Source organism: Antechinus flavipes, chromosome 5 (assembly GCF_016432865.1).
Source record: "Antechinus flavipes isolate AdamAnt ecotype Samford, QLD, Australia chromosome 5, AdamAnt_v2, whole genome shotgun sequence".
Lineage (NCBI taxonomy): Eukaryota > Metazoa > Chordata > Mammalia > Dasyuromorphia > Dasyuridae > Antechinus > Antechinus flavipes.
In genome coordinates, this window is record NC_067402.1 from 36,749,371 (window position 1) to 37,037,728 (window position 288,358).

The 288,358-nt window shown below is 38.7% G+C and overlaps 2 protein-coding genes and 2 pseudogenes across 3 annotated transcripts; 3 read left to right on the forward strand and 1 right to left on the reverse strand.

The window, feature by feature from the left end:
• The first annotated feature begins 24,870 nt into the window (after positions 1 to 24,870).
• COL6A6 (collagen type VI alpha 6 chain) lies at positions 24,871 to 153,007 on the forward strand. Its single transcript, XM_051962343.1, has 37 exons — positions 24,871 to 25,083; positions 25,174 to 25,402; positions 53,938 to 54,525; positions 56,420 to 57,040; positions 59,056 to 59,616; positions 60,434 to 60,991; positions 64,665 to 65,240; positions 68,069 to 68,638; positions 72,653 to 72,996; positions 73,703 to 73,781; positions 77,688 to 77,842; positions 80,979 to 81,071; positions 82,201 to 82,254; positions 84,069 to 84,140; positions 84,239 to 84,265; positions 84,671 to 84,715; positions 84,810 to 84,863; positions 85,795 to 85,857; positions 90,223 to 90,288; positions 91,498 to 91,551; positions 96,477 to 96,512; positions 99,718 to 99,780; positions 102,499 to 102,561; positions 108,752 to 108,814; positions 110,736 to 110,798; positions 111,706 to 111,756; positions 113,297 to 113,332; positions 114,124 to 114,186; positions 117,362 to 117,424; positions 119,852 to 119,887; positions 119,988 to 120,024; positions 121,969 to 121,980; positions 128,525 to 129,018; positions 139,164 to 139,260; positions 142,574 to 143,245; positions 148,090 to 148,186; positions 151,538 to 153,007. Exons 1-37 carry the CDS (start codon positions 24,871 to 24,873, stop codon positions 151,704 to 151,706), a joined length of 7,137 nt encoding a protein of 2,378 aa, XP_051818303.1. The 3' UTR covers positions 151,707 to 153,007.
• Positions 153,008 to 163,535: 10,528 nt separating this feature from the next.
• Positions 163,536 to 229,628, reverse strand: PIK3R4 (phosphoinositide-3-kinase regulatory subunit 4). 2 transcript variants are annotated; one of them, XM_051962716.1, is made up of 21 exons: positions 229,483 to 229,628; positions 228,730 to 228,854; positions 225,645 to 226,419; positions 223,089 to 223,222; positions 221,506 to 222,088; positions 219,252 to 219,386; positions 215,131 to 215,352; positions 207,488 to 207,661; positions 205,206 to 205,351; positions 195,752 to 195,955; positions 192,780 to 192,981; positions 189,907 to 190,106; positions 184,939 to 185,149; positions 176,836 to 177,001; positions 173,132 to 173,296; positions 171,668 to 171,879; positions 169,665 to 169,796; positions 167,105 to 167,205; positions 166,324 to 166,412; positions 165,882 to 165,990; positions 163,536 to 164,144 (listed from the first exon to the last, which is right to left on the reverse strand). In XM_051962716.1, exons 3-21 carry the CDS (start codon positions 226,378 to 226,380, stop codon positions 163,974 to 163,976), a joined length of 4,092 nt encoding a protein of 1,363 aa, XP_051818676.1. In that variant the 5' UTR covers positions 226,381 to 226,419; positions 228,730 to 228,854; positions 229,483 to 229,628; the 3' UTR covers positions 163,536 to 163,973. The 2 variants fall into 2 exon arrangements, with proteins under 2 accessions (XP_051818676.1, XP_051818674.1); XM_051962714.1 differs by lacking the exon at positions 184,939 to 185,149 and adding an exon at positions 187,830 to 188,040.
• A 33,981-nt stretch (positions 229,629 to 263,609) lies between these two features.
• Positions 263,610 to 264,510, forward strand: LOC127538903 (endoplasmic reticulum resident protein 44-like; annotated as a pseudogene).
• A 22-nt stretch (positions 264,511 to 264,532) lies between these two features.
• On the forward strand, positions 264,533 to 265,241 carry LOC127538527 (endoplasmic reticulum resident protein 44-like; annotated as a pseudogene).
• Positions 265,242 to 288,358: the final 23,117 nt, after the last annotated feature.

Consider the following 288,358-nt stretch of genomic DNA (forward strand, 5'->3'; position numbering starts at 1 on the left):
CATTATGCAGTGCTGCATGCCCATTATCTCTCATCTCTACAAGGAGCTGGGGGGATGTGCTTCCTCATATGTCTGTTTTAGAGCCCAGATTGCCCATTATAATTTCACAGCATTCAGTTTTTATTGTAAAACATTGTAAAAAAGAAATCTTTCAGTCATTTTGTGAGATTGAGACATAAGCCTGAAGGTTATACAGAAATATACTCTAGCACATTTAGGGAGCTCTTCCATGGTAATATATTAACATAGGATGAGAAAATGGAGATGGACAATAATTGGCACTAATAGAGGTAGTGACCACACTAATAAAAATCACAGCTTTACAAAGGTATCCAAATAAGGACATACCTAGAAAGGGGCCATGATTCATGGCAGATAAAAATGAAGTGGGAGATGAGACTTGCCCACAAAAAAAATCCAGTATATTTGGGAGCTCAAAGTCTAACAAGACTTTCTTTCCTCCATTTGTAAAGCACTTGGCACAGTGCCTGGTACACAGCAGGTACTTAATAAATACTTGTTTCCTTTCTCCATGGATCTATCTGCTTACATTGTCTCCTACACTTGAAATATTTTCCTTCTCTTTTGTTAACTATTGATTTTCTACTCATCCTTTAAAGAACAGCTTAAATGCTACTCTCTATTAACCATTAGTGTTCTATCTGTAATTCAAAGACCATGGTCACTGATGGAAGAGGTGGGGAGAAGAAAGAGAGGAGAGCAAACGAGCATTTACTAAGTATCTACTATGTGCCAGGCACTGCTTTAAACACCCACAGAATTGTGGGGATCAAATAAGTTTAAACCACAATTCTGTGATTCTTATCTCTATTTTTACATATGAGGAAACTGAAACAGAGATTGGCTGGCTTGGTCAAGACCACACAGCTAGTGAGTATCAGAGACCAGATCAATTATTTCTTCCTGACTCCAGACCTCATTCTGTGAATTATGGCACCATCAGCTACCTCTCCTGCCACTACAGAACTTTAACACTCTGGATGTTCTAACAGGATCATGGACCTGTTTTTGTTTTCATGCTCTGGGATCTGCCCTTGCTTCCATCTACCATTGATGGTGGTCATTGAATTTCCTGTCTAGCCATACCAATCTCTTTGCAAAGTTCTCATTCTTTTCCCTCCCCCATTGGAATAATTTCTTTTTGCATTTTTAGCATTTCATTCTCAGGAACATTATGTCCTTCCAGGGCCAACTTTTCCTGTAGAGTTTTAGACTATGGCATCCTATCCTTTCTCTGACCACTCTGAAATCTACTTTTCCCAAACTAGGGTGTATAATAGACAATGCCCAGCTTTTCTCTCCTTTATCCTGAATTCAGAGATAGAGCAATGCACTTACCTCTTACAGCTTACACAAATTCTACTTTTTTCCATTAGCTCTTCTTTGTCGGTCAGATTCAGGGCCAGAATAACATTTTCCCTCTTTACTTCTTCCATCTCTTTAACAATGAAATAATCATTAATGCAGATACAGAATGTATTATGTGCTCTGCTTTTGGTAAATCAATACTGCTAGCATAGTCCAAAGAATTAAAATCCTCTATCACTAGCATGCCATTTCAGCTTCTGTTCTACTTCTTAAACTCCTTGTCCATTTCTTCCTGCTGTGCAAATGGGTTCCGGTGTACTCCCATGATAATATCACTTCCATTTCCCTCTCCATTAATCTTCACTCAATTGCTTTCCAAATACTTTTATACCCTTCAGTTCCTGAAATCCCAAACATGAAGACATTTTCTTAATTTATAACAGTATCACTTGGATCTTCTCAGCAACTCAGTGATCCAAAGAAATCTCAATAAACTCTGTGAATGGAAAACGCCATCTGTATCCAGAGAGAACTCTATGGAGACTGAAGGTGGATCAACACAGTTTTCACCTTTTTGTTTCTTCTTTTTTTCTTAATGGTTTTTCCCTATTGTTCTGTTTTTCTCTCCCACCATGATACATATAGAAATATGTACAACATGAATGTATATGTATAACCTAAAATAAGATAAAACAAATTTATAACACCATCCTGCAAAAAGCTTTAAATACCAAACAGAGAATTTTATATTTGATTGTGGAAGTAATAGGGATGCTTTGGAGTTTGTTGGGGGTGGACTTGGTGGATCATAACATGGTCAGACCTGATCTGTAGTTTAAGAAAATCATTTTGCCGGCTGAGCAAAGACTATATTGGAGTGAACAGAGATTTGAGGTAGAGAGACTAGTAGTCCAGATGAGAGGTAATAAGGGTCTGAAGCAGAATAGAAGCTTATGAAAGTGGACAAGGGACAAAAAGAAGAGATTTCGTGAAAGTAGAAATGATGACTTAATAACATGTTGAATATGTGAGGTGTGTGGGAATGGGGAATCAAGGATGAGATTTTGAGTTTTTGGCAGTCATAAGAAAGTGGAAAAGAGGAGGGTGTTTTGAGCAAAAGATCATGAATTCTCTTTGGACATGTTGAATATGAAATGTCTATGAAACATTCAAGAGGTTAGAAGTAAAATTAGAACCCAGACCTTCTGATACCAAATCTAGTACCCCATCCATTCTGCCATGCTATGTCTGCTTTTCGAGATTATACAGCAGTATGAATAGTTCTTGGTACTGTTTGGATGAAGTCAAAGATAGAAGCAGCCATCAAATTTAGCCAAATGGTTGAAGCTTAGGAAACTGAGAATTGTCCTATGAATTGGGAAATTGGAAACAGAGGATTGGAATGGAGCAAAAATAAAAAAGAAAATAATGTCTTGGATTTTAGACATACAGAACAGTTATGGGTATTCAAATTTCTGGTCTACCACTTGCTGTATCTGTTTCTAGATAAGTTATTTAATCATTCTCATCTTTAAGAGATTGGACTAGGTGGACTCTAATGTTCCTCCCAGTTCTAAATCTACAACCCTATGGTCCTGAATAACAAAATATAAAATATAAAATTTTAATGACAAGGTTGTAAAACCCAGCAAATTATAAAAAGCTTTCTTTCATTTTAAGCACTTCTACCTTAGCATGGATTCATTAAACTGCAAATATGGAGAGCCCTGATCAATCTATTTGCAAATGAAGACTTGTCAAAAACTATAATGTAAACATGACCCATTCCCCTCTCCTACACTGTTTCCAATATTCCTATATTGTTTTTTGGACAGTTGGCTTTTCTGGCTGGAGTTAATGCTCTGGCACAGATGTGCTGGGTTATAGATGGCTACAAATCCTGTGGTCTCTTTAGTAAATTCAATTTGGCTTTTTATCAGTGAGATGCCTGATTTGAGATGTGGGGGAAGAAGGAGTTGAGAGAGCAGATGAAGGAAGAGGATTTGAAGGATTAACAAGTTTGGAAACCATCTGTGTGGTTTCATTGGCATAAGGAACTCCCAGGTAAGAAGGTAGAACTCCTAACCATGGAAATTTACACATTCCCTGCAATTTATAGTCTTAGTGGGGTGCCTAGAATGTCGAGAACCCAGAATCCAACAATGGGTGTCACAGGGGATACTTGGACCTAGATTTTGGTTTCAAAGCTGATTCTATCCACTATGCCACATTGACATAAAATGCCTTAATCAGCACAGTCAGTGACCGAAGTGGTTATAAGATGGTTACCTGCTCCTATTGGATAAGGGATTGGTCTGGAGGCACAAAAATATTTTAGGGGACTTTCCATGTAGTTTGTAATCTCTGCCATGTGGGGCTTAGTCACCATGACAAGAAATGTGAGTCTCTATTATTAGTATAAAACACCCCTCAACTTTCTGTCTGAAGTTCAATTCTGTGGTTCTTCATTCTCTAAAAGCACAGCTCACAAGCCCCCGCTGATGTGTTTACCTTTAATAGTAAGACAGAAGATACAAATGAAAAGTCATGTAATAAAATAGAATGATAATAAAAAGTTGCAACAAAGCATTTCCCCCATAAACCTAGGGCCGACTCTTCACACAGAGTTCTAGTGGGAAGAGTTGATTGCTGTAGGGAACAAAGGTGGAAAGGTGTATAATTAGAGAGCACATGGTAGCAGGGCACATATATGAAGAAAAGCTCATGCCTCGGATGTTGCTTTGTTTTAGTGTTGTCACTCTACTCCCCCAGACACAATTGCTGCTAGTAATCTTCCCTTGATCCAACTTGTAGTTTCTTCTGGTAGTTGTTCAGTTCTTGCTTCTGCCAATTATTGCTTGGCTTACTCCACTTTCTAACTCAGCTAAAATCCTTGGCCATCTGTTTCTTGGTTTCCATGCTTCCTTAATGTCTGTAGGCGTTTTCTAGTTCTTTTAGAAAAAGCAGAAAATTCTTGACCTAGGACTAAAAATAAGCCTCCAGCGTCTTATTCTTTCAAAGTGTTGACCCCTGAGGTCCCTAGTATCCCCAGCAGGAGAGCCTTAGTCTTTTTTCTAAGAAAGAGGGAGTTGCTCCACCAACTACTTAATCCATATTTCTGATGAGGTCCTTAGTAGCTAGGTGGGAGGTGACAGAGAGAGCTTGAATTACAGTAAACAATCTGGAAGCCATACTACTCCCTGTGACAAGCAAGAAAGAGCATTGATAGCATTATAAGTGGAGTTTTATATTTTAATTAGCCTTTTGTTACCTTTAAGTGGACTTTTATTACAATCCCATCCTTGGTTGAATTCCTAGCCTAATTCTTTGTATTGGCAAAACCATTATAACTCTATAGTTACTGTTATCCAATCAGAAAGCCAAGTTATGATGTCAATCCCCAAGATTATATCCCCGCTAAAAAAAGAACCTATTGTAATACTAACTTCTTTTTTAGGGTTATTCCACTTTCTAGTCACTATTAGTACTGCCTGTTAGGACCCTAACTCCTTTTTAGGGTAACCTGGGGTAAACTCCTGCCTTATGGAGTCTTAGGTTCTCTAAGGAACTTGCTATGCTTTAACGGTACCTTCCTCCTTAATAGTGTCTTCTGCTTTATGACATCTTCCCCTTTGTTAATTGCTAAAAACCCTTTTTCTTTGCTAAAAACCCCATATGAATTTAGCTCCTCTTCTAGCAGCATAATTAAATCTTTGCCTTTTGTTTTGGAGATGGTCTAAGGCTACAATTCTTTTGAGACACCTCGTGTGACTATAATTTCTATATACTTTGTGGATCTAATATTCCTGAACCCCAACATTTGGTGGCCCTGTACAGGGAGAGTCTGGCTGCACCCCAGAAATCCTATCATTTCCTTAATCTGGGATATGTAAACTAGTTATCTAAAAAAAAAAATTGACAAATGGATTTCAAAACAATTGATTTCCTTTGTAATCATCTGGATTTTATTTTATGTATTTAAAACAAATTACCAAAGGAATCCACAATATAAAAGTTAAGGATTCCAACCTTTGAATTAGATTTTTCTTTGGCCTTTTCTCTTAATTAAGGGTCTTAAGTCTCTCTGTCAGACGGTTTACCCTAGATAAGTGATAGGATAATATAATAATAAATAAAAGGATAATTATTCTTGACACATCAATCTTCAATCTGTTAAAACCAGGTTGTGAACCATATAATAATTATCTGCCCAATAACAATTTAAAAGATCTGGGCTTCAGAATAACTAAGTTCTCAAATTGTAAATTTTTTTTTCAATTCTTCAATATAGATGAGTAAGTAGAGGAAAAGTACAAACTCAGCTGCAGCCATGGCTCCTTTATATTCACATGTGGCCAGTCCAAGTCTGAAAAGGACCAAACATATCTACCAAAAAATATCACAAAGAGGAGTTAGAGGGAAAGGAGCCTTTTACCAGGCAGTCCTGATCCTGCTCGCTAATTCAATTTCCAGTGTAAACATTTCATGCCACACACCATGACTTTTTTCTATTGTTTTATTGATTGTCTGTACTTAAGAAATTGTAATAATGCAGATTAAACTTTTAAAGTATGTGTTATTAAATATGTATTACCACACCCCTATATTGCTCTATAATTGATAGGAGACTCAGAGAATGAAGCTTTGTCTGGACTGGAGACCTGGTGATGACTGGGATATAATGACAAGAAGGAAGAAAAAGAAGAAATAAGGAGGAAGAAGAAGAAGGAGGAGGGAGGAAGGAAGGAAAGGGGAGGGAGGGAGAAAGAAAGAAAGAAAGAAAGAAAGAAAGAAAGAAAGAAAGAAAGAAAGAAAGAAAGAAAGAAAGAAAGAAAGAAAGAAAGAAAAGAAAGAAAGAAGAAAGAAAGAAAGAAAGAAAGAAGAAGAAAGAAAGAAAGAAAAAAGAAAGAAAGAAAGAAAGAAAGAAAGAAAGAAAGAAAGAAAGAAAGGAGGAAGTAAAGGAGGAAGAAGAACTGGTATTTATATTGCTCTTTAAGGTTTGCAAGGGTTACAGAAATGGGGGGAGATGAGCATCTGATGTTTCCCAACAGAAACAGGGCTTGGAATGGTGACTTGTAACCAGTTAGGGCAAAATTTTTCCAAAGTATATTTTGATGCCTAATTGTGGCATAGAGATGATCTTGGGTATTCTCAGTTGCTACTTCTATTCCAAGGAAGAACAAAACCTGGTAAGTTCACCAAACTCAGAAGTCTCACTGGTTCTAGCTGTGTGAACCTGAGCAAATCACTGAGCTTCCATCAGCTTGTTTCCTCATCACTAAAATTATTAATTGATGGAGACCATCCACTCTAACACAATGACCAAATAGCTTTAAGATGTCAGTAATGTCTTATTTCTATTAAATTTTATTTAATAACTACAAGGGCCAGTCTTTGCTAATGGTACTAAAAGTTCCCACAAAAAGATATATACAAAATTTTCAAAAATCTTGCTAACATTCCTGACACTTCCCTTATCTGACATGTGACAAATCTCTCTGTGCTGTAACTTTTGATCCAAAACAGTTTTGCAATGTTTTCCAAGCAATTCTGGCAATGTTTGATGAATAGTCTTAGTCAGTACCCATTACTAGAAAAATCTAGTCCATGATAGAAAACAGATAGGGCAGTATATGATGTAGTCAGCCTTCTCACAATTTTTTTTTGAAATTTGTTTTTACCTTTGAAAACTCTAGCATGAAACAATGAAAAACATGTTTGGGCTTCTCCATTCTTAGGTGTTAAGGAGTGAATAAATGAGTGAAAAACTATTATAAAGGAAATACTGTATACCAAATACTAGATAAGACACAATTGGAAAAAGCAACAATCTTGCCCTCCATGAGCTTACATTTTAATAGGAAGAGACAGTATAACTAAGAGTCTGGAGTTAAGGAAAGCCATTTCAGGCTGGAATGCTTCAGGAATGGTTAGTGACCATAGGGGATTCCATTGATATACCTTTTCTTTTGGGAAGATGGGTAGGAAAATGAAATATGATTGCTATCTATTGAAATGGTAAACAAGGTGAGACAGCCATTAATGAGGCTACTGAGCCCCAGAGTGGAAGTTGTAAAGAAAAAAGATTAAACTTTTAGGGGATTAAAAGGAACAAGCATTTATTGGATGACATGATAGATAGAGTGGTGGGCTTAGAGTCAGGAAGACATCTTCCTGAGTGCAAATCTGACTTCAGATACATTGCTAACTGTGTGACCCTAAGCAAATCACTTAACTCTGTTTTTGCCTCAGTTTCCTCATCTTTAAAATGAGCTGGAGAACAAAATCATAAACCACTATAGTCAATTTGCCACAAAACCCTAAAATGGGCCATGAAAATTCAGATGCAATTCAGATAACCGAAAAATGACATGTGCTAATCACTATCTAAACACTTCATAAATATTATCTCATTTAATTCTCGCACCTCTCCATGTATCATTATCCCTACTAATAGGTAAGGCACACAAAGATTAAGTGTCTTGCCCAGGATCAAATAGCTTGTAAATGTTTGAGGTCGGATTTGAACTCTGGTCTTCCTGACTCTAGACTTAGCACTTTATTTACTGTGCTACCCAGGTGCCCGGTCTAAATAGTAGCCCATACATTATTACAATAGAAAAGGATGAACAAATGCTAACTTAACAGTTTTAAAGTCTGATTAAAAAAAAATCTTACAAAATCTCAGAAGAAAAATAGTTAGAAGTCATTCATGATTTAGAGAAAGACTTCTTACACAATTTCTGTTGATTGGTTTTATCTGAATGGCTGTCTTATTACACAATGGTTCTAAATTTAAAGCATAAATTACCAAATTTGTGACTAAGTCTCTTGTTTCCAAAATTTAATGTTCAGAGAAATATTATCTCATTGATAGTTTAGGCCACGATTACAAAGGAAAACATAATATTGGTCACCAATAGCTTGTATGCCTAGAAAAGTACATTTGGAAATCTGTTTCTGAAGGTTTCTTATAATAGAAAAGAAATTCATGGTTCTTGGATTTTAGCCCAATGAATAATATGATTTAGTAGAGTTGGGGGGAGGCAAATTTTAACAAAATAAGTAACTTTCCAATTTTATGTTTAGCTATTAATTCTTCTTTATCAAATTTTGGAGAGAATCCTTTTGCTTAATGTGAATGGACACAGAATCTCAGAATTTGAAAAGATTCCAGAAGGTCAACTTTCCAACTCTTGCTTAAGTGGTGATCTCCTTTTCAGCCTTTCCATTAAGTTGTCATCCAGCCTCTTCCTGAAGACTTCCAATGTCATAGGATCTCGCCCCTTAGTCCAAAAGCTACCTCTCCTAGGATTTGTGCCTCATGTCACATCATCCTTTCCTGGAAGTCTCCATGCTTTGAACCCATTAAAAACTGAAAAAAAAAACCCAAACCCCAAACCCTTATTGTGTTGTCTACTGACTGATTTCCCAAGCCAAATTCAGCATGCTAGATCATTTGTCTATTTCAGCCTTTGATGAACTATCAAAAGAAAAAAGCTATCAAATTATCACTATTAAAAAAGGAAATGTGTTTATTTTGACAAAGCTTTTTTTGTGAACCTCTTTTTAACAACTCTGCATTCCTAGGAGTTCATAAGTCACCATCTTTAGTATTTCATGCTAGAATTTTTCTGAGGATTGTTGTCAAGTTTATGGGTCTTTATTTTTCATGATCTCTTTTGTGTAAATTGGGATTGTGTTTGCTTGTTTCCAAACTATCAGGTTGACCTTCCTCTATGATTTCTCAGAGCTTATCTACAGTGGTCTGTAATCATGTCTGCAAGTCTTTTTAGTACCCTGGGATGGAATCTATCAATGCCTGGAAATTAACACTTCCTTCAAGTTCCCAGGCATTTTCTTTTTTCCTACAGAGGGGTTTAATTCTCATTTAATGATGGCTGTTCTAATTTTCCAATTCAAAAGTCATTTTCCTTGGTGGAAAAAAAATGGAAATAAAATAGCAAAATGTCTCATTTTCTGTCTCTCTTTTTTTGTCTCAGTCTCTCCTTCTCTTCCTCCCTCCCCCCTTTTGTCTATGTCTTTCCCTTCCTTCCTCTCTGTCTCTTTCTCTCTCTGTCTGTCTCTGTCTCTGTCTCTCCCTCTCCTTTTCTCTCCATGCTCAGTTGACAATGATCCCTACTAAGCTCATCTTCTTTATCAAATACATTTTTAGCAAAATAACAAAAAACAAAACAATGTCACCTGTACCTTAGTGCTTTTGTTTTTTGCTGAGGCAGTTGGGGTTAAGTGACTTGCCTGGGGTCACACAGCTAGGAAATGTTTAGTGTTTGAAATCAGATTTGAATCAGGTCCTCCTGACTTCAGGGCTGGTGCTCTATCCATTGCACCACCTAGCATGAGGGCACTCCCTAGCAGCCTTCAGTCCACTGTACAGCCTATCAATAAACAACATGGCAGATTAGATGGAGTGGATCTCAAGGACAGGAAAACCCAGGTTTAAATTCTACCTTCTATACATACTAACTGTATGACTATGAATAAGTCACTTCTCAATGTTAGAGGCAATTCTTTATTATCTTATTGAAGACAAAATGCTGGTCCACACTGACTGGGGGCGTTTCCTCACTGGAAGTTCCTTAAATAAAAGAAATCCTAGGTCCAGTCCCATCCTATTTGATACTTACTGATCTCTAAAGGTCTTCCCTCTAAAGAATTCCATTAGGAATAATTTAGCAAAATATGGGATTTGTCTCTGATGATTTCTTTCCTTTGTAGCACCAGCATTTGCTCTTAAATTCAGTGGAGAGAAGATTAAAAGAGAACAACTCTCTTTTCTGGAGATCAAGGAAGAGAGTTTAAACCAGTCATAGCAGAACCAGAATAACCACTTGGGACAAGCACCAAGAGATGTGTCTAGGATGAACATCATGAAACCTGCCCTCAAAGGCATTGGCTAGGGAGGGCATGGGAGAGAGAATATCTTGGGACGTGATGGGCTTACTTCTAAGGTGGATCCTATGAAGCGAGCTTGGAGGCGGTGAAACAAAGGAGCCAGGAAAGCTTCCATGGGATGCAAACACTAGGTGGGGTAAGGATGAAACTTGTCATCTGGTAACTTCCAGAGAGTAGGATTGGTGCTTTGTGCATTTGTACCACCAGTGCCTGGTGCACAGTAGGTACTTAAAAAATACTTGTTGATTTACTAACTATTCTAAGTATGTCCTAAATTCAATGCTAATGCTAAGGGACCACAAATGACTCTATATTTTGCAAAGCCCAGGTGTTCTCATCCAAATTTTGGTTCTGACTTGTACTTCTTTACTTGACATTAGAAAACCTTCAAAAGGGAAATCCACAGAGATGTCCATAAGAAATTTATCTATATGCTTTTTTATATATAATTCCCCATCTCGATGGTAAAATAATAGTTTAAAACCAGTCTGTAAAAAGTTGGGGGGAAAGTAAGCTAGTAAATTCTGTTGTCCATCTTTGGTTTTCCTTTGTAGTTAAAAAGGGATGTTTTTTGTGAAACCCAGTTCTACTAAAATGCCAAGTCCTTCAAAATGGAGATTAGATAATGGGAACAAAGCCTGTGCCCTTTGGATGCACTGTCTGAATGTTCCACTTCTCTATAAGCTTTTTGGATGAAAAACTGGGCAAAAGTATTTGTTTTCCAATGACTACCGTATAGATCATTAGAATCAAGTTACTCACTATTTGCCATTCCCCTCACCTCACCCCTACAATCTGTAAGAAATCTACAGAGGTCAAAATGACAGAGTTGGAAAATCCAGAAGATGGGTATTTACTTTTCTGTACATGAAGCCAGCATGACGAGATGTGTGTGCATTACTGTCTGCCAGGAATCAAAAGGCAGAGGGGAGGGAGCCTGGAGAAGTGGGGAGAATGGATTGGCCACAGTGAATCTGGACTTCTTTAAAGCAATCAGGGACAAGTGTGGGGTAAGAGAGTCCTATCCAACATTAAAAAAATGCACACCCAGAATCTGGCACTTAGGACAATAAAATGAAAATGATACAAAGAATATAGCTTCGGAAAACATTTTTAAATTTATTTCATATATTAGTTTTAATTTAGTTTTTTTATTCTGCAGATCATCCTGTCAAAAGGCTGACTTAAAAACTGAGATAGTCTCAATATTAGTTTAGAGTACTTATACTAGAATTATATCTTAAGTGATATTTTTATTATTTTTCTCATTTAAACCCATTGCATTTTTTTATTTTAATAAAAAGTTTATCACTGTCTTTCCCCCCTACAGTGACTACTAATAAATTCTTCACTGCAACCAAGAAAAACACTTAAGGCAACTGAGTCTGACAATGTATACCACCACTCACATCCATCATCCCCCATCTCCCTCTGATAGGAGGAAATGTTATCCCAACATTGGTTCCCTTGGATGGAGATCAGTCTATCATATGATAACAAGTCAGAATGTTGCTTTCACTTACAGGACATTATTCTAGTTCTGATGGGTTTAGTTCCTTTCTTGAGTCCTGCAGCAGTTCATGTAAACCTTCCCAAGTTTCTTTGAATTCCTCTGTTGTCATTTCTAAGGATGCAGAAACATTCTCTTACATTTCTACTCAATTTATTCAGCCACTCTTAATGGGTGGATACCTCTTTTATTTCCAGAGTTTTTAAAAGATATTTCTAATGCTTAAAAAATATTGACAAGTATTCAGATCTACCGCAGGAAGTTATTTAAAAGCTACAACACTATTAGCCACAAGGGATGCTTCATTTAAACCAAAAAGATCCAGCAATTTCCTACAGTAAATTGTCCTTTTGTTGATGAAGAGAACACTCTCAAAATAACTGAGTTTTCTCCTCCCGCTCCCCACCAGTAACAATTTGCCTCATCTCCTGTTCCTAGAAAGGTGGCTTCAATCCAGGCACTTAAAAACTGTCCAAAATTTCAAAGAGAGATATTCCAATCTCCAACCCCCATAAATCCTTGTAACTTAAAAGGAACTACATGATGGAAAATTGGTTTTATTGTGTGACTTCTATTTAAAAAGAAAGGTTCTTCCTCTTACCCTTTGACCACCCTTTGTGTGCTCATTCTTCTTGGCAAGCCAAAATGGTCCTAGGCTGGAGCAGGGCAGAAAGAGAAGATTTGGTGTTCAAATGTAACTATTACAGTGCTTTCATAGACAATGTAAAAAGCAAACAGCATGTTGCCACAAATTTTCTGGTTTTTCAAACTTAGGACAAAAATCAGATAATATGCTAACGGGCTGAACATTCACTTTCTCTAATTACATAACATCTACGACTGAAGTTTGAAATTGTGGGAATCTTGATTTCTATCCTAGCACTCTAGAATATAGAACTCTGCTCCCAAAGAGTTCAGACTAATGGAGGAGACTACACCAGAACAATTGTGTATAATCATAATATATACAAGATAAATTGGAGGTAACTAATGGGTTTCTTACAAAAGGTGGGATACATGGTCAATATACTAATTTTTCTCCATTGAACAAAAAAAAATGTTTATCTAACAGGTATAAAAAAAACTATGTAGCAAGAATATAGCACAGATTCATCATTGTGCATGTCCTTTAGTTCTCTGGACCAAAAAAAGCTTTTTTTCAAAATGTTTATTTATTTTCAACATTCTTTTCTATTTACATTTTGAGTTCCAGATTCTTTCCTTTCTTCCCACCCATTAGGAATGCAAGCAAAATGGAAGCAATTAATTATACATGTGAAATTATGAAAAACATATTTCCGTATTGGCCAAATCCAAAAAAGAAGAAAAGAAAGCGAGGAAATTATACTTCAATCTCCATTCAGTTCATCGTTCTCTCTGGAAGTGGATAGCATTTTTTTCATCCTGTGTCCTTTGGCATCATTTCAGATCACTGTATTGATAAGAGTGGACAAATCTTTCATAGTTTATCATTATTCAAACGCTGTTTCTGTTCATAATGATCTCCTGATTCTTCTCAATTTATTTTGCACTAGTTCATATAGGTCTTGCTATGTTTTTTTTTTCCTGAAACCATCCTCCTCTTCATTTTTTTTATAGCACAGTAGTACTCCATCACAATTATATACCCCAACTTGTTCAACCATTACCTAATTGATGAACATCCCCACAATTTCTGATTCTTTGTCACCACAAAAAAGAGCTGCAATAAATATTTTGTACACTGAAGTCCTTTTCCTTTTCCTGTGATTTCTTTGGGGTACAGACCTAATACTGGTATTACTGTTGGGTTAAAGACTATGAACTGTTTTATAGCTCTTTGGGCACACTTCCAAATTGTTTTCCAGAATTGGACCAGTTCATAACTCCACTAATAGTTTATTAGTGTATATATTTTTCTTCATCCCCTCCAGTATTTGTCATTTCTGATAGTATGAGATAATTCTTCAGAGTTATTTTAATTTGTGTTTCTCTAATTAATGCTGATATAAAGTATATTTTTCATGATTATAAAAAGATCAGAGAATGGCTCTAATTTCTGTAAATTTGATTCATTTTGATGAAAAGGAAAAGGAGTTATATGTATGAAAATATGACAACTCTTCTGGGGATAAAGAATTGAAATTGAGTGGATGCCCTTCAACTGGGGAATGAACAAATTGTGGTATGTGATTATGATGTAATACTATTGTGCTATAAGAAATGAGCTGAATGCTCTTGATGCAAAGTTAAATGTACTGCATAGAAAGTAATAACAATATTGTAAGATGATCCGCTGTGAATGATTTAGCTATTCTCAATAATACAATAATTCAAGACAACTCTGAAGGACTTTTGATGAAATATGCTACTGATCCCCAGAAAAAAAGAACTGATGATGTCTGAATACAGATTGCAGCAAAATTTTTAAAAATATCTTTATTTTTCTTGAGGGTTTTTTAATCTATGTTTTCTTTTATAACATGAATATCACAGAAATATTTTGTATGACTACATATGTATAACCTATACAAAATTGTTTACTTTTTCAGTGGGAAAGTAGGAGAGAAATTGGACATCAAAGGTTTAAAAATGAATTTAAAAAATTTTTGCATGTGTAACTGAAGAAAAAACAAAATACTAAATTAGATAATTAAATTTGATTCATTTATCTACATATTTGAGAAAAGAAACCATTATTAGAGAAACTTTCTGTAAAGTTTTTTGATATGACTTTATTGTCTATGTTACCTTTTAGTAAAATGCAATTTCCCTGATTATTTCTTTTAAGTAGGTCTATTTATGCTTTTGCTTTGTCTGAGATCATGATTACAACACCTGTCTTTATTTTTTTTTTTTAACTTCAGCTGATGCCTATTAGATTCTGCCCCAGCCATTTATTTTGACTCCGTGTGTGTCTTTCTGTTTCAACTATGTCTCTTGTAAACAACATATTGTTGGATTCTGGTTTCTAATCTATTCTGCAATCTGCTTTTGTTTTATGAGTGAGCTCATCTCCTTCACGTTCAAAGCTATTTTCTTCTGTTTATCCTTCTCTCTCTCCGGTCGCTCCTCAAAATTTGGTCTTGCTTCTGAATGCTGCCTCCCTTAATCTGCCTTTCTTTTGATCATTACTCTTCTCCATATCTCTCATTCCCTTTTCCTTTTATTTCCCTATTGGATGAGGTGCGTTTCTATATCCAACTGATTTTGTATGTATGTATATGTGTATACGTACAAATGTATTCTCCTCTCTTTGAAACACCTCCAATGAGAATAAAGTTAAAACATTGCCCACCCTATCCCCTTTCCCCTCCACTATAAAGTTTTTATTTGCACACCTCATTTATATGAGAAAATTTTCCCCATTCTTCTCCTTTCTCCCAGTGTATGTCTGTCACTCCTTCAGTTTTTTTTTTTTCTTGGAGCTCACCGCAATATAATCAACTCATACCCTTGTCCTCTATCTATAAATATTCCCTTTAACTGCTCCAATAATAATAAAGTTCTTAGTAGTTATATATGTCATCATCCCACAAAGGAATGTGAACAGTTTAAGTTTATTGAGTCTTTTCTGATTTTTGTTTACTTACCTGTTTATGTTTGCAGTTGAATGTTAGATCTTTATTCAGTTTTTTTTTTCATAAGGAATTCTTGTAAGCCCTCTATTTCATTAAACATCCATTTCTTCCTAGATTATTCTTGGTTGTAATTCTGTCTGCTTTGCCTTTCAAAAAAATCATATTTGGAGTTCTCTGCATTTTTAACATGGAAGGTGCTAAATCTTATATTATTTTGACTCTGTCTCCACAACCTTTGGATTCCTTCTGGCTATTTGATCTAAGAGCACTATAATTTGGCTATAATATTTCTGGGAATTTTCATTTGGAATCTCTTTCAGGAGATGATCAATGAGTTTTTAAAAATTTAAAATAAAAATTTATTTTAGCCTCTCTATCTAAGATATTGGGGCCATTTTCTTTGATAATTTCTTGGTGGTTTTTGCTGTTAATTGTTAATTTTTAATTTTTAGTAATATATTATTTTCCCCAGTTACATGTAAAGGTCAATTTTTAAATTATGAGTTTCAAATTTTCTCTTTCTTCCTAATCTCTCCCCTCCCTGAAACAGTAAGCAAAGTGATATGTTACACATCTTTAATCATGCAGAACATATCACCATATTGATAACTTTTTGAATGATGATATTTAGACTTTTTTTTTCTTCATGATTTTCAGGTAGTCAAATAATTCTCAAGGTGATCCTGCCTTGATCTATTTTCCAAGTCAATTGTTTTTCTAATGAGATATTTCACTTTTTCTTCTTTTTTCCCTGTTCTTTTGATTTTGTTTTATTGGTTGATGTCCCATAGAGTCATTAGGTTCCACTTGACCAATTCTAATTTTTGTTGGTTTGGTTTGGCAATTGGGGTTAAGCAACTTGCCCAGGGCCGCACAGCTAGTAAGTATTAAATGTCTGAGGCTAGATTTGAACTTAAGTTCTCCATGGCCAGTGTTCTATTCACTGTGCTATCTAGCTGCCCCCACCTCCCACCCCCCACCCCCAGCCTCAATGCTAATTTTTAAGGAATTATTTTTCTTTGGTGATGTTTTTTGTTTCTTCTTTTTCATTTTTGGCCTTTTAAAGGAGCTCTTTTCTGCAGTAAATTTTTGTACTTCCTTTATCATTAGGCCAACTTTGTTTTGAAGGTGTTATTTTCTTCAGTAATTTTGGTTCCTCTTTTACCAAGCTGTTAGTTCCCTTTTTATAATTTTCTTGCATCATTCTCATTTCTTTCCCCAATTTTTTTCTGTCACTCTTATCTATTTCTTTAACTCTTCCAGGAATTCTTGCTGGACTTGGATACAAGTATCACTTTTCTTTGAGGTTTTATTTGTAACTGTTTTTTTTTATATTGTTGCCCTTTTATGAGTTAATGTCTTAGTCTTCTCTGTCACTGTGGTGATTTTTAAAGATCAAGTCATTTTTCCAACTTATTTCTTGACTTTGTACTTGATGTTAAAGTTGGGCTCTGCTCATCTCTGATGGAGAGGCTCTGTTCTAAGCTCCGTGTATTTTTGTGCTATTGTTTTCAGAACTAATTCTGGGAATCTGCAAGTTTTTGTTGCTTCCAAGTTGGTGTTTTCCTGAGAGGCGTGTGGTCACTGCTCTCCTGATCTGTGCTTTGGTTTTTATCCCAGAAGGGGTCCTGCTCCCCTGAAGCTATAAGCACTAGTGCTCCTCCCTACCTTGGAATTGTAACAAATTCCTGCTTCCATGTGATAAACCACAAATATTTGGAACTGTGACCAGAAAATGATGTTTTGAGCCATAAGATTGCCAATCTGTACCAGCTATAATCAGAAACTGGTTTCCCATCATCTCTTTCTGACTAGTGATCCAACCCTCTTACAGTCTCTGGGCTAAGAGTGCCTGAGGCTATTGCTACCACTATCTCAGCCATTGCTTGTGTGCTCTGGGTTGGCTCCCACCTCAGTGTCACAGACCTTTTCTAAGTTGTCCTAGGTTGGTAAAACATCTCATTCTAACCTTCTGTGGCTCTGCCAAATCCAAAATTTGGTTTGAGGAGTTAATTTGACATTGTTTAGAGAGGAATGTTGGGAGAGTTCATCTGGGTTGCTGCCTGTGCTCTTTTGATTCTCATCCATCATAAATAATTTTTTGTTTAAATATCATCTCTCAAATCAAATATGGGTCAGTCACACAGCTAGTAAATGTCTGAAGGTTGGAATTCAGGTCTTTCTCACTCTAGGTCCAGTGCTCTATTCATAGTACCTAGTTGCTGTGTGTGTGTGTGTGTGTGTGTGTGTGTGAACATACACAAATATATATATACACATACAGGAAAATAACATGTTGAACAAATTTTTTATATTATTCTCAATTAAATCATAATCAAGTTCACTGGCTATTAAAATCAGTCATTAACCTAAGGAACCACTCTACATATATAATAGATGAGTACCCAAGATGTTTCTTCCAAAATGTCCTTAGTAAGCAGGCACTTGGACTTACTATACAGTGGATGCAAGAGTATGGAAATGTGATCTTGATTCTCACAGTTAAAATCAATAGCAAAAGTTGTTCCATCCCATAACAAAACTTGCATGTGACCCTGGACCATCATTGATACTATTTCTTCTTTGTTCTATTTGTATATAATACCTAGCTCAGCCTGGATTGAGATCTATCATTGTTCCACACTACCTAGGACCAGTCTTATGAGTAAACTCCCCCAATAAACCTATATATCCCCACAGTATTGTAGACTGCTTCTTCCTTTAGTATCTTGGTACCTTTTCATGGGACCATCCCTCTAGACTGTTTGCACCCTTATAGCAGATACTATTATTATCCCCACTTTACAGAACAGGAAACTGAGGCAAGTTAAAGACTTGCTTAGGATCACATAGCTAGTGAAGTGTCTGTGGCAGGTCTTGTAAGAATATATATATTCTTGTAAGATGAAAGAAAATGATGTTTTGAGCCAGTTTTTTATATTACTTTCAATTTAGTCATAATCAAGTTTGTTGACTATTACAGTCAAAGTCATTTGCCCAGGGGACCACTTCACATATTCAATAAATAATTATCTAAGGCATGTTCCATCCAAAAAAATTTAGTAAGCAGGCCCTTGGATTTACATATTCATGTGGGAAAGAGACAACTTTTATTATCAGTATGACTATCCTTTACTGTCACTACTGAACAACATCTGTAAATTAACTGTTGGTTGCACAGAGTGGATATTGTACCAACAATACAAATATTGCACATAATAGATGTTTATTGCATGAGTGAATAGATGAGGCAAAGGAATCTAGAATATGGGAACTTCCATTTAGGATTTTACATTGTAAGTACAGATTGGAAGACCTAAAGAATCCCAGATCTGCAGACTGGAGAAGAAGAATAATGCAAATATTTTAATGGGCCAGAACATTAAAGACAGGAGTTCTTATCCTTTTTTTATGTCGGAGGTCCCATTAGTTGCCTGGTGAAGGCTATGGATTTCTCAGAATGATATTCTGAAATGCATAAAATAAAATATAAAGGGTTACAAACAAAAACCAATTATACTGAAACGCAGTTCTCTAAATATGTTTAAATAAATAAGTTCACAGACCCCAAGTTAAGAACTCTTAGCTAGTATAATTTTATGGACTGGGATAATTACAAAAGTAATGCCAAAATGGTCTAAATTTTGTGTGTGTGATTATGTGTGCTATAGCTGTTGATTGAGTGTTATGAAGGGATGAAGATGCTATAGCAAATACAATATAAACAAGTAAGGTTTTGTGTCCAAATTCCATTTTATCATGGCCTACTCAACTGCTCGATATACCATCTACTGAATAAGAAGCTTGTCTTGCAGTTAAGAAGTCTTGGGCTTAAGTCAAGACACCTTTTGGCTTTGGGACCTTGGGAAAGTGGTCCAACCTAACTTGTAGAGAAAGTGTTCATCTAGAGTGGTGGAGGGAGTTCTCTCCTGGAATTTCCTTCTACCAAATAAATCAAAGACTTAATCCCTGACCCTTGGGGATTAGAGGTATTGGGTCTCCCTAGAGATATCCTGAGACAGTGAAAACCACAATGAGAAAATATCTTGATTATAAACTGTCCATGTGGGTTGAATAAATGTTGAGGGCATGAGAGTTCATCACAAAGCAGGAAGAAAAGAGTATGGGAAATAAACAAGCTCCATCTAGTCTTAGAGAGCCCCAGCTCTTTGTGGAGCTCTAGTTTGATCCATTGGATTTGGAATGCCAAAAAGTTTATTTGAACTTTGAACCTCTTAGGCAGATTTTGAGCATGTAAGTCAGAAGTAGTTATAGTAATTAATGGTGTTGAGTGAAAGAAAAGGACAGGGAAGAGGGAAGCTAATATAGTCCAAGAAGAGCTTCAAAATTAGTCCAGGATTTAATCCAATTGACTTGCTAATCTTCAGTATCTCAGTAATATCTATCTATTATAGCAGATGCTCACAATACCTAGAAGGAGAAAGATATGGGAAGAAAAAAGGAGGGGAAAAGTGAGGAGAGAGACTGGGTTCTCTCTCTATAATATTACATTTGTATCTCTCTTTAGTTACGCAAAATTCAATTTACTGAAAAAAGTTAAAGATGCAGCACATTTTATATTATAAATTCTATAGATAAATAGATATCAAAAGGAGAATTTAAAGAAAAAGTTGACCTTCTCTAGAATTCTCTGAATCCTGAATCCTACTTTTCACAATGCTTATGAGCCAACCAGTTTCCTTTATCTTCCTTTTCTGCCCCCACATAACACCAATCAGTCTTCATTTTGTTCCATGTTTGCTCCAACCTCTTGAATCCAGATATTCAGAATCTTTTCTGAAAAAGTTTGCCCCTTTTATGCAAAGTGTTCCTAAGTCATCCCTCATACAATGGCTTTGACTGATTAAAGGGGACATACAGGTTCTATTCACAGTTAATTCTGATTGACTTAATTTTAAAAACCATTTTCATCTAATCAAGGCCTCAAATTCAAATGGATGATTTCAATTCCTTTCCTACATATGACTCAGAACCACTAGGGTTCTCAGAAGCCAAGTAGTTTAAATTTTCACAAGGTGAAAAAAATAGAGGCACGGGGAAATTAATTAACACAGGCAGAAAATATCAGAGCTAAGATTTGAAAACAGGTCTTCTGACTTAAGAGCCAAAAATTTTTACTCTGGTTTCAGTAAGATACTAGTAAAAAACTTAAAAAAACAAAAAAAAAACCTAAAAGAAAGGAAAAAGCTGTCAAAGCCGATTGCCTTTGGACCTGGAAAAACAGGAATCCAGAACTAATTTTTATAACTGGTTTTTATAATTTCATACGCCAACCACCATATTAGTATACATCACACTAGTTCGAGAGTGTTTAACCATTTGTTTGTCTCCTTTTTGGTCCCCCTCTGAGAATAATGTTTTTAAATGAATTAATAACACACATAGGATTAAGAAGGAAACCAATTACATTAAAAAACCAGTTATGAAAATATACTTTAAAAACAAATTCGCAGACTTCCAGTTTAAAATCCTAGGTTGATCTCCTAGTGTACTTGATACTTTTAATTTGGTGAAATTCCTTCAATTTGTGAATTTGAAAGGAATTCAGCTCTAGCTGAATTCAGTCTTCTTGTTTTGCTTATTTTAAAGCATGTGAAGGCATTTGGGCCACAGGTGTTCTATTTAGCAAATTGCTGCCAAATTGCAATTATACTCTAGTGGCTTCAAATGGTTAATTGGAAGCCCATTTCATTATCTAAAGGGGACTAAAATTCACTTTGGGAGAATCTGGCTTAATGTCTACAACTCCTAAAAGTTTGATTGGAGACAAATGTCAGATTTAACTTTCAAGAAGGTTTAACAACTTCATCTCATCTAATAAATCCTTCCTTAGAAGGAAATATTTATCTGAATATTGCTTCTAATTCTTGGTTCATCTAAACATGTATTCTAACAGCATCTTCTGTATCCAAGAAGGCCAATATTAGATTAATCTGTTTTCCCTAGTTGATGAGAAGAAAAGGGGAGGAATGTGGATAGAGCAATCAAGATGGAGTACCAGTGACTTGTGTTCAAATCTCAGAGGACTCTGGGAAAATAACAATCTTTCTGGGCCTTAATTTCCTCAACAATAAAATGAAAGAATTGTGTTTAATGACCTCCAAAGTCCCTCTAAGATCTAAAATATATGATCCTAGTAAAAGAGAAGATTGGCTAATAAGGTCAGTCCTTGGGAGTTTCCATGGAGTGTTTCACTCAAGCAATCCTCATGCGGACTCATGTGGAGCACGCACAGATATTCTGTAAGCACATAGTGCCAAAACCAAGAATCAGCACCCACATCAATGGCCATATGTTGGTCCTGAAGGACATCAAGGTCCTATTCAAGCAGGAAGAACTCAAATCAAGATATAGGAAAGGCTCTGATCCACAAGTGCCTTTGGAATACATTTCCAGTTCGGCTATACCAATCAAAGAAATAGAACATGCAATAAATACCTCAGTTGTACAATTCAATGCTGTTTCAGGGGAAATTGGGAAGACTTCTCTGAACAGATGCAGAATGAAATGAGAATAACTAGGTGAATAATGTATACAGTGACATCAAGGAGAAAAACAGCTTTGAAAGACTTCAGAACTTTCATCAATGAAATGTTAAATCCCGAGTCCAGACAATTGAAAATGATAAAGTCCCCTTAACTAAAGGTCAGTCCAGAGAGGCACTTTTTTGTCGTGTCAACAAAATACTGTCCTTGGAGTCAGGAAGAACTGAGTTTAACTTCTGTCTTAGACTCTTACTACCTGTGTGACACTGGACAAGGATCACTTAATCTCTTTGAGCCTTAGTTTCCTCATCTATAAAATGGGGATAATAATAGCACCTACTTTGCAGGTTTGTTATGAGAACCAAAGGAGATAATGGTTGTGAAGCACATTGCTCTATATGAATGCTATTTCTGTTATTATTCCAGCCACTATTTCTATAGTTTCATTTTTTCAAAGGTATACACAAGGCATGAAATGACCTATTGTATCTCAGAGGTAGCTGTTCCCTTGCCAATGGGTTAGGTTTTACAGATCCAAAGTTCTATTGATTCAGTTCAGACCAGAGTTAGATAAGGCTGTTAGGGGCTCCCAATCTATGTAAATCCAGATGGTTCTCAGATTTTTTTTTTTTGTTATGCAGCTGTCCCCAAGAAAGCCTCAGACTTGTAGTTGAGAGAGCTGTAGCTATGCACTGCTGGCCACATGCCCAGTCTTTCTCTGGTCCCACAGTTTAGGGAGATTATGCAAAGGGTAAGAGAGGGGTCATTTTAGGTGACCACCTGCCTCTTTGCAAGAGACTATTCTGTACCTTTTTCAGGGTAAGAGGAGATGATACACAAGGCAATATTCATTCAGTTAAATGCTATTTGGTGTGATCCAGCTGCAGAAATGGGCTTCATTTCTGTTAGATGACTCAAAATCATTAGACATGGGGTCTTGAGATGGATAGCTCTTTTCAGTTTTCATTTAGAAAGTAAAAAAAACAGGAAATACAAACAAGACAAGAAATAAACTCTTCAGCTTAATCGTTCTTTGAATTTGTATTCCCCAAGCCTAGCAAAGTGCCTGGGACATAGTAGGTGCTTAATAAATGGTTGCTGATTGATTGATGATAGAATCAGTAGGATTTACTATTCAGAAATTCAGTAGAAGAAGAACGAGGAAGAGAAAAAACAGAGGAGGTGAGCCCTTCCAGGGCATAAGAGGGTTATTCTTTTGTAAGATCTCCAGTCTATTCTCTATGAGTTCTTGGAAAAATCACATGAGGCTGGAAGGCATCTGGCTAGTTCCACTGTGGCTCTTTAATTAATCCATAGGGGGAGGCAAAGGGGTGTGCTTTTCTGTTGCTAATAGACTTAAGATGTAAGATATGAGACATTTTTGGACATAGCCAATGCGGGGATTTGTTTTGCTGAATTATGCATATTTGCTATGAGGATTTTTACTTTTCTTTGTTCAATTAGAGCAGTGAAAGAGATAATTAATGCTTCTAATAATTAATTTTAAAAATGTAAAAACCTTATAGTCTTAGAGAGTCACATAGAGCTGTGAGAGGTTAAATGATTTTTCTATGGCATAATGGGTAGCATGTGTCAGAGATGGAACTTCAACTCGGGTCTTTCTCACCTACTCTCTGTTCCCTGCCCCATATTGCTCTTCTTCTACCCACATTAGCTTTTTACCTGGGAAACACCGGGAGGTAGAACTGGCCAGGGAAACTACTCTAAAATTAATGCGGAGTGATTCCAGTGAGGCAATTTTCTATCGTGTGGATAAAGTGCTGGTCATTTTATCTATCATCACCAAGATATTTGGATGAGGACACCAGAACTCTAAATTATATTACTTAAGAATGTTGAACCAAATAGAAGTTTGGAAATCTCTTGCTTATGGATTTTCCATTGAATGACTAACAATAGAAGCAACAGATTAAATATTCCAACTCTGAAATGGGAAACTCAGTTAGTTACCCAGAAGCCAATGGCTGCAGCAAGTAACAAGGTCCTGAGTTTGGTGCTGAGAGTCCATCTAAGTGGGCAAGAGATCAGAAAAAAAATATTTTTTCCCCAAGTATCTTTGCAGGATCTCAAACCTGGAAGCAATTGATTCCCTTCAGTAATAGTCTTTAGCAAAGGTTAAAGGAGTACATATCCATACCAAAAATGTTATCATTAGGACCACCTAGGATCTCAGATGAAAAGAGACTTCAGATTTTCCCTAGTACAATCTGCTTACTTTAAAGAGGAGGAAACTGAGGTCCAGAGAAGCTAAATAAAAAAGGAACTAAGTTTTAGAGTTAGAATTTGAATTCGGGTGCTCTGATCCCAGAGCTAATGCCCTTTCTGTTGACCCACACTGGCTCTATTGTAGAAGGGAGAGATAAAATAGATTCTCTTCCATAGAGGTCTATGGAGCAGATCTAAATGGCCAAATAGCGAGTTTCCGAGGGCGTTCCTGTTCCCATACAGGCAGGATTAGGTGATTTCTGAGGATATCCCAATCTTTCAAACGTTCTGGATGGTAACTTGGAGCTCATCTAGTCCAACTTTCTTATGTACAGATGGGGAAACTGAGGCCCACAGAAGCACAATGAGTTACGGAAAACCACACAGCTGGCAAACAGCTGAGCAGGGGCTATCCTCTTTACTGAGTTCCCATCTACTCTAATAGCATATCTGCTTGCACCTTCTCTGCTTCCCTCCAAACATTGGGTCTATCTCCCGAGGACTCTGAGCAGCACCTACCCCGGCAGGGTCTGTAATAAGTCGGAGCAGAGCCTCCTCTCGTGTCATTCCCATCCTCGACTTGCACCGCTTATGCCCAGAGTTGTGTTCAATGGAACAACGGGGGCCTGTGCCATCCCACACAACCCTCCTCCTCGAGGCGCCCATGGGACGCAAGGGGGACTGCTTTTCCACCCCAAACTTTATGTCCGCCTGTAGCCTGCTAAATTCGGGAAAGGGGCGGCAGCTGCCAATTAAAAACAATGCAAAATCAACTTTTAAAAAGAGAAAAGAATAGGAAAAATCCTGAAAGACAATCGCAAAAATGAAAGGTATGTGCAAAGGCTTGTGCGTCTCGGAGATCTCAGTTCCCTGGAAGCGCGGCCGCAGCCGCTGGGCGCCCGAGAGAGCTTGGGACCCGCTCCCCGCCTCTGTGTGGAGGCTCCAGCTGCGGGGGCCGGGTGGGGTGATTACAGCCCCAGGGCTTCCACCGCCCCTGCACCTCTGGCTGCGCTCCACGCGCAGTTCTGGCTCCAGGGTGAGCCAGCAGCGGGGCGGGGCGGGAGAGGGCGCTTTATAGCGCGCGTGGTCGGGGGAGACCGGGGAGCGCAGCGCGCTGCACTTACAGGCTGGAGAGCCCGCAGCCCGCGCCCCCGGCCTCGGTCCCCCGCGCTCCCAACCCGGCCGGCAGAGCCAGTCTCCCGCGCGCCCATCTGGCCAGGCTCGTGCCGCCGGCCCGCGCTCCCAACATAGTCTTGCAGGGCCCCGCATCGTGAGTGGGCGCACGCAGCTCCCCCGCGCCCTGGAACCGGCTGGCGGGCAAAAGACAGCCCAGAGTGGGAGACTCCAAGAAAAAGGTAGCTGGGTGGCGTTAAGTCCAAAAGCCAGATCTGGGACAGAAGCGGAAAGGGGAAAGGGGGGAGCGTAAGTTACAGGTGGCAAGTGGCTGGCAGGGAAGGCATTTCCCTCCTGGCCTTGGAATGCCAGCTGAGCATGACAGACCCGGGAAAGGAGGCGCGTCCTATGCTTGGGCAGAGCTACTTGGCAACTAAACTCATTAAGGTAACCTTAGCATCTTCGCTTTAGAGCAGGAAATGACTTCGTTTGCCTGTTATTTATTTATTTGGGGGCTGGACCTGTGATTTCATTGGCATAAGAACTCCCTCTGAGGAAATTCTCTCTACCAGGGCAGATTGGCACCTGTTCTGTATTAGAGTCCTAGAACACGGAAAAGTTAAGGACCTGGCAGTAGGTGTAAGAAGTGGGGATCCCTGCCCTCTAACTAGTGGGCTATAATTTGTAATATTTTCTATTTCCCCCCAAGAGAATGTAATCTCCTTAAAAGCAGGAGTGGGTTTTTGTTTGCTTATATTTTTGTATCCCCAGTACCTAGCAAAGTGACCTACATCTAGTAGGTGTTTAATTAATGCTTATTGAATACAAAAGTTTGACCTAGATTTTCCCTGTGACTTCACCATCTCATTTCATCTCGTTTTGTTTTGTTTTGTTTTTCTATCCCCAGCAACTAGGGTAAGATGCTTAATTATGCTAATTGAATTAAGAAGTGAGGTCCAGTCCTATCAATCTTATATAGCAATGGGGCTGCTAAATAGTATCTGAGGATCCCCATATTATCCCTACATAGTAATATTATCTATATTTTATTGGATTTTATTTCGTTTGTTAAATATTTCCTAAATTATATTTTAATCTGGTTTGGGCAGCACTTTGGAGTGTTACAGGCTTTGTGCATGTTTGACACCTTTCAGAACCTACCTTTCAGAATAGTTTTCCGGCTTCCTTGACCCCTCTCTGTTATCTCTTCTCTTGTACATTAAGGATACTGGATGCTTCCCCAATCTTGGGGGTTTGCTTTTCTCCCTCTCTACTCTTTGGCATGCTAGCAGCAAGAGTTTGGTTTTGCTGAGCTGTTGGTTTCTGGATTCTCAAGATTAGGAAAGAGAGAAAATAGTTTCCTTCCTAGCTAGTGCTAAGTCTTGCTGGGGATATTGCTGCAACGGACTCTGGGAGTGTGACATCAAACTTAAGGTTAGATTTGTTCCAGATGAGAGGGAGGAGAGTTGAAACATGGTGACTTTGAGGACAATCTGGTCATTCAGGTGTGTTTGGAAAAATAACTGTGTTTGCATTGGGAGAAACTTTGCTCCAAACTTTCATTTGAAAGATTGTTATAGGGGGAAGAGGTTTTCAGGGTTCTTAATGTGGGGTTTGTGAACTTAAAAAAAACCCTAAAACCTTTTCTGTTAATTATTTCAATATAATTGGTTTCCTTTATAGTCCTGTTTCTTGTCTTTTATGTATTTAAAAACTTTCTGAGAAGACTTCACCAGAGGGCCCATGGGGTCCATAACAAAAAACTTAAATGCTGGGATAGCATTTGTCTGAAGATAATAAAAATAATAAAGATGCTTCTCTGTGGCAAGCAGGAAAGCAAAATGGATTTAAAAGAAAATTTAAGGATTTTTAGCTATCTAATGTTTGTGTGGAGCCTTCTCAAGCATTCTTGGGAGAATATGTTGAAATATAAGATGTCCCCAAAGTCTTCGTGCAGTATTCAGCTTGAATGGACTACTATTGTTACAGTAGCTTGTTTCCATTTGCCCAGCCAATGTACTATTTGTACACTTTGATAACAATTTCATATGGGATATGAATGATTTCAAGCAATTTTCATTTAGCAGGTGTATTTAATTAATGTTTGTTGACTAGAAGTCTCGAGATCTTAAATTAACGATTCGATTGTTGCTTATAAAGGGGAAATTTGGAATTTCCTTTCCTGACCCTTTTCTTTCCACAATAATTAGAACATGATGGAAGAATAGGAAAGGCACTCCCTCGCATCCTTTTGACTCGGTGGTGAGTCTTGAAAATGACACCCCTTAAATCTCTGGCTGTATTGCATGTAAAGGTGGAAACTCCCAGTAGAAATTTCTTTTGTAATGCTTCCTTTGAAGAGGAAGGGGCAGGTTGTTGCTAAAGTTGCAAATGCAAGTCAATCGTATAAGATCCTATTTCATTAAATAGAATAGAACCTCAGTGATGGAGAATAATGGAAGACAAGGCTGCCATAAATTGCTGAAATGTGTGAATATTTGGAATATTTAAAAAACAAATGGCGATCATGCTGTCGTAAGCAGGAATGGAATTTCTTCTCCTTGGTGACTAAGAACCTCTGTTTCTTGCTATCTAAAGGGAGTTTCTGTTTGCATTTTAGTAGGCTGATGGGCCATGGAATAGACACCTGTAACTCGGGAGGTGAAAACTTCAGCTTTCATCATGTTCATGGACACTTATCAAAATAAGCTAAGATGCTGCTGCCCCTATTCCCACTCTGAAAGAATCAATCCCTTGATGCTCCAGTGGGTTGTTTTAGATGGTTGGGCTGTGCAGTATAGTTACAAGGGGCAAAGGGCTACCATTGGTAGAGTATAAGTGCCAAAGAATTGTGGTTTCAAGGTTCAACAGGATCTTGGAGGCATTAAGGAATACTGTATAGTATACTGCGTAAAGCACTGAACCTGGAGTCAGGAAGTCCCGAGTTCTAATGAAGCCTCAGATACATACTAATTGCTGACTTTGGATAAGTCATTTCAGATCTGCCTCAGTTTCCTCAGGTGTAAAATGGGAATTATAAAAGCACTTTCATCCCAGGATTGTTGTAAGGATCAAATGAAATATTTTTAAAGTGATAGCACAGTGCCTGACACATAGTAGGTGCTTAACTAATGCTCATCACCTCCTCTTTTATCTAGTCCCAGGGTCTCATTTTATGGAATCACTTTTTTATATAGGATAAAACATCACTGAGGCAGTTTGGTGGCTCAGTGAATAGAGCACTGAGGCGAGAGTCAGATTTGATTTTAAATATGGCCTCAAACACTGGATAGCTGTGTGACGTTGGGCAAGTCATTTAACTTCTGTTTGTCTTAGCCCATCAGAGAAGAAAATATCTTTGGAAACCTCATGGATATACAATACCACATCCCTGAAAATTCTTATCACATTTCAACTAATGAGAAGAGCATCAGAGTAGATGGCATTAATAATAGTAGTAATAGTTAGCATTTTAGTAGCACCTACTATGTGCTTGACACCCTGTTTTAAAAATATTATCTTATTTGATCCTCACAAAAAATCCCAGGAAGTATGTGCTATTATTATCACGCCTATTTTACTGTTGGGGAAACTGAGGCAAACTGGTTAATTAAGAGAGAAATCTCCCATACTACATATAAACTAATAAAATATTGTAAAATAAGACTCTGAGAAAAGAAATATTTGGAATCAATACCATGTTTTATACTTGCTTCAAGGATACATGATTTCGTGATTCAATTTTGAAGAAATTCTGAGGAAAAAAGTTTCCTGTGTAACTGGTGTTGCCTCTCTTCATGTACCTTCCCTGTCTTTAGATGACAGACATATAGTTAATTATTCTGAATGAAAGATAGTCCTTTCCCTTGTCGGGACTCACTCTTCTCTCTTTCCCCTTGATCCTATCTTCTCATAACAGATTGCTTTCATGATTGATTTCTGTCTCTCTGATTGTCCCCCTTCTACTAACATATTTTCTGCTACTTAGGAATGCATCAAGATATAGTCTATACTTTTAAAAAATAAGAATGAAAAGACTCTCAGGAGAACCTACTATGTCCTTGCTCCATCATCCTTTAGTTTTCTTCCCTTTTATAACTAAGATTGTAGAAAAGTTTACTATCTTTGCTTTGAACTCTTTTTCACACTTTTGAACCTTCCAAAATCTGACTTTGATTTCTTATATAATGGCCCTCTTCTCTCCAAAGTCAACAGAAATCTCTAAATGACCAAGTGGTCCTATTTCTTCTCGATGAGTTTGCTGCATTTTAAATTGTTGACTGCCTTTTCTTCAGAGATTACTCTTTCCCCTCTGGGCTTTCATGACATGACTGTCTCTTTTAGCTCTTAACACTAAACTAGGGATGTTATTACCTACATCTCCAGGGGGACATCCCTTAAGCTTCTTTATCTCAACATGTCAAAAACATAACTTCTTCACGTCATCCATTACCCCAATCCATCCCCTCTTAGAGACATCTTCCTGGTTATTCAGACTGATAATCTTGATCTCATCCTTGACTCCTCACCCTCCCCTGCTCCATGCAGCCACATGTTTGGCAAGTTTTATCCATTACAATATCTCTCACATCTGTCCCCTTCTCTGTATCCACATGACCCTGATCCTTGTTCAGGCCCTCATCTTTTGCCTTGGCTATTGTAATAACCTCTTAATTAATTTTCTTCTCTCCCTTCCCCAGCCCACCCTGCCAGTAACATTCGTAAAACAAACTTCTGACCATGTCACTCCCCAACTTGATATATTTCAGTGACTCTATTTTCTTTGTGATGAAATATAACTAACTCCATTTGGCATGTAAGCCCCTATTCCACTTGACATCAACCAAATTTCTAGCCTTATTATAAATTGCTCCCCATTGCACTCAACATGTCCAACACAGACTTCTTTATCTTGCTCCCCAAAAAACCGTCTTTCCCACTATTTTATTGCTGTCAAAGATATTGTCTTTCCAATGTTTCACATATATAATTTCAGCAATTCAATTGATGCTTCACTTTCACTCACCCCATATATATAAATATTTGTATGTATATGTGAGGATATGTATAATATATATGTTCATGGCATGAAGTGCATTGTAAATGTATTGCACACATATGCATGTGTCTGTCCGGTATGTGTATATATATGTGTTTGTATGTTTTATGTAATGGGTAATTTTTTTTGTGAGGCAGTCAGGGTTAAATTACTAGGGTCATCCCCTTCTTGAAGAACTTTTTTTCCCCCTTATCCAGTAGCTACCATCTAGGAATTCAGGGGTCCTCAAACTACGGCCCTTGGGCCAGACGTGGTGGCTGAGGACGTTTATCCCCCTCACCCAGGGCTATGAAGTTTCTTTATTTAAAGGCCCACGAAACAAAGTTTTTGTTTTTACTATAGTCCAGCCCTCCAACAGTCTGAGGGACAGTGAACTGGCCCCCTATTTAAAAGTTTGAGGACCCCTGATCTAGGTCATCCTACTTCACTGCTGTTTTGTGGAAGGACTGCCTTGAAACTTTGACTATACAAAAAGACTAGAAATTCAGATTGAAGGCAGATTGTTATGGGTTTTTACCCTTTTCAACTTTAAATATAAGCTGTTGTAATCTACCTTGATTTCCTATCAAGGGATTACATAATACATGTCAAGGGTCCAAGGTCATATTTGAATTCGGAACTTCTAACTCCATGGCCAATCCTCTATTCACTGTACCACGTATATGAGGCCCCCTCTTCCCACTTCTTTTAACGTAGGGAAGGAACTTTTTATTTTGTCTTTGCATGTCTTATACAAAGTAGATGCTTAATAAAGATAGACAAGGGAAGGCTCAAACTTAAAAAACAAAAACAAAAAAACACCAAAGAAAGAGGCAGCTGGATAGCACAGTGGATAGAGCTCTAACCCTGAAGTCAGGAGGACCTGAGTTCAAATGTGATCTCAGATACTTAACACTTCCTAGCTGTGTGACCCTAGATAAGTCACTTAATCCCAATTGCCTAAGGGGAAAAAACCCACCAAAGAAAGTCTCTGTGGACCAGTGAAATGCTCTGTCTACTAAGTGGGGCATCCAGTTCCCCTCCAGATCAGAGAGACAGATATACCAGACCCTGAAATATCTCTGGATTAATGGCAAAGCTTTCTTCCCCTTTTACCACCAAAATTCTAGATAAACAGCCACTGCTTATACTGGATAGGGAATTCAGGTAGACAACACAACAGTTCTTATTTAAAGCTGAAAAGGGTAAAAACCTACTGACAACTTTCCTTCAATCTGAATTTCTGATCTGTTTTATACAGTCAAGATTTCAAGGTAGTCTTTCCACAAGATAGTAGAGAAGTTGTAGAATGCCCTAGGAGGAGCTATGGGATAAGGGGAAAAAGAAAAGTTCTTTAAGAAGGGGAATTCCATCAAAGTTCAAAGATATTGATCACTCATTCCAGAGTTGGTCATAGGATGTAAGTGCAGGAAGTCTGCAAACCCTAGCAAGCAAAATGAAATTGTTTAATGAGGAATTAAGTCATAAGATACTGCATCTTGATGCAGAAAGGGGAGGAGGGAGCTCACACATTTGTTCCAGCAGGTTCTTTTCATTGAATTTCTGCCTTACTTTACTCCATTGAAATGCCCTGGGTTTACTTACTTGCAAAATACTAAAAGATATTCTGAGTTAAAAAAAAAATCCACTCTGTTAGTTAAAGAATAACTAAGGCTGATGTACACTTTTTAGAGAGAGAGATGGAGATAGAGATATCTAAGAAGGTTCTTTTCTAGGCATCTGAAGTAGATCTCCACTCTCTAGGATAGGAGGTCATTCTGCTTAAGGATGAGTGTTTTGGCCAGATAACTACTCTTGAGGGACGGCTGCCTTTGATCCAAAATGAATTTTTTAAAATACACAGTAACACACCATCTTACTGTGGCTAAAGAAAAAAAAATAAAGAAAAAAAAATAGATGGTCTCTGAATGGACATTTTGAAAAGATAAGATCTTTTAAAAATTTCATTATTATAATAATATAATTTGTATAATGTTTGTATTAAAATAAAATTATTTATACACATGTCTAGTCATATACATCATATAGTATCAGTTGCCAAATCTTGCCATTTCTAATACTACATCTCTCAAATTCTATCTCTTCTCTCTATTCAGAGTGGCCATCATCTTAATTCAGGCTCATATCATCTCTTAGTCTTACTTAAAACAATGATTTCCTCACTGGTTTCATTGCCTCAAGCATCTTCCCACTCCTGCTAATTTCTCCCATTATTGCCTGAAGTACAAATCTGACCCTCGGTAAACTCCAGTGGTTCCCTATTGCTTCTCAAATAAAAAATAAACACCTTTGCTTAGCATGTAAAGCACTCTAAAACATAACTGCAATCTAACATTCTATCCCCATGACCCTTCATGACTCTATGATTTGGTCAAACTACTCTCCCCTCCCAGATCTCCATTTCTGATATCTTGGTTGTTGAACAGAATATAAAATACTCCCTCATCACCTCGACATCATAGACTCCTTCTTTTCCTTCAGAGCCTAACTCGAGCACCACATACTACGTGAAGCTTTTCTTGATGCTTCTAACTGCTAGTGTTCTCTCTCTCTCAAACTCCTTTTTATTACTTCATACTTAGTAATTTTAGACTTTTCCTGTAAATACTTTATTCCACACCCCCCATTAGAAAGTAAGTTCCTTATGAATAGGAGTTTCATTCATCGTACCATTTTATTTCTACCACAGAACCTGGCATGGTAGGTGCCTATGTATACATACTTATGAATTTTAGTCCAGTCAGACTGCTATTCTTGCTCTTCCTCACACACTGTGCCTTGCATAGGCTACCCCCATATTTAGAATCCTCTTTCTTCAAAGTGGAAATGCTGCCCACTCTTGGAAGCCTTTCCTCTTCTTCTCCAGGTGCCAAACTCTTCCCTTTAAATTCTTGTATTTATTTTACATATATTCATTTATATGGGCCCATGCCATCTTCCCCATAAAGCTCCCTAAGGACTGTTTATTTTAATTTAGTTTTACTTAGTCTTTATATCCCAAGCACATGACTCATAATAAATATTTAATAAATACTTATAAATACTCATAATAAATACTTATCGATTGACTGAATCATTAATCATTACTTAAAGCCTGACAGCACCTGAAAGCGTTCACACTCCAAGTGACCTCCATGCTTCAATGAGTCATCAGAATCCTTGTATATAATAGGTGCTCAATAAATGCTGCGATTGAATTGAAATAATATGACAATAATGTAGTTTGTTATTTTGTTCAGCAGATTATTTTGTTTCTTGGTGATATGAAGATCAACTCTAGCCAGCCCTTATCCAGATAACCTCAAGTCTCACTTAATGAAAAAGGGCTGGCTGTTTTGATTATTGTCTCTAAGTGCAGTGATTTATTATAACTAGTTATGATAGAATTATACTGTTAAGTGTGTGGGGGGATCTTGAAGTTTAATCAAATCCAAGACTACAAGACTGTGCCAGAAAATATAAAACTTTGGTAAAACTTGAAAGTCAGAATGTTGCATGGGAAAATGCTTGGACTGGAAATCAGGAGCTTTTGGGCAAGCGATTTGAAGACTCTGGGTCCCAGTTTCCCCATTTGTTTTTAAAAAAAAAATTTGGAGTTGAGTAGTATCTAGGATCAGAGGTCCTGATTTCAATCCTAACTTTGCCACTTAGCGCATATGAGTTCTTGGACAAGGCAAACCTCCTTATACTTTAGTTTCCATATCTAAAATAAAGGGGTTGACATAGGCTATCTTAAATGTTTTTTTACAATTCTTGATCCTATAATCACAAAGGTCCCTTCAGGCCCTAAAATTTCATAACTATTGCTCAAGGATCAATGAAAAGGAATTATTCAGCAAAAACGTTTAACATCCTTTCTCCTTTCATTGTAAGCTTTTGGGTTTGTTAGGATTTTTTTTTTAATCCAGTTATCATTGCTATGTCCCTGAGAAAATGGGTTTTCTTTTCAAATATTGGCATTTTATTCCTCATCTTTTTTTGAATTTCATCATTGAACTTTGAGTTTGCGATGGAAAAGTCTTCACAAAGAAAAGCTCATCTTGAAAGTATAGAAGATTAAAACCAGACTCGGTATTGCTATTCCTTTGTTAGAATTTTTGCCTGATGACAGCATTATGGTCATGTGGGCATATTTCCATTTTTTTAATGGTCTTTGAAGGCTGGAGCTTTTACTGGTATGTTTTATTTGTTCTTTATGATATTTTATAGGATAATTTGTCCACTCCAAATAAGGTAAATTAAAAGAAAAGGGAGAATTCTCTCTTTTAAAAAAAAAGTTTAGAAATACATACTCAATTGCTAGATCCTTTACCCTTGCACTTCCAAAAGCCCTCTCTGCTTTGAAACTTCTGTATGTGACCCAAGATCTTTAGAAGGAGAAAGATGGGAGTAGGAAGGGAAATTGAAGCTTTGGGTTATTTATTCAAATTTTACATAGGCTGACAGAAATCCATTCTACCACTAATAATACTAATCTTCTGGTAACTGATATATCCCAATAGGTCTTAGTTAAATAGAAATTATTGACTTGTGATTTTGTTGGTGTAAAAAAATGCCAATTGAGGGACTATCCTTTACCTGTAAAAGCTAACACCCTCTCTTCTATTGAGAGAGTTGCCTCAGTATTGAGGAGTTATATGACATGCCTAAGGTCACACTGTGAATAGAACACTAAATCTTAGATCTTCCAGATCTCTATCCATTATGCTAGTAGTAGCAAAGTTGGAGAGAATCAGGACCACTACACCATATATAAATTGTCTTGGGGGCAGCTGGTTGACTTAGAAAAGCATATATTAATATTACCTTTGTTTTATTATGTTCTTATTTATTTTCTTAAATAATTCACTTTTACATTTTAATCTGGTTTGACCTGCTCCTGGCTTGACATTATTGTATTACCCACATTGCCTCTTTTCATTAATGTCGATTGGTGAATAAAACTTTGTATGTCAGATAATAGAAGCAAAATCTTTGTGTTTATTCTGAAATGTTAACTTTCTTTTATCCAAGAGTTTAAAATACAGTAGGCATCAATGTATAATATATGTAGATTCAGAATATAACATTCCATTTACACCAGATTGTGCCCACACAAGAAAAAAATTATTCACAGAGCAATAACAGAAAGAAGCAGAAGACCAATGAATAGAGCATACTGCTTATTAAAAAAATGAAAAAAAAACAAAAAAGATAAACAGAAATTTTAAAAAATGATAAATAAAATACAAAAAATGAGAACAAATAAAATAGAAAACCATTTATTTGGTTAGAGATCAAATTGAAAAAAAATTAAAGAAAAAAAGAAAAGAAATTTCACAACAAATTTAGAGTAGATTTTTAAAATATTAGAAACTATAATATCTAATTATATGTCCCAAACCCTCAAAATGTAATTGAAATGGGGTGGGTGTGTGTGGGTGGGTGGGTGTGGGTGTGATAGCAAGATTAACAAATGAAGAAATAGAGAATATCAACAACTGGGTCTTAGAAAAAAAAAATTGAGCAAATGAATTATTTATTGGATGGATGAAATCCTGGTGTGGGTAGACTTACAGATAAAGTGTGTAAAACACTTTAAAAAGTTTTTGTAAAAATATGGAATGAAGATTTACCAAAGTACTTTTATGAGATAAATAAGGTTCTGGTATCCGAACTAGGAAGAAATAAAACAGAGAAAATTATATTAATATAAAATCATTATTTTAAAATTAAGCAAAACACTAGAAAAGAAGCTATCATAATATGTCAGTAGTTATTATCTATGACCAGATTTTATTTATATCTAGAATTCAAGACTGATTTAACATTAGGAAAGCAATATAATGTGGTAAGGATAAGGAATAGATCCATAGTTTCATTGACACAGGGAATGCCTACATTTTACCAAAAGCCACACTTCTATGACACACGAGTAGTAATTTGTTTTTCATTATATCAGGAAACAAAAAGGAACATGCATATGGGAACTTCTTGTACTAAATAGAAAGATGCTTCCAGTGCAGGCAGAGTCTTAGGTATTTGTGGGCTACAGCAAAAATGGGGATCATAGGAGAAGAGGAAAGGATTAGTCTTTTCCCCAAAGAGAAGACAAAGGGTGGAGAAAGAAGAGGATCATTAGCCCCTCCTCCCCTTCCCTATATACCAAAATATTCATAGTAATATTTGTGGGGGGAGGGTAGCAAAAACAATCCTTAAATCAAAATGATTGCCCTTCATTTGGGGACTGAATATACTATGGTATATGAATATAATAGAATGTTATTGCACCATAAAAATGGTTAATATAAACTGTTACAGAGCAAAGTATGAAGATCTGAATAATTATCATAATAATATAAATCAAAACGACATCAGAATTCAAATTCATATAACGATGATACATGTGCAAGAGATTGATGATAAAATGCAATGTTCTCTGCATTTGCTGTTGGACATACAGCAATATCAGTACATGTTTGCTTCAAATTTGTTACAAGGGAAAGCTATATTTGGGATTGGTGTGATTGAAAATTGACAAGATTGTGAAATAAACAAAATGCACCAACAAAATGTAAAAGAAAAAGAATAAGGGAAAGAATTAAGGTAGTGATTTAAATAAAGCAAAAAAAGCAATCTATTCACTTCCTATACATTTAAATCTGTTTTGGAACTAATTTATCCAGATAACTATATTGCCTAATTCATCATAATATTTAGGTCTCGACTAAGTACCTCCTGTTAACCAAGTTTACTTTTATTAGCCTATTATTTTCAAGAGCTAATGTATTTCATAATTCAAAAGAAAATTCTAAGAAATTAAATTTGGCATTATGAGTGTATGAGGGAGGGAAGAAAATTGCAGCATAATATGTTCATAGTTATGAATATAATCTTAAACATACCACCTCGGTCATGAGGGAGTTGTTTATTTTCTATACTATCTTTGTGCTTTTAAACTGGAAAATAATTTAGGTATTAATGTGATGCTGGAATGTATCTGAAGTGCCTTAAGTGCCGGACTGTGAACTTTCAAGATGGAAATTTTCTGCCAGAATTGTTCTGCAAAAGCTCGAATGTTGGCTTCAGAAATCGTAAACTAATCATTATTTGAACTCTTGAAAAACAACTTGATGAATGTTTGGCAAGAGAGTCTGAATGAAAATATCCCTTGTTTGAGTCAAAATTCAAGGGGACTTTGAAGTTCATAGCTATGGTGATTCTCAGTCATTTTAATCTTGTCTGATTCTTTATGATCCCATTTAGGGTTTTCTTGGCAAAGATACTGGGATGGCTTGCTATTTCCTTTTCAGCTCATTTTACAGTTGCGGAAACCAAGGCAACCCTAGGGTCACAGAGCTAGGAAGTATCTGAGGCTGGATTTGAACTCGGGAAGATGAGTCTTCTGATGCTATATCCGTTGTATCAACTAGTTGACCAGCTATGGTAATACATAGACATTATTTGTTGATGGGGATGGGGAGGTGATGTTGAAACACTTCTGCCCCATCTTTTCCCCCAAGAGGTTCAAATTTCTCTTGCTAGTACTCGGCTTTTGCCCACAGGGAGAAGAAATCCTGAATCTGCTGCTTGCTTTTTTGATTGGTAAGTCCCTAAGCCTGATCGATATTAAATGAGAGTCCCCAGATATCCTCCATTTAAATCCAAATGAACTAGCTCTCGGATCTTCTCTACTTCCTCTCCAGCAATCTTACCAGGAGGTGAAAAGTGGAGAGAAATATACTTGCCTTACTCTACCTTAAGCTCCCATCTTCTCCTATTAACAAATAAACTCTTTGAGCACAGAGATCATCTTGTTTGTTTGTGTTTATATCCTCGATGCTTAGAACAGAGCCTGACACATAATAGGTGCTTAGTAAATGTTGGGCAATATTGGGCAAGTTGGCGACTCTATCCAAGTCTCCCTTTTCCCTTCTGAATGCACCACGTGTATAATGCTCCCACGTGGTGGCTGACCTCATTAGCTTTCTCTCAGCAAGCTGGCTCACTCACAGTAGCCGGACCGGGAGGTTTCCGATAAGGGGGTACCACAACTTTACTGCTCACTCTTAGGGATAATGCTGATGGATGGATGTTGGGATAGAGGATGCATTCCTGCTCATCACTGCTGTAGCTTCCGAGCCCACACTGGTGTGCTTCCCACATACAAAAGTATAGTGATGCTATTGATTCTAAAACATGAAATATTTACTAAACAAGAAGGCAGAGGCAAGAACGATTATTCAAGAGAAAGAAAAAGCAGGAATAATCAAAATATAGATGCTCATGCTCCCCCAGCATTGTACACAAATGCCTGTGTGGGGAGAGTGGGCACACAAAGAAACCCCAACAGTGAGGCACACGAGATAGGGAAATGCTTGGGGTACCTCAGGACTGCAGGGCTGGATGCTGATCTTTTAAGGGAATGGTCTGCACCAAAGGTCACCTGCCTTCTTTATGAGTCTCTCCTTTCTTGAATGAAGGTATTTCTCTACTACTCTTGGTCTACTGAAGCAGTGTTAAGCCCTCTTAATAAAACCCACAGCATCGCATTCTTTCAACAAATCAGCAGTTTCCTTAAATGTAAAAATCTGTCAAAATAACCAGGTCTCTTCTCTGAGGGCTCTCAGGAGTATCCTCTCCTCAAAGTAGAGGAGGGAGTAAAGGGCAAAGTAGGAAAAGCCCTGGGGAGTTTGCCTTCTTTGAAGCTCCATAGGACAAGGCAATGCAGCCTCCCTCTTCCACCTGTCCCCACTTTCTTTCTCCTCTTTTTCTTCCTGTTACAGACTCAATCACTGTTCCAAACTGCTAGAACATAATCTTTCTGTCCTTTCAAGAGAGCTGCTTCATTGCTCTCCAGGATTTAGATCTCACAGCCTTGAAAAATCAGAAACTCCAATTATACAACTCAGCATCAAATACATATCAAAGCATATGATATGCTGTGGTTGGTTAATTCAATGTGCCAGGAAATAACCTTAGTGCCAAGTATGGCAGATACATGGTGACGAGGCACTCAACATGCACAATACAAAGCATCACCAGAAAGGCTGCTTCAGTACCTAGAAGTTCAAACTACCTAGAGAATACACTGAATTATAGAGAATACAGCAAAATTATATTACTATAAATCAAGAGCAAACTAAATATGGTAAACTAGCAAATATGGTTATATTGCAGATCTATATCAATACAAAGTAAATAAACAACAAAACTAGAATGAAGCAGAAACATGTTAAAATATATAGAAATTCATAACTTTCCCTTAAAGAATCTTGGGGCGGGGGGGAAGACGGTCTTTGGAGGTAGTTTCATTCCATGTTTGGATAGTTGTAGCTGATAAAAACCTTATTCCTATGCTCAAAATTTTTAAATTTCTGTGTACTGGAAATGGATTTCAAATCCTGACAGTCAATGAGCTACCATTATAACTGGGACTGAAGATGGCAGCCATTTATTTACTGTTCAGGTCATCCTTTGATTTTCTGCTAAGATACCTGTGATCTTTCTTCACTTGTTGGGTCTTTCTTGAGTGCACATCACTACTCTTATCAGATTGTATTTAGTATCAACAACCCAGACACTAGGGAGATCAATTGGAATGATTTGACTTATTTGCTGTTGCGATTTTACCTTGGATCTTTAGATGTGAGCAGCTGTTGGATATAATCTTTATGTGAGGGGGTTAACCATTTGAAACTGTTCTCCCCCAGAACATAAGAAAGATCACTTGAGATAAGCAAGTGCTGATTAAATTGGGAAAGAAAATAGGATGTAATTATGAATTTTCTCTGTTCTGTTGGATATGAGTAACATCATGAAATGCAACTTTTCTCAAACAATGATCACATACTTGGATCTCTGCCTTTTTAATTAAATTCCTGATACATATAGATATTTCATCTGATGAACAGCTGCTGAAATTGGGTCTGCATTCTGCTAAATTTTACTGAAAACTTCCAACTTTCCTGTTTGACTGATAATTGGCACTTATCCCTAAAATACAAAAGAAGATGATATCAGATAATAAAATAATTGTTTATTTTTTGAATCTTTGCTGGTTTTATCTGGTTTTTACTTTTCTTGTGCCCACTAAAATAATGGTCCCATCTTGTTCAAGAGGCCCTTGATGCCTCTGTTCATTCACTGCCCTGCCTGAAATAGATATATATACTTTGAATTTCTGTATTTCTTTTATTTCTAATTTTAAAAGAATTTAATATGCATGATGTCATTTGAGCTCATCTATTACAAAAACTCTATATAGTTGAAGAAGTTATCTCCATTTTACAGATGAGGAAAGTGAGGCAAATGGAGTAAAGCGATTTGCCCAATGGCACAAAGCTAGGAAGTGTCTGAGGCTGGATCTGAACTCATGAAAATGAGTTGTACTGATTTCAGTCCCAGTATTCTAGGCATTGTGGCGCCACCTAGCTGCCCTACTGTTTAGCTACCTATCTTAGTTGGGGCTGGTAAACCAGTCTACCCATTTGTCCAATTAGACTTAAATTTTAATTCCAGGGAGATTATCAAGTCAGGGATCCTCCAGAGGCCAGAAGGACAGCACCAGAGTCATTAGCATTAATTCAGAGCTGACGGTTCATTTCTGAGACACAGAGGATTGTGTCAAATGGTAGCTCATTAAAATCTTTAGTAGTATTTTTACTTTATTTTTGAGGGGTTTTTTTGGGGGTAAGGTCTATATTTTCTTCCACAACATGACTTTTATGGAAATATTTTTTATAATTTCACATGTGCTTTCTTAATGGGAATTGTGGGTAGGGATAAGAGAGAGAATCTAGAACTCAAAGTTTTAAAAACAAATATAAAAATTGTTTTTAAATGCAACTGGGGAAAAATAAAAATATATTTTAAAAATATTTAATAGTAATTAAGTTCAACAGCCTTCAGTAAGTAATTACCATATGCTAGATACTAGGCTAGGTGCTAGAGAAGAATAAATGAAAATGAGAGAAGTTACTTCCTTCAGACAGTTTACACTCAAGTCTCCATCAAGACACACTGTTCCTAATGCATTAATTTCATTTGTTGTTCAATTGTTTCCAGCAACTCTGATCTTTTGTGACATCATTTGGGCTTTCTTGGTAAAGATACTGGAGTGGTTTTTCACTTTCTTCAGCTCATTTTATAGATGAGGAAACTGAGGTAAATAGGGTGAATGACTTGCCCAGGATCACACAACTAATAAGTGTTTAAGGCTGGATTTGAACTCAAGTCTTCCTAACTCCAGGCCTGATACTCTATCTACTTTATACCATCTAACTGCCCATTAATTTCTTGGGTTCTGTGCATTAGGGATTCGTTCTAACCTAGGATGGATGTAACAACATGAATGCATTAGAAGGCATAATATACCCTTGGGTTATGAATCTGGTAACATAAGTCATAAATTTATATTGTGTTTTGTGCTCTGCTAGAGTCCAGCTGAGCACATCACCAGCTTCCCATATTGGATGTTCAGACATTTAGCCTCTTTCTAGACTTCATCTACCTTGTCTCTTTCTTCCTGTTCTAGAATAGAGCCAATGCTCCCTGCCCCATGGCAGGGCACTAATAGATTGCGGCAATGACGGGAGTTTGATTCCCTGTCAGGAAGCTGGGGCAGCTGGGTGGTGTGGTGAAAGCAGTGAAGGGAACACCCAAGTCACACCTGGAGTCACGAAAATTCAAATCTGGCCTCAGACACGTCCTAGCTTTTTGGCACAAGGAAAATCACTTCACCTTGTTTGCCTCAGTTTCCTCATCTATAAAATGAGCTGGAGAAGGAAATTGTAAACTACTCCAAGAAAATGCCAAATGGGGTCACAAAGAATCAAACTAAACAACAAAAACACCTCAAGACTGTCTTTTGCTTTTTTTGTATTTCCAGAGCTCGGTTGCAGGGTGCGTGGCACAAAGTGGGTCCTTAGTAAATTTTTACTGAATGACTAAGTCTGGATATTATTATAAGTCAGCACTAGTGTAAAAAGCCAAGAACTAAATAATCCAGAAAACTGCAAACAATAAAAGCTGAAATAAGATTAGATCCGACAAGGAGGAAATCACCATCCAAGTATGTGTGTACAAATAAGCCTTGTAAGAGGAGTCTTCTGGGTTACAGGTTCTAGTGAAAGCGTGATTGAAAGTTGATCCTTAAAATAAAGACAATTCCAAAGGATTCATGATGAAGCATGCTATCTGCCTCCAGAGAAAGAACTAATAGTCTGTATATAGACTGAAGCATGTTCATTTCCCTCCCTCCTTCTTCTTCTCTTCTCTTTTCTCCCTTCCTTCCTCTCCTCCTCTCTTTCCTCCCTTCCTTCCTCTCCTCCTCTCTTTCCTCTCTTCCTTCTTCTCCTTCTTCCTTCCTCTCTTCTTCTCTTTCCTCCCTTTCTTCTTCTCTTCTTCTCTTTCCTCCTCCTTCTTTCTTTTTCTTTTTTTGATTGTTTGAGTCTTCTTGTACAGAATTATTAATATAAAAATGTTTTACCAGATTACACATGTATATACTATATTAGATTGCTGTTTATGGGAAGCATACTTCAAAATATGTCTTTAAAGAACTTTTGAAAAACCTTTTCAAAAAGTTAAAAATTATTTTGACATGTAATTGAGGGAAAATAAAATCTTTTTTAAAAAAAAATAGCTGATCCTTAGAATGCTGTACTGATAGGGAAACTAGATCTTTTTCTTTGAAAGACAAACAAAATTGAAAATATAAGCTACAAAAAGACTGCCAAATGGGATACTTGTATTTGAAAAAGAATATGCCCAAGATGGTAATTAAAAAGCATTGAATATATTTCCAAGTCTGTTTCCTGAGATGTTAAAAAGAGAGCTCACACTCTTGGTATCCAAATGTCTCTTTATGTAGAGTTAGGAATGGACCACACACTATTTTGTTCCCTACAGATTTATCTTTAGGGTTTCCAATTCAAATATCACCTGACGGATACAAAAATATTATTGAAAAAGGCGAGAATACAATTTAACTCTCCAAAGGTGAGGAGATGCTGTTGAAGAATACAATATAGAAATAAAATATGACTTAGTCATAAGATCATAGAGTTAAAGCTGAGAGGGACCCCTCCTCATCGAGTAATTTTGTGGATGGGGAAACTGAAGCCCAAGGAGTCTAAATCACTTTCCACAGGCTACATGGGTAGTAAGTAACAAAGCCAGTATTAAAACTCGGATCCTCTGACTCCACAGTTGTGTATTTTCATTGTACTGTCTCTGCCCTAAAAAACCTCACCAATATGAAGGCATCATCTCCAATGCTAAGAGCCTTTTGTGATCACATATGCCATCTGAGATGACAACTATCGCTATCCCATCTATGTCAGCATGTCTGAGAACTCCAAAAATGTGATTTTGTCCAGTCAATCATACTCCCACATCAATCTCCTTGTAACCAATCTGTGTGTGTATACACGTAGAAAGATTGAGCAAACCTTAATCACTTATTGCATACCAGGTTCTGTGTTAAGCAACTAAAAGCAAGTCAGTCCCTGCCCACAAAGAGCTTACCTCCTAATGGAAGGAGACAGAGAGAAGAGCCGAGAACAGAGGAAAGAGTAGGTTCTTGAGTTTTTACTCAAGTTGGTTAAGAGATGAAGTAAAGAAGTGAGATACAAGTGTGGATCTGGACTATCTCAGACAAAAGTTTTTAGAACCCAAGATGGTTCCAGGTGCATAGTCCATAGGGGAAGAGGTGGAGTTGGTGGCATGATATAACTACTTAGGATGCCACAGATCTTTCTTAACCTGGTATTCCGGAGAAAGAAATGGCAAATCATTGCATTACCTTTGCCAAGAAAATCCCAAATCGGGTCATGAAAGGTCATGGTATCTCATTTGATCCTCATAGTAATTCTAACCTCTGCTGCCTCAGTTTCTTCATCTGTAAAATGGGGATGATAATAGCATCTACCTCCCAGGATAGTTATGAGAAAAAAAATCAGATGTCTTTAAAGAATTTTGGAAACCTTAAAGTACTGTTGTGTTATCATCATCATCATCATCATCACTATATTATTTTACATTTGTGAAAACTGGGGGTCAAAAAGATGAAAAATACTTGTTCAAAGTCACTAATTGACAGAGCTGGAACTCACACCTTTTTCACCACACCCAATTACCACCAAAGCAGTATTGTTGAGGCTTCTTTAAAAAATGTTTTATTTGTGTCTTTCCATAGAAAGAATTTCCCACCTATCTGCCAACTGACTCCTTCCTTGAGACAAAGAAAACAATTGAACTCAAAACATATGATATCAAATCTTTATCTAATGATATTCTGTAGTGACCACAGGAATTGAGGAGTTTTTTAATATAGTATTTTCCCCAATTACATGTGAAAATAATTTTTATCATTTGTAATGGTTTTTTCCTTAAGTTTTGAGTTGTAAATTCTGTTCCTCCCTCCCTTTCCTCCCACATCCCTGGGACAGTAGACAATCTGATAAAGACCATTCATGTACAATCATGTAAAACATAAGAATTGAAGTTTTAAATTAAAAGTGTCATTAATTCTTGGGAGTATGACAGCTCCCATTTTTATAACTCTGTAATATTTCCAAATGTTTTCCTCACACTGGCTCTGGAATACAGGATAGGTAGAATCTGCAGCATTTCACCGACGTCCAGAGATGCCCACCCAGGGGCACCACCCAATAAGGGTGGGAGATGAAAAGTGAGCCCAGTCTCTCTCGTCTTTCCTCCCCTCTGCTGCTTCTAGCTCGATGTGGTCTGTGTGTGAATTAATTGTCCTAAATCCCCTGAAAGCTCTCTCGCATCCTGTTTGTGCTTTTGATACCCTTTCAAGGCAGGGATTTGGCACGAGGAGTTTGTCAAGGCAGAAACCTTCTCAATCCCACTGTGGCTTGCTGGCCTCAAGTGATCGGTTGTACAAGTTCAAAAAATTCTGGGTAAGAGGCCAGCTGCTTGGAGCTGGGGCCAGTTTTGCAGCTGTGAGTGTGTGTGTGTGTGTGTGTGTGTGTGTTTTAAATAGAAACAGGCAGCCTTCTAGGCAGACAGTTTATAGTGATTCAAATAAAAAACTATTTTATAGTCATTCACATCAAAAAAAGATTTATTGGCCTTGACTCGCCCAACTAAGAGTGAAAAGAGGACTGTAAATTACAAAGTGCAAAGAACCCTACCTTTGAAAGCGTGTTCCTAAAATGAGCCACAATTAACACCACTGTTACTCCATTAAGATTAATTGTTACATGGACTTTTTCATTTGATTACATGCAATGCGTGTCTCGTGGAGTTTCCCTTCATGTTCTCAAATTATCAGATTGTTTTTTTTTTTTAAGTTGCTTGAGTGTTGATCGTAAAACATTTTATAAGTTCCTACTTGTGCAAAATGCTGCATTCCTGGAAGATCAGCCATATCTATGCTTTCGTGATTATGGGGCTCTAACGGGCTTGTGATTCCCTTTATATGGGGATTCCCTTCAACTAAAAGATAGCAGCCCATCCTTACCTCCTCCTTATCTTAGGTCCTTATCCATGTGGCTTCTCATAAATCTCCCTCCACTCAATGATCTGGGGACCTTGCTTGGACCCTCCCCATGACACAAGACCACTAGTGAGCCTTCCATCATTCATCCCTCATTCTTATCTCTCTGTGAACTTCCCAGAGTCTTTTTTCTCATGTATTTCTTTACTCTCACCCTAACCCTGTTCCTTTGTTCTATGTCTGTTACAGTCTATTCACATCAGCCATTGGCCCTAATGGCCCCTTTGGGTAATCCTTCATTTTAATTTTTTCAAAAACCAAAATATTCTTTGAGTTACAGTCATCTAACATCCCCAGAAGAATACCAGTATTACAAGATGAGTCTCTACTTAGGAGAAGTTTAAGTCACTAAAGTTCAAATAAAGTTTAGATACTTACTAGCTGTGTAATCCTGGACAAGACATATTATCACTTTCTGCCTCAGTTTCCTCACTTGTAAAATGGGGACAATAATAGCACTTCCTCAGAGTTGTTGTGAAGATTAAATGATTTAAAACTGTAATAATAATCTGAATGATTGTTGACATGAATGAAATTTGACAGATTTGTCAAAGTGACAGATACTAAGGAAGAGAAAGGAACAAACATTTATTAACTGCTAAATGCTTTAAAAAATAATATCTGATCTGATCCTCACAACAACCATAGGGACAAAGCATTATTATGATCCCCATTTGACAAGTAAAGAAACTAAGGTAGAAAAAAGTTGGGGCAGCTAGATGGCTCACGGAATCGAGCCTCAGCACTGAAATCAGAAGGATCTGAGTTCAAAACTAGCCTCAGACATTTAATGCTTCCTAGGAGGATTCATAGAGGTAGTGTGTGTCTGAGGCAGGATTTGAACTTGGGTTTTCCAGACTCCTGTATCCCACTAGTAGAGTAGAAGATTCAACCTCAGCTTGTCTGGCTCTGTTGCTAGCCCTCTTCTGGTTGTGTGCAGGCTCCTTATTTAGAATTTGCCTCCTGTGGATTTCTTCCTTCATAATTGCATACATTTAGGGCTGCAAGAGACCTTAATGATCACTTAATATAACCCTCTCACTTTACAGTAAACTGAGATACAGAGATTAAAGGAGTTTCCTGTTTTCATATAGCTAGAAAGAATCTGAGGGGGCATTTGAAATCTGTTCTTCTTGCCTTTTCATCCAGAGTCCCAGATACTTTGCTACTGTTACTGCTTCTAGATTGTACCTATTCTCAGCGGCATGTGGCTTAGTGTATGTGCTAAAAGTGGATTTTCCTTTTCCCATTTCACTATAAAATCCTTTAAAAAGATGATTGGGAAAACAAAGAATGGAAATAATTTAAGACCTATCTTCCCCTATAGATTTTTGTTTGCTTTTTGTGACAATCTGTTCTTCCTCATAGTAATCTTTGTTGAATTGGCACGTGAATGTTTATTTAAATTTTTATAATTAAAATACTTATTTTAGGACAAATCAATAATCATTGTAATCATTAGACACATTTTATGGAGATTTAAAAACCTGGATAGTGGATCATTGTGCTCAGTTCTACATTTTTCCATATCAACAATTAACAGGTGGCTCATGTAAAGGAGGCTAGCAAACTCTCCTGCTCCCAGAAGTATGTTCTACACTTGCTTAGAATTAGCAAGAACTTATTTAAGCTATCAAAAAGCATATTAACCACTTGAAGTTGAAGAGAACTGGTCTGACCAGGTTGAAACTAGTCAGAACTTTGAGATGGCCCAAATTGGTCAATACCTATTAGAACTGACCAGAACCAACTCAAGTATTATAAATCTGTTGGAACTGGTTATGCACAAGACAAAACCAGTGAAGCAGTCTCGGCTACTAGAACTGATCAAAATTGTTGGTTTGAACCAGTTAGAAACAACCTATTTTAGAATGTGTTTTTCCCCTGAAACATTGTTTTTGTTCCATATTTATTATGACATTTAGTGTGCCTTTACAGGTTTGCCATGTTTACCCCTCAGAAGATTCTTTCTTCATAGATATTGTTGGCAACCTGAGGAAATAGAGCCACATAAAATGATGGTGCGCAATCTGAGTTTCTTATAGCCATGTACTACTAAAAGTACAAGTTTGCCCATAATTCTTTATCATTTGTGCTAGTGTATAAAAATAGATTTTTGCAATTAGCCCTTTTATGTTGCAACTTTCCCCATTGTAATCTCAATATATCGCAGGTCAGCATAAGAAATTAAATGGGAGTTTAGGGGAGTTTTGCAGAAACTACAGATGACTCACCAAGGCCAACAGATGATACAGAAAAAGTTTAGAAACTCAGAAATCATAAAAGATATATAAAGTATAGTACAACATCAACATATTTTATCTTTTAACATTGTAATAATTCAGATGCTTTTTCCACTATGAAGGCCAAAAAACTTTAAACAGATTTTCCAGATGGTGAAGATCTGACCTTTGCAATATGGAAGGGATAACTGTAATTAAAATAAATAATAATGGTTTATCTCAAATTACTGTTAAAATAATTTAGAACAAGTTTTAAAGAAATATAATTATTTACCCTAGTGTTAGTTATGTGCCCGAAACATGGGAACACTTAATAAATTTTGATTATTTGTTTCCTTCCCTGCTAAACTTTTAGCTATTATAAACTCTAATATAAACTCTAAATTAATATAAGTATTATAGACTCTGAGACCAACTTAACATAAATCTCACCTCTAAACTTGTCTTAGGAAAAACTTCCAGGATATAAACACGGGTTTTCCTCTCATCCTTGAGAGCTAGAAAATAAATTGAAAATGAAATCATTACATATTTGCTTTTTGGTTTTTAAAAGCCATCCTTTAATCTTACTTTCGAGTTGACTGCTATTTAACTCATGCTGTCTAACTTCTGAGAGGTGATGGCCTTTGACCCTATTGTTTCCTTGACCAAGGCCTCTCCCCATGACAAAAGCAGAAAGAGGAAAATAAATACCTTATGGCTTGCCTCAGTTCATAAGAAATATGATTAAGCAGAAGTTGGATTGATTTTTCTTCCTTTCCTTAGCCAGCTCATACTGCCCTTTAAAATCCAGTGCTAAGTGGATAGAAAAGGGTTGATTTGAATCAAATATTAGTGATCATCCACAAATCTCTATTAAAAATATTTGATTCTCTCCTTGTATTCCTGCTTCTGAATTTTTTTTTCCTTAAAAAGCTTATGCCTTAGCATTTTCACCCTTTCCATTATAGTTTGCTTGCATTTTTGTTTTTTCTCAGTTTTTTCTTTCTAGATCTGATTTTTTTCTTGTGCAGCAAGATAACTGTATAAATATATATACATACATCGGATTTAACATATATTTTAACATATTTAACATGTATGGGACTGCCAGCTATCTAGGGAGGGGGTGAGGGGAAGGAGGGGAAAAATTGGAACAGAAGGTTTTGCAAGGGTCAGTATTGAAAAATTACCCATGCATATGTTTTATAAATAAAAAGCTATAATAAAATAAATGTTTAAAAAAGCTTATGCTTTTTCCCTTTATAAATATATTCTTTTTTAGAATTTATTATATTTTATTTTCCCCCAATTACATCTTTACACAATTTTTAACTTTTTCTTTAATTTTGAGTTTCAAATTCTCCCTTCCCTCCCTCCTTCCTCCCTGAGATGGGAAGCAATCAGATGTAGGTTATACATATGCAAACATGTAAAACATTTCCATATTAGTATGAACATATTCTTTAAGAAAAATTTATTTGTGCAGAACTCAAATATGCCATGGCTTTGCCACATATATGGGGATGGGTAGATAAAATTTAATCCTGGAGTTTAAAAAGCTATTTTATAAATTTCAGGATATCCTTGGAATGGTGAGACAACTGTGGTCATTTGTTTTCTTATGTTTTTATTTTAGGCTTTTCAAAATTAAAGTGGGAGTGCTGAGCTCACCTTAGAAACATGTTCCTGTTTATCTTCCTCATCATAACTTGTGTCCGAGCACAGTCTGTGACCCAGAATGTTGGTAATGACACATTTGTTTTTTTTTCTTTTTTTCTCTTTAATCTTATTGTTAAAATTAATTGAACCTCAAGAGTTTCTGGTTTGGGATGGGGCTGTTGTCGGTTTCACTTTATCCATTTTTTAACATTAACAGCGTAACTGCCACAGCTTGCAGCTGACCCTTTTCCAGAGTGACGATGAAGGCCATCTTTTGCCTCAGATAAGACTCCGATGGGACCTCTGGGGAAATTTCTATGAAAGTTCACTGTTAGCATTAGGTCATTTTTCTGGCCTATCATGATCAAAAACACTTTTTATCTCTTTGCCTCGAGTTTGTTTTGACTAAAGGCCCAGCAGCTGCCCCATTTAAGCGGGGGGTGTGTTGGATGGAATTGGTTTGATCCTGCTTTCTTCCCTTTCACGATCAATATGTCTCGAACCCCCAAACCCATCCAGGTGCACCTGTGGTCTAAAGCAGAATTCAGGAAACGGCCCCTATTGGGGGCATTTGGCTGTACAAACGGTGATTATTCATTGTCTTTTACCGGTGGCTTTCCTCCATTTCTGATTGTCAAATCTCAAGTCAATTGAATAAAATTTAGAGGGTGTGATAAGTAATCTTGGCAAGGAATTAAACATTTTAGGCAGTATGCTATTCTCAGAATGCTATAAAAAGGAGGGAATGCTACATGAGACACTGATGCTTGGTTTACAGCCATCGGGAGGGAGGGATAGAAGGAGTGAAATGTTTTTCTTTTTTATGAGAGCCCTTAAAACAACCACTTGCTAAAATCATCATCTTGGAGCTGGAAGGGACCTTGGAGAGTCTCCCATAAGTCTTCTACCTTGCCCATTCTGCCTCGTTGTATGCTAAGAAAAACCTGAAAAAGCTTTAAAAAAAAAAAAAAAAACCAAAGTGGCTAGAAAGGGAAGCCAGTTCTTGGTGGCTATTGTAGTTGTGGTTGTGTTACAGCCAACTCTTCGTGACCAGATTTGGGGCTTCCTCGGCAAAGGCACTGAAGTGGTTGCTATTTCCTTCTCCAGCTTATTTTACATCTGAGGAAACTGAGGCAAACAGGGTGAAGTGACTTGTTTGGGGTTACACTGCCAGTGAGTGTCTAAGTTTGGATTTGAACTCGCTTCCTGATTCCAGGTTCTATGCAGGGCCCCACCCACTGTCCTCAGCTTAATGGTGGTTTGTGACTGAGGTGGGGAAATGCTTGTAGAACCTGAATCGTATGCTTGTCTACACGGAGGTGTCCAAACACAGCTCAACACTTCCAGGGTAGCTTTCACCACATTAAAACATAATGGAGGGGAACAGCTAGGTGGTACAGTGGGTAGTGTACCAACCCTGAAGTCAGGAGGACCTGAGTTCAAATCTTACCTCAGACACTTAATACTGCCTGGTGGTGTGACCCTGGGCAAGTCGCTCAAGCCCAATTGTCTCGGGGGGAAAACATAATGGAGAAATATTTCACAAAATACATTAAAATATAACAAAATGCACATAATGTTAATAAAATGTTTTCTAAGGTAATATGCAGGGATCCTTATGTACAGTTTATTGGCTCCTGTTTCCATTCAAGTTTGATGCTTTGTTTCATCAAAGAGATTGAATAGCTTGTCTGTGCTCAAATAACCAGTAAGTGACAAAGGCAGAATTCGAACTCGAATCTCTGCTTATTCCAAGTCCACAGTAGTTTCTTCTAGATCCTGAAGCTTCCTTAGAAAAGGGAAATGAGGTCAGTGACTGTCCTAAGTCCTACCAACACAATTTCAGTCAATTAAGATGTATTTGATAGCCAAGAGACCTCTAGAGGCCATCTGAAACTGATGATAATAACTATCTTTTTAAGGTTTACAAAGCACTTTACAAATATTATCTCATTTGATCCTCACAACTCTGAGAACAAGTTACTGTTACCACAGATGAATACACTGAAACTAGGGAAGTAAGGAAGTTGCCCAGACTCGCACAGCTAGTGTCTGAGGGTGGAGTTTTCTGACTTTTAAGCCCAGTATTCTACTCATTGGGCAAATTAGCTACCTCAAATTTGTATTGTGTTTGAAACTCAAGCGATATTGGTTCTTTTTTTCTGGCTATACTTATGTGTTAAAGCTAAAATGATGCAATGGAAGAAAAAATGGATGAAGCATTAGGAAAGCAGAGTTCAAATCCTGATTCTGCCTTTAATTGTGTCAGGTCTCAATGTGTCGGCCTCAGTTTCCTCATTTATAAAATTAGGGAACTCATGTTGGATTACCTATTCTAGCTATTCTAGGTATTTCTGAAGGATAAATGGATGATTAACATTTACTCATATAAACATTAGCAGCATACAAACATTCATCTTAATATAATATAAGCAAGCTGTAACTTTGTTATGTAAAAAAAAATTATTAAAGATATACCATCCATTGAGAACTTTCAAGTCACTGTCCATCAGTTTGAGAACTCAAAGTTGCTAAGCAACAGACTTGTTCCATTAACCATTCAGATATTATCATATTATTCTGCAATAACTATTTAAATTTGTAGATTTTATTTTTCCATTTACAAAATAAATTTGAGATTCATTTTTAAAAAATTTGAGTTCCAGATTCTCTCCCTTACTCCTCTCTCCCAACCTTGAAAGGCAAGTAATTTGACATAGATTAGACATAAGCAGTCATGCAAAACAGCAATATCTGTTTAAAAGAAGATAGAAAATGAAAGCTTTCATCCCAGACTTTATAATTCATTTTAAAGAAAAAATCCAGCCAGTTTGAAGCTCAGTATCCTTGCCTTCATATTATTAATGAAATCCAAGTTGTTCTGGCCAAGGTAAAAATGATCTGAGAATTTATTTATTTATTTATTTTTGCCTTAATTCATATTTTTTTTTATTTTTTTACTTTATAATAACTTTTTATTGACAGAACCCATGCCAGGGTAAATTTTTTACAACATTATCCCTTGCACTCACTTCTGTTCCAATTTTTCCCCTCCCTCCCTCCCTCCACTCCCTCCCCTTGATGGCAAGCAGTTCTATATATGTTAAATATGTTGCAGTATATCCTAGATACAATATATGTATGCAGAGCCGAACAGTTCTCTTGTTGCACAGGGAGAATTGGATTCAGAAGGTAAAAATAACCTGGGAAGAAAAACAAAAATGCAAATAGTTCACATTCATTTCCCAGTGTTCTTTCTTTGAGTGTAGCTGCTTCTGTCCATCATTGATCAATTGAAACTGAGTTAGATCTCTTTGTCAAAGAAATCCACTTCCATCAGAATACATCCTCATATAGTATTGTTGTTGAAGTATATAATGATCTCCTGGTTCTGCTCATTTCACTTAGCATCAGTTCACGTAAGTCTCTCCAAGCCTCTCTGAAATCATCCTGCTGGTCATTTCTTACAGAACAATAATATTCCATAACATTTATATACCACAATTTGCCCAGCCATTCTCCAATTGATGGGCATTCAATCAATTTCCAGTTTCTAGCCACTACAAACAGGGCTGCCACAAACATTTTGGCACATACAGGTTCCTTTCCCTTTTTTAGTATTTCTTTGGGATATAAGTCCAGAAGTAACACTGCTGGATCAAAGGGTATGCAGTTTGATATTTTTTTGGGCATAATTCCAGATTGTTCTCCAGAATAATTGGATTCATTCACAATTCCACCAACAATGCATCAGTGTCCCAGTTTTCCCACATCCCCTCCAACATTCATCATTATTTTTTCCTGTCACCTTAGCCAATCTGCTGAGAATTTATTTTAAAAAAGAAAAAAATTCACCCAAACCTCATTGCATTTGTGCCTTCTAAGTATTTCCATTTTTATTAATTTATAACCTCCAAATTGACACAATACAAATGAGATGATTAAAAGATTCAATCTATAATTTTAAAAAATTCATGTTATATACAAAGTGGTTTTTTTCCCCCTACAACAACCCCATAAAGGGGAAAAGTTTGGTTTAGACAAGTTAAGTGACTCAAACCTAGTAATCCCATCTTTTTTCTTTTCTTACAACTGGGTCCTCAATGATCATGTTCTCCTTTATAGAAGGAGTACTTAATTAATTTCAAGGCATTTATTTCATTTCCTTGTCAGTGTCTGAAAAGAAAGGAAAGAGAAAAGGGAATTTTTCTCTTCATAAATTTTGATGGTATTACTATAATACCATATTTGGTTGGTTATTGTTGGTTTGCTGGTGGTGATCTGTTGGTTATCCTAGGTCTTTATTATACATTTATTTTTCTACAGGTCCTGAGTTTGCTGATGTTGTGTTCCTGGTGGATAGCTCTGATCACCTAGCAAGTAAGTTCTCTTTTGTGAGAACCTTCATCACCAAGACAATCAACAGTCTGCCCATTGAAGCCAACAAGTTTCGTATTGCCCTCGCCCAGTATAGCGATGATCTACACCAGGAGTTCCTGCTGAGCCCTTTCATGGCCAAGGGCGCCATATTGAATTACCTCAAGAGGAACTTCACCAATATTGGGGGATCTTTGCGAATAGGCAATGCTCTCCAGAAAGTCCACAAGACCTACTTCTCTGGGCCAGTCAGTGGAAGAGACAAGAGCCAGTTTCCCCAGATTCTGGTAGTTCTGGCTTCAGCCCACTCTGAGGATGATGTGACGGGGCCAGCCAAGGCTCTGCAGACAGATGGGGTGAAAATCATCTCACTGGGGATGCAGAATGCTTCAGAAGAAAACCTAAAAGCCATGGCCACATCTAAATTTCATTACAACCTAAGAACAGTGAGAGATGTGGGTACATTTTCCACAAATATGACCAGTATCATTAAAGAGGTGGTAAAATACAAGGAAGCAGATGATGCTGATGTGGAAGGTGAGAACTCCCCTTCCTCTTCTTCCTGTTCCCTCCATAACTCCCTTTTTCCCTTTTCTTCTCCCTTCCTTTCCATTTTCCTTTCCCTTCCTTCTTCCCTTTTTCTCCTTCCCACTCCCTCCCTCTCCTTCTCCTTCTTCTCTATCATCATACTGTAGCTAACATTTACAGAGTATTTTAATAATGTTTGCTAAGCATTGTACATATATTATCTCAGATCCTCCCAGCTTTCTGAGAGGTAGATAATATCACTGCCTTTATGTTACAGATGAAACAATGGAGACCAAGCTATGTTAGGTAATTTGCCCAATGTCACATAGCCAGTAAGTTTCTGAGGTAGGGTTAGAACTCATGCCTTTCTGCCTCTGTGTCAAGAACTCTTAACACTGTATCTCCTGGCTGACACTCCATGGAAGCTGTGAACTCCTAGAGAACAGTGATGGAGTCATAATCAAATGTTCATGAAAGTTCAGGAAAGAACTCTGTATGATCTCTCTGATTTCATAAAAACAAGGCATTGGGTTGGCAGTCATAGTCACCTAACCAAGATGATCTTAAATCAAGCAAATGATAATAGCCCATTAAGAACTCATGATGTGAGGACGGCCTTCCCTCAGCTCCTGACTTTTCTAGGTGGTCTGGATGGTCTGCTTTGTGCTCTTTTAGAAGAAAATTGTTTCTAGATAGTTTGGAAATGACCTTAAAGACTGTCTAGCCCAACTTCCTCCTTTTACAGAGAAGGAAACGGATTTCCAGCTAAGCAAAATTTCTTCTTCCCAATGGACTCTTATGATAAGATAAACATAGTATAGTGAAAAGAGAGTAATGGCTTTGATCTTGGAAGACTCAAGTTCAAATCCTGCTGCTGACATTTGCTAATATTTTGGCCAATCACTTAACTTTTCTGAGTCTCAGTTTCCACCTCAGTTAATGAGGGGGTTGGAACAGATGGATCAGAAAGGTCCCCTCCTAGCTCTCGATCAGTACTGCTGCATCACCTCCCTAATGTTCAGAAATGTGATGAATTCAATGTAGTGATATCTAATTTTAATATAAAGTAAAACATAATTATTGAAGTACTCGGAGAGCTATGATCTTTTTGAAGTCATATTCTTTCCATTGATAACAGATCTTAACTCATCCACACCTACTTATCTGGTATAACTCTTGGCCATATTGTCCATAAATTGGAACAATATGTTGGGTATCTTCCTTGGATTTCTCAACACAGTGAAAATATAATGGAGTATAAGAAATAACCATTGGTTCTTGATTAGTCATCTCTCAATCTTGCCATATAACTAGTTCATCTTATTTTTCTTAGTGGACACCCTTTCTGAGTAAGATGGCAAATGTTACCAGAGAAATCTATGCATTTCAGAAGTATGTATTTATGGATCATCTGCTACTCTGACTACTCTTGAATCCCCCCTCCCACATCATTAGTATGGCTCTAAGAGCTGATTATTTTTCTAAGCACTTTGTAAGTAAGTGCATGAGGGGGGAGGGAAGAAGGGATAAACCTATTGCTCAAAACAAATGTTTCCAAAGGAAATAAAATTCCAGGCATCATTCATTACTTCTTAGTAAATCCATTGGAATGAAAGCAGCCATTGATTATTTCTTGGTGATGCTAATGAGTGCTTTTATGATAACAATCTCTCTAAAAGCCACTAAGCATTCATTAACATTAGATTTCTTTTCCTTCTCTCTTAAAACAAACTTTAATGTTAGGGGTTTAATTCTTGACACGGTTTGCTTGCTCTTCCCTTCCCTCCATCAGCAATGTTTGATATAAAACAAAGACTTAAAAATAAAACTAAGTGATGGTAAGTTTCGATGTGAAATAGTCAATCAAGTGAATAATCTCCTCTCTTTTTTTCCTCCACCTAAGTTTGTCATGGCACTTCTGTGGCTGACGTCGTATTTCTCCTGGACGACTATGTCAATGGCACCAAGGAAAATTTGGAGTATCTTAAAAGTTTCCTAGAAGAGAGCGTGTCCTCCTTTGATGTGAAAGAGAGCTGTATGAGGATTGGCCTAGTGACCTACAGTAATGAGACAAAGGTGATTCATAACCTGGGCACTGGGATCAACAAGTCAGAGATTCTGCAAGAGATAAAGAACCTATCTCCCAGAGCTGGGAGAGCCCGTGCTGGAGCCGCCATCACAAAGCTCAGGAAAGAGGTCTTCAATGTCCACAGAGGCAGCCGGAAGATGCAGGGGGTCCCCCAAATAGCCGTTCTAGTCACTCACAGACCATCAGAAGATAACGTTTCTGTAGCTGCACTTGACCTTCGGCGGGAAGGCGTGACTGTGTTCACTGTGGGCCTGGAAGGTTCAAATTATACCCAGTTAGAGCAAATCTCATCCTACCCTCCAGAAAAGTATATTTCCAAACTGAAAACATTTTCAGACTTGGCAGCCCATAATCAGACATTTCAGAAGAAACTCAGGAATGAAATACAGTACGAGGTATCCGTCCGGTCAGAACGGACAGAACACCTCAAATCTGGTAATTATATTTTCCTCATCCCAATTTAAATCTTTCTATAAGGCTTATTTTCACTCATCTGAGATAAGTAAAAACTACCTGAGGGAAAAGTATAACCAACAGTTGAGGTGGAGGAAGAGAAAGGAAGCAGCAGAAAGAAAGAAGCATTTATTAGGTACCTAATCTGTGCCAGAAATTGTGATGAGATGTTTACAATCATTATGTCATTTGACTCTAGGAGACAGGTGCTCTTATTATCCCTATTTTCCAGATGAGGAAAGTGAGACAGACATTAAATGACTTGTCTAGGAAGTATCTGAGGATGGATTTGAACTTGAGTGGGCTTGATTCCAGATCTAGTTTTCTAATCATTGCATCATCTAGTTATACCAGAATTACATCTTTTTTTAAAAAAAAGCGTAAATGGGTTTTCCAATCTCCAAGAGGATGCAGACTCTTCCAAAATATCTTCCTCCATTATCCCTTCTGACCATCCTTTGCTTTTTTTTCCTCTTTCTCATCTTTCTTCTCTGCCTCTCCAGTTCCTCCTATTTTATCTTGTTACTTCTCTCTTTCCTTTTTTTCTTTCTTTCTACATTCCCATCTGCTAATTAATAAGCTAATTAATAATTAATAAGCTGGTTTATTTGGGAAGAGTGAAGTCAACTTGAAGGGAAGAACCAATATTGTTAGCTTTTTATCCTGTTGTTTTGTTTATTGTATGTGTTTCAGAAGATTGAAAAATAGCTAGTAAATATAGCAGGTATAACAGAAATATTTGGGATAGGTGAGAGAGAGGACAGGAATGGGAAAGCAGTATCTGTATATACACACAGAGGCTCAGCCACAATTTTCACTTGATTCAATATATTAACAAGTTATTCAATATTCATTTGGCCAATGAATATGAATTCAGTCAGTCAGCAAGCCAGAATTAAGTTCCTCCCGAAAGAGGCACTGTCCGAGGTACTGGCAACATAAAAACAAAAGGTGTTTTAGTTCTTGCACTTCAGAAATTGACTTTCTCTAAGGGAAAAACCATCCCAAATATTAGGATATACAAAACAATATCAGGTAACTTTAAAGCAGCTGGAGGGGGATCAGGATAGGGGAATGAATAAGATGACCCTTGAACTGAACTTTGAAGAAAGTTAAGGGTTCTAAGAAGTGTTGGCAATGCCAAGGCCAGTCCTCTTATTCTACACTCTCTCTCTAATACAAGGTATAATGTGAAAGCACAACTAGGAGTAGTACAATGTTAGAATAATTCAGAGAAGGAAGAAAACTTGGGGAGATCACAAACGATTTCATAGAATATATGAAATTTGAAATGGTCCTTGAAGGGTAGATAGTAGTTAGCTGATGGGGAACTGGATAGATGGTGAAGGAGAAAAGTGACTCCAATGGAGAGAAAGATTAGTTCAAGACACAAAGGTAGGAAATGGGAGGGCATTTTTGGCAAGTTTTTCTTTCTTTCTTTCTTTTTTTGGCAAGGTTTTCTTAACTGCTTAATGTATAGAAATAGAGAGTAAGACCAAAAAAGTAGATTGATACCAAGCCATGGAAAATCTTTCATATACTGAATAATGGGCAACCATCAAAGGTAACTGACCAAACAATAAGCGGGTAACATGATCAATATAAGAAGTTAGGAAGACTTTAAATAATAGGCACAAGTTTGCTAGGAAGAAATACTTTATATCCTTAATGAATAGTTTAAAAGGCAGTTAGAAAAATGTGTTGATTTTTGTCTTAACTTTTCTAACTCTTATACTTTTTCTAGTTTGCCTAAGTGGTAAATCATGGCCATGAGATATCCAAGTGGATAATTTGCTTTGACTGGACAGAGAAGTCTGAGGAATTCATTTTTAAACTTTGATATTCCGTATTTCCTCAAAGCCTCCAAAAATGTCATTTTCCATTTTTCTGCATTAGAAAAGTTCATCTATTTCTCCTTCCTGCCATATCTTTCCTTTTCCTTTTTTTTTTTTTTTTTGCATTTGCATTAGTTACAGTTGACTTATATCCCATTTCAGGTTGTGTGGAAACTGAAGAAGCGGACATTTATTTACTCATTGATGGCTCGGGAAGTATCCACCCAACAGACTTCCAGGAAATGAAAACATTTTTGTCAGAAGTGATAGGAATGCTCAGCATAGCACCCCATAAAGTCAGAGTTGGAGCCGTTCAGTATTCCGACACATGGCAACTGGAATTTAAGATCAACCAATACTCAAACAAAAATGACTTGAGGAAGGCTATTGACAACATCTGGCAGAGGGGAGGCAACACCAACACAGGCGCAGCCCTGGATTTTACTCTTGGGCTTCTCCAAGAAGCAAAGCGTCAGCGAGGAAACAAGGTACCATGTCATCTGATTGTCTTGACAGATGGGTTGTCAGATGATCCCGTTAAGGAGCCTTCCAAGAAACTGCAGGATGAGCACATCAATGTGTTTGCCATTGGTGTCAAGGAGGCAAATCGAACTCAGTTGCTAGAAATTGCTGGGTCAGAAAAGAGAGTTTACTATGTATATAACTTTGATTCTTTGAAAGACATAAAAAATGAAGTTGTTCAAGGAATCTGTTCTGAAGAAGGTAAGAGAAACTTTATTTTTCCTGGAAATATTTTACATTGATATTTTTTTGGGGGGAGGTGTAGGGCAGAATTTGTATTTATGTACATTTTAATGCATTTATTTAGTGGTAACAGGAATTTTCAATCTCTGTAGATAGATATTTTCCCAGGAACAAATTAAATTTTAAAAGCAAGCATTGTTCAGATTCATGTCTGAAGAATAGAAAGTCTGTTTTGATCTGGCACATGTGGGAAAACTTCCCCATGTTGACTTGATTCCTACCTGTCTTGGTAGATGGAACTCTGCAGAAGCAGCATTTTGAAAGAATGCCAAATATCGAGGCATTTGTTATAACTAATTCTCCGATACATTTTTATTGGACCATAGAGCTAGAATTGGAACAGACCATGGGAACCCTTTTTCTGTTGTCATTGATTGTCATTCATTCTCAAAGACGATTAATGGTATAATGAACACGAATTTTACAAAGAAGAAATCCAAGGCTTATGGAGCTTTGAATGACATGTCCAATGTACACAATATTTATCAAAGGTGAAATTTGAATCAGGACCTTTGACTTTAAAGCCAAGACCCATCCTCAGAGATATATTACTTAATAATAGCAATACTGTATCATCATATATTAAGAGAAACTACTTTTAAAACGTTTCCACAGCATGTCTTCCGTGTTTTTTTGTTTATTTGTTTGTTTTTTTGCTTGATAGTTGACTAATAATTAGGCACACAAATTCTAAACTTGAGGTCTTTGGGGGTATGCATTTTTATTTTTAAACTTTGCCACCTTGAATGAAGATCCTTATTTTTGTCTCATGCAGCTTGTAAAGATATGAGATCCGATATCATGTTTCTCGTGGATAGTTCTGGGAGTATAGGAACTGAAAATTTCGCTAAAATGAAGACATTTATGAAAAATCTGGTGAGCAAGTCTCAGATTGGAGCAGACAAAGTACAAATTGGCGTCGTCCAGTTCAGCGATGTGAACAAGGAAGAATTTCAGCTCGATAGATATAGGACCCAACATGAAATTGCTGATGCGATAGATAGAATGCCTCTCCTAGACCAGACAACCATGACGGGAAGTGCTCTGACCTTTGTCTCTGACTATTTCCATACCTCCAAAGGGGCACGTCCCAATGTCAAAAAGTTTCTCATCCTCATCACAGATGGAGAGGCTCAGGACCTGGTCAAGGACCCAGCTCTGGCTCTTCGGCAAAATGGAATAATTATCTACTCTGTGGGAGTGTACGGATCAAATCAAACCCAGCTAGTGGAAATCAGTGGGAGGCGTGATATGGTTTTTTATGTGGAGAATTTTGACATTCTAAAGCGCATAGAAGATCAACTCATTTTTGGCATATGTAGCCCCCCAGAAGGTAAGCAATTTTCAGCAGTTCCTTGAGCCAATCTCTTCCTAGGAATCACATCTCATGTAGCACATTTGAACATCATTTCCTATATTCTGCCCAGATGCTAACAGTAATGGCAGCTAATATCGATGTGATAAATTTTGCCAAGAACATCTTTAGCTCATTGGATTCTCATGACAATCCTATGAGCTAGGGACTGCAAGAATTATCATCCTTATTTATATATGAGTAAACCGAGGCCAAGAATGACTGCATCTTTTCCATGGTGAAGTTGATTAACAAGCATTCATTAAGTGACTACTGAATGCCAAACACTATGCAAGATTCTGGAAATGTCAAGACAAAATAGTTATCCTTTAGTAGTTTACATTTGCTTGAAGGAACAATATGCACATATATAAATAAAACTGCTGGGTGGAGAGAAGTACTAGGAAGCTGAGGAAAGTCAGTAAAGTCCTTATGAAGGGAGTGATTCTTAAGCTGAGTTCTGAAGGTACCTACAAAGTCTAAGAGCAGAAGGTAAGAGAGACTGCTGTCCAGATATGGGAGTGGGGGGGGGAGACATGGCAGCCTGGCAAAGGTGAGAGATGAGAGATGGAATGTGGAATGCTGTGTATGAGGGACAGCAGATAGGCCAGTCTGACTGGACATTACAGTACATGAAATAGAATAAGGCATTAATAAGCCAAAGATAAAATTTTGAACCCAGGTCTTTCCCAACACTGAGTCCAGGATTTTTTTTCTACCAAATCTTTTTATCTAGATATAATAATGCTCGAAGTGAGGGAACCACTTATTCTCTGGACCTCAGAAATAATTTTTTTGTTTTTATTTGAATAATGTTTATGTCCATGGGAAATGTAGCCCATTGTTAAAAAGGCCAGTAATTTCTAAACTGCCTAAGCCCTTTTCAGTTGCTGGGTCTTTTGGTTGTTTTTTGGGGAGATGCAAGATAGGGAATCTCAACCTATGATTTCATAGTGAGGAAACTCCCTAGACCATTATAGATGATCCTCTTCATTCCATTTGACAATACTGTGAATTTATCTGTGATGCTGAGAGATTAGATGACTTTCTCAGTCTCACAGCCAGTAAGTGTTACAGGCAAAAGTGAATACATGTCTTTTTGCCTCTAAAGTCAGTAGGTCTCTGTCCATGTCACCTTATTGCCTCTATTTAGTTGTCAGTTATTTCTAATTGGGATGTGCAAACCTATATGTCATAAAGAATCTGAGTAGCATGGTTCTTTTTTGTTTTATTCTATATTATCTACATGTTTTTATTTTTTCCATTTAATATTTCTAATTACATGTAAAGATAGTTTCTAACATTCATTTCTATAAGATTTTGATTTCCAATTTTTTTCTCCTTGCTTCCTTCTGCTCCCCAAGACAGTAAGCAATCTAAGTTCTATATGTGCAATCATAATAAACATATTTCCACATTAGTCAAGTTTGTAACATAGTTCTTTTTCTAAATATTTTTCTTTTTTACGATTTGCTCTAACAACATCTTTGCCACATGAAAATACTATGAAAACTGCAAAATATTATATAAATGTTAGGCAAAATAATAATAGCAGCTAATATTTATATAGGCTTTTAAGGCTGGCAAACTTTTCCTGACAACTAAACCTGTGAAGTAGGTATATTGTTATTCCCCCCTTTACAAATGAGGTAACTGAAGTTGATTGAGGGAAATGACCTGTTTGAGGGCCTATAGCTCATGAGAGTCAGAGTTGAGTCATGAACCAAGGTCATGATGACTCTAAAGTCAAAACTGTTTCCATCTCCTTACCTCCTATCTGGAGGTCTTTGCTATGATCACTTCCTTAAGGAGTTACAAAGGATAACTTTGTTTAAACTTTCTGGTTTCCCCAATTAGAAACAATATGAACTCCTAGGAGATATTTGGAACTGACTCATCAACTTTTGGGCCAACCTATATTATTCTAGATCCTTAGTATTAGGAGACCCAAGTCAAAGTGTGCCCAGCCATTCTCCTGGGTATAGGCACTTATGATGGGGTGGTCCATCAGGCTTATATGTATCAAGCAAGGTTCCAGCATTAATAGGGAAAGTTGACCTTTTCTAAGGACATTGGATTGTCTTGAAGGTTTTTTTTTTGGTGAATTAGTTAAGTTTTGGAATATTTTATTTCACTTATTACCATTTAGTGACCCATGAACCCCTTAGGGGTTTATAACAATAGTCCAGGGTGTTTGTGTTAAACATCCTTCATTGTTACTTTAAGCAGGAAATAATTCCTCAATATACTGTGAGCAGTATATTAAATTACACATTAAAACCACATTTTTTGGCTGTTGTTGTTGAAAGGGATTCATGGAACAAAAAATATTGGGACCCATGCTGCTATACTCTAAGACTTTCAAATGAGTTCTAGTGGTGGATTAAGAAAGAATACTCTACTTTTCCATGAAAATGATCCAATTATAGAAAATCTGATGGGAACCCCATTCTAGGGGCCAAGTGAAAAATGGGTCCATTCCTATGATGAAAAAAAGATAACTTTTCCACAAAATCACACAGAGAGAAAATATAGGCTTGGTACTCCAAGCCATAATAGAAATGTGAAAAAAAAATGTCGCCAAGTTCATTTTTATCTGGGCATTCTCCCCAAGGTTTATCATAAGAGCAAAATCATAAGTTCACCATGATTGGGAAAGGAAAAAAAAGACAGATACACTAAGCCAAAGCTCAATAAATGAAAGCATATGTAAAAAGAACTGTTTATACTTGGAAAATTCCAATGAATTTTGACTTAGCAAAGCCAAAAATCCACCAACGGTTTTATTTCTGGGATTTCTATGGTCTTTTTCCCGTGGGCTTAATGAGCCCATGAAAACATGCCTAATGAAGAGGATTGCTGTGAATTATTAGCATAGTCTGTCTACATTGTCCAATAGGGTTCACAATTAGACCCACTGAATCCTAGGTTATAGAAAAAGATAAGTAAAAATAAATGAAGAAAAGAACCACAGATAGCATATAATAGATAGATAAAAGCATTTTGTTCCAGAGTCTTGTGCGAAGCACTGGCCATATATATACAAGACCAACCAAGATATTCTCTGCCCTCACAGAACTTTCATTTAAAGGAAAAAAACATATAAAGGGATGCTAGAAAGAGGAGGGCAAAAGAACATTATGAGACTTGAGAAAGTAATAATAAAAATAATAATGATAATAATAATCATTTATTAGTTATTATTTAATAATTAAATTATTATTATATAAAAGCATTTATATAGTGCTTGCTTATTATGTGCCAGATCTTACGCTAAATGTTTTTACAATTATTATCTCAATTGATTCTCACAATTACCTTGGGAAATGGGTGTTATTATTTCCATTTTACAGATGGGAAAGCTGAAGTAGAGATAAAATGGCATGCAGAATCACACAGCTAGCAACTGTTCAAGGCTGCATTTGCACTCGGGTCTAACTGACTCCAGACTCGGTGCTCTGTCTGTTGTACCTGTGGCTGTCTCTGGAGCCAGCTGGCTTTCTTTCTATACCTGATCAAGCCAAAGGCTCACCCGGAAAAGCTTTAGAGAGTCAGGAGTGAAGCCCTAGTCTCTAGTGGCAGAGGTAGACTGGTGGAGGAGACTGACTGCCCAGGTACTTTACATCCTTTTTACTTCCTCTCTTTTTTTCAGAATGCAAACAGATAGAAGTGTTAGATGTAGTATTCATCATTGACAGCTCTGGCAGCATATCCCAGGAGAACTATAACATCATGAAGAACTTCATGATTGAGCTGGTGAAAAAAGCCGACGTTGGCAAGAACCGAGTTCAGTTTGGAGCCCTGAAGTACTCTAATGACCCCGAAATACTTTTTTATCTTGATGAACATGACACAAAGTCCAAGGTGATTTCGGTTCTCCAGAGTGATTCCCCCAAAGGAGGAGAAACATACACCGCCAAAGCCCTGGCCTTTTCGGATCACATGTTCACCGAGCTCCGGGGCAGCCGCATTCACAGAAGGGTCCCCCAGGTCCTCATCGTGATCACAGATGGGGTGTCTCATGACGCAGACAAGCTCAACGCCACGGCCAAGGCGCTAAGGGACAAAGGCATCCTCATCCTGGCAGTGGGCATCAAAGGAGCCAACACTAATGAGCTGTTGGCGATAGCCGGGTCGGAGGACAAGTATTTCTTTGTGGAGACCTTCGGGGGCCTGAATGGCATATTCTCAAATGTGTCAGATAGTATCTGTGATCCTTCAAAAGTAGGTAAGTGGTATGATCTAGTTTGTGTTAATAAATATAGGATCAGTCAGGGAAAAAAGTGAAAAGTCCCAATACCCAGGAGAGGATCACACTGGATTGGGGGGGGGGGTCCTCCCTTTTAATTCAGGAAATAGAGAAATCTGTGAAGATATTGTCTCCTTTCTACCTAGCCTGATTTTATTCTCCCCACATGTATAAACACACACACACACACACACACACACACACACACACACACTTTTCTCTCCCCATTGGAAAAAGAAATGTGAAAAACAAAATCCTTATAATAACTAATAACCAGATTTCTGTGTTGGATGTCCAGAAATGGACATCTTATTCTGTATCTTGAGTCTATTGCCTCTCCATCAGGAGGTGGGCAATATAATACACTAATTCATAGAGTTCTAGGTTTAAAAGGAACTTCAGAGATGATCTAGCCCATCTTCCTGCCATAAACCACATGTTCAATGTCAGGGTCAAATGAGGAGCATTTTTTGGGGATACCTCTAGAGATCTAAAGGACATATTTCCAAAAATGTCAGCCATTTTCTGCAGTATCAATGTTTTGATTCTCTAGGCTCATTGCCTCTTGGGCCAGCCATTCCACTTGGGAAGAAAGTTTTTGATTTTAATCTGAAAATAACCTTCCTATTTCTTCTGCTGCATGGTCCTTGTTCTGAAGTTTTCTCTATTCCAGATTAAGTAATTTTTTTCTTAAGTCATCCCTTGTACAACATGATTTCCAAATATTTCAGTTGCCTGGATACTCTCCCCTGGCCATATTTCCATTTGGAATTGTTCCTCTTGCAATGTGATGCTCTGAACTAAACACAGCCCTGCAAATGTGGTTTAACCAGAATAGGGAAAGTGGAACAATCAACTCTCTTAGTATTTTTGGCAATCGCATCGCATCATCAACCCATGCTGAATATGCGGTCAACCAAAACTCAGTTCTTTTCCAGACAGACCACAGTTAAACCAGGATTCTCCTATGCTGAATTTTGCTGCTGATGATTTTTTTTAACCTTTCTGATTTCTATATATTCTACCACTATTTTGTGAATTCTTTAAGTTTGATCTGCATGAATATTTCTTAAGTCTGAGCATTAGAAAAACAAATCACTCCTGATTTTCACCATTTGCAGTTTGGGACACTAATACTCACAATGGAAATTTAACAATCAGCTCAGGGGCCAATTTGACTGGTTCATCACACCAAATGTGGCAGGAGAAGCAGTGTACATCACCATATCACCTTCTTGTTCCTAATGACATAAGGTCCTTAAAGATAATGATTTTTTTTCTCCTTTTAAGGTCCTTAATGATAATGGTTTTTTTTCTCCTATTGATTGGGGTATGAGGAAATAATCTTTGTCATAGAGAGTGAGAGTGAGAGAGAAAGAAAGAGAAAGTCCTTTGGTGCTCACATCTATGTAGATATAGATAGATGTGAGCACCAAAGGACTTTCTCTTTCTTTGTAGATCTATGTAGATATAGATTTTTTCTTACCTGAGATTAACTGTCAATACCCTTTACTCATCTTAAAAAAATTGTGATATATAGGATAAGTTCTTTACCTATACAAAGAAAACTCACTCCTTTGTACCTTTTTATATAAGGATAATAAATTAAATAGCTGCCCCCCCATGTGCTTTTCAGCCTATTGAAGATAACATTATATTTTAATTTTGAAAGTCTGCCTTTATCAGGGAAAAAAAAAGTTCTATGATATGGGAACAATGAAGATGGGGATTGGACCTGTCATTTCATTAGCACATACAATTCTCTGCTGAGGAAATTCATTCTGCCAATGTAGCTTGCCACTTTCTCTGCAATTTAGAGAGTTGCATGGGATCCTGAAAGGGTGTGGGGTTTACTGAAGATGAGACTATTAGTGCCAGGGGCAGGATTTGTATTTGCATTGTATTGGCTTTAAGACCAGCTCTGTAGCCACTGTACCATGCTGCCTTTCATCATGAGCCCATGATTTCCTTAATAAATTCCCAACTGGTGTCTCTAGGCCATTTGTCTCTTAGTTCAGCAGCAGCTAAGCCTCCATTTGGATAACTAGAATACTTAGGGGATTAACAATCAAATCAATATCTTCACTCAGTTCTCATTCCAAAATGGAAATAATCTAATTGAGGTCAGTGGCTTTTATTGCTGGTAAATTTGAATTGAGGAAGGTGCTAATTGGAGGTGAAGCATATCCTGTGCCCAGCCCTTACTCTAATGAATATTTGTCTCATCAGCTTTGGTCCATGTTTAAACAAGGGAAGCATTTTTCTCATTGAACTAAAATGTTTAGCTGAAAAATGATTGTTTTGATCCCATGTGGACCAAAAGTAGTGTTAAATAATCTGACCATTGAAAACCTGTCATCATTTAGTGGGTTTGGAAGTCTCCTGTCAAGATGACGGGATATACAAGTTAAAAAGCTAGGGTGGATCAGGGATAATCATTCATGATTAGACACAAACATATATGATTGTACCTCTTGTTCTTCCCAACAATGATCAGCTGAATTGGAGTAGCACCAGATGAATCACATAAAAGGAAACGGCTTGCCATTACCATCCTCTCCAGTTAGGGGAGCCATGGAAAATGGCATCAGGAATATTAGGAGTAGGTCGAGATGATCATCTCCACACTGAATGCATTAAGTGGCTCAGCTGTGTGTATCCAAACTGGTAATTGCTGATTAGTTTAATAAAATAACTTGCCTAAGTTTGTCTAAAAGTTTCCTTAAAAAAAAGTCCCCCAATTCACTTTTAAAACCATTAAAATGTTTCATTACAAATTGATTTTTCTACCACGTTTTTCCTTCCAGATTGTGAAATTGAAAGTGCAGATCTTGTTTTCCTTGTTGATGGTTCTACTAGCATACAACCACATGACTTCCAGAAAATGAAGGAATTTTTAATGTCTGTAGTAGATGATTTTGATATCAGACCTAGCAAAGTGCATGTTGGACTGGCTCAATTCAGTCACATGTACAAGTCTGAGTTTTATCTGGGGAAATTCACAACGGAAAAGGAAGTTTCTGCTCAAATTGAAAGGATCCACCAGATCTTTGGAAATACCCACATTGGAGCTGCGCTGAGGCAAGTGGAGGAATATTTCCGACCAGAGATGGGCAGCAGAATAAATAGAGGCACCCAGCAGGTTTTATTGGTCCTCACTGATGGACAATCTCAAGATGAGTTGGCTAAGGCTGCTGAAGATCTAAGAAGGAAAGGAATTGATATATACTCTTTGGGCATTGGGGATGTGGATGAACAGCAGCTCATTCAAATATCTGGGACATCGGAGAAAAAACTAACGGTCGATAACTTTGATGAGCTGAAAAAGATCAAAAAAAGGATAGTTCGCAACATCTGTACATCAGGCGGTGAAAGCAGTAAGTGACCTTTGAAATGATGCTTGGCTTGTTGCTTATTTTCCCCTTTCATTCCCCTAATTTCATTTTCCTAAATTCCTCCTCTTGCAAATTTGATCTTCATTTTACCAAATTGTTTTGTTCATCCCAGCCCTTTTCTAATATCCACTATGAATTTTTAATTTGAAATGATGTTTTGTTCAGTTGGCAAAGATCTTTTCCCCAAATTCTATGTAGATATGAGAAATATTATATTGGTAGGTTTTCTTGACTTTATTCTTTTTGCTGCTTGAATCCTTTCCAACCTGGCAAACTTGGTTTCCAAAGGGAAGTGTGTTAAATGTAGACATAAGGTGTGGGGGTGGGGAGAGGAAGAGGAAAGTTATTTTTCATTTAGCAAATATTAATAGTGTACTATGTACAAAGCATTGTGGTGAGCATTGGGAGAGATCTAATTCCTGCGTCAAAGAAGTTTATATTGATCTTTCCAGTTAGTTGGTTTATATTCAAAATTTTTTGAAAGGATTGATTTAAATAAAAGGTCTACAAATATTAAAAATCTTTGATAGATTTTGATTGCTTAAAGTCTTGCTTTACTAAGTTGGTGCTCATTGTTTGAAAATTGTCATTTACTAAAGCCAGGCAATAGCTGGGAGTGCACATTGAGCAGTTGTGGACACATTGAGAGTATAGTTTATTAGCACTAACGGAGACAAAATTTGTAAAGTGTTTAGCATCATCTTTTGCATATAGTAGATGCTTAATAAATGTTTATTTCCTTCCTTCCTTCCCCATTTCTCTATCATAGGCCACTTAGGCAGTATGAAACTTAAGGATCTTTTCTCAAAATACTTTTCTAAAAATTTATAATTGAAACACATGTTAAATTTCAAGTAGAGGGAAAATAAGAATGTAATGTTTGTTTTTTTTTGAGGGGGTCTCTCATCCAAGTTCCCACACCCTCTGAAACTTTTCTATGGATTCTAAAGTATCTGTGGGCACCAGGATAGGAACCTTTGCTTTGGGTACATTTGAGGTACCCCCTATTTCTAGCCTATAGCCCATTCCCACTAATTGAGCAGGAAGCAAATACTGGACAAAATAGTAAAGAAGTCATTTTATCACCATTTAAAAGAGTGGAGACAAGGCAGTTAAAGAGCTAAGAGAAGTTTGGCCTTCCAGTAATGAATGTAATTGTTTTTGTTTTAATGGAAAACAATCATCGGAGTGATGAGAAAAGTACTTCCAATTATGATAGACTATACAAATAAAGAATAAGAAGCCAGAGATTTGTAATGGAGATAATAGTGCCTGGAGACCAACATGGATAGAGCTCCCACCCAGCCTCAAAGGAAGACATAAATTAAAAGGAAAAAGCACACCGTGTTCCCTCCCATCTGTTGTTCTACATCTCATAAACATCATTTCTACCTGCACATCACACAGTTAGGGAAATAGGATGATTGATATCTATTCTCCTTTAATTTGTTTTCCGTGTATGATTGTCCCAGAGATTGTCCCAGATGCTTACATCAGTAAGAATGAGTAACTAAGTTACAGATTTTGCTAATGAATGGCTTGATGGATTTATAGAAATAGGGTTTGCATTTTTCATGTTTCTTCTGAGCTCTCTTAGAATTTTGGGAAGCTCGACCATAAACTTAAAAGTACCATCTTGTGGCAAAGTACATTAATCCATATCTGGATTTATGTTTAGTGCATGACCCTATTTTATGAACATAAACATATAAAAAGGGATGCTGATATGGCCTTCCTGAAACATTTATATTTGTTTTTAATCTTGCTCTGCTGAAGTCTTCTTGGACCCTTATTGGAGGTGACTGTACTGCAAAGGCTCTGTCCATGGAACATAAACTCTAGTAGGTTCTATTAAATAGGGAAGGAAGATGATAGATAGAAAGACAGAATTATTAAGCACTTACTAAACGTTAGGCATTGTGCCAAATACAAATATAAGCAAACAAGATGGCAGTTGCCCTCAAGGAGCTCAGGTTCTAATGGGGAAAGACAATACATGATGGGGAAGGAGAAGGGGAGGTACACACCTGACCAACAAGGTGAGGAGATGAGGATTCTGGCCAGAGAGTAAGCATCATGGTATGGGAAGAATGGGAAATGGTTTGGAGATCTGGTTCCTGACAAGCTAATGCAAGAAGACTCCTAATATGGGCTCGGCATATAGTTCAAAGCTTAACAATTCCAAGTCCATCACAGATGTCCCTCATTAAAGTAGCCAGGGTGATGAAATCTTTGGTTCTTTTCTCTTAAAAGACCATGGGATGATGCTGAGGAACTCACATAGGCTTGGTTATTATTTCTATGCAGAGTACTTGCCATTTTCTGTATCCAGCTCAGAGCTCCATTCCTGCATCATCAACTCTCTTTTGGACATTTCTAAGTGGATGTCCCTTAGGGTCCCCCAAACTCAATAAAATGTCTAAATGTCCCTTGAAATACCTCTTTCATCTGAATTTCTTCTTTTCTGTCAAGGGTACAACCATTTTTCCAGTCTTTCAGATTTGCTGCCTTGGAATCATCCTTAACTCAGCTACACCTTACATTATCTAATGGCTTATTAGGCTTTCTTGTCGATTTGACCTTCACAGTAACTCTCATGTCTGTCTCTTCATAGACATCATCTAGTCTCTCATCAAATACAAACTTCAATTTTTAGCAGTTGATGTTCTTCACAACTTACATTTCCAGACTTATTAGATATTACTTCCTTCACATCCCTTGGTCTAGCCAAACTGGTCTCCATGATGAAATGTCATTGCATCTTCCCTATCTAGAATCCTTTTCATCTTCTCCTTCACCTCTTAGAACCCCTAATTTCTTTTTTTTCTTTGGTATATATAAATCCTAAACAATCAGCAGGTTCGCTCTGATTTCCTGGTTTTCCCATAAAGATTTTTCTCCATTGATTTGACTTTCTAATTCATCGTTGGTATTGATGTTTAGTTTCAATTGATCAACCCCAGCTAGATTCAATGACATAAATTACGTCTTATTAAGTTGTGAATATTTCTGCAAAACTTGTAACCAGAATACATATAAGTTTTTTTAAATGACCTGGAGAATGTCCTCCAGATATTCAATAAAGGTTACAAACTTCAATCAATACTAATCTCTCCTGGTTTCACAGGGCTGGGGAATGGAGTTAGATTTTCATGGTTTAGGCAAATGTTAGGCGCTGAATCTTTTCTGTGTCTTGTGGTCTTAGAGGGATGCCTAAAGTATGAGGTTAGTGACTCATACAGGATCACATAGCCAGTGTGAGCCAATAGAGCCTTTTACAATCTGTCCCCTTTTCCAATCTTCTTACCCTGTATTTCACCTAAAAGTATTTCCAAAAAAATACTTTTTTTTTTCCTGTGGCTTATCCGTGACAGTCCACGTCCCACCTGTGTGCTTTTGTACTTACTGATCTTTGTGCCTGGAACACTCTTCCTCTTCAATTCTATCTCCTGACTTTCTTCAAGACATAGTTTGAAACTCACATTCTACAAGAAATCTTTCCCATTCCTTCCCACTGCTAGTACCTTCTGTATCTATCTTGTATGCACGTGATAGCTGGCACATTTTCTCCTTCGTTTGATTGTGAGCTCAGTGAAGAGGAAGACTGTGTTTTTCTCTTTCTACCTTTAATGCTGAACACACAGAGCTGAGCATGTAGTCAGCACTTAGTGCTTTATGACTATGATGATTATATTAATAAACCCAGGTCTTCCTCACTTTGAGGTCAGCTCTCTATCTACTATATTATGCAGTGTCTATTTTATGCCAAATTTTATAACCATCAAAAGTTAATTGTGTAGTGTTAAAATTTTAACATAAAAATTCATAACTTGTTCCTTTTGTATTGCTGTATTTTCTTTTCTTTCTCTAATTTCTAGTAGAAATAAAAATCCACTGATTATTTGTAAAGGCCCCTTTAACGTTGCTGAGGTACGGGGATGGAATTCCAAGATGTTGTCTGTCTATTTTAATGAGACTTGTTTTCTCTGTGGTTAGGTTGTTTTGTGGATGTCGTTGTGGGCTTTGACATCTCATCTCAACAGAAAGGGCAGCCCTTATTTCAAGGTCAGGCTTGGATGAAGACTTATCTTCAGGACATGTTACGTGCCATCAGTTCCCTAAATGGGGTGAGCTGTGAAGTGGGATCTCAGACTCAGGTCAGCGTGGCCTTTCAAGTGACAAATGCCATGGATAAATTTTCCCCCAAGTTCGAGATTTACAGTGAAAGTATCCTGGACTCCTTGAAGAATGTATCCATTAAGGAGCCGTCTCGCCTCAATGCACCTTTCTTGAATTCGCTTTGGGATGCCTTTCAGAATAAATCAACTACTCGAGGAAAGGTTGGTCTTGCCTTATTTGTTGGTTTATGATCACAATCTTGCTTTAAAAAAAAAACCAAACATAATTATCTATTGATGTATATGAGTTTTTATATCACTTTTAAAAACACCAATATACATCGATAGATAATTATCTATTGTCCCACCTATTCTCCCTCCCTTGGAGCTATTCTGTTAAAAGGAAAAAATGGTATTTTCAAAGACAAAAAAAGAAGTTGGCATAACTGATCAATATATTAAAAAGTCTAAAAATGTGTGCAGTATACAACACTTGTAGACCATCCACTTCTGCAAAGGAGAGAGGTGGGATTGTTTTCTCATATCTCTTTTCAAATATGTTTTCTTTGGGTGGTGGCTCTTTCTACTTATATTGTTTATATTTCTAGTCATTGTTTATATTGTTTTCTTGATCCTGCTGACTTCTCTCTGCATTAGTTCATGTAAATTTTCTCATGCTTCTTCAAATTCCTCAGTCATCACTCCTTAAAACATAGTAATATTCTGATATATATATATATATATGTATGTATATATATATATATGTGTGTGTGTGTGTGTATGTGTGTGTGTGTGTGTACACCACACCACAGTTTGTTTAGTCATTCCCCAGTCAATGAGCAACTGCTTTATTTCTAACTCTTAGCTATCATAGAAAGTGCCAGTTATGCATTTTAAAATTCATTTCTCCTTTTAATTCCTTGTCTAGGTGCTGCTATTATTTTCAGATGGATTGGATGATGACATTGAAGTACTTGAACAAAAATCTGATCAACTCCGAAAAGAAGGTAAAATATAGAGCCACATTACCCCTGAAAATTCAAAGATGCAACTTTTGTCTGTAGAAATCTTTTCAGGGCACACAAACAATCCTTGATTTCATTGACTTCTCCATTGTAGCAACAGTTTGGTGCAGTAAAGCCCAGGGTTCACTTAGAAAACTTTATACCTTTTTTCCTCTAAGAGAGACTCTAACCATAATAAACAAGACAAAATATAGCACAGTGGTTCTCAAAATGTAGTCTGAGAACTCTTTGGGGTCCATAAGATCCATTCAGAGGACCCAGAGACCAAAATGATTCTCATAATAATACTAAGATTTTTTTTGTTTCTTATATGGTAATTAGCAATAGATATAATCCATGGAAACAAGATCTCTTTGGGGTCCTCAATAAGTTTTAAGAATATAAAGGGTCCTGAAATCAAAACATGTGAGAACTACTGATTTAGAGATTTGTACTTTGTTTCAGGTCTCATATCTGACTTTTTCCTAAGTCTTTTTTCTTAGAATTTTTCATTCCCATCCTTCTTGCCATAATCTGATGGGTGTCAATCTGGCATTTTTATTTCTGAGAAACACAGAGAATGATTCTCCCATGTTTTATTAGAAGGGGTGGTAACAGAAGCCAATTCTTTACCAGTTCAGTTCATTTTCATACATTATTATTTTGGCATTCTTATGATTTGCAAGGTTGCAAGCATTATCAGATGAATGTAAATATTGGCTCTCTATTCCTTCCACACTTATAAATCATAGATGAATCAATTGTTTTAGAGCTGGCAATAAGCAATTGACTTTGGCAGCCAGTGGCAGATCTGATGTCACTGAAATTTCTTTCCTAAATATGAAATGAGAGAATAAAAATGTAACCATATCTTCTGGCTCTAGTTACAACAGCAGTGATATTTCTTATCACCTTTGCTGATGGAGACAGGCTCGACTTTTTCCTTTGTGAGGGGGAGAGAGAAAAGGGAAGATTGGGGGGAGGGAGAGAGAAGGGAAAGGGAAACGAAAGGAAAGGGAGGAAAGGGGGAAAGGGAGAGAGGAGAGAGAAAAGGAGGGAAAGAGAAGGGGAAGAAAGAAAAGGGGAGAGAGAAGGTGGGAGGAGGAGACAGAGAGAGAGAAAAAAAAACACAGGAGCCTCAAAGCTGGGAAGACATACAGGTTCACGTCCTTTCTCTGACAAATACTAGCACTGTGATCTTGGTCATATCACTCATTTTTTAGTATTCCAGGCAATTTTCTAAGACTATGGTGAAAAGAGATACCAACCCATATGGCTAGAAGCAGTTTCTTTGCCAGAGAATTACCTGTACCAGTGAAATAATAGATCCAGTACCAATGCTCTTTCTAGAACAAAGTTGACTTTTTATTTAGTTATTTCTCTTTCTTGAGACTTTGGTGACATTTAGAAGTGTCCCTTTCTGGATTGCAGAAACTTGAGAGCAGGATATTTGGTCACAATATGCAAAGGACTTTCAAGATAGCAACAGATGACTCGGTTTCCTTCCAGATGGAGAATTTTGATAGATAACAGAAGGTGGATTTCTTCCAAGAAAGATCGAGTGTAAATTAGATTCGTAATTAATTCCTTCCCATTCACTTGAGGAAATTAATAAATGTCCATCAATTACCAAAGCTGGATTTTGATTAGTATAGTTCCTGCCAGAAATAAAAAGAAGAAAAATCTTTAGAAGGGAAGAATGGAGAGTCTACAAGGGTGTTTATTAATATGGGAAACATGAAGGTAGAGTGTTACTTTCTTCCTTTAAGAGACACATTTTTTCCTTTAACCTTAGAGATACTTTGACAAAGTAACACTGGCTTTGTCTTGCTATCCATACTTAAAACATTAGCTGGTGCTGTGTCTTTCCCAGCCATGCTAGTTCAGCCTATGTTCTTCAGCTACTTTTCTTTATATTCACTCAATAAAAATGAATCACAGATCTCTTATCTAGTGAATGCCCTTTCACAGTTTTTAGGGATCTAATCAAGACCGACTAATTTGAATTTTGTTGAGTGGTTTTTCTGCATCTATTGAGATAATCATATGATTTCTGTTAGTTTGGTTATTGATATAGTCAATTATGCTAATAGCTTTCCTAATATTGAATCAGTCCTACATTCCTGGTATAAAATCCTACTTGGTCAAGGTGTATTATCCTAGGGATAACTTGCTGTAATCTCTTAAGACTGGCTAATGTGGAACAAGAAAATGCTTGAAGGACTTAGTCCCTGATCATGTCTATAGCTTTGATAGTATATCATTTTATCTAGTCCTCCAGATCTCAGGAAGCTTCCATCTGAACTACTCATTCAACCCAAAGACTCATGGGAATCTTGCCATCTGCCCCTCTTCTATTTACCCTGAAAATGTATTCACTGTGGGTTTCTTCCCCCTTAGAATATTAAGTCCTTGAGAGCATCATTAATACTTATGTAGTGTTTATTGCGTTCCATGTACTGTGCAAAGGATTTCACAGTTATTTTCTCATTTGATCTTCACAACCCTGGAAAGCAGGTGCTATTATTACCCCTATTTTACATCTCAGAACAGTGGGACAAATAGAGAGATTAAGTGAATTGCCCAGGGTCACTCATCTAGTAAATATCCAAGTTGAACTCAGATGTTTCCAGCACTAAGCTTTCCATTCAGCCATTGCACCATCTTGCTGTCTAAGAGAACAAAGACTATCTTGATTTTCTATCTATATCCCCAGCCTGCATAGCACTAAGCCTGACATGTAATACTTAATAAATTCTTTCCAGTCCATTCATTCATTTATTTATTTACCCATGTTGCTTTACATTTGTAACTTGAGTCTGTGTTCTTGCCCTATGTTCTAAATCTGTGTCCCTCTTTAGTTTTTTGGAGCTCTTTTCTTTCCCCCACCATTCTTTGGCTTAAGATGCTCGCATACTTACACGGTCATTCCTCAAAGAAGCTGTTCCTAATAAAGCCTTATAGAGCTGTTTTATTTGTCCTGTCATCACTTGTGGTGTTCATATAATCTTTATGATTTTTGCAACCTCTGGAATTTTTAAGGAAAAACAAGGCTAGAAAAACAGCCTTTCATTAATAAAATAGAACAGATGAGCATATTTTTTCCAAATTGTCAAACTCAAGTTTAGGAAATGTTCTCTTCCGTTCTCTTCCACATCCTTCTCTATAGTATCTCTCTATAGTTGCCTTACCTCAACATACCTGATGACTTATGACCTCTCAACATGGCCCTTCTGTGTCTGTCATAACTTGCCCCCTCCATTTCTACATCCTTTGTATGTTATTCCCAACTTCTTCCTTTTCACTTCTTCATGTCTTTAAAAATCCATCCCAAGATCCATTTCTTCCAAGCATCTCTCACACTATAATTAACATTTCCTGGCTCTTCCACATCCTTTTGGCACTTTTTGTGTAACTTGGCTTATAATGCATTAGTTGGAATTTGTTCACATACTCTAAAACAATAGTTTTTAATGGTTTCATGTACAATCATTCTCTTTCCAATAAGATCATGAAGTCTCAGAGGAGGTAATTAAAAGACTTCTAAATTTGTGGATTTACCTATGGCACTGTGCACACAGTAGGTACTCTAAAAATCATGTTGACTATCAATGTTTGACCTTCAGGCCTTTAGGGACTTGAAAACTTAGTTGAGCCTCTCCACCCATGCCTACCTAATCATTTTGCAGAAATTTAATTCAAGTATCATCTTATTATGGAATTAGTACTTGTCAATTACAGCCTGTGCTAGAGGAAGAAAAATTCTGACATGGAGAATAAGTTGAGACTTCATTGCTTAATTCTGACGACTAGCACTCTCTCTCTGGAATAAAAATTTCAATATATATGCAAAATCATCATGTTTACTGAAGCAATTTCACTTAAAGAAGTGTAAACTCTGTTGAATAGGGCTCAACGCTTTGATAACCGTTGCTCTGGAAGAAGCTACTGATGCAAATGACCTAGCTGATCTTCTGTACATTGAATTTGGGAAAGGATTTGATTATAGGACTCAGTTAACAATCGGCATGAGAGATTTGGGAAGCAGGCTCTCAAAATATCTGGTAAGTGTTTTGAAGAAAGGCTAGTGGCTTGAAATTACATCTTGCTGCTCACATTTATTTTTTATGATTATCTGAAAAATTCTACTCTGATTCCTCATTGTGGTTGCAGAGGTTGACCCTAGACTTTTGAAAATTATATCAGGGAAAGTCAATTTTAGGTTCTCCCAAGTGGAAAAGGCTTCAAGTTTGGGCCTCTTTGGTAAATTCTGAGAGCCTCATCACCAGGATGGCCACAAGATGGTGGATTATTTAGTCATAACAGCTTTGGGAGCTCACCTGCAATGTATAAGAGGGGTCATGATCTGTGTTATAGAGGGCAGACTTATATCACTGAATTTACAGGTAACTGAAGTAGTAATAGTAGTAATTATAATAATAATTAAAAATAATAACTCTTATTAATATAATAAGATTTGCAAAGCAAACCTTGAATATGTTAATACATTTGATTTAAGTAAATTTATCTGAAATACAGTTTTATTCATTTGAACAGACTAGTCCCTTTGAATTAATAAGGAGTCCCAATTAGAGAACATGGTCAAAAATATATGGTTTGATTTCTTTTAAGGACATGTTATAATTTTAATTTGCCAAGCCAGATGTTGCTTGGTAAATGGCAAATAAAAGCAATTACTTTCTGATGTGGTAGCTAATGCTATATCGCAGATACATTATACATTTAAGTGGGCATTTCTAAATTATTTTAAAATGAATTGTCTTAACTGGGTGGGTTTTCTCATTATGATTTTTATATTCTAAATTTGGTTAGCAAGTCTCATGTTCATTTTTTAAAAATCCAAATTCCAAGTTAGTCAAATCTGAATCAATGAAATTACTTCACTGTCTTCTCTTCAAAGCAGAGACAGATAAAGAAAAGGAAGACAAAAAGAATGAGACTCTCAGTGGAGAATTTTCAGGATGTATCTATTTTTGACACTATTCAATTTTTAATGGGCTCTGTTTTTGCTATGCCTTTGAAAAATCATCATTAATGAAATAGGGAACTGACAAATTATGCCTTTGAATAAAAAGTCAACCCAAGTTTTCAATGTAATGCAGATGAAAGGAGAGTACTTTATTTATGATAATCAACGCAGGCATACATGATCATAAGCTCATGGCTAGAAAGAGACCTTAGAAATTATCCAGTGCCCCCCTCACTCGATAGCTGAAGAAAACGTTCCCAAGGTCACCCAGATAGCAAATGAAAGTGCCTGGATTTGAACCCACACTTTCTAGTTCCCAGTCTGGCTTTCTTCCCACTACCATAGGCCATCTCTCATATACAGTCTTTGCATGTAAATAAGTCTATTGACTCAGAGAAAAATTGGCAACAGGACCTACAAAGTGAAGGCTCCAGTTAGTTTATTTATTATGTCCTTTTTTTTTTATTTTAATGACTAAACTTTAATTGCTTAAAAAACTTCCCTTTTTTAAACATTTCTAAAGATGAATAAGAATTTCATAATATGAGAAGGCAAAAAAATAGTTTAAGAATTTTGACTCGGTAGGCACTTGAAAAAATCCACAGTAATTAACGATCCAGGATATCAATTGCCTGCAAATTTAATTTTTGGATACCAGAATGTGATTGGGAACTTTGGGGCATAAAGATTGAGATTACTATACTTATTTTCCCCATACAGACCTGTGTATTAGTCACATATTAGTACATATATATATATTCAATATATGATATTTATGTATACAAATAGCTCACTTTACATTTATACAAATTATCACTTCCCCTTCCCCCCAAAAAAGAAAAAGAAAAAATCCATCTTGGTGTATAGTTGATGGATAGTTCTGCCATTCTTGAAACAGACCTAATATTCTGATGGTGTTTACCTCTGCTGTATCTTCATTCTAGTGTTAAATTGAATAATGTCGGGTCCTCTAATTCTACTATAGAGGTCAAGTTACTGCAGAAGAGGGAGGAAAAGCATGCCTTTATTTGTTATAGACTCTTTTTGGATGGTTAAATAAAAATCATCCGTCTGTACAGGTAAAAAAAATCTATATATGAATATACTAGGATGCAGTGCGATAGCTCACCATCCATTTGCTATCTATGTGACGTTGGACAAACATTGAAAATGAGAGCTTTTGGCCAGATGGATTCTCTGAGGTCCCTTCTATGATCCTTGCCTCAGTTCAGCAGTCCTTAAAATGGTAGAAAGAACACATTTTTAAGTCTTTATGGTCTGTTAGATGAAAGACCCAAGATGAGAACCATGTTAGCCTGGAACTATTTGATTTCATGTTGTGTCCTATGAATGTTCTCTTCTTCTGGAATAGTCACTGTGATTATATGAGAAATGTGAGTCATTTATACCAAGATGTCATAAGATTAATTTGAAATGCAGGGGGCGCTCTCTCTGTCTCTGTCTCTGTCTGTGTGTGTGTGTGTGTGTCTCTCTCTCTCTGTCTCTCACGCTCTGTCTCTGTCTCTGTGTCTCTCTCTGTCTCTGTGTCTCTCTCTGTCTCTGTGTCTCTCTCTGTCTCTGTGTCTCTCTCTGTCTCTGTGTCTCTCTCTGTCTCTGTGTCTCTCTCTCTCTGTCTCTTGTCTCTCTCTGTCTCTGTGTCTCTGTCTCTGTGTCTCTCTCTGTCTCTGTGTCTCTGTCTCTGTGTCCTCTCTCTGTCTCTGTCTCTCTGTCTCTGTGTCCTCTCTCTGTCTCTGTGTCTCTCTCTGTCTCTGTGTCTCTCTGTCTCTGTGTCTCTCTGTCTCTGTGTCTCTCTGTCTCTGTGTCTCTCTGTCTCTGTGTCCTCTCTGTCTCTGTGTCTCTCTGTCTCTGTGTCTCTCTGTCTCTCTGTCTGTCTCTCTCTGTCTCTGTCTGTCTCTCTGTCTCTGTCTGTCTCTCTGTCTCTCTCTGTCTCTCTCTGTCTCTCTCTCTGTCTCTCTCTGTCTCTCTCTGTCTCTCTCTGTCTCTCTCTGTCTCTCTCTGTCTCTCTGTCTGTCTCTGTTTGTCTCTCTGTCTGTCTCTGTTTGTCTCTCTGTCTGTCTCTCTCTCTCTGTCTGTCTCTGTCTCTCTCTCTCTCTCTCTTTCTCTCTTTCTCTCTCTCTCTATGTCTCTCTCTGTCTCTCTCTGTCTCTGTCTCTGTCTCTCTCTCAACAAATTTTTCTGTTTTGCTTCAGGCTAATGTTGCCGAAAGGACATGTTGCTGTCTGCTTTGCAAGTGTTCTGGGGGAGATGGTGCCATTGGAGAACCAGGCACACCAGGGAAGAAGGTGAGCCTAATCAGGATGTGAATTCTTGTTTCTTGTAGATTGGATTTATCCTCCAGAGGAAAATGGCAGCAATGAGTTTATTAGTAACAAGGTGGTTATTTTATATTCCTCTGGCCATTATTTACTCTACATCAGTTTCATATTTTAATTTGGCTACACGTGCATTTTCCTTGACAAAAAAGGCCTTGATAGTCTGAAACATATGTAAATGCATGATATAGATAGATATAAGTAGATAATCATCTGGACGGATAGATTGATAGATCTCCAACTCTTTGTTGATTGCCCATTTTGGGCAGAGATCCTCGAGTAATTTGCCATTTTCTTCTCCTGAAGATAAGAAAACTGAGGCAGAGTTAACTGACTGGCCAGGGTCACACAGCTATTCAGCGTCTGAGGCCCAGAAGATGAGTATCCCGACTCCGGGCCCAGCACTCTATCTGCTCTGCCACGTAGCCACCCCATCTGTAAAATAGTCAAGCATAACATACACCCATAGGACAGTTGAACTTATGGATATGGTTCATAATGATTTTTTTGTGTTTAAGTATGGACGTATCTATTTTCAAGGTTGTACAGCTGCCACTATTTTGTAACTCCCAAATCAACATGGGTGTGTCCCTGCAGCAAGTTTTCATCCAGCAGAACTTTCTTCCCAGAGTTCAAAAAAGCAGAAACAATTTCAAAAGAAAGCAAAAATTTATATGATTTGCTTACACTCAATATAACATGGTGCAAAACATTTTTGAAAAATGATAAAAGAACTTTATTTCCCTATCCGGAAGACAGAAATATTTCCCCAATTGTATTATCATATTTGTAAGTCCAGAGTTGTGTGGAAGAAAAGAGTGATACTAGAGTCCCATTCACTTGGGATGTATTGATATAATCTATGTGTGAAAAAGTGAATTATGGAGAATTATGCAACAAATTGACATTTTTCCACCTCTTTGCTGTTCTGTGGGAAATTAAAGTCAGTAAGATTAAGGAACTTTCCTTAAGAATTTTTTTTTTATTTGCAAAGCATTTAACACTAATCCTGGCACACAGCAGGTAGTTAATAAATGTTCAGTGCCATGTTGACTTGACCTGAGAAACGCTCATATTCCTTTCTCTTTCTTGTTTTCAGGGACTTCCAGGTGTTAAAGGCAGTGAAGGCCACCTGGGAGAAGAAGGTGTCCCTGTAAGTTAACACTTTTTAACTTTCTCTTCTACTAGAAATATTTCTCCCGGACAAATGTAGTGTTGCTGGGACTGGCTCAAAAAGTGGCTTCTGAACGAAGAAATACACAAAGCCCTTTTGCTTTCTGCCACCCTAAGAAAGCCAAACTCACAATGGGATTCGACAAGATCTGTTGTACATCCTCAGAAATTTCCTCTTTGGTGCAAGGAAAATAGTCCAATTGGAAAGGATTTTTTGGATATCTTTATGTTGTCCTCAAGTCTTCCCTTTGTTCTCCTTTGTGATCTGCTGGGGGAAATCATCATTCCAGCTAGAAGAGGAGAATGTGAATCTTAGAAATTGGAGGTGACTTCTCCCATTTGATGGCTGAGGATTGTATTGGACCAGAGATGAGAAACGATCCCAGAGCCTTCACACACCCAGAGCCTTCACAATCTCTGGACCATTTTGGTCATTCTCCATGGCTATCACTCCCGTTAAGCAGTGGGGCCCCTAAACTTGCTTTCCCTTTCTCCTCCTCATTCAAACCCCATTCTTCCCAGATGAGTCCACTCAACTACATTCTTGTATTTAATGATTCCATGTATAATCTAAAGTTTTCCTGCTAAACCACATTCTTTCTTCTTTCTTCTTAGCTTCGGTACCTCCAAATACTGTCATGTAATATAATTTTTGTCGTTCAAACAGTAATCATTTATTAAGTGTCTACTGTGTACTAGACTCCGGGAATCACAAGACCTGAATTCAAATCCCCCCTCTGTATGACCTTGGCCTAAATTCTTTAGATCTCAGCCTCCTCATTGGTAAAATTAGGAATTGGGTTAAATGAATACTTGTATTACTTCTAGTTCCCAGTTTCTTATCTGTAAATTCTACTTCATCCCAACTCGGCATCTGATCCCAATAATTCCCTTTTCAAATCACTTCCCCCCCCCTCACCTCAATGAGGACTTCAGCTCCTTGGCTTCTTCATAAAATAAATGCTACCTCATTTAATGTATTTTCCTTTCATGATTGGGGTACACTTACATCTCTGCCCTCATTGGATATATTTCTTAGATCAGAAGTTTTTTAGAGGGTTTCATTTAACATTCTTTAGCATCTCCCACATGGATGATAGACAGATGGATATAAAAGAAAGATTTTTATTATGGTAGCACTAGTTTCTCTCTTTCCTCTTCTGAACTATGGAGCCCAGAGTATAACTCTTGTAAGAGAGTTGGAGTTATTCTGCTAGCATTGTGGTTCTCGGACTTTATAGTCCCAGATCTTTTTATATTCTTAAAAATCATCAGGGAGTCTCCCTACACAGAGATCTTTTATTTACATGGGTTTTATTCATTGAATTGTTAGATGTATTAAATTTAAATATTAATTCAGTTAATTTTGACCTCATGAGCTCCTTTAAAGAGTCTTGGGAAATCTTAGGAGTCCCAAGAACATTTTTTGAGGAATAGTGTTAAGGCAAGTAATTTTTCAGCCTTTTAAAAAGAATTCCTTATTTGTTATTCTATCATTTTTCAGTCATGTCCAGGACTTTGTGACCCCCCTTGGGAGTTTCTGGGCATAGATACTAAAGTGGTTTGCAATTTCCTTCTCTAACTCATTTTACAGATAAGGAAACTGAGGAAAGAAGGTTAAGTGACTTGCCCAGGGTCACACAGCAGTAAGTGTCTGAGGTTAAATTTGCACTTGGGAAGATGAGGCTGCCTGATTCCAGTCTCAGAGCCCCAATGCTCTGGTTTATCCAAGAGTAGTTTTCCTAGCTGCCTCCAAATTCCATATTACAATGTTAATTACTGTTCTTCTCTCAGGGAGAAAGAGGCTCCCCTGGACCAATGGGAGAGGAAGGCGTTAAAGGATGCCATGGGAGCAAAGGGCCCAAGGTAACCATATTTTGAAGCCATTGAGAAATATTTTGATACAGTTTTATAAAATTTCCCCAAATTTAATCTTTTTATTTTTCTTTTTTCATTCTTTTCAGGGAAACAGGGGACTCAGTGGAGAGGAGGTACAGTATCAAGGCTCGTTATTAAACTGCAGAGAATGATTTAAAATGACCCATCCTGTACTGGCTAACAGGTTCCTACATTGGATTTATAAATGGATTGTCTGATGACCTTCTATCTAAAAATTCATTATGTTACATTTGGTCTTTTATTTGATAACAAGCAATTTTATTTTCTCCATCAAACATTTCAGTTTTGCTCTTTTTAAAAATTTTTTTATTGAGATCAAGCTTAATAACAGCCTGTATAAACCTTTATGGAAAGAATATATATGTATATATGTATCACATGTGTTTATTCAAACTCTTCCTCTTGGATACTGAATTATGTATTGTTCTGGTTAATGTCTGGCTTCATTTTACTTTGGTGTAGGGGGCTTTTTAACACTTATAACTCTGCATTTTCAGGGAGAAATTGGGGAACTCGGGCTTAATGGGATCAATGGAGAACAGGTAAACCCATCATCTCCTCTCATAGAAACTTGACACTTAAGAGACCTCTTGCTGAGGAAAAGGAGACTTTTTGCCTCTTTTTTTTCTTTTTTAGGGTGAAAGTGGCCTTCCAGGAACAAAAGGAGAAAAAGGAGATGAAGGTTCTCAGGTGATAGACTTATTCTTGGAGGGTTTAAACTCAAAAAGAGAAAATAAGATTTTTTTAAGAAGTCTTCATTGGAAATAGGTGCAACAGGCCAGTTAAAAAAACCAATGATTTTGGCAGTAACTTTCTGAAGGAAGAGTTCCTCCATCTTCTAAAAACCAATTTTCAGTGCCTGCTGAGAAAATGGAAATTCTGTCATTAGAGAGACTTGTTTCAAAAGGGATCGCATGGCACAGGACAAGTGCAGCATTTGGAGTCAAAAATATTGTATTCAGGTTCTGCCTCTGACACTGACTCCTGGTGCACTTTGGACAAGTAATTCAATGTCTCTGGGACTTGATTTCCTCATGTATAAATTTCAAGAGTTGGTCAAATGGCTTCTGAATTCCCCTTCAGAATCTCTCTTCCTGTGATGCTATGACCTCTTAGAGGAGGAGGGCGTTAAATTTGTATTTTGTCTGACCTTTACACCTTAGTGTAAATTAGTTTGAGACCCCCTCCTGAAAGCAATTTTTGGTAGAAGAAAGACAGGGAGAGAGCAGAAGTCGCTGGAGGAATGGGCAGAAAAGTCAGAGAAAGGGATCACTGGGTAGGAAGAAGATACAGAATAGCCAGTTTAAGGGTCACTGGGTAGGAAGAAAGCAGAGAAGAGCCAATTTAAGGACTGGAAGAAACAGTATTTAAGTGGGTTCCTACCAAATGCCTAGCAGGCTGCTGCTTTCACAGTGTGAGTGCTCACACCCTCTGAGACAGTGCGTGGAAGACAGGAGTTTTTGGGCTTTTTGTTTTTTGTTTTTTTTAAACTTTAATATTCTCTTTAAAAACCGATTTACCTGAATAGAAAAAATTTTTGTGAAAATGTTTTGACTTATATTTTAATATCTTAGAGGAAAAATTCTGTCTATATTATAATATAGAACCCCATTCTTTTTAGGGCATCCCTGGGAAGAAAGGACCCCCTGGTGACAGTGGCCAAAGAGGAGTGCGAGGAGATCCTGTAAGTTTTTTTTTATTCTATTAAGTGAAACCACAAGCATAAAATGGGCATTCATTAAGCACCAAGTGTATGCTACACATTTACTTGGCACAGAGTAGGTACTTAATAAATGCTTACTGATTGAATAAAATTTTAAAGCACTTACTAAGTACTTTCATACATAATTGATTTTTAACCTGGGATATGTGAACTTGTTTTTTTATATTTAAAAAAATTGCATTTGAATAGAATTCATTTCCTTTTAATCCTATTATTAGTTCTTACATTTTTTTCTTCTGGAAGCTCCCTAAGGTATCTAACTTAGAAACAGGAAATACTTTATGCCCTGGAAGAATCTGGCTCCTGTGTAAAAATAGATCAGTTTAAGAGGCTTCCACCTCCAGAAAACGAGCATTTCTCTTGATTGTTTCTAGACTCCATCAGGGTAGCTCAGTTGTGATTATGTCCAATCTAACAGTTGTAGAATTTTAAATTCCTCTGAAAGGTGCACCACCTGAATACTCTGAGCGTCCCTGCGTAATTCCCTGAATGTCCCAGCTGGTGCCTGGAAAGCTGGCTCTCTGGAGTGTTCCATTTATCCAAGCGCTCCCTTTGACATGTGTGTCCCTGGCACCCCACCCAGAATCTGTCCCAGCCCCGGGACTGCTGCCTGTCCCTGTGTGTGGCTTGTGGGTTTCTGTCCCAAGGAAAGATGGGTGAGCAGAGTTGATGGGATCAGTGCCGGCGTGCGAAGGCATGATCCATAACATGTGCCATCCGCCCATTTCTGGAAAATGTCCCTCTTTGGCGGAATGCCATGCTCTCCCGTACATCCGCTCAGCTTCTCGGGTGCACAAACACCACAGTGACTGGGAAGTCTTGTGTAATGTTCCTGTTGGCTGGTGTGTCAAAACAATGCACGGCCCAATGAAGTATATCCTTCTTGAACAGATTCAGGGCTATGGCTGTGATTTTTGTGCCTGGGCCAGGGGCCCCCCGCAGCCCTCCTCCTGGTGCTCCCTCAGAGCTCTGGGAGAAAGGGAAGTTGTTCAGAGGAGTCAGAGACCCCCCAGACACAGCTTCAAGTCTCTCCCTATTCCGCCCATTCTCTGCTCAGCCACCATTTTTGTAAAGCATGGGCTGACATCATTCCCCTGCTTCATGAACTCCCATGGCTGCTGGTTACCTCCAGGATCAGGTCAAGCCCTCAGTTTGGTGGTCTAGATCCTTCCCAGCCCGGACCCTTCTTCCTTATCCATGCTTCTTACATTTTATTTCCCTCCTGTTACTTTATGGTCTGACCGTGGCTGGCCGTTCATATACAACACTCTACATCCATCATTAAATGAGGTATTTGTAAAGCATTTTACAAACCTCAGAGTGCCATGTTATTATTATTATGATGATCACCCACATCTGGAAAGGTCTTGGTCCCCCTCTGCTTCTTCATTCCTTCCTCTTGGTTTTCTTCAAGACTTAATTTAAATCCTAGATGCTGTTGGAAGCCTTTTCCAGCCCCTGACTGCTGCTCCTTCCTTTTCCAGAGTTGTTGAGTTATTGGGTCGTCCAATCTCATCTGACTCTTTGTGGCTTTCAGTGAAATGTATCTAGTCATTCATATGTCATCTCCCCAGTGCGTATGTAAGCCTTTTGGGGTTAAAGACTGTGTTTGCCTTTCTTTGTGTTCTCTGTATCCAGCACAGTGTAAGCTTTAATAAATACTCATTGACTCTCCAATGGGGAAAATGTTAATTTGGTGGAGAGCTGAGATAGGCTAGGGAGGAATCAGATCCCAGCTCACTCTGGCTGTCTTATTTTATCTTATCTTATCTTATTTATTTATTTGTAGACAAGTAGCTAATATTCCTGTTAGTAAGACGCTAGCCCTCTCCCTCTTTGCTGCAGGAGTGCAAGTGATTATACCCCAGTCACAGCTACAACCATCCTCTTAAATAGGGACCCAAACTCACTTGTGAGGTTATTTTAAATGGTTCCCCACATATACAGAGGGTAGAAAGTCAAATCAAGATTTCTTTCCTCAAATCCAGAGTTCTTTCTTCAAATCCACTGAGGCAGCCCTTACATGAGATAGGGCTGTTTCTGCTTTTTTCCTGTGCCTTGTTGGAGGCAGTTTGCTATTGTTAGGAGAGAATTGTCCATAAAGTCAAAGGATCTGGGTCCAATCACTGTCTATGTAATGTGGGGCACCTGAAAACTGAGGATCTCTAAGATCTCTTCTAGCCCCAGTGTCCATGAGCCCATGTTTTCTTCCCAGGCTCCACCATGAAATCCATCAATTCTGCTACTGCATTCTTCCCTTGAAATAGCAACCTCCAAGAATCACACACAAAGCTAGGCAGAGCTTGGGCAGAATTGGAACTCTCTTTTGGGAGGGTAGGTAAGGGAGTAAGGAAGGAGACTTAACATACATATGTACTAAAGTGACTGGTGCTGTCCATGGTCATGTATCGCTAAATCGCTAATGGTCTCCTTATTTACCCAAATGGAAGAGGAAGGAGAGAATTCATGTACCTGTTCCCTATGTAGACAGAATTCTGCTGCCTCTGTAACTAGCAGAATACCTGTCTTCTTGGAGTTGTTGGTTTTACAAACACACAGCTTAGGGCTGAGTCACATGTGGTTTATCTGTCTAAATTTCCTAAGTATCTTCTATCTCCTTTATTGATAATCACATACAAACACACATACACATACGTTTAGCTCTTCATGGCATAGAGTACTGGTTCTCAAACTTTTTGGTCTGGGGATCCTTTAAGATTCTTAAAAATTATTTAGGACTTTCACACACAAGTATTTATTTGAGCTGCTGCCTATTGAAATTAATCCTATTTGAAATTAAAACATCCTTATATCATTATGAAAATAATTTTGATCTCGTAAATCTTTTGAAGGATCTGAGACTCCTAGGAATCCTTGGATCATACTTTGAGAACCTCTGGGATAACAGAACAGAAAAAGGCTACAAAGTTAGGAAGACCCAGGGTCACACCCTTGACAAATATTGGCCCTGTGATTCCTCTTAGTACCCACTAGGAATCTCTTTTAGACTGTTGAATAGCAGAACAAGTACCAGTTTGCATTAGTAGAGGGAATTTCCTCACTGGAAAATGAAATGAAATCTCTAGTCTTGTTCCTCCTTATCCTTCTCTCTCAAAATAGAAGTTAAGCTATTTTAAGAAAACTTAATACGCCAAAGTTCAAGCTTGGGAAAATAAAAACAAATTTGAAGGTAATTATTGGATTTACTAAATGATTCACTTCAGAATTTCTTTCAAATAATGTACTCCTCTAGTATATTTAAAGTACATATTTTAAAATATTGACTGATTTTTTTTTACCCAGTATTTTAAAATGACATCTGTTATTTTAAAAGAGTGATTATATCCCAGTGTGGGTCAGCAAATATTTGCTAAATGACTGATGTGGTGTTTACTTGGGTTTACCAGATGGGTCAAATTGGCCACCAAATTTCCTCAACTGGACAATTGAGCCAAACAAATGGTTTGACTTTATTTTTCCAAGAAAATGATGGCTGCTTCAATGGAAGCAGTTCAACCAATTGGGTGTTTTAGTGTCACATCCACATGGCTTTCTCAGCCCCTTGTTCTGTTAAGAGTTGATGAGAAGTAGCTGTAACCAGCAGATGTGGAAAAATATGGAGATTTTGGTTAGTCTCGAGGGGAGGGGGGAAGAAAGTGTATCAGTGCTGAAGAGTTGATTTCTTTTTTTAAAAAATCTTATATTTTTTTGGTTACTTCTTCAGCATCACTTAAAACAAAAGAGAAATTTGGCAAGGATGATTTGGCAGCAAGAGGTTGGAAAGAGAGGTTGAACATGTCTGGGACTCAGACTTCCTGGACCTGGGATAAGATTTTCCTAACAGGATCCCCTCCAAAAGCCAGCAAGGACCTTCCTTCTTGTCCCACTTAGGCAAGAAAGAACACCTTCTTGTTCCTTCTCTAGATATCAGAGTATTGTGTAACTTAGGAGGAAGCCATAAGTAGCAGCAGAGGATCAGGGGCCTCTTTGGCTTCATCTTTGGATGGTCAGTCCCTCAAGAATAATGCTGTTACTATGGTCAACATCAGGAACATGGTTTTTGAGATTTAATTTCTCCATGAAGAGCACCAAATAACTATAAAAATCCAGGGGGCTGGTTCCCCATGGACAAGGAAGAATGTTCCAACAACTTATTTATTTTACTGTATTTGTGCTCTTAAATGAGTGGGATTTCTACAGCCAACTTTTTCATTTCTTTTGGCCTGATGTCTTGTGAAATACCCGAGAAGACATGATGTAAAAATTGCTTTTTCTCTTAGCAAAAGCTGCTGACAATTTTGTCTTTTATTATTATTTTTTTCCTAGGGCAATCCTGGATCAGACAATAACAGAAATGGACTCACGGGCCCAAAAGGAGAAAGGGGAAGACAAGTAACTATGTGGGAATTTGACACTGTTTTAGTAAAATGGCTACAAGGCAATGGTGAAATCTAAGCACAAGGGGATGGAACATAAAATGAGTCAAAGGATATTATTTTCAGAAGCTGATTTGTTTAATATAAAAAAATCTAACTATGGAATAGATGGAAAGTCACTGTTTCAATTGATCTGGTGGCATCCAGAAGTTCAGATGTCCATTTTTGATTCTTCCTTTGGGAGTAAATGTCTTGCTGAACCTTCACTTGGTATATTTGTCTGTTGAATGGGAATATCTCTTCAGGAATAATTGATAGAACTGACTCCAGCAGAAGAGATCTCTTGTCTCCCAACACATTGGGGAAACACATTGTAAAAGAACAAAATATTCTTGTGATATGATACGAATAGTATGCATTGGGTAATGATGGCTCTTCAGATGCTCAAGATAAATCTCTCTGACAAACTTAACAGTGACAGATTCCCACCAGGTTTTTGAGTTTAAGAATTCCATCCTTGCTTAAGGATTTTTTTAATGGACTGGTTTCTACCCATCATTTCTCTTAATTGAATGCATATTTTCATAATTCTTCCTAGAGTTGTGAATGGTAAAATAGAGAAGATACTTTGCCTCCCTCCTTTTGGATTTTGAAGAACCCTATTTTGAGATGTTAATCAGTGGTGTGTTAGTCACCACAGTGACTTAGCCAAAAGACTGAATCCTGGATGACCGATGTATAACCCACGTAGAGGAAGCCAAAAAAAATGATCATATTAATGACCAACATACAACATATTTCATTACCAATAAATGGCAATAAAATGCTTGTAAGGACTTAATGGATAGATTTAATTTTAAATATGATGTGATATATGCCAGAGAGAGATGAGAACAGATGGCGTCATCTCATTAATATGTGTATGTATGTGTGTATATATATACATACATACATATATATATATATATGTGTGTGTGTGTGTTTGTATATACAAACACACACACACACACACACACACACACACACACATATATATATTTCCTTTCCTGAAAGGAAGATATGATTAATGGTCATTGGAATGTAATGCAAAAGGGGAGAATTTCTCTCTGTCGCTCACATTTGACTCCACTGGCTTCTCGGGGTTTCTACAAATTCATTCAAAGAGGGAGAGGTATAAAAAATGTTTGCACTTGTCCTAAAATGAAACTGCTCGTTTCCTTGGCAGGGAAGGCGCGGACGGCCAGGAATACCAGGATCTCCAGGCTCCCGAGGAGACACAGTAAGAATCCACCTAGACCCGAGTCCTAATTTCCTGCTGGCCTTGGGGGTGACAGCAGGGCAGGGACTTGGGTGCTTCCATGATGACTTGCTGGCTTGGCCAGTCTGAAGTGGTGGTGGCGGCTCTGACAGTAGCACTAGACCTTCAGGGGAATCGTCCCGACCTGGTGACATCGGGCATCTTCAGTGGATCTTGGGAGGCATCCTCTTCTCAGCAGGCTAGAGTAGGAAGCCATCTAGACTTGTAGATAAGACCTTGAGATAGGACTCGGACTCAAGCTGAGTGATAGGCTTAGAACCAGAAGGAAAGGAAATGTCATTTTGTCCTATACCCCCATTTTACAGATGAGGAGAGTGAGTCTAAGAGAAGATAAGTGTTCTGTCCAAGTTCACACAGGTAACATATAGCAGAGTGGGTGATCCCAAATCCAGCATTCTCTACTCTGTGCTGCTCCATATCCCTCGGAACATCTCCAGATGTAGATGTCTGCCAAATTTGTTTTGTTTTCTCATTCTTCATTAACGTTCAGGCCTTAATACATGGGGTAAACTGAAATAAAGCCTGCCCTTGACTGGTAAAACACAAAGACTGTAAAAGGGCCAAAGAAAAATATTTTATAATAGAAAACATGATTAATAAGGCGCCTGTAAATTCTTACATTTCATAACAGATCCTAAATTAGGTTCATTCTTTCTCATGTTAATGTATTTTCTAGCACTCTTTAGTTTATTTCCAGAGCCCCCTTCCTAAGTAAATATTAGAAAATTGGGCCTGATTTTTTATTTGTTTAAGTCCATTGGTCTCAATTTATGATTCCTTCCTCAGTCAGATGATAATAATGGGACTGATCTCATGATCTCAAGAGAAAAACATCCTCATATACTCTGAGAATTCCGTCCTCTCTGCATGGCAAAGAAAATGGATTCAAACCGGGGAGGGAGAAAGGGGAAAAAGTCTGAAATGTTCAAAATTTATTGGCCTCTGGAAAAATACATTTCATTAATGCTACTTTAATACAGCTATGGATAAAATTGTGTGTTAGCTAATCATCTCACATTGTAAAGGGTGGGACTCTCTTACATACCCCTGGAAAACATTTTCATCTTAAAGAATATTGTCCATAAGGACTATCACATGGTGTAAAGGGGAAAGGGAAAGACTGATCTTGTGGAAGTGATAGCTCCCTCAAGGAGCATCATTGTCGACTGATTCTCCTAGGCCTTCTTTAGGCGTCATGGCTGGCAGTTATGACCAATGTCATTTTCATGTCATATCTGATATTCAAGTGCAAGACTGAGTCAGGATTCTAACAAGGAACTCCATGGTGTGAGCTATTTGTGATTAAAAATGGGGTCTGGGATCCCCCAAGTTCCTGGGGAACCACACCGATACCAGTGGCAAGGGCCAACGGAAGTGATACTTTTGCTGAGTTGCCTCCAGCAGGAAGGCATTGTAGTGGAGGGCTGGAAAGGGGATGGCCCTGATTATCACGCAGTAGTGCCTGGGATGAATGGGGGGGCTAATGTGAAAGAAACTCTCCAGCAAAGAGGCAGCACTGAACTCCACGGCAGATGCTGAAGGGCATGTGTGATGTGCTGTCAAAGGGCAGGTTTTACTTCTAACTAGGGTGGAAAGGCCCGTTCATCATGCACTGACCTTTTCATCCAGCTAGGCTAAGCAGAACAAAGCAGGAATATGAATGGGTTTGCTCCTTAGACGGAGTGTGATTAGAGTTGACATTTTCTATCTGAAGGAATGATTGCTTTTTCTCATGATCTGGAGTCCCAGATCTCTGCAGATGTTCCAGGACTTAATGCAGTCATACTTGGATGCTAGTAGAACAGTATGAATCCTAAAGATCTGAGTCACTTGGCAGCAAAAAACTGAAATATTCTTTTTAGGTTTCCCATCCATATTCTCAGGCACTTAATCTCTTATACTTTTCTCCTTGGTAGGAAGCTAGGACTACCTGTTCGGTTCCTTTTCTGGTCTGATCTTGAATCAAGTCTAGGGCTGGGAGACTCGGAGTCTTAGTTCTGTCAAGAATGGTCACTAAATATTTATTAAGCACCAATTAGTGCCTGATGCTGTGCTAAGTGCTGGGGAAACAAAAAAAAAAAAAAAGAATCATAAAACAGTCCCTGCCCTCAACCAGTTCACAGCCTGAGGGGGAATACAACAAGCAAACATGTACAAATAAGCTCTACAGGATAATTAAGGGAGATTAGAGTGCAGAGGGGTTGGCGAAGGCTTTCTGTAGAAGATCAGATTTTAGTTGGAATTTGAAGGAAATCAGGAAAGCAGTAGGTAGAAATGAGAAAGGAAAGCCTTTCAGGCATGGGGGTTAAACAGAGAAAATGCCCTGAGCTAGAAATGAAGGCTCTTGTTCTTGTAACAGCCAAAGATTTCATGTCAAGGAGTAGGATGTGAGAAGGGAGGAGGGAACTGGTAGTGAAGGGCTTTGAATGCCAAACAGAATTTTTGCCTTTGATCCTGGAAGTGATAGAGACCTACTGGAGTTTATTTAAAACTTTACTTATAGTAAAGGTACTATAAGGATCTAGTAAAATTGTGCATAAGATCAGTTAAGAAAAGTAGGATTTGTCCTAGACTGAGCAAGCTGAAATTCACTGAGATTGATCCAGGGTCTTAGAGATAAGTGTTGGAGTCACATCTGGGGTCCACACCTGTCTTCTTTCTTCCTCTTCCTGATGCTTCCTCCTTTTCTACCTGTCTCTTAAATCACCTGTACCACAACCTCTTCCCTCTGAGCCCTGCTGTCGGTTGTAATTTAAGCCAAAGGTATCCCATGTCTCAGAGATATTTATATTTTAATAAGAGACTCTTGAATATTAAAAGACTCTCAAGGTATGAATTTCCAATGACCGCATTTCAATTGCTATAATTCAGGAAGGGGAGACATTGGGGACCTAAGAGTTCTTCCCAGAAATCCTTCTATCAGACCATGGACGCGGCTACCCACTCTGCCCACGCTTAGGGCTGGTGCTATGCAGAAGTGACACATCATTTCATTCCCTGCCTTTCTTTTTTTAGAACCTGGTTAGTTGAATTAAGACCAGTAGAACCCAGTGTCCGAGATGCTTTTCTTGCTGCATTGTGTGGTAGAGAGGTTCAGATGAGATTTGCATGTGTAAAGTTTTCTAGAAACATTAGCCATTAAAGTTATTTCCACTAAGAACCTTAGCGTGAGTCCGAAGCCAGAACGAAGGAATCGGTAGCAAACCCTTTGAAGTTCCTTAGAGGGGGGAAATCTATATGGCTGGACAGCAGTTTTAAGTCCTCTGGTTGTCTTCATTGGCTCCTGTCTCAGAATTGTGTTGGTTTGTTTTGTTTTTCCAGTGAAGCAAGTTATATTGCTTTGGATAAAATGGAAGAAGTTTGGCCACCTTCCTCCCACCCCAATCACTACCACCTCCCACCTGCCAATCTACAGCTAGCCAATGTAGCCAAAGCTCAATTATTCAGGGACTGATTATCTGCTGTGCATGATTCTCCAAGCCCTTGGCTGATCATCCATTTTTCTCTGGCTTGCTGCCTTTTGGACACGGCATCGATAATTGAGTTTATTTGGCCGTTAGCCTGATGAAATAAAAAGAGATGAAATCTGCCTCAGTCAATTGTGCAAGTCATGAACAGCTCCAGTAAAAGTGGAGTGGGGAGGGACTACTGGCTAAAATGGATTTCTAAAAAAATTGTAAAAGAATTTTTAAAATTGTAAATGGTGGCCCTCATAAAGGGAACAAGAATTCTCTGAGAACATTTTAGTGCTAAAGATACTTTTCCTCTCTTAAACATCAAATAGGAAATTGCATACCTATCAACAAATATTCATTTTGTGTGACATTTTTAAATGTGGAAAAAGTTAAATTTCCTTCATTTCATTTTTTAAAATTGTCCCCAAATTCTTTTACCCAAGGAGCATTCATACACATACACTCCTGAAACCAGCATTTCCAAGTTTTCCCAATATGATTTAAGCACAAAAACACTCTGTGGCCTAATTTGGGAAAAGTTGGTCAGTGATACTGCTAATTGTAGGATGGGAGATAAAGATCCTACATCAGAACCCTGCTCTGATGCCTGTATGAAGTTGAGTCAGTCACTTAATCTCTCCTTGCGTCATTTATCTCAACTGTAAAATCAGGCAGTTCTTTTAAGTTCCCTTGGCTCTAGGTTGATGATCCCAGGATTCTGTGATGTGGGCCCATGCTAGAACCTGAGGTTCTATCTGGAAATAGTTCCCTAGAACATCTGTGGCTGTATTAAATCCACTGCAAGGAATATGGAAGCTGAGCAGAGTTGAGCATCCTTATGATTTCAGCAATAGGTATTATTGATTCTGGTGGATCTCTGGAGCTTGAGAGTTCTGAATAGTAGGGGGCTGAGCCATTCAGGTCCACATGAAGTGTCATCAATGGGACGAGTCCCCAGAAGAGGCTGGTTACTTTATGCTGGTCCAATTGGTCCAGATTAGAAATGTAGCTTAAAACTCCATATATATATATATATATATATATATAGATATATAGATATATATATATATCTATATCTATATCTATATATCTATATATCTATATATATATCTCTCTATATCTATGTATATATGTATACACATATATCTATGTAAATATGTATACACATATATCTATGTAAATGTGTACATGCATGTATATGTATGTACACATGAGAATATGAATTATACACTTCTGCATTGTGTATGAACAATCACTTGCTTTTTGGATGTATGCTTGTGGAGTGTATACATGTATATATGGCTGTGTATGCATATTTATGGTTGTATACACACGTCTGTATGATGTATATGTGCATATTTTATTCTAGGTATATTTTTATTTACAGTACCCCTTTGGGGGCTATTTCTGCTTTGTTTTTCCCCACTTTAGCCAATACATGGCCGACGAGGACCAAGAGGCCCACAGGTAACGTCATCCTTTCTCACCTTTCCACAGAATAGACTTTGCCCCATTGTTCAAACAGTAAAATATGGATGAGCCAACTCATAATAAAAAGAGCATGTGAATGTGGGAAAAAAACTTCCTTACATCTCTTTTTGGGTAACCTAAGAGAGTTGAATGACTGTTTTTAGAAACAGGGACACACAGAGAAATCATAGAATCCTTGGAAGGAACTTTAGAGGTTGTCAGGTAACTGAGTGGCTCAAGCCCAGAGACTGTAGTTTAAATCCATCAATAGACACTCATGATTGTGTGATCCTGGGCAGGTCAATTATGCCCCATGACATATCTGCATACCTCAGTTTCCTTCCCTGTAACATGAGCATAATAATTGCACCTTCCAGGTGAGGATCAAATAAAAGCACTTTAATATTTGTACTTAGCACCACATGGTTGGCGCATAGTAGATACTTGAAAAATATTTTTTCCCTTTTCATTTTCCAGTAGAGGAAATTGAGACTCAAAGAAGCTGAAACTTATAGGGTCATGTGGCCGGTGAATTTATAAAGCAGGATTTGCACCCAGGTTTTTATAGCTCCTGAGTTTAATGCTCTAACAAACTCAGAAAATCAGCCCCTAGAAAAATGGCTGTACACAGGATGAAGTAGCACACAGAGCCCAGGTGAAGATTGGGAACCAGAAAGATGCTGTCCACAGGAAATCTGTCTGTCTAGAACTGAAGGAAGGATAAGTAGACTTGTTTCTGGGGACATGTCCAAGTGATAACTGAGGCTGATTCAACATTAGGAAAACTATTAGCAAATTGATGATATCAATAATCAAGCTAACAAAAATTATATGATTTTCTCAATAGCTGCAGAAAAAACATTTGACAAAATCTAAATTCATGCCTATTAAAAACACTAGAGAATGTAGAAATAAGTAGAGTTTTCCTTAAAATGATCAGGAGCATCTATTTAAAACCATCAGCAAGCATCATATGTGTTAGGGACAAACTGGAACCATTCCCAATAAAATCGGGGGTGAAACAAGGCTGTCCACTATCACCATTACTATTCAGTATTGTATTAGAAATGTTAGCCAAGTGATAACTGAGTCAGGATTCAGGGAGGTTGACCCAGGGACTAGATGGGGGAGAAAAAAATCCAAGTTCTCCAGATTCTTAGAGAGTAGAGAGAGATACTTAATCTTTCTGTCCCTTCCTACTCCTACTGTCTACATATGCCTTTTGATGCCATCAAAGGTGGCAATGGGAAGTTACTGAAGAGGAGTTGTGGGAACCCACATTAAGAGTCTTTGGGGGAATAGAAGGAAGGCTTGGGAGTTTCTTTCATCATAGCCATTTAGTAATATAATGTACCTTATTGCTGCCCAGTGTAGAAACACAATGTAGAACTCTTGTCAGCATAATATAATGGCTAAGAAATGTCTGGTTCTCATTTTCAAATACGATATTGAGATACTAAAATATATTGACAGCAAAATAGAATCTTGGAAAATAAAATCTGAAGAAATGTATTTGACTTCAGATTTTAAAGAAAGATCAGGCTAAATTTTTTGAAATACAATAAAATCACAAGTTTTTTTGAACTAGGAAAACTAGGCAAATTAGGAATCTTTAGTTAAAGTTGAGTCTCATTTGATTTCAGATGAGTCAGTTTATTCAAATGTGTGGGGTTTTTTTTATTTCTATGCTTCTGAAGCCCTAAATAAATTTTCTCAGGGCAAATATGAAACCAAACAAGATTTTTAAAAAGAATGGGATAAAATTCTATTGTAAATTTCATAGCTGCCATTTACACATTCATGTAAACTGTGGCCCAAATTATGTTATCTCTGAACATGGCAGTGATTCACATTGCATCTCTCTGTGAATTACAGACTGTACAGCTTTTATGGTGGGATTTATCCAAAATTAAAGGCTGATAAAAAGCATTTTATGTCGCAGCCTGATGTGAGTTGAGCTGTGTTTACATTGGCATGGAGCAGCTCAGAATTGGTGGCCAGATAAGCAGCGAGTAATCTTCCTACATCATTAGACCTAGAAATCTATTCAGGATGAGAATTGGTTTGTGTGTTAACCAAGCATCCATTAAAGGAAAGTGTTTAGGATGAAGTTCCTATAGAGATAGAAGGGATATTTGCAATAGAAATGAAGGGGATTGGGTCAGGGTGAACAGTTTAGGAGATTGAAATCAATCAGGGAGAGAGACTGAAAGTAGAAACTCAAGGGAGTCAAGAAGTGAAGAAATTAGTCTCTTGTGATGGCATTCAGGATATGGGCTTACCTAATGTTGGAGGCTGAAGGAGCATCCAGAGAGACCTACATGCTGTTCTTCTGACGTGCAGCCCCATTCACCAGTGCTTCTGAAATTCTCTGCAGGTGTGCAAATGATAGACCATGCAAAATAAATTTGAGATCTTTTGTGCCAAATAATTTTTCCATTTTCCTAATTAGTTTAATTCCATGACTTTCAGGTATTTCCATAAGGAATGAGAGGTATCACTTCTTTAAAATATATTGAAATACTTGGAGAAATTAGACTATGTTAGGCATGATGATTTTCAGTCTTGGATTGAAGGAAGGGAAGGAGGGAGAGAGGAAGGGCACTGATGTAAAAAAGACCTTGCTAAGTGCTGGAGAGACAAAGAGAAAAGCAGAACAGTTTCTGTCCCCAGGAGACCATGTTCTAATAAGATCTTTCATCTGTAAATCCCATGGAGAGACTTTAATGGTCATTGGGGTTCGAAGGTGAATTCATCACCATCACTTCCATTAATAAAACCATGTCTGTTCATGTCTATATCTAATGTTGAACCATTTGACAGTACCTTTGGACCATGGTCTCTGCCCTTCAGCTGTTCCTCAGACCTCATTATTCAAAAACCAAAATTCCAGTTGAGAGATGGTACAGGACATTTTCTTCTCCCTCTTCCTGTCCAACTTGTGACTCTTGAGCAGGGCTGTCAGAGAATGGATAGGGCTCATTCAACTTAGTCAACTTTTTCTTGCATCTCTGCTGACAGGATTTGGCTAAGAAAAATGTACTTTGAGCATGTGTAGGAAATTCATTTATTTGCACTGCTCTGCTATGGATGATTCACTACTTATATTTTAATAACAAAACTACACATTTCATCATTCTCATACATGAATCAAAATTTTGGTCTTGTGAGAATCTCACCAAATGTCTCTTTTTTATTCTAGGGGATAAATGGAGTTTCTGGTCTGGATGGTCATCAAGGAGCATTGGGATTAAAAGGACCTGAGGTAAACATTGTCACTGATTGATATCTTTAAGTAGCTATACTCCAGTTAAGAAATGAAAATTTATGGCCAAGATAGAACCTGTTAATATTTCACGTGAAGAAAGGTGGAAAAGTGAACTTGGGATGTATGTGTCTCCAGTTGCAGGGGGACTATTGTGGCTACTGTTTCTTTGTACGGATTTATAAGGCTCTTGAAATCCTTAATCTGGGTCTTGACCCAATGAATATAAACTGTTGGGACTAAGTTTTGATTGAAAACTAGAAGTAGAGACAGGAAAGAATCCTGGTTTTGAAAGCAGAAAACCTGGATTCAAACCTTACCTCTACCATTTATTAGCCATATGATTTTGAGCAAGTCACTTAAATTCTTTAGGTCTCAATTTCCTTCTTTGATGAAATGAGGGGGCTGGCTCTAGATCATCTCTACAGGACCTTCTAGTTCTCAGTCTCTGATCCTATGTGTATGTTAGGTACTTCAGATCACTTTAAGTTTTTTTTTTTTTTTTTTGCTGAGCCAATTGGGAATAAGTGACTTGCCCCGGGTCACACAGCTAGGAAGTATTAAGTATTTGAAGTTTTTAATTTTTTTGAATATTTGTAAAGCACTTGTCAGAAAATATTTCACTTGGACCTCACAACAGTCCTGTGAGGTAGGTGTTGTTATTATCCCTACTTTACAGATGGGAAAACTAAGGTTCAGTGACTTATATCCCAGAAGTTACATAGTCTGTGGCAAAATTTGTACTGAGTTCTACCTGACTCCAGATCCAGTACTATTTGCTGCATCAATTAGCTACCCAAGTATTTCCTAATATACTCAGAAGATGAGGGAGAGTAGAGAGCTCAGTTTTACTATATCTGAGCAGGTATTTCAGTGGGGCCAAGAAAATTCTCGATTGTGAACTTGTTTGGGAACACATGTAATGTTGCTCAGCAGGAATTCAGTATCGCGGATCCAAAAGCAGCAAATAGAAGAACTGGCTGTTGGTGTCGGAAAGAATTGCTTCAAGTACAGTGTGAGAACAAGCTGTGTCCTTCAGAGAAATGATGTCTGTGGCAGCTTTGGTTCTGTTACTTGGGATTTAATCATCTTGGAAGCAGGACAGTTTTTTCTGTACAAGGGAAGAGGATGTGGCTGGGCTGACACTGCTTGGAGGAGAAAGAACAAAGAATGGGCCAAAGGTCAAAATTTGCCTGCATCAGTTAGTTAGAATATAAGACAAGTTAAAAACACACACAAATTTGGATTTAATGAGAACATACAAAAAAAGGGCCAAAATGCAAGAAACAGTTACATGTTTTTCCTATAAACATCACCCTTAGCTTTGAAAGCTTGAGGAAAAGTTGCCTTCTTGGGAGAAGTTGCCTTTTTTTCCCCCAAAGATTTAACACACATAATTATCCACTAACAGTTGTTCTTTTGAACTGGACAAAAATCTCTCTGATTTATTTTTATTTTCTCAAAGGATTCCACAGCAGTAAATAAATAAATAAATAAACCAAAAGAAAAATATCTTTTTTTCTTGAACCCAGTATTTTAAATTGATTGACTTTTTTCTGAATGTTTTTCAAGATATTCTCCCTAATAAAGGAAGTTTTTCTTAACATCCCTTTGGACAAAGATTATTTGTTATTCAGTCTATTTTTCCTGCAGCACCTAGGACAGCATTTAACACATAGTAAGTGTTTTACTGAAGATTTATTGAACCAGATTGAGTTGGATTCAAATAAAAACAGTGGGCAACTGGGGTTAGTAGAAAATTCTCAGTGGAATCCCTGACCCTCTTCTACCCTGCATCACAATTCTGATAAGCTTTTAAATTAAAGCATCTCTCTATTAACACAAAAGTAATAACAAAATAATGTCAATCAACAAGCATTCTCAAGCCTTTATTAGGTGAAAGACATAATGCTGGACATTTGTGATATAAGGAACAAGGTGCCCTTAAGGAGCTGACATCTCTTGGAAGAGGCAACATGCCTCAATGGAAGTATATATGAAATAAGTGCAGACGGATAGGGAAGGGACATGGTCCCAACATCTGGGGAGAGGAGAAAAGGTTTCTTGTGGAAAGTGGTACTTGAGCTAAGTCTCAATGTGACGTAAAAGGATTCAAAGAAACAGAAATAAAGGAAGAATCTCCTCCAAATCTGAGGAATACCAATGCATGGTATTATACATGATTTAGCAGGTATAATTATAATTATATTATTATGTAATAATATCATATTATTCATTATAAGATTATTCAGTATTGGAATTAATAGTAAGAATTCCTGCCTTATTTTATTATAGGTAATATCACTTTGAGGATTTTTTTATCATCCTTTAAATGTTTAGAAATTTTATTTTCCATCAGAATTTTTAAAAGAATAATGTAACCATTCAAAAAAAAATCCAACCAAACAACTCTTCCATGCTTAGAGTATGAAAATGCTTCCTATAATGGAGGTTAAGTAGAATAAGTCCAGAAAATTTTTGTTCAGTGTGACCTCATTTTTTTCTGCAAATCACTGATATTTTGATAGACAGATTGGTTTCCAGATAGTGCCAGTATGTCAGAGTTCAAAGGAGAGACATGTCATATTCTGAGAAAAACAAGAGAGAGAGAAGTTAATGGGATTTAACTTTATTCCTTAGGTGTTTTAGATAAAGCTTTTCTGTTTTGAAGGTCTTTTTTATTTGGAGGGCAATAATTTTCCAACTCTATTTATATAGGGCCCAAGAGGAGATCCCGGCACAAAAGGAGCACAAGGAAATCTAGGAAATAAAGGCCCCTCGGTAAGTGTTGGCAGACAAAACTACTCCATTATTTTTGGTTAGAGAATTAGGATTTTCAACCTGTGGATCATCTAGGAGAAGGAGTAAATGAATGCATGGTATTGTCACATTTATACATTCCCCAAATTGCCATTTGAATCTTTACTTAAATAAATTTTCTGCACACTAAATAAATAGTATATTCTATATGTTTGTTACTCTTTTAAAAAAAAATGTGTATAGACATTGCCATGATTAACTACAATTCAACTCAAAATACTATAGAATTTATAGTCACTTTTTGGTCATTATTTTCTCAGACACATTCTAATAATATTACTGCTATAATAGAGGGGAAATGATTTTATGTTAAGAAAGGGGTCCTTGTCTTGAAAAGATTGAGAACTACTGATCTTGGGCTATGTTCTCCATGGGAAGATGGTATCGGCTGAATTGGAGCAGACTTCTAGATGGACTTCTTTGGTTCACGCTTTTGGTTAGTGTGTACATCCCTGGTCCCAGTCCTACCCAATCAAGCTGTCCTACAAGGCTTAGTGAAGTCAGAAGTACCTTAAAATTAAGCAGTAGCAGAGATCTGTCTTTGTCCCACCACAGCTTCCACCTTAGCAGAACCTGCATAAAACTCCTAAACCATAAGCCTGACCTGCTCAGTAATCTCTTCTGACTGCCTATGACCTCCAGGGTCATTCCTTCACAACTGACCCCCCTCGCCCCCTCCCACACACAATTTTGAGCCATTCATCTGTTCTCTTCACCTAGCACTCTGATAACAAAGCCTTAAGTTCTGATTTGTCATCCTTTATCCTAATTCATCATTGTATATTATATGATAAATTCTCCCTTCTACAGGTAAACTCTCCCAAATGGAAGGAGTCTGCTTTGCATTTTGCATACCTGGATTATGTAAAAGTGGCACAGAGCATCTGGGGAGATTTTAGGGGAAATGTTAAGGGCTTAGAAAGAAGGCTCTTGGGTATTTCATCTGCTTCTCCATGAAGTTCAGGTGTCGATGGCGTGAAACGCAGCCTTCTCGGTATTTCCCTTGCTCTGTTCTCCAGAACTGTGATCCAAGCTGCTCTTAGGAAAGTAACTTATTCCATTTGCCCCACAAGGCATCTTTTACATCTCTCTGGCTGTGGGTCATAGCTATAAATCATTCGGTCTCTTGGCTTCATCAAAGTCAGTAAAAAGGCATCTTTCCCCCTCTGCAGTCTAGACCTTTTGTTTATCTGGACGGAAAGTAAAGGAGGACTTTGCTCTTTCTTTCTTTCTTTCTTGAAATGCCCTTGTCAACGCTTGAAAAATGCGATTCCGAACTTGGGGGAATTTGCCTCAGTCAAGGGAATGATGAATGCTTGTTTTCAAAATGTTGTTTTCAATTTAACAAGAGAAACTAAAGGAGATCAACCAAGTCAAGTAGCCCCACAAAAGGTTTTCCAGTCGCATTAGCTTCCCCCTATGGATTTGGGAATAGTATGGTATAGTGGATAGAACAATGACACTGAAATCGGGAAGTTTAAACCTTGTCACTGACCGGTGCTTTGTAGCTGTGCAGGCTCAAGTTATCAATCTCTGAGACTCCCATTCCAAATCTGTAAAGTAGGACTACTGGTACCTGTGTTACCTGCCTCCTAGGCTTGTTGTGAGGTTCCTTATGGAATAAATAACACATGGAAGGTATTTTGCAAACCCTGAAGCACCTGACAGCTGTCAGCTACTGTAATTATTATTGAACAACCAGGTCTGTTCATTCACTGGAATGGTATAACATGATGGTTCTGAAATTTGGTATTGGAAAGTTTACGAAAAAAAGATTATTCTTGGTAGTGTTCTGAAAAGCATTTAATACAATGTTCAGTCATAACTAGATAATCCACCCACAAAGGATTCCGTGTGGGGATTAAATGAGTTTAACATCTATAAAACATGTTGCAAACCTTAAGGCACTTTATAAATGCGGCTGTCACTGATGATATGGTGAACACAAACACATGCCTAAAGAAAAATAAAATTAAGATTTCAATAAAAGAAATAAGCAGTGGCATCCAAAACAAATTGGGTACAGCTCTGCCTTTTCTTTCTTTTCCTTTTTCTTTGTTTTTGCTTGCTTATTTGGTTGCTTTGGTGAAAAGAGTCTATTTGCTCTACAGAGATGCTTATTTTTTTTCTTGTCAGCTTAGTGTAAAACACTAGAAGGCAGGGACAGCTGAAAGGAATTGGGATGCCCAGTGTTAATCTGAGAACCCCTGTGGAATTTATATAGGCTTAATCATTTTTACAATTATTCACAAAGATATGCTGCTTTTAAAAATCTCTAATTTGCTGGGGGTTCATTGGATATGCCATAAGTATTTCAGACATATCCCAGACAGACCTTACTATTTTCCCCTTTAAAATCCCCCATCCTTCTAACCTCCCTATTTCTACTGACAGTACTTTCATTCTTCCATTGATCACATTTTACATGGAGTCATTTCCATCTCTTCACTCTCATTGATTCTACTTCTTCAATATCTCTTGCATCAATCCCTTTCTCTGTGCTTATGCCACAGTTATCCAGCCCCTCATCATTTCTTGCCTGGACTATTGTAATAGCTTCCTAAAGAATCCGGTCTCTATCCTTTCTTCACCTGTTGGAGTCCAGCTCCTGCAGTAGATGAAGGATGGGAAACTATTCAGGGGCCAGGGGGAGAGAGTTTTGAATATGAACTCTTCAGAGTTTATTGATCAGAGAGACAAATATATATGGCTCCAGTGCTTATAGACTTGATACAAAGTACGCTCTTTGAAATCCCTATAAGCTTTTTCTAACAAGCATGGATCTGCTGAGATGTAAATGATTAAGCCCTAGATCTTGGTTATTTAGACACAGATGTAAATAGTTGAGATACACATCAACGTGTCATACCAATGTCCTCAAGTACCTTTCTCCCAAATGCCTTTAGTCTCCATTGCGGGCTGCGTTTCCTGTCCTAAGATCAAAGGTAGCCCTTTGATCCATTGTATAATAATTTTACATTTTGCTTCGGTTTCGAGATTTCTAATCACATATTAACAAGGATTTCTCTGCAATTTCAATCATAAAAGAGAGTTTTGGTGAGCCAAGTTACTGTAAGATTCAAGACCTGGAATGGATTCTTACTTGCTGACCCTCTACATCCACCCATCTCTCATACAGTAGAAGGAACGTCCAGTGAGGAAACTTTATCAATGATGGTCAATCTCTGCTCTGAAAATGTTAGTCTTAGCTATCTGGCCACCAAAAGCCAGAGCTTAAAGGCCTTGCACAGGGTCACAGAACTAATATGTGTCCAAGGCCAGATTTGAACTCAGAAAAACAAGTCTTTCTGACTCTGAGCCTGTGGCCCTCTGTCCACTCTGCTGTTTAACTGCTCCTAAAGTCAGGAAATCAGGAAAACTGAGGTTTGAATCCCACCTCTGACATCTGCATGACCCACGACAAATCACTAAGACTATAAATTGCCGTGCAGACGCCATTCTACATTTGTAGAAAGAGTTCCATCCCTGGGAATTGCCTACATCAATGAACTCACGGTCTTGGTCCAAAAAAAGAAAATGCTTCCATTAAGTTGTTTGATTGTGAGTCAATAAATTGCAGACACATTACATAGTAGATTGAGATCTGGAATGTACCTAAAAGGGTTGTTTTGAGGACTGAATGAAATCATAGACAAATCACAATGCAATGTGAATGTTAGTTATGGGCTGTTATGTGGTAACAGCAGGAAATAACTAATGACCAATCTGTGTCCTCTGGTGATATTTACCCAATACCGAGGGAGTTAAAGGGGGAAGGTCTCCTGTTCTTTGGGAAGACTTCTGTGGAAGAATTTTGGAGGACAGAGATGAGAGACAAAACGGGCAGACATGGGCGATCTGAAATCTGCATTATTGGAGTACCCAAAGCTCTGAGATTACACCTCCCATGGATGTAAAGTCTTCCACTTGGGTTCCAAAAACTCCTTCATATTGACAGTTAAAAGAAAGAGCAGACTTGGCTGGACGATAGTTCTCTTGAAAAAGGGAATATTCATGGGCTTCAAGTTTCAATCAGCACTGTTGAATTCAAAATTCAATTCTCCATCTGCATGGCATGATGTCCAAAATGAGAGATAATAATCGGGCAATATCTGGCCAATCTGGATTATATTTTTGGACACCACATTTTTGAGACTCAACTTGTCTAGGCTGGAAGTTCTGTAGCTGCTCAGAGGCCCTATCTTTCTACTGACTGGCGGGAGAGCTTTGACTTGCTTCCTTTCCAGCCTTGGCCATTCACTCTCCTTAGACAACCCGGTGGTCCCTGATTCCAAGCTCACATATTAGTACCAGACTAAGTGCGGACAACTAACCGACTTCAACAGCTTAGAACTTCCGAGCTCCAGGGAGTCACCAGCCTCTGCTCTCCCAAGAGGCAGAGATAACAGGGGAGAGTCACCACATCCAGCTTGGACACCACCAGCGAATGATAGAGACAAGCTGGAACATAATCAGGAGGCCCCACCAGGGTGGTAAAGTAGTCAGTGCCATCGTTTCCCAAAGAACTTGGAATGTTCACTTGGAGAATTTTTTTAAAAATAGATTTTTAAAATTTTTCCCAATACACACAAAGGTAGATTTTGACTTTTACCTTTGCAAAACTTCATGTTCCAAATTTTTCTTCCTCCCCCCCCAAAAAAAAAGGCAAGCAATCTTGTATAGGCTAAACATGTGCAATTTTTCTAAACATATTTCCATATTTGTCATGCTGCCCAAGAAAACCTGATCAAAAGGGGAAAAAATATGAGAGAGGAAAAAAAAAACAACAAAAAAGGTGAAAATAGTATTCTTTGATCCACATTCAGTCCTGGAGAACTCTTAGGGAGGAAAAAATATTTTCAATATCTGGAGGACTATCAAGGGCAAGAAAGATTAGCTTATCTTGCTTGGCCCCAAGTGAATAGAAGTGGAAGCACTGGGTAAAAATAAAGTCACCTGGAAGTGGAATGAGCCACCTTAAAAGGGAATAGATGCTTGCTTCATGAAAGGCTGGATATCCTTATTGGGATATTCTACTGAAGTCTCTTGAGCTGAAAAATTGGATTAGATGGGCTGCAACCTCATTTATCTCTCAGATTTTATAATACTCAGTCTATCAGAAGAGCCAAATGTGACATAGCAGTTCCAATGTCCCCCCAGTGCTTCGGATCTTTTTTTGAGATGAATTTGTTCTTCTAGTATCTTTCAGTCAAAAGAAGCTCTGTGAGATCATTTAATGCATCTCTTCACCCTCAGACAGGAACACACCCAAGTCAGTCCAGACTGATGAAGTTACTATGTTTTAGAGACCTTGAAATCAGGAAATTCCATTATCTCCCTAAAGAACTGTTTCCAACATTTGCCAATCCTATCATTTAGAAAATACTTCTTTTTAGCTAACTTTCCTCTTTCATAAATTAAAAACTTGGGTTAAAATGAAAAGATGCTGCTTTGTTTTTTACTCCTGAGTAAAACCAATTTAGACTGGGGTTATGTTTGTCTTGGAAAGGATTGTTTACTTCTAGAATACATCATTTGTAGTAGAAAGAAAATCGACCACAAAAAAAGAATTCAATACCCAGTATTAGGATTACTTTTAAACATTATCTCTAAACATTTCAGTCAAAAGAGAATTTTTCTTCATTAATCTGAATCTCAAAGGGAAAAAATTATAATTTCAGTTTCTAAGTACTGTCTTTGAAGTATATGAGTGTGTATGTGTGTTAATGAGCTTTTAGTCTGTTAAGATAAACCATATTTTCCAACAGACGCATAGGACAGATAAGAATAAATTCAATACAAATGTCATCTGGAGTATTTCCTTTAAAATTGTGGTTTTATTTTTATCTACTTTTATTTGTAATGCCTCCTTAGGATATGGCCATGGCACCTATGAGTCTCTTCGGAAAAAGAATACCAAAAAAACATTGAATGATTTTCACGATAGGATTCAAATTACCTTATTAACTTTCTTTAACTTACCAGCCTTTATATGGCAGCTGCAATAGCTTTTCCAGAATGAGGATGGATAGAGTCACAATGCTTTTATTCATCTGTAATTCATTTTCATCCAGGAGTTCAAATATAACCAACCATTTGGAGGAAGTTTGCTGGATCCTGATATAAAATTTTCATATTTGGCTTTTTTCAGGGTCCTCCAGGACCAAATGGTGTTAAAGGGAGTCCTGGCAGCCTGGGGAGAAGAGGAAATAAGGTAGGTTGCATTTCTTGATATACTTAGGAACTTCAGAATTCTTTATCTGGTTACTTAGACTAAAAAGACAGCTAAAAATAACTGTGGAAGGGCCCTTGTCAGCGGCAGAGTATTTGTCACAATCAGTACACAGAAGAAATTTGTCAGCTGTGACCCATCAGCTCAAAGAGCTTACCTACTCTCTAAACTGGATTGACCCTAGGACAGCTGGTCGCTTTCTGGGTGTGAAAACCCGCCATGAAATAAAAAATTTCCACTGAGAATAATCCCCAAAGATTCAGACTTAGCTGTGTGTTACTTGTGTTTGAGTGCCTTCAGGAAGGAGATTGTCTATTCTGAGATAAGCCCAAGAGACTATTTCCTTTGTAAGTTTTCTGAATCTACCCCCAGGGAAAAGACAAACCTTGTAGGCAGAACCCAGGTAGAGCTGGCTTTCCAGGCCCTCTTTGACTGAGATGAAGTTAGGACTAGATCTTTGTGGACCAGCCTTTGTCCACACATTCAGGCCTTGTTTGGAAGCAGGCTATTGAAGCCGGTTATTAGCTTAACTGCATTACATGTTAAACAACTGGACTGGCCCAAGGCTCATTAGATCACTTGGCTTGGAATCAGGAAGATTCATCATCTTGTGTCCAAATCTGGTCTCAGACGCTAGCTGGATGATGCTGGGCAAGTCCCTGAGCCTTGTTTGCCTCAGCCAAGAAGATCCCAAGAGGAGTCGGACATGACTGAAAGTGACCCACAACAAAACTCCACTAAATAGCTCTTGACAGATGATGGGTCACTTAACACCTTTGAAGTCCCAGTTTTCTTACCTTAGGAAGAAATGGATTGGGTGATCTCCTAAGGCCCGTTCCAGCTCTCACTTCTGTAGTTCTCTGCTATTTCACACCCAGAGCTCACTCATCATTGACCTTGTCTACGTAGGATTTATGCGGCCATTGCAGGGTTTTCTACTAAGGGACACATGGCGTGTTTCATTGTTCAGAAAGGGTTAAGCTTGGTGCATAAACCCGAGTTAATTATCCCCATGTAGCCGGCTGACGTATCTCATAAAGTTTTGTTATTGCACTTGGGAGATTGTGTAGTAATCAGCCGCCCAGAGCTACTGCCTCTGATGTCACCTTCCCTTGAGAAGCTGGAAATGAACTGAGCCTCTAACAACTACATTATTAACTCTGCCTTGTTGCAGGAGCCATTTGCTTTGTAGCTAAAGTCTAAGCTGAACACCATTTGTCTCTTTTCTTTCTTAAAAAGAAAAAGTAAAATGTGGGGATCCTTTTTTGCATTAGATTGAACCCAATTCCAAGAGTTCATCCTCGGGCACGTCAGCTGCTAGTTCAAAAGGCAATTTTCTCTAAGCAGTATCAAATTTGTCTGGAGGCTCAGTTGATAACGAAAGGAAAATTTGGTCAGCAAAAACATTCTTTTCTGTTCAGATGATACCCTCTCTTCCAATGTAACATCATCATATCATTCAACGGTGTTATCTCTATTGACATTACTTCTAATTTCCACCAAAAAGTCTCCACTAATCTCCGGCCTGGAGCCTCCTGGAGGTGTTGAGGTGACCCTGGATTTTCAATGGCAAAATGTGATTCTAAGGGAGAATCCGTCAACGGGGAAAGCTTTCTGATACAATCTAGGTGAGAGGATAGAGCGTTGTCTAAGGACCAATCTCACTAAGTTTAGAGATGCTCTTCACTGAAAGGTTGGCCATCAGGTGATGATATTGGGAGACAAAGGGCAGATAGAGACACAATAACTCATGAAACCATATGCTAAGACATGGAAAAGTGAAGAGCTACATCAGGGAATGAAAATTAACACTAGAAAGCCATATTTCCTTGAAGTTTTAGGCTTTGGATATGCCATAAAGTCAAGGTGATGGATTTGTGTTTTTTATTGTTATGTTTAACAGGGAGAGCCAGGATCTCCAGGAGAAAAAGGAGCAGTTGGACCATCTGGGTATCGTGGAATGCCGGTTAGAGTTCTCTTACTGCTTTGGATCTTACTTTGGGGCACCTTTTGATTATTAACCAATGTGAAAATAGACTTAATCAGGGATCTCAGCATTGTTAGAAAAGAGGGAAGCCTACAAAAATCCAAACTTTTTAGGTATCTAGAAATTGAGTGGGGTTTGAGCCTGAATTATTGTGATTTTCTGAGGTAGTCGTCTTCCCAGAGCCAACTATACTACAACAATGATCAGGGCTGAGATTGGGAAAAATTCTGAAAAAGGAAAAAAATTGCCTCCCTCCACTCCCTTTGTCTCTTTTTTTCCCCCTAGGCATCTAGGATCCTAATGTAATCAATAACAATATCAAACCTATAACAACAATTAATCACCAGGCATTTATTAAAGCAGGATTTGCTAAGGACTAGAGATTGAAAGGTAAAAATATCAAACCTTAAATCCATCAGAATTAGCAACTTCCTTCAGTGACATAACACAAAGGATTAACCGTTGTATCCTCCTTAATCCCGGGGCCTTCTCACTGATAATATGTCAAATATGTCTCACTGAAAATATGTCAAATACAGACCCTGTATGTATCTGGTTTGTATGTCATGATTTTCATGATGTCTGCCCATTGGACCTTGAAGATCTTTGAGAGCACAGACTGTTTTCCCCCTTTTTGGAGTTCCCCAGTGCTTAGCACAATACCTGGCCCATAGTAGGTGCTTTAAAAAATGCTTCTTGACTGACTGACTGGGACTACCAAGGAGAGACAATGGGAAGGAAGATTTTTTTTTAATTGAGATTATCTTTTCCAGTATCCCTTGGATGCTGGTTTTGCTTAAATTATCTGCCATTTTGCCTTTGCCTAAGGTTGTCTTCAATTACAGTGTGGGATGCTTTGAGTAATGCTTCTATCCTCTGCTTTCAGGGAGAGGATGGAAGTGCAGGGTATGGCAGAAATGGAAGAAAAGGAGAAAAGGTAAACCAGTGGTTGTTTGCTGCTGGAAGCATTCAACTTCTTTCTTGATCCTTTTGGGGTTACTTAAAGCAAGTAAGAGAGAGCTTAAGGAAAAAGTGGGATCTGGACAGTTACAGGGCTTTGCACATTGATAATGGAGTGGAGAATAATGTGGGGAGGGGAGGGGAAAGAATTTAATGATTTAAGGGGAAGGATGGCAAGCATCGTTTGAAATTTAATGCTAAAATCCCTTTTCTTTGGTGTGGTTTGTTGCCATGGCATATTTTATTCCAAATTAAAAACAGAGCTCATTTTTAGGAGTTATTCAGTGTTCTGAGCTTAACCTTGGATGCCTTCGGCATCTGGCTTTATCTTATTTTGTTTGCTTTGGCTGTTAGTGAGAGGTTCATGGACTTCTCTTAAGGAAATCATGTTAAGTAACAACTTCTGGGGTAGCGGTTGGACACAAGTGTGTTCATTTTGTTTCTTCACAACTTTGCACTCAAAGGATGCCCTTATTGAGTAAAAGTTCTACTGGGCTTTTATGTATAATGGTGGAGAGAAGATTGACCATGGAGTTGGGGGATCTGAATTCAAATCCTGCCTCTGACATTTAACCTGGGTTTTGTCATCTAGAAAATGAAGGAATAGAAGGTCTCTGCAGTCTCTTCCAGCTTGCTCTTGGGCTGTATGATTTGATGTGATGTGATATTATATGTATCGTGATATTTGTGACAGATATTGACATAGGCTACTGACGTTCATGATATGGCGTGTGATGTGATCAATGATGTTTGAGAAGACTAAGCAAAATGAGGAACTGGGGGCTGAACATGCTTAAAATGAGGGAACATCCCCAGATCTCTCCAGACAGAAAATTGACAAATATTTGAGAATCTGGTCAAAAAATGACCTCCTCTTGCCACCATATGGCCGTTACAGAGTGAGAACCTGCACCCCAAGGGGGAGGTCTTTCAGTGACATTCTTGATCCCATTTTCTGATCCTTACAATAGGAGGATGAATTAATAGCTATGGTGAGTTCACTTTTATCTTGAAAAATTTTAGTTCAGAAGAATAAAAAATAAACAAAATTTTGCCACATTCATATTGAGGACATGTAGGAATGTAAACATTACAGGCAAATGGCTACAAAGGGGTAAATGTCACCTTAGTTATCGACTCCCTTTCATATTTTGGTAATGCCAGTTTTTTTATTTAGAAATTGCTGCTTAGGGGCAGTTAAGTGGTGCAGGGAATAAAGCACTGGTTCTGGAGTAAAAAGGACCCTAGTTCAAATCCAGCCTCAGACACTTCCTAGCTTTGTGACTCTGGGCAAGCCACTTAACCCCAATTGCCTCCAAAAAAAATAAGAATAAAAAATTGCTGTTTGTTTATGAAACAAGTTTGTTGTTTCTGAGTGTCTTGTTTATAGTGCTTCCATGACTTGGTCCCAGAGACCAAAATCAAAATAAATGCTGCCACAAAATGATTAATTAAGTCAAGATAAGCCTATCTGTGTTGTAGGTGAGTATATTAATCTTCTGTACTGCTGATTATAGGGACAAGAAGGATTCCCAGGAGATAGTGGACCAAAGGTACGTGCAATTTATAATCACTTGAGCTCAGCTGAGAGAATATGTAGTGAGCAGCAAGCCTTCATTTAGAATGTGTGTCAGGAAAGTTAAAAAAAAAAAAAAAAAGAAGAAAAAGATGAGTTTTCACTTATTTTTGCTGCTAGTACAGCCCTTCCAGGTAAGAATTGATTGCTCAAGAAAAGTTATATCATTAATTAGAAAGATTATTCTACAAACACATTCCCATAAAGAAAGAGAAATTTTATTACTCTTATGCCCAGATATAGAGATTCTGGTTTATTCCACATGCCTCTTTTCTTGGTTTAAAAATAAGTCTATTATTTTGAGGAATCCTGAAGAATTTGAAATTCTTCAAAAGCCCTTATGCCCCTGATGTATGGACTCTTTAGTGTTTGGTAGCAGCTGGTTCCTTTCAAAGAATAGCTTTATATTCTTTAAAATTAAGCCTTTAGTCTTTATAGAAACAGACTTTTGTAACTTGAAACATGTAAAATATTCTTGGAATACTGCAATCAGTCAAAATAAATGCTTTATGTTTTCCAATGAAGTAAAATGATCATGAAGATCAGCCTTATGAGTACAGAGTATCTCCACTCCCAGATATTTCTGCATTTATAGGGGGCTCTCAAAGGATGGGTTTTCCAGGCACTGTGGTAAGAGGTAAAGTGAAGCTAGGATTCAGGATCCTACTCATTTCCCCTTAAATCAAGGTTCATTTCATTGGTTTTTAAACCTTCTCTTTGGATATAATGATCATTTTAATAGTTTGTTCCTTATGCTTCTTATTTTAGGGGGAAGTTGGTGATCCTGGAAGGCCAGGAGAAGTTGGACCAAAGGGATATAAAGGAAGAACGGTAAATTCTTTTTTCTGATTGTTTCCATCTTGTTTCCATCTCAACTTCTTTGGAAGATGGTTGCTAGTAGATTTTACAGATACCTCCAACTGTCTTTTTTTTTTCTCAAGAATTTATAGAATTTATATGTGAGTCAATGAAAAAGCTTCCAGGAAGCAAATCTCTCTCTTCTATATGTTCAGCTGCCTAGTATGAGGGGAAAAGGAATGAATTAAACAGGGCTAAAGAATACACCGTGTTAAATTATTAATAACATTAAATAATATTGAATAAATATTAATATTAAATATCCAAAATTAATTTGTTCTTGCTATCAGGGTATAATTTAAGGTCCTGGAATTGGATAGGGATGGGACCTGAACCTGTGACTTTGATGCTATAGGGTTAGGTATGATGCTTCCTCTACCAACTCAGACTGGCATCTCCTCTGCAATTTGTTATCTTGAGAATTACATTACAGCATATAGGTGGGATTAAGTGATTTGTCCAGGGTCACACATTCACTCTAGGTCCAGGGCTGAATTTGAATTTAGGTTTTCTCACTGGAAGATATGACATGCAATAGATGCTTGCTGCCTGAAGGAGTTTTAGCACATTTATGATGAATTAATCTTTGCCTTTCTGAATTACTAAGGACAGCTCTTCACCCCTTAGCTTGAATTCACTGCTGAGGCTCTGCCAAAATTATCTTCCATATCAGCAACTCCATAAGGACATTTCTGTTAAAAAGCTGAAGGGGAAATGGTTTTGTGGCCATTGCCACGGAAAGCTCTTCTGAATTATGTCTCAAAGAAATCCTCATTTGTGCCTTGACAGAACCCTTGTCTGTTCAAATGGAAAGTAGGTCTTCTTCGTGTCATTGCATGGGTAGCTTTGGTTCTCCTAGACCCTCATTGGTGGAGACCTCTTGCATGCTGGTGAATTTCTGGCTTCAGGTGGTATATAAATGACCACTGTGGACTGACCACAATTAATGGAGGTGGTTAAAAAAGACATTCCAGTGTTAACTTTTGTTCAGAACATTTTTTGTCTTTTCTTTTCATGGCAATGAAGCTTTGTGGAAATAATTAGTCAAACTGGGTCAATTGACCCTCTGAGTATTACCACTGAGCAAGTAGATGCAACTCTTGGCCAAATTCTTCAGGATTTTCTACATGATTGAGATCAGGTTTTGGGGGAGTTTTTTATTCTGTATTGGAGACATGTGCGTGAGTCACTTTCAATAAGCACTGCCTACCAGCAATAATTCTTTTCTCTTTTAAACAACTTTTTGGACAGCTCTCCATTGATAAAGTGTTCACATAAAAACAGGAAAAGCTCTAAAATGCAAGAATCAATTAAGAAAGATGTTCAAATCTGTGTAGATGTCATTCACAGTGATCCACCATGGGATTACTTCCCTGGACTTCTTAATGAACGAGTTTTGCCTTGAAAAATGAAATATGTGATAAAAACCAGATGCCTTTGCTAAATGTCTCATTAGTTGATTTAGGATCATAGTTAGCTTATTTCTTTTACCCAAAATAAGTTGGAGAAAGTGAGCAAGTGGGAGAACAATAGAAGTTTTAAGTTCTAGGGTTTTAGTTTTCATTTTGGAAGCATTTATCTTTCCTTGTCATCTTCTCGTTCCTCCTGCCAGGCTCTACTCCTACTTTCTGGGGAAGTAATTTACACATTGTGCTTCAGGCGCTGGGAATACAAGGTCTCCAGTGGGAAGACTGTTAGTTCCCAGTAGAAAATTCTGGGGAAGCCACTTCGTGTCTGAGAAATCCTTTTATTCTCTTGTGGCTACCAAACTCTTATATCATTCTCTTCCACTACTAACTTTCTTTGTTTCTTTTTGAGAGAGGGAGGAAGACAGGGAATGAGGAAAAGAGGCAAAAAAAAAGAGGTATAATTCTGATATGTAATTCTGACATAATACATGTAATTAAATGTAACACTGTAATATGGCTGCTTCCTTTCCTTCAGTGCTCCATAAGTGTGAAAGGATACTCATATAGAACAGTAGTCCCAATAATGTCCCATGCTTTTCTAAAAAAAAAATTAAAGATTTAAAGATCATAGCTGTATTTGACCATAGGAATATGAGTTTTGAGCTCATGAAACTCTTGGAGCTATGTAGGGAGATATAAAGCCTATAGCTTCTCTCCTCCATTTATTTGATATTTTATTTTTCCCAATTGCATGTAAAACAAATTTTAACATTTGTTTTTAAAACTTTGAGTTCCAGATTTTGTTCCTTCCTCCCTCTTTGCTTCCACTGAGAAGACAAATGTGAAATTATACAAAACATTACATAAAAATCACATTGCAAAAGAAAACATAAATCTGCCCCCTCTTCTAAAAAAAGCCCTTAAGAAAAATATTTTTAAAAGTACTCTTCAGTCTGTATTCAGACACAATTAGTTATTTCTCTGAGTATGAATAATATTTTTCATCATAAGTCCTACAGAGTAGTCTTGAATCACTGTATTGATGAAAATAGCAAAGTTATTCACAGCTGATCATCCCACAACATTACTATTACTTAGTACACAGTACATTTCACTTTGTTCATGGAGGACTTTTCAGGTTTTTCCAGAGAGCATCCTGCTCACCATTTTCCATAGAACACTATCATTTCACCATAATCACATACCACAATTTATTAAGCCATTCCTCAATTTATAGAGATCCCCTCAATTGCCAATTCTTTGCCCTGAGAAAAGAGGTGCTATAAATTTGTCCATATAAGCCCTTTTCCCTTTTTAAAAAATCTCTTTTGGGATACATGCCTAATAGTGATATTGTTAGGTCAAAGGGTATGGATAATTTTATAGTCCTTTGGGCATAATTCCAAATTGTTCTACAGAATGACTGAATCAGTTCACAATTCTACCCACAATCTATTAATGTGTCATTTTCTCTACATCTCCTTCAACATTGCCATTTTCTCCCTCTGTTCCATTAGCCAATCTAACAGGTTTGAAATAGTACCTCAGAATTGTTTTAATTTTCATTTCTCCAATCAATAGTGAATTAGAGCATATAAGCCTATAAGAGGAATCCAATATTTTTCTTCATCCTTCATAAAGAAACTTTTCAAATCATTTTCACCTCAATCAAATGATTAGAATTTTATTGGCTAGCAAACATCTCAAACTTTTATTTTAAATCCTATTATTATTATTAGAACCCTTCAGGACCTCTGGGGGAACCAGGATCTCCTGGATCCCATGGACCTTCAGGACAGAAGGTAAGGCAACATTGACAGGTAACTTACATTACCTAATTGTTTTTATCAGTGAAAAGCTAATAGTACAAACTCCTCATTGTTCCCTTTGCAAATTAACCTGTTCTTGTTCTTCTGGTCTCTTGTTTCTTGCTGGCTGGCGGTGATGGCGCTCCCAAATTCCCCCATACTGGTGTGATACAATAATGTGAGCTTTTGCTTTTCCCTGTGCTGTCTTACTCCCTTTGGAAGCTGATGGTGATCAATTTGGGGAAGGGGATCAAAACTAAGTGATTGAAAACTTTATTTTTATCTTATATTTATTTTTCATAAATATCTCTTCTATTCTCATCAGTCTTCCACCAGAATTGTAGATGCTCAACTAATACCTGTTCAATTACTGGGTGAATAACAAATGAGATTTGACTATTTGAGGAATTTATTATGTTTTTCCCCTCCAGGAATTTGGGTGATAATCCATTGTATTTTGTCTATGGCTGTTTTCATTCATGTGACCCAGTCAAACTAATTTCAGCCATCTAAGGCTTGAGCAAAGCAAGTCAGAACGACTTTCCTTTCTTTTCTCTTCCCCTAAGCCCGACATGTATGCTCATCTCTGTCAATCACTTTGAATTACCTTTCCAGATGCTTAAGTTTTGAATCTGATTTTTTAGTTAAACTAATCACTGCCATCATTATCTCATCATCATCATCATCATCATCATGTCAGCTGATGGTGAGGGAAAAAGGCCCAGTTGTAGATGCAGCTGCTGCTCATTTGCTCAGAAACAGGTGCAGAATTATGGGCTCATTCTTCTCCAACCCCTGAGTCAGGACTTGTGACCTGGCGACTTGCCTGAAGCTCCCCTTAGGACGCATTGGTGATTCTGTCTCTCTTCTTGTCCCAGACCTGGATTAGCCAATGAACGCACTAGGCAAGGAACACGGTGGACCTATTCAGAATCCATCTTTTGACCCTTCTGCACGCCAAAGAGTGATACATACATTCCAAGTAGTACATTGGCCATGACAACCCACGGGGGCAGCTGATATTAGAGTTGATGTGTTGTTTAAGGAAAAAATGGCTTAGTTTTTCAAGTTTTTAGATTTTACTTTACTTAAAAGATCACAAAATCATAGATTTAGAGATGAGATGGACCTCCGGGACCATCCAGAACAATCCCTTCATTTTACAAATGAGTAAACTGAGGCCCAGGAATATTAAGCCAAATAGGAAGCAAGATTTGAAACCAGTTCCTCTGGCTCTAAAACTGAAGTCATAAGCTATGAGGAAATCCAACCAAAGTCTTAGATTTGAAGTAAAGCTTTGTATCTTTTTCCAGGATTAGGGACATGCACAGATTTGGGGTCTCGAGAATTGTATGGGACGTTGTGCTTGTATAGACATTCCCCCTCTGCTTTCCTTAAAAAGTTTCTTTTCAAAGAACTTCAGGGACAGGGAATCCACCAGCCTTTTTTTGGATGGGTCTAAGTGTTAAGGATTTTTTTTCTCAGAACTGAAATTATGCTTTTCTCTAATTTATTCTGTTTGCTCCTCATTCTGGGGCCAGGGCGCCCTCTTTAAATGGAAGGCCCTCTTCACATTTGCTGTTTGAGATGAAATTTGGCCAGCATTTACCAGAAGGAAAGGTCCGATTCTGTTCACAAGTTGTTACACGCTTGATTAAGGGCAGCCTAGAGGCAGCAGATTTTATTCTTAGCCCTTTGCAGAACTAATGAATCCATGATTCTGGACCCTTGGACTCCCTCTGACATGAAGAACTGGTCATCCATCTTGATGACTGTGAAAGTTCTTGCTACATATTCTTTTTTGTAAAATCTACATAAATTGACTTGATTTTCCCAACAACCTCACCATATTAGTCTAATATTTTTATTACTTCTTTCCCCTAAAACCTTGCTTTTTTCTGCTGCCTGTCAGAAAACAGAATAAGCACATATAACAATCGACTGAAATTGTCCTCAATCAGTGTCTAGTGTAGTCTGATTCAGGTCTACACAAAGCCCTAGATACTGGTTAACAGGCAAACTGTCATTGTTCTCATTAAGAGATCTCCAGACCTCTCCCCACAGGCTCTACTTTCCTAGGTCTTTCAACAAGTCTTCAGATGGCATCAGTGAATCAAAGAATAATGAAAGTTCTTCATTTCTAGTCCCAACATTGAGCTCTGGATATTGCCCAAAGATCAAGCTAGGATGGCAGTATTTTTAATGCAAAGCAGTGTGGTACAGTATTATCTTCCCTATCCTATTTGAAAGGGCCTTAGATTTGAAAAGAAGTTTACTATCTACAAAACTAAAGAATGGAGCCCTTAGGTCAGATGAACCACCTAGAATTTTATAATTCTGTGATTTAAAAAAAAAATAAAAGATTTGAACTTTCTTGTTGTTAACATTGCATTTTATTTACTAAAATATTTATTTCCCCAGGGCCCAAAAGGAGCAAAGGGTTGGACTTCATTTTCGGTATGTACTTCCAGAATCCAGTGAAGTCCTTTGAGAATCACAAATTTCCACACTTTGTGGTCTTTTGGTTAATTCTTTCTCTTCTGTTTTTGAAATGCAGACCTGTGATGTCATTGAGTTTGTACGGGACCATAGCCGTGAGTACCTTGTTTTAAATGATCTACCAGATTGCTAGTATTTATAGAAAGGATCTAGCAGATTCTGCATCTACCTCACCAGCTAGTTTAATTCAAGTTGAAAAGGTGTTGTTAGGTGAGGCTGGAGCTGGGGAGCAACTGTTGCCAGACAGGCAATTTGTCAACTGTGATGACTTTGGGGTACCAAGTATCATGGTGCCTTCTATCCCAAGAACCAAAAGGCAAAAGCTCAGAATCGTTCCAGCAACTCTCAAAACTACAATTAAGTCAATCATTGGCAAACAATATTCACAATTAAAAAATAAAAGCTTACCATGATTGATGATGACAGGCTAAAAGGTGAATGAACTAAAAATGCAGTTGAATGGATACCCTGGTTCTTTGCAAAGTGATCTGTTTATATTTAGTTAGAAATTGGTTTACAAAAAATTTCAGCCCTCTTCCAGTTATCATATTTAGGCCAGCTTCTCCCAAGGTCCAAAAACAATAACAGCATTTTAACTGGAAGATTAAAGAAAAAATGTCATTTTGAATATAGTACTCTTTTCCCCCCTTCCCCTTCAAAATATGTGCCTATGTAATGTCAAGGGGCTTTGAGAGAAATGGATCCTCAAGAGTTGAATGTTTAAAAGCTTTATCTGACAGTACAGAATATCTTTCTGAATAAACAACCCAATCTAAAGAAAAAGATGGACTTTCTCTTAAGTTCTCTTAGGGAAAGAAAAATAAACAAAGTAAAGTTCATTGCCACAGACTGAACTGGTCTCTAGACACAAACCTTTAAAGCTCTGAATGCAAAATGGATCTTGAATTCTCATTCCCACAGTATGATGTAGCATATTTGTCTCTGTGAAGAGTGTGGTGGCTCTAATAAAGGGATATCTCTTTTCTAAACTATGGGAAGTCTGTCAATAAAAAGTTATTTTAAAAAAAGGTGCAAAAAAATAAATTGTTTACTAAATTAAAAAAGAAAAGAAAAGACATTAAACTATGGGAAGACCAGTGAAAATCTAGGAATTGAAAAAGGAATTGAAGGGTGCAATCTTTATATATTCAGATAGGAAGGGAAATTATATCCAGAGGTGGAAGACATTTTTACTCTTCAATTCAATCGTATAAGCCTTTTCTGAGTACCCTCGCTATGCCAGAGGCTAGGTATAAAGAATAAAAGGACAAGAATTAAATGAAACTATTCCTGCCTTCAAGAAGCTTGCATTCTTCTGAGAGAAAGCAATCTGCACATAAATATATAACGTATACACATATTTTTATTATATTTACATAAAATTAGATGATCCTGAGTAAATACAAAATAATTTCAAAATGGTAGGAGGAAGGGAGAGCAATGTTAACAATTGAGAAAGGATCTTTTAGGAAGTTAACACTTGAGAGGGCTGATTTAATTGAATTAACAGGCAGCTAGATGGTACAATAGAAATAATAATGGTCTTGCCTCTCGGGTCTCTTGAGGATAAAATAAGGTTTCCAAAAGGCTTTACAAACATTATCTTAAGCTGCAGTATACTTGCTTTCTACCGATTGAGTATTGCTATTATTATTATTAGTTGCAAATAGGTGGGGCATCTGGTAGAATTCAAGACCATTTTGTTCTCCAGATTAGCGCCCATTCTGATACATTTCTTTCACCCTCTCCACATGAAGGCCTTTTGCAGGTCCAGATTAGCTTGTCTCTTACTTAACTCTCCCATACAAACCCTTGACTTTCTTTGTTGTTTTCCTTGGAATACTACAGTTAGCAGAATACCAGGTTCAATCTAATTTTCCAAACCTGGGTGCCAAAAAATGATCCATCTGCCAAAATTGTAGGATTGGCCTGAAAAAATTCACAGGATCAAATCTCAGCTGCTATAACTTTGTTATATAGTTTAATCTTCTATTCTTCTCCAAAATAATAATGTGACACTTTTTGTTTTTCTTCTCCAGCTTGCTGGAAGGGTGAGTACTCTATTACTATTCATTGCAATTAGCAGAAGAAATTTAAATGTTGTCATATATCTGGGAGATGCTTTAGGATGGTTGGCTGACATCATGTTCGTTTCCAAGAGCAATGATGTGTAACCCTACCTGAGCCAGCACTGCTACAGAGATGAGATACACTTACCCAGAACACACAGCACTGTGGTTGTGGAACTTGGGTTTCTGGGATGGTTCTCTGAAGACTTCTGGGAGTACAGTGTTGGAAAAGAAGCAAGCCAGGTCTGAAGCTCGGAATTCAGTCTTCTAGCTTACCATTTTCAAAGTCAAATGCTTTGCCAAGCTTCTATATTTGTAGTTCTTTGGTCTTCCCTGTGGCCCTGTCATATTAAAGGGGCACTGGGTGGGGGGAGAGGTCATCTCACCAGATCTGGTTCATTCAGACAATTCTTGCTACCAAAATCTTTCTCGACTCCATGTCAACTGTACTGTTACACACAGCAGTAGTCGTAGCCATAACTGTCAGGGCCTGTGCAGAAGTGGTGGAGAATTACAAATCCAAAGCCCAGCTGTGTGCCCTACTCTGTGATACCAAGAGAAACTCTGAACTCCTTACTCGGCCTGCGCCCTTTTTTGACACTCTCTTCCAGAAGCCTCCACAAAAGCAATTCCATAGCATCAGTAGTGGTGCATTCTGGGAAGCACCTCTCATCTCAGTTCTAATGCTGAACAAGCTTCTGGACCCAAAACAATCTTATTCTCATTGAGAATAAGATTGTTTTGGGTCCAGAGAAAGAGATCACTTATAGCCTCATTTCCAAGCCCCCCAGTTTCCTCAACTATAAAATGAATTGGAGAAGGAAATAGCAAGCCACTCCAATATCTCTGCCAAGAAAATACCAAATGGGGTCATGAAGCATGGGACACAACTGAAATGACTGAACAACAACCCACAAATGATGGCGTCGTAGGTTTTCTCACCATTGTAGTTTTTACATCAGTAAGGGACTTTAGAAGCAAACCAGTCAGAGCTCTTCATCTTTTTGATGAAAAGAATGGAGCTCAGAGAAGAGAAATAACTTTCCTAAGATCATTTATCTTCCTAGTAAATGTCCCCTTTAATTATCGGGCTAACGCACAGGCACTGGGAGCAAATTATTAGCCCAGACAGAAGTAGGTATGGTCAAGCCTCCTCCCTGGCCTGGTCTTTATACCTTGAATTATAGACTTCATTAAGTCAATCATTTTTTATTAAACACCTAGTCCGTGTCCAGCCACTGTGCTAGAAGCTGGGGATTTACCTAAGGAATGAAACAACCCTCAGGTGCGGTGAGCTTGCATTATGTGGCCACTAGGAGGCGCCAAAATGCTCAGAGCATTGGACTACAATCCCAAGGATCTGAACTCTGATTTGGGCTCGGATTCTGCCTGTGGGAATCTGGGCAAGTCACTTAGCCGAGGTCTGCCTAAGCTTCGTCATCTGCAAAACAGTGATAACCAAAACACCCTTCTCCCAGGGCGGTTGTGAGGAGCAAATGAAATCATAAGTGTAAAGCGCTTTGCAAGCTTTAAAATGATATAAACGCTAGCCTGATGATGATGATAATATAACAGGAAAGATAAGTTCCTGTAAAATGTGTATGGCAGAAATATAAATTTAACAAATACAACTATATATATATACAAATATATATCATATATAATTACATGTAATATATAAATTATATATATTTATAAACAAATATAAAAACAAAATATTAACAAATACAAATATATATTCATGTTAAATAAAGGTAGTTAGGTAGTTAGGGAAGAAAAGTCCTACCTGTTGGGGGAGAGAAATCCAGGAAATCAGAGAGTTTTCTCCTAGCAGCGGCACTTTAGCTGCTTCCAAATGCAGAGAGAAACTCTAAGAAGAAGTACGTTCTAAGATGGGGGATGGCCAGGACAAAGACACAGAGAAAAAAGATGAAGATTCGTATATGTGACACTGGGACAAAGCCAGTTTGTGGAGTGCTGGACCAGAAATAAGCTTTGTCAGGTCAGAAAGATGAGATGCCAAGACCAAGTTGCAAAAGACTTTAAAAGCTAAACAGGGACAGTTATATTTTATCCTGAAAGCTATAGGGAGAGACCCACTGGAGCTGCTCAAATAGATGAATTACAGTGAGATGTCGGCTTCAGAAAAATGACTTTGGAAGCAATGTTTAGTGTGGAGTGGAGTGATGAGACACTTGGAAAGGAAAATTAATTAGGAGGATGTTGCAATAATCCTATTGGTGGGTGATGAAGGTCAAGAGAGGAAAATGGAAAATATAAGAGATGTTGTTCATGTAGAAACATCAAGATTTGGCAACTGATTGAATATGTGTGGGTGAAGGATGAATGAAGAACCCATAGTCATGTTTAGATTGTGAAGACAATAGAAGCATGGTGGTACCTTCACAGTTACAGGAAGAAAGGAAAAGGAGAAATTTTAAGGGGAAAGATAGAATTCAGTGTTGGATAAATTAAATTTAAGATGTCTAGTTTGAAATGTCCATTGGAAGTAGGAAACGGTTATTGGATTGGGGACTTGGGGAAGAGACACAGATATAGATCTTTGAATCATTTACATTAAAGTGATAGTTAAACTCATAGGATCAACTAGTTTACCAAGAAAAATGTAAAGGAAGAAGGTCCAGGACTAAACTTTGAAAGTGCCCTCAGGAGGTGTAATGTGGATGATGAGCCAGAAACACTAATTGAGAAGAAGAGGTTGGATAGGAAAAAAGAGAAGTAGGAGAGAGGAGTGTCACAGAAACCCAGAAAATAGAGGGAAAGGTGATCAACAGTGAAGAAGTCAAGAAGGATGAGGATTGGGGCAACTAATTGGTTCAGTGGATAGAGCACCAGCCCTGAAGCAGGAGGACCTGGTCTCAGACACCTAATACTTCCTATTAAGTGATCCTGGGTAAGTCACAATCCCAATTGCCTCAGTAAAAACTAAAAAAAAAAAAAAAAAAAAAAAAAAAAAGGGGATGAGAATTAAGAAAAGACCACCAGATAACTCTCCAATGATTTCTTTGTTAATCTAAGTTTCAGCTAAGTGATGAGGTCTGAAGTCAGATTGTAAAGGACTAAGGAGTAAGTAGAAAGAGGAAGTTGATCGAGGAATGGTAGCACCTGTTTCTAGAAATTTAATTGAGAAATCAGGAGAGAAAGAGAAGATGGTAACTTGAGTGGATAGGAGGATCTAGTAAAGATTTTTTAAGAATGGGAGATTTTTTTGTATGTTTGAAGCCGGGAATCAATTGATAGAGAAAAGTTAAAGATTATAAAGATCGCCTTCTTGAGAGCACAATTGATGATGTGATCTACTGGATAAGATAGGGTTGAGTACACATGTTGAAGAGGCAGCTAGATGACTTGGTGGATAGAGAGCTGGGCCTGGAGTGAGAACTGAGTTCATATCTGTCTTCAGACAATTCTGAGCTGTGTAATCTTGGGCAAGTCCTGTAATCTCAATTTGGCTGTGAGGAGGGAAATGGCAAACCACTCCAATATCCTTGCCAAGAAAACCCCACGGACATCATCAGCATAATATGGTCCGTGAGATGGTGAAGAGTTGGACATGAATGAAAAACCCAAAGCTGAGTCTTGTCAAAGAAGGATCACTTCAGGGTCAGAGACAGGGAGAAAGAAATAGGGAGGAAGAGATGCTCTGAGGGAGTTTCGAGAAGAGTGGGAGAAAAAGTTCATACTGAATAGTTCCACATGTTCTCAAAAAAGAAGCAAGATAAGGGGAAGCAGCTGAAAGATAAGCGGAAGCAGAAGATTGGGGGGACTTGAGGGAAGAGAAAGTTTTGAATAGAACTTGTGGGAAATAATATGGAGAATCAATTATGGAGGAATAAAAGGACTGCCTCAATACACTGAAAGTTCATCTGAGTTTGGAAAACATCAAGTTACATCCACTCTACACCATCTCAGAATTTCATGCAGAGGTTTATGAATTAGCAGCGGATGACGGGAGGCCCCTGGGCTGAGGTTTGCCATAGGAAGGGTGGTGATGGAATAAGGGAACAAGATGTTCAATGTGAGCAGAGGACAATGTAGAGTTGAAAGTGCTGTTGGGTTGAGGTGGAAGAGGATGAAGTCTGAACCTGAGAAACCTGAGAAAATAGCAGGGAATGGAGGGAATGGGGAGTTGATAAGGGCAAAAAAAAAAAAAAAAAAAAAAAAAACTTAGGTATAGGACAGGTGAAGTCAGAGAGAGATGGAAGGACAGGAAGTGGTGGTCGGAGGAATGTCAGAGGTCCTAATTGGTGAAGTGCTACATTTGTGGTAGTAGCAGGAGCTAGTGGGTGATCACCCTATCTTTGGCTGCAGGTGTAGGTTGTGGGATTTAAAGATGCTGGATAAATGGGAACTTGAAGGAGCATCAACACGAATTTCAAAGTCCCCTGGTATAGAGAAGGAACTGGAAAGGAGAGGAAGATGCTAGGCCGGGTGCTGAACTCTGAGAAAGGAGTCTTAGAATTGGGAGTCCCTTTGGAAACTACAGGGATCACAAATTTGATTGAATAGAAAATTGTATTTGAATTGAATTCAAAAGAGGAGAAAAACCTGAGTGAAGCAGATAAAGGGAGAAGCTGAAGGTGACACTAGAAAGCAAGGAGTACTCTGACTCCTTCCAGGATTGGCATGATGGAAGAACAAGAGATGATACAGCTAGAGAGGCAGGAGCATGAAGGGGTAGCTGGGTCTCTGTGAAGACTAATGGATGAACCCAGAATCTTATTTTCTCAGATTCTCCCTCCAGGCATAAAAGATCACAACATGTTCCTGCCTTTTGTCCCACATGACTGGTCCATGGCCCCCGTTATTCTTCACAGAGGGGACCCATCCAAAGTGTTGGCTGTTTTCCTCTAGCTCTCTAGCTTTGCTGAGTATCCATGCAGGCCATCAGCTTTCCATTGGTTACCCCTTGCTGTTCTTTCATTATTTTGCCCAAAAAGTTAAATGATCTGAAACTGCATTTATTTAATTAATTGAGGTTTCAGAGCTGGTGGTTATGCAATATCGTGTCATTGTATCACATCATTGAAAGCAAAATAAGAAGATTCCATCAATTTTTAAAATTACTTAAAAGTGTTATGGATTTTTAAAAGAATTGTTTAAATTATATGTCAATGTACCAATGATCCATGATTTGGCCAGCCAGTACACATGCCCTTCTAGGACGCGTATCACAGCCCCTCCCCGCCCCTTCCAGCTGCTTTCATGAGTTTGGGGATTAAAACAGGGTTCAGCTACTGCGGACAACTGGTGATCTGGTGATGACCTCTTCTCTCTTAGTGTGGCAGATCCTCAAGTAAAGGACATCCAGAATAGTTTACATTTGATGCCCCTCTGACTTAATAGGCTATACCAGAGGTTATTCTCCATTATCAGGATATTCTCTAAGAAGGCAGTGTTGTGGGACAGCTGGGTGGTACAGTGGATGGAGCACCAGCCCTGAAGGCAGGAAGACCTGAGTTCAAATCTGGCCTCAGACACGTAACACTTCCTAGCTGTGTCACCCTGGCCAAGTCATTTAACCCCAATTGCCTCAGCAAAAAAAAAAAAAAGAAGAAGAAGAAGAAGACAACGACTATGGCGGTCACCCTTCAATCATCATCAGAGGAGGCCTTTGTGAGGGCTTAATTTTGTATGTCCTTTCCCTTCCATTTTAGAATAGCAAAGTTGGGCTGACACTAATTAATATCAACACAAAGTTAGTTGACACTAACCATTCTTTGTGACCTCAGTTTCCTCTTCTGCCAAAAAAAAAAAAAAAGAATTGGATGAGAGGATCTCTAAGACTCTTTCTGAATCCCTCAATTGCTTCCTCCCTTCTATTCCCAGACTCTAATAATAATCTATATTATAATCCTTAAAGGTTTCCAATTATATACATTACCTCATTGTGTCTCTTATGTGGAAATACTGTAGTAATCATCACTCCCATTTTACAGATGAAGAAACTGAAATTCAGGCAATGAAATAACTTGCTCATAGTCTTAGAGCAAGCAAAATTCAAGTGTCAAAGATGAAATTTAAACCAGTCATTTCCTCATTCCATATCTAGAGATTTATCTAATACACTCAACCCCAGGGCATTAAAACTGTGATTAGGAGATCCAGGTCCAGCTGTGTGATTTTTTTTTAAGTCATTTTTCCTCTCTAAGTTTTATTATTATTTTTTTAATCTGTGATGCATTATATATCTCCCAGGGTCCCAGTAACAAAATTTTACATGCCTTACAGCAAAAAAGAACAGTATGAGAAAAAGGAAAGATCACTGGGTTTTTGAGTCATGGGGCATGAGTTCAAATCGGAACTGTTTTTTACTTCCTGTATTCCTTTGGGAAAGACATTTCCCTCCCCCCCACCTTCATTTCCATTGAGTCTGCAAGGAAAGGTTGAATAAATAACCTCTAGGATCTGTTCTGACTCTCAATTCTAAGAATCACGTTCTGGGTTCTAACAACGAAGTAAATGGATCACAGAAGTTACGGACACGTTTCCTCTTCTCTTTTAGGAAAGGCCGAATGTCCGGTTCATCCCACCGAGTTGGTGTTTGCTTTGGATCTGTCCCGAGATGTGTCGGAGGAGGAGTTCGATCGAATGAAGGAGATGACCATTGCTATCGTGAATGACCTCAGAATTAGGGAAGGCAACTGCCCTGTGGGGGCCCGGGTGGCTGTGGTCTCCTACAACTCCAAGACCCGGCATCTCCTCCGGCTGTCTGACTCCCGTGACAAGAAGCAGCTGCTCCAGGAGATTAAAGCTCTCCGTTTTGAGCCCTCCTCTGGGGAGAGGGAGATCGGCAAGACCATGAGGTTCGTGGCCCGGAACGTCTTCAAGAGAACCCTTCCAGGGGCCAACACGAGGAGGATCACCACCATTTTCAGCGCTGACAGATCCGTGGACCCGTCCTCCATCGTCACCGCCACCATGGAATTCAATGCTCTCGATGTCATTCCCGTCGTGATTGCTTTTAACAATATGCCTGCCGTCAAGCGCGCTTTCACGGTGAGGGGGATCTTCATTTCTCTCTTTTTTTCTGAGGCAATTGGGGTTAAGTGACTTGCCCAGGGTCACACAGCCAGGAAGTGTTAAGTGTCTGAATCCAGATTCGAACTCAGGTCCTCCTGACTTCAGGGCTGGTGCCCTTCCCACTGTGCCATCAAGCTGCCCTGGACCTTCCTTTCTCTAGCACTATCTTGGATGCAGTGAGAAACCTCTGCCTCCAAAACCAGTGTTCTGTTCTTGATGAGCATCATGAGTCCCTAAGGAAGCACAGGTCTGCCCACAGATTTCCTTAGAAACAAGAGATGCTGTGTAGAACACTGTCAGAAAGTCTTTTCCTTGAGAAATAACATGGCAGAGGGTTAGAGACTTGCTCTCTGAGTCAGGAAGGCAAGGACTTAAATTCTACCTAGACAAGTCATAAGGCACTCGCACTAAAAAGATCCTTTCTTTAGCTCCTAGGCAGCTTAGGCACATCATTCCCTGGTTGTCGAGACCTTGGGTTCTCCCACTTGTGAAATGAGTAAGTCACAGTCGCAGGATTTAGTACTGGAAGAGACCTTTAAGACCATCTAATCTAAATCTTTAATTTCACAGATGAACTTGAAGGCAATTTCCTGAGGGCAGGAGCTGTCTCATTTCTGTATTTGTATCCTATAGCATGAGGTTGTGGGTGTTTATTAAGTGTGTTTTTTTTATATTCTTTCATGCTTCAAAGAGATACACAGAGGCTCCATTGCCTGTCTCTCCTATATTGCAGTTTTCTTTAAACTTAATAATAATTATTTTCATTATAACACTGATTATTTATAATATTTTAGTATTGTCTGACCAGCCCACATTTTAAATATGCTTCGCAATTTAGCAAGTTTTTTTCTTCCAACTATATGTTAGTCAATAAACATTAATTAAGCTCTTACTATGTGCCAGCCTCTGTGCCAAGTATTAGGGATATAAAGGAGGGCAAAAGGCAGCCCCTTTCCTCACAAGATTTACAATCTAAAAGGGATTGGTAAGTGGAGGATGTGTTGTCAATAGTATAAATAGTATCATCATCCTTTACATATAAGGAAATAGAGGCTTATGTTAAGTGAATTATTACCTGAAATTATACAGCCAATATATGCCAGAGCTTAGAGAAATCATGGGGTGCTGGCTAGCAGGACCTGAGAGGTCATCTAGTCAAAACAGCTCATTTGAGGGTGACTTGAACATGGTCACACAGATATAAAATGGTTTTAGCAAAGCCCAGGTGGTAACACAACTAGTGAGTGTTAGAATGGAGAAAGATGCCAGTCCAGGTCTTTAGAATCATGTCTGTTGCTCCCTTTTTCTCTTGTTCTTTGTTGTTATTATTTGGGTTTTTTTTTTAATTCAGGGAAAAGCAATTTGAGAAATGAACTAGAAAAAAAGGAAGGCTTTGAGTTTTGTTTTTTGTTTTTTTCAAAAATCCTCATGGGATATAAGCTTATGGTGAATCTAGACTAGTTCTAAGATCCCTTCCATGTCATTTAGTGAAAAGAGTTCTGGATTTTGAATGAGAGGCCCTAAATTCAAATTTTGACTTTGGTACTTTCCATTGGTGTGATCTTGCACAAATTTCTTTCCTCATCTGTAAAATGAGCAGGAGGTGGAAGAGAGAGGCTGACTACATTACATCTAACTAAGGTCCCTTCTAGGCCCTAAATCTATGACACTATATAAGGCTAAAATAGTTGAGAGATATTTTATTTAGCATAAGAAAGCAGGAAATCTCTATGTATCTTTCTAATATCCACAACAATTAGAAAGTCAAGGGTCCTTCCATCTCCATAATTCTCTCAAGATGGTGAAATAGAAATCAGTCATGACCTGAATAGTGTTGAAATAAATTTCGGTATTTAATGACTTGAAATTTTTCCATGATGTGTTGGACCTTGGATTGTGAGTGAAATCAAAAATATCTTTGAACATCAGTAGTCAATCTCTCTTGTATCTTAATGTACTGACTGAGGTGTCCACATCAGGCCAGGCTAAGCACATGAATTGGGAAAAAACCCATTGGGGCCAACTGTAAGTGATAAGCCAATGAACTGTCATAAAGTGTGAATCCTTTAAGGGAAGGTGCATTCTCGGCTACCTCTGTATTGCCAGTATGTCTCCACTTCGCTCCTAGTCTCAGCTTCTCTTGGCTATCTTTAGTCCCAAACCCAGAGAAAAGAAAGTTTCTTGAAGCCAATGCTTAATTTGCTCCTATAGCAAAGACATTTGGAATTGATATTAAACTACTGTATTTTTTTTTTCACCAAAAGTATGTATCTCTCACGTGTTGATCTCAAAGTGCTTTTTTTTTTTTTTAGCATAACAAGTAATTACATTAAGAGGAATTTTATTTCTGAATTAGCCTTGAATGAACCCTCTAGAACCTTTCAGAACCTGATTTCTGAATGAGCCCTGATTAAAGTTGAGAAATCCAAATTAAACATCCCAGTCCATTCCACATCTTCATCGGGATAACTCCCATCTGCTACTCCGTAGGAAGGGGCACAGAGAGAGAGAAATTCTCAGAGAGATGCTCCTAAAATAGCTAAGTACTGTCTAGAAGGAAATCAAAGCAGAAGCACATCTAAAAAGTCTTTCTACTTATAACACAGAGTCGTTTGAAAGGAAATTGCTCTAGAGGAGAAGCTCCCACTAAAGTTGGATTTGATTTTTGAAAGCTTGTCATTTTCTTCAGTAAGTTCGGCAAACGTATTCAAACTTGAGAATGCCATTCCAGAGGCTGGGGTCACCCACAGTGAAGAGAAGAAATGGAATAGGCCTTTTGTAGAGAAATAACACACGTCCCTTGGTTTCCACATCTATGCAGTGGAGATGATAATAGCAACCACCTCACTGAGCAGACTAATGGAGGTAATGCTTTTCGTGACCCTAGGATGAGATAGAAATGTTAGCTATAAAGGGTAAGTGGGTAGGAGAGGTATACTGTATCATGGGAGATGGGGAACATGGAGGGAACAGGAGAAACTTCCTTGAGAAAATTTGGCCAAAAGTTGGGGTCTCCTCTGTCCTAGAGCTACCCACATGACTAATATTCAGGGTTCATCTCTCAGAGATGGGGTACAAGCCCCTTAACTATGTGACAAGGCATGTTCAGCTATATCTACAGGCATTTATTAAATTCTGAGAATTCAATACAGACAAAAGTAAAATCTCTGACTTCGAGGAGCTAATACTGTAATAGGGGAAACATATAAAAGAAAGCTTTAAAGTAGGGGGAAGCAAGGAAAAAGACTGAAGGGTCAGGAGCAGAAATGGGAGAAGTTAAGAAAGGCTGGCCTGGAGGTTGTGGGAGGAAGTCATCATCAGGAAAAAGTGTCAGGGACAGAGTGGGGGAAAAGGCTGCTGGGGAATGAGAACAGAGGGAGGAGAGTTGAGGGTGGGGGAGTGAAAGCATGAGTAAGTATATTGGACATGGTTTCAGGACTTGGCGACTCCTTTAGCTTGGCTGGAGTATAGAGAATCCGGAGGGGAATAGTGCAAAATTATATTTGTACTATGTACATATATATAATATACATTTGTAAAATGTATATTTGTACTATATTTTGTAAAAACGGGAGTGGGATGGGAGCAGGGTGCCAGATTATGAACTGCTTTAGGGATCAAGTTGTCAGGAAGTTGTGACCATATACAAGAAAGATTAAAATGGCAGAAGTATGTCAGGATTAGGGGGCTCGCTGGGAATTGAGACCAGTAAATCTGTTAGAAAGTTCTTGTAATAGATGGATGGATGATAATAAAGCCCTCTCCTGGGATGGGAGCAGTAAAAATAGAGAAGGGAAGATGAATGGAAGATATATTGTAAGGATAAAATAGGTGGGGAGATAGACGGAAGATATATTGTAGAGATATAATTGAAAGGGAGAGAGGTGAAAGAGATATAGTAGAGATATAACAGAAGGAGAGATGGATGGTAGAGATACTATAGAGATATAACAGAAGGGGAGACAGGTGGTAGAGATACTGTAAAGACGTAATGGAAGGAGAGATGGATGGTAGAGATTCTGTAGAGATATAACGGAAAGGGAGATAAGTGGAAGAGACATTGTAGAGATTAAATGGGCAAGACTTGTTGACTAAGAGATTAAGAGGGGAAGAGTCAAAGATTTCATCCACGCTTTTCCCATGGATGAATGGTGGTACCACTGACAATTCCTTTCAACAAACAGTAGGCACCTATTGTGTACTTTACTTCAGATTTTATAAAACAAACTCTATAAAACAGTATTCTTAACCTTTTTTGTGCCATGGATTTTTGGCAATCTGATGAAGTCAATGGATTTCTTCTCAAAATAGTCTCCTTAACTGCATAAGATAAAATTCAGAGGATTAGAAAGGAAACAAATTATTCTAAATTACTGATATGTTTTTTAAAAAACCAAGTTTATGGGTCCCAGCTGAGAATTTCTGCTCCAAGACTGAGTTCAGAGCACTTTTTGATCTGCATTGGGAGTTTCCATATTGGGAGTTCCATTCTCTGTGATAGGGAAATCACCATTCTGGTACCTGCCCCAAAAACTGCATTTGGTATGTACAGAGATACTCAATGGATTTTATAAAGGTATAAACATCTCCCCAGTCGATCTTGTCCTTAAAGAGCTTAGAGTCTATTGGTAATAGGAGGAAACCAGAAGGAGCAGTAAGTTGGAGAGGCAGTGTAAGAATGTCCATTTGCAGTTTACTGGGCTTGGGATTCTAGTGAGACATTTCATTTCTTCTCCATTTCTTCCTAAATCCATTCTCTTCTTTTACTGGACTTCTGAATTACTTAAAATCCTTTGATTTTCGCCCTAAATTAAAAGCATGTCACAAAGTAGATTAATGGGAAGCATTTGTTCTAGCTCACACTCCAAAAGGTCCGGCACATTGCACAATAAAAATGGCTGTTCCGAGACTCTGGTCAACCAAAGCTGAAATAGCCAGCATAAGGCTCCCTGTGAGGTCATTGCTGGCAACCAGAATGCTGCTCATCAGAGGTTTTCTATTAGTATAGAACAGTGTCACTTAGTTTACCCATCTGTAGAAAGTCATCGTGATACAGTGGGTGGTCCAAAAGTCTTAGCGCAGCTTTAAGCATTAATAGGATAAAACCTTCTACATGTAATATCCCACTTGAGCTTTATAATCCCATGGGACTAATGCTACAGGTGTTATGGGAGACCCATTTTAAAGATGAAGGAATTGAGGCTCAGAAAGGTTGAGTGACTTGATCTCTATCACACAGTAAGGGTTTGGGGTAAGATTCCATTCCAGGTCTCTTCTCCCTCTCAAGGGGAGCCTCCTTTCCATCCTGCCACATTACCCTTCCCACAAGGGTCAGCAACATCCTCTTCACAGCAGCCTGTGGGCAGCTTTTTAGAAATGGCCAACTCCATTACCAGCTGAGGGCTGTTTGTGCAAAGGGAAGCCTTTATTCATAGATTTGCTTGAGCTCTTGACATTTCTCTTCACACCTGTCTGGTGGCGGCTACTTATTTTTAGAAAATTTTGCTTGCTACGTGCTCAGAATTCTGATACAGGGTGGGCCTCTCTATTTTTGTAAACGTTCCCACTCAGAAATGTGTTTGTGCTTTACATACCTTGATATTTATTTTTATTTTGTTGCTCTTTGGCTAATCCAGGGTTTAACAAAAGCCAAGATGACGCAGGTTTTGCGTGAGCATGGTAGGAAGTTTCAGGACTTTCAAAGTTTGATTTGAGATTTTTTTATAGAGATTTTCTTGGCTTTTATTGTTATTTTGAGGCTGTCAATAGCAAAAATAATTCTCTACCATGCATATTTTTAACTTTCCTTGAATGTACCAACAATTGGATCCCCACAATACTTGGAGAAGGTGAGCTAGTCTTGGACCTTAGGCCTCCAGAACTGGGGCCTCGTGTTGGGCTCCTACAAAAGTTAAGTGAATAATCAAAATGGAAACTCAACTTTTTGCCCACCTCTTCTCACTCCCCTGGCCTGCTTCCATTCCCCTTCTTTCTGGCTTTGCACTGTTTGTTACCCCACCCAGGCCCAAAATGTCTCATCCCTACCTCTTCATTGCTCTGGCTTCCTTCAGAGCTCAGGTCAAATCTCACCTTCCATAGTTCTTGCTCTTTAGTTATTTCAGTATTTGACTCTTTGTGACCCCATTTGGAATTTTCTTGGCAAAGATATAGGAACAATTTTGGTTATTTTCTTCTCCAGTTTATTTTACAAATGAAGAAACGAGGCACACAGGGTGAAGTGATTTGTCCAGGGTCACACAGCAAGTAAGGATCTGAGACAAAAAAAGGAGTATTTTTGACTCCAGGCGCAGCACTCTATGCATTTCACCACCTATCTTTCCCAATCTCTCCTATGTGACTACCTTCATCTACTTCCATATATATCTTCTACTTATTTACATGTTGCCTCTGTCCTTGAGGGAAGAAGATGTTTTGTTTTGCCTTTTTTTTCCCCCCCAACCCCCAGGGCTTAATACAATGCCTGGAACACAATAAGTGCTTAATAATGGCTTGTTGATAAGGATTCCATTCTAAACATTAAATTATTTCATAGATGGCCTCCACAGTCTCAGAAGATCAGGGACCCAGGGGCAAGAGGGACCCCAGAAGCCATCCAGCACAGAACTCTTTATTTTACAGATGGGGAAATTGAGAACCAGGGAGAGTCAGTAATTTTCCCACAGCCACACAGAATGAGCAAAGAATATCAGTCGGCGTTCCTTCCCTAACCACAGGATGAGTATCCACTGATTGGGAACATGCATGGTAGCACACTCCCAAGAACTCATTCATAATTTTAAATAACTTTGCATTACATTAATCACAGCAGCATCCACATAGATTTGAAAATAGTAATTCCTGCAACACCCAATTTGTTCAGCCTTGCTCCCCCGGTGGAACGGCTGATACTCGGGTGGATCCATGACCCCATAGAGAAGCAGCAGGTAGGGCTACTCAACTCATCTGCCATCTTGTGTAAGATAGTGCGGTGACTAGTGTAGAGTCATCACTTAATAAGTGCTCGTGCATTGAGTCACATGGGGAGGGGGGAAATATTCTCCAAAGCAGCCGTGGTTCTTAAACATGGGGGAGGCAAGAAAAGTGTGGACCAGCTACTCGTTCTACCCGTTTGCCAGAAGGGTGCTATTTAAAAAAAAAAGAAAAAGAAATTACCAAGGTCTGATTAGTAATAATAACTCCTATTTGGGTTTGGGTGACTTCTACTCTAGATTTCATGACCATTTACTTAGGAAGGCCATTTAGGTAAGTGCCCTCTTTTTATGGGAATCGGATGACTTTTTAAAAATTAAACTGATGGAGTAAGCACTGGAGAAGGGACTAACACCCAGAACTTCTGACCCTAAACTAGCCCATCCAGAGAAGTTACAAAAGATGCATTCGAAAGATCTGGATTGGAATGGAAATGCATTTATTAAGCGCCAACTGGGTGCCAAGCTTAACTTGGTGTTAAGTACCCAAGATAGAGAAAATTGGGACAGTTCCCAGCTCCCTGAAGTAACTCAAACTTTCTAAGATCTGGCATCTTTATATGGGAGAGGTTAAATCAAGAGGGAAAAGTAACTTCAATAGGGAGCCCTTTCAGAGCACTCCGTGAATTTGCATGAGTGATCTCTCAAAACTTCCTCACCCAGCAATGACAGTTACAGTGGATGATACCCTTCCCCTGCACCTAGAAACACTAAACTGAGGTTTGTAACCTGAGGTCCAAGAGTCTGGTTTAAAAAAAAACTATTTTAATAACTGAATTTTGCTTTATAATCTGTATTTTTGTGCATTTGAAAGAATTGTGAGGAAGCTTCGCCAGGCACTGCCAAAAGGGGCCAGGATATAAAAAGAGGGTTAAGAATCCTGACTAAATGATTAGAACCGCCATTTGCAGCACTTTGTGAATGGCACTTGAATTATCTTAATTAGCATGTGATAGAACCCAACCATTGTATCCTTCTCTTCTATGAAACTTAGTTCTTGAATTTAAAGAACTTCACGACTCTGGTAAAACGCAGCTCAGGTGGAGGATAATTAAACCAAACTATCAAATCACGGGAATTTTTTCTGTCCTCCCTCCACTTCAGAATCACAGACTTTAGACTTGGAAGGGCCCTTGGACAGGGTGGAGCTCCCTTCCTTTTAGGGGAGGAGACCAAGCCCCAGAGATTGGTGCCACAGAGCCCGGGGAGCGTCGATCATCCCCATATTTTACTGACTGTCCTCACAGGCAAATTGTTAAATCTCTTTCAGATTTGGTATTGTACCTAGGGGTGCAACTAGGGGGCGCCATAGTGTACAACTCCAGGCTTAGTAAAGTCCATCATCTCTATGTTTTACTGGCTATGTCCTCACACAAATTGTTAAATCTTTTTGTAGTTTACTAGGGGTGCAGCTAGGAGGCGCCATAGTGTACAACTCCAGCCACAGAGGCTGAGTAGAGCCCATCATCCCCATGTTTTACTGGCTATGTCCTCACACAGATTGTTAAATCTTTCTGTATTTTACATAGGGGTGCAGCTAGAGGGATGCCATAGAGTACAACTCCAGCCACAGAGGCTGAGTAGAGCCCATCATCCCCATGTTTTACTGGCTATGTCCTCACAGCTAATTGTTAAATCTCTTTCAGCGTCTGTATTGTGCCTAGGGGTGCAGCTGGGGGCGCCATAGTGTACAACTCCAGGCTTAGTAAAGTCCATCATCTCTATGTTTTACTGGCTATGTCCTCACACAAATTGTTAAATCTTTTTGTAGTTTACTAGGGGTGCAGCTAGGAGGCGCCATAGTGTACAACTCCAGCCACAGAGGCTGAGTAGAGCCCATCATCCCCACGTTTTACTGGCTATGTCCTCACACAGATTGTTAAATCTTTTTGTAATTTACTAGGGGTGCAGCTAGGAGGCGCCATAGTGTACAACTCCAGCCACAGAGGCTGAGTAGAGCCCATCATCCCCACGTTTTACTGGCTATGTCCTCACACAGATTGTTAAATCTTTTTGTAATTTACTAGGGATGCAGCTAGGGGGCGCCATAGAGTACAACTCCAGCCACAGAGGCTCAGTAGAGCCCATCATCCCCATATTTTACTGGCTGTGTCCTCACAGCAAATTGGTAAATCTCTTTCAGCCTCTGTATTATACCGTTAGGGGGCGCCATTGTGTACAACTCTAGCCTAGAGTTAGGAAGGCTCATCTTCTCAAGTTCAAATCCAGCCTCAGACACTTCCTAGTTGTGTAATCCTTCACACTGCGTGCCTCAGTTTCCTCGGCTGTAAAATGAGCTGAAGCATGATATTGTGGAAATATGTATAGACAAATTGCATATGTTTAATATATATTGGATTCCTTGCCCTCTAGGGGAGGGAGTAGGGGAAAGGGAGGGAAAAAAATTTAGAAGAGAAGATTCTGTAAGGGTGAACGTTAAAAATTATCCATGTATATATTTTGAAAATAAAAAGCTTTCATTAAAATAAAATACTAAGATCAAGTGAACTAAGAAGGAAATGGCCAACCAGTCTAGTATCCTTACCAAGAAAACCTCAGATGGGGTCATGACTGAAAAGCAACTGAGCAAAAACAAATTAAGTTTGCAAAGCACTTCCCAAATACTGCCTGGCCTTTTCCTCTACTGTGAGAAGTAGTGCTGTTATCATGATTATTCCCATGTTACAGGTGGGGGCAGAGAGGCAGACAGATGATGAGACTTGCCCACAATCCCACAAGTACGAAGTGTCTAAATCCCACCCCCACCCCCCAGGGGTCCTCAAACTACAGCCCGCGGGCCAGATGCGGCAGCTGAGGAGAATTCCCCCCCTCACCCAGGGCTATGAAGTTTCTTTATTTAAAGGCCCACAAAGCAAAGTTTTTGTTTTTACTATAGTTCTGCCCTCCAACAGTCTGAGGGTCAGTGAACCGCCCCCGATTTAAAAAGTTTGAGGCACGTGACTGGTCTGGGGCTGGGCACAGCTGGTGCCCCCTAGAGGCCAGCCTCTGGATTGCCCGAGCCGCCGCTCCCCTGCGTGGGCCCCGGTCAGAGGCCTCCCGCTGGCCCCGGAAGTGCGTGCCTCGTGCCTCTCCCCCACTAAGCTGGATCTCTCTTGGGTTTGTTCCCTGCAGATTGATGACACCGGCACTTTTCAGGTGCTAACTATCCCCCCGAGGGCTGACTACAGGCCGCTGCTGAAGAGACTCCAGCAGTGCACGTTCTGCTACGGTAAGAGCCCCTCCCCCTCCCGCGGAGCGTGAGCGCGGCCCCCGGGAGCTGGGCCGGGGCGCGGGGGAGGAAGAGCTCCCCGGAGCAGGCAGGGCCCCGCTGCGCTTGGCTGGCCGCGTCCCCAGCCTCGGGCCAGCTTCCCCTTCCCCCTCACTCTGCCGAGGCGGGCCATGGGATGATGCTCCTCGGAAACGTTGATGGTTTTCTGCCGTTCACGGTGTCCAGGCTTCTTCTCCAGGGAGCTGTAAGTGTGTTCTTAGATACGTTCTTATAACCCGAAACCTCCGGGTCCTCCAGAATCTCATGGTAGATATTCGTCCCCTCCATTTGTGCTCAGGAATTTGTGTTCCATCTCATCCGTTTGGGAGGGACAGAAGCCACTTGCAGAGTCCATTACCCGTCAGTAGATGAAACGTGGACTGGCCCAATTCCCCAAATAGAACAGATTTTTTAAAAATTGAATATCAATCTCGCCACCGGAAGGGACGGCAGAATCCCCACGGCTGAACAAGAGTCCCCAGGAACCGGAAGCCCTCGAGCAAGAGGAACCCACAGTTTCCCCGGTTTCCAACCATTCACTTTGAATAGCTCTGATTATTGGGGATTTTTCCCCCTTACATCACTCTAAATCTCTTTCCCCGAATCTTTGACCCTCTTCTCCGCATTCTTCCCTCTGTAGCCAAGGAAGTAAAATCAAATCCTCCTTCAACATGCCATGAAGAGGACTTGTTCCTTCTAATTCCAGTGCAAAGAAGGGAAACCACCATAGAAATGGCTTGGTCAGGTCTATGAGGCTGAGCCAAGAGGCGCACAGGGCCACGTTCCACTTCTGGGAAGTTGTTGTCCTTTGTCCTCAAAGAGGAACGTGATGTCAGGCAGGGGGATGCCGTGACATCAGGGAGGGGGATGCCGTGACATCAGGCAGGGGGATGCCGTGACATCAGGCAGGGGGATGCCGTGACATCAGGGAGGGGGATGCCGTGACGTCAGGCAGGGGGATGCCGTGACATCAGGCAGGGGGATGCCGTGACATCAGGCAGGGGGATGCCGTGACATCAGGGAGGGGGATGCCGTGACGTCAGGCAGGGGGATGCCGTGACGTCAGGCAGGGGGATGCCGTGACGTCAGGCAGGGGGATGCCGTGACATCAGGGAGGGGGATGCCGTGACATCAGGCAGGGGGATGCCCTGACATCAGGCAGGGGGATGCCATGACCTCAGGGAGGGGGATGCCGTGACCTCAGGGAGGGGGATGCCGTGACCTCAGGGAGGGGGATGCCGTGACATCAGGCAGGGGGATGCCGTGACATCAGGGAGGGGGATGCCGTGACATCAGGCAGGGGGATGCCATGAGATGGGAGTGAATTGGATTTAAGTGCAACGTCACTTAAGTGATCAGATACAAGACCAGGACGCCTGCAGATGGCCCGAATGCAAGGGGAGACCTTGGTCTTTTTGAGCCGAGACCTTTCCCAAGCCTCAGTTACTTCCCAGCTAAACTGAATAACCTCATTCCCCCTGCCAGCTTTCCAGCTCCTCTTTATGGGCCCAGTTCCCTTTTAAAATTCAAGTTCCTTGAGGATGGTTTTGTCATTTGACCATAAGCAAATTCTCTAAAGTCTCTGACTTCCTTCTCCCCCCCAACCCCCCCATCCTGTAATGTAAATGACTTAAAACTTCGTCTCCACCCAGTTCGACAGTGCCAAAATACTTGTGGAATCAAATCAAATGCTTGCCGGGTAAATAACATTGGCAAGATACAGGGAGGTGATAAACCATAGAATGACGGGTCTCCACTGGGCTTCCTTACTCTTTAATTCTCTGTCCTCTCCCTGCCCCCTCCCTGTCACCCCTTCTTCCATCTCTTCATTCCTTCTCCCCCACCTCCCTGTGTTTTGGAGGTGGCTGGAAGCAGCTGAAGTCCGAAAAGGCAGGAGAGGTAGATTCCGCTGCAGTTCACAGCTCTGTACTTTTGTGAACACCACAGCTCACAGAGCCGACTTGGTATGTCGCACAGTCAGGAATCATTACGCATCTGTCTGGAGAGGTCTTCTGCTGCAATTTCCTTGGCTTGGATCCTTTTTTTTCCTCTTCTCAGTCTCTTAGGCACAGAATGAAAGTTATTTTGGCTGTAGTTCTCAGCAATTAAAATAACCACATAACTGAACAAATGGACACCCTGCTGTCTCGGAATCATAGAGACAACATCCTAACTGTGCACAGTGAGAGGACTCTTGTTTTTTTTTTTTTAAATCAGACCATTATACACGATCATAAAACTTCACTAGATTTCAGCAAGAGAAAGATAATTTGTCCGCAGCCATATCTCTAATCAGTCTAGCACCAGTACTGACGCATGGCATTTCCTATTGCACGCTCAGATTGCCCACACTAATTAAACTTTCACCTGCAAAACTTTCCATTGCATTCCACCACAGCAACGGCATCATAGCCATTGACATGGACATCATACTGTTTTCTGTGCTTTCTACTTGATGAATGAATGGGTGGAACTCTTTGTGACTCTCTTACTGGGTACGGCCCTCAAAAAGCACATATTGTAATAAGGGGGAGTTAGAAGGTAGAGGGTGTTGGGGCTGGGGGAGGATTTTCAGTTAGTAAATCACAGGAATGGTGAGGAAAGCCATAATCATGAGAAATAACTGTAATATGCCCGCCAATCAAGCCAGCATGGATGCCGGGTTGAGTGTTGGAGATGTGGGATGGCAGATTCCTCTGGGAGGTTTGGAGGAAAAGAGTAGATGACAATGTCCGGAACATAGCACTCTCCAGAGTGGATGGCCAGCTCCCTAGAAGCTCTCTATGTAAATGAAGTCAGCCCAAAAATCTGGCACATACTGTGACGGAGAAGATCTGGGTGTGTGAGATACCTGCCTATTTTAGCCCATCTAGAGCTAGAGGGATGTCCCCTATGGAATATATGCGGGAAAAGTGTTTTTTTGTTTTTTTTTTTTAAAGAGGCTTATCTCATTGTGGGAACATTTCTTCACTAATCATGGAACCCCGGGAGACAGATGGGATTTGAAATTCAGAATAAATCAAGTAGGCCATCAAGATCCAGATATGAATCACACAGGAAAGAAATCAGAATCTCTTTCATCCTCTCAGGCTTTTTTATGGACACTTTTGCCTAGGACAGCAGAGGGCTCAGGTAGATTCACCTGCGCTGTGTAATGCTGATGTTATCTATTTAGAAGTCCAGTTGGGTTTCTTGGGACAAATCTATGCAGTTTCCACAAGTCAAAGGTTAGAAACTCTGTTTTAGTAACAATAATAATCATTTTCCTTTGCAGACAGATGCAAGCCAGAAGTCTCCTGTGAGGAGGCGAAACCCGCAGCGGTCCCATCCTACATAGATGCGGCCTTCCTTTTCCAAGGCTCCCGAGATATGGGAAGCGCCGAGTTTGAGGATGTGAAGGCTTTCCTGAAAGCAGTCTTGGACAACTTTGATGTGGCCTTTGAACCCGAGACCTCTGCCGTTGGGGATCGCGTTGCATTGCTGAGCCATGCTCCTCCGGGCTTTGTCCCAAATAGCCCGTCAAGCCCGGTCCGGACGGAGTTCAACTTCACCACCTACAACAATAAACGCCTGATGAAGAGACACGTGGAAGAATCTGTTCAACAGCTGAACGGGGAAGCTTTCTTGGGCCATGCCCTGCAGTGGACAGTGGATAATATCTTTACAGGCACCCCCAACCTGAGAAAAAACAGAGTCATTTTTGTGGTGTCTGCTGGAGAAACAAGTTATTTGGACAAGAAAGTCTTGAAGAGAGAATCTCTGCGGGCCAAATGTCAAGGTTACGCCATATTTGTGTTCTCTCTTGGCTTCTCATACAATGACGAGGAGCTCGAAGAATTAGCCAGTCCCCCCCTCGATCACCACTTGGTCCAACTTGGCCGAATTCAGAAACCAGACCATGGCTACGGGGTGAAGTTTGTGAAATCCTTTATAAACTCCGTCAGGCGTGAGTACCTCATCTGTTTCTTTAGTGTTCATGAAATGGCCCTGCAGGCAGCCCCACAGTTGAGTGTCTCCTTCATGTCCTCCGGGGGGAGCAGATGTCGGGGTGATGGGAAGCACAGGCTCTGGAACGGTTTGTGTCCGGCCTGGGGGGCCTGTGGAGAAGGCGTCACCCCGGCAGCTGCTCCCCCCGCCTTGGTCTGTGTGGAGCAGCAGGGCCGGGGAGAGTGGGAGGTTACAGAGTGTGATTGAATTATGGGCTGGAAACTTGTGCCATGTAACATTAGCAGAGCGCTCTTTGATGGAAAATGGTGTTTCATCAGTGAACACCAAAAGTTAGCGCCAAAAAGAAATAAGCAAAGCTTGTTCTTGTGTTGGTTTAAGATCCTAAGGCAACGTTTGAAGTCTTCAGAGGTGGCCTTCTGTCGGTCAGAATGAACTGTTGCCTTACCAAAAGGCCTCGGGCTTTTGTGGTGCCAGTAATTACTGCGACTTGTACTCATGAAAAAGAAACACAGACCATCTTTTCTCACTGAATTTGCCTTAAAAGCATGACTTTAATATTTAAATATAACTTGGGATTAAGGGTCTGTGACTTTTTTTGGGTGCCATAAACTCTGTGGGCAGTCTGATGAGGTCTCAGAATCATGGTTTTTAAATAATTGAAGAGAGGATTAAGTTCACAGACCCTGTGAAATCTCCCCACAGACTTCTTGGGGAGTCCTAAGGGTGCATGATGACCTTGGGGCTTTGGGGACCCTAGGTTAATGACTTAGAGGATGAAACACAGCTGCAGAGAGTGTAACTAAATAAACTAGAAGTCAGAATCTAAGCAATTCAGGCTGAGCCCTGGGGTGGTCCAGGCTGGAGGGGAACCATCTAACCCACAGCCCTCTCTAGAATCCCCAACAAGTGGCCGTGCAGTCTCTTTTGAAAGACCTCCAAGGAGGGAGAACCTACCATTCTGCAATACAGCCCCGTCCTCCTCTAGGATGGTCTTAAATGGTGGCAGCTTATCCTTATTCTGTGCATATATTTTCCTTTTTACAATGTCTACCCATCAATCCTTGTTCTGTCCCCTGTACAGATCTAATATCATTCCTCTCCCACCTGATACCCTTCAAATCCTTATCACATCTCCTTGAGCTTTCTTTGATTCTGCCCTTATTTTATCAAAAAAAAAAAAATAGAATGATTTATCAGAGGAATAGAGAGATGGGGGTAGTGAACTTGCTAACCTCCAAGCCAAGGAGATGCAAGTTCAAGTCCTGATTCTGAGACATATTGGCAGTGTAACTCTGGGAAGCAACTCAACCTGTCAGTGATCTTGGCCAGTTTCCCAAGCCATAAGTGGCAAAGGGAGTTTGTTACCTAAAAATGCCCTGTATCAAGTGAAATCACATTTAGTGGCTCAATTACTCAAGAAGAAAGAGCTTGATTTGGATCTAAAGCTCTCGGCTCCCTGGGCAGTGGTTCCAAGAAAATGTTCATAGCTTGCAACCCTTGGGATCGATATGGGGAATGGGAATTTCACAGGCAATAGAGATATATATGCTTTAGCTAAAGAAGGATCTGAGATTTTATTGGACGCATTGGCGCCTATACAGGGTCAGCATCAGCCACATGTTGAAAAGAAACTCACTTAATAATTTAGAGGATTAGATCTGAAGACATCCCTGCCTCATGGGGGCAGTGCTGTGGTTAACTATTATGACCAGGAGTAGTGTAAATGTTGAGCTCAATGAGCCATCTCTGCAAAAAAAAAAAAGAAAGAAAGAAAGAAAAAGAAAAGAAATATAACTCCAGCTACTCAACATAAGCAAGATATATATGAAAACGATTTGCTTCCCTTTGGAGAGAGGAGTGCAGTAATCCTGTCGCCACCCATCTGGCGCACAGACATCTGGCCCCTTCAGCACTCTGGAACGTGAGCTGTGGTTCTGGAAGGGAGCAAAGCCTTTGCACTAAGAAATCATAACAGAAACCCATACACTGGGCTGAACTTTACTTTTTCTTACCACATAATTCTAAGTCAGGCAAGAAAAGCCATTATTAAGTTCTTACTGTGCTCTATGTACTAGGAGTTAAGCTCTAGGATATAAAGAAAGACAGGACATGTTTCAATCCTCAAAAAGCCCAGTGGTTAGAGCTCTGGGCCTAGACTCAAAAAGATCTGAGTCCAGGTTGGTCTTGATTTCTAGATGGTTGACTCTGGGCAGGGCAGTTAACCTATTTGCCTCAGTTTCCTCAAATGAAAAATGGAATAATAATAGCACCTGCCTCCGGGGTTGATATGAGGATCAAATGAGAATTTTGACTGTAAAATGATTAGGACAGACCCTGGCATAGAATAATTGATATATGTTCATTGTGATCATGACGATGGGGGAGATGGCACCTAAGTGACTGGGTCCATACGAGACTTATGCAGAAGTAAGAAAGGTGGTCTGAAAGGCATGGCATTGGGGGAGGGAAGTTTTTGTTGATAATCAGCCTTCTCCAACGGTTTGTGACCCCCTTTGGGGTTTTCTTGGCATGGACTGGAGTGCTTTGCCATTTTTTTTAACAGATGAGCAACGGATGAGAGTATCCAGAGTCACACAGCTAGCAAGTGTCTGAGGTCAGGTTTGAACTCAAAAAGATGAGTCCTCCTGACCCCCCCCCAGGCCAGCACTCTATCCGCTGCATCACCCAGCCAACCCTAATGGTAGGATAAGGCTTCTTGCAAAAGGCAAGATTTGAGCTGAGTTTTGAAGGAAGCCAGCAACACTAGGAGTTGGCCGTGAGGGGAATGGGCTTTCCAGGCATGGAATAGAATAGATGCGAAGGCAGAGAGGTACAAGGTGAGCCTCCTGTCCAAGAGAAGTGCAAGTAGGCTGATATACGCTGGCTCATTGAGTACATGGAGGGAAGTAAGATGTAAGAAGGCTGAGGAGGTAGGAAGGGACCAGGAGATAGAGATCCTGGAAGTAATAGGGAGCCCCTAGAACTCCTTGAGCTCAGGGGGCTATGAGCAGACAGAAGCTATAGAAGAATCACCACAGCCACAAAGTGGAAGGTGAATTAGTGGGGAAAAGCTTTAAGTGGGGAAAACACTCAGAAAGCTGTGATATAATAACCCAAGGGAGAGGGCATGAGGACCTGAACTAGGCTTGTACCTCATGAGCAGAGAGACACTGAAAAGATAGAAATGAGAAGATTTGGCAATGGTTTAGCTATCTGAGGTGAGAGTGGGGAATTGAGGATGGCTCTCAGGATTATGGGGAGATAGGGCAGCTGGGAAGATATTAAGATTGGGGGAGGGGAGATGGAAATGAGTTCTGTTTTAGAGTGGCTTATGAGATCACTCATTCAGTTTAGCAATTAAGAGAGTTGTTCATTCCACCAGTTTCATTTTGATCCTGCAAAATAGGAAAAACTACAAAATATCACTGGGATTAGTTCATTTAGAGATCAGATCCTTGTTTCATTAGATTTTCCTTTCATTTCCACTTTTTTATTGGGCTTCTTGGTGGAATTAGCATCCAACTGAAACTTATTGAGAAGTTGAGATCTCATTGCAGTCTAATGAAAAGAGAACTGGCTTTGAAGCCAGGAGCCTTGGGTTGGGATCTGAGCTCTGGCCCTTGCTAAGGCCATTGTAGCACAATGCTGACCTTGGACTCGGGCAGACTTGGCCTTGCATCCCATCATCAGTGTTTACTAAGGATGTGAACATGAACTTGAGTAAGTGCCTTAATTTCCCTGAGCCTCAGTTTCCTCATCTACTAAACAGAGCCAGAAATGTTAACATCATCATTATTATGTATCCCAGGGGAGAGCAAGGCTTCTTAAACACTTTCTACTCCTAACTCCTTTTAGATGATCCTAGGTATATAGCTATGTTAAATAAGTATCCAAATCAATCATTTATTGATAATACAACATAAAGAAATTTATTTTAAAATAATTATTTGGTATACATATAATTTTACTGTTTGTTGAAAATGAAAGCAAATTTGCATACTAATGAGATAGTTGTACTTGTTCATTTTTACATAAAGAATTAAACCTTGGCAGAATATGAGATACCTTTTACTGTTGCCAAATTTTTGTGACCCTCCCCCACATGGTGACTCACAGTTTGAGAAGCTTTTGGGTAGAGAATGCCATTTAGATGTGTAGATAAAGCATTAAGGATGGCAATGGGTGGGGGAAAACATCCCTAGTTAGGTTACCAAGGCAAACCTCTTCCAAAATCAAATTCTTGAGCATCTGTTTGTTAGTTATCTGTGTTCTGAGGCAAACAATGTGTTCATGAATCAGGGGAGAAGGATTCTGGGAGTTGATGCAGGAGAGAAGAAAGCTGCACTTCCTCAGGAGGCAGCCTCCAGCCTGAGTTCTTCAGTTAGCAATGAGAAGTATCTACCAGTCTGTTGTATGGATTTACTGCCTCAGCCTCTGATATGCGGGTCTTTCTAGAAAGCTCATTAGGATGCATCGGAGATCATTTCTGAAGCTCTTGAAACAGACCAAGGTTTTGTAGTGAGGGGATTTAGTGTGGTTAGCTTATGCTACCTCTTGTGGCCCTGTACCTTGTAACCAAATACCAGTTCTTCTCTGGGGTCCTTTGACAATGGAGTCACAACATTAGTGGCAGCAACAGCACTAACAGAGATGAATTTCTTGTATACACAGATGGATCTTCTGAAAAATTGAACATTTAACCTATTTTACCCCTTCATTCATTTTCTGTTTCTGAAATAGGTAATGAGAAGAGGTAAGTCCTACATCAAATAGCATACAGATCTGCTATCATGTTGACAGAAAAATATATGTAAACCTAACTACAACCTGCTCTCTCCCTAGGTGCAATCAACAAGTATCCACCAATAAACTTCAAAGCAAAATGCAATAAAATCAATCTTCCGGAACCGGTGCAGCCTTCCAAACGGCAAAGCCACCTGTAAGTTGGAGCATCTATCATGTGTCTGGTATACCGGTCAAATAGATTTTATTGTTATTATAAGTATTTCCAGCTCTCCGTGCTGTACACATTTCTGTGTGATGTGCTTTAAAAAAGAAATTCGGAGTTTGTAGGAGAGGGACACTTGCACGCTTCTGTAGTTGTGTATTCTTCACAAACATACATCCCTCCTTTCTAGAAATAAAAGTCAGCTAATGACAGCTACGTTATGCTTTAAGGTTTTATTTTCCACAATTATAAAATCCAAGTGTTGAACTAAATGGCCTCCCTTTTAGACATTGAACTATGATCCTAAAGCTTACAGAGATCTGTATCTACATTATCATGTAATCACCCTAAGTCCTGTTAAGTAGGCAATATAGCTATTATCAGCCCTATTTTGTATAAGAGGAAGCAGAACCTCCGAGAGTTTATTTGCCAAGTACCTAAGGTAGAACTTGAACCCAGTTCTCTCCTGCCTACCGGTCATAGTTCTCTCTAGCAACTCATGCTGCCTCTGCATATGCCAGAAATTATGTTCAAGAATTACCCTTGATAGGAAATTTCATTGTTGATTATATTCATTCCCTGACCTATGATGAAAATTGGGGGAAAAGGAATGTTCCTATCAAATTATTTTATCAAATTATCAAATGAAAAAATAGGTATCTTTGTGTTTTATTTTCATGGGTTTTTCAGCCTGAGCTGAAGCTCAGAGAGAACTTTTAACTGCCCAGATGAGAATCAGCTCCCCTAGGACTGAGTAAACAATCCGGGAACTGTCCAGCAGCAAATACCTCCTGAAGTGTAGCATAAGGCCTTGTGGACCTGGTTTAACCTGAGAGTGTCCCTTCTAGAATGGAGTGATTCAGGGGTCATTCACAGAGTCAGGTGTGGGAATTAGGGAGATGTTACAATAAGGGAGGTTGTATTCACATGCCAACCTCAGGAGGTGGTTTTCTGGCTCAGAAGTAGTCATTTTAGGGACTACGAAGATGTCCTCTGAGGCCATCTGTACAGTTAAAAATGTATTCCAGACACCGTCTTCTCCATTTTCGAGAGAGCCTGAATGACTGGCTCTAATAATTTTCGGAAAGGAAGGTGTTTTGTTTATTTGTTTCCCCTATTCTGAATTACTCTAGGCAGGCCAAGGGCATTTCCTGTATGTTTCATAAATGATGGTGCTGCTGTAAAATTGAGAGGGCATTAAGGGATTCAGACAGGAAGTCAATGACATGATTGGTGAGATTCCTCACAGTTTATGTTGGCTGAACCTTGTCAGATTTGTCTCTCGGCATCCAACAAAGGCAACAGAAGATAAGCCCACACAGCTTCCCCTGACACTCCTTAATTGTGCTGTGCACAGGAACTGGGAGTGGAGAGACAGCAGATTGGAACACTAGAGATTGTCTGAGATAAAAGTAGCAGCTGTGTACGGGGAGCATGGCAAGCCACAAGGATGACTTCACGGTTCCGCAGGACAGCTTGAATGAGAATTGGCTCAGTCCTCCCCTGGGCTTTTTGAGGTCTAGGTGGAGGATAAATGGTTCTTGTTGGGGATGGAGGGAAAGAGCTAAGCAGACAGATGGCCAGCCAGGGTCGCCTATCCCTGTGCTAAGAGCCCTGTCAGCCAGAGACAATAAAAGGCAGGCAGTCACCTGTTCGTTATGGTGCCCGGTCAGGAAATTACTTCCTCCTGGCCCTTCAAATGAATGGGGGACTGGGGTCAAGATAGTTTAACTGTGAAAAGTGAATCTGTTAACTATATGAAAATTGGACCTGTCAAAAAGCTACTTTCAAAATGTCTATATTCTGAATGGAGGAGATTTTTCACACACACACACACACACACACACGCACACACACACGCACACACACACACATAATTTTATATATACATTTATATTTATACATATTTTATGTGTGAACACATATGTAAGTGTATATATGAATATATATATGACATGTATGTGTGTTATGTATATTTCAAAGGTAATTCTGATAATAGGCAAAAGCCCTAGTTTTTTTCTTTAATATGTCCGGGCTCCAAGGACATTAACATCCACAATTCAATGATTCTTCCCCTTCCCTAACTTGTCCCACTGCTTCCTGACTTAATCTGAACTGGCATTTTTTTAAACATTTGCTTCCCAACGAATTTTTTTAGTATTGTATTTTTTTCCTAATGAACAATTTATTTCCAGTGAACATATTTTTTTCCCCTCCTCTTCACTCCTCTCGCTTCAATTTAACAAGGGAAAAAAAGCCTTATAATGCATATGCATTATCAAGTGAAGCAACTTCTTTCCTTGACTTGTCCCAAAATATGTTGTGCATTTTAAGCCCCATATCTTTGACAGGAGAGGGCTGACATACTTCATTCTTTGGGCTCATGATTTTTACTGTATTAACTAGAGTTCTGAAGTCACTCACAGCCATTTTTCTCTGTAATAATGCTATTGGATAAAATGTTCTAGTTTTATCTACTTTTCTCTGCATTTATTTATACAGTTCTTCCCAGGGTCCTCTCAGGCAGTCCATTTTATATTTCTTTTAGCACAATGGTCCATGACATCATATACCAATAATTATTTTAGCCATTCCCAAATAAGTAGGCACCCTTTTGGTTTCCTTTTATTTTTATACAAAAAAAAGGTATTTTTAATATGAGTCTGTTGGAATACATGGGAGCCACCTGACAATGGCTGCTGGAGATCCAACCCAGAATGGGTCTCCTCTTCTGAGAGGATGATAAAAGGAGACTGAGAGGCAGTTGCTGTTCTCTGACCTGTCTGACTGAGAGGCTATTGCGTTTTTTGACCTCTCTCCTCTTCCCTCTGCCTCCAATTTATCTCATTCCCAGTCCGCAGCACCTGTGTCAGCAAAGGCTGTCTTGCAGCTCCTTCAGATGTTATGATTCACAACTGTGGAGGCTCTAAGAGAATTGACCTGTCCCTTAACATGAGTCTTTTTAATAGACTGTTTTATATCTTTTCATTTCCATTGTTCACTTACTAGTAGAGTTAATACAAGAGTGATGAATTGTGGAGACCAAGTAACAGGCTCAAGGGACATAAGGTCTATACCATAGAAACTGGTCACGTGTACAACTTAAAACAATATAAAAGTAAAAATGCAAAATGGAAAAAGTCACAGCTTCTCAAAAGCTGCTTTTTCATTTTAAAATAAAGGAACTAGACTAGGTAAATTCTAAGACCTCTTCTAGCTCTAGGATGCTGAGGTAAAAAGAAAATGGAGTTCAAAATCATTTCAGCAGACAGCCATTAATTTTTTTTATTCACAATTGTCTTCTTCATTCTCTGATATGTTTTCCATCTTTTTCTTATGTAGCCTTGCCCGTATTGGACCATTTGAAGAGAGATTTCTGTCCAAAAAGCTTCTCTCAAGAGTAGCACGGGGGAATGCTGTTTGGAACACTAATGGTTATACCAGGAATATATTCCGTTCCCTTAAAACCAGAAACAAAATGCCACGCGTTGTTCCCAAGGCTCATCTTTAAAGAAACTGTGAAGTGCAAAGCCGGTCCACATTGGGTAGCAATGTGGCAAGTCATTATGTCCACAGGACCAGCCTGAGAAGCTTAAGTAACTGAACTCACAATCAGGAAGTCATGTTTGCATGGGGATAAATTTCCTGAAGCTAGAAACCTAGGGCTGTGCCTGAATTTGACACTGACCTTGGCATACTGTTGGTCCTGTCATATGTATGTCCGGCATTTATGTGATTAGGTACCCAGACCATTCCAACAATCAAAGACTGAAGCTTCAGAGCACTGTAAATGGAAGAAGATTGGAGAATAAAAGAACTGAGGTGCTGTTTTGCAATTATATTTAAACACACTGAAAAGTCTGGTGCTTATATTGCAGATGTGAGCCGTGAGCAGCACATACATGGGCTCGTGGCAGTGCTGTTGGTTTTGTGGTCTGATTTATACATACCCAACTCACCCTCTCCATTCAGAACTGCTCAGTGCTCAAAAATACGGTGCCGTGGTGGTTGTTTTGCTAGGTCATTTTCAGATGCTGTTTAGCCATCCAAAACATCTGCCTTTTCCCTCAAGCACTCTACTGTTACTACCAGCTCCTTTCAGAAGCTAAGACTGGGTCAGCCAAGTTGTCATTTGTTGACTCCCAAGATCAGGATGCAGCAGCGCTTTGTCCTTGCTTTTCATTTATTTCCATTCATCAGCCCAGATAGGTCAGTCTTTAATACATGAGCCAGATGTCTTCTGCACACCTTTCTTCAGCTCACCTGTGAGAGCAACCCCACCACAACCCAAGCTCTGCCCACTTCACTCAGGCAAAGGGACAGACCCAGCTTCTGCAGACTTCAGAAGACAGGAGCTCACAGGAGTTTTACATAATATTCATACTCAGGTGTCAAAGGGGGAAATGACACAACACATCTGTGGTTTTTGTGAGTTATTCGGTTGGTTTTCCCCTAAGATAGGTGAGGAACATTCCAGTTCAGATTGTTACATATGAAATCTTAACTGAATTTTTAAAAGAGAAGCTCTGATCAACTTTTTTGTTAACTTAAGCAGAAAAGGTATTTGGTTTTTTGGGTCATTCTGGTTACTGGGAAAAAAAATGTCAGACACATACTAGTCTCTGTTTTGGTAAGTAAAATCATCTTTTTTTGGTGATTGAGGTTCCTTCTAATAAATCCTTCCAAATATGAATTCTTATTGTATTGGACTGTCGGTGTACAAGATAAGAGATTGGCCTTAGCATGTACCAGCTCTAGAACTGGAGTGGAAGTTAATTTTTTAAAAAGTAAATAAATCCCACTGTCAACTTAGTTGTTTGGTTTTTATTTTTTAAAAAGATTTGCCTCTCTTGCTTGAAAGTGAAATACTAGGGAATTGGGGGGAAAGCCCAGTTAATTAAGGCCTACTTCATCAAAGTTTAATTAGTGACCATGAACCAATAGTCTGATTCGTCATTAGATGAAACACTTGCTATGAAACTCATGAATTAACCCTTATTCCGAGCCCATAGCTCCCATGACTCTTGCACAGCAGGGTGTTTAGTCAGACTTTCTGGATTAAACAGTATTTAGATGTCATTCAAATGAAGCTCAATCCAATAGCCTGTGGAAAGACTTGATGACCTCTTAGAGACAGCCGCTTTCCTTTCTCCTCTCCACATATTAAAAAAGATATATGGGAATCTATAAGCATATACACACACACACACACACATATATATATATATACACACATATGTAGGTACATACACACACCTACATGTATACACACATACACATACTATATTGTGGTGTTCTTCTTTAAAATAATATGGTTCTCTTTGGGAGCAGGTTTCTCGGGGAGGTTTTCTGGAGGCAGCCTTAGTTTCAGTTGAAAGTAATAATCACTCAAATGCAGCCAGGTGCTAAAAGTTCAGATCTTTTATTGTGTCCTTCCAGATAGCCCAGTTAGTTTTCTTAGAAGCCTATCTCTCCCCTTGGTTTTAAGAGCTCTTGCAGCTTTGTCCTTTGCTTCTGCCTTTGCTTTCTTCAGCCTCCAGCCAGCACAAGGGTGGAAGATGGAATGGATCTGACTCCTCTAGTTCAACTTTGAATGTCTCCAACCAGCACCAAGGTGAAAACTGGAATGAATCTGTCTTGCCTCCGAGAGAGAGCTTCTCTCTGAACTCACTTGATGCTCCCCTCTCAATCTTTTCAGCTGAACTCCCTTGATTGGCTCACTGAAGCTCTATTTATGCTCCTTCTCTGAGAGAATGGGATTATGGGTTTCCTCCCAGAGTCCTCTCTGGCCCTAAGAACTTCTTGCTTATATGAGCTCTCTAAAGGTGTGAACACAAGCATTGTTTCTATCAGTATTAGCGACTTATCACCTTGTAAGGATTGCTCTAAGGTATGAACCCAATAAGCATTGTATCGATTCCATTAACACTAGGATTCTAACATCTCCCTTGAGTTATCACCTTGTTTCAAGTTAACACTGGGATTCTAAACTATATATATATATATATAATATATATATATATATATATATATATATATTATATATATATATATATATATATATGTATGTGCATGTGTATACATACATTATTAACCAGCATTTTCTCCCATTTCTTTCTACAAGAACCAGTGCCACATTGTAACATTGCACCTGATGGTACTGACCAGCAATCATCAGAAGAATGTTAGTGGCAAGTTTACAAGCCGCAGCTTTCTCAGGAAACTGACAGGTTCAACAAGTTTTCCATAAATTCAGGAGAAAAGTGGGAAAGACTTTTCCAGAAATGTTTGAAATTACAAGTTAAATATTTACATTCACTGTGGTGGTTTATATAATTTATTCCAAATACCCTCAGCCCACCTGTCTCTGTGCCCTTTTAATTATAAACATCTTTAATGAGACTTTTAAGGAGACTGCAAATAAAATGCTACATAAAGAGGCCTCATTAGGTCAAGTCACTAAGCTCCTGAGAACACGGACGTTTACATGTCTGTTTTATGATCTTGAGATAGACGATAACCCTTCATGGTGGATTCAGTCATTTACAGAGGGGCACAGTGGTATGAAATGCAGGATCTGGGAGTTCGGTAATGAATCCTTGGGCTGTCGCCGAAGGGTTTAATGAGAGGGTGAACCATTTTTATTGAGTTTGCAGTCATCAGTGGGGAGGAGCTGGAGAGTACTCATGATTTTATTCACACAGGAACTTCCTAAAGTAAAAGGCTTTCCAAAACAATATGACTTGGATAAGGAGGTGACTTAGTCATGGTCACATAACCTGGACATGGAACTCCATCTTTACAATTAGAGAAAACTAACTGAGAGACTTAGACTCTTTCTTAACCAGGCGATTCTTTTCAGTTTTTTTGGTCACCTAGGATCAAAACTTATGTAATGGAATTCATGCCGAAAAAGGCATTTCCTTGCTGAAAAATAACATACCTCACTAAAGAGAGAAAATGCATGCTGGGTAGAACTCATGTTGCATATTAATGCACATTTCTGACTTTGAAGAGATACAGAAGATTTTTATCTTGGTGAGTATTAATGTGCAGCCATTCGGATCATTTTCAATTATGTATAGACAGGAATGTCTTATTTTAGTGGTAAAGACACTTTAATAATTCCAACTTCTCAAAGACTGCTTTGCAAGATGATTTAGAATAGTCAGTGTCTAATACTGTTGAGTCAAATTTTACATTCTACACTAATTTAGAAATATGAATAAAAATCAAAACACATTTGAAAATGTGGCTAACCAGAGGCCACAAATGAGCATGTTTCATTTATAGCTCTGAAGAGGAAGCAGAGCACAAATACCTATGGGCCAGAACTGAAGCCTTCCTCGTTCCTGAGCTCTGAAGCCTAGGAGAGCTCTCTTGAGAGAAGAGCTCAAGGTATTCATTTACTGATTTTCAGTGAAAGACGTTATTACCACTTCATAGGAATTACAGACTTATCATAAAGCCTGCCTCTTCTCTTTCTGGACTGAAAGTGGACCCAGATTCTCAAAGGCTTTGCTGACTAGAGAACACAAGGTTAGATCCTTTAGTTTGGAAGGCCTCCATTATAATAAGCCTTTTGGCCACACTGAGGTCACTATCTCTACCCATGGAAGGAAGAATGTAATCATGGATCTTCTAAAGATCAACTGATGGCTTCTACATCAAAATGGATCCTTGAGAAGGGGCCTATGTACCTAGATGTAATGACCGCGTATTTAAAGTCAGCCGGAGTCAGGAATTCAGGTTAAGGGGAAAATCTTCAATATTTATTGAAGCGAAGAGGTGAATAAAGATTGCTATAGCAAATATAGGCAAGAAAGATTGCGATAGCAAATATAGGCAGTTGCGACAGGAAGCCAGCTAAGAGAGAGCGACGCGAGCCGAGGCAACCATGGAGGTAACTGTGTCGGCAACTGTGGCAATGGCCGTCCCAAAGGTCTCTCCTCCCCTTCCTTCTCCACTCCACTGCCTCCACCCACCAAAATCGTCATTTCCTATACAACACATCAGGACTTGCACAAAGAGTGGGTGGGGGCCATTCTCTCTCCAAGATTATCTATTAATAGAGTATGGTCCAATTACTATTTAGTCTCATGTGCTTGGGACCTCAGTGCATCAACTCAAGCCTCAGCCCATTACATCTCCCGCTTTCTTTTGTTTTAGAACACAGGTGATCATGCCATCCCTGACTCTTCAGGGAGGTCAGAGCCCCCAAGGGGAGGTGATCACACCCTCCCTGATTTCTCAGGAAAGGAGGTGAAAGCACCGAAAAGGAAGTGATCACGACCCCCCTGACTTCTCAGGAAGGGAGGTGAAAGCACTAAAAAGGAGATAATCACGCCCTCCCTGACATCTCAGGAAGGGAGATGAAAAGCACCAAAGGGAAGTGGGGGTTGCTAGCAGGTTTCTGGGCTCAAGGGTCTTATTATGCACAAACCCATCAGCATGGGAACACATAGCACATAGCAACAACGCAGAGACTATTAGTGATGACTCTCCCCACAGTCAGTGCAGGCTTGATGTGGTGTAACAAACATGAATTATGCACCCAAGTAACGGTATAACAAACAATATAAATCAACAGTATGATGTAAAAGATTGCCAGAAGTCCTAGAAGGAGAGTATGTAAACAGCAGTCACACATACACCTCTTCAGCAGCCAAGAGATAGTCCAAAACCAGTCTATTGTCCATTGCTTCACATATCAGGGAATCCAATGATCCCCCCAAGTTTTTGAAGTCCAGCAAAAGTCTTTTTATGTCTTAGGGAATCCAATGATTCCAGCAGATTTTGAAGTCCTGTAACAGTCTTATCATTTCTCAGAAAATCCAATGATTCCTGAGGGATTTAAAGTCCTACAACAATCTTATGTCTCAGAGAATCCAATGATTTCTGAGGGTTTTGAAGTCCAATGATTTTCTATGTCCATGAGTCAAACGCCATAATTGCCACACTCTTTCAATGGTGAGCACAATCAGCAACAGAACCACCCGATGTTTCTTGGGTCTTCTCCTTCGTTTCAAGGGTCTGCTCCATCTCTCTGCGATGGACAAGGCGAATACGGCTCGTTGGCACCCATCTGATTCCTTCTTCACCTGTAGAGATACAAGCAAACCCTCTCCCCCAAGCAGTTAGCCTATCTGGTCCCTTCCATTCACCACTTTCTGGGTCTCTCCACATCACCTGGCGATTATCTAAAGATAGTGGAGCTGCTCGCACTGGACATTGCCCTTCCGGTGGGTTATAAAACCTGTCTGCCGGAGCCAGTGCATCTTTGTCAAAAATCAAGAAGTTAATAGTATAAAGTGCTAGATTTAGAAGCTCTCTAGGGTTACCTGTGGCTCCCCCTTTCTTTTGTTTTTGGAGCAGCGTCTTAATATCTCTGTTTCTCCTCTCTACTATTGCCTGTCCTTGAGGATTAAAGGGTATGCCAGTGGTGTGTAAAATCTTATACTGTGCACAAAAGTGTGCAAAATGTTTGGAGGTGTATGCAGGACCATTGTCTGTTTTTATTGCTTGTGGCACACCCATAATGGCAAATGCTTGCAGGAGGAATTCAGTGACCACTCGGGCTGTCTCTTTTGCTGCTGGTATGGCAAAAGTGAATCCTGAAAAGGTGTCTACCACAACATGGATAAAAGACAGACGACCGAAAGATTTATAATGGGTCACATCCATTTGCCAGATTTCATTGGGTCTCAAACCACGAGGGTTCTTCCCTGGAGGCAGTGTAGGAGCATGGAAAGGAAGGCAAGCTGTACAGCTTTTTACTATGCTCCTAGCTTCCTCTTTTGTAATCCCAAATTGTAAACGCAAAGCTCGAGCAGCCTGATGGTACTTAGAATGGGATTCCTGGGCCTCCTGAAATAAAGGTGTACTGGCTAACATAGTTAAAAGGCTATCTGCCTTTGAATTCCCATCAAAAATAGGGCCTGGGAGTCCACTATGTGAGTGGACATGCAAGATATAAATCTTACCTGGATGTTTTCTCACTTGCTCCTGAAGTTCCTTAAAGAGCTGATATATATTAGAAGCTGCAAATTTTATTTGGGCTGTGGCAATTCTTTGTACCACACCTACTGAATAAGCTGAATCAGATATTATATTTATGTCTCCTGGGTAATAAGTGAGAGCTAACATGATTGCATACAATTCGTTCTGCTGAGTGGACTGAAAAGGAGTTCTGACTACTCTCTTTATGGTTAAATCATGAGAGTATACAGCACAAATATTGTGTTTGGATGCATCTGTAAAGATAGTTGGTCCTTTAAGAGGAACTTTAGAAACTTTTTCTTCAAGAATCCATCGCCAATTATGTAAAAGTCTGGTTATCTTTAATGGAGACCCATGTATAAAATTAGGAGCCATGGCTAATAAAATTTGCCACTCTGGGATGGTCTCACAACACACATTAATTTGTGTATTGGTGTAAAAGGTGTATATCTTATCAGGTCTTGCCCCAGATAATTGTACTGCTCGCTTAATGGCCTTTAACAAAATTCTAGCCACAAGCACTGGGTAAGGAGTAAGGCTTTGTTCTGGTTGTGCCGGGAGGTTCACCCACTCTATCACACTGTCTCCTTGATGAAGACTGCTGTGGGTGCCTCTTGTGTGGCAAAAACTGTTATTTCCAAAGGTTTTGAGTGACTCTCTCAACCACATTGGATAAAGCCAGTTCAACTTCTCTCAAAGCCTCTTGAGCTTCTTTTGTAAGCTGGCGTGGTGAATTTAAAGCACTGTCTCCCCTTAAAATATCATATAATGGTTGTAACTGATAGGTAGTCAAGCCTAACACTGGTCGCATCCATTGGATATCTCCTATCAATTTCTGAAAATCATTTAAGGTGTTTAGCTTCTCTGTTCTTAAGGACAGTTTTTGTACTGTAAGCACCTTAGGGTATACTTCATATCCTAAATATTGAAAAGGAGCATGTCTTTGAATTTTCTCTTCAGCTATATATAATTTGTAGTATCTTAGTGTTTCTATGGTCTTTTGTAGACATGCTTCTAACATTTGTTCCTCAGGTGCACATCCCAATATATCATCCATATAATGTAATAGTATAACTTTTGGAAATTCTTTTCTTATTGGAGCAAGAGCAGCAGCAACATACATTTGACACATAGTGGGGCTGTTTTTCATTCCCTGTGGCAAAACTGTCCATTCATATCTTTTATAAGGCTCAGCTAAGTTAACGCTGGGCACTGAAAAGGCAAATCTTTTCATATCCTCCTTATCCAGAGGGATAGAATAGAAACAATCCTTAATATCGATGACCCAAAGAGGCCACTCTCTAGGCAATTGAGTAGGAGATGGAAGTCCAGGCTGAAGAGTTCCCATAGTTTCCATCTGTTCATTTACTTTTCTTAAATCAGTGAGCATCCTCCATTTTCCTGATTTCTTTTTTACAACGAACACTGGGGAATTCAAGGACTTAGAGAAGGTTGTAAATGTCCTTGTTCAAGCTGTTCCTGTACTATATCTAATAAGGCCTGAATTTTATCGCTACCCAAGGGCCACTGTTCTATCCACACTGGTGTATCAGTTTTCCATTGGATAGGAACAGGTGAAAGTGTTGGCAGGCCTTCAACAGCAGCCCTGCTTAAAAAACCGAAGTACTCATTTTTAACCCTAATTGTTGTAAAACATCTCTTCCCCACAGATTGATGGGGAGTTTTTCAACTATAAAAGGAGTAAAAACTCCTGTTTTGCCTTCAAAATTCCATCTCATAGGGGCAGCACTAACTTCAGCTGCTATTGATCCTCCTACTCCAGACATATAGGTGTCTGCTTTAATCTTTGGCCAGTGACTGGGCCAATTGGCACCTCTAATAACTGTACGATCTGCACCTGTGTCTACTAATCCTTCCAATGGTAGGCCATTTATATAGATCGTGAGCATAGGTCGGTCAGCTGTTACAGCTGCTGTCCAGTAAATTCCTGGATTTTGTGGTCTGGAGTCAGAACCTGGGTGACTATCACGAGGCTGCTTATTAGGATTCTGTATGAGTAAACCTGATGCTACTACGTCTCCTGGGTGATAAGTCACACATTGTCTACCTGTATTAGTGACTGGGATATTATCTACACATTCCCCAGTTTCCCACATCAGTGTGTGGATGGACACTGTTTTGTACGTACAAAAAGGAGGTGAAATGGTCAAGCCTACTGTGCCTGGAGGTAAGGGATCCATAGGCTGGAGAGGAACAGATTTCACCTCTCCAGGGGGTATCTCAGTTGTCCCAGCTGCATACAGCTCTATTCTCCCCAATTGTAATTCCCTTCTGCCATCAGGTTGCTTCCTGGCTGGTTGACTGTGTAATCCCCTTCTCCCATCATATGGCTTTCTGGCTGATTGGTCATGTCTGGATACTGGACTTCTAGGCCCTCCTGGGTGCACCATTGGCTGCCATCATGCCCCAAGTGTTTTTTGCCTTGGGCCCTGGGGCTGGGCCCCTCATCCCGTTTCCCTGAATCTGTCTGCATTCTGAGGCCCAATGGAAGCCTCTGTTGCATTTTGGACATGGAGTTTGGGGTCTTGTTCTCCCACCTTGTTTTCCCATTCTATCTCTATACCAACATTGAGCTTTCAGATGCCCTACTTTTCCACACTGAAAGCATCTACGAGTCTCTCTGGAAGTCCCTTGCCAAGAGGGATTCTGTCTTCCCATGTTTGGATTTTGGGAAGTCTGCACCATAGCCTGGGTATAAAAGGCACCTGTGTCCACTGTGGCACAGCGTCTTATGATCTCCTCTAAAGGAGCATCCCTGCGCAGTCCTAGTATAATTCTTCTGCAAACCTCATTAGCATTTTCCTTAGCAAGTTGCCTTATCAAAACATCTGTTATTGGATTTTCTCCATTTGTTCTTGTGATAGCTGTCTGCAAGCGTCCCACAAAGTCAGCAAAGGGTTCATTTGGCCCTTGTGTTATTTTTGTGAAGGCCCCCTCTTGTCGTCTTTATTGTGGAGGGAAGCCCACGCTTTGATAGCATTAACAGCAATTTGCTCATATGCTGCTACAGAATAATTAATTTGTGCTGCGACATTTGCATAAGGACCTGTACCTGTAAGTAGGTCATAGGTGATTGCAGCATGAACTCCACTTTGACTATTTTGTTGGGCTTGTATCCTACAGAGCTCACTATATTCAGAAAGCCACAAGTAGTTTTGTCCAGGTTCTAGGCATATCTTTGCTATAGATTTCCAGTCATTAGGGGTCAAGATTTCAAAAGACAAATTTTGTAATAGCATCTTAACATAAGCTGATGTAGCCCCATAAAGAGTGCAAGCTTTTTTCAGGTCTTTGAGGATATCTATATCAAAAGGAGAGTATCTTCTACTTTCTTGACCTGAAGAATCAAACTGTTGAATAACTGGAAAAATGTGGTGTTGGATTTCCAATACATTTCTCCCTTCTTCTTTGGCCTTAATTAGTCCCTTTTGCAATCTACTCAAAGGAGCAGCTGGACGCTGTGGGGGAGGGGCTGGATGCTGGGGGGAGGTGCTGATGCTGTCACTGCCCCCCCCACTACCCCTCCTCCCTCCATCCCGGAGGGTGGAGTTGATGGAGGAGAGTCAATTACCTGCTCCTCAGGTGGGGCTAAAGCTGCCTCAGATTCACCCCGCCCTTGAGCCTCACTTAAGTCTTCATGCCCTGTGGGGATATGGCCATTAATCTGTTCTTTGTCTTCCTCCTTTACCTCAGGCTTCCGCATTTGGCCATTCTTAGAGTTTTTTCCTTTTCTCCTAAAACTAGTACGGTATTTTAAGGCCATCTGTATCGTATTGTATAAATAGAATGCCTCGAAGGGAACTGACTGAGGGTTGTCAATGTTATAATCAGAGATCTGTTGACCAACCAATGCCCAGTTACCCAGAGAGATTTGCTCTTCCTCTAAGAACCCAGGGGAGGTAAGTTTTAATGTACTCAAAAGTTTAGCTGCGTGTTCCCAAGATACAACTAGCCCTTCCTCTTCTATCAGGTCACGCAGGCTTTTTATAACACCACTCCTGGGTGGGGCAGGGGTTGGGGGGTTTGGGGTGGGGGATGGAGAATCTTTACCTAGGATCTGTCCCATTTCAGCCAAAAAGTTACTGCTTTCGTCTTTAAGAAAATAAGTTCCCTGTTTGTCTTATACTCACCTAAGTTCCTGGTCACTGGAGACTTCTTCAGTGAAAGTAGGGTCCTTGGTTCCCACGCTTGGGCGCCAAATGTAATGACCGCGTATTTAAAGTCAGCCGGAGTCAGGAATTCAGGTTAAGGGGAAAATCTTCAATATTTATTGAAGCGAAGAGGTGAATAAAGATTGCTATAGCAAATATAGGCAAGAAAGATTGCGATAGCAAATATAGGCAGTTGCGACAGGAAGCCAGCTAAGAGAGAGCGACGCGAGCCGAGGCAACCATGGAGGTAACTGTGTCGGCAACTGTGGCAATGGCCGTCCCAAAGGTCTCTCCTCCCCTTCCTTCTCCACTCCACTGCCTCCACCCACCAAAATCGTCATTTCCTATACAACACATCAGGACTTGCACAAAGAGTGGGTGGGGGCCATTCTCTCTCCAAGATTATCTATTAATAGAGTATGGTCCAATTACTATTTAGTCTCATGTGCTTGGGACCTCAGTGCATCAACTCAAGCCTCAGCCCATTACACCTAGAAACAGGAAGTACTCAAGTGCCAGCCAAGGCCCAACAAGTCAAATTCAAATTAATTTGAATAAGTGAGAAATGAAAGTTTTTCTTTTTCTAAGACTTGGAAAACTTGCTGACAATTTTAGTTATCCGAGGAGAAAAGGACCGCAACTGATTAGGTAGGAGTACGCCAGGCTTTGTCAGAGGGCCCTGAAGAAGCAGCCCCTGTTCAAGCCAAGTTAAATGAGCTGCCCTCTTAAGTTTCAACCTTGCCAGAACAGGCTCCTGACAGTCAGGACATGGTGGGTTTGGGTTTTTGTTTTTTTTTAACTGCATCACTGTTTTGGCAATAATTTCCTGTGTCCGGGCTCATGTGCCAGTTGACACATTGGCTAGCTCCAACATTTCTAGCACATGAAATGTCTCTTTATTGTATGACATTTTCCAAACACCATCGAGCAGGCTCAGATAAGTAAATGGATTTTCAGGCATATCTACCACTGCCATGATGTTTTTCCCCCTCATCCAATTCCAATTAAAGATTCAATTTAAAATGTCTGCCAAGCCCAACGGCTGATTTTTGTTACATGTCTAAGAACATACCGTACACCTCATCTGCCCAACAAAGTGAGACTCAAACTCCTGGGGGAGTTTAGTTTTCTCCCTTGCAAAGTCTGCATGATAAAAAAAATACAACCTGAACATGTCAAGAAGAATTTATTTTCAAGCATGTTGAACAAAGCAGATAGGACTCAGAGGGCAGCATTTCATGACATCTTTTTCAAGGCATTGAACTGAACCGATTCCAAGTCAAACCAGCAGATGGACTCACGGCTACTTCGTGGCACTTGAAATCCACCATCTCCACACTCTGACGTGACCCTTACTAGTGCTTCCTCAAACAAAAGTGGGAATGCATAGAGCCCACCCGATGGCTCACAGCAAGACCACCTTGGCTAGGGTTTCCTCAACAACAGTGAACACAACACAATGGTTCTGAAAGCTGGTTTAAAGACAACACTTGTGACAGGATTTTTTTACCTCCTTCAGTCAACTCTGTTTTCTAAAAATACTTTTTATATAGAAAATTGTAGTATATTAATTTCTTTATTACAAATTATACAAATCAGTGCAGTTTCTACTTCCACACTTTCACAATGCCATCTCTCGAAGCAGTTACTATAAAGCCTTGTGTAGTCTGGAACGTCGCGATATCTGTAATGATATCATGGTGGCCAACAGGGAGAGATTCTGGGCCCCTTCGGGGGGTGTCATCCGTAGGTCCGATTTTCTGTTTGTTTTGAATTTCCTAATTAGAAGTTCAAAAGGAGGGAAAAAGACAAGGCCACAAGATTAAAAAGTAGCTCTATGAACTCACTTCACGTGAGCATTCTTGTTCTGCATAGGAGCTTCTTAAAACATCTCTCTGAAACTGGGAGAGAACAGACAGGATGAGAGGTGATACTGCTCCTCACCATTATATTCAAGGTGGAGCCTCTCCTAGGAGAAGAACCTGTAGATCTATATATTTGAGGAAATTTTTATATTGTAACAGAAAAGAAACCTCTTTTCCATGATCACATCCCATGTGTTTGTATATGGTTGTCTTCCCCATTAGGTGGTGAATTCCTTAAGAGCAGGGACCCTGTTTTTGTCATTCATTGTATCCCAAGAGCTCTGCACCGTTTCACAGATGTCTGCTGACTGACTTATTCCTTATCCTCTCGGTTCTATCAGTAAAGGTCAATGTTTGAAACGCCAAACCCTTCAGGATCCAGCTTAATCCTACAATGAAGTGATCATTCAGAACCTGCTCAGGAACAGGCATTTATATTCCGTACATTACGACACATTCTCTGTCCTCAAGAGGGAAAATTACAGGATAAACATAGCTGAGATTCAGAGTAATTCATACATAAACATTGAGAGCACCCTCTTCATAGGGCCCACAACATTAACTAACAAATATCAGATATAACGTTTCTCATCATGAAAATGACACTTGCCTAAATCAACAATCACTGAAAGCAAATATACACATTTCCTGTGACTAAGGGAACCACCCTGACTATCTCACTGGTTAGACAGGCCTAAGGAGCCCCGTGTGAATGGCTGTCATTTGGCTCACTTACCTCTGCTGGGTGCGGTTAGCTTGGCTGATACTGTTGCCTTCACCCCTCATGGCCCCCGGGTTAAAAGCATGACCTTGATCATCCTTAATCTCCCTCATCTACCCACAGCCCTTGCTTGGAGAGCTCGACATTTCCACAACCAGGCCTAGACGACTCCAACTCAAGCCCATTTTCCATGCGCCAACCTAACGATTTCAGAGGTCTGACCTCCCTAGAGGTAACGTTGGTGAGAACCGAGCTCCCGATCCCAGCCTGGTCTAATCTCAACAAGCCACGAGCTTCGGGCAGTGGCGGACTGGCCTTGCAGGGGTCACAGAGCTAATGGCTTTCTGACTTGTTCCACCTGGCTCCTTCTCATAGACCCAATGGCTCATCTGTCTCCTTCCTTCTAAAATGCTCCAAGCTACAAGGGGAATCTAACTTAAAAGTGCTATGAAAAATGAGATATGATTTCCTACTGCAGTTTGTGGAATCAATCTAATTACTCTGCAGTGACAAAGCTTATCTGATGATTATTTTCAATTAGGGCAATTTCTAACTGCCTTTCAAAACAGAAGATCACTGAAAGAGTGAGTTTCTATCTAATGAATGTTAGGAAAATGTTTATTTGGGGAATACAGCTTTGCTTAAAAAAAAGCCTCATAGAAATTAACTGTTGATACTTAGCAAACTGCCTTATGAAAGGCCATGGGAAAGGGTGGAGAAAGCCCTAGAAAAAAGTGGAGGCTTTGGGCGCTAGACCCACTGAGCCTCAGTGCCCACACCTGTCAGAGGGGGACATGGGGGCTGTAACAGATCGGTCTACACTCTGGGGCAGCTCTAAACTGATGTCTATGATCTGTAAATTCAAGGATTACATCAACTCACAGTAATGAGTTGAAAGAACAAAACAACCAAGTGAAAGTTGACCATACCTGGACAACTTCTGTGCCTTCGATGATTTTCCTATAGTAGGACACAGATGGGGAACTACCACCTCCAGCAACAATATAAGACCTTTCTGGGTAAGCCAGATCCCAAAATCTGTGGCAAGAAAAAAAAAAATTTAATGGTGAGTAAACTCCTCAAGGCTCAAGATAGTAACTGCTGATTCTGCTTTAACTTTCTCAGCAGAGAATTTTAAATGTTTCTTTTTTTTTTTTTTTTTAAAGAGAATTTCAGATTTCATAACATTTCCTAGAAACAATTAATCTAAAAAAGCAAAGAATTAACAACTTTCCTGGCAAAACGTAAATGATTATAAAAACAATGATTTTTAGAAAAAACAATGTTTTGAGAGCCAAAATTGAAAAGAGCTTCTTCCCTCCACTCTCCCCAAAATGTTGTCACATGACTCTCGTCAGGCAGAGTGTGTACCTTATCTTCATGTCAGAGCCTGCTGTTAAAAGGATAGGGTTTCCATCTGCAGGACTGCAGTAGATCCCATGAACACTGTGAGAGGAAGGCTGGAGAGAAACAAAAATGGGCTCAGATTAATGTTCATGAATCATTTCTTTATTCTATGATGAAATCATCAGTTTACATCAAATAAGAGATGGGGCTTTTGAAAATAATTCTGTTGTCTCTGAAGACTTGTTAACAATCACTCCATCCCTTTCCCTGTCCCCCACCCCCTCCCAGCTCTCAAGAACTTGCTTTTTTTTTTTTTTTTTAAATCATTAAATTCTAACCAGATGAACTTCTCGGCATTTTTTATATTTCCTTTTGAGGATCAGTTTTGAATATACCACAATCAAAAAAAACTTTCAATCAAACTTTTGATACTTTTGAACAAAAATGTACAGTGAAAGAAAATTTAGTATTCTTTATTGATATAAAAACCTTTGTTTTTACTAAGCAAAACTAATAAGAATTAAGTGAAGGAAAAGAACCTCTTTATTAGTTGAAAGGAAATCGGAATTAAAAGATTAAATGAGGCAGCAGAGTTTTGGTGGAGATGTCCCTAAAAGACTACATATGCTAAAAAAATCTTAGACAAAAAGAGGGAGGGAGGAAGGTAACACATTCACATGATGCCTTCCCTTGTAAAACTTCCAGAGTAACCACAGAGCTGTGGGCATGACAGAAGCCGGAGTCAGCAGACTGCCAGAACGGTGCTTAGCACAAGAGAACGTGTGAGTAAAAAGGGAAGCCAAACCTGTAACTCGGAAAGAGGCGGCGCGCTGCTGGCCCAGAGAGTGAAGCGTCTGTCGCCAGTCTCCATGTCCCACATGGACACCTCGTTGTTGCCCTGGACAGCTAAGGGAGACACAAGGCCGACAAGGTGACTGTGGGAGCCTGGCCTTGAGCCTGTTCTCAGAAGTAAAACTGAGGCTGGCCTATTCTACAGGAGAGGGAAGGAGAGTGTTGGCCACTGCCGGGAGGGCCGTGGGAAAGGGACTTCAAAAGGGATCCAAATGGCCGAGAGAGAAAACATGAAGTTCCTGGGACGGGTGTGAGTCAGGCTAACAGGAGGAAGAGAAGGCCTGGGCCTGGGCCCCTCTGTCGCTTACAAGAGCCAGGCTGTGCATCCCTTGAAGATAAGAGCCTTTGGATTTTGTTGACTTTAGTCGGGCTGTAGTCAAAGTTCAAATGCCTCCTAAGATACTTACTAGCTGGGTTACCCTTAAGACAAGGGACTTAACATCTGTTGGCCTCAGTTTCTTCATCTGTAAAATGGAAAATAGCACCTACCTCCAGGGATTGTTGTAAGGATCAAAAGAGATAATGCTCAGGATAGCCTAGCATATAGTAAGCACTGAGTAAGTGTTAGCTAAATTTACTGAGGTCTCTTTCAGATTTCAACTTCATGAAAATATAGTGCTTTTCTACTTCTCACAGTCACATCTCTGTCCCTACATAGCAGCATCCTTGTGCTATGTGGGAGCCACAGGGGCCCAGAATGCTTTCTCTACCTCGGGCTCCTCCTCTGAGTTCTATTTCAATCCTCTAGACATTATTGGAAATTCCATCTAACACTTCACCTATCAAACTTTGTGGAGGATGCTCCACAAAGACAGTCTACTATTTCAGGTCAAGAATAAACAAAGGAATCTTTTGGGCCTGCTACTTTAGTCAACTGTAAGGGAAAAAAATATATGGCAAGTCAACATTTTTACTGAACACTTACATGTCTCTTCCCTTGGAGTTGATTTTTATGAACAAGAATCACGCCCCTCCCCCCCAAAAAAAAAAAAAAAAATCCAGGATGAGCTTAGACGCAGTCTATGGCCAATGGGTTGGTTTTACCTGGAGTCACTAGCACCTAACACCAGCATTTTATTCCATCATTACATGTTAGTAGAAAGTGAATGCCCTGGCAGCCAAAATTGGAAGCCTTTTGGAAATGTAAAGGAAATACAAACAAATGCACATCCTTCTCTATTTGTATCTTTATAGTTTCACTAAAACCAAATGTTCTCATCACTAATCTACCAGCTATTCCTCAGAATTCATCTTTTATATCTTTGACTTTTTCCCCCCTCATTTTTAGTCAAAATGAGCCAGGGAAGTTAATCAGAGTGACCATGTATATCACTTCCTTTTTCATTATTCCAAACCTATTCAGAGCTGGGATCAGCAGAGACCTCTCTAGGTATCTGCTCCGTGAAGAATTTTAATGGTCCCAAAATCAGGGATAAGCTTTTAATGGAAACAACCTCCCACTCCCCTCCAAAAAACCACTGTCATGACTACAGTATGGAGAATGGTTTTGAGGTGTGTTGAATGAATTCTTTCAGTTATCACTTGTCAGAATAGCTTTAGATACAAAAGCACGGGAACCACTAGGAACTTCTGTCCAAACAATTTCAATATATTTTAAGGTGGGTCAGAAAAGGGTCCTTCCAACTCTGCAAGCCACAGGGAAGGTAAAAGGATGAGTTAATCCTTGAAGAGATAAGGATTTAACTACACTAACAACTTTCCATTAATCACATTTTTTAAAAATTCATTCAAACAACCAGTTCCAAGTTTACCTAACCACAGTCATCTAACCTAAGAGATTCTATTAATATTCAGGTAAAATCCAGTTCAAATTATTAGTCTAGTAACACCATTAAAAAGGAAAATGGGACTAGTCTGGCATAACTTTTTCTTGAGATAGCTGTGTGAATCACACTGATTACTGTTCCTACTCTTTTGGTGAGGGAAAAGGGGAAGCAATGGCCATCAGGGTTACGTGACTTACCCAGGTCGCACAGCTGACTATTAAGCAACAAGTGTCTGAGGCTGAATTTGAACTGAAGTGACCAGGGCTCTATCCACTGTGCCCCCTAGCTGCCCACTATTCTGAATGTTCAAACACCATCCCTTTAATAACCTATTCCTGACTTTTGTGAGCAAATGAAGTTATTTTCACTGACTTTCAGTTTGAAGACTTCTCTTCAGTTTGACTCTCTTCACTTAACTGAAAATGGGGCTAAGACCTTTCTAAAGCATAAGGATTAGAGTAAAATAAAACTCTTCCACATTTTTAGCTAATTTCGCAACATTTCCCAGGAAAGAAAGAATAATGAACTTAGTGGGCCTTATGGAATGATATTCTTGGCCCAAATACATGTCCCTTGATAACTAAAAGTAGAATCTTTTATAAATGACTCATGCCAAAGGCAAAGTTCTGATCCATGTATAAAATAGAAAATAAAAACCAAAGTTGACAAAGAGGATAAATTCTAAGGAAATCTTTCAAACACTTGGAAAAAGAGCCTCAATCTTACCTGCAATTACCCATGACTGGTACAGAGGATGCATTAAGAGGCGTCTGATTCGGGCCCGTGAAGGATGACAGTGACTAGAAATCGGCAGCTGGAACCTCATGTCCCAACAAGCCATGGTCCCATTGCTTGTACCTTTCAACATTGGGAAAAAAGCAACATGATCATCATCTACAGCCACAGTGGAACCAGGTCACATTTTATTCAACAGGTGAAGAACTCCAATTCCCCTGACCTCTCCACTACTCAAAAGCCCTCTACTCCACACATCACAGAAATTATAATGAAATCACAGAATGCAGGAAGGGGGATTTTATTCATCAGTTATTACTGCCAGCCTGCTGAAGTTCAAAGTTGGCAATATCAATCGACCTTGCACTTTCTATCCATTTTCCATCAGGTGGATTTTGGGTAATTTACAGTTAATTTGGGCCTCTCTCTCTCATATATTAGGAGGGAGGTGGAGAGGTAAAAACCTCTGAACAGAATCAAGAAAAAAATTGCCTTTGTTCCAAGCCTGGAGAACAAGAGCCAGCCAGGACTGGGGAGAGGGAAGACACTGAGATCCCTTGAGAACCAATAGAAACAATGATAGGCAGTTTGGGGGGAAGGGAAGGACTGATGCTGGTCTCTGCAGCACTGGCACATGTCTGACACCTTGTAAATAAACCCTTCGAGTCCGGCAGTCTCATCCATGGGAGCACAGTTTCCTGTGGGCAGGGAAAGAAGGACGGGGACGTTTAAGGAAGGAAGGGGCCTCTTGGAGAAAGAAGGACAAACACTAACAACAATAACTACCTCCACCCTGGGCCTACAAAAAAAGCCAGGTCAGCAACTCTAACTGCCATGTCAAGCTATCATCCCATGCATCTGCTCCAATGCCCGACTCAATACCCAGAGGAGACCGCAGCCCCTTGCTCATCTCTCACTCATGTCTCTGCCCCACCAACCTGACTTTGGGCCCCCACTACTTTACCAAAACAACTCTCTCCAAAGTGACCAAAGATTCGCACTGAAGACTTCCTACCAAGAGACCCAGGATATCAGGGAGGTGCTGCCATCAAGTGAGGGAGGGCTGGCCCAGCTTCCCTGCCTCACTTTCCCCTCTAGAGCCACCTGGGTCCAGGGGCCAGAGAGAAAAGAGTGACTGGAGATGGCCCTGGAGGGAATGGGCGACTTTGGCCTTCTTAAACTAAGATCTCTAGCAGGTCTCAGTTTGACTGAGGCAACACCCATTCAATGATTAAGGCTGGGTAAGAAGGGAGGCAGAGAATGGCCTCTTTTACCCAGGATTTTTTTAGGGGGGAGATCTGTTTTCTTTCACAATTATGACTTTTATGGAAATGTTTTACATAATTTCACATGTGCTTTCTTAATGGGGGCTGGGAGTGGGGATAAAGAAGAGAATCTAGAACTCAAAAATTTCAAAAACAAATGTAAAAAAATTATTTTAAATACAACTGGAGGGGAGAGGAAATATATGAATGTGCTCCCTCCTATTAACATTATTGGGGGAAATCTGACTGTTGAAATAATTTTATGACCCAAATTCATTAATTATAAAAAACAAATTTATGTTTTTCAAAAAGAAGTTCTATAAAAATAATCCAACTTAAATCTAACTGGAGTGTTCTGGTAACTAATGACTGATTTTCTAAGATGTAGAACAGACTGGACCTCAACTTCTGCTTCTCCTTCTATCTACTACCTAATTTCTGATCTTTTCTCTATTTATTAGCAATTCCATTAGTTAAAAGACTCAAAAGACAGAAACTAATTTGTTAATAACATGACTTTCTAAGGAACCAATAAAAATTTTGATCTAGCAAGTAAAACAAGGTTGAAAATAATGAATTAAATTAAGTTTGGAAATTAATTCTGAGTATTAATTATTCATGTAACTGCCTATTTCTATTACCATGGACAAGTAAGTCGGAGGCCACAGGTGGCAATGAATATTTATTTACTTTACTCCTCTAATGAAAATAGGATGAAATTAAGCTTACCAATACACAGCCAGCACTGGTGGATGTCCACAGCAAATGAGGTGATGAGACCTGACTTCAAATCATGCTTCAGTGTCCATGCATTACTGGAAGACCTGAGGTCCCAACCAACCAAGGAGCCGTTCACTGTGGCATAGGCCAGAACTAACTGAGCCCCAGAGTTGAAGTGATGCATATCCACAACACACCCATCCTCCTTCTGGTCTAAGAACCTAGACAGACAAAATAATAAGGGGTAACATTTCTCACTACTCAGGGAGTTTCTGCCATCAGCTTCCATTTGCAGATGAAGGTGGCCGCTTCCTGCTGTCTGTCAGAAGATGAGAGGGAGTTATCGCACACGTATCTTACAAGCCACGTTTCTTATCTTTGTTTTAACTCTGGCACCTAGAAAAAGCCATTCCCTTTTGCTTAGCTTACACTGTTCACTCTAGAAGCTGCTTCAAGATCTTTCAGAAAAGGGTGCAGTATAAATCTAAGAGAGAACTTCTACAACAACCACCAAAAACAAGTCCTTCTACCAAATACTCCTTTCTTTGGCCATTCATTTTGGCTTCATACCAAGAAGGCTGTTGACATTTGGGCATTTCCATTCCCCCAACATAGGAACATGGGGCTCACTGCCGCCGGGGCCCAGAAAGTGCCCTTGGGTCTCGGCCAACTGGGACATCAGCAGCGTTTCAGGGGCCATTTCCTCTCCAGGGGCACGGCTTCAGCCCCAGCTCACTCCCTTCATCCTAGCTCGGGTTTCATTCGGTTCCGGACTCTCTGAGGCAATATATTAGAAGTCTTGTTTGTGTTTCCTGGCCTTTGCAGCTTTTGTGTCCACAGGGCTTTGGGTGCAGTTCTGCTCCACCCAACAGCCCTCATCGGACATCTGGACTCATGGTGTTCAGCTTAGGGGAGGAGGGGCGTTTGAGGAAGGAAATTAAAAAGGCCAAAGGAGAATCAGGAGGATGGGGAAATGAGAGGTCAGGCCAGGCGGCTCTGACTAAAGCCAGTGGAGATGGTGAGCCTGGGGAGTGAAATGGGCTGTCAAGTACAAGAGGGAGGAGATTCGCTCAATCCCAGATGAGCCCCAGAGGGCAAAAGGGGTCACAGGTGAAAGTTACAAAGAAAAGATTTCTTCAATTTAAGAAAAAAAATGCCCACTATTAAATCTAGCCCCAGGAATAGTGGTCTGAAGGTCCCCTCCCCTTCTTGCATCTCCTACCTTTGGTGGGATGTGGCCAAGATTATCCCTAGGCAAGTATGGTTTGTACAAAATGACTGGAAAGTGCCTTTCTAACTTGTGGAATTCTGTGATGCTCAAACCAAGAGAATACCAGTTTAGAAACAACTTTTGTTTAAGGACAAAATCCTCTTAATCTAACATAAGTCAGAGGAGGTGGAAGGAGTGTTACACTAAAGTTATTCTATAACCATTCTTAGAACAAAATAGAAACTGCCAAGAGAGAAAAATACCTGCTTTGAAGAGGATGTATTTTGGGAGATTTAGGTAACTTGGAAGCCTCAATTCCAAGAAGCTGCACAGCACCATTATCAGAAGCAATGGCCAGGTAATGAGATCCTTGGCAAAACGTCAGTGTCTTGACACGTCCTCCAATACGTGTATATGTTAAAATTGACCTACAATAACAATTATTATTATAATTACAAATTCGTGAATCTCTGGTTAAGAACTGCAGATCAATGGTCTATCTTAGAAATAAATATCCTATATTATTAAAAAGAGGGTTGTAAATTTCACTAAGTCTTATTTATTCACTAAGTTCTTCTTACTTGTTAGACAAAAAACACTACCCACCATGAGTCTTTCTACCCTTCCCCTTCTTGCAATTTGCATGGATTCATTTCAGTCCCAACCATCATCTCACCAGAGACCCTGCCGTGGCATGGGGGCCCTGCCCTCAATTTTCTAGCTCCTGAACCACAATAGAATTAATGTTGCCATTACTGGGCAAAGAGCGGCTCATCTACCCTCTCTGAGTCTGCTCAGTTCCTATCAATCTCCAAACCAAAATAACTCTCCAGGGTTACTGCTCCTTGTTACAGATTGTTATAAGCTGGAAGCAGGCATTTTCTTTACATTTGTGTGTCCACCAAAACTGAGCATAGTGCTGGGCACATTAAATAGTTTATAATCATTTTTTTCTTTCTTCTATTCACTCTTTCTCCATCCATTTCTTTAGTCAACCATCACTTTTTCATTGCAAAGAACAGGTTTTAATGCTAGAAATGCTAACAAAAATAACTAAAACACATGACCTTTTTTAAGTCAGACCTCATGGAGGTTAAAATTTAGCTTTTAGAACTGTACACTTCTAACCTAGATTGGATTACTTGCTGTCTAGGAGAGAGGAGTGAAAGGGAGGAAGGCAGAAAAATTTGGATCACGAGGCTTTACAAAGATGAATATTGAATGAATTTGAGGGGGAAAAAAAGCAGTAAAAAACAAAAACAAAATCTGGCTTGTACAGACAGAGAGACACACACATACACATACATAACTACTTCTACTACTCTATAATAATAATAAGCTAATATTTAGATAATACTTAATTGTGTACCATGCACCCTATTAAGCATCTTTATAATTATCATATCATTTGATCCTTGAAGACTCTGGAAAGTAGTTGCTATCATTATCCCCATATTGTAGATGGGAAAACTGAGGCAAACAGGTGAAGTGACTCGCTCAGGGTCACCCAGCTGACTCCAGGCCCAGACAGCACCCGCCTTGCTGTCTGCTAATCCAAAGGGCAGACTTTCTCTCCACTCAGGCAATTCTCCAGTCCTTGAATATTCCCCTTTACACCTCAAACCCAGCCTTCCCTTTCACTTAATGGCTGCAATGATCTCTCTCTCTCCTCCAAACTCTAGCATTTATCAGATTTATTCAGATAGTTTAAAAATGATGGACCAGTTTTGTGTTGGTATTTAATTAGAATAAGAACTTCTACAGATAAGAGACTATATCTTATATTTCTCTGAAGCCTACCCATCACCACAGAGTACTAGGAGAAATATTTATTTTCATGAATTTAACAAGTGAACTAAATCAACAAGTGCTCCAGGAAAGTCTATTGAAGCAACTCCTGCTCATGTGGACTAGCCCCCTCTGGGGCCCTACCTTCCCACCCAGAGATGCTGAAGAGTTTCATCCAAAGAAGCAGCTTCGTTCTTTTTGTCCCAAACACTGTGCCCTGATCAGAACACAAACTCTTTCAGCTTCCCCACTTTGGGAGAGAATATCCCTTTAGACCTCTGATTCTTTGCTTTGAATGTTCTTTCACATGCAACCTTTCTTTCTGGCGTTCCTGACCTCTTTCCCAGGCTCTAAGACCACCTGCTATCTGTCTCCTCTATTCAGTGTGAAGCTCCTGGAGGGCAGAAACCTTTTTCACTATCTCTAACACTGGCAAAGCAGGCACTTATTAATGCTTCTTTCTTCTGCTCCCCTCACAATGCTATTATGTTTAATGGTCATCCTTAAGTTTTAAGTGTCCTTTCTTTTCTAACAAGTCATTTCTGTAATGGGCTGAGGCTCGAGTTGATGCACTGAGGTCCCAAGCACATGAGGCTAAATAGTAATTGGACCATACTCTATTAATATATAAGCTTGGAAAAGGAATGGCCCCCGGCCACTCTTTGTGCAAGTCCTGATGTGCTGTATAGGAAATGACGATTTTGGTGGGTGGAGGCTGACGAGCAGGAAGAGAGGCAGGGAGGGACTGTAGGCTGGTTTCTTTAGCAGCTGCTCACATTGCTATTGCGCTCCCCCTTCATTTCTGCTGGCTGGCTTCCTGTCGCAGCTGCCCATATTACTATCGCAATCCCCCTTCACCTCAAAAAGAATAGATTGAAGATTTTTCCCTTAACCTGAATTCCTGACTCCAGCTGATTTTAAAATACGCGGTCATCACAATTTCTTTAATTCCCTCACATCTAAAATGACTTCTGGGTGATCCGGATCCCTGAGAATTAATTTTCTTCTTATTCTTTGATGTTTTAAACAGTGTAGGCTCCCAGGCATCTCAAAGATGGATCCTTTAAACTCTTCTGTATACACAGAACACTTCACTTGGTGAATAGTAAACTTTGGGCAGCTAACAAAAGAAATCCCAATTTCTCCAAATAGAAGCATAAATCCTACTTAGATAGGAAAATAATGTTTTCTACCCAAGGGCTTATACAAAATGTCAACAAGACCAGAGATAAAACAACAGATTTACATTAGAAAAATGTGCAGAAATAAAGTTCAAATTTATGTAGCAATATAAGGTTTTTCAGATACTTTATATATATGACTTCCTTTGATCCTCACAACAATCCTGAGTGTGAGAAAGACTATTACCCTCATTTTACAATAGAAAAAAATGGAAGCTCCCAGAGATTCAATCACTTGGCTAAGTCATTGAGCTTGTTAAGTACCTGAAGAGATTGGACCAAGTACCAGAAAGATTCTTACAAATTTGATTCAACTAAATAAGAGTCAAAAAAACCCAACAACTAACTATAAGAAGGTAGAAAATGAGTAAAAATTAATGTGAAAAAATAGTTTTCCAAAATAGTGTCATATAGCCAAATAAAAGTACATGGAGACAATATGGACCTGGAAATATCCAAGTTTTAGTAGGGAAAAACAAAACAAAAAAAAAAGTGCAAGTTAGGAGAAAATGCTAATAGTAAGTAGGTTATAAAATGCCTCCTAAGGAACAAACTGGATATAACATCATTTGGGTTTATTCTGTACACAGTTAAATACTGAGGAAGATGGCATATGGGATGGGGGAAGAGACATGCATGCTTGCACGTGTACAATGATGCTTTATTGGCAAAGCAGCTGCCCACATCAACCACCAATCACGACATACTGCTTCAGGATGAGAAATGGAGACATCACTAAAGAGAATGAGCTGGGAAGATCTGAGCCACTGTATAATCTCACAATAGGAAGGAACCTTAGAGATCACCTCTCACATTTAACATCTGAGAAAAGGGAGATGGTTTCTAACAAAAACACAGAAGGAGTTTTTTAAAAATTTATATTTCAATATCTATGGAATTTTGGACATTATCAAGATCAGTTCCTACTTCATGTTGGGAAGGAGGCTCTTCAGCTTTTCCTAGAGGCACACCCTCTAGCGACCTTTTCTGTTTCTTACCTGGTGGTCGTAGTTTTCCCTTCCATTTTCTGACTATTCCAGATTTTCACTGTGCCATCATTTGAACATGTTGCAAAGAGGGAATGCTCATCAGAGACTCTGATGCGATTCACTGCAGACTTGTGCTCGTGAAGATGAGCGACCAACAGGCCTTTGGGCCGCCATCCTGAGGAAACGGATATGAGATTGAGAAAAGCAATTCTCTGCCACTGCTCTCCTCATGTTGTCATCGTCAAGTTTAACATACTCATCATGACTGCCCAAATCAATCAACAAGATTTTATTAAGTGGTTTCTTAGTGCCAGGCACTGAGCTTTCTGGGGAACACAAAAGAAAACCAGACCGTTCCTGTTCTTAAGGAGTTTTCCTGTTAAAAGGGGAAGGGACACATACATAAATGGATAGATCAAGACAGATAAAATATAACCTTAAAGAAAGCTTTATCATATAAGGCAATCAAGAAAACTCAGTTGGAAATAATTCATAATTTTAGCAAAGTAGCTGGCTACAAAATAAATCCCCATAAATCCTCAGCATTTTTATACATCACCAACAAAACCCAACAGCAAGAGATACAAAGAGAAATTCCATTCAGAATAACTGTTGATACCATAAAATATTTGGGAATCTATCTACCAAAGGAAAGTCAGGAAATATATGAGCAAAATTATAAAAAAGTCTCCACACAAATAAAGTCAGACTTAAATAATTGGAAAAATATTAAGTGCTCTTGGATCGGCCGAGCGAACATAATAAAGATGACAATACTCCCTAAACTAATCTATTTATTTAGTGCTATACCAATCAGACTTCCAAGAAAATATTTTATTGATCTAGAAAAAATAACAACAAAATTCATATGGAACAATAAAAAGTCGAGAATCTCAAGGGAATTAATGAAAAAAAAATCAAATGAAGGTAGCCTAGCTGTACCTGATCTAAAATTATATTATAAAGCAGCAGTCACCAAAACCATTTGGTATTGGCTAAGAAATAGATTAGTGGATCAGTGGAAAAGGCTAGGCTCACAAGACAGAATAGTCAATTATAGCAATCTAGTGTTTGACAAACCCAAAGCCCCTAACTTCTGGGAAAAGAATTCACTATTTGATAAAAACTGCTGGGATAATTGGAAATTAGTATGGCAGAAATTAGGCATGGACCCACACTTAACACCATATACCAAGATAAGATCAAAATGGGTCTATGACCTAGGCATAAAGAACGAGATTATAAATAAATTAGAGGAACATAGAATAGTTTATCTCTCAGACTTGTGGAGGAGAAAGAAATTTGTGACCAAAGATGAACTAGAGACCATTACTGATCACAGAATAGAAAATTTCGATTACATCAAATTAAAAAGCCTTTGTACAAATAAAACTAATGCAAACAAGATTAGAAGGGAAGCAACAAACTGGGAAAACATTTTCACAGTTAAAGGTTCTGATAAAAGCCTCATTTCCAAAATATATAGAGAACTGACTCAAATTTATAAGAAATCAAGCCATTCTCCAATTGATAAATGGTCAAAGGATATGAACAGACAATTTTCAGAGGATGAGATTGAAACTATTACCACTCATATGAAAGAGTGTTCCAAATCATTATTGATCAGAGAAATGCAAATTAAGACAACTCTGAGATACCACTACACACCTGTCAGATTGGCTAAGATGACAGGAAAAAATAATGATGAATGTTGGAGGGGATGCGGGAAAACTGGGACACTAATGCATTGTTGGTGGAGTTGTGAACGAATCCAACCATTCTGGAGAGCAATCTGGAATTATGCCCAAAAAATTATCAAAATGGGCATATCCTTTGATCCAGCAGTGTTTCTATTGGGCTTATATCCCAAAGAAATACTAAAGAAGGGAAAGGACCTGTATGTGCCAAAATGTTTGTAGCAGCCCTGTTTGTAGTGGCTAGAAACTGGAAAATGAATGGATGCCCATCAATTGGAGAATGGGTAAGTAAATTGTGGTATATGAACGTTATGGAATATTATTGTTCTGTAAGAAATGACCAGCAGGATGAATACAGAGAGGACTGGCGAGACTTACATGAACTGATGCTAAGTGAAATGAGCAGAACCAGGAGATCATTATACACTTCGACAACGATATTGTATGAGGACATATTTTGATGGAAGTGGATTTCTTTGACAAAGAGACCTGAGTTTCAATTGATAAATGACGGACAAAAGCAGCTACACCCAAAGAAAGAACACTGGGAAACGAATGTGAACTATCTGCATTTTTGTTTTTCTTCCCGGATTATTTATACCTTCTGAATCCAATTCTCCCTACGCAACAAGAGAACTGTTCGGTTCTGCAAACATATATTGTATCTAGGATATACTGCAACATATCCAACATATAAAGGACTGCTTGCCATCTAGGGGAGGGGGTGGAGGGAGGGAGGGGAAAAAAAATCGGAACAGAAATGAGTGTCAATATAATGTAATTATTAAATAAAAAATTAAAAAAAAAAAAAAAAAGAAAACTCAGAAGATGGAGTTAGGAGTCTTGAAGAAAATCAGGGTTTCTAAGAGGAAGAAGTGATGAGATTGTCCCAATCTTTTTTTTTTTTTTTTTTTTGATTGTCCCAATCTTAAGGACAGTTGAAACAAAGGCACAGAACAGAAGCTGGACAGTCCCATCTAAGGAACAGCAAGGTTCAACCACAGAGGGCAGAGAGGTGAGTAGTGTGCAAGAAGATAGAAAATACAGGAAAGGGCCTATTTAAGAACTTTTAAATGAAAACTAAGGGAGTGCCCATCAACCAGGGAATGCCTCAGAAAATTAAGGCATCTAAATGAATAGAAAATTACAAGAAGTGATCAAAGTGACAATTTCAGAGAAAGCGGGGAAGATCTATGTAAGTGGGTATAGAGAGGAGGGAGGATAACCAGAACAAGTTATGAAATAATAGTACTGTAAAGACATCTCTGAAAGATTTTAAAATTTTGACTGATGTAATGACAAGTTACAGAAGCCCAATGATGAAACAGGATCCTCACTACCTAACAGAATGTAGAACAAAGCATGAGTGTTTAGACCCATATCCAATGCAGGAACTTGTTTTGCTTTAATTATGTATATTTATGAGACGAGCTTTTCTTTTCTCCAGATTTATTGGGGAAGGGAAGAGAAGAGGAAGAAAAACAAATATTTAAAGAAAAAAAAACCACTTTTCAATGTAAATGGTCAAAGGATATGAACAAATTTCAGATGAAGAAATTAAAACCATTTCTAGTCATATGAAAAAATTCTCCAAATCACTATTGCAAGTTAAGAGAAATGCAAATTAAGACAACTCTTAATGGGAGATACATCCCATACCTCTCAGATTGGCTAAGGTGACAGGAAAAGGTAATAATAAATATTGGAGATGTGGGAAAACTGGGAAACCAATACATTGTTGATGGAGTTGTGAACTGATCCAACTATTCTGGAGAGCAATTTGGAATTATGCCTAAGGACTATCAAACTGTGTATTATTGTTCTATAAAATATGATCAGCAAGATGACTTTAGAAAGGGATGGAGAGACTTAGATGGACTGAAGCTGAGTGAACTGAGTAGAACCAAGAGAACACTGTACATAGTAACAACAAGATCATAAGATGATCAATTCAGATGGACTTGGCTCTTTTCAACAATGAGGTGACAGGACAATTCCAATAGACTTGTGAGAGAAGTTTCTGTATCCAGAAAGAGGACTACGGGGACTCAGTGTGGATCACAACATAGTATTTCCACCTTTTTTGTTATTGTTTACTTGCTTTTTTTGGATTACTTGCTGTTTGGGGGGTGGAGATGGGAAGAAGGGAGAGAGAAAAATTTGAAACACAAGGTTTTGCAAGGGTAAATGCTGAAAACTGTCTTTGCATGTATTTTGAAAATAAAGTTGTTATTTAAAAAAATAAAAGGATAACAACAACAACAATCCTTTCAATGCCAGAGGAGTTTATGAGTTTATATCTGAGTCTAAGGATAATAAGGAGTCACTGGAATTCACAGACACACACTGGGGGCAGGAGTGCATTGAAACAGTTGTCTTGTAGAGAATATCCTGGGGTGGTAGGAAAAGACTTGAGGTCAGAGGCCAATTAAAAGGCTGCTACCTCCGACTAAAGTGAGGGCCTGGACCTGACTAGCAGACAGAGTGGTAGGATGATAGAAGGAGCAAGACGTGAGCACCAAGAGGAGGAGACAGGACCAAGAGGACAATTGACAAGCTGCTCTTGCCATGAAGACTGCCTCTTCACCAGACACAGGTACAAAGGAGGGAGTGGCTGAGATTATCAGGGGATGTGAGACAAAGAAAGAGAGGACGCTTCTAGTGGACAGACTTGATATTTTCAGTGGAAATACAAGGCAAGAGTCCTCAGCTAAAAGATTCAAGGGAGAGGGGATCATGAGAGGCAAAAGGAGAAGAAAAAAGTGGGATAACCAATTAAGGAGAAATAGGACTCTCTTGTTGCAGTGGGGGCTCGGTTAAAATTAGGTAACAAATGTGTGAGGACCCACACAACAGTTGTGTTATTTCTTGCAGCCCCATCTGGCTCCATGCGAATGTACAGAGCAGGACAGGAGCGCCAGACACAGGAGGCCTTGGAGCAGAGGGCCGTGTGGAGGAGGGCAGGATCACCACGGGGGCTGAGGAGGGGATGGGCCAGACAGAGACAAGGTCGGTAGCAGCGGCCAATGGACGATACAAGAGAGAAGAGACTGGGAAATCTGAAGGTGGGAGATCATTCCTTGTGTGCAGGTGCAGCGGGACGCCATCACCCCCACTGTTACAGCACCATCCCGATGGGCTCTGCACTTCCCTCTCTGGGAAATGACCGTGTGTGCTAGATGCAGTGCAGGGGCTTGGGTTGCTGAGGGGCCTCCCTGAGAAGGGGAGAGCCGTGAATAATGGCCACCAGAAGACGCCCGCAAGCCACGCGACGGATCCCCATGATCAAGAACAAATGACTATCCAAAAGACCCTGCAGCTTCTCACTTTCAGGGCACCATGTGGTGCAGTGGACCGAGTGCTTCCAGAGCCTCCCACAGCTTCTAGAGGCACAGCATGACCTTCATGATCTTCAGAAATGCAGGATTACTGAATGATTACCAGTGAGGTCAGGCAGCCGGGCGGTGCCACAGATCTGAGGCAGTGGGAGCCAACTTTTGGTTAATTATGTGATCAATACGGCACTTTTGGAGCATTTTCCTTTTTTTTTTTTAAACAAGGGAAAAACAGGGATTTCTGCCAATACTGGTTAACTATGAAGAATGAAGCTATATGCAAGTTAAGAAATCACTTTTCCTCCCCAAGAGTTCTTGCTCATAATTTGAAAAAAAGGAGCAGGGTTTGTTCTGTACGCAGGATGAGTTGGGTTTAAAGGCAATCAGAATACTCTGCCATCACATCAAGACAGTCTGCCAATGTAGGTGGAACATTTCCCTCTGGAAAGAAATCAATTTAATATACCCATTGAAGTGTTCAAAGAAAGGAATTATAAAAGCAAACTCTGGTGGCATACTTCTTGAACCACAAAATTGGACCGTTTTCCTTTGATGGATGAATAAAAGCCAGAGATCTGGTAAAGTACAAAAGGACACTCATAAAGAGATACCATCAAATTAAGACAACTCTGAGATACCACTACACACCTGTCAGATTGGCTAAGATGACAGGAAAAAATAATGATGAATGTTGGAGGGGATGCGGGAAAACTGGGACACTAATGCGTTGTTGGTGGAGTTGTGAACGAATCCAACCATTCTGGAGAGCAATCTGGAATTATGCCCAAAAAATTATCAAAATGTGCATATCCTTTGATCCAGCAGTGTTTCTATTGGCTTATATCCCAAAGAAATACTAAAGAAGGAAAGGGACCTGTATGTGCCAAAATGTTTGTAGCAGCCCTGTTTGTAGTGGCTAGAAACTGGAAATGAATGGATGCCCATCAATTGGAGAATGCTGGGTAAATTGGTGGATATGAATGTTATGGAATATTATTGTTCTGTAAGAAATGACCAGCAGGATGATACAGAGAGGCTTGGAGAGACCTACATGAACTGATGCTGAGTGAAATGAGCAGAACCAGGAGATCATTATACACTTCGACAACGATATTGTATGAGGACATATTTTGATGGAAGTGGATTTCTTTGACAAAGAGACCTGAGTTTCAATTGATAAATGACGGAAAAGCAGCTACACCCAAAGAAAGAACACTGGGAAACGAATGTGAACTATCTGCATTTTTGTTTCTCTTCCCCGATTATTTATACCTTCTGAATCCATTCTCCCTACGCAACAAGAGAACTGTTCGGTTCTGCAAACATATATTGTATCTAGGATATACTGCAACATATCCAACATATAAAGGACTGCTTGCCATCTAGGGGAGGGGGTGGAGGGAGGGAGGGGAAAAAAAAATCGGAACAGAAATGAGTGTAAATATAATGTAATTATTAAATAAAAAAATTAAAAAAAAAAAAAAAAAAAAAAAAGAGATACCATCAAATAATGAATTGGCAAGTTAAGAATGAACTATTTCTCATTCTAAACTAGTGCTAGCACCATAAAACGGACACACCACAAATACCAGTCTAAATTCTGGGAGATGATTATCATTCCTGAACAACCAGGTGTACCAGTCCGCAATTTCAGAACGGGGAGCCCAGCTTACTATAGAGGCCTGAAGCTCCTAATGACATGCAAGGACCCCAAAATGTTCACCTTCCATTATGTATACAGGTATAGACAGATTTATGCTATCTGTTCTCAAGGGTTTTCAGGTCCCCCCCCCCCCCAAGAAATTATCAAGGAATATTGGCCTGATCTTCTTCTTCTTCTTCTTCTTCTTCTTCTTCTTCTTCTTCTTCTTTTTAAATAACTTTTTATTGATAGAACCCATGCCAGGGTAATTTTTTACAGCATTATCCCTTGCATTCACTTCTGTTCCGATTTTTCCCCTCCCTCCCTCCACCCTCTCCCCTAGATGGCAAGCAGTCCTTTACATTTGAATAGGTTACAGTATATCCTAGGTACAATATATGTGTGCAGAACCAACAGTTTTCTTGTTGCACAGGGAGAATTGAATTCAGAGGGTAGAAATAACACGGGAAGAAAAACAAAAATGCAAGCAGTTTATATTCATTTCCCAGTGTTCTTTCTCTGGGTGTAGCTGCTTCTGTCCATCTTTGATCTGAATTAACTCTCTTTATTGAAGAGATCCACTTCCATCAGAATACATCCTCAAACAGTATCGTTGTTGAGGTATATAATGATCTCCTGGTTCTGCTCATTTCACTCAGCATCAGTTCATGTAAGTCTTGCCAGTCCTTTCTGTATTCATCCTGCTGGTCATTCCTTACAGAACAATAATAATCCATAACATTCAGATACCACAATTTACTCAGCCATTCTCCAATTGATGGGCATCCATTCATTTTCCAGCTTCTAGCCACTACAAACAGGGCTGCCACAAACATTTTGGCACATACAGGTCCCTTTCTCTTCTTTAGTATCTCTTTGGGGTATAAGCCCAATAGAAACACTGCTGGATCAAAGGGTATGCACAGTTTGATAACTTTTTGAGCATAGTTCCAAAATGCTCTCCAGAATGGCTGGATGTGTTCACAATTCCACCAACAATGTATCAGTGTCCCTGTTTTCCCACATCCCCTCCAACATTCTGCATTATCTTTCCCTGTCATTCTAGCCAATCTGACAGGTGTGTAGTGGTATCTCAGAGTTGTCTTAATTTGCATTTCTCTGATTAATAATGATTTGGAGCATATTTTCACATGTCTATAAATAGTTTCAATTTCTTTTTCTGAGAATTGTCTGTTCATATCCTTTGAGGATTTTCAGGTTTAACAACATTGCTAAAAAAAATCTAAAAACAATATCTGATCATACATGTTGTGTCCAAAATACAAATTTCCCAAGTTAAAATTCAGAACTTGCTTATTTACAATAGCAGTATGTTTAGCAATTCTAAAAAAACACACTTCACTTTTAAAGAGCAAAGGTCATCTTCACCAAGGTGGGGAAGCCCTGGGGCCGACAAGAATAGCACTAAGGCCCTTACCTGGAGGGGGCGGTTTGCTCTCCCACTCTGCGTTCTCCATCATCTGCTTGGCTATCCTTTCCGCGTGACATTGCTCTCGCTTCTGCTGGACCAGCTGCTGAAGCTCCGTCTTACAGGTTGTGGCCCGTATTTGGTAGGTGGAAGGTAAAACAGTGCTGCTTAACACCTGCCCTGCGGGCTTCCTAATCTGGACAGCTGACACTTCGGGAGCCTGTGAATTATGCACAAACACTTGGGTCGTGACTGAGACAATGAAAAATTCTAAAAACATTTACGGAAGGTTTCTATGAAAAAAATTATTCATGTTTCAGAAACTACATGGTAGCAGGAGAAAGGAAGGTAAGTCCCAAACAGTAGACCCCACTCCACACCCAGCATATTAATGGGAAGAAGACTGCACTGCATGGGTAGGAACAGATGGTAAGGTATAATTTGAGCCTTTGGTACAAACATCATCACAATCAACATCATCACAAAATCATACAACTGGCACAAAAATGTCCTGGTAAGTAAATATTTAGGAGATCAGACAAGAAGGATTCCATAAGCGATGTACAACAAATGAAACCAGTTCTTTAAAAAAATTAACTTGGGAGTCCAAAGACCTGTGATTTCATTATGTAGGAATTCCTAATTAAGAAAATCTATCAATGAGTTTTTGAGTCATTAAGAGGTTAAGTGACTTGTTTTGGGTCAGGGGGTCAGGATTGAAATTCAGATCTTGGTCTTTCTCTCCCTAAATCATTGTCCATCTTCCGGAGAGCTGACCTATTTATCCCCTAGGGCACTCCCCTGGGTTCTCCTCCTTTCTATCCCCACACTCTTTCTTAAAAAGATTACCTGTTACCTGAATTCAAGAATCATCTCTATATAGATGATACCTTAATGTGTACCTCTAACCCTAATTTCTCTCCTAAACTCGTCATATTGTTTTTTTTCTTAATTCATTTTCATTTTTTGTTTTTAATCACCTTGCTTTCCCTCAGTGTTCCTCTACCCAACCCCTTCTAAACCACAATCCCCTAAAATAAAGCTTTTGTTTTTGCTTTAAAAAGCAAAAAAAGGTAGAGGAAAAAAATTCAACAAAACTGATCAACATATTAGAGAAAAATCTGACAGTATAGGTGGAACATTTCCCTCTGGAAAGAAATCAATTTAATATACCCATTGAAGTGTTCAAAGAAAGGAATTATAAAAGCAAACTCTGGTGGCATACTTCTTGAACCACAAAATTGGACCGTTTTCCTTTGATGGATGAATAAAAGCCAGAGATCTGGTAAAGTACAAAAGGACACTCATAAAGAGATACCATCAAATAATGAATTGGCAAGTTAAGAATGAACTATTTCTCATTCTAAACTAGTGCTAGCACCATAAAACGGACACACCACAAATACCAGTCTAAATTCTGGGAGATGATTATCATTCCTGAACAACCAGGTGTACCAGTCCGCAATTTCAGAACGGGGAGCCCAGCTTACTATAGAGGCCTGAAGCTCCTAATGACATGCAAGGACCCCAAAATGTTCACCTTCCATTATGTATACAGGTATAGACAGATTTATGCTATCTGTTCTCAAGGGTTTTCAGGTTCCCCCCCCCCCCCCAAGAAATTATCAAGGAATATTGGCCTGATCTTCTTCTTCTTCTTCTTCTTCTTCTTCTTCTTCTTCTTCTTCTTTTTAAATAACTTTTTATTGATAGAACCCATGCCAGGGTAATTTTTTACAGCATTATCCCTTGCATTCACTTCTGTTCCGATTTTTCCCCTCCCTCCCTCCACCCTCTCCCCTAGATGGCAAGCAGTCCTTTACATTTGAATAGGTTACAGTATATCCTAGGTACAATATATGTGTGCAGAACCGAACAGTTTTCTTGTTGCACAGGGAGAATTGAATTCAGAGGGTAGAAATAACACGGGAAGAAAAACAAAAATGCAAGCAGTTTATATTCATTTCCCAGTGTTCTTTCTCTGGGTGTAGCTGCTTCTGTCCATCTTTGATCTGAATTAACTCTCTTTATTGAAGAGATCCACTTCCATCAGAATACATCCTCAAACAGTATCGTTGTTGAGGTATATAATGATCTCCTGGTTCTGCTCATTTCACTCAGCATCAGTTCATGTAAGTCTTGCCAGTCCTTTCTGTATTCATCCTGCTGGTCATTCCTTACAGAACAATAATAATCCATAACATTCAGATACCACAATTTACTCAGCCATTCTCCAATTGATGGGCATCCATTTATTTTCCAGCTTCTAGCCACTACAAACAGGGCTGCCACAAACATTTTGGCACATACAGATCCCTTTCTCTTCTTTAGTATCTCTTTGGGGTATAAGCCCAATAGAAACACTGCTGGATCAAAGGGTATGCACAGTTTGATAACTTTTTGAGCATAGTTCCAAAATGCTCTCCAGAATGGCTGGATGTGTTCACAATTCCACCAACAATGTATCAGTGTCCCTGTTTTCCCACATCCCCTCCAACATTCTGCATTATCTTTCCCTGTCATTCTAGCCAATCTGACAGGTGTGTAGTGGTATCTCAGAGTTGTCTTAATTTGCATTTCTCTGATTAATAATGATTTGGAGCATATTTTCACATGTCTATAAATAGTTTCAATTTCTTTGTCTGAGAATTGTCTGTTCATATCCTTTGAGGATTTTCAGGTTTAACAACATTGCTAAAAAAAATCTAAAAACAATATCTGATCATACATGTTGTGTCCAAAATACAAATTTCCCAAGTTAAAATTCAGAACTTGCTTATTTACAATAGCAGTATGTTTAGCAATTCTAAAAAAACACACTTCACTTTTAAAGAGCAAAGGTCATCTTCACCAAGGTGGGGAAGCCCTGGGGCCGACAAGAATAGCACTAAGGCCCTTACCTGGAGGGGGCGGTTTGCTCTCCCACTCTGCGTTCTCCATCATCTGCTTGGCTATCCTTTCCGCGTGACATTGCTCTCGCTTCTGCTGGACCAGCTGCTGAAGCTCCGTCTTACAGGTTGTGGCCCGTATTTGGTAGGTGGAAGGTAAAACAGTGCTGCTTAACACCTGCCCTGCGGGCTTCCTAATCTGGACAGCTGACACTTCGGGAGCCTGTGAATTATGCACAAACACTTGGTCGTGACTGAGACAATGAAAAATTCTAAAAACATTTACGAGAAGGTTTCTATGAAAAAAATTATTCATGTTTCAGAAACTACATGGTAGCAGGAGAAAGGAAGGTAAGTCCCAAACAGTAGACCCCACTCCACACCCAGCATATTAATGGGAAGAAGACTGCACTGCATGGGTAGGAACAGATGGTAAGGTATAATTTGAGCCTTTGGTACAAACATCATCACAATCAACATCATCACAAAATCATACAACTGGCACAAAAATGTCCTGGTAAGTAAATATTTAGGAGATCAGACAAGAAGGATTCCATAAGCGATGTACAACAAATGAAACCAGTTCTTTAAAAAAATTAACTTGGGAGTCCAAAGACCTGTGATTTCATTATGTAGGAATTCCTAATTAAGAAAATCTATCAATGAGTTTTTGAGTCATTAAGAGGTTAAGTGACTTGTTTTGGGTCAGGGGGTCAGGATTGAAATTCAGATCTTGGTCTTTCTCTCCCTAAATCATTGTCCATCTTCCGGAGAGCTGACCTATTTATCCCCTAGGGCACTCCCCTGGGTTCTCCTCCTTTCTATCCCCACACTCTTTCTTAAAAAGATTACCTGTTACCTGAATTCAAGAATCATCTCTATATAGATGATACCTTAATGTGTACCTCTAACCCTAATTTCTCTCCTAAACTCGTCATATTGTTTTTTTTCTTAATTCATTTTCATTTTTTGTTTTTAATCACCTTGCTTTCCCTCAGTGTTCCTCTACCCAACCCCTTCTAAACCACAATCCCCTAAAATAAAGCTTTTGTTTTTGCTTTAAAAAGCAAAAAAAGGTAGAGGAAAAAAATTCAACAAAACTGATCAACATATTAGAGAAAAATCTGACAGTATAGGTGATATTCAACATATATGGATTTCAAACTCTGTAAAAAGTAAGACAGAAGATATCTTTTCTGAGACCAATCTTGTGATTAATAATTTTAAAATATTCAGTTTTTTGTGGTCACTGTTTTTCCCATTTACAATGGTGCTGTCAATGTATCTAGTGATTTCCTGGTTCTGCTCACTTTGCTTTACATCAGTTCATATGAATTTCATCATTCCCAGGGAATTGTCCTATAAAATATCTCCTTCTGAATGAGCTACTGGCTTGGAAAATTCAATATGTTCAAAAGAGCAATCATCGGCCCCTTCTCTCCCCTCATTCCTCCTGACTGAGATACTGAAAAATTCTAAAAAACATTCATGTGTTTTGATTGAGGAGAAGTCAATGGAACAAGCACTTACAGAGCACTGACAACATGCCGTGCTGGGCCAAGCACTTCACAAAAATGATCAATAATCCGGTGGTATAGGTACCATTTTACAGGTGAGGATATAGAGGTACAGAGAGGTTAAGTGGTCTGCCCAGGTCACAAAGCAGGGAAAGGTCTGAGGTGGGACGGACTCAGGCCTTTCTGCTTCCCTCCTGCCCTATGAGCCGAGCGCCAGGTTCATAATCTTTCTTTCTCTCCCACTCTTCCATAACCTTTCTGGTTTTCCTCTTCTTCCCGCTTCCAGAGCCACCACCTAACTTGAGTCACCATCCTGAATGCCCCACTAATGGCAGCCTCCGCCCCCACTGCCTCCTCAAAGTGAAGGAGACGCCCTCCTGGGACAGGGGTGCTCTGCTTTGCTCAAACACATGCTATGGTTCCCAGAGACCAACAAACCTTTACTCTGGTTCCTCTTTGCCCGCCCACAACCAGTCCGGCTCACAGGGCCCAGAGAAGTGCCAGCGCGGCCTAACCGTGGCGTGTCAGGGAGAAGTCTAGAGCCTGGCGGACAGGTGAGCGCTCTCCCGTACCTGGGGAGAGGACGACAAGGCTATTCCAAGGCCGAGTGAAGACTCCGATCGCAGAGGCTTGCCCGGCTGAGGGGCTTCCTGGTCGCTGGATGGCCCATGCCCCTTTGGGAGGGCCTGGGGGAGGTGAGCAGGCTCCAGTGACCCAAACATGCTCTTCCATTCTTCATTCACATTCGAATCCTGTTTTACGTGTTTTCTAGCTGTGGAAATACATCCAATGAGTGTTACCAGATATAAATGAAGGTTGATGAAAGCCTGCGGGCTCTGAAATCAACAGGAGGCGATGCACCTAGCTCAAAGACCGGTGAACCACAAGTTATTTTGTTTTGTGTCTTCTCCAGAACCCAAGTGGCTTAGATGCCGACTCTGATCTCCCAGCTGACCCCAAGGAGCCCAAGGAGGGCTGGGAGCCACAGCCGCCGCCGAGGGGCAGATGAATGAATCGGCCCTGGGCACTGAGAAGACTTCCTCCTTCCCTCTCCCTCCCAGTCCCCTTCAGAGTTAGCTGGACTTCAAGAACTCCCAGATCAGCAGAGACTACAGAAGTGTCACGATTCCAAATGATGGATCAAGGTCCTAATGCTCCTCTCAGAAAAGCAAACTAGCAACAAGGGTGAAAACTTTCCCCCCAGGGCTGCCTCCTGCCAGTAGATGAAGAACAAGGTCATTTTAAATAATGAGCAGTACTATGTAGTGAGGAAAGTACTGAACTGGGAGGCAGAAGACCAAATCTGCATCCTGTTTCACTGAAGTCACCCATCAGGTGGGTAAATGTCTATGTAATTACCTGTAAAATGAAGAAACAGAGTCTTGTGACCCTGGCCTCAAGAGGGTCATGAGCAAAGCACCTGGCACCTTTTGAAGCACTCTATGAGTGGAACCCCAGTGTCTAGGCCTCCGGCAGAGCCCCCAGCAGACGCAGCAGGACATGCTCTGAAGGAGCAGTGGTCACAACCCCAAACTTCCTGATTCCAAGCATGATGCTCTTTCCACTCCACTGTGTATTTCCCAACGGAAGAAGGGGGAAAAAAAAGCATCCTTGGCTCTGATCGGGGTTTTGGGGCACCCTGGAGAGGTCACTCCCCACTCTGGGCATCTCATAGATGATGAAAAGGCTGGACTGGATCAAGGGTCAAATGCCAAGAGGCCCCCCTAGCATTAGCTGTGACAACTGTACGCCAGTTCTGAATCTACCACTCTTTGGGTTCTAGCAGAAGGTGGTGTTTGACATTTAATGTAGCATTTGCAAAAAGAGCCAAGAACAATAACCAGGTCTCCATCATCCACCCTAATCACAGTCAATTTTTTCATCTTGAGAAATTCTATCTCCTGAGCTCATTTAATGTTCAAGGAGTCGAGGTTTCCTTTGCTTCTCGCTTTTTCTTATATTTCTAGAGCCAGACAACAACCCTACAGGGAGGACGCCCAAGGGACTGAGATAGGAGGAGGAAGACCAGCTCTATTTGCTGGCTAAGTGCAAAGCCATTGAGCCATGCCTCTGAACCTCAAGAGTGGATATCCAGTTAGGGAAAGACTAAGATAATTAACAGTCCATAATCTGAGAGAAAAGGAAAGCACTTTGTAAACTGGGAAATGCTCTGCAAATGGAAGGTACATAATCTGCAGCAAAGGAACATTTTATACTAAGGCATTAAAAACCTTTTATTTCATGTTACTAAGTTCCAAAGAAAATAGAGTCCCAATGTTCCCCAACCTCAACGTTCCATCTCCTGGCTCCTTAAATGCTTCCCCTATGCCTGGACAGAGCTCTTCCCTACTCTTGGACTCCTAGAGCCCTTAACTTCATCAAGGGTTCACTGCAATACACTTGTCTATGCATAATTTTTTGGAATCTTTCCAGGGACTAGGGATCTACTCTATTTCTTTCTATGCATAATTTTTTGGAATCTTTCCAGGAACTAGGGATCTACTCTCTTTCCATTCATATCAGCTTGATTTGTTGGTTTGTTTTTTTTAACTTATCAAGAGATCAAAAGTTAATTGATCAACAGATCAAAAAATAGATAGTTATACAAACAGATAAAGACAGAAGATATATTTTAGACAGACACATATATACACCCAGATTTTAAGCAGAAAGACACAGATATAGACATACATTCACTTCAGACAGACAGTAGATAGCTACAGATATAGATGTCAGATGCCCCCATGGAATGAAAACTTTAAAAATGGTACCATCTCATTTCTGTCTTATTTCCTCAATACCTACAAGCATAGTAATTCGTACATCGCTGGCTATTAATGCATGCTGAGTTGAACACAAAGGAAGCTGAAACTTTGCCTCCTTTTATACTTTTTATTTATCTTAAGTATTCTTCATGGTACTTATAGATGAAGAAATTGCTCCTTAACAATACAAATCCATTTTTAAACATTCCCTCTCCCATTATTTCCTCAGTAATGGCAACAAATTACAGAACACCACAGTTTCTGAAATGTCAAAACTATAGGCAACCCAAAGGCAATAGAGAAATGCATTTCTGAGGGTCCCTGAAAACTAAAAAGACACAAAAGAATGCACTGAACACACTGACTAAGTAGTTTGGAAAACACTTATATGAGAATCTGAACAAGAATCCCAAAAGATGAGACTGGGCTGTGATCTGTACCAGCAGAGAATAAAATCCCAGATCTAACAACTACTGGTCTGAAGCAGAATTAAATTAATTACCTTTCAGGTGAGAAATCACACAGTCCATATAATCAAATCATCTCACTTTTCTGTGGACATTAAATTTTTGAAGAATTCATATGGGGCTTTTTTATATTAGTATTGATCTGTTGAAATCAGGTCAGTTAAAGTGCCAATGATAATCATGTACCGAGTAAAAAATAGAGAAGGCATTTACCTCGTTTATCTTCTGGCTCCTGTCTGGTTTTTACAAGATCAACTTGCCTCCCAGTTATGCCAAGAGCAGCCAAATCAATGACACCTTTCTGGCAACCATCATGCAGGTGACTCTGGTCCACAATATTGGCCTTCGCTTTATTGGATTTCATCATGAAGTCCTTCAGTGCTAAAAGTTTGTCTTCTTCCTCCTCAGTCATTCCCTACAATGATAAATGAACACTGAGTTTAAGTCATTTTTATAAGAACCAACATAGTGAGGAACAAAGCTCCCCCAACCCCTGCCAACCCAGGGACAAATATCACCAAGCCAAGAATATTAATAAGATACCAAAAAATATACAAGTCAGCCCAACTTTTCTAAAGAAACTAAAGAGACATTTTAAAAAATTATTCTGAGGCAAAAGACTTCCTTACGCTCTGGTTTCATTCATTTTCAAAACCACTGATCTGTAGTTTTTAATTGCCAAAATGGGGCCCAAATCCTTTACTTAAAGGAGCTGAAATATCTTGGTCTTCTTAGATAATTCACATATAATGCGCTTGAAATCTGTCACTTTGTTACATTTATAAATCTTCTACTTTCACAGTATGACATAATTTTGTAACATAAATTTGATCTTATAATTCTCAGGAAAAGTAAAAATCACAAAGTTAATGCCTCTAAAATGGTCAATGATAGCAAAGGATTAAAGAGTATTAAAACTAATAATGTGAATCAAATGGTCACAGAGCTTACATAATAAAAACAGAGGAACCTTGGAATAAATGATTGTCTAATGTTAACCTGGGACACTTGTTTTATATAAACAACAATATGCATCCAGCTTCTATTCCTACTAAAATATTAACTGCATGTTTAAAGTGAACATTTTTATAACTGCAATAAATCTTGTTCTTTCTGCACATTCCATGTTCAGATGGTAAAATGGTAGGTTGTGTTACCGGCCAACTCTCAGAAACAGTAACAAAACCTGCCATTTCTTTTATTCTTTTTATTCTACCTCTCTCTAAGAAACTCACAAAATACAACACAAATCCACTAAACTCCTTCTGATGTATTGGGAAATGTACATTTCCTTATCTATAAAGCTAAAAGAAAAAACAAGGGTCTAGAGATTCTAAATCCCACTTTCTAAGCTTCAGAATGTTCTTCCTCTTGTGCTTTGTGAGAAGTGAATAATAATTTTTTTTAAATTAGGGTTTTCTTTACAAGCCCTAGATGGAAAGTCTCAAACATTCTAAGCAAAAAAATTCCATTTTTTGCAGTCAGCTATTCCTAAAATGTTCATATCCTTGGCAAGAGCCTGTACTACTCAATCCACTACTTAATACTTTGGTTAAATGAGGATGTTCCAAGTGATCTACTATTGCTATTTTAGAACAGCAGAGAAGCAGTTGATGATTCTCTTTTAGAGGACAAGAACTCTAGAGGACACACATTTTTTAAGCAAACTGTATCTTAATCTGTTTAATTCAATTTTCTTGGGGCTAATAACAAATGCTAACATAAAATCACAAACCAATTTGCCTTTTTCTATAATTAAACCCTCATCTCTTTATCAGAACAACAACAAAAAAATCTCAATTGGACAATTTCTACAGAAAAACCTGAACCAACTTCTATCTTTTTCTCTTTTTGGGCATGTTCTCACTTTGACATTCTGAACATATGTGTCATTCATCTGACAGAATCAAATCAAAATCTAATGGGCAATGGAAAAGACATGGGGCTGAGTCCATACAGGCACAGAGCTAGAAAAGACTAAGGAAGGAAACCGTGAAAACTAAAAATGCCTAACTCGTGTTTTGAAAATGAATTTGAAATTTTTTAAGGAACAAAAAATTCATTTAAAAAGCCAGAGATTTTAAATCTAAAAAGATGAGGAGTGAGTGAGAGAGGGCCAAAGAATTTCTTTATCCTTGACACAACACAAGCAACAAGGTACTATCAAACGCCAAGAGCCCAAGTTCTGTCCAAAAGAACATTTCAGATGATGAACCCTCACTAAACATCTGGAAGACCAAGTCTCCAACTTTTAAAAAGGTTGCATTGGCCATTTGGAATGAATCATTAAAGGTCTCAAGGACAGCCCCCAAGGGCTCACTTAACTTAAGATGCTGTTGGAGTAGATAACTTTTGATGGAATGAAGAGTTTTTGAGATATTGTTCAAGGGGGAAAGAAAGAGGTAATGGATAGTTTCCCAGGCTTAGCACCTGTCCAAGTGCTCAGTACAGATGCTTAACTCAAAGCAGAAAAGAAGAGAGACTAGGACAAGTGCAGAAAGAAAAGGAGCTTGCTCTGGGGTTTCATTCAGGGCTAACAGCAGGTCTTTGCTGCCACTCCCATCCCCTCTTTCCACCTACAGAACCCTTTCCAGGTTCTCTTTTTGCATCCTCAATTAGGATCACATCTATTTCTTAGGAGAATGGAAGTGACAGATTGATCTAGAATAGACCCACCTCTTGCCCTTTTCTGAGCAGCCTGATATAATGAAATGAATAAGCAATAGATTTAAAGAAAATATATTATTTTGTGTTGTTTTAAATGAAAGTATTAACACCAGGGGAAGCTAATTAAGCCTGGGATATTTCTTTGGTGAGTGCCCCATTTTACAGGGCCATGGAAGATGAATCTGTCCACCTTGTGATCAGTGTGCCTAGCACCAAGTGCGTACTGAAGGAAATGGAATAAATATAGAAATACACAAAAGAACTTTGTCTGATTCCATTGTAACTTAATCAACAGGCTTAAGTGAGACCCTTCCCTCTTCTCTAGAGTAAAGGGGAGAAGGGATGGAGGAGTCAGCTGGCATTGATTCTGTCAATCCAATAAACTCAATAGTTCTTTTTCCTTACAGACAAGGGTTCAATGAAGGTGTAATAGCAACAAACAACTATGGTGTAAAAATAAGCCAAAAAAACCCAAGCCAGGGGAGATGTACTCATATAAGTGTTAATTTTCAGAACACCTGTGAGAGCAATTTCTTCAAAAGCTGCGCGACAGCCGGATCCTCGGGTGGGGGGCAATCAGAAAGAGAGCCATTCCGTTTCTTCTGACGCATCTGCAGATGTCTGAAAAGGCTAGCAATATCTTTGGACCTCAAGGCATAATCAAAGATGGAGCGGCTCACTGGCTCTTGAAGAACACTGAGGAGAACAATCTCCTTATCAATCTGCATTGGAAAAAAGGAAAAATCATCAACCTAGAATAGGACAGAATAAAATGAAAGTCAATCCTTACAAATTCTTCAAGGTGAAACAGTTATTTCCTTCATACTCTCGAGACATTCCCATTGCTCGGTGTTTAATGTTCAGAAGAGAAATGAATGCCAGTTCTCAATAGCTGAGTATGAGTTTCTGCTAATACTTCTTCATTAGCAGTCAATTACTCTTTCCAAGAAAATGACATTGCTAATGAGCACACATAAAGCATGAAAGCTAAATGGCAGCTAATAAATGTCTTGTCTTAGACACTTTCATAAGTCACTGATCTGTCTTTATGCCAACTATATCAAAAAAGCACATGACATCCAGGTCTTAAAAACACCTGGAATTGTAGTATGAACATTCATAGTGCCATCCAAGTATTCTTGCAGCACTGATGGTCAACAACTGTAAGCAGGTCTTGCTTGCTGACTGCATATGTCAGGAAGCAAGTCAGGCTCTAGACTACCTTCAAAATTGATGCCTTCCAAAATGGAAAGAAATCCTTGGGTACAGTCAAATTATTTAATCTATCAAGTTAAACTAAGCATATGTACAATCGAATCTTCTTCACTGCAGTCATACTGATTTCTTACACACTTAAATGTTGCTAAGAACAAACCATAAACAGATGAAAAAAAAAAAAATGAGCTTTTCTTGGAAAACAAAGTGAGCAGTAGGTGTTGATTTCTAACAATTCATATACATGTCCTATTTATTCCATACTAAACTTACACAAAGTCATTACAAATCATTACAAATATTCTGGCAGCCAGTCCTTAGTTTCCTAAGACTCTGTCCCTGACTATGACAACACTGGATAATTCAATGAGCTGTAAGCATTTAATGAACAAAAAAAAGACCCAAGCAAAAAAACAATAGTTATGAGAGCTATAATTTCATGGCCAAGTTTAAGTTCGGATAACATTAGTCCAGTTTCCAGGAGAGTTCCAAACCACTTCAAAAAAGGCCTCTTTAGAGATAAAAGCACATCCTTGGGACAACTTAAAGCTAGAAAAGCTTAAGACCTTAGGGATACTCTGTATTTTCAGTTTTTCCTCAATCAGTCAGTAGATTGATGTTGCTGACATTTTTTTCTCTTCTTTTTTATTAAAAAAATGTCATTCTTTACTTGAGATGGCTTAGAAGAGAAAAAAGGAAGAAATTTAAGCAATGTAAAAACAAAAGATCAATAAAAAAAGTTTTTCTTTAAATAAAAAAATCTCTTTGCTCCTGTTTACTGTGGCCATATTCTTCCATGTAAAAATATCATCGCAGAAAGTGTTCATAAAATAGAGAAGCAACAAATCTAAAAAGCATGATGTTTCCTAGGAATAAACAAATCTACTGGGACAAATTGATGGTTGAAAGAACAGCCAAAGAAGCTCAGTTTCCAAAAGATACCCGTTCCAGAGGTAGTTTTATTCCAACAAAAAGAAAGCGGGATTGGCAGAGAAAAAGGGAGGAAATCCACAGGGGTATGTGATTTTCCAAATGAAGGACATGGTTTCAAATGGCAAGAAGAGGACATTTCAAGATCATTTTAGCAATACTCCATGACTGCCTAATGCAGCCTGCAACATTCCATTCCGCTTAGAAATACATTTTAAGAATTAGCTCTTTATGTGGATGGTAAGTCTAAACTCTCACAAGCTGGGTGAATGGTTTCTGCACATAGGACACAAAGACCTAAAGTGTTAAATTCTTGGTGTCTCATTTGATCAAGAAACAATGTAATCATAGCTAGTAATCCAATGCACTATACTTTTTTGATGATTTTATTTTCTGAATTATCTTCCTTCTCCCCCACAATTCTTCCAGCAACTAAAAAAGCAAGGAAAATAAAATCCATTACAAATATCTATAGTTATGCAAAACAAATTTCTAGTTTAACCACATCCCCCAAAAGAAGAAAATATACTTCAATCTATAAATTGATTCTATCTATCCTCTCTTCTGAGTCTATCACCTCTCTTCTTGTTTATCTTTCATTCTTGAAGAAGACCAATGACATAAGCAAGGTGGTATTTTAACTATCCAATCACTTCTCCCTATGAAGACGGACAGTATATCATCATCAGGAGTCCTTTGGTATTATGACTGGTCACTATGTTGATCAGAGTTCTCAAGTCTTTCAAGGCTGATTATCCTTACAATATTGCTGTTACTTTGGTGGAGTTATGAACCATTCTGGAAAGCAATTTGGAACTATGCCCAAAGGGCTATCAAAACGTGTACACTTTCTGATCCACCAATGTCCCTACTGGGCTTTTTTCCCAAAGAGATCATAAAAAAGGGAAAAGGACCTACATGTGCAAAATGTTTGTGGCAGCGCTTTTTATAGTGGCAAGAAACTGGAAACTGAGTAGAGGCATATCAGTCAGAGAATGGCTGAAGAAGTTATTGTATATGAATATTATGGAATATTATTGTTTTATAAGAAATGATCAGGAGGATGATTTCAGAGAAGTCTGGGGAGACTTACATGAACTGACACAAAGTGAAATGAAAAGAACCAGAAGATCATTGTCCACAGCAACAACACAATTTGATGATCAACTCTGATGACTTGGCTCTTTTCAACAATGAGGTGATTCAAGAAAATTCCAATAGATTTGTGATGGAAAGAGCCATCTACATCTAGAGAGATCTATGGAGACTGAATGTAGGTCAAAGCATAGTATTTTCATCTTTTTATTGTTGTTTGTTTGCTTTTTTTTTTTCCTCATGTTTTTCCCCTTTTGATCTGATTCTTGCACAGAATGATGAATATGGAAATAAGTTTAGAAGAATTTACACATGTTTAAGCTATACCAGATTGTCTGCTGTCTACAAAAAGGGAGAGGGGAGAAGAGAGGGAGAAAAATTTGGAACACAAGGTTTTGCAAAGGTGAATTTTGAAAATAACTTTGCACGTATTTGGAAAAATAAAATTGTAGAGAGCTGCAGATAGTGGGGGAACTCTGGGTAAGGCATAAGATTCTTCACCCCAGAGGAAACCTGCTGACAATGTCTGGTTTGGCTCCTCACCTCCCTTTGGTGCTCTCACCTTTCTTGAGAAGTCATTAAAAAAATCATTATTATTGTTATTATATAAATTGCTTTCCTGGTTCAATAACTTACTTCATTTTATATCAGATCACATAGATCTTCTTTAGTTTTTCTGAAATCATCCTTATATAATTTCTTACAGCAATTATATTTTTACAACATAACTTGTTTAACCTTTCCCAAACTGATGAGCCAATTTTTTACTAATATAAAAAAGAGCAACTATAAATAATTGTGTACATATGGATCTCCTTTCTCTCTTTCTTGATCTCTTTGGGGCATAGACCTAGTAGTGGAATTGCTAGGTTAAAGGGAATTGCTATGCACAGATTACTAGCTTTGGGAGCACAGAGCAAAGTTGTTTCCAGAATAATTCTATTAGTTCCCAGCTCCACCAATAGAGCATTTGGGTACCTATTTTCCCCACAGGCCCACCATTTGTTATTTTTCCTTTTTTGTCAGCCAATTTGATGGGGATGAAGTGGCACCTCACTTATTTTAATTTTCATTTCTTTGTTAGTGATAAGAGTATTTTTTAAATATCCCTTGAGGATTTGGATTTCTTCCTCTGAAAAATGTCCATTCATATCCTGTGACAATTTATCAACTGGGGTATGGCTCTTTTTCTTATCAATGAGTCACTTGTCAGAGTAAGTTGATGTAAAGATTCTCCTCCCCCCCCCCCCCCCGCCTGCAGTTTCTTGTTTTTCTTCTAATTGTAGCTACACTGGTTTTATCTGTAATATATAAACAAAATTATTTCCTAAAAATGTGTTTCTCTCTCATTTGTTCATAAATTCTTCCCTTATCTATAGATCTAACAAATAATATTTTTCACATTCCATTAATTTGCTTATGATATTCTTATGGCTAAATCATGTATCCAATTTGAGTTTATCTTGGTATGCAGTGTGAGAGGTTGTCCTATGCTTAGTTTCTGACAGACTACATCTAAATTTTCCCAAGTTTTGTTAAATAGTGAGTACCTGGTTCAATAGCTACCATTTTTGAGTATCAAACTTTAGGTTATTATGCCCCTTGTTTCCATATACCGTATAGTTAATCTGTTCCACTGATTAACCTCTTTATTTCTTACCCAGTATGATAATTACAGCTTTAAAGTACTATTTAAGATCTGGTGTTATTAGGCTCCTTTCTCATTTTTTTCTCTTTGATTCCCTTAATATTCTTGACTTTTTGGTAAGGTGAATTTTGTTATTTTTTTCTTGCTCTATAAAGTAATTCTTTAGTAGACTGATATGATACTAAATAAACTAATTTAGAGAGCAGTATCATTTTTAATTATAACAGCTTGGTCTACTCATGAGCAATTAATATTTCTCCAATTATTTAGATCTGTCATTATTTAAGAGTGTTTTGTAATTGTGTTTATATAGTTCTAATTTGTGTCTTGGCAAATAGGCTCTCAAATATTTATTATGTTCACAGTTATTTTAAATGGAACTTCTCTCTCTCTTCCTAAAGGATTTTGTTGATAATATATAGCAATGCTAATGATTTATGTAGGTTAATTTTATATCCTATAACTTTGTGGATGTTAAGTGTTTCAATTAATTTTTTAATTGACTCTTCAGGATTCTCTAAGTAAATTAGCATATCATCTATAAAAATTAATAGTTTTATATTTTGTACCACATTTTTTAATGGTCACTTTTTTAAATGGTTTTTTTTTTCTTCTTGCTTTACACAGAATTTTGTAGGTAAATAGCAAAGACAATAATAGAAATCTTTGCTCTACCCCTGATCTTATTGAAAAGGCTGCTAGCTTATTTTCAATACAAGTAACACTTGCTCTTAGTTTTAGAAAAGATACTACTTATCATTTTAAACAAGTTCTATTTATCCTGTCCTTTCTTATAGTATTCCACATTCCCCACACCCTATGAATGGGTGTTGTCTCTTGTTAAAATGTATTTACTCATATATTTTGGTTTTTTTATTTTGTTTTTTTATTACTGATATGATCAGTTAGGTTTCTAGTTTTCCTAAAATTGCACTTGACCTATAAACATGACATAAATTTGGCTTAGTCATACTGTAGTTCACTACGTTTTATTTAAAATTTTTGCATCAATATTCATTACAGAAATTGGCCTATAGTTTTCTTCTGTTTTCACTCTTGTCTAGGTATCAAGACCATACTTATGCCATAGAAGTAGTTCAGTAAGATCCCTTCTTTATTTTCTTAAAAAATTTCTATAGTATTAGAATTTAAACATTTGGTAGCTAGGTGTAAATCAAAATGATCCTGGGCATTTTTCCTTTGGAAGTTTGTCCATCTCCTTTGAACAACTTCTTTTCTAAAATAGGGCTATTAACATATTCTATTTCCTGTTTTGATGATTGAGGCAATTTATATTTTTGTAAATAAGATTTGTTGGCATACAGTTGTGCAATCGTTCCTAAAATTGCTTTTATTTTTCCTTCATTATTTGTGAATTAACCTTTTTTATTTTTGATACTGGTAATTTGGCTTTCTTCTTTTTTAGTCAAATTAGTCAGTATCTCCCCCCTCAAAAAAAAAAAAAAAACTCCTAGTTTTATTTATTAATTCAATCTTTTAATTATCAATTTCATTAATCTCTCCTTTGACTTTTAGTATTTCCACCTAAGTATTTAATTTGAAGTTTTTAATTTATTCATTTTCTAGTTATTTTAAGTATATACCCAATTCACTGATCTGCTCTCTTTTACTGATGAAGAAGTTTAGAGATAGAGATTTCCCCCTAAACACTGCTTTGGATGAGTCCCACAAATTTTGGTTTGATGTCTCACTGTTGCCTTATCTTTAATGAAACTAATTTCTGATTTGTTCTTTTACCCACTCATTACAGAGGATGAAGTTATTTAGTTTTCAATTAAACTTTAATCACTGGTTCAAAGGCCCTTTCCTTTATTGAATGTATTTTTTTTTAAATTTCATTATGGTCAGAAAAGGCTGAATTTAATATCTGTAGTTTTCTGCCTATGGTTGTAAGGTTTTATGCCTGTATAGGATCAATTTTGGTGAAAGGGATATGCACAGCTGAGAAAAGATATATTTCTTCTCATTCATTATTCTCCCAGTCTACCACATCTAACTTTTCTAAAAATTCTATTCATTTCTTCAACTTCTTATTTATCTTCTGCCTAGATTTATTTAGGTCTGATGGGGTAAAATGAGGTTGCCTTTCTTTAAGAATTTAGATGATATACCATTTGATTTATATATGTTCACCACTGATATTAACTCATTGTATGATACCTTTTAGGAAAATTAGTTTCCCCATTTCTCTCAATTACATCTATTTTTCCTTTTGCTTTTTCTAAAATCATTATTGCTATCCCTGCCTTTTTCACTTCAGCTGAAACATAATGGACTCTGCTGCAATCTCTTATTTTAATTCTTATGTCTGTTTCAAATGTGTTTCTTGTGAACACCACACTGTTTAATTCTAATTTCTCATCTATTCTACTATCCTCTTCCATTTGATAGATGGATTCACCCCAGTCACATTCAATCCATGCTGTGTATTTCATTCCATTGTTTCCTTCTTTTTTTCCCATTCCCTTTTTCAGAATCTGTTTTGTTTAACTTTTCTTTTCTCTTATTCCACATCCTTCCTCTTTCTCCTTAAATCTTTTCCCTCTTACTTCCCAGTTGGAAAACATTAATTTCTGTACTCAACTCTATGTATTTGTTTATATACACACATATACACATGTATTTTCTTTTTTCCTTTAACCAATTCAGATGACAGTAAGGTTTAAGTGGGGCCCTACTACCTGTCACCTCCATTGCGTAAATTATTCCTTAAACATTTATTTAAATAAAATAAATTTCCCCATTATTCCTCTCTTTTCTCTGCTTTTCCAATAAATTCACTATCCTTCTATTGATATTATCCAATTGATATTGATAATATCCAATTGATATTATCCAAACAATAGAATCATGCTCAGGCCCTCTAATTAGGCTTCTATGACTACTGCTAAGATAAAGTTCTAAGGAGTGACATGTATCATCTCCCCATATAAGAATGTAAATAGTTTAACCCTGTGCAGTCACTTATATTTATCCTTTTATGCTTGAATCCTGTGTCTATCAAATTTTCTACTTAACCATAGGTTTTTTCATCAATAATTCCTAAATGTCCTTTATCATTAAAAGTCCATTTTTTTTCTCTATAGGAATACATTCAGTTCTGCTGGGTAAATTATTCTTGATTGTGAGCCTAAATCATTTGCCTTTTGGAATATTATATTCCAAGCTCTCCATTCCTTTTAATGTGGTGGCCACTAAATGTTGTATTATCATGACGATGACAGCAGTATTTGAACTTTTTCTTTCTGGATGTTTGCAGTTTTTTTTTTTTTTAATTGATTTGGGAATTCTTGAATTTGACTATAATATTCTGGTAATATTCATTTTGAGGTTTAAGATGATGACCAATGTTTTCTTCCAATTTTTTTCTTAGCCTTTTGGATCTAAAAGATTTGGGCAGTTTTATGATTTCTTGAAATATCAAATCTAAACTCTTCTTTTCCTCATAGTTTTCAGGTACTTCAATGATTCTTAAGTTATTTCTTCTCTGCTATCTAAGTCAAGCTTTTCCTATAAGATAGTCCACAAATTTCTTTTATTTTTTCATTGTTTTGACTTTGTTTTTAGTATTTCTTAATGCCTTGTAAAGTCATTAGTTTCGCTTGTCAATTATAATTTTCAAGGACTGATTTTCTTCAGTAAGATTTTATCTCTTTTACCAAACTATGTAACTCTTTTTCATATCTTTCTTCCACAGCTCTTATTTGATTTTAAATTAAAAAAAAAAAAAACTTTCTTTCAGTGGTATACAAATTCTTTTGGGATTGTGTCCAATCTGCATTCTTCTTTGAGGATTTGCTTGTGGTGTTTTCAAGTCGTTCTCTTTTATAACTGTGTCCTGCGCCTCCCTAACACCACAATAATTCTTTGGACTTTTTTGTTAGCCCCAAATTCTACATGACCTAGGGGGTTGAGGAGACAGGCAATGTCTAGTCCAAGCTTTTGTCCTTTTATGTCCTTTTGCTGCTTTCATAGATGAATCTGGAGACCTACAAGTTTCTAGTGCTCCCAAATCAAGGTGATCTGAAAAGACGTCCATTTACTACCTTCCTCACCTGAGCTCTCCAGGATCAGTGACTGAACTGCACTCATCCTCTGAGCTGGAACTCCTGCCCTGTTTACTCCACTGCAGACTCTGACCTTGGGCTAACGTGTAGAGTCACATCCTTAAGAGTCAAGTCAAGACTCAAGAGATACGCAGCTACATCTGAGGAATTGATTCTCTGGTCAGTGCACAGTTAGGGTAAGCCCACACTTCAAATACTCTTCCCCACACTGTGATTTAGAATTGGGCAATGGGCCAAAGCTGCCAGACCTAGTCCTGCACTCTGTCTTAATTCAAGGATCCCCTGAATTCTCCTTCTGTCCCAAGCTATTCTCCACTGCAGTTCTATCTCATCCTTTTTCTGTTCCTGCACATAACAATGTTTCCTACCATACCCACTGACCCTCTTCCCCTCAGAGCCTCTCTGGTATCTTGCTGAGCCACTTTGGGTTGAGGGAAAAAAAAGACTCACTATGACTTTTTTCTTAGATTTCCCAATCAAATTGAATTCAATTTGGTGCATTTTCTAGACTGCAGTGGAGGAGGTATAATGCATGAGCAAAGCAAAAATGCTTCTTTTCACTCTGCCTTCTTACCTCTGCCTTTACACACTAAACTTTTGGGAAAAAAACAAAAAAACTTTTTTCACTTAATCATAAATGCTGATTTCAATCAAAATCTATTATACTTCTTACAATGAATATTCAGAAGAATGACATGCGGTTCAAGAATATTATGTTTTTGCTAGGCTATATATCATCTAACAACAGATGTTTTACTGTATTATATAATAAAAATGAAGATTGAAAAATACTGCTCCATTAAATATAATACAATGTATAAAATCATATAAGATGCAGTTTAATTTTGATCAAAGTTATCAAGTCTATAAAAGCAAAATTTTCTTGAAAGGAATTATAAGAAAACTAATACCTAAGGAAACATTATTTTTAAAATTCTCTATCCAACAAACAATCTCTAAATAGGAAGAAAGAGTCTGAAAGCATAAAAATTATACCTGTATTATTGGCTGAGTGATAAAAGGATGGAGGTAAGGCATCAGCTTGCAGTAGACATCAGCAATGTTCAAATGATGAGCTACCACTGTTATAAATCCCACTGCCCCATAGCGTATCCAAAGATTGGGATGGCACAGAAAAGGTGCTAAAAGAAAAGAAGAATGAAAATAGTCTTGGAAGAAGTTTGAACACAGAAATGCCAACTTTGACATGGCACAATTCATTAGGATTCATTAAGACCCTTATACATACTATTTTATTTATAATATTAAAATTTAGAACTATTTTACATATAAGATATATTGGTATACATACAAAAGGTCTCAATGGTAAGTTTTCAGTAGTTCAGGGTCACTCTTGTCATGCCACGAGTAGAAGAGTAAGCATTTTCTCATTCTCTAAGCCACTTAAAATCAAAAGAGCAATTTCACCATCTGTTTATTTAACTCATTCTTTTTTAATGGGCTTTAGTACATCAAGTTTATAGTACAGTAAACCCCAGATTGATGGATGTTGTCAAACAAATCAAAATGAAAAAGTGGTCATATAGTGCTTGTCCTTCAGGAATTTAAAATCTACTCTTAGAATAAATTCACCCAAGAAATCTTATGTCTCTACGATGTGCAAGGTACCATGCCAGATAATTATGACATGGATGAAGTAAAACACCTTATTGTACTTGATCTTTCTCCCAATGAGTTTACAATTTAACAGGGGAACAGATACAATTAATACCAAAAAAATGAAATATCAAAATCAAGCAAGAAAAATACACAGAATTAATTAAGAGAAAGTATAAGTTTCCCCAAACTCAACAACATATAGTAATGTAAAATCTAAAAGAGTAAATCTTATTAATTTGGACTAATTGGAGAGAAGTGATGGGGTCTTAGAGATGGAAGTGACCTTACAAGTCATTTCCTTCAATTTCTCCAATTTACAGATAAGGAAACTGGGGCCTAGAAAGACTAAATGATTTGTCCATTATGGTAGTAACAAATAGTAGTGAAGTGATTTAGATCTAAGTTTTCTAAATCCAAATCCAATGTTCTATCAAACTGTTAAGGTACACATGTAAAGGCTCGCCTTCTCTGAATATTACAAAGATGCTGGCATAAAAAGTGCCTTTAGGATATTCCTTTTTTCTAAAAATACAATTTTATTCTCATATGTATCCAGAGGAAACCCTTATCACTTGTTACTTAGGGCTAAGGTAAAAAAAAATAAAATCAGGGCTAAGGACAATCCTCTGAATAGAAAATCCGCAAATATCTTAGCAATTCAGGCTTTAGGCAACAGCAACAAATAGCAGGCAAGGGAGGGTTGAGATGGTATGGAAGCTGCTAAATCCATAATGAACCAGAAACCATAAACACTCAGAATCATAAAATTTGAAATCAAGAAATCCAAATCCTAAAACTCAGTCTTTCATCCTAACTCCAAGAGGCCAAATCTCTGCTGCATGTTGTGTAACTTGGTAATCCTAACATTTTATAAAAGTCTGTTCTCCTAAAATAGTTTAAATATGATATATCTGAGACCATCGGTTTATGTATGAGTTTCTGAAACAAGTGACATCCATAGCTCCTTCTTTCCTCTCCTCAATCACTACCATGGGTGAACACTCATTCTCAAAGTCTGATAAATGTGGGCTATTAATTTTCCTTGACAAAACAGTGAAGAGCAATTCAGTGTTTTGCTACAAAGACAATGTTTCCAATTTATTATTTTTTTTCCACTCAGCATAAACCCAGTTGGAACTCCTCTATGGCCTGCCATCTGAAAACAGTGATCAGGACTAAAAATGTTCCAGATGCTTTTAAGTTTGACATATTTATGAAATTTACTAAAGTAATGCTAATTCTATCACTGTTTTAAATGAATTTTAAAAGCTGGAAATAATTGGATCACTGTCTTATGAGCCATAAAATCAACTCATTTAATTATTTGAAAAAATAAGTCCCAGAACTTCAATTTTAAAAACTTCCAAGTACTGTAAATTAAAGAGGTAGCTCAAAAGCAGACTGTCACAACATATATAAACAACATTAAAGTAAGCTGGATCTACTTACAATTCAAAGCACATGAGATTTAATTTGTGAAACAAACAAAATGACTAAGAATTGGGCCTCTGCTATGGTGGGAGAAACAAAACTGTCCCATAGGACAACTTACAACTGTAGCTGATTCTAATCCTTCACGATGCCAAGGAATTTCTACAGTTCTCCAGCAGGTATCCTTCACGTCTACATAAAGGGATAGTGAGCAGTCAGGTACTTACCAATGTCACAAGCAAATTCATAGATATGAGGTTTTTGCAACAGTCCTAACTGGCACATGCAAGTAAGGGCATTGAGAGCCTTAAAAATGACAAATTCTTCAGCATCACTAAGGCCTTGCTGTAATAGAGGCTTTAGGATAGAAGAGCTCTGCCAACCAACATAAGCAGCAACACCTGAAAAACAAGATCAATGTCAGATGAGAATGCAGCTCTCAGAAAAGAATCCTATTTCACCCCATTAAAAAAAAAAGGAAATTAAAAATGTCAATCATTGTCCAATGATAACAGATGAAAAAAGCTACTTTAATAAATGATTCTATGTCTTCCTGCTACAACTAGGAAATCAATACAAAAGTCGATTACCAAGAGCTGGAGGCAAAAGAATTCAAACACCAAATATGTATTAACTTATTGTTCAAAATTCAAGTTGTTCTCAAACATTTGCTATAAAAACCTGAATTCCTTTGATGGGAAATGGGAATTTGGTGTGGCTGACTAAGGAAAACAAAGCCTAAGAATGTCTACTAGGACTACTTAGAGGGAAAGAACAAGTATGACAGGAGAAAAAATGAAAAGTATTCTGTAGGCAGGAAATGAGTACGGATGTGAGAAGAAGCTTCCATGAAATACAGGGATCACTGCGGTAATTTGGAGGGAAGATTGCTAATTATCTCACTAATGGGCAGTCAGACCAGAAGCGGACTCCGCAATGCAGCCTGGCAGCCAGGGAGGATCTGTTTCTCAACTCGGGTACATGAAGCATCTCCACCAGGCAGCATTATTGGAGGCCCGCCTGTGCACACTACTCGCTAAGCAAATACTGAGGACACAAGTACGGAGAGCACAATCACGCAGCCCTTGTTTAACAGCAGAGCCACCAAATGTCTACACAAACACAGACAGAAGAGGGATATAGCCTGAGACCAAACAGCCTCATGAAGGCCAGCTGAGGCCATCCCTTAGCCTGCTTCCCACTCTTAACAAGCTACCGGGGGAGGCTCCCCAGGGTCGCTCTACCAATCTGTGTCCTACAAAAGACCTGAACGCAGCTCTTCTGGCTCTGGGGCTTGCTCTCTCTCCACCCCAGCATGCTGCCAACTCACAAGAGAGAATAAATTCAAGTGAAAGAAAATTAGGTCAACCCAAGGTCCGGGAGGTCAGGAGAGGTGAGCCACATATGGAAGGAAGGGCAGGGGAGCAGGGTGCCACAGAGCCAAGGAAAGCTCAAGCCACAGACATGGGGAATGGCCAAGGAAAGGCACAGGGACAGGAAACGGAGAGCCAAGGGGGAGAAAAGAAGAGCCGCCTGGCTGGAGAGACTGAGGGAGCAATCTGTGCCTGCTACCAGACAGGAAGGACCCAGGGTAAAAAGGCAGGAGTTTGTGCATCTTGGCAGGAGCCATACTGAAGGGACAAAGACTACAAAATTCTCGTGACATCTCCAAGGCTTCAATGTCTGGGACTTAAATTCTATGCAGGCTGGGTCTCAGTTTCTTTATCCATAAAGTGGGGAACATGACCAGAATACCACCTGACCCATACAGTTGCTGAAGATAAATGAATGTCTATAACTTACTTTGAAAAACTGTAGTGTGCAATGTAAATGTCAACAATTATTATTTCTTTACTCTATACTTCATTGTAAGTGTCAAAGAAATTTTAACATCATTTATTTCCCTGGGCTATCAGGAGCCAAAATTGGAAAATTAACAGTTTTCCATGACCTTACAGTAATGTTTGTAATCCAGCCCACCTTTGAAAGGCATAAAAATTGTTTTTTAACTTTTCAGTTTTCTAAGCATAAGCTATGATTGCAGAAAATGTAATACAAGGAAATAATGCTAATACAGCATTTATATGGTGCTTCTAACCACACTAAATACTTTACAGATAATAATTATCTCATTTGATCCTCACAACAACCTTAGGAGGTAGAGGTTACTACTTTGCCATTTTACAAATGAGACAACAAAGGTAAATAAAGGCAAAGTGACTTGCCCAGGATCATACAAAAAAGTGTCAGGTCACATTTGAACCCAGCTCTCTGTGGCTCCAGGCCTGGTTGGTAATCCCTGTACTACAGCACCTTTTGAGTTGTCATCCCACTCACTTGCCCCTCCCTCCCAGCATCTTGTGTATTCATTCCATCTAAAATCTAGGACACTGGCACTTTCTTTTACAATTGAAATGCATATGTTATGCACTGAGCTAAAAGGGAGAGTAAATCAAAGCCCATTAACAGTGCCCTGAAATATAAAATCACAAAATAATGTCAATGAATCCTACAAGAGAAGAATAAGGGAACATCCACTTTCTCTGGAGAGGAGGGTTACAGCCCCTAAGCCATTGCACTGCACAAACCTTTGTGCACACAAAACTCTCCAATTTCCCATTTCCACAAGCATATCAGGCAACATGGATGGAGGAGCAGATTAAGCGTCCTGAGAGGGGAGAGGAAGCTGGCTTTGACCCTTGCTGATCACCTTTCAGACCCACACTCATAAGATAGTCACCTCCAGAGCATGGTCAACTACTTTACGGGGAGTGTCTCCTCACAAGGAGATCATAAGTCTGTTCTTCCCCTCAAAAGAGAAAATGCAAAAAGAGCTTCCATTTTCTTTCCAAGTACTGTGCACTGTGCACAGTATGATTCCAGCATGAACTTATTCATGAATCTCAAATTCCAAATCATCTGGCCAATCAGATCCAACCAGAAGGTGAAAAGTGAGCAGAAAGTCAGCAAGAAGTCAAGAAATGTTAACTCCTTCATTTTTACTCTGAGGACAATGTTTCATGCTGTAAACCTGGGCAAATTCTTCAATTTCCCTTCTATCCAACAAAAGTGAGAATGGCTTAACAGAATTCCACGTAACAAGTACATATTAAACTCTAATAAATGCCAGGCACTGTCCTAGGTGCTGAGGACACTGACACAGGAGTGAGAGTCCCTATCCCTAGGATTAACATTCTATCAGGGAATACACATGAGCACAGACTAGCAAACACAAAGTCTTCTGGGGAAAATGGAGCATTAAAAATGGGGAGTACAAACATTCAAAGAGAAAAGAGGAGATCATACAATTCTCGTAGCTATGGGCAGATATATTCTTAAACAAACAAAACACAGATTTGTAGAAGACAAAAGCAATCATTTTGACCACATAAAATTGAAAAGCTTCTGACCAAACAAAACTAATGCTTCCATGGTAAAGGAAATTATTAATGGAAAGGAGTGAAAAGGAATATCCTTTGCATCAAATTTCTCAGACAAAAGTATACTTTCCAAGTTACCTAAACAACTAAATAAATATGTAAAACTGAAAATTATTTTCCAACAGGCAAGAGGAAAAAAAACTGTTTTCAAAAGAATTCAAACTTTAATCACATGAAAATATGTTAGAAATTACTAAAAATAGGAGAAAAACAAGTCCTGAGATCTCACCTCACATTCAGAAAAATGGCAGAGATGATGAAACATAGGAATGTCAGTGTTGGGGGAGAGGAACAGGGCTGCAAAGACAAGCACAAGAAGGCAATGCTGGTGAAGCTTTGAATCAGTACCACCATTTTGGAAAGCAATTTAAAATTATACAAATAGCAATTAAAATGTCCATATTCTTTGAACAGAGATTCCACTACAATAATACTCATAGACAATAAAATATTTCTAGCAGTACTTTGGGAGGTAGCAAAGAATAGGAAAATAAAGCAAATGTCCTTTGCCTAAAAATGGCTAAGCTAAATGTGGTATGTATTGTATCAGTGCACTGCAGGAAATGATGAATATAATACAGAGAAACACAAAAAAATGGACATGATCTGATTTGAAGTGCAGTTAAACAGAGCCATGAAATCAACATACACACCAGACATAAATGGGAAGTTACTACCATAAAATAATCAAAATAAGGATCCTGGAAGAAGGTGGAGCAAATGGGATAAGCTGAAGGGAATGATAAGAACCTACTGTGGTTAAGGAACTGCAAAATCTGGATCACTAACTGTACAAGGAGAACATGAGGGAAAATTCAAAGATGGTTCCAAGTCTGCAAACCTGAATGAGAAGGAGCCTTATGGAAGAGGGAGTGTCTTTCCTCAATAATGAAAAATAACTGCTAGGTCCCCAAGGGCTGCTCCAGTTGCCTAATCTGACTAAAGGATAACAGCCCCAGATTGTTTCCCACTCGTTAAGGTAGAGCAGACACCTGAAGGAAAAGACCACCAAGATTATTTCTTTCTGGTCCAGGAAGCAACACTAACCAGCTGTGTGACCAATGTGTGGCCCATTTCTGGTCGTCGTTTTCCTTGAGAAGGCCTGAGGCTAGATGACCTTCCTTTACAATTGTCCAAGTCTATATTTCAATCCTGAGCTCCAGAAATGCAGGGACCTCCTGGTGTGAGAAGAGAAGTGAATGCAGGCAAGCCACACAAGGGTCCAAAATTAGAGGCCCATGAGGACCTCTGGCTAAATCCCATTTTGGGTGCTTTGTGAACCCCTGCCCAGCTCCTGCATTCCCTGAAGCCTCATACAAATGGCTAATGTCATTTGGCAGTTCCACAATCCACTTGTTTCAATGAACAGGAGATGGACAAGGGGGCCCAGGAGAGAAGCAGAGGACCAGCCCATGTTCATGAGCACACCATGGTGGGCAGGGGAGAGGCCTGAGGACAAAGGCAGAAAGAAACTAAAGAATCCAGACTTCCTTCTACCTAGTTATAATCTCCAATTCCAAGCAATCCACAGGTTTGTGTGTGTGTGTGTGTGTGTGTGTGTGTGTGTGTGTGTATAGGGTGTGTGTGTATATATGTATATAAATTGCATTCATAGTGCAATCCCTATGTGTACACATATACCACCTGTGTGTGCATGTGTGTGTATACACACACATACATGTAAATATATACACACACACATATAAAAGCAACACATACATAATACACATAAACTCTCATTTAATCCAAATCCGTTAATCTTGATTATCAAAATCAATATTGTTTGAGAAAGTTTTTCATCAATGTTTTTTCATAGTATAGAGGTAACCTTGGGTTCTCAGAGCACCAAAGATGTAGAGCTAGAAAACATCTTAAAGGTCATCCACCCATCGCATTCATGGTATTTTAAACAAGGATCCTGCATTTCTCTCACCTCTATTTCTGCATATTTCCTCTCTTCCTATCCAGTAATTGTCCCTTAATATTGAAGGGTAAAAAAGAGAAAAAACCCTGTTCCATTAAAACCAACACAAGCTACATTTGACATATGTAATATTCCACACTCTTAGAACCTTGCCTTGGCAGATGAGAAGGAAATACATTTGCTTCATCCATTGGTTCTTAACTCTTCCCCAAAGTCAGCCTTGTTATTACAATCACAGAGCCTTTTTGTTGTTATAATTTACAAATGAGGAAACCAAAGCCTTCTCAAAGGCTATAAATTCCAGGAAAGCCCAAGGGTTACACAGGTCCTATTAAGTTGGAAAGACCCTGAGCTAAGGATCAGTCACATCTTTCATCTGAGGATCTCTGGCTAACTTAAGAATGGCTGATCACAAAAAAGCTGGCAACAGAGAATGATGACTCCAGGATGAAGCAATTCACCATGGCCACCTAATAAAACCCTGCAAGAAATCACAGATCTTTCAAAGTATTTCCCACATAAAACCAGTTTTAAATCATTCGTCCCTTACAATCCCTCAGTAAATCTTTGGCTGCCTAGATGACTTCATCCTGCTTACTAGCACCTCACCAGGTGAGGAAAAAGAAAGAAATCAGTTCTGGATAGTGAATTTTTGCTAGTCATCAGCATCTTTATTGAAAATTTTAATAGGAAGAAGATTAAACTGCTGGTTAGAATGAGGTTCTGGACAATCCATGATTTTTTATTATTCACACTCCTCTTTTCCTCCTCATTAATAACCAGATTCCTCTCTGTTCGTCAACAGTCTGCATCTAGTATCCTCTCAGCCCCTATCTGTATTAACTCTCAGTATAACTGATAATACGCATCGATAACAAAACCAAAAGAAATCAAATTACTAACTCAACAGATGCAGAAAAAGCTTCTGACAAAATACAACATCCATACTAATTAAAAACACTAGAGAGCATAGGAATAAATGGAGTCTTTGTTTAAATAAGTATTATCTATTGAAAACCATCAGCAAGCATTATCTGTAATGAGGTAAAATAGAAACTTCCCCAATAAGATCAGCTAATTATACTGCGATACTGTACAATGATCAACTATGAATGACTTAGCTATTCTTAATACAATGCTCCAAGTTGCAAGCTAAGGACTCATAATGAAAAATGTTATTCACCTCCAGAAAAAGAACTGATGGAGTCAAATGCAGATCAAAACATAGTATTTTTTTGGTAGGGTTTTATTTGTCTATGTTATCTTTCGCAACATTAGTATGGAAATGTCTTGCATGGTTGCATAAGTATAATCTATATCAATTTGCTTACTCTTTCAAGGAGAAGGGTAGGAAGATAAGGAAGGAAAAAATCTAGAAATCAAAATTTTAAAATGTTAAAAATTATTTTTACATGTAATTGGAAAAAAATAAAATATTATTTTAAAAAAGGAATGGCTACAGATGTATGTTCCTAAGGAGCCCAGAGGGAAATCAAGGCCAAAGAAGACTGATCTAGCAGAAATAATCACACACAACCACAGCTGGGAGGTAGAAGGACAAAGAATGCACTTCCTGACTTCTCAAATAACTGGGTGTGCAGAGAAATCTGACAATTGCCCTTCTGGAATGCTGACACAGGTTAATCCAGACCTCACCACTCAGATAAAAAAGGGGCTTGTGTTCTTTTCAATCGTTACGGACAAAGACTGAGATGGCCACTCATCACTTCATTGTGAGCTATTATTTAGTACTGACAATAAAAATGGTTTTCCTGGAACTTAACAAAGCCATGGCTACAGTGAGGAAGAAAAATTATAGCTTACTAAGTCACATGGCTAAAGATGGAGCGAGGTAAGCACAGGGGAAAACAGGAGATCACACAGTAAAGGGACTGGTCCTGCCTCGCCCCAGAGGCAGAGCTGGAAACAACGGGGGGAAGTGGAGAGAAAATGAGACTTAATAATCAGGGGTTCCCAAAAGTAGAATGGCAAGTCAAAGTGTCCCCCTCCAGCCTGAGTTGTCCAGCATTAGGGGGAACAGTTCAAGAGTCCTGAGTACATCATGTGTCCTGGGCCCCTCTGGCAGAGCCGCAAGAGGCCTCTTAAAATCAAGTTCTCAAACACAAAATAAAGTGTACGGGATTGCAAAGGAAACCAAGGCCCCAGAGAAGGAAGCTCTCAAAGTCTCCTAGGTCCCTTTCCAATTCTGACAATGTACACAGGAGCACTCGGACCTCTGATTCCACAACTGAACACAGACACAAAGGTAGGAGATGCCTGATCAGCATTACCCCATGAGAGGGGAGCCAGAACTCTGATCCAGCCTGAAATCGTGGCCCTGCCACTTTGGGCAAGCAAGTTAAGATCTCAGTCTCAATTTCTTCATCTCCAAAAGGACAGCCCAGGCCTTCCAAGGCCTCTTTTAGCTCTAAAATGGTAATCCTGTAACATGGCAGATTAGATTACATTTTAAAGATGTATTAGAAAAGCAAAGTCAAAAACATACCAACAATGCTGTCAAAAAAAGCTCCACGGAGATGCCAATCATTTTTATCATTTAGGAAAGTGATCATGTGAGACAATAAGACATCATTGGCCTTCTGACGTCCAAAAAACACGCATAAGCGTGTGATTCCATTTTCCATTAGGGTTTGCTTCACGATATTTTCTGGGTCGCTCAGTAAGGTAACAACTTTCTGCTGGACCATTTCGTGTAATGCTTGGAGCTCTGCAAAGAGATTAAAAAGGAATCGGTATTTGTAGGATCACAAAAAGCTTTCCTCCTTCTACCTCACAAGAATAAATTAAACTACAGCACTGCTGGCAGCTGGCTCCCCAACTAATCTTAGATTTTGTTTCTCAGAATCCCATGCTCTGAGCTGGCAGAAATATGACACATGAAAAAATATCCCAATTAACAAATATTGCAAATATAATCATTATCCTTTCAACTGATAAAAAAATCCATGTACAAGAAGCAAGGAACAAAGAAAATATAGGTAGGGATATTTCTGTAAGTTAATTCAATCAGGAAATTAAGGCTTAATTTGGGGAATAATTTGATGTTCGAGGTCAAAAAAAAAAAAAAAAAAAAAAAAAACAAAAAACAACCAAACAATACACCCTAGTTCCAGTATGAGTTGATTTAAACAACATTTCAAAAGCGACAGAGACCCCAGAAGAGACTAAGGCAGCCACAGGGATAGAGTCCTTGCCTTTTTCTTATGCCTTCGGTCTGAGGAGGAGAGGGTCTGATATTCCACAATCTCTCAGAGGAGCTGAGCAAGGTTGCCTGCAGGAGGCAGACTAGATTGGTGGCTAGGCCTGCTTGGCCTTTCATGGGTTCAGGCCCAGTGTTGTTTGAATCAACTCATACTGGAACTAGGGTGTGTTTTTTTTTTTTATCTCAAACATCAAATTATTCCACCACCCACCACTCGCCTCGCCATGCACTCCAACCTCCAAAGGGGGGGGTCCCTATCTCATTCCTCACAAATGCCGATCAAAACCTTCTCACTGATGACTCAGGCCAGTTCCAATGATCTTGTGATGGAGAGAGCCATCTACACACTCAGAGAAAGGACTACGGGAACTGTGGGAACAATAGCAATTTCACCTTTTTGTGGCTGGCTGCTTGCATCTTATTTTGTCTTATTTTTTTCCTTTTTGATTTGATTTTTCTTGTGCAGCAAGATAATTGTATAAATATGTATACATATATTGGATTTAACATCTATTTTTTACCATGTTTAACATATATTTGATTACTTGCCATCTAAGGGAGGAAGTGGGGGAAAAGGGGGAGGGGAGGAGGGGAGGAATTGAAACACAAGATTTTGCAAGGGTAAATGTTGAAAAATTATCCATGCATATGTTTTGAAGATAAAAAGCTTAGAAATATGTAGATAAATAGACAGATAAATAAATAAGTGGATGGATGAATGAGTAAATGAATGAATGTATAAATGACCAACCTTTTTTCTCCTCCTCATGAGCCAGATACCTCTCTGCTTCTTTCTCTCTCAGCTAAGGTTCTGGTCATTCAAATGACATTTAAGGTGCCCATTCTCTTCTCCCATTCCTGGACATCATCTCCTCCTCCTTCTCCCTTTCATTCAGTCTCTGATCCTTCTCCCGGCCAAGGCAAACCCTTCTATGTGTTCAATCAATCCCATTCTCTCCCAACTTCTCCAGCAGATTGCACCTTCAATCACCCCAAATCTTGCTATTATAATCTTCAACTTTTCTCTACTTACTAATTCCTCCCCAACTGCCCTAAAATGTGCCTAAGTCTTCCCTATTCTTAAGAAATCTTCACTAGATCATTCTGTCTTCTCAAGCTATCATTCCATATGGTTCTTCAATTTTCAGTCACTCCAAGAAAAACCTCCCTAGGCTTGCCTCCACTTCCTCCTCTTTCACTAGCTCAACTCTTTGCATCCAAGATTCTGACCATATCACTCATCAAGAATTTCTTCATTGTCAAATCTAGTGGTCTTTTACAAATCTGATGCAGTTTGATCTGTAAACCACATTTGACACTGATGATTAATCACACTCTTCTCCTAGATACTCTCTGCTCTCCAGATTTGTCCCTCTAATCTTTCTTGATTCCTGACCTTTCCATGACCAGCTTAGCCTCCATTCATGCCTTATAACACTGGGCATTCCCTAAAATTCTGTCCTATATCCTCTTCTCTCTCTACATTCTTTCTCCGTGACCTCACTGGCTCTCATCGACTTAATAATCACCCTTATATAAATAGTTCATAGATTTATACATCCATCCAATTTTTCTCTTGAACTCTAGAGCTGCATCACTACCTGTCTACTGACATTTCACACTGGATGTCCCAGAGACCTCTCCAAGCAACATGCTTAAAACAAACTCATCACCTTTCTATCCAAACCTTTCCCACTTCTGAATTCGTTACAGTCTCCCTGATAAGCAGTTTCAGCATCAACCTCAGCTCTCCAATTCTCAAACCCTCTCCATCTATCATAACAACTGCCAGATCTTGCCATTCCTACCTCCAAGACATCTCCTACATCTGATCCCATCGATCTTCTCATGTCAGTTCAGGCCCTCAATTCCTCTTTCCCTGACTATTGCCTTTAACTGGTCTGTTTCAAATCCCCCACAATTCAATCTGTCCTCCACAGAGCAGCCAAGATGATTTTTCTGAAGTGCAGATCTGATCAAGCTACTCCCTTCCCAATCAATTCCAGTGAATCCCCATGGCCTCTCGAATCAACGCATCTAAAGCCCTTCACCTCTTGGCTCCAGCCAATCTTGTCTGCCACACTTCTACAGTCACACACAGAGACCTACTCTCACACACTCCTGTGCACATGCGCAAGCACACAGAGTCTGTCTCCATGTTTTCTGTCCCTCGTGCCTAAAACATCTTTTCTCACCTCTGTGTCATACAAATCCCTCTTCCTTCACGACCCTCCCTTCTACACACATGAAGCCTTTCCTGATCCCATCCTCTGCTGCCACTCCTCCTTCTCTCCCAAATAATCTGTGTGTGGGTATTTATATATAGTCTATATATTCCACATAGACTTCTCCATGTATATGTCCCCCTCAATAGAAGGTAAGCTCTCTCAGAAGAGTAAACTGCTCATTCTCTGAACTCTCAGTACCCAGCACAATGCTTGCCACAAAATAAACACTTCATACATACTTGCTGATTAATCAGTTTTCTACCTAAAGCCTTTTATTCATTCCCCAAATATTAGTAATTTCCACATTGTGTTATAAAGAAGCCCTATACAATTGTACATTCTATCCTTCATCCAGCCCAGGCTCATTCAGAGATCACTGGGTCTAGACTCACAAGAGCTACTTCCAGTCACTGGAGGCTCTACTTAGTCATAAAGCTTTGAGTTCACACTTCACCCGCTTGGGATTCAGTTGCTTTACCTATACAATGGGGGCTCAGAGCAGGTGATTTCTAAAGGTCTCCCAAGCACAGAGCTCGACAAGTCTACACTCTTGGAGTGGTTCTAAATCCTTTCTTTCATTCATTCCATGTGGGATACTAAGCGCTGGGATGTGGGCACTGAGAGAAAAAGCAGGTCCTGAACTGCAGCAAGTCCAACTGGGGTGACAGAAAAGGAAGCCCCAGAGGAGGAAGGCTGCATTACTTGTAATTCGAGACCATCACAGGACACCGGGGTAAAGGGACTAAAGTCAGGATTTCTCAGTTCCTGCTAACCCGTGCAGGTTTAAGAATGACAGAAATGCTGGTGCAATTACAATATTGACAGAGAGGGAAAGGGGGGGGGGGGGGAGGGGGAGGTAGAGGGAAGAGAGAGAGAGAAAGAGACAGAAAGAGAGAGGGAGAATGTGTGTGTGTGTGTGTGTGTGTGTAGTGCATGTGTGAGAATGACAATATATAAAAACTAGGATCTGAAATGTGGGATAACGGAGCATGATCAAAGCGTGGTCACAGTCTAATTGGTCCCAGGACTGAGAAGGGAGCGTGTTCATGTCCCAACTTTGTGTCTGACTTTGCCCTTGTAAGCCAGGCCCGAGCTGGTGGGTTCAGAACCCACAGGGGCTTCTATCTCTGACCCACTCCCAGTGGAAAGGTAAGGATAAAGTGAAAGCCACGATACCTGTGTCATAATTCTCACTGGGATGTGCGACTTCATCTAATTCTTCACTGTTTGGGTCATTTTCCATATTGAGATTTTTCAGTTGCACCAACTCCAGGAATCTCAGAGCTGTTTCTGCCAGTAATGCTATGTTTTCTATATGATGAAGAAAAACAATGAGAAAACAATAATCCTTATTAATGTAATCTTATACCTGAATGTTTTTCATTCTGCATTACCCCATCCCCCTCCAAAAGATCATAAATTTTATAACTAAGTTATGAGTCAGTCAAATTTCCTACCACCAAGCTATAATAAAGTTTAGTTATTTTCAAAACCATGAACTTTAGAATGCAATACTCCCTAACTCAACTGCTACACATACATGCCCCCAAAAGCTGCCACAAAACAATGTCACTGATATAATTTGCATTGACGCATCATATTGAGTGCCTCCCTAAAGTCAGCTCTCTGCTCTTCTTAATGGCCACCATCCAGTTCCTCTGACAAGGGCAGTTCCAGGGCTTGTTATATTTCTTCACAAGCTCTCCAAGGAGCACAACCATCTCTGGTTAAAACTTAACTAAGAAGAGAATCGGGCAGGAAAGGGTTAGTCCCACTGCTAATCTCTCCTGTTGGCCATCTGGGCATTCTTTGATCCTTACTTGCCCTCGTTTCATGCAGAGGAAACAGCAGAGGTCATCTGGGTTCTCAGTCCCATAGGTCTGTTAGTGTACCAGCCAGTACTCCAGCACACATAGTTCTGGATCATCTGTACCTAAGCACCAGGGCAAATCTCTTCCATATGATACCACTGTTCTAGCAATAAATGCCTCTTGCCATAGTTTTTTACCCAAACTCATATTTTCTCAAAATTAATCAATTGTGTTAGGTAAAAGTAATATTTTTTCTTGTCCAAGGACCTTCTTTACATGAGCTTAAATGATGAACAGCATCCTGATTAGTAAGTCATTAAATTATTAAAAATTATATTACCTAAATTATTTAATTAACAGTAGGTAGTGGATGACATTTTTTTTTTTGGCTAAAAGCTAAGAGTTGTAATGAATATTGATTACTGTACAGTGCTACATAATAGGAGGAAGCATCACTAACAGGACAAACATGTGAAACACTTTTGGAAAGACTGCTTCTGTATCTTCAAAGCTGCCCCTTAGTCAGCGGGTCTTTAGAGGTGCCATGCCAGTACCATGTGGTCAGTGATGCTGGTCCCCGTGCACACATTGGAATAATCACACTGGTTCTGTTTCTTTGGTCTCCTAATTGTGGCAAGATGTCTTTGACATTGACCTTGGGGGAACCTGTCTTTGTTTGGTTTGGTATTATTTGGTTTACCCACTTATGTTTGTTAAGTTGATCAATTGATTTTTTTATCTACTTCTACTATATTATAGGAATATGTAACTGAAAAAGACCAGTTGGTATTTCTGTGGGTTCCTATTTAGGTCCTAAAGCTATCTACCCCTACCCCTAACTACAGCATCTGGTGGATCTCATACACAGAAGGGAGCACTGCCATTTACTTAGCAGCAGTTATAGGAGGTCAACTCATCTGTCAGGAAAACACCTTAAAAAGCCCTTCTTGGTGGGGGGAGGTGCCCCAAAAGTCTCAGACAGCAGCAACAGTGGGTAACAACCCTATTCATATTAGCAAATTCCTTTCAAACAATGACAAACACTCTCTTTTGTCCACCACCTTATCATACGGGTATGTGTGATTGTTCTGTATTGCTAAGAAATCCTCCATGCTGAAATGAACGTTTTCCTGTGAGCCTGATTTTAGGATTCTCTTTCTTCCAAACTCTAGAGATATGTGACTTCCTCAAAGACACATCCCAGGCCCTCTATCACTATACTGACTGTGCAGCCGCCCCTGTTAACGCCCTCCTCCAGACTCCGCTAGGCTTCTCCCCATCCAGGCCCTCCATGGGAAAAGCCTTGGGGAACTCTGGGTCACCTCTCCACCACGGCAACACAGCAACATAAAATGCTGCTGGACAGAGGAGCCACTAATTCTCATTCCAAGTCAAGCAAACCCAGTGGTCAGATTTTCATTTGCAATCCTTAGAAATTGCAAGAATCTGTTCTGTGCAACATCACCAGGCATTTCTGAAAAATGTTAACGAGTATGCAGACATACCGGTCATTAGTCACATGACCTTAGTGATAAATGTCAAAAATTAAATTCCCACTAAAACTGAAGGGCTCCCAGAAAGTAACTTACAAAATCATGAATTGGAGGACAAGCACTTACCAGCATAAGCAAGTCTGACAATAGTTGCCTCATCTTGAGCCAAATGCGCTATCCCTGGCAAAATATATTCTGGATAGATGTTGACATCATTGCGGGGCACGTCTCTGACGAGAGCCAGAAGCTTGGTGAGGGTCCTCACGGCTTCTGCCCTCACCCTGGGCACAGAGTCATTGCTGAAATGCAGGAGGTAGGGCGTGATGCGGTCCAGAAGGATTTCCACACTCAGCCGGGGGGCCAAGTGCAGGATGAGCTCCAGGGCAGCCAGCTTAGAGTCACAGGACTGGAGGGTCTGGAGACAGGAGGTTATGACAGACACCAGGATCACCAGTCCGTTCTCCTTCGTCTCCCCCTCAGCTTTTTCTGTTCGATCATGACCACAGAGATTGTGGACAATGTTATCCAGATCCTTCCTTATGACCAGAATACGCTCATCGGCAGAGAGGAACGTCTCCTTGGCAAACTGAGCCATGTAAGGCTGGAGGAACGTGTAAAATATCTCAGGGAAGGCGTTGCCACGCTGTTGCTTTAAGTAATCTTCCGCTTCTAAACGTTTATCTGGCTCACAGTGGATCATTTGGGTCACCTGCACCAAACATGAGCATGAATGAATCAGAATAGAGACAGGAGGTTAAAAACTTTAGAAAAACTAAGATAAAAAAAAAATAATTTTATGATGGAAATTCATAACCTAGTATCCTCATGACAACGCATCAGTTGAGGGAAATCTAAACAAATGTCCCCTGCCATGTCAACAGGCCTGGAGCCCACCACAGAATCACATAACAAAGCGAGTGATACCAGAGCGGCCTTGAGTCAGGGTGCTGGTTCCTTCTTAGCCAAGGCTACATCTCAGCAGCACAGCTGGGCATGGGCTCTAATCAGTCTAGGGTTCCTCAAATCTTCCCCAACTCAGATCCCAACTCCTCATGTGCTGTCTGGAAGGTGAAAGTTTCTGTGGTTCCTGCCGAGGCTCCAGCCAAAAGCAGCCAGCTCCAGACTCCCCACACGGTGTTTCTATGGAGTGGGCCCAGAGGTGTATCCCTGCCTGAGGCCTTTCTTCAGATCTCCTTGGGTTGTACCAGGAGAACCTTGTTCTGCCCGCCCCAGTCTTCTTGATGTTTCATCAGTCTATGTTCACCCTGAGACAAATGTGTTTGTTCTATTTGTGGGGGAAATCTGGAGCTTGAAATTTACCCACCTACTCTACCGCCTTCCCAGAATTCTCTCTCCACTAGTTTTTAAGACTAAGCAAGCAAGGGCTGCATCTGTGTGTCACCTGCCTCACTTCCTAGCTTTCTCCTCTCCTTTTCTTCATGGATTGCATCTCAGGAAAGAACCCAAGGCAAACCAGATAAACCCAGAGTATCACGGGAGAAATGGGTCAAAGAGGCTCTGGGCCTAAAAGGGAGGCTTCTATACAGTTCTCAGAGTGAATGCCTTCAATGGGCTCAGAGCCTTTTTTGCCCAATTCCGAGGGGGCTGATGACCAAATTAACGGGCTATTACTCTAACAGGGATTTTAAGATTTCTTTCCACAACATACTTATCACAGACTTTCCCAATTTCCAGCTAGTCACACTTACCAATTCTCTGATGCTGCGATCTTCAATTTTGTTTAACACTTGGTCAGGAAAAAAATGCCCATTTCTATATGCCAAAAGCTGGGACAAGTCAAATAGTGGGACCCCTTCGGTAAATAGCTCAGCTATCACACAACCTGAAAAATACAAGATGTAACTTCTACAGCAAAGGAGAAACAACAGAAATTAAACCTAACACCTTTTATCCACACAGACTAAACATTTCAAGAAGTTTCTAAAACTCAAATACAAAGTAAGTGAAATCTATTACTAATAAGAGCTGAGGCTCATAGAGATGGCATCTTATATCCATTCTTCTACTTCAGGGTCACAAGAAGACATAAATAAATATCATAGGTATTACTGTCTCCATTTTACAGATGAATAAACTGAGGCTCTAAGAGGTTCTGTGACTGCCCAAGAACCATATGTAATACCAGAATGTATGATACTAATCAAGCCAGAAAACCTGAGTTCAGAAGCCAGTTCTGGTAGTCTTTGTGTAAATACTAATTCAATGAACTAGGCAGTTTGTTCATATATAAAATATGGGAGTAGATAAGATGATTTAAGGTTTCTTACAATACTCAACCAACGACCTCAAATGTATAGTCTCAATAATCCTTTCTCCCATTACAAGGAAGAAGACAGAAGTCCAGGAAAAGTGTTTTTTATCATTATGTTGTTAATCGAGCTTTGTTACAAGAAATATGAAACTTCAGCAACATGGGATTTGTCTATCAAGAAAGAACAGCTGACAAGGCAGCACATGCTACTTCCTCAAACCTGTACAAGACTTAACAACCCAAGAATTGAAAAGTGACCTATATTCCCAAGCAGGTAAGGAAGTTTTCCTGAATCACAATACCCTAACAGGCTCAAAGATGGCCTTAAAAAAAAGAAAATACTTTATTTCTAACTAGCAGTAGAGGCTGAAAAAAGGGGAAGAATGACCCCATACGATGACTTCTGTCCTTCAAATGGAAGCCCACAAGTGTTTTGTTCCTATCTACCTGACAATTTTGAAGGACTGGTTTATTGGGGAATTTTGTGCACAAAGGGATAAGTCTGGGGAAAGAATTTACATTTATTTCATGCAATCTATCAGTGGTATCTACACGGTTTCAGCATTGTCAGACATTCACAAAGTTTGGGACATAGGTATATTGGATGAGAGCCAAAAGGATACAAATTCCTTCCTCAAATCAGCAAATAGGAGCCATTTAAATGGCTAAAAAATAAATAAAATTAATAATAATAATAATAAATTTTTTAAAAATAAAAAATAAATAAATAAATAACCTAGAAAAATGGCACCCAATTTCCAGAAGGCTGAAGTATTCAGGGAGGCCATATCCAAAAAATCTGAATTACTGAGGAAGGAAAAGAGGCAAGAATATCTTTTTCAGGAAGATGGAAGAAATGCTATGTGACTGAACAATTTGAGCCCACTCATCAGGAAAGGAAATGGAAAACTAGGAAAGAAAGTGACTATAAAATAATGAATACAAAAGGAAGTCTACAAAATAATGGAAAAAAAAGATTAATTTTTGGAAAGAATTTTGAAAGGTATTATTCGACAAGTAGAAATCATTATGCCTCTAACTCTTCCTCAAGAGGTGAGAAAAATGACAGAATCAGAACTATACACACACACACACACACACACACACACACACACACACACAGGTTCAAGAAGAGCTAATATAAATACATTGGTCAGAAATCTACAGGAAATTAAGAAAAACTACAATGTTAAGACTGGCACACTTATGAAGTTAATATGATAGTATATAACCTTCCCAAATATCCTGTGGTATCACTATCAGAGACAGATGAATGAGTTGGATCAAGCATAAAAAGGATCCAGAATAATATTTAAGTCATTCTATATGCAACTCCAAAAAATAATTGTGGGCATAAGCTCTACAAATATATTCATGGGATACCTAAATGTACTGATATGTTTAATCACAAACTTCCTAACTTTAAAAAAATTATCTTCAACTTTTTTAGAGCAAAGAATTCAAATAGATTAAACTCATATATAATATGTAAACTCAGGGAAAAACTTAAAAGAAATCATAATAAAACTCACAAATATAGGCATTTTTGTCTTTAAAAAACTAATATTCCATTTATAGTGTGTCTGGAACACAGTGGGCTTTTGATAAAAATAAAAGTGACCTTGCATAAGTGGATAAACTGGATTTGGAGTTTAGGTCCTACCTCATTTGTGTGATCTCTGGAAAGTCATTTAATTTCTCTTTGTCTCAGTGCCCTCACTTACAAAATGAGGACAATAAAACTTTCCAGGGTTGTTGTTAGGATCAATTAAATAAGTCAAGTAAAGTTATCGGCAACCTTATAAAGTACACAGAAAGCCTACAGAAATGTAGGCGATCGATTAATATTAGTGGCATCTATTGGAAAATATTGTCAAGCCAATAAATTAATTTCCCTAGATGTAACCAACTAAAGCAATGCAAGTCATCATTATAATTGGGGGGAGGGAGAAAGTATCCTTCACTTAAGTCTATTTCAGTACTTCAAATATACCTGCCGAAAAGATGTCCATTGCACGCTTCAGTTCCCCCCTCGTCCTCTGGTTGCTGTTTGTCAAATCTACTAAGGGGGTTGAAGGATCTTTCATGCACTCTAACTCTGTGGCAAACATGCCGCCATCAACAAAGCGCTCAGGAGCTATATAGCAAGTTCTCCTCCGTGATGTGTCAAAGAAATAGTTGAAATCGGCAGGGTTGTCTTCCGGAAGATAAGTAGGCTTAAAACTGGCAAAGTCTGTTAAAAGAACCCAATTCCAACTGGTGACCATGACATTTTCAGTTTTAATGTCCCCATGACGGACCCCTGATTTGTGAGCTTGGTCCACAGCAGTCAAGATTTGGAAAGCAATCCACCGCTTTTCAATATTATTTAAGAATGGACGGGTACTGATTCGATCATACAGGTTGTCTCGGACGTATTGCCTGAAGAGAAGAGCTGCCTTTTCAGATGTTTTTTCTGTGGCCCTCTGAAATGGCAAACAGTTCTGGGCTGAATTAAGCCTTATTTTCAGTTCTTCCAATTCCTGTTTATAGCTAGTTAAAGGTAATGTTGGATCCTGAATTGCAAAGACCTTCACCACCACCAAGCCTTCTCTGTGCTTGGCTCGAGCAACTTTAAAAAACCGAGTACTCCCAAGGCTTTTGTCATATTCAAAATCATGGATGTCTGAAAAATAGCTGTCCACAGAAAGGATCTGGGAGGGAGCAATGCCAGCCAGCTGGTTTCCCATAATGACAGAATCTCCTTCAATATCGTCAAGATATGATACCTACAAAAAAAGTTAGATGAAAAAGATGTTACAGGAGGCAATCATATTCCTTTACCCTCTCTTTCTTAAAAGATATATGTACTATATTGTATCTAGGATATACTATAACATATTTAACATGTAATAAGACTGCTCTCCATCTAGGGGAGGGGGTGGAAGGAGGGAAAAGTCAGAATAGAAGTGAGTGCAAAGGATAATGTAAAAAATTACCCAGATATATGTTCTGTCAATAAAAAGTTATAATAATAAAAAAAAGATATATGTACTAAATACTTTCACTGAAACTGGTAGAACTTCAAGTTATTCTCCCTTTGAAGCTGCTCTTATTTGAAAATGGTCTATAAGATCTAACCATCTGGGAAAATAAAGTGAAATGTGCCACTTAAGCACTAAGCTGAAAATGTTAAGAATTTACATTTCTTAATTTTAAAAAACTCAATTCAAAAAATACTTAAACACCTTTCATAAGTCCAGCGACATGGCTGAGCATAAAAGAACCTCACCCTGGATTTGGCTCTTCTCAACAATGAGGTGACTCAAGGCAATTCCAAAAGACTTGGGATGGGAAGTGTCATCGGCATCCAGAGACAGAACTACAAAGACTGAATATGGCATAGTATTTTCACTTTTTGTTGTGGGTGGTGATGGGTTGGTTTTTTTCCTTTCTTGTGTTTTTTCCCCCTTTTGTTCTGATTTATTTTTTTTTTTTTTTGCTTGGCATGACATATATGGAAACATATTATAAGAACTACACATATTTAACCTTTATCAGATTGCTTGCTGTTTGGGGAAGGGAAGGGGAGAGAGAGAAAAATTTGGAACACAAAGTTTTGTGAAGGTAAAGTTCAAAACTATCTTTGTATGTATTTGGAAAAATAAACTACTATTTTAAAAAGATTAGACTGAATTAACTGAGGAGGAAAAAACCATACCCTAAAGAAAAAGTTACAATTCTAATCCCTCTTTCTCATTTCATACAAGTAGTCAGCTGACCTGCCACAAAGGCAGGACAAAAAAAAGGGTAGTTTCCTTGCTCCCTACAGCAAGAATGCTGAACTTGGGAGTCAAAAGAACCAGGTTTAATCCACTCAATGCTTATCTGACCATGGAAAAAATCACTTCAACTATCAGTTTCTTCACCAATACAAATGAAGGGCTTGCACCAGACGTCTTAAGTTCTCTTTTTTTTTTTTTTTTTTTAAGCACTAAATCTGTAATTCTTAGATCTAACTGCAAAGCCTGATGCTCAGAAAATTGCTGGATTTGATTTCAGAAGTGGCATGAGCAAAAACTAGACTTTAGAACTTCAGATATAAGGTGTTCAGAAGTGAACTCATTATTATCCTTCCCCATTTTCCAAACTTCCCTATTCCTGTCAAGGGCACCATTATCCTCCCAGTCCCCAGGCTCACAATGTGGATGTCCTCCCTGATTCTTTGCCTCCATCTAATTTGTGGCAGGGTTCCAGTGATTTCACCTCTCCTCTGACACTGACACCTCCTGATATAGGCCCCCATCACTTCACATAGGCAAGAATCTGCTGATTGGTTTCTACCACAGATCACTCCCAATTCCACTCAACTGTCAAATTTCTATTCCTAAAGTACAGATTTGGCCATGCTCAACCCACCCAATAGCACCATTCCCTCAATTCCAGAAGCTCCCCATCACTTCCAGGATTGTCTCCAATTTGTCCTTTATCTGCCTTGTTTGTATATACTTGTTCCCATCAGGTGATGAGCTCCTTGAGAACAAGGATTGTCTTCTGCCATTTTTTACTTCTCTACCACTTAGCATAGAGCCTGGAGTAAATTCTCCCTTTGCAATTCAAGGCCCTTAATAACTTGACCATTCTTGGGTTTCTCACTGTTCTTCCACCCCATTTCCCATTGCCAATCCAAAGACACTGGTTGCTGTACTGTTTTCATACAAGGCTCTCTCCTTGTGGATAGTGGATAGACCATTTTCCAGGGGCTGTCCTTCCTCATCTGGGCCATCTGAATTCCCTGGTGTCCTTCAAGCCCCAGCTAAAATCCTGCCTTCTATAAGAAGCCGTCCCTCTCAGCCCCCTTAGATTTTAGTTCCTGGCCTCCATGGATTGATCATTCCCTATTTGTCCAGTAGTTTGTCCATCGCTACCGGGCATGGGATCTCTTCCACCTGACTGTGGGCTTCAGGAGAGCAGGGGCCCGCCTACTTAGCACAGTGCCTCAGGCACAGAAAGCACAGTAAAAGCTAGGTGACCAGCCCAACCTAAGTCTCATTTCCTACTACCATAAACTGGGGATAAATAGTACCTGCAATACCTACCTCACCGAGTGCTTGTGAGGATCAAATGAGATAAGCTCTGTAAAGTGCTTGGCAAATCATAAAAGGTCATGAGGTTTCCATTCCACACTGGGAAGACAAGGACAAGAGGAGAATCTTGGCCAAAGCTATTCAAATTAAAGCAAAATAAATAAATAAATAAAATAAGAAGAATAAGAATTCACAAAATCAACATCTGCTGGCAAACTGCCATGATTTACGTGCCTTCCCCCCTCCCCCTTTAAAAAAAAAAAAAAAAAGCAAAGAAAACAAACGAGATAAGCTCCTCAGTTTAGAGGGCAGTGGACTAAGGAGCAGAGCACCCTCCAGCCCGAGTGGAGGGGAAGGGCAAGAACAAGCCCCAAAGGGGGGGTAGGGAGGAGGAATGGGGGGAGCAAGCAGTTTAGTTGAAGGGGAGGCAAAGACGTAGCACTGGGAGGTCAGGGAGAATCAGTCCTGGGGGCGGGGAGGGAATGAGGAAGCAGTCGGTGAGATGGGAGGGAGAGAGTGTCAGAGAGAGCCGGGAAAGCTCAGCTTGGGGGAGGGGGAGAGGACCAAGAACTCTTCCCGGAGAGTGGGGGGGTAGGACCAGCCCATGAGAAGACATCTGGAGGAGGGGTTAGCTAGAGTGGGGAGACTCTTTCGGCCCCGGCGGAACGGCCCGGAGGGGGGAGTTGGGTGGGAGACACCACTGACCCGGGCCCGGCCCAGCCCACCCGCCCCATCTTGCCCCCGGACCGGCCTCGACAAGCCCACCTCGCTGCGTACGGCGGCGGGACGGAAGGACGGACGCTCGCGGGGTCCGGCCCACGGACACCCAGGTACCTCCCACTCCCGGCTCCCCAGCGGCTGCGCCAGGACCCGCAGCTCCCGGGGAAACCGACCGGCTGGTTCTCACTTCCGGGACGCTGCGGAAGTGACGTAAGGAGGGGGAAAAGGAGGAAGAGCCCTGGGGCGCCTCAGTTGCTAAGCGACGAAGAAGGCGGAAGACGCTGAGCTCGGGAAAACTTCTGGACCGTCCATCACGCCCGAGACATTTATGAACTTTTTCCCGAGCCCGTCTCTCTGAGACTGCGGGGAAACAATCCCTGCCCTTCGGGAGCTTACATTCCAACCTGTTGAGACCACATTTACATAAAAGGTAGATTTCTGAAAGATAAGGGCGCTATCACCTAGGGGAATTATGGGGGATGGGGAATGCCCGGAAGATCTTAGAACGCCGTTCTCAGAGGCAGCGGGGCATTCTGAGAGGCAGGCTGCCCAGGCAGCGGGCACATGGACCAAGCCGGGCTTGGGTCATAGGGTCATGTAAAAAGCTGAAAAGAAAAAGATTAGGGTCAGGGTGGGAGGAAGCTTCAGATGCCAAACAGAACAATTTAAATTTGCTTCTTGAGGTAATAGGGAGGTAATGGTATTTATTGAGGGGGAAAGGGGGAAATGTGATCAAATCTGCACTTTAATTTGAAAAATCACTTTGGCAGCTGAGTGTAAGGATGGCTGGGAGAAGGAAGTCAAAGCTCTTGACAAATATCTCATTTGGTCCTCACTTTAACCCTGTGAGATATGTTATTATCCCCATTTTATAGATGACGAAACTGAGGCAGATAGTGGTAGATAGTGATTTACCTAGATGGTCACTAGTTGGGAATTGTTGGAGACCGGATCTGAATTCTTAAGCCTTAACGACAGTAGTAGGTGTCTGAATGGAGAAAAAGAGAGAGATGTAGAAGGGGATGAGTGAGCTGATGAAAGATGTGGGAAAAGGAGGATTTAGCAGCCAATTGGATTGGAGGAAGAAGAGGATAAATGAGAGTCTGGAAAAGAGGATGTTCCCCCCAAATTTAGAACTTGGGTGACTTGACTTTCCAGAATTCTTTCAGGTCTTAATTAAAGTCCCATCTTTCCCAGCTCTTCTTAATCTTCTTAATCTCATTCTCTCTGAAATTATCTTCAGTTTGTGCTGTAATCTAGCTTGTTTGTGCATTTAGTTTATCTTGTATATAGTTGTTTATATGTTCTGTTCCCATTATCTTAAGACCAGGGACTGATTTTTTTTTTATTTTTTATTTTATTTTATTTTATTTTTTTTGCCTTTTTTAAAATCCCCAACGCTTAAAAGAGTGCCTGGCACATAGAAGGCACTTAATAAATGCTTGTTGACTTGTCTTGAAAGTTTGGTTGTGCCACTGGCAAAAAATAGAGAATTTCTGAAAAGGGTGGGTTTAAAGGGGAAAATAATGAGTGTATGATGCTTACATCTCAGGAAACTGAGGTCCAGATGGGTTTGAGATACTTACATCTCAGGAAACCGAGGCCCCCAAAGAGGTAACAAATGGCAGGGTCAGATTCAAACTAAGGTGTTATCATTCCAAGTTCAACACTCTTCTATATCCTACAAACCTTCTGACTTAAGATAAAAAGTTCTTTTCACCACACCAGATATCTGCTTATTCATAGAATATTAGTTAAACATACTAAATTAGTCTAGTTCTAGATCTCAGTGATAAAAAAAAAAAATTGTATACTCCTTAAATCTAGTTCTACAGGGTTTATTGATAATATGCAAACCACTAATGATACATGAATGAAGGTTCACTACTCATTGATGTCTTCTTGTCCTATCCAATACAAAATTGAGTTCAATGTGGTGGAATCCTTTTTTTTTTTTTTTTTTTAGGACTTTTTCACATTTTGAGGGGATAACACATGGCCCAGAGCTCCAGCTATGGATTTTACAGGATCCTGGTTCATGTTCCCAGTCATATTCTTTTCTTGGGATATCATAAAGAGTATATCTTGGGTCTAGGTCTCTAGGAAAAAAAATAAAAGAACTCTTATCTCTTAGCACTCAGGTTCTCTCAGATCTATCATCATTCTGATCTATCTTCCATATTGCTGCCAAAGTGTTTTGTTTTGTTTTGTTTTTTGCTTAAGTAGAAATCTGATCATGTTGCTTCCCTACTCACTAATCTCCTAAGGCTCCCTCCTAGTGCCTTGAGGATCAAATATCCACCACTTTGTTTAGGTTTTAAAGCCCCTCACACCCTAGTCCCAACCCCTCTTTCTAGCCCCTTTGGATATAACTTCTCTTTCTTTTTCTACTTTGTGTTTAGTTTTAAAGATTCCAACAAATAAAAGATAAACTTCAAAAAAAGACAGCTCATTCACCACCTTCTACATGAAGCGTTTCCCATTCCCTTCCAATGCCAGTGCAGTATTTTGTGGTTGTTTTCCTCATTAGGGTGTGAGCTTCTTGCAAGTCAGAATTGTTTCAATTCCTTGTACTTGTATTCCCTAGCATCTAACGCAGTGCCAGTGCCTGGTGCATATTAGATGGTTAATAATACTTGTTGATTGATTGATTAAACAGTAGTCATTTTTAACCACTTAGTTTTCACACTGGATTGTAAAACTGATCTTTGAATAAACACAACCTCACTGAGTACTGGGGCTTAATATAGTATATATTATAGTAATATATAATATATTATATAAATATATAATATGGTGATATATTCTCATCATTAGTATCTATGAACAAATTTCTAGAGGACCTCATCATCTTTAAGAACCCTTTCATTTAATGACCTCCTGTGACAGTAGCAAACACCTTTGACAAACATATTTATTGCTTTTTAATAGCTTATCCACAGTCAATAATGAAAGACTCATTAGGTAGAGTTATTCCTAGTGGTGCATTTGTATAGGCTTAACATGCCTGAAAAACTCCTTTTTGGAAGAGAGCTTTTTCTCAGGCTGAGTTGTGCTCTACCAAATCACATGAGTTTTTTTATTTTTCCCATCCACATAGAACAGAATCTTGTCCAATATACTTTTCATTCAGTTATACGGTCGGTCATAAAGATGTAAATATGCTGTAGTGAATCATTATAGAAGCATACCTGTTCTCATATTTTTATAAGAATAGCCTTGATATTCATGTAAATAAATCATTCTCACAAAACTTTTAGAGAAAGTAAGCATATTTTCCTACCAGCTGTCCTGACTTCCAAACCAGACACCACACTTTAGAGCTTTTAATTCCTTATCTCTGTAGTCCTGATCAGAATGTCCAGCCTCACACGTGGCTTAGAAGAGCAATTGCTGATTCCAAATGACGCGTTTGGGGTTTAGCACCAAATGAGGAGATTGTAGGCACCAAACGTGAGGGTTGGGTCATGTGAAGAAAGAGTTCACAAGGGCCATCCGCTTTGGCAACAGGTAGGTTTATTTAGGGGAAGAGATTGCAGACCAGATAATGAGATTCAAGAGACACCAGGAACTGTAAATATGAAATAGAGTTGGGAGAGTTTATAGCTGACAAGGAAAGGGATTTTAACAATTAATGACGGAAAAGATAAGTTCCCTAGTGGAACTCACAATTTACCAAGAGAAAGGGAATGTCTTATGAGGTTGGAGTATACCCTTAGCTGGCAGGCTAAATAACAAAGATTTAGCACCCTAAAAGAGCTATAAGAAGGAAAAAGATACCGTGAGGCCGAGTAGGGGAAGAGAGGAGAGACTCTGGGAGACATGGCAGGAGATGAGAGGAGAGATACTGTGTGTGTTGCATGGGAGAGGAAGGAAGGGGAAGATACCAAGAGGCAGAGTGCCATGGTAGGCTATAATCCCAAGAGGGACTCAGCAAAGATGGCATGAGTCACAGACAGGTTTACAGGGGAAATTCAAAGCTCAGATTTCTGATTGGACATAGCAAGGCAGGGCTGCCCATGACCTCCACAGAGGCTGGGACTAAACTGATCTCTATTAGTGCCCTTCCCTGGCTACCCCAGGGAATAATTCCATCCATGGTCCAGTCCCTCGCTGCCAACTTCATCCACTTACAGAGGACCTCATCCTATGGACTCCTATTTCAAACAGACCTAATCATATTTCACTTGAGAACGAAAGATAAATCCTGTTTAAAATGACTATAGAATATATAAAATACTTGGGAGTCTTTCTAAGAGACACATGAGAACTATATAAATATAACTACAAGCCACCATTGACATATATAAAAACAAATTGGGAAAATATGGATTGTTCATAGGAAGAGGGCAGCTAGATAGTGTGGTGAATAGAATGCTGGACCTGGAGTCAGGAAAACTTAAATTCATTTCCAGCCAGAACACTGACTTACTAGTTGTGTGATCCTGGGCAAGTCACTTAACTCTGCTTATATAAAATGATCTGGAGAAGGAAATGGTAAACCATTACAGTACCAAAAAAAACTCAAAACGGGACATGAAGAGTTAGATATGACTAAAACAACTGAAAAACATGGGTAGGAAGATCCAGTTTAGAAATTATGTAAAAAACTGATTCATATTTAAAAGAAAAAGAGTCATTTTTCATTTGATGAACGGCCCAGAGATATGAACAGATAGTCCTCAAGGAAAGAAACCTAATCTATCTAGAGCCATATGAAATAAAATGTGCCAAATCTCTACTAATTTGAGAAGCACAAATTAAAGCAATTCAGAGATTTCATTTCACACCCATCAGAGTGATAAAGATGACAAAAATGGAAAATGAAAAATGTTGGAAAGCCTGTGTGAAAGCAAGCATACTGATGCACTTTTAGTGAACCTGTGAATGAGTACCATTTTGGAAAGCAATTTTTAATTATTCACAAAAGTTACTAAACAGTATATGCCCTTTGACTCAGCAATACTTCTGCTAGATCTATACCCAAAATAGATTAAAGAAAGAGGAAAAAAAGACCTTTACATACAAAAATACTTATAACTCTTGTTTTTGTGGTAACAAAAAAAAAATAAATCCTGGAAATTAAAAGTTTGTCCTAAGATTGAGGAGCGACTGAATAATATATATGAATGTGATGGAGTACAATTGCTCTTTAAGCAATGAGAAAGTAGATACTTTCAGAAAGGCATACAAAAGATATAGGTAAATGAATACAAAATGAAGGGAGCAGAACCAGAAGAAAATTTATACAATAACACTATAAAAAAAAAAAAAAGTTAGAAAGCTGTGAGTTAAAGGAGCACTGGGTCTGGAGTCAGGAAGACTCATCTTCCCAAATTCAAATCCGACACCAGCTGTATGATCCTGGGCTAGTCACTTAACTTGTTTTTCCTCAGTTTCTTCATTTGTAAAATGAACTAGGGACAGAAATGGCAAATCACTCCAGTATTTTTGCCAAGAAAATCTCAGATGGGGTCAAAAGCATCAGATGTGACTGAAATAACTGAATAACAACAAAACAATGACCCCTCATGACTCCAGAGAATCACTGATATCAACATGCTATCCAAGCTGAAACATGACAGCTTTAGGGTACAGAGTGCTGGATAGATGAAGTACCATTGAAAAAAAAAAACAAAAAAAAAAACCCTTTTTGTTTGAGTATGTATGCTTGTTTTTCTTTTTCTTTCTTTGGTTTTTTTTTTTTTTTTTTACAATGGGATATGAGGAAGATAAAATAGATTTCTGTTTTTAAAAAAAGAGAGGAGGCAATTGGAAATGTTGCATGTACTTTCAGATGAGGTCACTTCATTTTTAACCATTTTACTTTGTATCAACAGACCTCCTATAAAGTGAGAGTAATCTGTAAATTTTTTTTTTAAATCAATAAAACTCTTTAAAAATATGCAATAGATGTTCACAAATAACATGTACAAACAGCATAATAAGAAAATTCTTAGTTTGGTTAATATGATTAATATCTTAAGGAGAAATTGCTGCTCAAGAATAGATAACATTCAGTTGGATCTGTGATGTTATTGATATGGGTATAATAAATAAGCAAATAAAAATAACATTTTCCTCATATTGTCTCATTTGAGTTGATCTTCAACAGTCCTCTGATTATTATACCCATTTTACAGATAAGGTAACTCAGGCTGAGAGTGCTCAAGTGGCTTGCTCAGGGTCACACAACTAGTAAATATGTATCACGAGGTGATAGAAAATGACTCTCTTGTACTTGGGCGCAGGTATCTGACCCGAGGATTCTATTCTTAGCCCTGGTTGGCAGCTCATTGACCAAAGGAAAAGAAAGGTGTTCCTTCTTTCTGAGTCATAGGATTTAGACCCTCATCTCTTCTTCAGTGAAGACAAGTAGTCTTTCCCACAAAGGTGTGACCACTGGGGGTCCTAATCCCAGTTTTGCTGAGTGACTTAGATGAAGGTCTAAAATGAAAGGGGCTCGCCTATAGATGAAGCACAAGGTTCAATGAGACAACCTTTGTTCTCTCCAGAGAAGACAAAGACTTACAGCCAGCTTGTTTGTCCCTCCTTGTCTGTAGAGATCTGGCTGCCAGGAAAACCCTAGCCTTAATTTTGGTCAGTGACTCATGAGTTAAAGGGAGCTACTGGAGGTCCAGGTTTGACTGGTTAACCATCTGGTTGGTACAGTTGAATTCTGAGAAGTGAAAACCTGAGCAGTCGTCACAGGAAGCTTTATTAGTGAGCCTCTACCTGTGACCAGTGGTGAATATAAGCAATGTACTCTCCAAAATGCTGGCCTGATGCCAAGGAATAGGCCAAAGAATAGTAGCTTATCAAAATATATATTCAGGGAAGACCAAGGTGTTAGCGAGTCAGAATATTAAATTCCACAGCAAATTAAAAGTGTCAAAAGTGAAGAATTACGAGTTGGGCTCCAAGTGACAAAATGAAATCTAAGAGATCAAATGATTATACGGCAAAAACATATTTCCAATACAAATTATCAGAGGCAAGATTTAAATTCAGATCTTCCTGATTCTAAGCCCATCACTGTCCACCATTGGGCCAGAAACCAAGGCAAGGATTCACCCGAGCTCTTCCCCAACCCTTCCAAATACCTTTGAAGTGCCCACACGAGAGAAAATGCAGGACAGCCAAAATAATGAAAATTTAAGCGTGTTTCTTGCTAGCTAGCGATTGAACCCCACTAGAACAGGAGAGTCAGTGCATGAGCGGACACAGGGTCACATATTTATAGAAAGAAGAGAGAGACATCAAAATGTTTCTTGATACATTTGTCATAATAAAAGGAATTTCTATTCTATACAGAAGGCAAAGATTATCACACTAAGGGTGACATTCCCAGCAATAAGACAGTATTTCTTTATGTTTATCAAGTTGTCGAGGTCTTAGGTTTTTTTAAGAGCAGCACATCTTGGGGTGTAAAAATACCATCTACATTAGGGCATGAAAAGCTAGTAACAAACTTCTAACTACAGAATTTCAAGATTATGTTTCTCACGGTCCCATCTGGGGTGCTTTTCCATTTCACCTTTAAATAATGAGTTTTTAAAAACTCTAGAGCTCTCTATCTACCATCATTCTGTGCACTATCTCACCAAAATATTTCCTCCTATGTTACAAAATCACAACTCATCCATGTCTGCCCATGTTGGGTGAATTTTTGTCTATTTCTTCCCATAAATTTCCTGCCTTGAGTACTAGATGGCTCAGGCCTTCCTCCATTTCTCTTAACATTGTGAGAAAATTAGTGCAGGATAAAAGATTCTACTGACTTTGTCACTTTCATCAGGTTTCATCACCCTGTCTTTCTCCATCATACATTTCTTTGGTACCCTCCTTTCTACAACTTATCCAAAATTCCCTTGTTCATAGTTACAACCTAGTGCCCCTCTCTATTGACTTTTGGGCAAACTCCAACATTAATTCTTCAGAAACTGTAACTGCATTAGAAATTGTAGTCATATAACACCACCAGGAGAATGTTGATATTTAAAGGTGTGCCATTGGTTCAAAGAAAATTACAAAGGACTTTATAATGGCCCCAAGTCAATATAGACTATTCTTCTCCCATTACCAAGTCAGTGTCAATTTGCAGTCCTACATGTTTGTGTCTATGTATGTGTGTGTGTGTGTGTATAGAGATGTATATGTGCACATATCAATTATATGTGTATGTATACCAATGGACAGCCCATTCAACTGCATAGCATGATTAATAGACATTTTGTCCACTTCTTTTTTCCTCTGTAGAAATTTAGCCAGCTAAGCTCTTTTGGATGATTATATATCTCAATTAATAGGTTCTGCAGTGTTCTAGAGCTTGATAAAATCCCCTGTCACCAGAAGCACCTGGATGTAATGTATAACAGATTACAATAATATTTTAATACCTTTCAAAGTTATCTTAAGTATGAGAAAGTACAGGGATTTTTATCATAGACTTTTTATATTATGTTTGCTGCTGGTTCACCTTGATAGCACTTTCAAGTCTGCTTATGTTTGAAATTGCTTTTGTGGTTAGGCTTTGAATGTTTTCTCTCCTTTCCCCTTTATCCTAAGATCTAGGCCCAGATGAAGGTGATATGGCACAAAGAATTGTGCTGGACAGCTTCCCAGGGCACTGGGAGCCTTTCAACACTGCTATTGTTGTTTAAGTATAGAGTACAAGCCGGTCTCTGCTGCCTGTGCTGTTTTATATCTGTAATCCTCAGAAATATATCTAATTTTTAATAGCTGGTTCCCTAATAAAGATGAAGCAAGTAGGTGCCCCCAGAGCAACACCGGGCCGTATGCTCCAGCTCCCGCGGACAATACAATTACAGCTCGGCAATCAGGCTTTTTTCCAGGCTGATAGCATCAGCAATTTTGGCTTAGGTGCCCCGTTTGGATGAACGAGAGTGAAAATAATGACCTCAATTCCCTAAAAAAAAAAAAAATTATCTTTCAGTGTCCCTTGCTTTTTATGCCCAACAGTGAGGTCAGAGTACAAGCTTAGGGTTTTTTTTCTCATTAAAGCAAACCACTTGAATGGGCTTGGAGCCCCGCGGATCTGGCCACGCAGGAGGGAGGGCGCCGGGCGCAGGAGGGAGGGCGCCGGACGAGGAGCCCCGCGGCTCGGCCACACAGGAGAGGGCGCCGGGCGCAGAAGGGAAGGCGCCGGGCTTGGAGCGCCAAGACTTGGATTCTGGTCTCAGCTCTAGTTGATTTAGCACGTCTTTTAATCCGTTGGAGCTTGGGCTTCCTTATCTGGAGATGGAGAAAGAAGTGTATTTGTACTGCTTCCCTCTCCCGGGGGCTGGAAAAGAACGTGCTTTGTAAACTGTCAAGTGTTAGCGAAAAGGGTGCATTCTTAGCAATATGTTGGCTCTTAATATTTCATAAGTCAAAAGAATACATGCGGGGAAAATATCAGTACAATTTCCAGGGACAAGGTAAAATCTTAGAAAATAAAACCAGCTTCATACCATAAGATCCTATATTTAGAGCCAGAAGTGATTCAGCCCAAGTCCATTTTACAGATAAAAAAAACAGACCCAGATTGAACAGGTGATGTGCTTAAGGGGGAGGAAGAAAATATAAGCAAAGGAAATGTTCCTTGCCTTCCCGTCCCAGCCTTGCACTTTCTTCTAGTGCCCATGAATTTGCCTCTGCTGGTCTTCTGTGCCTTTTTATCTTGGTCTTAATGTAGTTTAATGTATCACCAAACAAAATAAGAGAAGTTGAAGACTATGAAGATATCTGAATAAAGTACCAAGAATACAGGAGATGCCTCGTTGGATTGTTGCAAAGAAATTTTTTTACTATATTGATTTCTACACCCAAAATGATAAATTCTGACTTCAGCCTTGCTTCACTGTCTGCCTGGGGATCACTGCTCTTTCTCATCTGTTAAATAGCAATTATTATACAAATATTCACTGATGGAAATGGATGGAAAGATCCTCCTTGCTATTTTAATGCATATAGGATATATCAAGATTCATATAGGGCTGCTAGATAGTACAATGCAGAGAGTGCCAGATTTAATATCGGGAAGATTTATCTTCCTAAATTCAAATCTGGCAGACACTTTTTAACTGTGTGACCACTTAATCCTGTTTGCCTCAGTTTCCCCATCTCTAAAATAAATTGAAGAAGGAAACGGCAAACCACTCCAGTATCTCTGCCAAGATAACCTCAAGTGGGATAATGTAGTCAGATGGAGTCACACAGCAACAATGACTGAACATCAAAGATTCACTTAATGATAAAAGAGTCAAGAGCTTGTAGATGGAAAGAAGACCTTAATTTAAGAGGAATAAAATATGTTGGTCATTAGATGAGGATTGATTGAATCAGTTGTTGGACTGTGTATAAAGCGTTCAAATTCAGTCACTCACATGGTGGTCAAATCCAGAGGGCAAGGACTCTTGAGAATGTAATGGCCTGGGTGTATAGGGGAAATCCAAAAGGCAAAGACTCCAGAGAATGTATTGCCTGGGGGTATTGGGGAGATCCAGAGGGCTAGAACTCCAGAGAAGGTTTTACTTGGTGGTTTAGGGAATGATAGGGATGGGGTGAAGAGAAGAGAACAGCTCTTTTCTCTCATACTGTTCTCCAAAGAATCTCCAAAGATTGATGATCATGTGACTTTTGAAAGGTCAGAAAATCAGTGGTTATCATCGGCTGAATACCAGTAATCTGTGCAACAACCACCACTGAAGGCAGTGGCTGTTCTGGGAGTCCTATCGATAGAGTGAATAAAATCCCAATAAGACTCCAGGTCCTTGGTAGCTTCCAGGGTTTTAGGGAGGGGCAGTAACAAGTAAGGGCCTGAATTTTACAGTCCAAGGTCCTGAGGCAAACAGGGAGGATCATCTTAGTCTTTAAGTGGGCTTTTTGTTCTTAAGTAGGTCTTTTGTTGTCTTATGGGGACCTTTTTTGCTGTTGTATTGGCATGACCCATAAAAGAACCTACTAATCCCCCGACTTCTTTGTGGATTCATTAGGAACCACCCACCTCTAGACTAGGGACTTTGCCTGCCTAATGGCATCATTCTCCTTGTAATAATTAATTCCTTTTAGGACACTAACTTCTTGTGGAATGCTTACTAAGCATCACAGTGGCTAACTTTTAAAGGAATTTAACCAATCTGATAACAGCCCCAGGTCATTAGAATGTAGCCCACCTTGTTAATGGCAAATTCCATTAGGGAGCTTAGTCCAAGGGTCTCCCCTTGTTAACAGCTAAAACGCCTTTTTGTAACTTAGGCCACCAGTCAATGGAGTAAGAATAAAATCTTTGCATCTTAATTTGGAGAGGATTTAAGCCTACAAATTCTTTTGAGACACCTCACAACACTGGTTCAAAATCACAATATACTTTTACAGTTCAACCCCTGCTCCCCAATATTTGATGGACCCATAAGAGAAGAGTCCCGAAATCCCAATATATTTTGAGGTTCACATACCCCATAACAACTGAGAACAAATTAGAAACATTAAGCATCTTCAGGGGATGTGACTCCTCAGGGTAGAAAGCAATGCAAGCTGTGGATTCTAAGAAGGTACCAATCCTCAGAGCCCAGAAGAGGTACACCTAAAGGGAACTTTCATGAGGATTTTCCAAAGGGAGAAAAGGGATAAGAAACTATTTGTTATCCCTTTGCTACATATATTCTCATTATATGTCTCATTACCTCAGTGCTTTAAATGAGTCCACTCTCCAATGACCTTGTATGTATGTAAGCAGAGAATACACCCCCAGTTTGGGGAGATGGAAAGGCTTTGGTTGTAACTACTATCTTTGCTGTACCCTTTCTAAATATCCTATCTAAAGCTAATTTAGTCTGACATAATCAATTTGAAACATACTGGTAGGGGCTTATAGAATTGCAGTTCTAGAAACTCCAGAGTTACTCCTAGAACTTCAAAGCAGTAATAATTAACCTGGTGCCCATCAGTATGAGTGAGAGAGTTGGGTAAGTGGTTCACTAGAAAGGGGTACCAGAGATGAAAGGATGGTTATTAAATAAGCCGCTCATTTCACATACTTAGTAATTTCATTGAGATTTACATCACTTCCTCCACTGTAGACCAAATCCTCCATGCCATAATTGACAATTATGACCAAAAACCAATTTCACCTTGTGGACATCTTTTCCTATTAGGAATCTTCCTAGACTTAGCTAAGTTGTCCATCTTTGGATGTATCCCAAGCCTTGCCTTCTTATCAGGATCTGCCAGAGGATTTACTTTATTGGTAGAGAAGCTGTCCAGAAACAAATAATTAGAATAACAACAATGGGAGAAACCATATTTTCTCCTCTATATCCTGGGGGAAAACTTTTTAAAAGAAGCAGCTCCACAAGAGGGCAGTAAATTACAGTTTGCTCTACTAATGGATTCATTTAACAATGGCTTCAAAAGCATGTCAAATAAAAGGATTAAAAATGGTCTGTTCTGGGTTGGATCCCAACCAAAAGTTCTGAGGCTTCTCTCCCCACACACTTTATTTAGGCCAATCACAGGAAAGACACAGTATAGGTGCATAGTTCCACTACAATGTTAATTTTCATTTCCAGATTTCATTATCCAAATAGATAATCAGAAAATAATAATAATAATAATAAAACATAAAAGAAACTCATACGAATCATCCTTGGTTCACCTAAGCTCTCTTTCTTGAATTCATGTGCTTGAAATTCCCAGGAATGGGACAGATGAATTAATTTCTTGTAGAAAATTTCTAGAGGAAATCTTAGATAGAACTTTAAAATAGAAAATTCTACATATGAAAACCCAGACTTCAAAATAAACAAATTAGAAGATAGTTATCCACACCTGAAAATAATTCTTCTCTTTCTAAAGTCATTGTTTTTCTATATTTTCCAAACTCAATACGTCCAAAAAAAATACTCCTTCTCTCAGCCCTCCCTCCCCTAATTCTATAATCATTTCCCTTCAGTGTCTAGTGCTCACCAGCTTGGAGTCATTCTCTCTTTTTCTGTTGCCAACATCTCTCCATTTGCACATCCTCCCATCACCCTCCTTTATTGGCTGTCAGTTTCTCCTTTTCCAAGCCATCTTTCCCTGCCCTCCCACTGCAATGACATCCCATTTACACTATAAGTGCCTTAAAGGGCCAAAGTTGTTTGTATGTTGTCTCCCACATCAGAATGGAAGCTCCCTAAGGGCTGTGTTTTAGTTATTTGTTTCCCCAGCACAGTTCCTGGTCCCAAGTAAGTGTTTATGTGCTTGCTGATTGACAGCAGGCAAAAGGTCGGCCGGTAGGGGCGCCATTGTGCGCAGAGCGCTGGGCCTGGAGTCTGGAGGACTCATGACAATTCATGAGTTCAAATCCAGCCTCAGACACTTAACAACTGTGTAAGGGAGCAAGTCACTTCATCCTGCTTGTCTCCATTTTCTCACTTATAAAATGAGCTGGAGAATGGAAATACTCCAGAATCTGCTGAGAAAATCCCTGAATGGGGTCATGAAGACTGGGATGTGACTGAAACGACTGAACAGTCACAGCAGTGGGAAAGTACCGATCTGACTCTGGCCCTCTCCTGCTTAACCAGCTTAAATGGATCCCTCTGAAATAAAATGCATTCTCTTCTGTTTAGGTTTTAGAACGCTTTCCGACCTGGCCCCAGCCTCCTTTTCCAAACCCATTGTACATTCTCTGCCTCCGTGACTTCTGGGTTCCAGAGCGACCCACTCGCCATTCCACATCCACGACATTCCCTCTGCTTTCTCTGCCTCTGGGATCCCGTTCTGGCTTTGCTGCTTACTAACTAGGTGACCAGTCTTGGTATTGATTTTCTCATTGTTAAATGAGAGAATTGAACAAGAGTATATGATCTCAAAGGCCTCTCATACTCTAATTTAATCCCTATTTTCTAGCAGTTTGCAGTTTTATAAGAGGGGGGGAAAGAACTATTCATAAAATTGGGACTCCGTTGACCACCTTATCCCACTTTACCCCTCCTTTGTCAGGTGATGATTGAATCAGTCAATGGAAATTACATGAGAACAAAGTCTAAACACCTCCTTGAATCAAAACTATTTCAATTAGATGCTAGATGAAGTCTACTGTGATTGGGTAGGTCCATATAAAACCAAGTAGCTAAGTCAGAACTGAAGAGATCTGGCTGCAGAAAGATGATAAACGCTTTCTTGAGAAGGAATCCCATGGGGGAGAGAATGCTTTGGCCACCTCCATTCTCCCCCTTGATTGGAAGAGGATCCTGTAAGCTTCAAAGGGCTAAAGAATTTTGGATCTCCCATCTTCCCAACAGCATCCTAGCTAACTTCAGTATCTGCATCAGTAGCCGAGGATAGATTTGTATGGAGGGAAAAGTACCATATCTAAAGGAACTATCTTAAGGTCTCTAAAAGATGACTTCAAGGAACTATAAGCTTACCTCTTGTGCTCTGTAAGCTTTAGCCCACTTTCCCATGGGCTTCATGTATATTGGTAGGTAAGTGTAAGCTTATGAAAAGATGTTTTCTTTTCATTTCTTACTCCCTTCAGTAGATACTCCTTACTGAAAATTTATTTAGTCTGACTAATCAATGTCAGAATGTTATAAATAATCACAATTCCAGAGATTGGAAGCATATTTGTGAGCTACAGCATTAAAACACCCATTACTCCTAGACTCTGAGGGGAAAAGTTGGGGTTCTTCAGTAGTAACCAGCCATTGATAATAAAGATCAGGAAAATACTTTTGGAGTATATACAACATAAGTGGTAAACTAGATCAAGACTACAGGAGACCATTCAAGTGCAACAGGAATATAAGAGGATCATATTACTTCTGGTTGGGATTCAGAGAAGACCTTTATGGAAGAAGCCAATCTAGGATTTAAAAAATAAGATTTGGTTAAGTGGAGACACAAGGAATATATAATATATAACAACAGATATACTGATTTTTTGTTGTTGTTGTTAAAAAACAAAGGGTACTGGGGGCACTTAGGTGGTATAGTAGATAGAGCACCAGTCCTGAAATTAGAAGGACCTGAGTTCAAATCTAGCCTCAGACACTTAACACTTCCTAGCTGTGTGACCCTGGGCAAGTCACTTAACCCCAATTGCCTCAGTAAAAAAACAAACAAAGAAACAAAAACAGAGGAGTCACATTAATATGATAAAAGGTGATCCTTATAAATACCTCAGCCTCCTTCAGGCAAAAAATTTTTTGAAATATGGAAAAGACACAAGATGTCCTGGCAAACTGAATTCAAAGCTGAGTGGGAACTAAATATTTAGAACAATTAACACCTATGCAATACCTGTCTTAATGTATGCTTTTAGAACATTAGAACATTAGAACATAACAGATTTAAAAGTTTTTTCTGGGGAGTGGGTTCAGGAGCAGGTTGTTGGTAGGGAGTATAGAATGAGAGAGAGAGAGGTAATTTAGGGAGATTGTTGGGGACTTTGAATATCAAAATAAGGAATTTATACTTTAGAAATATAATCAGAGCTATTCTTTAGGATTCTAGTAGGAATACCAAAATCTCATTCTGCCTAGATACAGCACCTACACTATGTGCTGCTGTTTCCATAATCTGCAGCCAATCTTTTCAAAAGCAGGCCTGGAGTACTTTGAGTAAACTGGCCCAGCTGTCTGAATAGTGAATAGTGAGAGGAAGTGGAAAAAATCAAGGAGAGAGAAGAATAATAACTACAGCAACAATAACAATTACTCTCATTATTATCATCGATTCCCTTAATCAGCGATTGAAATTAAAAGACAAAAGATTGGAGCAATAGGAGGTATCAAAGCAATACAATAAACAAAAAATAATTCAACATCGATCCAAAACTTTACTATAGAAGTTTGAAACATAAAGAAATCAAAAGTGAGAGAAGGGCGCTTGGACACTTTTTGGTTATGTCTGTGATTCCAAGAAGTTTAACACAATGAAAATGCATTTGTATCAAGCAAGAAACAAACCCCCAAAATGCACACTATTACTATAATGAAGGGTATTCTATAAAAGGAGATGACAGAAATTCTAGCTTCTCTGCAAAATGGAAGTAGAAACCAGTTAAGGTCAATAATTATTGACCCCAGTGCTTCTCAGTGGCAAATGAATTCCTAGCAAAGCACTTTAGCAGCTTCCTCTCTGAAGCAAGCCTGATCTCACCTTTCTTGTTGGATCCTTCACATAGCTCTTGCCAGAAGTGACTCCTCCAAATAAAAGTGATTTATGTGCTTATGAACTTTAGAACAAAATATTCACAGCTTGCATCCTCACCCTCCCCCAAAATCCACTGTAAATACTTTTAAGAAAACAACACATTGCCACAAAAGCATAAGTGGTGTGCCAGAAAGCCCAGAAGTGTAAAGAGCAAAAAGTGATCATTGTTAACCAACGCAGGTTGGTTGGCACTTAACCCTAAGTACCCTATCATATTGATTTTATTAATTATCAAAAACCCAGGACTAACTTCTCTACTCATGGCTTATTCATGTCCTGAAAATACACAAATTGATCTTAAAGTGAGAACATTAGAAAATTTTATGTTCATAAGGAAAATTATATTTAAAACAGACGCCAACATAATCATACAAAATAATGAATTCAAAATGGGACATTTTTCAGGGAAGCAGTTAAGGTCCATTATCCTGGCCTTAAATCAGTTACCATCTGTCCTATATAGTACCAATTATAACTTCCACATTTGTCAAACTCAAACACTTTATTAATTATTGAATGTATATGTATGACATCAACTTATATGGTTCCACCAAAAAACCCAATTAAACAAGTCCCTCATAGTTTGATATCATTCTCCAAAGATATAAAAAAGTCATTGGGCTCAGTAAGTATAAAATTCTTAATTTGTGCCAAAGAAAGATAGAAATTGAGGTTCTGAGCTTGAATACAGGGGTCACATTAATATGATAAAAGGTGATACTTATAAATACCTCAGGCTCCTCCAGGCAAAAATTTTTCTGAAATATGGAAAAGACACAAGATGTCCTGGCAAACTGAATTCAAAGCTGAGTGGGAATTAAATATTTAGAACAATTAACACCTATGCAATACCTGTCTTAATGTATGCTTTCAGAATTGTAAAATGGATCATAACAGATTTAAAAGTATACCAACATAAATTTTTTCAGTATTAATAATCACAGGACCAAAAATCCTAAAATAATTACAGAGAGAAGAACACTTCTTTGCCAAAAAAGACAAAGAGAATTAAAAGATAATCATAGAGCATGGAATAAATAGGTCAGCAATCTACAGAAATTTCTTTGGAACAAGCAGACAATAACAGCTGAAAAGTGGCATATGTCTGGATTTGATTACTATAACAGAAAGATGATTTCTCTCTATATATACTCGGAACCAAGGAGCTGTTTCCCAGCATAAAATGATGAGAGTGCTATAAAGGGACAGACAGTTTTCCCACAGAGAAGCTGATGCTCCCTGTTGTGTGTCATGGATCCATTTGGCCATCTAGGGAAGCCTATGAACTCTTTCTCATAATAATGTTTTTAGAATGCATAGAATAAAATACATAGAATGACAAGGAAACAAATTGAAATTCAATTATCAAAATATTTTTAAAAAATAAATTCACGTAGACTCCCCAAGTTACAAACTTCTGTGCAGAGGAACAGCATTGCTGGGAACTGAGCCCATGGAGTTTATGACACCTAGGAGCTGAGGGGAATTAAAGGAAATGGATAGTAGAAAGCAGCAAACCCCAAGCTCCTTATTTGCCAGAGCCCCACTCTGTTAAGGTCACCAGGGGAAAGAAAGTGTGTAAGTACAGGGAGGAAATATAAGGGAGGGTTTCTTTTGTCTCACTGTGGGCTTGTTTTGAGGTCTTCTCAATGATCATTTCTTAATAAAACTTTTATGTTTTGAGCCATTTGTGAGGCTGAAAGCTTTTAAGGAGAGCAGGTGACTATCTTTGGAGGAGTGCCAGGTATTGATTGATATTTCCGGGTTTCACCTCAGTGGAGTCAATGAGTCACAAATAAAGTCTCTAAAGTATACTTGGGTACTTTCTTTCAGGAAACAACTTCCAATATAAAAGTTCGAGGAGGATTATTCTGACAGTGGTATACATTATGAATTATAAGGAAGAGATACTAGAAACAAATGGAATGATATTCTGAATTAAGACAGTGCCAGGAGAAATGGAGAAGAGAGGTCGGATGTGAAAAATGTTTCACTAGAATTGTCAGATGCCATCACAGAAATAATTTTTAACACTCCTTGATTATCAATATTAAAGCATAAACCAGAGGGATGTGCTCACCAAAAGTATTCATCATGGCAGACACTGAAGGATTCTGTATAGATTTTGAAGTTTTACAGAGGTTCTTTCTAGTGGATAGCACTTTGATGATTATATCAAACCAAAATTTTCAGAATTTGGTGATTAAATATATAAAGTAAGGGGAGAGAAAAGAGTCAAAAGTGTCTCCAAACTTTCCATTTATTAATCAAAAAGTCAGGAAGAACACCAGAAAATTTGGAGAAGAAGAAAAAAAAAGAGTGCTTTTTTGTATATGCTATAGTTAAGATGTTGATGAAACTTCAAAGTCGAAATGTCCAGTAGTTAGAAATTAGTGACTGAAGCTTAAGAGAAAGGCCAGAGCTCGAGATATTTACTTCATGGAATAATGGAAAGAGAGCTAGCTTGAGAGTCAGAGGACCCATGGTTGTGTGTGTGTCTTTGGTCAAGACACATGTCTTTTCTGGACTTCTGTTTCTTCAGCCATAAAATGACAGATTTGTACTAGATGACTTCCAACTCTTAGTGTTTGCTCTATGATCTTGTGATCTTTGGATATAACCACTGGAAATTCAGGAGTAGGTCTGATTTCAGAGGAAAGATAGTTCAGAAAGAAAAGGGTTAAAAACAGACAACTCTGGAAAAGAGCCTACTCTGAAGGGAACGATCAGCCAGAGAAATAGGACAAGAACCAGCAGTATCACTGGAGCCAAGAGAAGCATACCTTCAAGGAGAAAAAGGCAGTTCTCTTCCTTGGCCTATTTCAGAGAGTTCTAGGAAAATGATTAAAGTAAGGTCATTGGGATTTCCATTAGTGATCTTTGAGAGAAGTTTCAGTTCTATAAAGGGGTTATATAAGAGATAGAAGCAATATTATAAAGAGTTGATTAGTGTGTGGCTGGTGATTAAGGAGAAACAATGAGTATAATCTTATTCTTTCAAGAAGTTGGATGTTAGAGGTAGGATAGACTGGTAGCTCAAGAGGGTATAAAGGGCAAGAAAAAGTGTTTTGTTTGAGTTTGGCTTTTTAGAATCAGGAGATCTTGAGCAAATTTGTAAGCAAAAGGGAAAGAATACAGTTATTCCTTTTACACTGTGACTTTTCCTATCAGGATTTTGATATATTGTGAGTCAGCATGAGAAATTAAATGGGAATTTTGGGGGAGTTTTGCAGAAGCTGTAGATGACACGCCAAGGCCAGCAGATGACATAGAGAGCTATGATCAAATTCTTAAACCAAATATTACAATAAGGTACTGTGAACACCCCACCATCAAAGAAAAAGAAAAAAATTCAGACTATTCTGGTACAAAGAGACTCGTACCCCCCAAGAAAAGGAAGATGAGCAGGAGAGATGTCTAGTTCCTGGATCCCATTAAGGTATCTAATTTTTTTAAAAAATAACTTTTTATTGATAGAACCCATGCCAGAATAATTTTTTACAGCATTATCCGTTGTACTCACTTCTGTTCCGATTTTTCCCCTCCCTCCCTCCACCCCCTCCCCCAGATGGCAAGCAGTCCTTTACATGTTGAATAGGTTATAGTATATCCTAGATACAATATATATGTGCAGAACCGAACCGTTTTCTTGTTGCACAGGGAGAATTGGATTCAGAAGGTAGAAATAACCTGGGAAGAAAAACAAAAATTCAAGCAGTTTATATTCATTTCCCAGTGTTCTTTCTTTGGGTGTAGCTGCTTCTGTCCATTCTTGATCAACTGAAACTGAATTAGCTCTCTTTATCGAAGAGATCCACTTCCATCAGAATACATCCTCAAACAGTATTGTTGTTGAGGTATATAATGATTTCCTGGTTCTACTAAGGTATCTTCTTTAAGCTAAGATGTGACCTGTCCCAATCAGTCTCCCATGTATAAGTCTGTTGGATGAATGAACTTTCAGCTTCAGCAGTTTATGAGCCTCAGGCCAGACCAAGCCACTGGGCCAACCACAAAGCAGGTCATATAACCATTTCCCATGAGGGTAACCGGGGAAAAGCTCGAAAGTTTGAAGAAAATCTTGGCAGCCTCTTCTGCAAGGAAACCACAAGTCCTGGCAAGAGTAGGGGGTCAACCATGAACTACACCAGTGAGTTCTAGTCATGAGCCATGGCCTGGTCTGAAATAGGCTGGAACTCCTCCATCAGCTCTTAGAAAGATTGGCCTCTAATGGCTATGGAAACTAGCCTAGTGGAAGCTTCAGACTTGGCCTGAGTTGATCCATCCATGTCTAAGGATCGAAGGCTATTGCCAGTTTTGTCCAGGATTCATTCTGAAGCTCCTCTGTCCTACCGCCACCATGCCAACTCCCCTGCAATAAAATCTTAGACTATAATCTCTACAAGGGACCGTAAAGACATCTAGTTCTAGCTCCTCATTTCACAGATGAATAAACTAAGGGACGAAGGCAAAAAAGGAGTCCAAGGTGACACAGTTAGTTAATGGCCCTTCCAGCCCCATGTTACCTGGCCATGGGGTATCCCTAAAGCTGAAGGGAGGAGAGCCTGACTTCAGCAGTTCTCCCAGAACAGATGTATTGATTTGAGGAACATTGCTGCCTAAATTCTGCTAACTGTACCTGGGAAGACCACCAGGGACAAGCCAGGCTTTGGGAGGGGAGTTGAGCAGAGCCTCAGGGCCTCTGTTTTCCCTCCAGGCTTCTGTCTGTGCCTGCCTGGGCATCTCTCTGGGCATCCCCTCCACCAGGGGACCAGAATGCAGGCCTCGGGAAGGCCTGGCTCTGCATCCCAGCTCCCTGCCTCTACCGCGGGAGAGATGTCTATTATCTGTGGTTTCTACATCCTGCAGTGGCTGTGAATCCCAAATGAGACACAATATGTCAGTGCTTTATTAACCAGAAGACTGCAACTTTCCTCAGCCAGCTGCTGTTATCATCCTTATGACAGCCACACTTCTGCAGTTCATGACTGCTGACAAAGTGCTTTCTAAGGTGGAGAGTCTGAATCAGAGCTGTAACTAACCCGAGGGCGAGGAACAGGAAATGCCGGCGTGTAAGAATATATAATGTTACATGTAACTTGTTACGTATGTGATAGATATGATTACAATATGACATTATGTGTAATTGATGACAGTGGAATAATGCCTGAAATCAGTTGAGAGAAGGGAAATGAATTAGTCTGATGGTTTAGGATTAGGTAGTATTCATCATAAGTCTAGGGCTGGAAGGGATCTAATAGGTAGTCTGTTTTGACATCCTCATTTTACAATTGAGGAACCTGAGGCCCAGGCCAGCTAGGGGGCCTACCACATCTGCATCTGCTGAAGGAGTTTTTGTGTTAAACTTTTGCCCTCTGAATGCCAGGATCCTAGGTCAAAGTCCTGGTGTTCTATTCCTAGTTAAGGCCCTAAGCCAAATATGATTATATTGTAATATGTATATATGATATGTTTATTATATTATAAATGGAGGTATGAATTTCCCATGATCATGTAATTAGTGAGATATATGTGTACATGAATTGTAACAATTTATCAGGGAAATAATAGAAGGAAACAAATAGCCTTTTGCATTAGTGTTAAAAAAAATTCTATTTCATCTGTGGTTAGTTTGAGCGATTTCCTATTTTTTAAAGGAAGGTCTTTTACTCTTTTACTTCAACTCAATGTATGACCTCCAGGAGAAATAAGCCTAAAAGTTGGGACAAGCTGCGTGGAAAGCTTGCAAATATCATTGTATTGGTGCCTGCGGTTAATTATCTTTCCTCAGTGGTGGTTTTTGGCACAGTCACAGAGCTGACCTTGAGCTGCTAGTGGGTTGGTCATCTCTGCATGAGAGTGATAAATCATCCCGAATCAGTGGCCAGGTCTCCACACGCATTCTGCCTATTTGTCAATGAGAAACAAATTAATAGCCCAAGTAGAGAAGCCGTGCAAGGGCTGTCCTCGCTCTCAGATATTTGCCAAGTGAGATACTACTGGGATGTGCACTGCCCTCGGTGATAAATGTGCATCTTCTGCATGTTTTAGCTTTTGCATTAATCTAGGACAAGTAACCACTCACAGCTTTCTCCTTTGGGCAAGGCTGCCCTCAGCACCGAGCCCTTCTGGCCCTTTTTCTACCTTCTTGCTTTATGCATTTCTGCCCTTAGCCTGATAAGGTAGCTTTGTTGGCAGGTGATTTTCCAGGTCACCCTGAGAAAATAAACATGTATACCATTTGAGTTTCACAGAATTGTGATTTCATATAGTTTTGAGGAAAAACAAAATGACTAAGGAACAAACAAACAACAACAACAACAACAACAAAAAACAAAGGAGAGATCTTTAAATTTAGGGAACTTATTGTAAAAGAAAGTTTAGAGTGACCCTTCAATATAGACAGACATAACTACCCTGTGCTAGCTATGGTCTGCAGACCTAAAGGTCCCAGTAGTAAGTCATAGAGGCAGTAAGTAAGTGACAAAAGCAGAATTTGAATTCTAAAGCCCGTGGACTCTCCACTGTACCTTGTGCCTCTCACACATAGATCTCCTGGAAAAGAATGGGAGGGACTGAGTCATGGACATTTTTACTAGGGAATTTTAATAATCCCACAGAGTAGATTGTAAGCTCTCTGAGGGTAGGAACTATTTTGTGCTTTGTCCTTCTAGCTTCTGCTTCTCATGCTTCTTGAGCTTCATAAACACTTGCTGGATGAGATGGGATTGCAGTTTGGATGTTGCTGCCTGAGACTCAATAGCCTTTTAAGGAGTTAATGTCTGTGCTCCAGGAAAAGCTCTCTATAGAGCTCTGCAGTGACTTTGACTATGGTCAGAGGTTTCTCTATCCATCACCAGGATGGTGGGAAGTTTTAATTCTTATGGACAGAAGTCATGGTTTCCCCGGCAAGAGTAATGTTTGGTGCAGCAAGATGACCTTTGATTTCTTTAAAGTCAGAGGGAACAGCTATGATCCACCTTAGATTTTTTTCCTCTTTATCGGATCACCAGCTTCCCATAAACATGAAAATTTGATATTAAAATACAATTTATTTCCCAGGTCACAGATTATTTGTGCAAACCAAACCAAATGCTCATCACCCCCTTTTTATATGATGGCTTTAATGGGCTGTGTGAACCTGAGCAAGTAGTCCCTTCTCAATTTAAAGCCCTCCATTTCCATAGAATATAGAAGACTATTCCCCACCCCCTTCCCACATTTCACTTATACAAAGGCTTTCAGTGCCTTTTTTTCTGGATGTTAAAGGGCAACAACATCCTTTAACTCCAGTGAGCTTTCTGACACGCTCTTTAAATAGTGTAAAAAAAAAACTCATCAGGATGTGAGCTTGAAGCCTTTTTTTTGCCTTTGGAAGTATCTAATGAATAGAGTCTTTGCTATAGAATCAGAAAGTCATGAGTTCAAATTTGACCTCAGATGCTGATTAGCCATGTGACTCTAGACAAGGCACTTGCCCTCTGTCTCAATTTTCTCATCTGTAAAATAGAAATAATAACACCTACCATCCAGAGTTCTTCCCAGATATTATTTGAGATAATATCTGTAAAATGCATAGCACAATGCCTACTACACAGTAGGCATTATATTAATACTTTTTCTCTTTCCTTTGTATCCCCAATGCTAAGCACAGTGTCTAATACACAGGAGATACTATATTAATACTTTTTCTCTTTCCTTTGTATCCCCAATGCTTAGCACAATGCCTGGCACATAAAAAGTGCCTAATGCTTATTTACAATTGACTGACTGAACAGATTGAAACCAATTCAAAAATTCCAAACACCAAGCAGAGGCATTTATATTTCAGTTCCAGGGGTAATAGGGAGTTCTTGAAGTTTCTTTAGCAACAGAGGCACATGGTTAGATTTGTGCTTAAAGATTATTTTTACGTCTATGTGGAGAATGGATTGAAAAAGGAAGGAACTGGAGGCCAAGATATTGCTGTTATTATAGCAATAGATAAAAGGCTCTGAACTGAGGTGATGTCCATATAGATATAGAAGAGAAATCTTAGATATAGAATCCTCATTGGATACATGTTTTGGGGTTGTGGAAGCAATTGAAGTTAAGGATAAACTCCAATGTTACAATCCTTTGGTGCCCCAAACTAGGATATGCTGGCGCCAGCTCAAACTGGTTAGTGAACCCATTCTTAAATTTTCAGTTTGAGCATTTACAACTCAGAAATTCCCAAATGCTACAAGTCAGGGCCTGATTTATTGTTTTATTGATTGTCAAGACTTAAGAAAGTGATGGCTAAAATGTTAATAATACAGGTAAAATTTGGAAATTTATCTTGTCCCTGTAAAATTTTTTTCTAAAAAGGCACTTGTTAAATATTTACCAAGCATGCCACTGGGTAGACTTCTCCAGAAATAGAGAAATCAAGAGGAGAGGTTGGGTTAGAGGGAAAGATGATGAGATGCATTTTTAACATGTTGAGTTTAAAGTTGGAGATGTACAACTGGCAATTAGTGCTTCGAAATTAGTACCCAGGAAGGACACTGAGTATGTTTTTGTATTATTCCCTCTTGTTTGATTGTAAGCTCCTGGTTGTTATTTTCATTCTTGAAGAGGACCAAAATCACTATGTTGGAGTCAAAGTATAGTATGTCCAAATGCAGCTGATCAGAACAACATGAGCTCAGAAGACTCTGCCACAGGTTGGGCACAAATAGTCCATGTGAACATTGGAATGGAGATGTCTCTAAATTTGTACATCTTGTGTTTCTTTTGAGCTGTTGCAAGCCTACTTTGTTCACAGAGCATAGTGCCTTCTCTGCTGAGGGCACACCATGCTGGGTGGTCCTGTGCCAGTGTGTCTCGTGTCTCACAATCAATTCCAGACTTTTTCACAGAGATCTTGAGACTTTCCGTGTATTGCTACTTCTGACCAACAGAGAAATAAGTTCTCTGTAAAATAGTGTTTTAGGGAAATGTACAGTTGGCATTTGAACAACACGGACAACTCATTGGAGATGGACTTTCTTCAGTAGTTTTAATGCTTGGCAATTCAGCTTGAGAAAGGAGCTTAGTATCTGATACTTTACCTGCCAGGTAATCTTCAGAATCTTCCTAAGACAATTGAAATGGAAGCAATTCGGTTTCCTGGCATGACACTGGTATACCGTCCAGGTTTCAGAATCATTACAATAATGAGATCAGAATAATGATGCTGTAGACCTGCAGTTTGATAGACAATCTAATGCCTTTTCTCTTCTGCAACTTCCTTTGATGTCTCCCAAATGCTGAGCTAGGTCTGGCAATGAATGCATTAACTTCAACATCTGAATGAACCTCATCATCTGCACGTATGTCCCTGGAAAGTATACTGCCACGATGAGTGACCTTGTCCTCAGAATTTTGGTGGGTCCATGTATGGATGGTATGGTGTTGGCTGGTGGAGAACCTTCATTTTCTTGGTGTTAACTGTTAGGCCAAATTAGCTCAAGCAGCAGAAAATTCATCCAAAGTGTGTTACATCTCAGCCTCAGAGGCTGCATTGAAAGCACAGTCATCTGCAAATAGAAAGGCATGTATTAACTTTTGCTTGTAGCCTTTTCAAGTTAAATAATTTTCCATCAGTGTGATGGCTGACCTTGATACTGTTTTTGTCCTTGTAGAAGGCTTCTGACAATGTCACTGGTAATATCAGCTGAAAAGCATGGGAGCAAACATACCACCCTGTGTCACTCCATCGGTGACTGGGAAAGCACGAGGGCAGTGCCCATTATCCAGAACCCGTGCAAGCTTGCAATCATGGAACTGATATATGATACTGATGAACTTCTCTGAGCAACCTAAGTCTGCCATGGTTTTCCATAAGCCCTTACAACAGACAGCATCAAAGGCCTGGGCCAGACTGATGAACATTGAGTACAGATCTCTGTTCTTCTCCTGGCATTTCTCCTGAAGTTGTTAGGCAGCAAACTCCACGTCAACTGTTTCTCAGCTCTTTCTGAGGCTACTTTCAGGTGATTGCTCATCTTCTAAGGGAAGGATGCGCCAATTAAATTGCCAGCAATGACAGACAGAGAGAGAGAGAGAGAGAAAGAGAGAGAGAGAGAGAGAGAGAGAGAGAGAGAGAGAGAGAGAAGCACCCATAGAGAGAAACACAGAGAAAAACAGAGAGAGAGGAGAGACAGAGACAGAGAGACACAGAAAGACAGACAGACAAGACAGAGAAATCTTCCTTCTAGCTATGATTGTCACAGGACAAGCTCTTTCCTTCCCTTTATAGGGGATAACATCAGTTTTTGTATGAACAGTGGAGTCCATGCCTGCTGAAATGGAATCATCACCAGAGGCTTTGCAACAAGAGGAGGCTAATAGTATTCTTCACATGAAAATTCAGTCAGAGAGGGATTGATTGCAACCTGTTGAGGACACTATGGAAGTGTTCAGTCCATCCCTCCAGGATCATATCCTTGTCTCTAATCAGCGGGGCTCCATCAGGGCTGAATAGCTGAAATGTGTCATAGGTCTTTGGCCCAAAATAGCCTTCAGAACATCATAAAAGCACTTTGGATTGTTGCTATCAGCATGAAACTGAATTTCATCTGCCTTCTCACTGAGCCAAGGATCCTGCATCTCCCCAAGCTTCACTTGCATTTTAGTTTTGATGGAGTTAAATGCTGCCTTCTCAGAGACTAATCAGTTGTCCCGCTGGAAAGTCCTGTGGAGTTCTTGTTTTTCATTTGGTAACTTCTGAATTCTCCCATCGTTTGCATCAAATCAGTCTTGTTGTTTGTGATGTTCTGGCCCAGATGAGTAAATGAGGGGCATACATCAAATCTCCGAACAATGCCCACTATTTCTTCTGCTCCACTTATAAGTTTCAGGGGAAAAGAGTCTATGCCAAATTTATCTTGGAAGCCTTAGCACCCAGTACACAACAGGCATTTAATAAATTGTTGAATTGTTATTGAATTCTGTGGAAATCAGTAAGTAAACCGATATACATAGTGATTCAGCCATTTATCAAGTCAAATAACAAAGGAGTGTCGAAGTGCCTGTTATAGGCCAAGAACTCTTGTTTGTTTCTCTAGAAGAGATGAAAAGAGTTGAGGAAAAAGTTCTGATTTTAAAGAGGTCGGTGTGATGTGGTGGAAAGAGCTTTTGATCCAGCATCGGTTACAGCCAAAGTGCTCAGTTTTTTAAAGTGCTTGCTATGTGCCAAACAGGACACCAGAAAGAACACCAAGAATTGGGAAAACAAAGAAGGAAAAGTTCCTACTCCCCAGGAGTTATATGCTATAGTGCATATATACACACATTGTTTAGATACTACAAATATGTATGTATATTCTTACATAATACAAAATAAATAGAAAGTAGTCAAGGAGAATGTGAATTGTAGTAGGGATCGGGGAAGGCTGCATTCATCTAGAAGGTGGGGTTTTAGCTGAATCTGAAAGAGAGAAAAGGATGCTGTGGGTCAGAGCCAAGGAACGAGAGCATTTCAGGCTTGGAGGAGATAGGAGATGGAGTGCTACAGTGATTGTGAAAGGGGAAGAGTTCAGGAGGAGAAAGGCACCATCCAATGAGGTTTGAAAAGAGAGTCTGGGTGAGGCTGTGAAATAAGGGCCAGAATATGTGAACAGGAATAAAGGAATAAAGAGAGGCAGCTAAATAAGTAAAGCTCAGAGATGGGAATGAGAGTAACATCTCAAATAGAAGCTTCTCTTTACAGTTTTTCATCATGATTTTTCTAACAATGTATGGGAGCTGATAATTTAGACATTTTCTTTTATCCTCTTCTGAATATTACTTGACTGCAATAAAACATTTTTAGATTTGCACCAACAGATTAAATGTTATGGCTTTTAAATAATGTTTCCCGGCGTTTAGACTAATGGATTTTTTAGGAGGTTGAATGGATTGTGTCCAGTCCTTGACCTACGCTGTTTAATTATCCTTATCAACCGACTCATGAAATTCTATTGTGTATGAGGGTATAATATAAATGATGCTTAGTTCCTTTTGAGGAATTGAGAGTTTTATGCTTTCTGTCTTCCTAGTTCATGATCCAGACCAAAGCCATCGATTCTCCTGAGGCATTCCCTGACTGAGATTGAAATCTAAAAAGAAAAATGAATATTAAAAAAGACATCTTGATATGCTGAATTAAATCTCTGTGTGTGTCTTTCATGTCCATACACTAAAATTATATAATAAAATCAGATTTCCAGGCTGAGCCGAGCTTTCACCATAGTAGAGTCAGAGATTCATAAGGTATAATTTCAGTGGGAAGCTGCAACTGCCCTACAGAATCTCTCTCCCTCTCTCTCCTCTTTCTCTCTTTCTCTCTCTCTCTCTCTCTCTCTCTCTCTCTCTCTCTCTCTCTCTCTCTCTCACACACACACACACACACACACACACACACACGTGCTGGATAATGACAGAGTTAGCTTTTGATTCCTTTAGAATAGCTATTTTGCTATTTCAAAATAAAAAAATATTCCTGGGAAGGATTACACTCTAAGCAGTTGCTTATACCTTGTGCATGAATGTGGGATCCTCTTTCTGAGAACAATTGTTTCAGATTGGAATGAGGAATGAGGATGTAGCTATGGAGGGGGAAAATTGTTAAAAGGACATTGCCTGATTCAGGAATTCCATCAGTCTGAGGGAGAGAGTTGGACAAGGGTGCCAGAAGGGGGAAGGTGGGAGCACCAAATCAATCAATCAACATTTATTAAACACTATGTGCCTGGCAGTGTGCTAAGCACTGGGATTACCAAGAAAGGCAAAAGGAGAGTCCTTGGGAGAGGAAACAACAGGCAAGCACAAACATCTATAAAGCAAGTTACATTCAGGACAGATAGGAAATGATTGTTAGAGGGAAAGCACTAGAATTAAGGAGTTAGGAAAGGCTTGGGGTCAAAGAAGAAATTTTATTTGGCATTTAAAGGAAACCAGAGAGGTCAGAGGAGAGAGAGTGTTCCAGCTTGCAGGAGATGGAGTCTTGTTCTTGGAACAGCCAGGAGGCCATTGAATCTGCATCAAAGGGACCATGTTGGGGAGGAAGGTGTTAGAACAAGTGACAGGAGCAGGTTACGAAGGGCTGCAGATGCCAGACAGGCTTTTGTGTTTGCTCTTGGAAAATCACCCTAATGACTGAATGGAGGAGGACTGGAGCAGGGAGAGAAATGAGAGGTGAGAAGGGTCTGTACTAGGGCAGCAGCATAGGAGGAGAGAAGAGGACGGACTGGGAAGATTGAAAGAGGCAAGGGAATGAAAATAGAATATTATAGACAAAGGGGGTAAACTTATCTTGTGGGTATAAATGGTAGGTGATTTCTCTAATCTGAACTGGTTAAAGAAAGGAAGAACATGTACACACATAAAAACACACACATACAGAGTTATGTTTAGAAATACGTTTCACTCAACAGCGAAATAGGAGGGGAAAAGGAGGGAAGAAAGAATTAGAAGGCAGATAGATCAAGGAAAAGGTTAGTCCTAAGCAAATCGAACTTGTACAAAGAATATACAAAAATGTTTATAACTTTTTTGAGGTGGCAAAGAATGAGGATTTGTGGGTTGCCTATAAAATGGGGAATGGACATGTTTTGTTATATAAATGTGATGGAAAATACTATTGTGATGTAAGAAATGATGAAGGATTTTTCAGAGAAATCTGGGAAGATTTGTATGAATTGATGTAGAATAAAAGGGACAATCAGGAAAGTAATTTATACAAAGACAATAAAGATAAAAAACAAACTTTGAAAGATTTAAGACTTTATCAGTATAATGGCCAATCATGATTTTGGAAAATTAATGATGAAATATGCTACCTGTCTCCCAGTAGAGAAGTGAAGAGCACAAAATGCAGAATGAGAGCATTGGAGTTCTTTCTGGACATAGCCAGTGTGGAAATTGTCTTAGTTAACAATGTATTTATGCCAAGTTTTATTTTTCTTTGGGGTATTATTTTCTTGGGGGCAGGAAGAGCTTTGGGGGAAAAGTGAGAAAGTAGATTTTTGATGATTGAAAAAATACAGTTTAAAAATTTTTCAGGTGACTCAAATGACATTGGAAAGGTACATGGCAAATACATTTCAGCTGTAACATATTACTGTTGATGACTGTGTAAGTATTTGCATAATTTAAATCATAAATGACGAGTTGAAAAAAGGAATTGGGCAAAGGGAAGGGGTTACAGCCCAACAGTTGTGTTAGTACCCTAAAATATACATTTTAAATAAGCCACTTCTCTTCAATTAAAATTCATTTTCTCTTCCTCCTGCTTCCCCATTCTAATAAAAAAGAAAGAAAAAAACCCTTGAAACAAACAAAATTAATAAATCCCTGCATTGACCACATCCAATATATAAACACATACACATATGTTTCTTATATTTCTTCACCATATATTCCTTGTACCTGAGTCCTTCATCCTACTGTTAATAGGTCAATAGCATGTTTCATCATGAGTTCTTGGAATGCTTAGCCACAAAATATTAAAGAACCCAAAATAAGACCTGCAGCCTTCTCTACAGAAACACAAGGCCAAAGATCACACAAGATGAGAAGAGACTGTGATCTGCAAATCATTGAAGAGATTGTGGATAGAAACAGGGTGGCCAAGATACTACTGGGAAGAAAATGAAAAAAAAAAAATGAGCAGAAAGTAGCAAGCAATTCTAAAATTAAAAATAATTTCTTTTTAATTCTTTAAGGCATCATGAAAGATAAACAGTAATCTTTTATCTAATGGTTCACATAATACTGACTAAAATAAGCCACTCAAATAAATTAAAAACACACAATTTATCCTTTTTTCAATCAATGACTGATTTGTACCAGCTTTTATTCTTAAAATAATTGGTGAAAAGTGGCTCAATAGAAACTTTTTAAAATGTTTCATCTTAAAAATTAGTTGTTTTTAAATGAATAAAAGTCTAGTCTATCTCCTCACACCCCAGTTTTAAAAAGAAGAAAGAAAAAAATGATACAAAGTCAAACAAAACAAATACTCCTATTGGCTATGTTAAAAAAAGTACGTCTCAATCTAAATCCTACATTCTAGGGAGATATTTTATAATAAGGTCAAGAGAAGAAGATGGAATAGCTAAACTTGAGAGTTCTCTGTGAGGACTTTGTCACTTCATGCTTGCTTTTAGCCAAGACATACAGTGCCCCAGCAGACATGATTTCTCCAAGTGTGAAGTGTTATCTCCCAGTGTGATAAAGATACCATAGAGCCCATGCATTCCCAGTCCTGTGTACGAAGCCAGAAATCTGAAAAACCTATTAAAGACACTGACAAAAATGTCAGGGGCCCCTGGGAAGCTTTTTAACAGCCTATTACTATAAGCTCTTGCGTTTCCTAAAGCATCTGTGTTTTTCCTACTCTATACATCAATACCAACTATAAAGATTGGGCTACAAAACACAGTGGGGGTAATTCTTAGGCTGGTTTATGATGTAGAATAGAAATTAGTTTACTCTTCCATGAACTATGAGCTCTGCAGTGCTACCTGTAATCTTATCTTGTCTGTGAAACAAATATGAATCCAGAAGCACAAGTATTCCAAGCTTCTTAGGGGAGGGAGAAGAGAGGGACACTGGGAGAGAGGTGGAAACCTGTTAACTAGAGTTAGAAATGTGGAGGAGTGAGGACCAAAAATAAACTGAAATAATTAGCAAAAATTGGAAGGGAAGATGAAAGTATGTGAATAAGAGAAAAAACTAAAGGAATTGATGATCATCTTTTAGTCCTGTCAATGTCCTCCCTTATTCTACATTTTGCCTTCTATTTTCTCAAAGGGAAAGATGGATTTCCTCTTAGTTAAAGCTAACCTTTCTAGCTGATATTTTCCCTTTCATCCTTTGCTGTTTCTTCCAAGACTTTCTTAGAACAATCAGCCTCTAATTCATTTTTAGTTTTTCCCTCAGTCTTCCCCTCAAACTAATACCCTGCCCAGATTGGCCCTGTCCTTAAATCAAACCTTTCTCTTAACCCTTTTATCCCCTCAAGCTGTTGTTCAAATTATCACTCTCTTCTTTCTCTCTTTTACTGTCAAGTACAAGGAAGGAATCTGAACTACCATATGAATTACTTACACTTCTTCAATCATCAGTCATCCCCAAACTTCTCCAAACTCACTAACAGCCTGCTTATCATCAAATCGAACTGGTGGTGTTTTTTTCCCTAAGTACTTAGTATTTTCAACCTCTCAAGGCATTTGATACTGGTCATTACTTCTTTGTTTTTGATATCTTCTTATCCTTTGGTTCCTTGGACACTACAATCTCGTGGTTGTCTTCCTCCCCTTAGTAAGCTCCTCTCTTGTCTCTTTCCCCACCTTTTCTTCTTCCTCCTTCCTGTAGGCCCTCTTCTGTCTCTCTCTCTATTCTTTCCCTTGGTAATCTCATCCACTCCTTTGGTTTAGTTATCATTCCTCTGCAGATGATTCCCATATTTATATCTCCACCCCCAATCCCTTCCCCAGAACTTCAATTATATATTTCCAGCTGCCTGCTAGATATCTCCACCTGGATATCCAGCTGGTACTTCCAACTCAACACATCTAAAATGGAATTCATCTTTTCCCCTAAACCTACTCATCCTTCCAGCTCAGTTTCCATTGGCATTAACACCACCATGAATTCATCATTGATTATTCCATCTTACTCACCAAATACATCTATTCAGTTATAAGATCTGTTACTCTACTGTGTCTCTCACATTTAACTTCTCTCTATTACTATTGGAAATGTCCTGGTTCATTCCATTAGCCTCCATGGCTAAAGGAAATTTCTTCTCCTGGGAGCTTCCCAGGACAGGGAAATCACAGGTTCAGTCCTGGTTATGTTACCTTTCTCTTTAATTACAAACTTAACAGTCATCAACTAACTTCAACATTTTAGTATACAAAGAACACAAAAAGAGATTTGCATATTAAGCCATGAGCAGTTTTATCTGGTTAGTTTGTTTTTAAGTAAATACTCACTTTAACATAATAGTACCAAAATGGCCTTGTTCGTCTCTCCTTTTGAATTTTTTGGTTTTCTTTTGTGTTTTCTTTTAATATTTTATTGATGCTCTTTTCTTGATTTTGTGTTTTTGATTTGTTTGGGTTTTTTGTTTGTTTTGCTTGCATCTTTATCACTATCTAATAAACTCATTCCTTTCTCCTTCACGTTGAAGTTCTCCCTTGTAACAAACGAGTCAAGGAAAAATGAGTAAATGGGCTATATTTGAAATTTTTTTGTTTTCATTCTTCAACTCTAGTTCATGATCTCTTCTTCTGCCAAGAGGTAGATAGCATGTTGCATTAACAGTCCTCTGAAGTCATAAGCAATCATGGTTTTTATAATTTATTAAGGTTTTTCCCCCATTCATTATTCTGGATATCATGTAAATTCTTCTCTTCATTAGCTCCTCTATCCATCTTCACTTTGTTTTTTGTTTCTGGTTCTTTGTTGCAACAAAAAGTGTTAATATAAATATTTTTGTATATTCTCATCCTCTCCTTCCATCTTTGATCTCTTTTGTCTAGTAGTGGTATCACTGGATCATTAAGGGTATATGTAATTAAATGACTTTTTGATTATAGTTCCAAATTTTAGAGTGCATTATTTTATTTTATTTTATTTATTTTTTGCTGAGGCAATTGGGGTTAAGTGACTTGTCCAGGATCACACAGCAAAGTGCATTATTTTAAATGATCTCCTGGACCCAGAAGTGAGGGTATATGGGCTCTCTCGGGAAGTTATCCCAGTTGTTAGTTGATGGAAGCCTTATGTCAAAAGAATGAGATTCTATAATCTAAGAAGTAGCAACTGTCCCCCCCAGCCATTGAACTACCTCCTCTTTCTCCTCCTTCTCTTTTTCCTCTTTCTCCTCCATCTCCTCCTTCTCCACTTCCCCATCCTCCCCAAATTGGCCACCACCTTTGCCTCTCCCTATCTGAGATCACTTCTCTACCATGAAAGCTGCCATCTTCTTGCTCTCCTCCAATCTTCCATGCTCCCTGCTGCTTTTGATAACTGGGATTTTTACTCCAATAATAGCTGAAATAGCCATGGAATTTTAAACAAAGTCGATGTTGCTTCAGTTAATTTTTATGTTGATTATTGTTAATTCAGCCAATTGTTGCATTGCTTGAGGAAGCCTCCATTGTCATTAAGGAAGAATATACAAATAAGAATTAAATAGTTTTTTGCCAGAATACATTGTGATCAACACTCAGAAATGGCCCCAAAATATAGGATAAGCAGATGCCCTACCCTAAAACTATTGCAGAATGATATGATGATGAAGAGAGAATACAGGGGTCAGAGATGAGTGACAGCAGTAGCAGATTACATCAGGCAACAAAAAAGTACATGACTTGGAGAAAATCAAGTTTCTTGATTGCAATAAAAGAACAATCATTGGATATTTTGAACAAAAGGACCCAGACAACTATAGAATCTTTGAAAGAATAGCAAATATTTATTTGTCTTAGGTTACATATATAACATTCATATTTTACATATTTCCATATGAGTTGAGTCAGAACAAAAGAAAAAAACCTTGACAAAAGGAAAAAATGAAAGAAAAAGTGAAAATAATGTGTCGATACATATTCAGTCTCTATAGGTCTCACTCTGGATGTAAATTCCATTTTCCATCCAAAGTTTATTGGGATTGCCTTGGATTACAGAATTGCTGAGAAGAGCCAAGTCTATCATAATTGATCATCATACAATCTTGTTGCTGTGTACAATGTTCAGCTCGCTTTACTCATCATCAGTTCTTATAAATCTTTCTAGGCTTTTAAAAAATCAACCTGTTCATCATTTCTTATAGAACAATAATATTCCATAATATTCATATACTATAACTTATTCAGCCATTCCCCAACTGATGGGCAGCCATTTAGTTTCCAAGTCTTTGCCACCATCAAAAAGGCTACTAAGAGTGGCAACTATCTTGCATGATGAGTGTCTTCTTTTCTGCATTTGGGTTTGTTTCTTTAGTGGAGGCAACATAATCGACAAAACACCAGGGGAATATACTTCAGGTAAAGTGTACCTGGGATCTCTTAACAAATTTTGACTTGGCTTGTGCTTGGACTCAAGATAGATATGTTCCTCTTGCTCAGAAAATAATAGTTGAAAATGGAGAGGAATTGACAGGAGTACTATCTTTTCTCATACTTTTCCACATGAAAGAGTATACAGTAAGTTTAAATATATACCAAAAGGAAGTAGCCTGGCAATTAATAAGTAAAAACAGGGCAATAAACTTTTTACATGCTCATCGTGATAAATTTAGACAGCCATTTCAGAATAGACAGAAAACAGCAGCAGATTGCCTTGTAATAGCCATCGACAGCGTTAAGCACATGTATGTCTTTCTAGACTTCAAGCATTGATCAATTCCAAACAAGTTTAAGCAGTTTGTATTAGATTTGCATTTTAAAAATTACAACAGAAATTCCATCATGGTCTTGATTTCACTGATGATGCCCCTGGACAGCACATTCAAGATGTACCTTGAGAGTTCCTTTCAGAAACTAGCATCCAGTGAACATTATAGTATACCTTATCGGGGGGTTGAAATGAGCTTTTAAAACTTGAAGAAAAAATTGCAAGTCTTTCAAACAACAGCATCAACTTACGTGGTAGAAATAGTAAAACTCCATATTCTCTGTGTATTTTAATTTTGCATAAACTAAAAGAAAGGTTTAGATTTTTTTAATTCCCTGGACTCAAATTATATGGTTTGGTTGGTCATCCAATATAACTTCTTTTTTAAAAGTCCTATTAAAATTTAATAAGAAAAATGCATCAGAAGTCCATCTTTACTTTAGATCTAACCCTGACCTCCAAAATTTTCATAAATCCACCAGAAGGTAATATTGTAAGAGACAAAATGTTATTATCTTACACTGCTCCATTAAATAAGAATTGGAATATTTTCTGTGTAAAGTGAAAAAAAAAAGTTCTCCCACAGTCCCTCCAATAATTGCCATGAGTATATGATGGATTCTCAAAGCTGTTTTAATTTGCATTTTCCTTAATGACTGGAAGCATTGTTTTATTTAATTATTAATGATTTTTCTTTCTTTATCTGCTCAGGTTCTTTGCCTACTTGTCTGTTAGGAAATGGCTTTTAATCCTTTGTATCTTACAAATTTATATCAATTCCCCATATAACCATTGTATCTGACCATTATTAGAGAACTTTGCCACAAAGATTTCCCCCTCACCCAAGTCACTATTTCTCTTTCAATTCAAAATGTATTCATTTTGTTTGAGTAAACTATTTTCAATTTTATGCAATCAAAATGACCTGTTTTATATTATATAATCATCACCATGCTTTATTTTGTCAAGTAGTTTTCTCCCATCCAGAGTTACGAAAATCTCCTTCCTTTCTCCTCTAATTGAGTTATTGTTACGTTCTATATTTAAGCCATATATCCACTTGAACTTCTGCTGATATATGTTATGAGTAGCTGGTCTAATCCTAATTTTCCCAACTACTGTTTAGTTTTCCCAGCAGCTCTTGTCAATAGGAAGTTCTTGCCCCTGTAATTGGTGTCCTTAGACTTACCAGATTCAGTGTTCCTAAAGTTTATTATATTATGGTTTTGTTTATCTGATCCATAGAACACCATCTCTGTGTCTGTGTCTTTATCTATGTCTGTGTCTGTCTTTTTCTCTCTCTCTCTCTCTAAATAATGTTGATAATTACTGTTCTGTAGTAGAAATTGAGATCTGGCATTTAGTTTCATCTTCCTACTTCTTTTCATTATTTCTCTTTAGAATCCCTGCCCTTCTGTTACTCCTAAGTGAATGAATACTTGAGATATATAGTTATTATTGCTTACTAAGTGTCAGGTACTATGCTAACTGCTGAGAAGAGAATTATAAGGCAATTGGTTGAAGCATTCTTTCCAGCAGTGGTGGTATAGTAGTATTGATTTGATTACCATTCGTGGAACTTGAAGTGGAGAGGAAGGGTGGCTACAGTATTTAATAGTTGGGAAGAAACAGTGGACTGAGCCTGGGTGAAGCTAGTTATGATCTGTCATCAACCCAGGAATCAAGGGTGAAACTGGAGTTTCCTGTGCCAAGGTAAGAGGCTGCAATGTAGGAATATGGCATGAAGGCAGTAAAGAAGCAGATTAATTTTGCTTTAATTCTATCTGATTCTAAAAAGTAGTCACTCAGTGATTTGGTATGGAACAAAATCTGGAAATTAATTTAGGTAACATCACCATTTTTCTTATATTGACATGGCTCAACCATGAACAATAAATAACTTTCTAATGATTGTCTTCCTTTGCTGAACAACCCTATGAGGCAGGTCTGTGGTGATATTATTCCTACTTGGTGTATGAGGATATTGAAGTAGCAAGAAGCCATAAGTGAGCAGCAGGGAGAGATTTAAACCTAGGCCTTTGGACCATTAGTCCTGCAATCTACAACAACATCATACCCAAGTTTTCTTTACCTTGTAAACTTAAACATCCTATACCTATCAAAAAAGGAGTGAAGATAATAAGTAAAATTGCATTTGTCTTTTTAGGATAAAATTGTGCAGGCAGCTTTAGGTTTGCAAGAGGAAATCTATGCAAATGAAGATTGACAGCCAAATAATGATTATAAGGCTCAGACTGGACTTGTGATTTCACTGATAAAGAGAACTCCCAGATGGGGAAGGGGAAGGAATAAGCATTTATATAGCACCTACTTATTTTCCAGGCACTGTGCAAGTGTGTTGTACAAATATCATCTCACTTGATCCTCACAACAACCACTAGGTAGGTAGGTATTGTTATTATCCCCATTCTACAGCTGAGGAAGCTGAGATAAACAGGGTGAAGTGATTTGCCCAGGGTCACACAGCTAGTAAGGCCAGATTTGAAACCACTGGGCTACCAACTGCCTCAGATGAGGGAACTAGGTGCAAAAACTAGAATGAGAAGGTCTTAGTCACTAGCTTTTGTTGTGCTTCAGTGAACAGAACAGATTAGGAGAAATGAGCCATGGTGAAGGGTGAGAAGCAGGCTAGTCTCTGATATTCCTGCCCTAGGGAACCCAGAGAAGCAAACTCATTCATAATGAAATCGGTGCTTACTGTATGTTGCCCATACCAGAGCCTCGAGAGGCTGACTTTCCCAGCCACTACTGTCAGAAGGGAAACAGAGCCAGGATATAATTGCTCTCAAACCAGAATCATATTTGCTCTAGCCTGGCCACCTGAATACAGATAATCTGGGTATCAGACACAAGAACAAAATCATAATAACAATAATAATAGCTGGCATGTACATAGGACTTTAAAATTTATAAAGCACTTTAGAAACATTTCATTTTATACTTACAACTACCCTAGAAAGTAGATGGTGATATTATTCCCATTTTGTTGATGGAAAAACTGAAGCAGACAATTTTAAGTACCTGTCTAGTGTAACACAGCTAGTAAATATCTAATTTGAACTCAGATCTTCCTACCACTGTCTACTACACTATGATACTAATTGACTCAACAAATTTGGATATTAATCCAATATATATATATATCTCACTAAAAACATTAAGAACTCTTGCACTAAGAATATTTGTGGCAGGCCAACAACTGGAAACTGAGTGGATGCCCAGCAATTAGAGAATGGCTGAATAAATTGTGACATATAAATATTATGGAATATTATTGTTCTATAAGAAATGATCAGCAGGATGATTTCAGAAAGGCCTGGAGAGATTTATAGGAACTGATGCTGAGTGAAATGAGCAGAACCTGGAGATCCTTATATACTGCAGCAACAATACTATATGATGATCAATTCTTATGGACGTGGCTCTCTTCAACAATGAGATGAACCAAATCAGTTCCAGTAGAGCAGTAATGAACTGAACCAGCTATGCCCAGCAAAAGAACTCTGGGAGATGACTATGAACCATTACACAGAATTCCCAATCCCTCTATTTTTGTCCACCTGCATTTTTGATTTCCTTCACAGGCTAATTGTATACTATTTCAAAGTCTGACTCTTTTTATATAGCAAATTAACTGTTTGAACATGTATACATATATTGTATTTAACTTATACTTTAACATAGTTAACGTGTATCGGTCAACCTGCCATCTGGGGAAAGAGGTGGGGGGAAGGAAGGAAAAAGTTGGAACAAAAGGATTTGCAACTATCAATGCTGAAAAATTACTCATGCATATATCTTGTAAATAAAAAGCTATATTTTTTTTAAAAAAGAACTCTTGCACTGTCCTTAATGGAATTATATCATTTTGAACTTTTTCCTTCCATGGTTACATTTTAAATACTAACTCTATAAGCTATTTAAAAAAAAACTTATTTATTAGATCAGTTTGCTTTTCTAGACACATACATGCTAGTGAACTATGAACCAGGTTAAATAATGAATTTTTTTCATGTTTTCTGGGACTTACAAGCTTTATTTTTATGGATCTTTAGCTCTTCTTTAAGATCTTAAGAAATCAAAATAACTACAAATATTATGGCATCCTTAATAGAATCTTCCTAAAAGATTTTTTCTTTTTCAAGCAACTCTGGAATTTTATTAACCCTGACATGGCAGAGAGCTAAAGCAATTTCATTTGATGTGAGCAATTTTCCCATTTTGAAAAATAGTTATGATAACCCAACAATATTGGAGTCTAGTAGATGTCCTGAAGACCAAGAGATATGTCTGCTAAAAATCTTACAATGCAATGTTATTTGATGGTAGGTGAGTAAACAGTAGTCAGCAGTAGGTCAGTAAACAGACATTTATAAAAACCTGTAATAAGCAGCACACTATACTGTGGATCATTCACCAGAAAGAGAAAATACAATCTTTGTTCTCAACAAAGCCATATCTATGTCAGAGCAATTGGGGCTTTTCCAACAGGACATCAAAATGTAGAGCATATTGGCAGGATTTCCATTCCTTCACCAAGTTAGAAACAACTGAGCTTCACATCTAGTTAATGAGACTAATTCGTTAAAATCAGAGACTGACAGATGGAGTTCTGCCTCGTTTCCTATCCTTTTCCTACTCCAGGTCAATTTAGAGGCCAGTTTCTCAGGCTCTTTAGACACCTTGCCCACAACTAAACCTGTTTTTAAATGGGAGGGGATCATGGCATTTGCCCTGGGTACCAAAGCCCGATAGTCATGGCTCTGATCCTCCGGCATCCTTAAGGATGTGAAAAGGCAAGAGATTCGTGCATGCAATGATTTCCAAGCAGGGCAAAAGTCTCGCAGGAAGGGAAAGCAGTCAGTTTAAAGAGAAGTATATGAGTGAAGGAAGTCTTGTTGTGCTGACTGAATACAGCTGTGGGTCTGACTCATAAAAAGTAGCTCTGAAGTTATGTTCTCTCTCCGAAGAAGCTGTGACCATTCCTCTGCAGGGAAGAGGAGAGAAACAGCAAGTTAACTCTGCAGAGGGCACCTAGCAAAGAAAACATCCATAGCTTTAAAGGGGAAGCAAATGGAAGCTTCAGAGATAGAAATATTTCAGAAGGGATGCCATTCTAGAAACTTGAGCTTTCTCTCTCCCATTGCTAACAGGGTGAAATTTGCTCTCTCTCTCTCTCTCTCTCTCTCTCTCTCTCTCTCTCTCTTTGTTAAGAGTTTCTTTGTTTACTTTACTATTCTGTCTTAATTAACTGGTGGTGGGGGGATGTGGACAAGGGATTGGAAAAAGAATAAAGTAAAAAGTACATAACAGAAAACTAAAGAATAACCTACAAGAAAGTAAAGATGGTTACTCATGAGTGTGATTTATTTTATTATATTAGCTTTCTTATATATTTTGAATTCTTCCTGATGTTCCACTGGACACATGATGATGTTTTATTTTGTTTTGTTTTTATTTCCCTTTTCTGCCTTTCTTTTTCTATTTTTTTCTTATTTTGTATTTAATTCAATTCCTTTTTTAAAAAAAGTTTTTAAAAAGAAGCAGCAGAGATGGTAGAACACTTTTAAGTACTACAGAAGCAGATTAAAATGTAATTGGAAAATATTTAACAAAAAAACTTTAAAAATAGAATATAATTAATGTTAGTGTTTTTTCTAAGTCAGTATGCCACCTTTAGATAACTTTTGAACATTTTTTGTGGACTCCATTTCTACTTGAATTTGACGGTGGTAAAGTAGCTAGAGAGCTGGCCTTCAGAAAAACTTGGATTCAATTCAACTTCTGAAATATTACAAGTTACATGACCTTAGTGTAACAGACTATTCTCTAAGACTATTAAATTGCAGAGAAGGTGCTTGCATTGATGGACAGACTCCTTATTTTGGAGTTCCCTTTAGTCATGAAATCATAGGTATAATCTCTATGCCCTGAATTAATGGATAATATGGTTTCACCTGGCAAAAAGGAAACATTAGTGAGTGGATGGTGTTGTGAGTTGTGGATTTTAATAGAAATTGCTCTAAAGAGTACTTTGACCCTAGGTGTAGGTTTTCAGGAGCCCACTAGAGAAGGGCTCAGGCTACACATATAGTATAAGAAGGTTAGACACTGGACTTGCTATTTCATTGGTAGGGGGAAATGCAAAGTACTTCCCCTACCAATACAGGTCATTTCTTTCTCTGCAATTAATAGCCACCTCTAAGGTTTTATTAAATTATTTCTTATTCTTCCTTTGTTCCTTCCAAATAAGGCAATTGCTTTAATCTATAACTCCTATTTTTCATTTTACTCTTTTGTATTTCTTTGCATTGGACCTTTTCCTGTTTCTCAAAATCCCTTTTACAAGATATAAGATTCAATAAAGCCCAGTACCGAAATGAGAAAATAAGAGCTAGATTAAAGGTAAGTGTAATTAGTAAATGGCCCAATGACTCTTTCAAGATAAATGTTTTTAAATACAGGAGATTATTTTTTAGTACAGTATCTAATATAATATACTATTAACACAGAACAATACAATATTAATACAATAATAATCTCATACTTGAAAATTACTTGAAAGTGAAATGAACAGCTTTTCCTTGGTGTTCAAAGTATATTCTTAAATTATTTCAGGTTTCCTATATCTTGCAAAATTTATAAATTCAGATAGCTTGAATTGTAGAGATTGAAATACTTGTAAAACAGAAGGTGGAGATGAGATATGTCTACTTGCACTGATTTTTATTTTTTCATGCGGTTTCACCAGTAAGCTAATCTTAGCCATATTAGGCTAAAATGAAAGGTGAATGTTTTTTACCTTCAAAGCTCAAGCAGTAGAAATATACTGCAAATGGAAGTCATAAATACATTTTTGAAAGTTGCTTTGTATATATACTTTTTAAGGTAGGTAGTATCAGGTTTGAATAAAGGATAAAAGGGTTTCAGTTACAGGCATGCCAAAAAAATTAGACTGCATATCATTGTCAGAATAGGTTAGTACAAAGAAGTGTATAACTTGGTCTGAGTTGGAAAGAAAAATGTCATGAGGTTGTCACCCTAAATTAGCACAACATTATCTACTTGGTGACATTCTATTATTTTTTCCTTGCAAGGAATTCTAGTTTTCACACATTTGCAAACATTTCTGACAGCCCTAACCAGATTTTTCTTTACCACAAATCAAAGTTCTGTACTTCAAAATGCCTTTCCTTCTTTTCTAAAAAATCATCAATATCTGAAGTAGCATTCTACAGAATGCTTTTCTTTGCCCATTTCCCTAGCAGAAGGGGGGGGGGGTTCCCTAGAGCAAAATATTGTATACATTTTCAGACATATAACAAGTGTTTTATTTGTTTCATGTTGTTTTGCTTTATTTTTGTTTGTTGTTGATTTGTTGCTTTTTGCTTAACTTTTTCTTTATCGTAAAGAGTTCAGTTTTAAAAGGGGGACATCTTTCCAGAAACAACTATAATATATAAATCAAATCCATCAATAAAACATTTTACAAAGAAAATAGGTTTGGTTATTTGGCCCTGTGTAATAACTTAGTCTTCATATATTTCATATGTGTCATATACTTTTGGAATGGAAAAATAGCATTAGTGAGCTTGGTCTGGTTCAGCTTTTTTTTCTGATCTGATTTACCTAAGTTTTATTTCCATTTTTTCACAAAAGTAAAATAGAGCTAGGAAGTTGAAAGTAGGGGCTCCAAGCCACTGATGATGAAAAGTTGATAAAGGATTCCTGAAAGACCTGTTCTCGTTTGTTGACTACTTGAAGTCCTTCCAATTTCATCCACAAATTATCTTGTGATGAATTTGCTTAGTTGGAGTTCATGCTAAACTTTCTAAGAAATTAACTTGTCATTCTTTTCTTTTTTTATGAGATCAACAGTGATTATAAACATTCCAGTATCATCATCCTTAAAATTTTTAAATAAATGTCTATCCTGAACCACAGTTGCTTTTGACATAGCTGTCTGTTTGGCAAGTTGAACAAATGCTTATTGACTTTTTGCCAATATGCCATACTCTAAAGACTTATCATGGCATAGAGTCAAGTCAACATTTTCAAAGTTCATGTGAGCAAGATGCAAACTTTGGCAGATTTCACAAAGCAGGGAAAGATTTGAATGTGGTTCTGGTGAAGAACTATGTCTGTTCTTGATCTAATCGGGGGAAAAAAATCCTGAAATGAACAAAAATTCAGACTGATTCATAATCTGGTAATGTCCCCGTTAGAGTTCTGCAGAGATAATCTGAAGAGGTAGAAAAGAGAATGCTAAGAATCACCCAACTTTTTAGGCCTATCTATAAAGGTAAATTTGATAGTTGCTTCTCTAAATATGAAATCCTTGTCCAATAACTAAATGGAAATTCTACTAAAGAAACTGAACTCTGACACTTAGCTGTGTGATCATGAAGAAGAGCCTTACCCTTTGTGAGCCTCAAGGGATTTCTCTTAGGATCATAAATTATAAGTGGTCTCTAATTCATTTTGGAAGAAATTCTTACACTGACAAAATAATAATAGTAACTAGCATTTATATAATGATTTGATATCTGCAAGTGTATTATGCATTTTATTTCATTTGATTCTCTGAACCTAGTTGATGCTATTATTACTCCCGTTTTACAGATGGGAAAATTGGGGATATTATATTATTATCCCTATTTTATAGATGAGGAAACTGAGGATGAGGGCAAATATTAAATTATTTGCCCAGGGTCACATAGTTGGTAAGTATTAAAATTATAGGTCCTCTATGTGTTAACATGCAGGGTTTACTTCATTCTTAATGCTCAGAATGTGTGAAATCCTTCACCAGTCAATCTCATTTTCTCAATAGTTACTTTTGGACTATTTTGCTACCTTTGGTCACAGAGTATCTTCATGGGCATATTCTCCATCACTTACTGATGTTGAAATTTTGAAAAAAGCATATCATAGTCTTTCTTTCTTCATCTACACAATACCACACCTATTTGAAGATTTTGGAGTTGACCCAGAGGATATCTTGAGGGTCCTTGCAGTTCTAAGAACTATGGTTCTACAAAATTCTAGATAATCATCTTGTGAATATATGCTACTTTTAGCAGAAAGTAAAAGACAGAATATGGGTGGATGAATCAATGCTGATTCGTCACCCCACTGGAAAAACAACTCAACACATATATCCTGCATCATGGTAGGTCATTAGTACTATTTTTGTATAGAGATTACTGCATATTTTCATTGGGCACCTTTTAGAAATCTCTTGTTCTCATCTATTTTGATGTTTCTTTCCTGATCTACTGCTATTGCCTTCATTTTCTACAAAGGAATTAAATCAAATAAACAAATCTTAGTACCAAGCTCCATTTTCTCTCGAATTGTTAATTTGAACGTTCATACAAATGGGCACTTTGGAATGGTATTTTTAAAAAGCATCATATTACTCTTCATATTAGCATTGTGGATCTCAGTCATGACCTGGGCACCAAGAAAAATTCTGGGAAACCATGTGGCCATATCCTCAATAAATGAAGATATTGTATTTTCATGATGATTTAAAAATAAACTCACTTTCCTCACTTTAAGTTTAAAGCTTCTTAAAGGTGAAAATTGTGATTTCTATCCCTTCTTATGACCCCAATAATAATAATATCACACATTTATAATATTTTATCATTGTAAAAAAGCATTTTCTTTTTATAATTCTATGAAATAAATGGTACAAAAATTGTCATCCTTGTAATAAAGTATATTATGTATAATTGTTTTTTTCTTTGAATTTCAAGTACCTTGCACATAGTTAACACTTAATAAATATTTGTTGAATTTACAGTCTTGTGGACTCCTCATTTTATAGATAGGAAAACTTAAATGCTAAACAGTGTACCAAAGGTTACATCTATGGTAAGGATTTGAATTCAGAATCGGAGCTGCATACTAGAACACCGACTTTTTTGTCCCTCCTGTGATAACCCGTGTGGCCTTGAAGTGAATCATTTAGCCATTCTGCATCTTACTTTCTACATAGGTAAATATGAAAGAATTGAACTAGGTGACCTCTGAGACATATTCTAGCTCTGATTATACACTCTTTTGATTCTAAGACCAACATTTTCTTTATCCATCAATGTTATTGACTGACCAATTGCTTCTCAAGCAAAGAAAACTAATACCTGAAGGAAACTCAGAGAGTGGATCAAGATAAATGGTTATCTTTAAATGTCACTGTGCTCCCAAGCACCCATTTCATTCTTGTAATGGAAGCCACTACCAAGAACCAGGCTAGTCAATCACCCTCAGGATTTAGGTGCCCTGGTTGGGCAGAGGGATAATTATTTGCAAAGCTTCTGTGTAGCTATAACACAGATAGCGTTTACAGATTGAAACACATAAAGTAAAGCACTAATTGCAAGTAATGCTGGCCTGTAGCAGGCTGTTTAGTTGGTGATAGTACAAGGAAAGCATTAATTCAGCCCAAGAGCAAGCAGAAATGGAGACATCAGCATTCTGCTTTGAAATGCTTTCTCAGTGAATGGCACACAGCCAGAGACCTCCATCTACTAAAATATCTTAATATAAATATGTAGGAAAATGTTAAATGCATGTATAGATTCTACTATGTTAATAAGATGAGATTTTTTTTTGAAACAATGAAGTTTGGAAATACAAAATCTGGAGAACTCAATGTTGAAAGGGATTTCAGAGACCATCCAACATCCACTTGATTAAAATTTTCTCTATGGCACCTTAAGTAACTGTCTAGCCATGACTTGAAGATCTCCAGTGAGAAGGAGCATGGTCCCCTACCAATCCATTCCAACAATTTTCCTTCACAATGGTAGCTCATCATTTTCATTGGTATAGGCGATGACATCAGTTATATGAACAAGAAGCAAGAACTTAGCCCCAAAATAAGATTGTGAAGGGCATCATTGAGAGGTATTCAAACTCCTATCAAAGAATGAATAAGTCTTCCCACTTCATAGAAACATGCAAGGAGTCATAATATGGAATTTTCCGATGTTTAGTACAGTGCCTGTCAAATAGTAGATGATTATTAAATGTTTATCAGTTGATTGACTGAATTTGACTATGAGCCATCATGGAATGAAAATAAAGACTTTGCTAAAATTTTGAGGCAGTGTAGCAAAGTGGATAGAAAATCAGGCTCAAAGTCAAGAAGACCTAGATCAAAGCCTATCTCTGAGATGTAATGACTATGTGACCCTGAAAGTTACTTAGTTTCTAAGTGCTTGAGGACACAAGACTGGCTCTAAACAAGGTGTTGATCTGCTTTGCTAGATGTAGTTTCCTCACCCAGGGAAATCTCTACACCTTTGAAATTGCAGGTACAGCCCATATTGCTTTGCTTAAAATTTCTACACTTTCATGTGGAGAAGCATGTTTAATGTGTTTGAATTGAGTCATTGAGTAGCTGAGCTCTTACTGTGTTGATGGTAAAACTCCAAAGGAAGTACATACAGGCTCATCTTAGCCCAAGGGCCAGCTGACATCCAAGTCTTTCTGAGTCCATGTGTGGTCTATCCAAAGAAGAAAATGTGTACATATTCCCTGAGTTTCACTCTTTTCATATAGTTGACTCCACAACGATATTTCACTGTATTTCACTAACACATTTATACTAAAATAATGCAAAAATCAAGCCTCTTTTCCTTAGAAAAAGCATGATCTTCCACATACTTGCTCCCTGTCTTCGTGTTGAAATAGAACTTATAATTAGAGTAGCTATACTTGCCCACAAAGAAAGACTAAAGTAAAAATATTGCTGTCATCTTCATCATCATCATTTGTTGGTTTAAATATGGCTTTCCACATCCCCTGAAACGGCTGTGAGATGACCAATTATTACCTTGTTAGAAGAACATTTTTTAAAAAGTATCTCTGGAGTGAGAAGTCCTAGGATTGAAATCCTGCCATTGATATTCCTCATTTGATGTTCTTGAGAAAAGTCATTTGACCTTCTTTGGCCTCAGTTTCCACATCTATAAAATGAGAGTTGGACTAGATAGTCCTCAAAGCTGTTTCCAATTCTACATCTATTACCTAATAGCCTCTGTTCACTGTAGAACAGGAATTCCCATAGTTTATGTACTTGAACTCCTACAGAGCTGTAAGACTGACTGAAAGACTAGCTGCTATTCCAGCCTAAGGGAAGGAGGAGGAAAAGGCTCTTCTTCACTATAACTACACTTTCTTAGGTCTCCTTTGTTTATGATTCTTCTCGAGTGATAGGGTGAGACTTGTACTTGGGAAGTTCACTTTGGCTTCTGAGTGGAGGCTGGATTGGAGTGGGGAGAGAAAACTTGCAATGAGCCAGAGAAGAAATAAGGAAGACTTAAAGCAAGCTGATGCCTATGTGAATAGACAGAAAGAAATGTTATATGAGAGATGTTCTGGACATGATATGATAACAGACTGGAAATGTGAAGTATGTCAAGTGAGGAGTTGAGGATGATGTAGATTTTAAGTTCATGTGGCTTTGAAGATGTAGTGCCCTTGAGAGTAATAAGAGAGTGAAGAAGAGAAAGAATTTAAGTAGAAATACAAGGATTTTTGTTTCAAACAGGTTGCATTTGAGATGCCTCTGGATCTTCCAGTTTGAGATGTCCAAAGATAGTTGGTGATACAGGAATGGAGCTCAGGGGAGAGGCTCAGATTGGATATTTATATCTGAAAATCACCTGCATAGAGATGATCATCAAATCCACTGAAGCTATTGCTATCCTCAAGAGAGGTTAATATAGAAGAAGAAAAGGACTCAGGATAGAACTTTGGGAGACACTAGTGGTTAGTGAGTGTGACATGGATGAAGATCTAGCAGAGGAGACTGAGGAGGGGTCAGATCTATAAGAGGAGAATTAGGAGAGAAGAGTACCATAAAAACTTAGAGAGGAGGAAGTACTCAGAAGTCCAAGAGGATGAGGATTAAGAAAATATCATTAGTTTTGGCAATCACAACATTATTGGCAACTTTGGAGAGAGTTTCAGTTGAATGATGAAGTCAAAAGCCAGAGTACAGCAGTGTAGAAGAATATGGAGAGCAGTGGAGGTACTTGGTGTAGACAGCTTTCTCAAGAAGTTTAGATAAGAAGAAGGAATATCAAATGATATATCTGATGAGGATTGTCAAGTCTGGTGAAGGTGTTTTTTTTTTTTAAGATGGGGGAGATTTGGGTAAGATCGTAGGCAGAATAGAATGAATCAGTAGATAGCAGATGATTAAAGTTGAGTAAAAGACATGGAATGGTAGAGGAGGCTGTCTGATGAAGAAAACAGGATGGAATTGAGTCAGAGATACATGTATGTACATGTACATAATTTCTTCATTGGAGACTAATAAAAGAACATCTCAGTAATGTGAAACAAGTAGAAGGGAGAAAGGACTCGCAGCAAATGACCTCAATTTTTCACTGCCATATGAGTCTAGATCCTTAGCTGAAAAGAGGAGGAGAGGCAGTTGACAATGCAAATCATCAACAAAAGGTATGGGGTGTGACAGTATTAGAATGAAGATTAACCAAGTAGGATTTCAATATCAAACAACTGCAAATCCCTATTAAAAACCCAGGTTAAGTTAGATTATGTCTGTTATGTCTGGTTCCTCGCAACATTCCCTTAGGGTTAGAGGGAGTGCTAAAACTAATAATTTATCAGAAATTCAGTCTCACCCATCAGAGAATCTTTCTATTCTCAGTCCTTTGGAGACCCCTGGACCTTCATCACATAGATCTAATAGAACACACTGGCACACGACTAGACACTTCAGGAAAAGAATACAGCCTGCTGGTTAGCACATAAGGGATGAGATACAAGGGACCTTTTCCTCAAGAAATCCAGACGATGCAATGCTTCCCTTCCCATAGCCTGAACATTTACCTTGGGGGTTACTCTTAATCTGTATGGAACCATTCTGCCAAAATGCACAAAAATGGGTATGCCTAATTAAATCTAACAATGCAGTTATATCCTTTTTCCTCCTTAAATCTTCCCACTAACACACTCCAACCTCTGCTCAGACACAAAATAACACAATAATGGCAAAATGTATCATTAAAGCTTCTAGGACCCTGTTATATTCAGCTGCTATAATCTAGCTACCTACAGATTCTTAGCAGCACTTCAAGTGCTGTCCATGGTGCTGATAAGCACTCAAACACTTATAATAGTTCTTCATGCCAGCAATTACATCATTGGAGCGATTTAAAATTTCACTAGCATTGTGGGATTCATTTTACCCGAGGAGTTTTCAGAAGACCTTAGTGTGGATTAGAAGACCCATTTTAGGATTTCTCCCATATACACTGCAAGTTAATTTCAAATTCTGTGTAGTAGTTTACTGTCTTACCATTTCTGTCTAGTTGTGATGCTAAAGAAAAATGCATATGTAACGGAATCTTGCAAGGATATTGGAGTCAGAAGTGGGACCTAGGATATAATCCTAGCTAGGCTGATTTCTATGAAATTTTGGGTCAGTCGTTTAAACTCCCCAAATTTCACTCTCCTCAGCTAGATAATTAAGATATTATTATTTGCTCATAAAGCATTACATAAATTTAAAGATGAAATTACCTGCCCATAGAACTTGGACTTCAAGCATGTTAGAATCAAATTGAGAGAGTGTAATGGAAAAAAAATTTTTAATGGTCATGGTTGGAGCCAGGGAGACTTTGCACAAGTTTCCCTCCATTGTGAGTAATAATGTTATCTTGTATTTATAAAGCAAATAGTTCACAAGCACTTTCACATACATTTTCCTACTTGAACCTCACTGCTACCTTGAAGACTGTTTCATAATCATTTTACGGATGAAAAACTAAGGAGTTCAGAAATCAAGTGATGACCAATTTCTCAAAAATAATAAAAGCAGATGAGGAAATAGATGAAGAAGTTTCCAACTTCTAATCTAACAGTATCTCTGGTCTATTATATGGTCTCTGGTATTAATGACTCAGCATATTTTTCAGTAGTATGACTCAGTACTTTTTTAGTCAAAATTCAGGACCTTTTAGTAAACATGGTCTGGTACTTTTGGGTCATGATAGAGAATGTTTTAGAGATAGTGACTCATTCTTTTAGTGGGGCATGAGCTGGCATGAGGTTTGGTTTGGCCCGTTCATTAAAAATTGAAACTTGCAGGATGGGTGATATGAAATTTTAAGGGTGAAAAAGTGTTATGGGGGACATTATTCCACACTTGTAGAAAGCAGAACTCAGCACAAGCCCTGGGGAATAACTTGGTACTTCTGGAGGCCCAAGCCTACTCCCTATGACATATATTCCTATATTCCAGTCTCTTCTGTAGATACCACTCCCTATTTGGCCTACCAAGGGGAAGATCCCTTGTATAAATGCCACTGTTAGGATATCTCTGACTGTTCTCAATTAAGAGATAGCTCCTTGACCATCAGCCTGTTATTTAAATACTCTGCTGATCTGTCCTCAAAGAGATCGATCCTTGGATGCTGTCCCATTCTATAGATGTCTTCTATTGGCCTTCTGATTGCTTGGAGGGTAAATATCTGACTGCCAACTGATTTTAAATACTTCGCTCCACCTCTTTGCCAGCTAGAATACATATCTTTGGCTGACACTCCATTTTCTTCACATAATTTTTAGCCTTCTGTCTACTAAGGAATAGATTTCTAGACAATTGATCTATTCTTGATAGACCTCTTCCTCTCAACTAACTAATATCCCTGGCCATTAGCCCACATTTTTATTGTCCATCTTTGTTTTTTCTGCACCAAAAGGCAGGTTTTGTTATCACCTTTCCACTTTCTTTGAATACCTCCAATTTTCTGCTCAGTTAGAAACAGAACATTGTCCACTGATTCATTTTGGAAAGGCACAGTATGGTGCAGTGGATAGAGTGCTGACTATGGCAGCAGGGGAATTTGGGTTCAAAACCTGACTACATCCTGGACAAGTTGACTAATACTTCAGTGCCCCAACCAGATCACTAAGACTATAAGCCATAGAAACACTGCTGAACTTTGCTAGAGACTTTCCTTACCAAGAATTCCATATGATGAAATTACAAGTCTGGGCAACAACAACCAAAAACATAAAATCTTCTCAATATAACTTAGGATTTCATTAGTTCTCTAGGGATCTGCACAGAAAGAGTAGCCAGAACAACAAGATTATGTGATGATCAATTCTGATGGATGTGTCTCTTTTCAACAATGAGATGATTCAGGCCAATTCCAATGGTCTTGTGATGGAGAGCCATCTACACCCAGAGAGAGGACCATGGGAACTGAGTGTGGATCTCAACATAGTATTTTCATTATTTTTGTTGTTGTTTGCTTGCATTTTATTTTCTTTCTTTTTTTTTTTTGATTTGATTTTTCTTGTGCAGCAAGATAATTGTGTAAATATGTATACACATATTGGATTTAGCATATATTTTTACCATGTTTAACATATATTGGATTACTTGCCATCTGGGAGATGTGGTGGGAGGAGGGGGGGGATTAAAACAAGGTTTTGCAAAAGTATTGAAAGATTATCCATACATAGGTTTTAAAAATAAAAGGCTTTAATTAAAAAGAAAGAAAGAATGAGTAGCCAGCACCATTTCCTTTCCTCTCTGTCTTGACCTAGGCTGTGAGCAGGAGGAACTACTTGTGAATTTTCTACTTCCTTCCCCTTTCTGATGCCTTTCTACTTTACCCCAGCCCAAGCCGTGCAGGACTTGACACAGGGTTGAGAGACCAAAAAAAAAAAAAAAAAACTATAAGCAAAAATGTCTGCCGGCAGAGTTCTTTTTTCCCAACCTTCTTGCCAAAGTCCACTTCTCCTTCTCTAGTTATAGAGTAACTCCTTGATCTGTACTACACGCAGTCCCTCAGGGACACCTTTCATTGGTGATGAGTCAACCACCCCCACAAGACATGGCTATTCACTTCACTTGGATGAGTTGGGGGCCAGCAACTATAATCCTTTGAATAAGATGGAGATCCAGCAGGACTTACATTTGAACTACCACATGCCTTCTACACTCCTGGACATTTGCATCTGATCTATTGGTGTAGCTTAGGACTCCTGGATAAGGTACCCCTGCACCCTAAGACTTCATCAGCCCTGATGCTAATCCCTTCTGTATGTGTAGTCTTTCCCAATCAGAATGTCAGGTCCTAGAGACCAAGAGCTTGCCTTCTTTTTCTATTTGTGTCTTCAATGTTAGTGCTGAAAAAGCAAAACAAAAACAACTCCATCTTGAGATGATCTTTATAATTAGAGCTGATGTGATGATCACATTTTTGTCAAAAGACAACAATGTAGATGAGACAAATGTTTTAGGATGACTTCTGCCAGGAATCAAAATCAAGTATGTTGGCCTATAGTTTGCAGATTCCATTTCCCCCCTTATATGGAGTCTTCTTTTTGAATAATTGAGAAAATAATTAAAGAATGGCAAGAAGCCAGGAAAATAATTCCAATTGATTAATTTCAAATTGTCCTTCCTGTATTTAACTTTACTCAAGGTCCTGGTTTCATGTAGCCAGGACTATCATTTTGCCTTGTCCTTCCTCCCTGATTCACAAACATTGTCTGTTCTACCTTTGTTCAAGCTATATGTTAAAATTGCACAGCTCTCATGTCTTATAATCTAAATGTTTCAAAATTAAACTTTCTGGCTTGAAAGTCAATAACATTCAATCTTCCTATTTGTAAAAGGAGACTTTACAAACAAACAGTTTCTTGCATTGCTGCTATCTATGTTTATAGCTTTCTTTAATATTAGCCATTTCAGTAGCTAGATCTTCCATGGCCTTTCTTTACTGTGGAGTCTTTCTGTGACATTGTTATGTCCTGATTGTCAGGGACACAGTACTATGTGCTAATGTATTATGAGTTTTCATTTTTGTCATCCTAGGTTTACTTGCAATGACGTCTATACCCACTACCTTATTCTTTATCCACTTCAGCAGCCAGAAACCTTGTTGAGGTTATTTAATAAGTTTAGGTGAACTTTGAATTTCATATTTGAATAGGTTTTATGTTTCTGCAGAGTCATTTTTCATCCCAAACTAATAAACAATAGATAAAGCTTTCAGTCGAGTTTGCTCATCAAATTCCCAACTGCATCACTATTTGGGAAATTAAAATAGAGAAGGGCTCAGAAAAAAATTAGATACACCCACAAATATACAGCAGTCTCTATAATAAGGATGGTGTGTGGGAATGTTATTCTGTCTTTTCAGAAATGAAAGAATGATGTGATTCTATAACTAGAAGGTATCTTAATTCACAGGCTTTTCCTTACTTTCTAATAGCAGGTTTGGTAATAGCCCATCTAAACAATGCATTTTATTTTAAAAAATAATTTAAATGCTATTCAGATTGGATTTTTTTTCTGGGCTGCTTTCAATTAGAAAATAATTCCATGGAGGATTTTTTGTATTTTTAATTAAATTGTATTTTTTCAATTAACAAGCATTTGTCCTTTACCCATCTTTCATTCCCCCTCAATCTTCTTCCTCCACTAGAAAACAAAGAAAAGAAAAACAAAACTACTGCAATAAATATGCATAACAAAGCAATATAGATGGCCACATTATCTCTCTGTGTGTGTCAGTCTGTATATAGAAGTCTTACATCTTTGTCAGGAGATGGGCAACATTCTAAATCATTAGTCATCTGGAATCATCTTGATTATTGCTTTGATCAGAATTCTCCTGTTTTTCAGAATTGTTCATTTTCACAATGTTGTGGTTATTAAAATTGTTCTGATTCTGCTAAGTTTATTCTGCATCAATTCAAAGTGATGCTCAACTGACATCCATTTCCTCCAACTGTTTCTTGTTTATGTATACCCACTGATTAAGTCCTTTTCATTCTTCCCCTTTTCTGCCCTTATTTCTGCCTTTCCCTCTCTCCCTTTCCTTTCTTCTTTTGAGATCATCAAAATATAACAAGAATCACCCTGCAGCTTTCTATTTTATTAGACTTTTTCTATGATCCCTGCTGACAACATACCACTCTGACAATCCCCTCCCCATTAGAAGTCAAAAATTTCATTCTTATAAAGTCTTTTCTGATTGCTCATTTGTATTTGCCTTTTAATATTTCTCTTTACTCAGATATTTATATTACAAAGTTTCTACTAAACTTTATTTTTTCATCAAGAATGCTTAGCAATAAAATGGGAAAAAATTTTACATCTAAAGATTCTGATAAAGCCCTCATTTCTAAAATATACAGAAAATTGACTCAAATTTACAAGTATTCAAGCCATTTTCCAATTGATAAATGGTCAAATGATATGAACAATTTTCAGATGAAGAAATTAAAACTATTTCTAGTCATATAAAAATATTTTAAATCATTATTAATTAGAGAAATGCAAATTAAGACAGTTCTGAGGTACCACTACATACCTCTCAGATTGGCTAAGATGACAGGAAAAGATAATGATAAATGTTGGAGGAGACATGGAAAAGCAAGAACACTGATATATTGTTGGTGAAATTGTGAATTGATCCAACCATTCTGGAGATCAATATGGAACTATGCCCAAAGGGCTATCAAACTGTGCATTCCTTCTGATCCAGCTGTTTCTACTGGGCTTATATCCCAAATAGAACTTAAAGGAGGGAAAAGGATTCACCTATGCAAAAATGTTTGTGGCAGCCATTTTTATAGTGGCAAAAAACTGGAAGCTGAGTGGATGCTCATCAACTGGAGAATGGTTGAATAAGTTATGGTACATGAATGTTATGGAATATTATTGCTCTATAAGAAATGATCAGCAGGAGGATTTCAGAGAGACCTGAACAGACTTACATGAACTGATGCTGAGTGAAGCAAGCAAGACCAGGAGATCTTTGTACATGGCAACAACAAGATTATGTGATGATTACCTCTGATGGACTTGGGTCTTTGTTATGAGATGATTCAAGGCAATTCCAATAGATTTGTGATGGAAAAAGCCATCTGCAGCCAGAGAAGGAACTATGGAGGCTGAATGTGGATCACAACATAGTATTTTCTTTTTTTATTGTTGTTTGCTTGCTTTTTTTGTTTTGTTCTCATTTTTTCTTTTTGTTTTGCTTTTTTTTGTGCAGCATGATAATTGTGGCAATACATATAGAAGAATTGCATATGTTTAACTTATATTGGATTATGTGCCATCTAGGAGAAAGGGGAGTGGGGGAAATGAGGGAAAAACTTGGAACACAAGGTTTTGCAAGTGTGAATGCTGAAAATTATCTATGCATATGTTTTGGAAATAAAAAGCTTTAATTTAAAAAATTTAACTAAAAAAAAAGAATACTTAGAAATCCTTTATTTCACTGAGTCTAATTTTTCATCCTGTGGGATTATAGTCACTTTCTCTGGGTAAGTAACTTTTGGTTGCAAACCTAATTCATGGTCTTTTGGAATATAATATTCCATGCTTTCCATTTCTTTAGAGTGGTAACTGCTAAATCTTATATGATTCTGATTGTGTTCCTCAGCATTTGAAGTCTCTATTTTTGATTTCTTGGAGTATTTTTTTTCTATGATCTGGAAATTCTGGATTTTGGCTATGATGTTTCTAGGCATTTTCATATTTAGATTTCATTCAGGAATTTATCGGGAAGTTCTTCCTAGTTTCATTTTGCCCTTAAGTTCTAATAGACATCAGCATTTTTCTATTAGGATTTCTTAAAATATGATATGAAAATGTGATATGATTTTCAGGTATTTTGTTGGTTCTTATATTATTTCTCCTTGATTTATCTTCTAGTCTGTAGTTTTCTATGTGGGATAGCTATTTTTCTTGTTCTTTTGACTTTGTTTTAATACTTTTTGTTATCTCATGGAATTATTAACTTCTTTTTAGTTTATTCTAATTTTCAAGACTATTACTTGGCTAAGATTGTGTACTTCTTGACCCAGGATATTAATTCTCTTTTCATGTTTTCCCTCCATAGTTTTAATTTTTCTTCCAATTCTTTTCTCTGTTTTTCTTGTTTCTCTTACATCATTTTTCTGGGAATTCTAATTGATTTTGAGGGCAATCTATATTTTTACTTGAGATTTTGCTTGTAGGTATTTTCCTATGGTCTTAGAATCCTTGGCCTCATAATAGTTCTTTTTCTTATTTTGCTTGCTCCTTCTTCCAGCGATCTGCTCCAGATAACTTAATGTTACTGGTCTAGCTGGAAGCTCTTTTGGGGCCGACTCTATGATCCCAGCTCCTCTGATAGATTCCCCTGTGTTGCTTTCCTAAGCAGAATACTGCGTTTAAGATCTACTAATGTTGACTCCTAATATAAAACTCTGAGTGTTGACTTATTCTTGGCCCTAATTGATCTAATCACCTGGAAGGGATAACTGAGTCCACTATCCACTCTGAGCGGATCTTTCTCAGAGTTCTGGGTACTGAGTACCTGATTCCAATCCACTTCTGCTACCCCATTCCTTTCCTGGTTACTTGTCTATAGGTTGAATTTGTAATTTTAGACTAGAAAAAGGACAATACTATAGTTTTTCCTTCAATATCCAATTTACTTCTCAAGCTAGCATTCTTCTCTAGAGTAATTGTTGGGGGAATGAGGCTGCACTAGTTTCTCCTACACTTCATCCTGGCTGGTCCCTATGGAGAGTTATTCCATATTACTTCCTTCATTCACTCTCTGTGTCAGCCAAACTAGTTCACTTGATGTTTCTCACATGTTCCATGTTCCATATTCTGTCTTTTTGCCATTAATCCTGGAATGTGCTTTCTCATCATCCACCTCTACCTTTTAGAATTCTTCACTTCCTTCAAGACTCATTCATCTGAAATTGCACCTTCTACAGGAAGCTTTTCCTGATATCCTTAATTGATAGCATTCTCTACTTCTTCAAATTATGCTATATGTAATTAACAGTTTTAGTAATTCAACGGACACTTATTAAGCTACCATGGGCATAATGCTATGGCATATCCTGGGAACACAAAGTCAAAAACACCCACTCCCAGCCTTTAAAGAGCTTACATTCTGTTGTCTCAGGGAGATATACAATATAAACAGATGATTCTATAAAAAGTATGTATTTGTATATGTATATAGATATAAATAGACATAGACATATTTTATGTGTTTTTCATAGTATTTGGAATTCCCTCCCTTGAATGTAAGGCCCCAAGAAAAGCTACTCCAGTTTGTAACTACTTAGAATTATAAACTTGAACTCATTCCCTTTTATAAAGATAGAACTCTCATATATCTACTCATTACTAAGAAAAAAACCTCAGCATCTTTTTCTTTGTAAACAACAAGTCAGAACTGAGGGGAAATTCTTCTTGGACACGGAACAGACAGCCAATTATTAATTAAAGACTTGAGGCACTTAATTGGTTTTTGAATTCGCTTCTTCCTGCTATCTGGATCAATGTCTCTCTGTCCCAGGCCTTTAACTGACATAGGGTTAGAAAGTCCCTTTAATTCACATTTATTCCTGATTTATGCACATCCTTACCATATAATTTTAGGGCCACTTTCTCAAAGTTATAAAAGCTTATTTTAGTCTGAGACACCAAGGTTTTCTTCTTATCTTCAAAATCTTTTGGGCTTTGCCATTCAAATGAATCTGACCAAGTTTTAAGTTAAGCCAAGAAAAAGCAGTCTTTCTCCTGGCCCACATTTCTGCCTTTATTCTGTAGATGTGATTGGCAGCAAGCTTCTGGACTTCAAGCTGCCCACATACAAAATACTAGAAAGTAATTTCAAAAGGAGAACACTAGGTTGTATGCCCCTAATAGGATATAAACTCCCCTAGGGCAGACTATGCTTTCATTGTCTTTGTAGTCTCACTGCCTGTACATCTCAGACAGTTAATAAATACTGGAAATGAATGAGATTCGAGTTTTTCCAATTGGAAAGGAGCCATTTACATGCATATGTGTGTTTTTCCCCATGTACATAAGAGCTTTTTTCAAAGGAAGAGAAATTCTTTGAAATTAAAAATGGCAATGCGGTATATTTCCCAAATATTCCTCCAGGGAAGCCAAGGAGATGAGTGGGTCCTTTCAAGATCATACCCTAAAACCTGACAATTACACTTGAACACTTTAATGGATTTTTGATCCCCCTGGCAGTCAAGATGACTTCCCATTGCACCTGCTCATCAGGCGTTACTTGTGCCCCGACCTTTCTATGCATGTTCCATAATAACTTCTACTAACGGGAAGCCTCTAATTATCTTTTGTTGGGTAGCTGAAGCTATTTCCCCTTCCTACTTTTTCTCAACCTCAACAGGATTCTGAATTTCTTTTTAAAGTGCTAACAGACATATTAGCTATTTCAGAATAGGCTGTTTC

What these genes read in the sequence shown, in the direction of transcription:
- COL6A6 (XM_051962343.1), top strand. Translation starts at nt 24,871, where the DNA reads ATGAAAGGTATGTGCAAAGGCTTGTGCGTCTCGGAGATCTCAGTTCCC. An exon ending in TACATCAGGCGGTGAAAGCA is followed by an intron (nt 68,639 to 72,652) that starts GTAAGTGACCTT and finishes CTCTGTGGTTAG; the next exon opens with GTTGTTTTGTGGATGTCGTT. An exon ending in TGGGAGAAGAAGGTGTCCCT is followed by an intron (nt 82,255 to 84,068) that starts GTAAGTTAACAC and finishes TTCTTCTCTCAG; the next exon opens with GGAGAAAGAGGCTCCCCTGG.
- PIK3R4 (XM_051962716.1), bottom strand. Translation starts at nt 226,380, where the DNA reads ATGGGAAACCAGCTGGCTGGCATTGCTCCCTCCCAGATCCTTTCTGTG. An exon ending in CCTTGTCGTCCTCTCCCCAG is followed by an intron (nt 185,150 to 189,906) that starts GTACGGGAGAGC and finishes CATAATTCACAG; the next exon opens with GCTCCCGAAGTGTCAGCTGT. An exon ending in GGCTCTGACATGAAGATAAG is followed by an intron (nt 165,991 to 166,323) that starts GTACACACTCTG and finishes TTCTTGCCACAG; the next exon opens with ATTTTGGGATCTGGCTTACC.